The 288,358-nt window shown below is 38.0% G+C and overlaps 4 protein-coding genes across 5 annotated transcripts; 3 read left to right on the forward strand and 1 right to left on the reverse strand.

Moving 5' to 3' along the window:
• The first annotated feature begins 23,911 nt into the window (after window positions 1–23,911).
• ADCY1 (adenylate cyclase 1) lies at window positions 23,912–185,695 on the forward strand. Of its 2 annotated transcripts, XM_036401820.2 has the most exons (20): window positions 23,912–24,826; window positions 69,743–69,892; window positions 92,297–92,415; window positions 105,543–105,654; window positions 119,106–119,233; window positions 126,356–126,514; window positions 127,976–128,117; window positions 140,761–140,916; window positions 144,372–144,566; window positions 146,342–146,439; window positions 149,565–149,649; window positions 153,408–153,497; window positions 156,343–156,599; window positions 157,203–157,329; window positions 166,170–166,286; window positions 167,429–167,575; window positions 167,964–168,062; window positions 172,150–172,264; window positions 174,281–174,405; window positions 175,245–185,695. In XM_036401820.2, exons 1-20 carry the CDS (start codon window positions 24,158–24,160, stop codon window positions 175,581–175,583), a joined length of 3,429 nt encoding a protein of 1,142 aa, XP_036257713.1. In that variant the 5' UTR covers window positions 23,912–24,157; the 3' UTR covers window positions 175,584–185,695. The 2 variants fall into 2 exon arrangements, with proteins under 2 accessions (XP_036257713.1, XP_036257715.1); XM_036401822.2 differs by lacking the exons at window positions 146,342–146,439; window positions 149,565–149,649.
• A 10,224-nt stretch (window positions 185,696–195,919) lies between these two features.
• CCDC201 (coiled-coil domain containing 201) lies at window positions 195,920–197,430 on the forward strand. The gene is made up of 2 exons (XM_036396147.1): window positions 195,920–196,468; window positions 197,344–197,430. Exons 1-2 carry the CDS (start codon window positions 195,920–195,922, stop codon window positions 197,428–197,430), a joined length of 636 nt encoding a protein of 211 aa, XP_036252040.1.
• Window positions 197,431–211,077: 13,647 nt separating this feature from the next.
• IGFBP1 (insulin like growth factor binding protein 1) lies at window positions 211,078–217,088 on the forward strand. Its single transcript, XM_036395312.1, has 4 exons — window positions 211,078–211,468; window positions 213,112–213,290; window positions 214,893–215,018; window positions 216,168–217,088. Exons 1-4 carry the CDS (start codon window positions 211,078–211,080, stop codon window positions 216,297–216,299), a joined length of 828 nt encoding a protein of 275 aa, XP_036251205.1. The 3' UTR covers window positions 216,300–217,088.
• Window positions 217,089–224,498: 7,410 nt separating this feature from the next.
• On the reverse strand, window positions 224,499–241,341 carry IGFBP3 (insulin like growth factor binding protein 3). The gene is made up of 4 exons (XM_036378854.1): window positions 240,589–241,341; window positions 236,334–236,560; window positions 233,641–233,760; window positions 224,499–227,481 (listed from the first exon to the last, which is right to left on the reverse strand). Exons 1-4 carry the CDS (start codon window positions 240,971–240,973, stop codon window positions 227,356–227,358), a joined length of 858 nt encoding a protein of 285 aa, XP_036234747.1. The 5' UTR covers window positions 240,974–241,341; the 3' UTR covers window positions 224,499–227,355.
• Window positions 241,342–288,358: the final 47,017 nt, after the last annotated feature.

The raw sequence follows: 288,358 nt of genomic DNA on the forward strand, positions 1-288,358 counted from the left end.
ATTTGATGAGTAAACTGTTAGATGGCTAAGTTTTTTGAATGGACACATCCAGAAGTTAGTAATGAGAGTCTTGATGAACATCAGTGACAAGTGATGTCCCTTTGGGGCCTTGTGTTGGCTCTGCACAGTCTAGTTTATGGTAGCAGGGGGGCCACAGCAGAGGCTTCAGTGAGAAGCTGCTAGAAGCTTCCACCATGTCCAGAAGAGACAATCCCTGATGGGTCTGAAGATGGATATGCTGCTGGCCAAGCCTGGGCCAATTAGAGAGGTTGGTAATGCCTCTATGATAACATATTTAAGAAATCAAAACAAAGGTGGTGGTGCAGTTTTTTTCTGGTCAGAGAAGAGGAGGAGGTGAGAACATGTGAAGGAAACAACATGGAGACATGAAGGTCAGTGAAGAAGGAGTGGGAAGAGGTGCTCCAGGTGCCAGAGCCAAGATACCTCTGCAGGCTGTGGTGACTGATGACCATGGTGAAGCAGCTGTGCCCCTGCAGCCCATGGAGATCCATGGGGGATGCAGAGATCTGCAGCCCATGGGGGAGGTGCTCATGCTGGAGTGGGTGGATGCTTGGAGGAAGCTGTGATCCAGTGGGAAACCCAATGGAGACAGGGGGTCCCTGCTTCTAGGCTGGAGCAGCCTGTCCTTGGAGGACTCCACCCCTGGAAAAGTTACCCATGCCACAACAGTTTTGGGAGGACTGTCTGCCCGTGGGAGGGACTCATGTTGCAGTGGTTTTGGAAGGACTGCTGCTTGTGAGAGTGGACCCATGCTGGAGAAGTTCATAGAGAACCATCTACCGTGGGAGGCACTCCACAGTCTCACAGTCTCACTCCTCTCCCTGAGCAGGAAGGAAATCTCAGGTGATGAACTGACCAAAACCCCCACCCTGCTGTCTCCCTGCACTGTCAGGGACAAGGAGCCAGGGGTGGGGGTGTTGGGGGAAAAAGAGGCATTTTTAAGGGCTTATTTTACATCTCAATATCCTTCTCTGATTTTGTTTAATAAACTATTTTTAAGTTGAGCCTGTTTTACCCTTGAAGTCCTTATCTCAACTCATGAACCCTTTGTTAATTCTTTTCTTTCCTCTGCCCAGCTTTAGCCGGGGAGGGGGAGTGAGTGACTTTAGTGGGTGCCTGGTGTTTGTCCAGTGTCAAACCACAACAGGCCTGTATTGGGACCAGTGTTATTTAATATCTTCATTGATGATATAGGCAAAGGAATCTAGTGTACCTTCAGCAAGTTTGAAGAGGACACCAAGCTGAGTAGTGCAGCTGTCACACCTGAAGGATGCGATGCCATTCAGGCAGACCTGGATCTTTGAGAAGGTTTTCATGAGAATTGCATGAGGTTTAACAAGACCAAGTGCAAGGTTTTGCACCTGGGTTGGGGCAACCCGTGTTATCAGCATAGGCTAGGGGATAAGCGTATCAAGAGCAGCCCGGCTGAGATGGACTGGGGGCTGCTAGTGGATAAAATATTGAATATAAGCTGGCAATATACACTTGCAGCCCAGAAAGCCACATGTCCTGGGCTGCATCCAAATCAGCATGGGCGCAGGGTGACAGAGGTGATTCACCCACTCTGCTCTGGTGAGATTCCAGCTGCAGTGCTGCAACGAGGCCTGAGGCCCTCAGAACAGGAAGGATATCAAGCTGTTGGAGCAAGTCCAGAGGAGGACCCACCAGGATGCTTAGAGCGAGGAAGCACCTCTCCTGAGGAAAGGCTGAGAGAATTGTTCCGTCTGGAGAAAAGAAGGCTTTGGATTGACTTAATTAGGGCCTTCCAATATCCGAAGGGAGCCTGCAAGAAAGATGGAGAGAGACTGTTTGCAGGAGCACAGGACAAGGGAGAATGTATTCAAAATGAGAGTAGGTTTAGATTAGATGTAAGGAGGAAATTCTTCCCTGGTGAGTTTGGTGGGGCACTGCAACAAGTTGCCAAGAGAAATTGTCCATGTCCCATCCCTGGAATTGTTCAAGGCCACATTGGATGGGGCTCTGACCAACCTGGTTCAATGAAAGGTGTCCCTGTCTGTCTAAGATTACAATGTAAAATGGAACCTAAAGTATGTATTCTATTAACATCTTCATAAGCTGTTAAAAACAGGTAGGGCAGTTTTCTTTATCTCCTCCATGACTCATCCCTGATAATTCCCTCTGGGGGCTATCTTCTGCTAATGGGCCATCAAGTCTCACTGCATGACTGATAAAATTACATCATCCCATTGTCAAATGCTCAGCCCAGGAGGAGGAATCAAGCATTCCTACCTGGATATAGTCTGAGATTTGGAACACCATGGGCAGCCCTACCTACTGAATTCCCAGAGGACAAGAGCTCCATAACCACCACTGGACCTTCAGAGGAAGACCAGATGCGTCTACACGATCAGAACCACAGAATCACATCTATCACTCCAACAGGACTGCAGCCACCATTTAATCAGAGTGCTACCACCACCCTGACCAACAGTGTGTCAGGTTGTATCCTGATTCTGTCAGTTTAAGCCAGTCTTTTCTGCCTTTATTTTAATTTTCCTATTAAATTTTAGCTCTGACTTGGAATGTCTCACTGGTTTGCTTTTAAACTAGTATGCTGTCCAAGGCAGGGGGGTTGGAACTAGATGATCTTTAAGGTCTCTTCCACCTCAAGCCATTCTATGGTTCTATGACTCCTGACCATGTCTGTGGCTGAGTTAAATAGAGTTACTGTAGTTTCCACTCTGGTACTTCTGACCGTAGTAGACATTGGACAATTCTTATTGTGGATTTCTGTTGTCTCCAACTGAAATGCTAAGTATATGGTTGATAGCAGCATGGCATTTGTTACAGATTACCATTTCAGTCTAGGTTCAAATCTCCGTTATGTCAGTGAAGACAAGACTGTAGCCTTCGTATTGCAAGTCATCATGTTTTACTCAGCAGGAAACGCAAAGTTTTAATGCTCCAGGGCAAATCAAAATCAAAGAGACACATACAGCCCCTTCTTCCCAGGGAAACAACCCCCAATACAAATCCCTCTAAATTACACCTCTGCTATGAAGAATGGAGCCCAAGGTCAGAGAGATTTACAGTGCCTTTTATTATGCAGAATGCAATGACTGCTGCTAATCAATGTTTGGGAAAATGACAACTGTTCTATTAGCCAAGAAGAGACAAGTTTTTTTTGTCCTTAGAAATAAATCAAGCATGTAGCCTTATGTCCAGAACAATTGCAAACAAATAGGGACATTTACAAAATACCCTCTAATAATATTGACAAGAGGTATTCTAACAGATTTCTGTCCTTGGATCATAATGGAAAACAAGCAGCAACATAAATGGAGGTATTAGAGAGAAAAGATATCAAAGGAGTTATTTGAGAAAAATTAAATAAATGCTTTTAGTCAAGAGATATTGGAGCAAGTAGGAAAGCTGTGGAAATACAGAAGTAAGTATGATAAGGAAGAAAATGATTGGAAACTTCACTTCCATGATCAGAAAATTTTCTCACCTTTATTTACTCAGCCTGGTTCCAACATGTGGATGCCTGAGCTTGAATTGCTTTGTAGGAATTTTTTCCCAAGATTTGCAGTAGCAACCCTCTAACCTGAGCAAACTTTGTCCTTGTTTGTCTACAGACACCCCTAGCCAGCCTGTGCACAGACTCCCTGTGTTTATAGCTATGTGTACACAAGAGGAGAACAACATAAGCATAGCCTATAGAAAAGGCTTTAGGTACAGCCCACCTGAGAAATTATCCATACTCTGAACAGAGAAGGATTTTAACCTCGTAAGGATAAAGAGGAAATAGTGGTGTAATTGCAACTACTGCTCTTTTTTATTTATGCAAACTGCACTGCTTCCCAAAGTCATGAAATTTCCCAAAGGAACTTCATATGTCTCACCACTTCAAGGGATAGGAAATGAAATTTTCTTCAGCTCAAATGACGCTGAAAGAAAAGGAAACACTGTGAATCTGCACTGGAAGGAAAACATCAGTTGCCATCAGAAAACTCAACTTTGACCTTGTTACCTTGTGATTTTCTCATCATCCTTTTCAGACATTAGCTGTAGGATATTATATTGGTCTCTTCCAATCTGGTGCTCAACTCTGCATTATCAGATGAGTTGTTGTAGCTCCATCTCATCAGGGACACCATCTACAATTGTAGCTATGTTAGTAGTATATTAATTGAACCCTTTGCTGAGTCTTCTGTTGTTGCTTCACTCTGATATGGAACAAGACGTGTGTCTCTGCTCCAATAAGATTGGTCTGGCAAAATGGGAACCTTTTTAGATTTAGAACTTGTAGTTTTCATTAGTGAAAATGAAGAGAGAAGCAAAGATTGCAGTTTTGACATCCAAATTTGGACTATGCTAATTCAGCTCTTTCCTGATGTCATAGACTTAATTTAAAGGTCCATTTTCAAGATAAACTATTAAAATTACAGAGATTGTAACATTCTGAATGAGATTCCCTTTTATTGATTCACTTTAGAATTATGTGCCAGATTTTTTATGTGGATATGTGCCAGCCAGTGCAAATATAGTAATGTTAGTGAGTCAAAATTGATGTTGACTAGTAATTTTTTCTATATATGCTGTAACCCTGTAAAATGCACCTTAGGAAGTTACTTTCAGTAATGTGGGCAAGTAAGTGTATTGATTTTCTTCTGGCAACAAAGCTTGCTTTTGATTGTAATGTTACTTTGTCAGACAGACTGAGATTTAACACATTTGAGATTCAGGTTTAATGAGGTCTCATTTGTCGAGTTTACTACGTTATCATATCAGCCAGTTAAGTCCTTTTTTTCTTGTTTGGCCCTAGCATCTCAAGGGAAGTTTCTAAGAAGATTGTGGGTTAATGTGGGTAATCCAAAATGTTATTGTATTCCACATCTATGTATGCCCATTATTGTTACTGTCTTTTGGGGCAGGTGGGATCTTGGGGCGCATCAGGGGTTACCACAGTCCTTTTGAAAGATAGAAGCACTGGAACTGAATTTTCTGTCTTGCCTGGTGGTCTTTGCTCAAGGGAGAAACTCTACCTTGGGTTCTTTCCCCTTCTCTTTTTTTCCTCCCTTGTGTTTTGGACTGCTTTGGGGTGAATTATACAGTGCCTGCCCTCAGGGACCGCCACATCAGGGAGGATGGGATGGCCCTGCTCCAGACCAAGTTGCTCCATTCCAAAAACAAGGCCTGGACAAAGGGTGAAAAGCACTGAACCTGAGATGCTCCATCCAACTGCTTCCATTGTCTTCTGCCATAAGTTCTAGCCCCTTGATCTAGACAATACCAGTCAGAGCTCCAGCTGCTGGAGAGATAAGTGCAGGGGGGAAGGAGGCAGATTCCATCTTTCCCTTGGTCTTTTAAGCCATGTTTTAGGCTGCAGAGTACCATCTTTTGTGGGGAGAGGACTATCCCACCTTTCCAGGTCTCTTTGTTCCCTAGAGGTTTATGCAATTGACAATTTTTTATCTAGTAATTGTTTACTGCCATGTTTGCCTGTTTCTCTTTTGCTTGTCAGTAAACTTCTTTTTTCACTTATATCTACTCAAATTCATTCCTTATTGGTGGAAAGAAATTGGTTAATACCATAGAAGCAAGCAATACATTACAGGGTGTCTACCTTTTAAATTGTCTCAAATCAAGACATGGGTGCAAAATATCATCTTGGGAAGGGGCCAAAGTCTCCTTGTCTTCAGCAAGACCTGCACAAAATTCCAATTGTTGTATTTTGAGCAGACAAACCTTCAAAGCTCTGTCAAAAGTAAATAGTTGTGAGCAGAGGAAAGGAGGCTTTATAATTTAATGCAGCAACCAATGTGTGTAGTAGGGGGAATGAAAGGAACATGGAAGAAAAGACATGTTTGGGGATTGCTAAACAATGCTGATCTTAAAAAGCAAATAGAGGAGAAAAGAAGTTTTAGAGAGGAATAGATGTGGATATCTTTGTTGTCTTTGTCAGCACATACATATGTGAAAATTGTCAGTATTTTATATTCTGATAAATTCATTAAAAAAATCCAAACAATATGTCAGCTCTTAATAATATGATACATCTAATCATGGATAAAATAATAGCATAATGAGGTCTCTGCCAAAGGAAAAAAAAATGCTGCTTTAAAGAGAGGCTGCTTTATTATCTGAAGTTTTTATGTGAGCTTAATAGGCACGGACACATCTCTCTGATAATTTTCATGTAATATATGCACATACCAAAATGAAGCAAAACCATCTCTTTATTGCTGGTAATAAATGTTAGTGAGTGCCTTTCAAGAATTGTCGTTATATAAAACAGCTGTCCAAAGATTAATGAACTCTAATATTTCCTTCCTTTCACTGAATAACTTGTAGCACATTTATGAAAGCACACAGTAAAAGTGGCATAAATCATGTTGCACATTATTCTTCTTGTCTGTGACCCACTCCAGCACAGACCTGTACCCCTTTCTCAGTATTGCCCTACCCAAAAACATCGTTTCTACACCACAGCTTCTTGTACAGGTATAGGTGCATATGAATTAATAGAAACATGAAGCATTTTTGGAAGCCAGGAAAGTGACATTGAACTAGATATGCAAGCTGAGATAATGGGCTGAATGGTTGTTGTGGCAGTCTGAAAATGCACAGTTCTTATATTGTGCAAATGCAGAGAAAGATCAAGACCACTACTACCTGCGAAATTACAGATGAATTTTAAAATTCATTTCCCTATATCCAAAACTTAAGTTGAATTATTTCCTTGGTATAAATCAAATAAAGGTTTTCCCTTTATAAGTTGACTTGGTGGAGAGGATTCTAAGATTTTTTTTATTTGCAAGTTTTCTACCACTTAAGAGGTGATACTGGGAAAGCCATTGCTCTTACCAGTGTTTTAGTTTATCCATATTAGGACAAGATTTGTTTACCTTTCAGAACACTGGATTCTTAAAAGCATGATAGATATTTTCCAGTCTGTTCTTGTCTTCTTAGGCTGAGTTTCTAAGGAATAAAGTGCAAAATCATTGCAATTATAAGACTATACCATCAGAAATTCTTCAATCAGAACAACAGAGAGCAAAGTAATAATACTGACAGTGTTTTAAAAAACTGGTGCTTTGGTTTTAGTTCCCCATAGTTCTATTCCTCCAGTATTTGAAAAAGACCATATTCTCTAAGTCTTTCCTGATTCACACAGCAGTTGACCACATTGAAACCAGACTTGAGTGGATGATTTAATTCAGTGTATTTATGGCAAACCTCCCACTTATTTAGTAATTCTAGCCCATCGTTTTCATTAATTTTACCATCAGTACTTGACTCTAAACAGTATAGACATGGAAAAAAGGAAGGCAGATTATTTGAAATCCCTTTTTTCCCCTTGTTTATTTTTTTTTACAAAATCCATGCTTTAACAGAATATACCTTTGGGCATTTATTAGCTGCTGCAAACTGATAAGGGGCAACTTAAAGAGGAGATAGTATAAGAACATGTAGATAGTGTTATTTAAAGTACTTTGAAGTATGTATGACCTAAGTTTACTCTAACCACTTGCTCACACCTTTATATTCTTGTTTTTTTAATATGTGACAAGATTTATAAACCTTGTCTGCTGCCATTAGGCTCTGGAGCATTGTTTTATCAGCTATAACACAAACAGCAAATTGATGATTTTTATCTTTGGGTATTTTCCTTTATAGTCTATAATTTTGTAGTTCAAAATCCTACAAAAAAAAGTAAAGTTGATATCACTAGGGCCTCGCTCAGCAGCCACCACCTCAAATCCAGTGAAAACTCAATGCACTTCCTTGTGATTTATATCTGCTAATTTCCATCTAACACTTTTTCCTGAAAAGAAATGCCTTTCTGAAACACAGGTGCCTCAGATAGTATGCAGTAATATTTTTTTTACTAGTTTGGAGACTCACATTCCTTTATCACAGGTTAAGCTTGTTTTCTTCTTTTAGCACATCAGGCCTAACATTTTGGTTATTCATGACACCCTTCCTGGTTGTTTTCTGTGTTTGCTACTCTTGCAGTTCCAGTGTTTCTTACTCCTTCAATGTTCAAACCCAGTAATTTTAAACATATAACACACACATTCACACATGAATTTCTTTAGATCTTTTTACAGATCTTTCCAAACTACCAAAAGCATTTCTAAAGACGTCTTCCTGTTCTTCCTGATGTCTTTACAGTTTCATGGAAATTCGAGTTTTGCATAAATTATGCATGTTTTATGCCTTGAAGGTTGTCCACTTGTATTTTGGGATGTTTTGGTTGCTGGTTTGCTTAGTATTACAGAGAGATATTGAGAAGTTTTTTATCATTTCTTAGCAAGCCACTTGTTGCTCTAAGGATGAGGACCTTTCTCTTCTCTCTAAAGGTAAGTAGACCTTTGAAAATAAATTATTCTGTATCAAAATGGCAGTACAACAGATATAAACCTCAGGGATGGGGATTTATGTGCAGTTGAAAAGGAAAAATTCAGTGCATGCTATTCTGATGTGGGCGTTAGCACAACTATTTCTGTCCATATGGTTATGTCGATAACGCTGGCAGTCTCTCAGTTCAAAAGCAACTGAAATGTTGATCTCAAATAAAGCTTTTAGATGTGTACCAGTTATGTCAACAGAGAAGAACCTTTCAGTAGTACTGATAAACTGGAAATAGAAGAAGGTAAATAGATAGGGTTAAAGAAGAAGAGATAAGAAATTTTAGCATCTATTGCACATAAATCTTCACTGATGGGAAAGGTTAGTCTTGGTGAGGGCTGTCTAGGAACAGAAGAGGTTAAATCAGACCACTTTCAAAAATCCTGTTATTCAATTTTCTTTATGTAGCCTTGAAAACCTTTGCTTTGAAGATCCACCATACTGCTTAAGTACTAAGTGCAGTGTTGGTGTTACATGCATTGCTATACTTTCTTTATGTTTATGGGCCATTATTTGAAAACTAATGCTTTTAGATGAGATGTAACCATACCCAGTGCAATTAGCAGAAAAGCTTTATGCAACTACCAACTCAGTCAGTATCTCTTTCAACTGTGATATAGCTATTTCACCAATTTGTACTTCTTATAAATCAAGACTGATGGCTTCACAATGAGCCCTTAGTCATTTTATATGCAGTCTTCCAGGATGCTACTCGTTACCACGTGGAAGTACAAGAGGTGAAAATGTGTGGTTAAATAGACTGAAAACAAGATTAAATCTGGGATTTTAAAAAAGATTGTATAAATGTGCTTATGATAGACATTTTTTTACAATGAGAGTGGTGAAACACAGGAACAGGTTTCCCCAGGAGCTGATTGATATCTCATCCCTTGAAACATTCAGGTTGGGTGGGGCTTTGAGCAGCCTGATCTAGCAGAAGATGTCCCTACTCACTGCAGAGGGAGCATTGGACTAGATGACCTTTAAAAGTGTCTTCTAACCCAAGTCCTTTTATAATTCTATGATATTAATTTTAGTATTATTAAAGTACAAGTAATTAATCCTAAAGAGTAATATCTGCAATAATGCCATTGTTTAATGCTAACATTTTTGTATGAATAAAAAACATTCTCCATGATTTTTGCCAAGTCTAAAAAAAATTATTATTGCAACATTTCAGATTTCACATCATTCTTAGGAAGCGATGAAATTTTGTTATCCTTTACATTTCATTAGTTCTGGATGTAGACACTAAGGACTAAAGGATTTCCACCATTTCACCACTTTGAACTAGTTGCTTATTGTTATGAGTCCTCTGTGTATTTTATGTGGGTGACAGTTGCAGTGTCTTAAGGTGGATTGTGGAAAGGAATATATGATTTTACCTCCCTTAAAAAAATCTACAAAGGAACCTACAAATAGATTAGTGTAAGCAACAAAACAGGTGGGAGTTTAATTGGCCATTAAAATAACCCTTTCTGTCCAAAACCCAGCTACAAGAAACAGATGCAAGCTCCAGTGATTCACATATGATAAGCGCAATACCACTTAGCAACCACATTAAATATGCATAAGGTTGTTCCTCTGGCAAAAGCTCCCAACAGACTATTATAGTATCTTATGGGAGACAGCAACAATACCAAAGCAGAAGGAAGAAAAAGGGCTTTGTTCCCTTTATTGATATGTTACATCTTTGTGAATAAAGTATTTTTTTCTGTTCCTGTCCAAGGCTGTGGAGTTAAGTGAGCAATAAATGGAGACATCTAAAAAGACAACCAAAAGGCTCCTCAACTTCTTTTTTCTTGACTCAGATAAAATTAAATTTTATGATGAATCTAACCACATGAACTTTATAAACACAAGAAAACTGGAAGAGCAAAGGAATATAGAAAAGGAAGTGCTTTTGGAGCAATCTAATGGTTTATAAATATGCTTTATATTTCCCTCCACACAATTCTGCCATGGTCCAGAATCCCAGTTATGTCTGTTGTTCTCACATTTGGATACAGGAGACCAAGTTTGATATTGTCTGTACTCCTTAGAATCATCAGCTGGAACATACAATTAAGAAGTCATAAAATAGTTTGGGTTGGGAGGGAATTTTAAAGATAATCTACTCCCCTGCTATGGGCAGGGACATACTCAGCAGATCAGGTTGATCAAAGCCATGCCCAAGACTTCACCGTGATTGCAGTCTCCTGGGACATGTAGTATGTATGAATCCTCTGTAGACACATAAATTGTGTCTACACTGTATCAGAAGAACTTGTTCCAAATTGCAAGTCACTAAACTGGTCTATTTAAATTATGTTTAAAAGGCACGGAAGAAAAAGTAGCAAGTTTTTATTCTAATGATCTTTAAGTTTAACTTGCTAACTCAAAATAAAGGCCAAGTGTGTCATGTCCATTTCTATTTTAAATAAGTTTATTTAAATGAAAATCACATAGATTTTCCCTTTTTTAGTGACTCTAATATAATACTCTTTGCCTACACTGTAGGTGTGCTAACTTTTAAATATTTATGAAAATAATACCAGCTGATCTGCTTTGTATTATGATCAGCATAATAGCTTGTACTCATTACTATAAATATATGCATAAAACTTCTTAGGTTGAAAAAAGTTCTCCTTGATGATAAATAGGTTTTCCGAATCTATTCAAAAGCCACATATTTCAAATACTGAAATTTTAGAAGGGCTTTTCATCTACTGTGTTTAACTGAAATACTATAAAAGGTGAAAAGAAACATTGAATATAAAGGAGTGTCTGAAAAATTTCAATGAAATCATAGGAACACAGTAATATTAGGTAAAAACAAGGATTCTACTGAACCAAAACAAATGTTGTTCAGTTATGGTGAGGGAATATATCTAATATTGTTCACATTTCATTTCTTTTAATTGTTTTGTTAGTTTAATCATGGCCATGGAAAAATATGAGAGGAGAAGAAATACTGAAAATCAAAAAGTGCCATAAATCACCATATATCACAAAATATTTAAAAGAGAAATAATAACTTCTCTGTAAAGTGCAAAGGCTACAAAAGCAGATCATTATGCATTAAAACTTCTGAAAGCTGTGCTACAGAATAATTTCCAGGCAGGATATTTCATAATTTGTGAAGGTTAGCTTGATAGTGCTCAGTTTGATTACTTCTCTGCTCATGAACACAAATTTTCACACTCTAGGTCAGATCCCATAAGCGATTTGACAACCAAGTTAACCTAAACACAAGTTACAGTCTTTAACTCTTCCATTCAACTGATGTGTGAACTTGGAGTGCTAAAGTAATATTTCCATACCTCTTTTCTTATGGCTTATTTTCTAGGGACTGGGGGTTTTGCCCTGTTGTCTTGGAACTACCAGTTCTGAGAAAACCAGTTTTGACAGAGCTGAGGATTTTTCTTCACTGAAGCTATGAATATGAATGGGTAGCACCTTTAAAGTAATTGGTCCTTTAATTGTTCTTTAATCTCATGAGAAGCTTGTAATACAGATAACCCTGCAGAATCAGGTGTATTAGAAAATGTAACTGTACATCTATATTTTGCAATAATTATGGTTTTTAGGGGAGATCGTGCATTGTCAAGTCTGCTTTTTCTTTGACAGACTGACTTAGTTTTTCTTTTTAACATGGTGTAGAAAATGTAGGAGAGATTTCTTGCACATACTACTAGCCTACCTTGGAATGGGCCTGCACCAGAGTGATTTACAGTCCCTTCCCCACATATGTCACAGAATTGCAGCATCACAGAAGGTTGAGATTGGAAGGGAATTTTGGAGGTCATATAATCCAACCTGCTTATCAAGCAGGGCCACCTATAGCCAATTACGCAGAACTATATCCATGTTGCTTTTGAATATCTCCAAGGACAGAGATGTCACCATCTCCCTGGGCAATATGTGCCAGTGGTCAGTCACACTTACAGTAAAAAAAGCGTTCAGAGGAAACCTGATATGTTTCACTCTCTGTCCATTGACTCTAGTCCTGTCAGTGGACTTTCCACTGGAAAGAGCCTGGCTCCCTCTTCTTTGCACCTCCCTTCAGGTATTTATAGACATTGATAAGATACCCCTGGAGCCTTCCCTTCTCAAGGCTGAGCAGTCACAGATCTCAGCCTTTCCTCACAGTCCCTTAACCATATGTGTGGTCCTTCATTGGACTCTCTTCTGTACATCCATGTCTCTTGTACTGCGAAGCCCAGAACTGGACACAGGTGTCCAGATGAGACCTCACTAGTGCTGAGAAGAGGAAAAGGATTACCTCCCTTGAACTGCTGACAGAAGTTTTTCCAGTACACCCCAGGATACTATTAATCACCTTTGCCATAAACTCATATCACTGGCTTATGGAAGACTTGGCGTCCAATGGGACTCCCAGATCCATTCCTGCCAAGCTCCTTTCCGGCAGGGGAGTCACCAGCATAAACTGTTTGTGAGATGGTGCATGAAATCTCTGTACCATCAGGGTGGTACTTAAGTTATCCTCAGAAAGTGCTATCATCACTTTTTGGATTATTGCTGCTACTTCTCCCCATCAGGTCCTTGGAGAAATTCCCCTGGTGCTCTTGCAAAAAAAAAACCCAAAATCTGCTGGTGAGAATTTTACTTAGTCAATAGGACATTTCTCTTCAAGTTTTCCTTGTTGAGTAAATGTGTCTTTGGACACACAGACCTCTACAAGTACGTTGCTAACTATAGGGGCAAATCTCACTGAAGAGGTCCATCAGTCACAAATATATCTTGAATGCAAAGGCCCAAAACTTACAAGCTAGACATAAAACCGTATAGCACTTTTTCCATAGAGTTGGTGGAAAATATCAAGTCAGCTTCCTTAACCTTTGGATTTAGCCTTGTGAGATAAGTTACCAGTCAAGTCAGGGAAATTTTTCTTAGCCTAATTTTTCTTAGGCCAGCAATAAGCAGAGCTGGCCACCTTGAGGCCCTTAATCTCTGGGTGCCGAGGAGCAGTACCTGAGGCTAAAGAAAGTCAGTTTTCCATCAGCTTTCAGCTTCGGTGAGTTTGGTGCAAGGCCAAGAGAGTATGTCAGTGCTGGGAAGAAACTGTAAAATGTACTTACAAAAATAAACACAAGTTTTATCACTGCAATGGTAGTTGGAAATTCCCAGAGATTTTTTATTTTAATGTTAGTATTGACTTGCCTTCACTAAAATCATTTGGAAACCCTTTAGGAAATCCTTTGCAAAAGTGCATTTACCCTCTATCATCCCATGATATCTTTTAAGTAGTCTTGCAGTGACCTTTCTCCCACTTAACTGGAATACTTAAACTGTCCAGACTACCCATTAACTTGTTAAACAGGATGAGGGGAAGAAAAATAGCATTTAACCTTGTTTAGAGAAGTGACATATATTTCAGACAGTAGGGTAAGACCCAATCTATAGTGAATGTAGTCAGGCTTGCACTACTCAGTCTAGAGTTAAAAACACTGGTAAGCTCTCCTTGGAGTAATGCCTCTTTCGGCTTTAAAGGGCTATCAGACCTGAGGAGAGGAAGCTTCTCAGGGATTAAGTGCTAAGGTGCTACAAAATTAGTCTTATTAAAAATAAAATTAATTTTTTAGGCAAGCAGATCTATATTTAAACTGCTGTAATTTTTTACAATTTTTGCAAACAAAAGTTGTGAGAAAAATGTCTACTTTTAACTAAAATCTAAGTACTGTTTTCATTTCCTTATGAGTCCTATCCAACCAGAAATATACCATATTCAATGAGATTTTTAATTTCACCTCTAGGTTTTTAAAGAAATAACCTAATTTGCAAATATAAACTTGAAAGCAAACAGTTTGTTAAGCAAATAAATAATAACATAGAAAATGAAAAGAAGCCTGTATGAAATATATGAGATGTACTGTTAATAAAATCAGCACCTGACTTGGCTACATAACTCTCAATGTGTGTCACAAAGAAAATGTAAAATATTTTTGTCTTTTTCTTTTTTTGAAAAAAGGAAAAAGTCCTGCTTCTCATTTACAAACACACCCACTCACACTCAGAGGTGTACACACATATGCCAGAATCCCTGTGATATTTGGGATTGTTCTTATGGCTCCTACTTTTGCATCAGTTTAGAAAATTTTGTTTCCCCCAATAATTAATAAGAAAAATAACACTTAACACTTAAAATTTCTTTTGAGTACATGATCTCTCTTTCACACCTTCATGCACAAAAACACATGAACAGTGTGTAGGCAGGAAGAAAGAAGGGAACAAGACAATAATTAAGTTGTTTTACTAAGCTGAATTTCCAGTTCATCTATATATAGTAGCAGTGAGGTATAAGCTAAGAAGCATTATGCTGGCTTATGCAAATTGTTTAGGATGAAGGGGGAACACAGGTGATAAGAAAATAAATATAGCTTTGAAGTCCACCGGAAATCTGTCTTAATGTTGAGCAAGGCTCTGACTAAAGGAATAGTAAACACACCACAACAACATTGTCTTTTCACTTTTAACACCCAGTAGTTGTTACCTTAAAGAGGAGGGTAGCTCCATCTTGAGGAGTTAAACTCAAAATAGATCCAGTAACATATGTCCTGTTAATTTGACCTAATTAGTTGCTGCCAGTTGCAGGATTTACGTGAAGAATCCCATTACATAGATTAGAAATAAAATAGAGAGAATCTTGGCCCTTGGTGGAAATAATCTGGAACAGCAGTTTAATGTCTGATACATGCTGTTTTGAGGTACTCTGTTCTTTGCAAGAGAGTGTTAGAGGAGGTGAATCTCTAATAAGTATCTTTTGTGACTTAGCCTTCTGTAAAAAGCTTATCTTTCCTATTTGAAAAGCATAATTAAGGTTGTTTTTTTAAATTCCACTGGATTTGGGGATGGTTTCCTTGGGTCTTTAAAAAACAGCGAAGGGCTATATCTGTATTCATTCAGTGATGAAGTACAAGTGCTAACTGGCAGAGAACACTGGTTGTCTGTAGGATGCTATGTCTTGAAACTATTGTTAGCTTTATAGTTATCATCAGAAAACATTAAATTATTATAAAGGAGCAATTCTTTTATGCAATAGGAATTCATTACAAATATATTTATTTCTACTGTTATTGTAAAATTCATATTGTCAATGTACTTTTCACTCTTTGACAGGAGGCTCTGCAAATGATGAAAATATGTAGGCTTTCAGAACACTTACTCAAGAAAAACTCCCAAATTAAACTGGTGTGAAGTTCTGCCAAATCAGAAGTCCAGAAGGGAGCCTGAGGCACCTGAGGCAGCTATTACAGAACTTCTAATGACTGAACTGTAATGAAAAGTCATAGCAGAGCACATGCTGAATATTACCAATAGTGAAAACTTGACATAATGAAAATATACATGGGGTTAAAAAAAATTTTTTTGAGCAACTGATAGGCTTCATTAAAAGAAAAAGAAAGAAAAAAAAATTGTTTACTAAAATTTCAATTCATAAATTATAATACTGTCATGGTTTGAGGCTGGCACAATGCCAGTGCCCCCATGAAAATAGATTCTCCCTGGTGTCTGCTGTGAGATGTGACCAGGAATAGAGCAAAGCAGGCTCCAATTTAGGAATAAAGAAGAGAAAACTTTATTAACTTACATGTAAAAAGAAACACACAGAAAGAATGAAAACCTTCCAAAGACATTCCTCCTCCCCCCACCAAATTTCCAATACATCCATCCCTCAGATCACCAACTCTCAGTCCATCACCACCCTTTAGATAATCAATTCTCAGTTCATCAAGGAGTGAGAAGTCCCTCTTGTGCTATAGGCTTCCCCTGGAAACACAGTTGAGACCTCTTGTGTTTCCATGTCACACGTGGCACCACCTGGAGATCATTTGCCATCCTGACATCTTTCTTCCATGCCCGGTGCTCTCACCACCGCGCATGAACCAGAGCTGCTTCTGGGGTTTTCCTTTTAAGGATGCTTTCCCCAGTTCAAAAAAAACACAGTCTCTCATTTTCGGGATGCCTGTCCCCCCCAAAATTCACCCCCTGGGGCCGAGGGGTCTCAAGAACAGAGATCTTCATCCCCGAAGACGGAGGGCACCACCGCCCTCCTCACCCATCATCTCTGTTCACACACTCCTTCACATAACATCACTGCACTCTCTTGGCTCCAAGCCATTGCCTCCCCCTAAATGCAGTCTTTGTGTCACAGGAAAAATGGTTCTGTCCATGGCTATACAAGAAAAGTCCATCCAAAGGCCACTCCATCACCTCCGCCCACCCAAGATTTTTCTCAACTTCTCTCATGGCCCATTTCCTCTTATCTCATCTCTATCTCTCTTCTCATTCAACTCCAGGAGGACCAGCATTTGTAAGGTTTCCATCATCCAAGAAAAGGGTTAAAAATCTCAGGCTCTGCCTGTCCAGAACTCCCATGGCTGCCCTGCTGGGCACCTTCTCACCCCCCTTCTCCTTCTCAGCCGGCCGTGCTATCAAATTTCTGTGGCACAAGCACTGACACCATCTCTCTCTCTCTCTCTCTCTCTCTTTCAGGGGGGAGGGAGGGGGCATCTGATGCCTCTCCAATGCTCGGGCCTACCTCACCCGGCCGCATGGCTTCCCCTGCCCCACTCAGCCGGCAGCAGTTGGACAGGGGAGCTCTGAACCTTTCACTGACTGGAACCAGGAGAAAGTTTTCCTGGGAGTTCTCTGCTTTTAACCCCCTGTGTTCTCAGACGCGTATCCATGTTCTCAGTGGCATATCCATGTCCTCAGTGGCCACACCAGGTGCCAATATTCAAATCTAAGCACCTATTGGTTTGTCCACAGCATCCCAAAAAACTCACTTCCTCTCAAACCAGGCCAAATACCATGCCATAGTATAAGTGATTCAAGAATATGCATGCTACATAACCTAGAGATAAGTAAAATCGGAGGAAAACATCTCTGTTGAGTATGAATTACTATTTAATATATTTTTTAAAATTTTGATATATCAGAAATATGGCTACTAGTGAACTGTGCATTATAAACAGCAATGATTTCTATCTTTATTTTTGAGTACATCTTGTCTTTCTCTTTCAAGAAATTCAAGGGAATAAACTAACCAAAATATCTTTCTTATACACATTCTGAAATACATCTAAACTGCATTTCATTAGGCAAACAAGAATGATATAAGCTCTGAACAGAGCCATACTCCTACCTTAGACAACAGCAGTATTAATATAGAGAAGAACAGAAACCTTCCTTGGGAAATAAGCACGGTTATAATACCAGGGCTAATATAGGTGCAGTGAATATCAAAACTTCCTCTGATTTCATGGAACAGAATCAGATTCATTCCCACTGCCAGCACCATGATGCTAGACATTTGCAGAAACTTCCCAGAAAAGTCCATCCATGAGAATGGACTTTAGTTGGACTTCAGACTTTGATCTGAATTTTACTGAGTTTCTTTGACAGCTAAAGGACTTTTAAAAATGCTTTGGTCAATCAGATCACCTGCATAACAGAAATTTCCACCAAACTGCTAACTGGTTCGGGAAATTTTCTTTAGTCGACTGCAGGGACGAGTACTAAGATATTGGGGAAGAAGGGTTCAGTTTTGGTTTTTTTTCTTGGTTTTTCTGAATCAATTTGCAAAAGGGAGTCTGTGGGAACTCAGCGACATTTGTATTTTGCCCGAGAACCAATCCAGCTAATTTTGGGGGCTGGGTTTTGTTGTTTGGGTGTTTTTATATATTGACTGTGAAATTGGCTCAGAAAAAGTCTGTTAACCAAGCTGACCGGGAAAGATAAAATAACAGCCTTACTAGAGGAAATCCACACATCTTCTTGGGTGATTTCTTAGCCTGGGATGGGATTGTGATTCTGAAGATAACCAATGTATTGAAAGATCCACCTTACTGAAAGGAAACCAAGGAAAAGGTTGTCTGTTGTTGAAGGCTAACATGATATTTCTAGTGTCCAGACTGCAGTGCAAAGATCCCGTGGCAGCCCTGAACAAGCTGTCTCCAGATCTGGTTAATGCACAAACATGTAAGTGTAGTATGAAACCTGAGCTTGCAAGCTCTGACACAAGTGTAATGGGTTGGCGACATGGGTGTCAGCAAGTGAGCTGGTACCTCTCTGCGTGGAGTCCCATGGCACAATGAGGGTGTACCAGAACATTCATGGCTGCACTATGGCAACTTGCACTATGGCATTCTCTGCTGAAAAAGAGTATGCTCTAATGTACACATCTAAAATCAAGTAACAAAAGCAGGTGCTACAAGTGCTGTGTAGGTTTTGCAGTTGGTTTCTGATTTGTTTTGCTGATGTTTTTTAATCAGTATATGTCACTGTTGTATACTCCTTGGCAAAGTACACAACAAATTGTTTTAAAGATTTGAAACCTTTCCTGTGTCATTTCCACCCTCCTACCATCCACAGGCTCATGAAGAAAAAATCCTAACATTTCTCTGAGGTAACAGAGAGGATAAAGTAGGAAGAGATGAGACAGAAGCATGGCCAGATGGATTGTGGTATTTGGGAGAGATTCTGAGAACTGTGGCTTGCTTACTAGAGACCATAACAGAAACAGTGAATTAATTCCTCATAAAAATGTATCGACCTTCTTTCCTGAATATTTGCCTTTATAGTAGATATTAGATGGCACTAACTTTAGGTGAAGAAAAAATAAATCAGAGTTGATACAGTATGGATGAAGAAAATTAATGACTGGTCAGAAGCTGGAAGGGTCTGGCTGACCTGCTAGGTGTCCATTCTGTCTGGAAAGCACATTGCTTGCTCACTGAAGATGTTCATTAGTATTAATATAGAAGTTCAGTAGGTCACAGAAGTCTCATGCTCTCCTGTAAGGCTTAAAATAGAAGAGAGGGGTAAAGGATTAAAATGCTCTTAATGCTGATACTCCCTGCTCATTAGAGGTCTGGAGAAAACCCATCTCCTTTCTCTGCTGGCAAATTAGCCACTTTAGGCATATTATTTTTCTGTCAAATGTCCTAATTGCTTCAGCATCAGTCTTGTCTGACAAGTGACTTGAGGTCAAGGCCTTAATATAACTTTTTTCTCATCTGATTTTTTTTCTTTCCAATAGATTACACAATTAGACTTCTATACAGATATGAAGAATCACAAAGAAAAATATAAAATCAAAAAGTAATTTTGGACAACATTGCTGAGGCTAGAACCAATGTCTCCTAATGACTGAATTTGCAGGTGTTGTGAGGTTTTCACTCATTGTAGGAGGGCAAAGTTTATTTCAGCTCTGTAGAAGAAATGCTCTGGTTAGGTGAATTCAAACATGCAGATAGTTGTTTAACTGTGGAAGTGGTAATGTATCAGAACGGTCACTTTCATTTCTTTCATTTCTTCTCCATCAAAATGCATAAGTCAAACTTTAAAATCACAAAGAATATTAAGGAAAAGTCATTATAATGCTTATGAGACCTGTTCAGACAATTTTTTAGCAGCCTCACAGAAATCTATTCTACATTTCTTGAAATAAGACTGTGAATGGAGTCCCCAGATTCGTTTAAAATTAAATTTGTGCATGATTTGGAAAAACATACTTTCATTTTTTCAAATCTTTCCCCAAAATCTAGAAGAAGTTGGGAATCTATTTCAGAGATCCATGAGAGGAGGAAAACACTGTTCAATTTTTATATTTAAACTTGGCCATTCCTACAATTTTGTGCTGGACTTTTTCTGTCCTGCCAGTATCACTGCTTTTTTCTCACTAGATAGATTTCTGTGGTGGCATTAACAAGCTGTGCCTCCTAGAATGAATCTGCAGAAATTTCTCAATAGCTTCATGCAGAGTCTTTAGTCTTACTGTCAGAGACAATGAGAGGAAAAAGAGATTTCTATCCCTGTCTCCGATCATAGAGCATTCCATTCTGTTACAGGTAAGCAATACTAAATATGGATAAAAGATGAAAATCCTTGCAATCCTTACTCAGACAAAAATTACCAGTAGGAAAAAAAAGTCTATCAATGCAAAACTTTCATTATGTCTACTTTCATTATGTCTACTTTCATTATGTCTACTTCTAAAATTGTAATGAATCTGAAGAGCTCCAGTTTTATGAAAGGTGTTGCTTTTAAAGATGATCTCCACCTAATGCACCAGGCAGTGAATGCTTGAAACTGTTTTAGAAGATGAGATAAAAAAAAGCAAGTACTGAGTTCAGTAAAGTAAAACAAGATTATAGTGAAAAATAATTATTGAGTGGGGAATCTACAAGCACATAGTAAATAAAAATAGACTGGGGGAGAAGGAACTGAGTGGGAACTGAAACTCTGAGTAGCTCTTTAATTCAAGACTATAGTCTAGTAAAATGCAGTGAGACTTGTATTTAGTGTAACCTAGATCCATATGCCGCCTGGCTCTCCATAAAAAATGTTTTTCACTTCCAGTGACTCAAACAACCAAGACAGTTTGCCTTTTAGAAAAAAATTAAAAGCAGATAGGTCTTGCAGTTCTAAAGATGAAAAAGCTGGATTCTAATCACTCTTTCCTGTCAATACTCTTTCCTGTCAATATTTTACATTCATTCCCTGAGTAGTTTCTGATTACAAATGCAAGAGCATACAAAACAAAGAACTGGCTTGGTTCCAGAAATTTGGGGGGCAATAACTGTCAAAACCAACCTCATATCTTTCCTAAAAATGAGCCAGAAGTGTACTACAGTCCACAAAGTGTTGTTAATAGCTCAAAAACCCCAGGAAGATTTAGATTATTTTAGATACTGTCATCTACAACAGATAAGTCAGAAAATACAGTCCTGTGTCAAGTGCATTCCAGCAGTTTTATAGCTGTCCATTTGCTTTAATAATATGTCTGTCTCAGACGAAGGCTTTGAGGTTTCCTCTTTTTATTTGTGACATCAGGTGCTAAAATTTAGGCTCCTCATTATGGAGGGTATGGTGAAGTATTTGCCCTGTGATGTGAAACAGTCTATAAAGGATGGCAGAGTCTCATTAATCACTCTGTGGTATTTCCATACTCCTAGAGTGTCTAAGGAAGATGAGGCTTCAACAGTTCACTGCTTCCCCTTGACCTAGCAAGAACAAAGATGTATATGTTTCATATACAGCATCTTTCTCTGCTTTATGTATGCATTAACTAAGCCAACCTGAGACTGTAAGAAGCATGTAAATAATCTAAACCACAGGATGCCCTGTAGGGAATTACTCACCTTCCATTTCCTCAGCAGCAAGCTGAGAGCCAGAAGAAAGAAATTATAACTGCTAGCGTGACAACTCTTTCAGTGAATAGCCCCTAGGGCTGGCCAACTCAGTGCCACCTCTTATACTTTATGAGATGTGAAATATTAGTTTATCCCTCAGGATATATGAGCTCAGAAAAAAAGCTGAGGACAGGTAAAACACACAGTGTGTGTTTATCTAATATATGTATGACCGAAGTGAATTTATGCACCAAAGTTAATAAGTAGATTAATTTATTAAGCTTTTCAAACACACTAGATATCCTGCAAAACAAAGGAGGCCTCTTTTTGTTTGTCTACATATTTTAATTTAGGTTTAAACATAGGTTTAATTTCATTTCAGCTAAACATCTCTTCCTGTTTCCAGTACTCAGGCCAGCAAATCCAACCCCTTTAATTTCTTCTGGAAGGATGTTACAGAAGTCTAAATATCAGCTGTATTTACAGTTCTGCAGTGTTTGAGGGTCTAAGTCACAGTCTAGGAAATCACCATGAGTTGTTTCCCACGAACACAGAGTACATAACAGTCATTTTCCCAAGTGTGGAATATCTTGAATCTGTAATACACAAACTCCAGCAATGTTGGTTTATTGAATGTTGATTTATTCTCTTTTCCTGATGAGGTCTGTCCAGATTCAAAAGAATGACTGCATACCGAGTCTATAGGGCATGGACTAACATCAAATACTAAAATATTAATATAAAAATATTGCCTCAGATTATGCATCCGAGAATTTTTTAACGCTACTTTACTATCCAGAAGTGATTTGCCAACATAATTCACAGCCATAACAAATCTTAAAGAATCCCTGCATACTGTTGGTCTTAACACTCTTCAGCCCAAATCTGGGACCAGAATCTGACATCACTGATACAAAAATCAATGATTAGTTCTTCAACCTATGTATGATAGTAGGATTTTGCTTTGATTCTGGAAAACATCTCTGCCCTGCCTTTGAAAAGCCAACTGTTCATAACCTCAGTTTTCTATTTTGACATTTTCCTAGACTTGAATCTTACAAATGCTTGACTCAAACCAAAAGAAAACTGGTGTCCTTTCCCTATTCTTTGGTGAGTTTGAAATCAGTCTCATAATCCCAAAATTAGATGCAATGATTACAAAAAAGCATATTTCAGTGTATTCTTTTGTGACAACTTGGTAATAGTATCTGATAGCAGCATTATAGGCAGAAATAGAGGCTTTTTTTTTCAAAACAACAGATTCAAATTCCTGATGAGGTACAAAGTACAATTTTGAGTAGGGTGATATTCAACTGTCATAAGAGTAAACCTCCACAGCCACTGATTGATTTGTACTACCAGACAGGCAGAAGTGCTCATAGAAGTGTGTTATCTTGAAAATTTTCTGATTCACTACACCACTTTCTCCCACTGCTCCAGAGCTAGGCAAAAACAAGAAACATCAGAATATTTATTCAGTCAGATAGGACTTTATTTCTGAAAGGAAGCATCTATATAAACACATATATTTATATATTTACATATTTTTCAAATGTAATTATATTTACATGTACTTCTACGTCTTTATATGTAGATTTTGTATATTTTTATACAGACACACACACATATATATGTACGTATGTATGTATGTATGTCGGTGTGTGTGTATATCTCTCTATATGTATGTACCTATGTATCTATACATATATGAATAGCTGCCAGGGCCGGCGGGCAGCACGGGGCTGCCAGCCATCAGCCGATGCCGGACGGACCCGCAGGGCCGGGCGAGCCCCGGGCGCCCGGCAGGGGGAACGCCGGGCGCTTTGTAGGGGCGGCGGGCCCCTCCGCCGCTCCCGAGTCGCGGAGCCCCGGTGGGGACGTGTCCGGCTTCCCAAGCGATCGGCGCGCAGGCGCCTCTCAATCCCCAGCTACGGTGAGATGCTCTCGGACCTGGGAGGGGGATAGCCTTCCCATTCCCTGCCTGCTGCTTTCTTTCCGGCCCCTCTGCAGCACTTTTCCTCCACAACCCTGGCTCGGATTAATTCTTTTTCCTCCTACTAGCTATTTTATTTTTTAATATTGCCCACCTCACGGGAGCCCGTTTGCTTTCCTCTGTAGCTCCTGCTCCCCAAAATAGCGTTATCTGAAGGGAAAGCCGCCTGTTGATTATCTCCGTCTCCCCTTTTCTGAGCTTCCATCCACCCTTTGCCCCCACCCCTCCCTCTGTTTGATTCCAAACCTTTGGGTGGTGTTTTGGTGTCATTAGGAGATTAGCATCCCTGAGCACCAGGGAGGAGGAGGAGGAGTAGGAGGAGGAGGAGGGTGGAGGGGAAAGCAAGACTGCAGGCAGGAAGGTTGGCACATTAACGCGAGTGAGACTCTCCTCCCGCCGTCCCAGCCACCCCCGGCTCCTGGGTGGCAGCGGAGGGGGCGGCTGCCGGCGCGGGTTGCGGACGGCGGCTGGCGGGAGTGCCCGGGACCCGCGCCCGCGGAGCGGCGGGGGCTGCCGGAGGGCGAGCGGCCGCGGCTCCTGCGCGCAGCCCCCCTCTCTTTTATGAACAGCGAAGCGGCAAAGCGGCAGCGGGGGACACCTGGAGGAGCATTTCTTGCCCGGGTTTATGAATGGCACTGACATGGAGGAAATACCGTTTCAGAAAGTCAAGACCAAGAGGAAGAAGTGCTGCCACTGCTGCTGCTCCCCGCCGGCTGCCGCGGCGTCGGGAGCGGGAGCCGGGTTAGGAGACCCCCCTCCCTTGCTGCTGCTGGATGCCATCGCCTGCGAGGACGAGTTTGACTGCAAGGAGCTGGAGGCTCTCTTCCAGAGCTACAACCTGAAGCTGGAGCAGACGTCCACCCTCAAGGCGCTGGCCGTCCTCATCGTGCTCACCGCCAGCCTAGCCCTGGTGGAGCTGCTCTCCGGCCCCAGCCTGACCATCTCCAAAGGTTCGCACCCGGTGCACTGCATCATCTTCCTCTCCCTTTTCATCGTCACTAATGTCAAGTACCTGCAGGTCACCCAACTGCAGCAGATCGTCAAGCTCACCTTGCTCTTCAGCTTCACCTTCTCCTTCCTCTGCTGCCCCTTCTCTCTCGGCGCCTACGGCATGGAGCCGCCCAGCGCCCCCGAGCAGGGCATGTGGCAGCTCATGCTGGTAACCTTCGTCTCCTACTCACTGCTTCCCGTCCGGACGCTGCTGGCCATCGTCTTCGGTCTGGTGGTGTCTGTCTCCCACCTCATCGTCACCGCCACCTCCGTCAGTGCCAAGCGGCAGAGGCTCTGGAGGACGGTGAGAGAGGCTGGGCCGGGCCGGGTCGGGCGCTGCAGCACCGCAGAGCCGCGCGGTGCCGGCCCGCCGGGGGGAGGGAGAGCGGAGAGCCGCGAAGTGGCCCCGGGCCACCGGCGCATCCCGCGCAGGCGGCGGCTGAGGAGTGCCCCGGCTGTCTCCCGCCGGGAAGGGGCGAGCGCGCACCTGTGCCTCAGGCGTTTGTGTCTGTAGTTCCCGAAAGTTTCCGGGAAGCAGGGGGGGATAGGGCGGCTCTGGGGAGACGGAACCTCTCGGCTTTGTCTCTCCAAGGAAAACCGGGGGCAGGGCAGGGAAGGCAGCGCTACCGTGTGCCCGCTCATGGGGCAAGTTCAGAGCATCGCATGCACAGTCAGTGTAATACAGCGCGCACCAGCAACATCATATCACCTGGCTCCGTACAAACTTGGTACAGACAATAAGCTGCGTGTGATAATAACACTTCCACCGATCTGGTTCGTATCCTCGCTGTCTGTCTCAGCCGTGGGCCGCTCACAGCCTATACACAGCCCATCTGCGGGGGCGGGGAGGGCTCTGAGAAAACGATTTGAAATAGGTGGGACACTCAGAATGGGAACCCCGCCTCGCTGCTGTCCCAGAAAGCGGGGCATTCCCCCTTCAGCTTCCCCAGGGCAGCTGCTGCCCTCTTTCCACAGACATTACCTGCTGTGGCAGTGAACTTCCTAGCGATTCCCCTTCCCCTCTGAATTAATCCAGCAAAACCTCCCTCTGCAGCAAGCATCTTTAGAAACGTGCTGCTGCACTCTCCCCTCCTCCCCCGAGGAGCTATTTATATCCCTGCAGGGCTTTTTCCGGCTCTCGTGGCCTGATGGGCCGCACTGGCAGGGGGAGGAGGATGAGGAGATGGGCGTATAGGAAACGTGGGGGCTGGCAGTCGGGGTTTGCCACTGAAGGCTCTATTATCTGGTGCGTGTGAACCACTGGGAGAGAGGAATTGGAAAATTTTTGTGTCCTTCCTTGCATTAATTGATTATGCCTGTCCTCAGGAGAAGCACACAGCTTCTGTCCTCCAGATTGGTGTTAAACAACAATTTAATGCATAATTGAAGTACTTAGTACATTACTTCGGCAAAATGCTGGTATTATTCTCCATAAGTGTTGTGATGCTAGGACATACACAGTTGACATGGGCATAAATACCGCAGGATTGTACACCTTTGTGCCCAGAACTGTAAATTCCTGGATCCTTCTTCAGTGCTCACACAGACACACACATACACCCCAGCGTGACATGCACACACAGAGATACACAGGGACAATCACTGAGTGGGGTTACTGAGACAAACAGGATTATTGATGGCTTCACGCTGCTGAGCTGGTGAACAAAATAAATTGTATATTTTGAAGGGGAAGAGAGAGATAAGCTGAGCTTTATGATTTACCCAGATAATCTGATGGTCTATTTTTAAATATGCGATTTAGAGTTTCCATGAGAGGGAGAGCTGATAAAATGCAGGAGTACTGAGAGGAGCATTCCTAAAAAGCATCTGGAAGGATGTTAAAAACACTAGAATATTCTTTTTGAATAGGGCTGAAGATAGCTCTTTTTACTGGAGCACCAATTAGTCCTTGTGGGAGTCCAGGCTATCCTGGCTACTCTGACACACAGACAGACTTTCCTTGATGCCAAACTGCAGCTCAGTGTGGCATCTGCTCTTCTAGATGAGTAACATAAAGAAGATGACAATAACGTCTGCTCACTAAATTACCTAACCAAGGTCATGTATGTAAAACATTTTGAAAAGAAAAAAATCTGGTTCTATCCTTTCACACTAGTTTAACTCAGTTATTCATCAGACAAGAGACTGTCTTGAAAATGCACAGAAATAGTTGACTAAGATCTGATGTAACATATCTATGTTTCTTCTTCATCACCATTTCCCCCAGCCAGAGTAATTGCAGTGGTTTGTATGCAGTCCCCAAAGCAGTATGCTTTACTGATTACAGGAGGCAGAAACCAGCTCAGAGTCAAGCAATAGAACTGGTCTGTGAATTTGTGACACACAAAAATGCACACTGATTTGTGGCATATTGGCAAGGAATGAGTCTTCTGACTTGAAGGCCATCTCCATGTATGGAAGGGACTTTTCCCTTACAAAGAAGTTTTTTTGCTTTTCCAAAGAACAGCTTTGCAATGGTTGGAAGTTTAAAGATATGTAAAGGCTGCATCATCTGAATTTTATTTGCTTGGCCTGAGAGTAGCTGAGCCTTTTTTTGTAAGGGCTAGAGTGGACTTCTCCTCATGACTGGGATCTGCTTCCCAGACACTGGATATAATCATGAGGGTCCCCATGCCTGTAGACAAAGCATGCAGTTGATATGTCAGGGAAGCAGGACTGCTCTATGCAGAGCTGCAATAGCATGAAAGGCTCTGCTCTCTCTCCCAACCCCTTGCTTCCTAGCCCCAAGCAAGTTGATGAATTTAAATTTTTAAACAGATATCTGAAGTACCTGAAAATGCAGAAAGGCCTGCACCAATCACTGAGATTGGAATTCTGTTAAACACCTCTTTGATTTTTTTTGTGATTCGGGCAGGGAACCAATTTGGGAATAAATTTTATTTTTGTTTAGCCTGAGCTTTAGGAGACTGCAGATCCAGTAATCTTCCATTGACGTTAAACTGGAAATTGGTCAGCACAACTAACTAGTTCATATTGTTCCAAGTTCAACCCATTAAAAAACAGGCATAGTTAAGTTAAGGGATTTTTCCCAAAGTGAGCTTTTAGATATGCATCTTCTATTTCACAAAGTCTGAGGAATCTCCATTTGCAAATCTCTGAATGCCAAAAGCTTCACTAACTTCATAGTGACAGATCAGACCCTAAGTGTGCCCCATGGCATTCTTAAGACTTGCTGTCTTTTAAATGTACAAATTCTCTACATAGTAAAACCAATGCTCACTTTGGCAGAAGTTTGTCATGACTTCTATTGAGTGAAGCACATTTAATTTGCAGGTGATAGTTTTCTGGCAGCACAGGATTGTCTGTGGAGATCAGGCCATGCCATGCCATGCCATGCCAAGGCAGAGGTGAGGCATAGGTATTTATAAAGGCAAGAGGAGAGCAGGAAAGCAAGTACAGGGAGGTAATGAGAGTCAGGGGAGTAATGTGGCAGAACTTGAGCTTAACCTTTCCCCTCAGTAAGTGTTTTGTTCATTAAATGAAAAGTTCCAATCTACTAATATGTCCTGCTCATTTCTAAATAGAAATATAGTAATAGATTATATATATATATATAAATAAATAAGTGCAATCTAAAAAATATGCAAAATACTCGGGGGCAACCTTGATCCCATATGGGATCATGTCAAAGACATGCTGACTTCACAGCTGATATTGCATGTCTTATATGACATTGTGATAAGGACATAAGTGGTGTATATAACCAGTAGCATATTGATCATGTCAGTTGGACTCTTTCCCTTCCTTCAGAATCATGGAACAAAATGCTCCTGCCATATAAGGTGACAATGTATCCACAGATGGCTGAACATACAAATGAAGTTTTAAAAACTTGGACTTTTGTCTCCTTTTTTCTTTCTTCTTTTTTTTCCCTCTACAGATTCCAGATATATGTTAGGTGCTACAGAGCCCTTACAGAAATAGAGAATTCTGCCCAAAGGATCTTAATATAATTTTTATTGTAATGCAGTGTGTGGGTGTTAGAGACATGAAGACCAGATGGGGTAAGGAAGGCAAAGGCTGTTCATAGAAATTAGTCAGTGGTGGCATATACACCATTTTATGTCTTACCTTTAAATGACTTTTTTTTGGCCCTCTAAATATTTTAGGTCCCTTTTTAAAAAAATATATTTTTATTTCCAGAAAATTAAAAACCAAATCATACACCACCAAAGTACCCTAACACATCACAGAAGTCTTTGCGAAAGAGCAAATCTTTGAGAAGAAAGCCCAGAACTACAGCATGAGTAACAAAGAGCAGAAGAAAGAATAGTGCTCTCATAAACTAACACAAAACTTTTTTCAGAAGTGTGGTGAAACAAATGTAGGTTTCAGTTGGTTTGTTTGGGTTTGTGGTTTTTTTTGTTAGTTTTTTTTTTTTTTTTTTGGCCTGCATTTAAAATTGATTTTATGCATATATTTATTTGCATGCATGATAGCACTTTTATTGATTCAGCAAGTACCAAAAATCTTAGCTGGGATTAGATAGACTGTGTAAAGGATAATGGGGGGAAATTGGTATAATTTATTTTAAATAATTAATTTATTACTTAGATGTCTATTTTATAATCTTAACTATTTGCAGGTTAGTATGATAGCATTATAGAATATCACAAGGAATTGTTATGCCAAAGTTAATCTTATTTGTGCTAATGTTTAAAAGAAAATTAATGAACGCATCACTGGCAGAACTGTTAATCTCCACACCTTTGTCTCTCACATAGAAGGCAGAGTTTAGTAGCCTAACAAAAGCACTTGTGAATCAAAGACAGCTCATTATTATTCAGTGCAAAATTCTGTTTTTCTCCTTCATGTATATAAAATATTAGTGCGGGACTCTACTAGTTCAGTCTTTGTGATGCTTTCCAAATACTAGTATCAAGAATAGATCTAGAATTCTATTATCAATAATATTCTCTAGAATTCAGGCATATCTATCCACGAATAATCTGTTTGAATTCACTATTTTCCTCCCTTTCCAAAGATAGGGAATACTGTTTTTAGAGTTTCTCAATATCTCTGTGTAACTCGAATTTTCATTTCATATTCAGTCCATATTGAAAAATTGTTAAAAGTTTGGGGGGAGGGGGGTTGGGGTTTTTACTCCTTTCTAATCAAAGTGGTATCTTCATTTGTAGCATAGTCTTTGCCAGGTCTTGACCACAGTCATTTTATCTAGGGGCTGAAGTGTAGGATTTTCTATGGAATGTAGAGTTCAGGATCTTTTTCCACATAGAGATTAGTATGCTCTTGAGTTCCTGAGTCTGCAGATGCTGACACTGCTACTCTTTGTGGGTTTCTGAAAATTAACAGCATGCTGATGGTTCTGCATGCTTGAGAAACAAGAAGCCTTGTCGAGAATCATGTGACTTGGAGACATAGTCAATAAAAGTTTATCTGAGAAATTTAGTTGTTATTAGTAGGCAAGATCCCATCATTACTGAAGAAAAAGAGGGCTTCTATTCAAAAAAGTATTCAAAAATAATAATTAAAAAACCAGCTAATACTGTTATATACTCAGTTACTACCCACTTTCTTTGATGTTAGGCTCTCCCTTCTGCTTCTCCAAATTCTAGGGGTGGTGTCTTTCATTCTGCTGGAAATGTTGCCTACATTGAGAGCATCTGGAGTCTTTCACAGGAAGGAAGGGGATGTTCATGCTAATGTTGATACAGTCATTTTTCTTCCTTTGTTGTTCTACAGCTCCATGTTTCATCCAAAATTTTAAAATTGTTTTCCTTTATGTATGCTAAATACTTGTTCTTTGTTCTCTTTGTTTCAACTAATACCAGAACTGGTTATCTCCATGTTCACATTTCTTTAGCTGACCATGGGGGACTCTTTTTTTGTAGCTGTAGGTGTTGTCTTCTACGCTGCACCTTTTGTAATACCATGCTTGTACCTCCTGTGTCTCCCCTTCTCAAGGTTTGTACTGTGTTTCCATGGCCTACATTTCTGCATAGTAGAGTTTTGTTATGTTTTAGTCATAAAACTGTTGTGCTAACACACAAAGATAAGCAAAAGTAACATAAATGAAGTAGAGAGATCTGGTCAACTAGGGAAAAATGTCTAAACCAAGTAAACAATGTGTGCAGAAGTTAAAGAAAAAATTCAGCCTGAGAAGGCTAAACTTTTAGCCCAGAAAAAGCCTGACATGTCTCAGTCTGGAGGCCTTGCAAAGTTAGTGCATAACTTATAATTTTTTATATAGCACTGGCAATAGAGTAAGAACAATGGCAATACAGTACTTCAGGGCTATATTGTTGCATTCCTTTTGTGTGGTTTAGACTGTCTCCACATGTATTGCTACTGCTATTATTTTACTGTTATTAAAGTGAGCCCAAGGGTGTTTTCATTTCAAAATGGTAAAATGTTGTTGCCTAGACCCTAGTTTATAGCAAAACATTGCATGTAATGTTAGTCATTATGAACTGTATTTAATTTACATGCTTACTCTGTGGAAAAGTAGTTTTCACAAAGTGTTCAGCGTTTGTGCAGCTCTGAGCTCAGGGGCTGCCAAATTGGGGTTAAAGATTTTTGGTGGTTCTATGGGATAAGTTATCAAGGGTTTCTACTCCTTTTGTCCTTAATTTCTTTCTTCCTGAACATGTAATTTTGGATATATTCAGAGCTAAACTTCTATGAGAAAATGTTAATTGTAGGGAGTATTTGCTCTTTATATGTTCTGCCATTCAGGCTTCTAAGTATTTTCCCCATTTTGTTTTCCCCAGTTGTTAGCATAGTGCAATGCTTTTCTAGACAGAACCAGTGTAATATCCCAACTAGGTAGAGCAGATTTCAATTTCTTTTCATCTCCTTTAAGCACAGCCATGAATGTGTGCTTGTCTGTACATGGGCATGATGAACTAGGACAGAAATATTCTTTCTAGCGTCTTATCTCATTCTGTCAGTTTAGATGCAGTGCATTTCTTCTCTTGCCATTCCAAAAAACATTAGCTCACATAAAATAATATTTTCTGTCTATCATGGTTAGTTATTGTCTTTAACTTTCTCAGATGCAAAAGGCCATATATTTCTGGCTTTACATCTCTTTTCTGTTACGATAAGGTGGTACAAACATAACTAAATGCAGGTGGCATGTATGGAACACCAGAGAGGAGCCAGAAAAGCATTGTTTCTTGTTCCTTGTAAGCTCTTGGTGGTGTCAAGATGGAATAATTGTTAGAAAGTCTATTATGAATGTGGAAAAGGCATAGCTTCACACAGACTTCATGTTCTGATTAATTCATAATGTTATAAGAAAATTTCATCTAGGAATTGAAATGTTTGTGTTTTATGACAGAAAGAACTCAGGCAGTATTAACTCCTGTAAGACCCTTGCTGTTGGGAAGGTGAGGAAAGAGTGCCAGCTGAAGAGACTGATTCAAGTTTTTGAGCTGAGCTTTGTCTTTGGCAGACGGATGGATGGGTATGAGAGACTGTTAATGAGTAGAATGGATTTTTTTTTTTCCCTTTTATAAAAAATTTCCAAAATACGTGATTTTCTTTCTTACTTTCTTCCTCTGGGGGAATTTTCGTGGAAGAAATTTGCTTTGCTTCAAATTTTTAAGATACATACCTACAGGTATATGACGAAACAACATAGTTACTGCTTTGTCCAGCTGTTTATATTCTGCACAAATTTACCACGAGTTGATTCATGAAATAAAATCACCAAGCACTTTGTATATACACAAAAGATGTTTTCTCCATCAGTATTTGAAATAGTGAAAAATCCCAGAAATGTGGATCTAGTGTGTGGCTCTAAGGTGAGCAATGAAGTACAAAAAACCCTCAAGAAAGACAGTTACTTCTTTAGCTGTGGTTCAGGAACTACAGAAATCCTTTTTCATCCAGACATGTGTGTTGAAGAAATGTGTGGCTAGTATGAAAAATTTTATAGAGCAATATTTCACTTTTAACATCATCTTTCATATATTTGTTCTGGAGCAAGATGTTCAATATTGGGTTCAAAGTCAACATAATTAACTTTTTACAGTGGTTAGCATATAAAATTAAGGAGTGCTTAACTTGGCTGTTGTGTGTTTTTTTCAAAGGTTACTCATTCAAGCACTACAGTGTACAAATGTCTTTCAATAGCCATAAATCTGCTTATGATTACCTCTTAGAAGATGAAAGCAGTTATCCACCCATACAAAATTAGAAAATGAAATAACGCTAATAACCACAGTTTTAAAAATAGATATACATAAAATATATCCTTAATTTGAGTATCATCAGGCAGAAAAAGAATGTTTTGCTTGAGCTGGACTTATGAAATTTGTTCACAAGAAGTTGAAAAGAGGCCTATGCCTTCTAAGGACTTTCTTTCTTTCTTTCTTTCTTTCTTTCTTTCTTTCTTTCTTTCTTTCTTTCTTTCTTTCTTTCTTTCTTTCTTTCTTTCTTTCTTTCTTTCTTTCTTTCTTTCTTTCTTTCTTTCTTTCTCTTTCTTTCTCTTTCTTTCTTTCTTTCTTTCTTTCTTTCTTTCTTTCTTTCTTTCTTTCTTTCTTTCTTTCTTTCTTTCTTTCTTTCTTTCTTTCCTTTCTTTCTTTCTTTCTTTCTTTCTTTCTTTCTTTCTTTCCTTTCTTTCCTTTCTTCCTTTCTTTCCTTTCTTTCCTTTCTTTCCTTTCTTTCCTTTCTTTCCTTTCTTTCCTTTCTTTCCTTTCTTTCCTTTCTTTCTTTCTTTTTCTTTCTCTCTCTCTCTTTCTTTCTTTCTCTTAATCTGTATAAAATACAATGTAGCAAAATTAATTTTGAAGTAAATTGATCACTGTTTCACTGTTCATTCAAAGGTGGAGGATGTTGGACTGAACCTCATTTCACTTTTAAATGCAAAAAAACATCTTGGTGGATTTCAGGGAGATTACTTGATGTGTCAAAAATTCTCCTTGCCTGTAATAATTTCTTCCCAGGATGTTTTAACTAAACAGGTACATAATTTAATGGGAACCATATAAAAAGTCAATATCTGCTTGTTTGTGAAATGACATAGAAGTAGTAATGGTGTGTAAAGTTCTGACCAAACGAGCATGCAAGAGACAGAAGCTCTACCAGGATCAAATTTCCACTGTTGCAGGTTGTCTCTTGAGTCTGCTCTGCAGAATCCTGGTCACTGCTGTTATGGCTGTCAAAGATTTGGGTGCTACTCTCACCTGGTATTATGGATCCCAGAGCTCTGAAAAGTGAGGATTACCCCTCATTAATGTCCTGTGTGATTCCTGGTGCTCCACCCTGCAAGCTGTTATGCTGATCTCTCTGCTGATCCATGGTGGTTTAGTGTAAATCAGCTGTCACTGCAGGGGCTCTGGGAGTTGAACCCTATTTTAAGCTCATAGTTGGCTTAGCTATGATGAATGCTCTGTCATTCCTATATGCTTTGAAATATAAGGAATAATGTTGTTTTTCAAAACAGAGAAACAAACTGAGCACTATCTCTATGTTCAGCATGTGAGTTTCCTCTTTACCAATTATGTAAATGACAGTGGTGAGTGATAGATGCTTGAGTTCCACCAGATGCAAAGATCACAGCAGCTTATTTGGCCTTCTCCATGCAGCTCTCTCTATTTTAGGCAGCAGTAGATTGAGGAGATTGCAGCTGAATTAATTTGCTTCATCTGTTAGTCAAAATAAACTGCTTTATCAATAGTCCATTTCTTCTTGCTTGCACTATTAAAAACATTAGTCTGATTTTTGCCTTTGAAGAGACCACAGCCGGAAGAGGGTTTCTTATTCTAAACTGCCCTTCACAATACTGATTAATGTTAACACAATGGCTGAAATACTTTGGTGGGAGAGCAGTGTGATTTTCTACCTGAGACTGCATATTCTCCTTATAACAGTTTCAGGTGTATCCATCAGTGAAAAGGATAGTAATGTTTAAGAGGAAAAAGTGGGCATAATTTTCTGGATTTTCTTAGCTTGCCTATTGGCAATGAAAAATGTACTTTTCTTACTCTTGAGTCTTAGAAGAATACTCTGAAAAAATTACCTGTTTGTATTTTACAGTTGGGATGAACAGAAATACTGGAATGGGCAATATCCACTTGTAAAGCTATGAATTATTCTCTATCCTTAAGTGATCTAGTGTATCATCAGAGAATTTAAATATTTTCTTGCTTGCTTGCTTTTTTTCTTTTTCTGCTGATTTTTTTTGCAACCTGTCCTTGTCAGGTTTTTGCTGATTACTGTAGTTCTTGGTGCAGTAGTCTCTACTGAATTTCCCCCAAAAAGGAGCATCATCCAGATGCAAAAAAGAGCACATTCTTCTGGAAGGCAGATTTCTGCAGAAAGGAGAATGATCTTTCCTAATTCCCCTAAAGGTACACAATATTCAGCCCCAAGACCTAGTCTCTCTTGTCTATTACTGAGTCTGCAGTCATGCACCTTTCTTCCAAATCTCTTTGCCATCATTTGCAGAAGTTCCATTTCTTCAGCACAATTACATACTGAAAAACTGAGCTTAGCTACTGATCATAAAGATTCTTCATTCTCTTGGGATGAAGATGTAATACCTACAGTTGGGAGAAATTGTCTTTCCTACAAAATGTCTTACATGCCCCTGAAGATGTCTTTGAAGTTTACTAAGACTTTCTGGTCCTCTTTAAACGTAAGGATTTGACATATAAATAAACCGTTACCTAACATTCTCAAAGAAATTCTCTTCACAGGGATATATCAGCTATCTCAGCTCCTTTTCACTTGTGTGTGATACTTGCTGCCATTCCACTCATAAAAATAGAAAAAACTGAGAAATGAAAGATTTACAGCTACTTTGTACAGCTGAAAACCTTTTTCTGAAGTTGCAATTTAAAAAAAAATGCATTTCTAAAGCTGATATACTGCTAGTTATGAGTTACAGTGATCTTACTGTGAGCAATCCTATAAGAGATGGCTCTATTGAATGGTACAAACATTGGAAAAGATTTTTTTCTTCCTTATTGCAACCTGGGTTCAAGAGTGGAGGTGTATGAGGGAAAAGTATTCTCTTCTTTAGAGCCATATTTCAGATGTAGGTTTTTTAAAGTTCAAGTTTCTTTAGTATCTAAAGATATTTTGATGATGTACCAAAATGTGCAAGAAAGACTGATACCACTAGTCCAGTTTCTGATATGAGAATATGAGTTATTTATATACCATCACGGTTGGTAACTCAGCAAGTCCGGCAAACTTAAAGTTGTTTCCTTGGTCTGTGGGCAAACACAAATGTTGTTTTGCTAAGATTGCTTATGAGGTAATAGGTATGTCTTATGTGGAATTGCAATGGAAGTTCACAGGACCTCTGCACCTAAAATTAGCATGCATAACAACAGAAAGTGAGGCAATCTACTTCCAGGGCATTATAGAGTCCGCTGCCATATTTGATTCTTAACATGTTGGGTAAATATTATTATTCTTACAGTAGAAAAGCCACATTGAATGCTAAATCAGTCCCAAGGAAACCCATGGGTTTGGCTTGTCAGCAAATGTCAGCAGTGCAACATGTAAGAAGACACTGGGTACAGTAAGAGCTAATTCTGTGTAACATGGCAATAAATGCAGAGTATTTAGAGGGTGTGAGTTTTTTTCTTAAAGGAATGCTTAAGCTATCTGAAAACAAGAAGGTAGAGTAGTTCAAAAGCTGTCACGAGGCAGGCTGTATGAGAGTAGAAGAAGGGAAAGCCATTAGGGGTCAGATTACTAATCCTCAAGAGAAATATTTCTCTCTGTAACATCTGAAAATATCTCAGTTGTTTTCAGAGTTGGTTAAAACATCTCCAGTTGAAAATGTTGTTAGGATTGGTGTAGATGTTAGAGGTCTACTGGTGGCCTGGACATAATACTATATCACTGTATCACCTAGCTATTGCAATTATTAACAATTGTAGATGCTGATTGGTATTATCAGTCGGAGCAGTTTCTGGGTTAAACTCTGGGGAATTTCATGTGACAAAGGAGTACCATAGGAAAAGTAGGATTTAGTTAGCTTTCTCAGTCTTTGTTCAGCAGATAGGATGTTTCATTTCTTATGCTTCTCTTGCCCTCAGTAAATGAATGAATTTCTAGTCTTGTACACAAAGAATGGAGGAAATTCTTATCAAGACAAAATTACTGACATGTAAATGGCTAGTAGGTGTCCATTTAACAATTAATAAACAGCAGTCTTCCTTCCACTATCCATTCTGAGGATTAATTTAGGCCTTGGACACATTGAAATGTCAGTGTCGGTAAAACATAATGCTAAAGACAAGAAACAACCCGCATTTTGCACCAGCCTGTTAATGATGCTTTCAGTATCTGAAGCACACTGTTACAGTGTTGGGTGCTCCAACTGCGCCAGTTTTATAGTGTATGCAAACAGAACAGGAGTTCCAGGTAATACATTTTCTCCTCTGACTCAAGAAAATTGCAGCACCATTCTTTACATTCAGGAGAAACATGGTGACAGACCTGGGTGCACTCACTTTCTGCACTGGGGAGTCACTCCTGTTCTAGGTCAATTGTGCCTGTGCCTTTCCCAAGGGTGGGTAGCACTCTGTACTGCCCCACCTAAGGCCAGCTTTTGGGAATGTGTCAGTCAAGCTTAGTAGTGTGAGTTTTGAAACTCTGTAACACAGACAGGTGTATTTTGTCAATACAGCCTTCTATGTTGTAACCTCATTTCTGTGTGGATGACAAAGTGGCATTAAAGTGCTAACACACAGATGAGATAAAAGGAGAGTAACGTCCTCTGAATAGGAATCAGAAATCTCTAACAGTGAAAGATAGTGTCTAGACTTTGCCCAGACTCCAGGAATATCAGATATCTAGGGTGTAGTAGGAAGGAAGTCTCATAGGTGAATGATTTGGGTTAAACAATAGTTAAAAGGCCAGCTGTTTCTTTATGAGTTTCCAGAAACCAGCTTTTAACAGCCTAATTTTACTATGAATCAATATTTAAATCATGATTACCACAAAAAAAAAAAAGTAGTCTCATGCATGTAGGTACGCCCCCTTATTCACCAGTTTTTAGCACGCAATAACAGTTGAATACCTGCACTGAGTGGAGTGGGAAGCTGCTAATGTGAATTAGAACCAGCCAGTAGGATGGGCTTTCAGATGGATGCTTTCTAAAGTTATCATCGCATCGCACCTGCATGGACTCCTGTGCTGGTGGGAAGAGACCGGGAATAGGAATGAGGAATCAGTGAAAAATAAAAAGGTTGAGAAATGTTTTTTTTTACTGTTCTGTCAGTTTAGGTCCTCATGTAACAACAGCCACATTATATTTACTGCTGCATGAATTTTCAGCAGTTAGCCTGAATTACATCTTCTGTAAATGCATCCTAACTTTTCACTTTATTCCTAATCATGTGTGCCTTAATTAGATACATATTTTTGGAAAATATTGGAAAATATTTTGGAAAATATTTTGGAAAATACTTTGGAAAATAGTTATAGCTAAATGTTGGTTGATTTAGTATAGGTGTTAAAACAATGACTCTCTTTGATGGATCCTGGAACAGCTCTAAGCTTAGGTTCCAAACCTTATTAAACAATTTGAAAACATAAATTACTGTTAACAACCAAAAATCCTGTTTTCTTATGTTTCAAAAACACTTGAAAAGCAATTCAAGGATCCTCCCTGAAACCATGTATATACAGTGTCACCCCAGGACATAGAGGAACCAATTTGATAAATTATACTGAAAAAAAAAAAAGAAGCTACATTTAAAAATGGTTAGAAGCAAATAAAGTTGATTAAACAATTTGGATTCCTACTAGGTATTCTTTAAATGCCTCAAAACTTCAAAAATTGCATCAGTGTCCATAAAGAAGTGGATCATTTATAACCAGCATGTTGGCCTCAGTGAATGAGTCATGGAATAAGTTAGTTCTGGAGCAGGTAATGCGCCTGGTATCGAGTACCAAAGATACTATATGGAATTTTTATATGGGAAATCAATAGGCTTTGCATGTTAGCTTGGAAATGTTATGTGAATGTGTCTTTCAGAATGGACAGAAACTATCTTCTCCCCATATAAAATAGGCAGATTCTATCTTATACTCTTGCTTTGGCTATATTTCTTTCTCAATACCTGAGTTACAAAGCAGACCCTCAAAGAAGGCCTTAATTTTGATAGCAAGATGATACCCTGTAATAATCTATGCTTTTCAGCACTGTTGCATCCAGTCACATCAGGAGCTGAAGATTTACAATCTATTTAAATTTGTCTTGTAATGTGTTTCAGGAAGAAGTCTTGCATAGTAATATTGTTGCATATGTTCAAATAAAGATGCCTTGCTGCAAATTCATTGAAAGCACAAAAGACTGCTTGTTGAAAATTAGTGATGCAGTGCTACAAAATACACTAGCACCATATCCTGAAACTAGTCTTACTTTGCAGTTGTGTTTCAGGAAAGATCTACTTGCTTAAGGTGCTTCTTTCCCACTGACTGTTTTCTCATTGCGGCTGAGAAAACACTAACACAAAGCAAACATGGGATTGCTCACAAACCTTATATATCAAATTTTACGCTGAAATTCACTATATCTTGTTATTATTTAATAATTGATGTTATGGTAATATCTACAAGTGTCAACTCTGATGAGCTTCTCAACTCACTACTTGCTGTCCAAGTGCACAAGTAACAGGCAGTTCCTATTGCTCTGCTAGACATAGCAAAGAACAGGAAGAAGGCTAAGAGGAAGAGAAGTGAGATGATTTTCCAAAATTCAGAGGTCAATCAGATTAGATTGGAAGTATCCTGACTTCAGCTGCAGTTGACTGGGACAAGAATTTAAGTAACGACATCATCTTAAACATCATAATGCCTCAAGGAATAGTTTAAAATATTTCCATTTCCTCTGGGCTAAGCTATACTGTCATGTTTTCTTTTCAATTACTCTGACATGAAGCTTTTCCTCTGGTCTGCATGACTCGGGGCAGGATGTTCATAAAAGAGAGAGGAGTTTCATGTTACAGTTAAATGGAGCATGTTTATGAGCCACTTAATTTTTTTTCAATGTATTTGCTTCAGTGACTTTGTTAATAACTGCATAACATGTAAATGAAAGGTTGAATTTGTTTACCCAAAGCAATGATATGATTGTACACAAGTAAGAAGAGCTATTCATCTATATATTTTCCAAAAACAATAGAATTTGCTTAATTTAATTTTTTTCTCCCTTGGAAATTACAAATATGTTTTTGAATAATTTTTTATCTTGGTTCTAGAACAAAACATCCATAATTTGTACATTTTAATGGCTATCTATTATAATTCTGTACAAGATAGAGTGATAAAGATGAATGGCATTATGCCAGAGCATATTGTAGTTTAATTATAATAATGGTAAGAAATGTACAATAAGCAATGGAAAATCTGAAAAATTCAAATGGCCCTTAAATGCTCATTATTTTATTTTCTGTTTGCCATTTCTAAAGAATTATTAGCAGGCATTTCGAGGCAGTGCAATATTTTGTCCACAGAGAATTTGGGCTTCATTTTGTTCCACAACATATAAGAAGTGGATATAAGATGGGTGTATTTGAGAGGAAGCTTGAGGGAGTCACTGGTTAGTCAAACAAAAAAGAAGAGGCAGACTGCTCTGTAGCCCATTCCCAGGAGCAGCTTCACAAATCCTGTGAGTTAGAAGAACTTGGTCACGTACATTATAGACCTTTACCTGTGTCAGTATGCTTGGCAGCACATGGTTGAAGCATACTTTAGCACAAAAATCAAAATGATCAAAAATATATTAAAAGTTTATGCTGTGAGGAATATAAGTGACTTTGTTTTATAAAATATTATGAAAAAATACAATTTTCCTCTCTTTGTCTGATTTCATTTGTGAAAATTTGACTGTGCTTGCTTTTTGCTATTTGAATAATACATTTGAATGTTGCAAATGGTCTGTAGTGAACAATCACCTACACAAAGACAAAGCGTATTTATTCTGAAAGTTATTGGAAGAAGTATCCTGCCTGCTTTTTATTTTCTCTCTTTCCTTATTCAGTTTTTCTCTCCCAAAGGAAATGAGTCAGAGGACTCTCAATTTCTCATTCTGTCTGTCTCTTTTCCTTGTTAGTGTTCTTGCACAGACTTCATAAAAATTTTCCCTCAAAAATTTTCCCTCTAAGCATCTCTATGACTAGAGGAAGGTCTCTCTTTTTGATATATTTTCAGAGTTTTTATGCAAGTCATAAATATAAATTTCTGCATGTTGTCCTCAACTCCTGCTTATGCACGACCCTCAAAAGATGATTCATAAGGGGGCAGCTTCCATTCCTTAAATTTTTCAAGAAGAGAAATTGCTGCAGAAATGAGAAAAATCAGATAGTATCTCTCTGACTATTCTGCTTCATTCTGCAATAAGCATTTCACCCAGTAGCTTTAGAGGTAGGTTTGCTTAAATATAAGCATCAAGACTGCCTTACAAACTGTATTTAAGGTCAGAAAACAATAGGAAATGTTCTGGCACTTTCTGCAAGGTGTTTTGTACAAGGTAAGTTTGTGAAGCTTTGATAATAGCTGAAAGACTGGCGTTTTTCACAGTTCTTGGAAAATAAAAAGCTCTTCTGGGCCTAAAACAAAGACCATTTTGTCACAAAGTATTTGAAATACAATATTTAATTTTAGCTTTCTGCATCTTATTTCTAAAGAGATCTTCTTAAATCTATGATTACAGAGTATGTTGTAATCTGATGGAGGTTTCTGGATTCAACCTGAGGGTCATTACTGAAAAGCAGTAAGAATAAAATGCTGAAAATATTTAAATTCTTGTTATTCCTTTTATGAATTCTTTTTGCCTTCTATTTGGTTTGAAGTTCTCTGTCTAACCCTGGCTAGCAGCTCTAATATCCTAAGTTGGTTGCTTGTGACTTTCTGCAAACATATCAAACTTCTTGAGGTTTTTTGGTTTGCTTCTTGAAAGATCATTTATCAATTGCCGGGGGAAAAAAATAAATCACTCAACATTCTTTAAGTGAAGTTTGGTTTTTTTCTGAATAAATATTCTCTGACAGTTCTTGTCCTCCAAAGCTTTAATGCAAGCGTTAAAAGCCTCTAGGACAATATAAGTTACAGCCCTTTACAAATATAGTTTCCAGGACAACCAAAGGGCCTGCTGTTTCATAAACACTGTTCTCTTAAGCAGAAGCATTTGTCTGTCTGCTGGAAGATTATTTCACACTTCAGCATGTTAATTTCAAAATCATATTACCCCTGTGAAAACATACCACTATCATCTTCATTCAGATCTGGACTATTTGAAAGGCATGGAAATATATGGTACAACTGCACTTGTAGGTGAGGTTTGGGCTGTAAATATGACTGGTGTGATATAAGAAACCTGTCAGAATTCCTTGTGTGCTGCAGCAGTAGCCTTCCTTTATCACCCAGCCAGGGACCGACACACAGCTCCTTCTCAGTGCAATGTGCTTTGCCACTCCTGTCTGTTGGGAGATCACTGTTGAATCTCACAACAGCTTTTGATTGCAGTTTAGTTGTGGAAAGGGGGATTTCTTTGGTTAACAAATATATTTGGGCTTTGGCTATGAAAAGTGTATGCATTGTAACTGAATTCAACATATCTACTTTCTGTGTGAAAGAGGTGATTTTGTTGATCACCTTTTTTCACAATCTCCATGTGCAGTCATACACTGCTTGACTAACATCCTCTTTGAACAATTTAATTGTTTGTGATAAGCAGCAGCATTTTTAACCTTTGGGCTCTGAATCCTTTGTTGTTGTTCTGCCTTTTTGTGACATACTACTCCATGTGAGAACAGCATTACAAGCGTGGCTTTTGCATGGCTAATTAATTATTGCTACAGCACCAACAGACAGTGTATAAATTCTACCCTTCTTATATGGTGTGATCAATGTAGCGTATGAGTGGTGTTTTGACTCAACTGGACTTTAATGATGGACTAAAATATGATAGATTAAAAGTCAAGACCAAAAGAGAGATAAAATAATCTATTTGAGTAACTTTCTAATTGTGCTTTGGGTAATGTATTTCCAGTACTTGCAGTGTGATTAGTCTTGGTAAGATTTAGAGAATGCAGTAAACACTGTGGTAACTTTAATATTATTTTTCTTGTGCAATTAAAGAGATCTTTTAGGCACAGTAGTTTTGGGAAATGAAGCAGATCTTGTCCTCAGCTATATTTGCATAACTCTTCCTGATTTCTGCATCAAATGCATTCATGTATATCCAAGTACTATACAAAACAATGACCTAGATTAGAAGGTTGTTTTAATTATGTATACTCACTAGTAAATTTTAAAGAGTTACTTAATCTTTTTGTTAATATTAAGTGAGGTGAGAACTTCAGCTTATTTGTTAAGACAACTGCCTCAAAGGAAGTTAGTTCACACAGGTTTGGAGACTTCACCGTTTTCTCATTATTTTCTATCTGTCTATCCATCCATTTCTTGCTTTCTTTAGGTTTTTGTTTGTTTGTTTGTTCATTTTTTAATCTTTCTTCCTTCTCACTTTTTCCTACTTTGATTCCCCCTTTCCATATTTATCTCCTCTCCTCCCCCTACCCCACATGGTGATTGGAGAAAGAAAAACCCATTAGCTATTGTCTTCATTTATTTTCTTCCCTCAGTACAAATGCTGATTTCACTTTGTTCATACACATTGCTCAGATGGTGATTAACATAAGACTAGCACATTGGAAAATCTGTAGAAAATTGTACAGGGCTACACTTTGTGACCTTTTGTAGGAATGTTTTCTGTGTCATGGATTTTGAGTAGAAAAGCCTAAGGAAAAGTAAAGTACTGATTTCAATAATTGCTCTTCTGACTGCTTGCAGTGTTTCATGGATTAAAGTATTTTAATTTCTGAGTCTTGAAACAAATTCTTTGGTTCTTTTCTCACAGAGAGGCAGACCTATGCTCAGGTTTTATCTCCAAACTAGTCAGTAAATGTAAAAACATTTAAGCATAAATTTGTAAAAGTATCCTCTACTCACTCTTCTGAAGGCTAAATATCCCTTTAGAAATAATTTAAGACATGACACTGACTACATCATATATTGAATACTGCATTATTCATACATTCAATGAGACTTAGACTACAAGGCACAGATTACATGATCTTGAGACAATTAGGCACCCAATGGCATGTGTAGTTTTGCACCCAAGTCAGCACATGGCTGACTGCTTTCAGCTGGCTCATACAACTTCCCCATAATCAGGTCTTTACTAGCAGACAATTAGAAAACCTTGGATAATGATGGAAACTGGTTCACATGGAAGCAAATGCCAAGAATAGGCAGGAAATCCCTTTTTTATTAATTTGATAAATGTCAGCTCAGGAATCACTTACTATTTCCCAGACTCCACATCAGAAGGGACACATAAAAGCTGTGAGGTACAAATGGATGAAGATAGAAATGGTCCAGTATCCCATTACAGAGGGCATATAATGGGCACAGCAGAGCAAAGGTGGTTAAACTCTGACAAATGGATTTGATTGCCTTTCCACTGCAGAAGGAAGTCCAACCCTCCCTGTTCCATGACAAAAAAAAAGTTTATCTTCCTACTTGCACCTGAGGTGGATACCCATGGACCACTTGTGCCTCAGAAGCTGTATTACAATAATGCTCCAGCTGTGCTAGGAGCACCTTTTAGGACTGCACACTGAAGAAGGCTTGCCTGTGGAATTCAATTAGGCCAAAACATCCAAAAGATACCTCATCATGCAACTCCCCATGACCGTGGAGAATTAAGCCTTTAACTCTAGGCATCAATTTTTGAAATTGGATAAATGTTGCATTTCCATTTGGGCCACACTGCAGTCCCCACAGGTGTCTCTGTAAGCACCACAGGCTGGTGATTCCCTTAATGTGAACATGAGCCCCGGCTGTGCACTGTGGAACTACTGAGTTTGTGATTGGCCTTTGTTAATTATTAGACTATAGTAAGATGTTGTGTTTCAAAGGTCAAGACAGGGAACCCTGGTACCAAACAATCAGACATGTATACTGAAATGGTACCCGCATAATTGAGCAACTGTTTGCTCAGGCAATGATAGAAAAAACATAGTGATAGGTGCTTCATTAATTATGAGACCCTATTGAAACAGGAGAGAAAGGTATTATGCATTGCATAATGAAGCATTTACCTTTATTCCCTGATCCAGAGTACACTTACCTCCATAGTTCCAGCGACTTTAGCTCCATGTTTTGATTGTAACTATTTATCAAATATCCCCAGAATACACTGAATTAGTACACTGAAAATATTTTTAAAGACTTTTTTTTTTATATATGCTAAGTAGCAAGAATAATATATTTTTTTTCTGTTGAGGTCATACAGAGAGGAAAGAAATATTTTATCAAACAGAATCACACAGATAAGTACTATATTTTCTACCAGGAGGAGTTGTGACAGGGCTATCGTATGATTGCAACTGCACAGCTTATTCTTTTATTCTTAATCACACTGATGAGCATAAGCAATACAGCATCAAGGCCAGGGATTTCCAGATCATTAACAATGGACAGAAGACAGAGCATATGAGAAGTATATGCTAAGTTTTTGTGCTAAAAAGTCAGACACTATGGTGGGAACTGAAGGTCTGGAAGAGTTAAGTTGGTATGAAGATGTTTTCCCTTTGGAAAAAGAGAAAAATTTATTCTAAAATTTTATTTGGCTCCACTTGGAAGCAGCATTAGAACCTGTATGCTCCTGAAAGGAGAAGGTTTCTCAAACTATGATAGAGGAAAGACAACATAGACTGGAGATTATTTTCAAATAAATAGAGGCTGTTCCTTAGTTGTGTCCCACTCAACTGTATATAGCACTGCCCCTCATTTAGTAACTCCTATGCAAATAAATGCCAGGGAGGAAAATAAAAGGGGAAGAGAAGATCAGACAGATCTTAATGAGATAGAAAAACCAAGCCCCACAAAAACCTACTCTCCTTATTTTGATACCTCTTTAGCACTGTTTCTCAAAAAACTAATAAAAGAAATTTTAAAAATTCCCCAGCAAAGATGCGCATCAGAATTTTGTTGAACTGGGCAGTGTGTTGGTGAAAACAAGAAAGATGGTCCTTGACTCTTCCTAGATATCTCTGCCCCCTCACAGATAAATGTCTTATTCTTGTGGTTGGTGGCAAACAGTAATAAGGCAAATACCATGATAACAAATTATCATGGTTTTTGTATCATTAATGTATCCATGTTTCCTTAAGGTAAATATATGTACATGTAGAATGGAACTGATTTCACATAAGGAAGGAACTGTTCCATCTAATTAAAAGCTTCCTGTGTCTTTTGGAAATAATTATTTTTTAGTTTTTTATCAGTCACCGTGACACCACATCCCTCACCTTCTTCTGAAGGTATGCTTTTGGTAGTGAGCACTTCAGCAGAGTACTGATAGTTTTGCTGAAGGGTTTGCTGCATGTGTAATCTCTCTGGCACTGATCTGTTCCAGGAAAAGAACTTCTCTTTGCAGCTCAAGGAATGGTTGCAGCTGCCTAAGTAAAAAGATTTATGCAGCAGAAAGTGAGGCCAAATAGAGTGTAGAAGGATTGTAGCAGAAAGAAGGAAGGCTGATCTCAAACTGGGTGGTGTAAGGGAAGCATCCAATAAACCATCTGATTTAGGGGATGATTGCAGTACTCTGCTGGTTTTCTGTTTGAAATGAAGTGAACCTCAGCTCAGGTATGTAAACTGCATGCAACAGCTGAGGGAGATCTTTACTCCTGTCTTAGAGAACAGGAAGCTGTACTTTCTCTGTGTGTCAGTATTCTTTGGATATATGTTTGGATATCTAGAATTTCGTATCACAGTTGTCATCATGGAGATTATGGTCAAGAATATGGTACGCTTAACTATCAAAGAAACTCTTATTTTATGGCCTGTTACCCACTCACAATTTTGTCCTTGCTTCACTATGCCTAGTATTGGGTGAATCAGAGAATCCCAGAATCAAAGAATCACTAGGTTGGAAGAGAACTTTTAAGATCGAGTCCAACCCATGCCCTAACACCTTAACTAAACCATGGCACTGAGTGCCACATCCAATTTTTTGAAACACATATTTTTAAACACAATGTTCAGTGTTGTTTTCGATAGAGATTTTTTCCTGGATATTTTACTGATATCCATACTCCTGGTAGCAGGTTTTGGAAATTGCTTCCCACTCCCTATTTTCTCTTTTCCTCTTCTCTCTACATCATAGTGGGATAATCTGTCAATGAAATTCATACAAGTCCTTGGAATTTTGTCAGGTTGTGGCAAATCTTGCACTTCAATCTACCACAGCAGCAAAAACTAGATGCAGTTATGGTTCTGCATATTAAATTGCAAGAAATTACAGGTTTGGTGATAATCTTGCCCATAATCATCATCAAGTGACCATGTGCTGTGTATGTATGCATGACTGTATGTACTGGCCATACAGTTCAGTAATTAAAATGAACTGTCATTCCCCTTGCAGACTGGCCACACTGGTTCTGGTAGTGCCAGGGTGAGCAGGGCAGAGCAGGAGTATCCTCAACTGCATCAAAAGCAATGTGTCCAGTATGTCAAGGGAGGTGCTCTGCTCTGGTGAAATTTCAACTACAGAATAGCATCCAGCTCTGGAGTCCCCAGCACAGGAAAGATATTGACCTTTGAGGGAGTCCAGAGGAGGCCACCAAGATGATTAGAGGGATAGAGCATGTCTCCTATGAAAAGGCTGAGAAAGTTGGGATTGGAGAAGAGAAGGCTTCTGGGTAAACTAATTTCAGCCTTCTAGTTCCTTAACAGAGCCTACAAGAAAGATGGAGAGAAACTTTTTGCAAGGGCATGTAGAGATAGGATAAGGGGCAATGGCTTTAAACTGAAGAAAGGCTGGTTTAGATTAGATGTTAGGAAGAAATTCTTTACTGTGAGGGTGGTAAGACTGGAACAAGATTGCTAGAGAAGCAGTAGATGCCTGTCATGGTTTAGGAATGGTACTCTCCAATTTAGTACTTCCACTAAAAAGACCACAAATTGCTCCCCTTCCCCCTCCCTCCAATGTGAGGCACACAAAACAAAGATCACAAGTTGAGCTAAGAACAACTTACTGGAAACAGTAATGAGGTAAGAAGATGAACAGCAACAGTATTAGTAGCAAAGAAGAAGAATGCAAAATAGAATGCAAAAGAATGCAAAATAAAACCTTACTGAACTCTTTCACCCACCATGTTTCTCCTCTGAAGCCGAAGAGTCCCTTTCCCCTGCCCTTGGCAATGACAGGAGGTGGTATCAAATAACATTTGGGTCCTGGCCACGCCCCCTCAGCCATGGCCCACTCCCAGCTACTGCAAAAAATTAACCCTGTACTGAACAAAGCTAGAACAATTCCCAGAAGTGTTCAAATCCAGTTTTGATGAGGTTCTGAGCAACCTGGTCTAGTGAAAGGTCTCCCTGCCCACTTCACTGCCCACTGCAGTGGCTGGGAGTAGATGTTTAACATCCCTTCCAACCCAAGCCATTCTGTGATTCTGTGATTCTGTGATTCCATGATTCTGCCATTCTATGATCAGACCCATGGTGCCACATTGCTCACCACAGTCATTACTGCCCCTGAGATGGGAGGTCGGTGGTGGGTTAGATACTGTCTGTGTCCTGTAGTGATTCAGCTTCAAGGACTACCAAATGAGCTCAAATTTTCAATATTCTGTGAACTTAAGTTTTTGCACTGTGAATTGTATTCTGTTCTAGTTCAGAAGTTCTTAGAAGGACCAACACTACATTGCAACAACCTCAAAGTGGATAATAGAGTGTAGACAATTCTGCAATGCTACAATGTAGCTAGTCCTGCTACAGAGGACTAGACATCCTCTGTTTTTTTATGTTAGAAACAAGGGTAGAATTTAAGAGTCATGGTACATTAGAATGAGTGAATTGTTGCTGTATAAAAATTGGACTTTGTTTAATGGTGGATGCATCATAAATCCCTTGGCAATGGATATATTTTTGAGTAAGTGTTTAAAGCAGAATTGTGTAAAAATTGTAGAAAATTGTAGATTTACATTTCTTCTATTTCTAGTTTGGCACACACTGCCCTTATTCCCTTATTTTGCCTATTTTTAATTATTACCAAACAAAGAAACATGTTGACAAAAATGGTAAAACCCTGTTGTAAAAATTTCAATCCTTTCTGAGTAATACCATCTGCATTTAGGAGCACAGCATGTATATTTCCAGGAAGGCGAGAATCATTTGCAGGAGTAGGGAATCATGATGTACAATCACATTAACACATTACATGTGTTCCTATTGCTGCATGGATTGTCTAAGCACTTAAATAGAAAACCAAATAAAGCATGTTAAGATGTGTTGTATATGAATGCATTAGCATCTCTCGCTCACTTGAAAATTTGTAAAACATTGGGCAATATGGCCGGGCAGCATGAAAATTTGGGTTGAATTGTAATTAAAAGTAAGTAGAAGTAATCAAGGACTATTGCACTGATAGTTTATATTTTGTATGTATATAAATATGATAATATTTAGAATGTCATGCTAAATTGGAGTTATGAGTGTATAGGTATATATAGATTGTCGTGTTTTGAGAGGAAGTGAGCTTTTTGGGATGGTATGGTCAAACCAGTAGGTGCTCAGATTTGAATATTGGCACCTGGTGTGGCCACTGAGGACATGGGGGCTTAAAAGCAGAGAACTCCCAAGAAAACTTTCTCTTGTGTTCTGGTGGTGAAAGAGGTCAGAGCTCCTCTGCCCGGCTGCAGCTGGGCGGGGCAGGGGAAGCCATGCGGCTGGGTGAGGTAGGCCAGGCCCTGGACAGAGAAGGGAGGTGAAGGCCCCTGAGGATGGAAGGGTGGAGGAGCACCGAGAGGCATCGGGCAGCCAGCCTCCTTGTGCCACCTTGAAATTTGATAGCACGGCCAGCCCAGACGGAGAAGGGGGGGATGTGGCAAGAAGGTGCCCAGCAGCCATGGGAGTTCTGGACAGGCAGAGCCTGAGATTTTTAACCCTTTCCTTGGATGATGGAAACCTTACAAATGGTGATCCTCCTGGAGTTGAATGAGAAGAGAGATAGAGATGAGATAAGAGGAAATAGGCCATGAATGAGAGAAGTTGAGAAAAATCTTGGGTGGGCGGAGGTGATGGAGTGGCCTTTGGCTGGACTTTTCTTGTACAGCCATGGACAGAACCATGTTTCCTGTGACACAAAGACTGCATTTAGGGGGAGGCAATGACTCGGAGCCAAGAGAGTGCAGTGATGTTATGTGAAGGAGTGCATGAACAGAGATGACGGGTGAGGAGGGTGGTGGTTCCCTCCATCTTCAGGGAAGAAGAAGATCTCTGTCCTTGAGACCCCTCGGCCCCAGGGGGTGAATGTGTAGGGACAGGTGTCCCGAAAATGAGAGACTGTGCTCTTTTTGGAACTGCGCAAAGCATCCTTAAAAGGAAAACCCCAGAAGCAGCTCTGGTTCATGCGCAGTGGTGAGAGCATTGGGCATGGAAGGAAGATGTCACGATGGCAAACGATCTCCAGGTGGTGCCACGTGTGACATGGAAACACAAGAGGTCTCAACTGTGTTTCCAGGGGAAGCCTATGGTACAAGAGGGACTTCTCACTCCTTGATGAACTGAGAATTGATTATCTAAAGGGCAGTGGTGGACTGAGAGTTGGTGATCTGAGGGATGGTAACTGAATTGAGAATTCAATGTTTTGTCTTACTGTGATGTATTGGGAATTTGGTGGGGGGAACGAGGAATGTTTGGAAGGTTTTCATACTGAGTTCTGTGCGTTTCTTTTATATATTGTAAGTTAATAGTTTTTTTTCCTTTTATTCCTAAGCTATAGCCTGCTTTGCTCTATTCCTGGTCACATCTCACAGTAGACACCAGGGAGAATGTATTTTCATGGGGGCACTGGCATTGTGCATCAAACCATGACAATATACATATATAAAACATACATTTTTGGATAACATACACAGAACACAGAGTTACACAGAGACATATCACTTTGCAATGGATGACTTTGGAAGTTTAAATTTGAACTCCTTTAAGTAGGTTAAGATATTTCAGTTATCTGATCAGTGAAATACAGTGACTGACCTACATTTTTGAGGAAATAATTTTCCTGAAAATGCTGTTCTGACTTTAAAAGGATCATTAGTAGAACATATCTGTCAGTCTAATTTCCATTTTATATAACTCAGAATTATTAATTCACATATTATACCCAGGAAAACTTCTAATTTCTGCAGAGAAGTGTCTAGGCCTTCACAGCTTGAAAGGCAATAGCCAAAACCAGGTGTGTAACTAGGGATAACTGTATGGGATGAAAGGGATTTGCACTCCAATGGATTTCCTACTGTGCTATTTCAAATCTCTTGACAGGGTTACAGGGCTTGCTTAATTTCTTTCTCCCTGATCTCTTTTTGGTGTTGGTCTTGGTAATTTGCCATGTAGTGTCTCACAGTGGCATTTTAGAATCCTATCATATATTTGTACATATGAAAACATCAGGTTGGCTGTACAAAACACTGTGAAACCACACTTGTTTTTTCAGAGGGAGTGCCCCACAACTCTCTGTGCAGTGAAACACAGGCTGGATGTGTTCAGCTACCAGTGTGCATCAGCCACTACTTGCATCCCCAGAGCAGCCAACAGCCTGTGCAATAGCTTTAATGCCACAGTTGATGGACCTAACATTAGCATTCTTAATAGTTCCAAGCCACGCTCTATTTCACAACGCATCTGAATTCCGCACCAAGTTTGCCAGAGTGCCACTGCATGGTAAAAATTTTCAGAGCAAACTGCTGTTTGATGAAGAAAGCTGGAGATGTGGAAAAAAGTGAGGATTTTTTTTAATAAAAGTTTTGCAGGCGTTGAATTAAATATTGCTGAATTGGAACTGTGTGACATATCTTTGCAAGAGACATTTGATTTTTGTACTCTTCTCCTGGGGTGCTTATTTAAATAGAAAAATGTCATCAAAATACTGCATGATAGTCATAACCTTCAGCAACTGCTAAAAACATTGATTTTGAGCTTTGATATTTTGTGAAGAATTACTCCATCTGGGAGTTGTGGGTTTGACTGCTTCACTTCTTAACTGTTTGTGGGATCTCTGCAGTGATTAGGTGTCTGTCAAAAAGTACTGCGGTTAGCTGGTCTTCTGCTCAGTTCTGTCAGTCCTAGAAAGGGGTGGCTGACTTGCCCTGTTTCCTAACTGGCTCATACTAATACTGTTTCGATTATCTACATTGGATGGTTGATTTATGGGGTTTGGATTTTAGTTTACTGGTTTGGTTTTTTTTTCAAATGAACACTGCTAACTGGCATATCCCACTTGGCTGCATTGGGAGCTCTTGTCCACCTGTCTTTAGGTCTTAGGAGGCTGTCTATTGCTTTTCTGTCTATCTATGCTTTGAGCAGGGACAGGAACATTTTTTGTTTGTAACCGTCTCTTTTACTTTTTTATTTGTGGCTTCATGACTTCAGACTTGATGGTAGTCTCTGTAGCTTTCAAATACTTTGGGTCCAACTGTATTCTCTGTTGAAATCCAGTAATAAAATTCCCTTTGCTTTCAGGTAGGGATAAAAGGAAAAAACAAACAAAAAGAAACTTGGACAAACCAACAAAAAACTCCTCACAAACGAAAAACTTAACATTCTTCTTGGAGCTTCCTTCACAGAAGCAGCTACATTTTTGTAAGGAAATCTATGTTTTTCTCCCTTGTACCTTCAGTTCCATGTCATTTCCCAAAGCTTTCCACTGTAGCATGCAAACTGCACTTCTGATACAAATTGTTCATTCTCTTTAACTATTTTCCATTCTGTGAGTCTGTGATTCCAGCATATTACGATCTTTCTGGCCAGAGAACCTTTAGAACTTTTCAGAATGTAGATCCAGTGCAGCTGATCCAAAACTTTCCTATTCCATAGCCAACATACTAGCAGGAGACAGTTACTGTACTTAGTCCATAATTGGGGTCTCTTTGGAGACTGGAGGTATTTACCTGCCATACCTCTTACTACTTGGTCAGCATGGATGACAGCTGTGTTGTCAGGGAACCACATGTCTAAGAAATCTCTGCCAGGTTCAGAATGTAGGTTTATTATTGATTTAAGACACTCTGGACTATTCTTCTGAAGAGGGCCTTCTTGATAGAGCTGAGGCTTAGCAAAGGCTATTCATTCCACTCTTCTATTTTGTACCTGTACTGTTAAATAAACCAGATATTTGAAGCCCTTTTCTAGGTTCTTTTGCCACTGCAACTAACTTAAATACATCATCTTTAATGTCTATCTTTAAATACATCATCTTCATCACTGTTACCAGCCTCCCAGTGGAAATAACCATGGCCAACATTTTATGATTTAATAGCAATATCTGTGGCATCTTGCTTAATTGATTTTGTTTAACTGGAACATATTTTCATGCAGTGGTGATTCTCATGTTGCTAACTGTTGAAAAGAATGTAATCCCTCCAGGGGTACAACTTTGAAAAATAATATTATTTGTACATAGTGATTTGTTTTTAGTCAGATGAGTTCTCCAAGCCAGTTAAACTTGTGATTGCTGACTCAGGACAGGAACAAGAGTCAGCAGAAAGTAGCATCAGGGCAGTCTCTGCTTCAGCTGGCTCACATTGCCTTTGTGCCTCCCTCCACTCACTCCCCATTTCATGTGCTCATAGCAGTACTAATGACATAGCAGCACACAGCTTCAAGAATCTGTTCAAACACTGAAACCAGAAACAATATGAGCACTGCACTGCACCTGGAAGGATAAACCCCCATAAGAGAGAGTTTCAAGTCTCTTGGGCAGAGAGACTGCATTCCGTGGATAGAGTTTTTCAGAGCTCAGAAGGTATTGTCTTTGTAGCACTGTGCTAATATCAAGAGACATAAAGCAGTGTTCAACCTTTTGACATACACCTTTGAAGGCTAGTGGTGACTGGCTCTCTTCACTGTGCAAAGTCATAAGTCCCTAAATAAACTGATTCATTTTTGCTAAAATGTTGCTTTGCTAAATCAAATTATTGTTCCACTTGTGTCTTACTTCTATCAGTAGTCTTGTTTTGATTATTGAAAGTGCTATGCTACATTGTGCATTCACTGCTTACTAAAACCCCCAGAGAACTGGTGGTGTTCCCTACCTCAAAGGATGGCAGTTGTAAGTTGGTACTGTATAATGTATTACTGGAGGCAGCAACCACTAGGTTGCATTAATTGTGCAATTATACAGGTGATGAGTTAGATATATCGGTCCATTTGATATCATTGAGACTACAGATTTAGAGGAGTTATTTTGCCTAGTGGATTGCTGAAAAGCTGATACTTGAAGTGAAACGCAGTAGCTGCTTAATAGCTGGCAGATTCCTACAATCCACTGTCCCTACAGGGGAAATTTAGGCAGGGAAAAATGTAATTACTTGGTGTATTTTCTACACTGAATTCATTACACAATGCCTTACCATGGAAATATATCTCACTCAATATCCCTATTAGCACAGGTCTTTAAGGGTAGAATTCTACATAATTTATGTAATCTGAACACAATTACAGACATATTAACATTAATAAAGTTATTTAGAGTTCTCTTTAAAACTTTAATCTTGGTTCTTGTGCTTAGTTAATTATATCAAAATAGACCCATTAGTTGCTCAGTACAAAAATTTGTCTCTTTTACTATAAAGTGTTTGGGGGGTTTTTTCAACATGCCAAAGCAAGACAACATAGCGAATGCAACATAAAAGAAGCCAGAATTTAAAATAACTTTCAAAATGTTAGAGACATGTAGTTAGCCTGGCAATAATAATATAGCTATAATAACTAAATCTTTAGAACACAATGTGGAAACCTAATCTATTAAAGCAGAAAGTCTGCTATCATTCTGGCTTTCATGTAGATACAAAAGTGAACCAGATCATGTGAAGTGACTACTGTCAAAATTTAGTTTATTATAGAATATTTAGTTGATTATAGACTGTGCATTTGGGGTTTTATTAAAAGGAATTGCACTGGGGCAATTGTTATTTATGTAATGTAAACCGTAGGGTTATATCTCTAAAATTGACAGAACTTTGTGTGAACAGCATGGATGTCATCTCTGACTAATGTTTTAGCTGGCACTTAGACTTAATGAAAGATACTCCAACTTCTAGATGGAGCTAGAAGTTGCTGGAAATGCCTAAAAGTGAACAGAAGTAGTGACCCTGTGATTTGCGCTACTGTTAGTTCAGATAATTTTTAAATAAAAATGCTACAGAGACATACTTCATGTTCACAGACACAACTTTCCTTTAAGCATTGTATTGCCTTTTCCCTCACTGTGCTTTTCCTACAGATTTGGTTGTTCTTCAAAGTTTTCTGTCACTTTTTCATACATAAACCCAATAATAATAGCCACTTCTGCCTTCTAATATGATCTTTCTTAGTTGGTTTTAATTCATCCCAGTTCCCCATTCTGTACTGGCATACAAGCATGTACCCATTTGGTCTGACTACCTACTTTCTACAGGGTTTTGATGGAACTTTAACTGGTTCAGGCTATTGGTTTTATTGTTTAATTTGCTTCATTGTTTCTCCCTGCAGCTGTTCTTACTTGAAGTAATCTGTTACTTCATCTGTTTAGGATGTGTACTCTTGAGCTATGTGGTCTTCCACCTTGTCAAAATTCCCAGGTTCTTTTGTTTTGTCTCCACTCATCTTTTATTTCTTTGATGTTTATCCTGTTTGCAAAACCTCATTCTGTTTCAAAGTCACTAACTCAACACCTCCAGTTTTTAAGGGTCTTCACTGAACTTACACTATCTCCTCAACTTTCAGGTACATGATTCAATGTTTGATGCTCTTTCAGGAAGAATTTCAGGTGATTTTATTGGGGAAATTAGAATCAGATCACTGGTTTTTGGTTCTGAAGGCAGGAGAACTATCACTAATGAATCTGTGTAAATTAGGATCTCTCACAGAAGGGTTCACGGACTGTTTAAGTGGATACTTTGTCAGACCATTGGGACAATCACACAGGAACATTTTTGAAGGTTTTGACATAAAACATTTTTAAAATTATTTTTAATTACACTTCAAAATATACATGAAAACAGTCTATTAACGATAACAGTAAAGCAGAGTCTTCATTAGAATAATCTAATATGCAAAATTCTTTTCAGTGTCATAAAAAATAATGTAAATAATATGCAGTTGCTGCATGAATGTATGATTCACATATATTTTTATTCTTAAGTACAGAAAGGAAAAGAAAAAAGAAAAAATGGAGAGTCTCTTATTTACTGTGAAATTATATTTGCTTATTTACATTTCTGGTCTAAAATATTCTAAATTTCTGCATAATTATAATAAAGCTTTACTTCAGTATCACATACCTTTTCTAAATCCCCTATTGCACACTTGTAATTTCCAAGATTGTTTCTGGTGTCATCATGTAATGATTTAGGAACTACTTATTTCAAGAGTCTACTGTTATCAGCAGACATTAGAAAATATTAAAATGGTTGACAAGTTTTTGAATGACTAGGTAAGAAGTATCTTAATCTTCCTTTAGGCATCAAGGCTTTGTCATGGAGTAATTAACATCTCTCAGGCTCTTCTGTACATTGTAGGTTTCTCATACACACATAGTATAGTCAACAGTACTATATTTGCTTTTATTATGAACTCTTCTTAAACACAATTACATTAGCATGATTCAGCACATAGCTTTGTGATGTGTCATCTTCTTCTCTACCTGTGCAGTCTTTATGATACAAGTCCTTTGAGACTTGTAGGGCAGTGGATCTTTTAAAAAAGTGATATCTACTTTTTGCTGTATTGGAAGGAGGTGGAGGTGAAGAAAAAGCCAAATCTCTTGTCTGTATTCTGGTAATACATCTTGTGTCTTTAAGAGCAGAGACTGCAGTGGAAACTGGGGAAAGTAGAGCTGGTCCAAAGTAACCTCTTCCAAAATGCACCTATTGCAGACATCCTGAGCAGCTCCTCTTTCCAACTGCACACCTGTTAAGCATTTTGCTCGCTGTTGTAAACGTAGCCAAACACAGTCCTGGATTTATTCTGCAGCTTTGTGGTCAGACAACAAGCAGACCCAGTACCAAAAGAAGGCAAAAGTACAGCAACACTGTAGAGTACATGTCCTATTCTAAACTTATTATTTCTTTATTTGTGCAATAAAGAGAGCAATCAGCAAGAGGGGATCTGTGTACAGTTAAGGAAGATATATTATGACATATTATGACATATTACAGTAGTTACAATTGACTTTTACTATTTTGTTATCAGTGAAGAGTTTACTTTGGGGCTTAACCTATCATCTCTCCTTTCTCATTTGTTTTGGAGCAGAAAAAGAAATATTCATAATACTCAAGAACTCAGTTAAATGTCACTTTTGTCTTTTCCAGGACATAAAATTATGGTATTTGCAATCTTTTATAATATGTACATGGAAATAGCATCATTTCTCTTAAGATCATACAATCTTAATTTGATGGACAACCTGAAGCTAACCAGAACTGAAAAGACATTCAAAGCAGAAAAGGGACCCACCAGAGAGTTTTTAAGCAGGAAGAAATTAAATTAAAGTTGGGGTGAGTTTTTGAGTATTTTTATAGCTATAGAAGCCCAAGAAAACCAAACCAGACAAACCAGAAAGGCATCTTGTTCAGAATTCAAAGAATAGCATTCTGTGATCATTACGTGTTTCTTTCATTTAAACAAAGGATAGCCCAAACCCCTCTCTTACGAGGCAGACCAAAATATGACATCAACAAAAAAAAAACATTAAATAGGAAAATAACCCACATCAAACAAAAGAAAAAGAAAAAAAAAAAGCACAATCTTTTGAGACTGTGCTAATTTGGCATATCTGTCATTTTAGCCCTCTTATTACTCTTCTACTCTTCTATTCAGAATAGGCATGTTTCAGTTCCATTTCATTGTTTTACTTTTTCCTTTTTTAATTTTGCATTTTCTGCCATTTCATCCTCTTTTCTACTAAAAAGCCCCTTAATTTATATCCTGTTACACCTTCAAGTTTTTGAGTTAATACTTTAATTTATTTCCACAGTTTAACTCCGTCTTTTTAGATGACTGGCATTCACAATATTCTTTTTCCCAGAATCTTTTTTTTTGCATTTAAATGATGTTATATTAATACAGAACAAGAACATGTACACACAACAAGACAATCATGTAATGCAAGAATTTATTAGTCTTGTGCCCTTATCATATGTCTTTCAAAACATTCTGTTGCTCAGAAAATTGGAAGACTGTTATTTCTAAGGTCCTGATCCAGCAATGAGGTTTGTATGAATCAGTTTGGAATACTACCTGAACTCCCAACTATGGAATCATGCCTCAATTTTATAGCACACACAGACTATTTTTAATCATTACCATACAGAGGTTCCAGCAATTAACTTGATTTTTAGGAACAGTAACTGAAAATCAGTAGGATTTGGTCCTTTGATCCTATATCTTTAGAATTTATTTGGCTTCTCTTGAAAAAAATTGACTGATTGATTAAATTGTTAATTACAATAATTAAACAGAGGAATATTCTCTTGCAGTCCTAATCAGTCTGTCCATCAAATGCAAATGTGACCAGAATTTGTTTTGTTAAATCTGCTATCAATCCCTTTTTAATCAGTTTCTTAGTGACATATGGTATAGCTGGCTTTCATTGCAAAAATAATTTTCTAAATTGAATAATAAAATGGCTAAAATTCTCCATCTCTTCTTAAGTTGCTCCTTTAACTCTGACAGTATTAAAGCTCTCAAATGCCAACACTGACAGAAGACACTGTAGGTTAAATGACCCTACAGAGTGAAAATTGTATCATCTGTAAAGACAGGTCTTGCAAGTTGTAAAGCAAAATGGGGAGAAAAGTAACTGGGCTCTGTGTTATAGAACATGATTTCCTCAAGGCAAGCACTTTCGTCTTTTCAGGACAATTGACCAGAAGTGACATCATTCACCAACTGCATCAAATATCTGCATGGAGACCAAAAAAAAGTGATACAAGAGGACAGTTGTCAGGTCTAGCAGGCAATCTTTTTGGTGGAAGGGGAAACTGACAGAGATCAGTTTAGTACTGATGCAGTCATGTTTTCATTTTAACAGTGCACAGACAGCCAGGGCAACAGGACATGCCCTTTTTCCTCTCTTTATCTCCATCTGGCTTAATTCATCCTCTAAAGGACCAAGTGTTTCACCAGTGAGGGAGAACCAAGTCTTCATAGTTTAGTCATTCAATTTAAATTCGAGGTAATTTGTTAGAAGACTTCTGTATACTTCTGGACATTTTGGGAGCAAACTTTTTTAGTGGCATGAAATAAATGTGAAGTTCCATACTTGATATGGAACTGTGTACCTGACACTGCTTGGGTCACCAAAACTTACTTGAATTTATTATGTAGGATCTTAAGTAATGCATTTCAGCATGATTTCTTGATGATGACTTCATTACAGTGTAATATTTGGACAGCTTCTTGAGTTGAATCTGTGTTTATTTTCTCATCTGCGATATATCTCTGATTATACCTAACTGACACACACTGACTTAGGAACCTGATTGTATCCATGGCTGTTTCCCAGACCTTGAAAAAGTACCATGAAGCTAAATTCAAAAAAAGGCACTTATAGGTTTTAGGGATTGATGTTGCATTTCCCAGGTTTTATGCACCCAACTTTCCAGTTGCAAAACTCAAGTCATCTTTGGAAATAGACTGTGTACAGCACAGAGCACCATTTCAGTACCAGGTAGATGGTTCAGTGGCTCTGCAGCACATAGAGTAATCCTGGGGATAGTATTTCATTCCCAGCAGCACAGTTCCAAAGCTTGACAAGTCCAAGCTTAAACACTAGATAACAGAGCTCAGCCTCAGAAAACCCATGTTTTGTCACCAGCTCTGTCATTGGCTGGCAAAATAGCCCTCTGCCCCAGCAAGGTTTACTGGCAAAACTTCATATAGCACTTTTGAGATTTCACAGAAAATGCTTTGAAAACTAAACTAAAGCTGCTGACTGAGAGGGCCTAAGTAAAAAGCTGGAAGTGTGTTCCAGCTGTCAGAACATACAGGGGCTCAAGACATAACTGTCACTCTTTAGAAAGCCAGGCCCTGCAAGGGGGACATTGTGGAGTATATTTTATGTGTGTAACTAGATCATGCCACAGCAGCATGAGGCAACTGAGTTCACTCCAGGTGTGGCACACAATGGGTTGTGAAGGGTGCATGGCACGGAGCCCAGGAAGAGGTTGTCCCACTCAGACTGGGCAGTCATCCTCTTTGGGTTGTTATAGGCACAATCTGAAAATGTGTCTGCCCTTGCTGAACTGAAACCATGGCCTCATTCTGCATCTCTAGTCTAAGAGCTGTACTCTAGAGAAGAAATGCTTCCTGTCTGCAGCAGCCAGGCACCACACTGAGGCCACAACCTGCTGTTTCTCAACCATGCACAGGACTCAAACGAAAAAAACTTCACTTATGATCTGAAGGTCCAGTCAACTAGCAACTATGCTACCACTAAAGGTTTCAAACTAGCTTGGATTGTATATCCCCCACAATCTTGATGTATTTAATTACTGCAGCTTAAAAAAAAAAGATATGTTGATTCTTGTGGGGGAAAGGAACCATGTATTCCATACAGCAAATGCAAATAAATTTTGGACAACAGATTTCTGCACTATGCTCTAATAGCAAAACATAAGCATTATACTAACTAATAAGAAAAGGAGAGAAAGCTGAGAATTTGGGTTGATATAGAATAACTTCAGAGGCTGGTGACGTGGACTCTGTGAAGTTAATAGCATGCATAAATAAATAAAGATATTGGCCACAATTTCTATAAAAATTATTTGAAATGACTTGGGCAACATATTCCAAATATTTTGTGATAGATAGCAGCTATTCATCATGCTTGCAAGCAATTGCAATGTCCAAAAACCCCAAACCCATAGCAGACTTCCCAGGGTACAGAAGTGTATACTAGTACACTTCCAGTATACTGAAGAACTGAGGGCTTATTTGTTCTATGATGGCTTAAAAAAACACTGCAAAAGAATGCAACAGCTAAACCAGGAAAGGAATATAAGTAACTGCCCTGGTTCCAGCTAGGAAAGGGTTAACATTTGCAGTAGCCACAAGAGGCATGGCTTGCGGCAGTAGCCAAAGGAGGTTATCCTATACCACCTCCCATCATTGCTGGGGCAGGAGTATTCCCATGCTCAGGGTATTGCTGGTGGTGAACAATTGTGTCTGAATCATTTACCTCTCCTCTGCACTCTGTCAGTGATATTGCTGCTGTTACCATGCTTATTTCATTGCTGTTTCTGGTTAATTGTTCTTATCTCCACCAATGATCTTTGCTTTTTGTCTCTCCAGTTCTCCTCTCCAGCTGCTACAGGAGGACAGGGAGGGGAAGGAGGGAGTGAGAGAGTTTGCACATGGCTTGGAGTATTTTTGCATGGTTTGGAGTGTTTCGGTGAGAACACTAAATTGAAGAATACCATTCCTAAACCATATCAGTAACATTTGCCTGTATCTTCTCAGGACTAGGAAATACATGGGATGTGACACATAAGGCATTAGCAAGAATATTTTGTCTTTTTCTGGGTAGCTTGTTGTGTCATATTTCCACAGATGGAAGTGACTGAGACCATATTATTGTGTTTAAGGTATGTGTTGTTCTGGGAACCTGTTACACTCTGGAGTGCAGTACACAATAAGAGCAAGAGAAAGCTATAGCTGAGGTATCACATCTTTCATATCTTCTCTGAGAGGCATTCATAGCCTCTCATATCATGAAAAATTGTGGAAAGCCAGTTCCTCCTGCACATGCAGAAAGTAATATGGATGACTAGGAAATTTTTTTTTCCCCTCACAGGTAATTTTCTTCAGGTTTTCTCTTTTGAATGGCGCCACTTCTGTGGGCTTTGGAGAGAGTTTTTGTTATCTAGAAGTAACCTCCTGTTATCTATCTGAAGCTCTAGTTTGATATATGGGAAGATTGTTCATACTAACATCAGTTGGGCTTGTGCATACAAATATGACACCAAGAGAAATAACTAATATTGTTCACATGATGTCAGTAACACACACGTGTATCAGTAGGTACACGTTATACAAAAAACAGGGATCAGGTGGAGACAAATAATACCATTTTAATTTTTTTTTATATATCTGAAGTACAACAGCCCAGTGCTTACCATTGGGAAGTTTCAAACAGTACTGTGGCAATTTTGCCAGCCATTTGTAAAAGAATATTGCTGTGTGCTTTGGTCTTTTTTTTTTTTCCCAGAAGTACAGCTTTTATGAAATCATTCATTATTTGGAAAAGTTTGAATTAATTTAGAAGTTATACTTAAAGGTATTTCAGCCTGTATTTTCCATCCAGTTCTTTATTTCTTTTATCTAAAATTTCATATATCAGTTCTCTATTATAGGTTACCTGTAAGTCTTTTGTATAGTATTTTTCAAATTCCCTAAAAATCACATTTCTTTCTTCATTAAAAAAGCAGAAAAGAACAAAAGTTCTTGTGCATAAGTGCTGCTTTCTGTCTTTCTAACAAGAAAATAACAAAACGAAACAACCCCCCCAAAAAACAACAAACCACAAAAAAACCCCAAAAATAAACAAAAAAACCTAACCAAATAAAAACCAAAAAAAACTCCCAAACCAACAAAAAACAAACAACAAAAAAAACCTCAACCCAAACCCAGAAGTCTTGATACATCAAAACAAAGATTTAATTTATTAATCTTGGGAAAGGTAAAAATGATGGAATTGTGAGTTCCTTTCAGAAATTCCCTAAGAAAGGCACAGAATTTAAGAATCTCAAAAAAGAGGCCAAAATTAATGTTATAGATTCACATCATATACTTGAGTGAGGGTATTGATTAGGAGAAAGCTGCCATTTTGCAACTTCATCACAATAAATATTTGGTATCTTGCATAATCATAGTTACATTTATCAAAATTATTTTAAGTTTCAGTGTTGCACGAGGTTTAGGATTCAAAATTTATGATTCAATCAGCTCTACTTCTGCTATTCCATCATCATAAGTCTTGGCTACCTAATCTCAGAGGTAAATGCTTTGGGCAGGACAAACAGCCAACAGTCTATAACATGGGAGGGAGGTTCACTAACTTTTCTCCCAGAGCATGCTTCCAAGCTAAAAGAGCATATCCTTTGGAGAATGATGGAACAAGTGAAATTTTTAAGACTGGTGTATTTGATGGCTCTCAGTAACTCTGCTTTTGTAGAGGGAACATTTTTACAAAGCTGTATGGCATGTACTTTAAAAAATTGTTTTAAATTGTGTGTTTTACTTAGGTCAAACAGGTATGCAAACAAAGGGGGAGACACAAAGTGGATTTCTGTAATTGCACATGGTGTGTGCATACTTCAGAAAAACTGGCTGTGGTTAGTGTACTTAGCATCCTTGATATCCTAATAATTTCTCTTTATTTGTATGGTATAGACATCCCAGTGATACTGTCTTTTCCTTAACAGCAACTCCTGCCCTCATTGTCACTGAAATTACTGTTCACTAATCTCCTTTTAGAGTATGCTGTAGATTCAGGAGGTTACAAATGAATGCAGAAATCATGTGAATAGCACAGCAAAACAGCATTTCCTTAGCATATGACATAAGCCAGCTGGAACCTAAACTTTACCAAAATAATAGAGGGATGTTTATTCAAAATGAGAATACATTTATTTGGAGAAAAATTGTCCAGCTGCCTCCTCTGGTAGGAGGGTGTTCTTTTTTGGAAACTCTCAGGAGCTAGGGAGAAGTTCTCTTTCCTCTCTTACACTGCTTCAGTGATCAGAGGGAGCAGATTTAGTAATTAAGCATGCTCAAAACATTTCAAAGTGAATTGACTAAATTAATTTCTAAACTTAACAACACCATGTCAGAATCAAGAGCTGTTTGTGCATTCTTCTCTGCACAGTCTAGCACTGTAAATAAAGCACTGCTCTAATGCTAGTATTTCCCATAACAGGAGAAACTATTTTTGTTTACACTCTTGTTCATGATACCAACAATTTTCATAAAGAGCAGTCTTGCCTTGATTTTCAAGGGTTTTAGTGATAGAAGAACAAATTCATTTTTGTAAGCTATTCACAACTCCTTCTTTAGAGACATTCCTCACAAGAGACATTCAAATTTTAAAGTAATGCATTGCATTGCCACATCTCAAAGTATTTTGACAGAATGAGTAAATAGTACCTTATCCTAACAGGAGCAACAATAGTGGCACAGAAATCACTTGCAGTAAAATTCAGTTACTGGAGAAAACTGGAAGTAGAGTTCAGACATACCATACCTCCCATCAAGTATCTAAGGATTAAGATACACAGAAATTGCATTGATGTTTCCTTTTCCAGCAAATTTCGATTTTCATATGGAAATGCTGGCCATATCTCCTACATGTTCCACTCTACTTCATGAGTTGTCATGAGAACTCATGCTTCTGAGAATAAATGAAATATTGATATTAGCTACTAAATTATAACTCTGGGAGTGGTAACTATTGAAGTCCTACTTACACCACAACTCCCCCTTTTAGAAAGCACAGTGAAATTCTGAGGGAGTCTCTTCAAGTTTTCTTTTCTTATTATTTAGCCTGAGACTATTTGAGCAGTTCAATAACCATCCATATGAACACCACTTTGTAAAAAGGTTTTCTGTGATCCAGAAGTCACTTACATTTTTTTGAAACAGCCACATTTTTCTGAGATAATTTTGTGGTAAAACAGAAAGCTACTGCACAGTGAAAGCCAGCTTTAATTTTGAACCATCTACCATGCAACTCTTAACTTGAGAACAGAATGTCTGCTGAGTAAACAGAGTCCTCTCAAAATAAAAATAATAATATGTAGAAGAATTTTTCACCATTTAATTGAGAAAGAGCAAGTGTGCCCATGAAAGCACACATGAGCATTCTTGCTTTGAAAGAAAAAGGAGAGAATAAATCCTATCTAGAACAGGGAAAAATGTTTCAAAAGACTCTTCAAAGAGTCTCTCGACTAATCCTGTGGGAGACTCAAGAAGAGGGAGATGAATCTGGGGAATAAAAAGGAGAGCTTTAATTAAACTCCTCAACCTCTGTGTATGCATAAGCATGTTACATATATCTACTGCTAGAATTATTTGCTCACTCCTTGATGGGTGTTGCTGTATTGCACTGCTCAAGTTCCCTTCCAAAAGTAAGTTGAGACCCAAAAAATGCAATGGAGAAATAAACAAGAGAGAGCCAGACATTTGGTTGTAACAGCTGGTGGAGGTTCCAGCCTCTAGGCAGCCCATAAAGATTAACTATATTGGAAGTCTGCCTTTGCAGACTACCCTCACACAAGTAACGATGCCAGAATTCATCCGCTGGCAGGGAGTGTAACCGACTAAGGACCACAGAATCTTAAAGCTCAGAATGTTCGAACTGAAATGCTGCAATAAGCAGAATGCAGATGCCAGATTCACTGACAGTGACTAAAAATAATTTTGGAAACACGCTTTCATGACCATGATAACCTTTTCGTTTTCTGGCTGACCTGTAATCTCGTTATGGATTGAAAGAATAACATTGTTTTAAAGTTTGCAGCATAAAATTATCTTTGAACCATTTTGTGTTTCATCCATTAAAATAGTTTTTTGGTAGTTCTCTAAATAGAAAGTGATGGTGAAACCTGAAGAGCACTAAGCAGTAATATAGGAAATAATATAGAATGACCTAAAATGAAAATCCTTAATATTTCAGCAGTTCTGAATGCTTTAGTACCTTTTCAATGTTCCTTAGTTTTAAAAGCAAGTCTCACAATCTTTCCTGGAATTATGGGACATAATGTATTGTATATATATTTTTAATTTTTTAAAATATATACCTATTTTTATATAAATAATATATATGTATATATGTGTGTGGTTAAAAAGATACATATTAAAATGAATAGACTGGAAAATGGCACACATTTGAGAAACCTAGAGAAAAAGACTAGTATTTCATTGCGACTGGGGGAAAAATACTAATTAAGTAGAAACAGGTTGTGGAGGAAAGGAACTCTTACCTCAGGACTCAGGAGACAATCTGCCCTACTTTATTTTCTCACATTTTGAAATCTATGAATCTTTTACTTGCTTTATCACTTTCCTGATTCCCTGCAGGCCAGAGCTGACAGCTAAGCCTCTGTTTTATCTTAAACTGTTCAAAGCATGTCAGAAAATTACTTACCCTGCTGAGCCTGAAAGTAGCAGGAACCCACACCTACTGGTTACCCCTAGACCAGGTGATCACTGTGGCTTGAGTGAAATCATAATGATAGTCCCAGAACAGTTGGCAGATTGTTAGAATGTATGGTCTTTTACTGCTTCCAGTTGAAATCCAAAAACTGAACTGGCTTTTTTTTATTGTCTGTAGAGACACTTTATTTATGTGTTGAGCCACTCTGATATCAGCACAAAAAGATAACTTTTCACCCTGTGTTATTACCAGCTGTTTTGTATATGGACAGGGTCAAGTAGTTGCACTGTCTGTACCTGTCAGCTCTGTTCATTCTGCAGGCTCTCTTCACTGCCTTTGAATACAACCTTTAAAAATCCTTTCTATTTTTATACCATTGCACTTGAAGAATTAGCTTTAAAATACACTACACTTGGGCATGATAAAATGCAAGGATAAGGTGAGTGTGGTCATATTCATGTCTCCAAAAATAGGATTCCACTGGAATTGCTACAGTTATTTCATTTTAGAAGGTGTTAACTTGTGATAAAAAATTGATATACCTCAAACAATTCTCTGTGATCAAGCAAAGTGAAGCAGAATGGGACTTGCAGACTATGCTCAGCCTGTATCATGAAATAACATGCTCAGGTACTGCATTTCATCTTCAAAGTTTTACTATCTGTGTTGTCATCTGAAGTAGCATATAAGTAAGTGGTATATGAGATTGTGAGGTTAAAATTAATCAGAATGCAGATGAACCTGCTGTCCTGGTTTGAAAAGTGAGTTTTTGGGATGGTGTAGTCAAACCAATAGCTGCTCAGATTTAAATATTGGCACCTGGTGTGGCCACTGAGGACATGGATACACCTCTGAGAACACAGGGGGTTAAAAGCAGGGAGCTCCCAGGGGGAAGCTCTCTTGGGTTCCATCCAGTCCGTGAGGGAGGTCAGAGCTCCCCTGCCTGGCTGTGGGCTGGGCAGGGCAGGGGAAGCCATGCGGCCGGGTGAGGTAGGCTGGGCCTTGGACAGAGAAGGGAGGTGAAGGCCCCTGCAGGATGGAAGGGTGGAGGAGCACCGAGAGGAGCACCAATGGGCAGCCATTCCCCGCCCTCCCGCCCCAGCCTCCAGAGTGGAGGGAGAGAGAGAGAGAGAGAGAAGAGAGAGAGAAGAGAGAGAGAGAGAGAGAGAGAGAGAGAAAGAACCTTGAAATTTGATTGCACGGCCAGCCAAGAAGGAGAAGGGAGAAGGGGGGGTGGGTGCGGCAGAGAAGGTGCCCAGCAGGGCAGCCATGGAAGTTCTAGAGAGGCAGAGCCTGAGATTTTTAACCCTTTCCTTGGATGATGGAAACCTTACAAATGCTGATCCTCCTGGAGCTCAATGAGAAGAGAGATAGAGATGAGATAAGAGGAAATGGGCCACGAGAGAAGTGGAGAAGAATCTTAGGTGGGAGGAGGTGATGGAGTGGCCTTTGGCTGGACTTTTCTTGTACAGCCATGGACAGAACCATGTTTCCTGTGACACAAAGACTGCATTTAGGGGGAGGCAATGACTCGGAGCCAAGAGAGTGCAGTGATGTTATGTGAAGGAGTGCATGAACAGAGATGACGGGTGAGGAGGGTGGTGGTGCCCTCCATCTTCGGGGATGAAGATCTCTGTTCTTGAGACCCCTCGGCCCCAGGGGGTGAATTTTGGGGGGGACAGGCATCCCGAAAATGAGAGACTGTGTTTTTTTTGAACTGGGGAAAGCATCCTTAAAAGGAAAACCCCAGAAGCAGCTCTGGTTCATGCGCAGTGGTGAGAGCACTGGGCATGGAAGGAAGATGTCAGGATGGCAAATGATCTCCAGGTGGTGCCACGTGTGACATGGAAACACAAGAGGTCTCAACTGTGTTTCCAGGGGAAGCCTATAGCACAAGAGGGACTTCTCACTCCTTGATGAACTGAGAATTGATTATCTAAAGGGTGGTGATGGACTGAGAGTTGGTGATCTGAGGGATGGATGTATTGGAAATTTGGTGGGGGGAGGAGGAATGTCTTTGGAAGGTTTTCATTCTTTCTGTGTGTTTCTTTTTACATGTAGTTGTAAGTTAATAAAGTTTTCTCTTCTTTATTCCTAAATTGGAGCCTGCTTTGCTCTATTCCTGGTCACATCTCACAGCAGACACCAGGGAGAATCTATTTTCATGGGGGCACTGTCATTACACCAGCATCAAACTGTGACACCTACATTTTGCCATTCTTGGGAGGAAGCTATAACACCATTCCTCACTGCTTTTACCTCTTGTGAGATAATTGTTTCTTTCTTGATAACTGAGGGGGAAAGTACCACTAGACACAACTCCTTTTATTGTGACAGGTTATCATTGGATTTTGTGCTGGTGAGAACATTTGCTGGGAATTTGTTGTTGATGTCCTGTTGACTAATAACAACCAGGTTTGAAGGTAAAAAAGGACTTGTGAATCCATGAAGGTCTGTAGAACTGACCCAGAATGAGTCTTTCAATTCTTCCCACTATTCTGAGTGAATAGGTAGGATGTTTATTACCTCTAGTTCTGCACATCAGAAATTTCCTGCTAATTTTTGCAGAGTGGAACATTTCCCAAAGTCTCTCCAAAAATATCAGGGATGTCATTTTGGATCTTTGTTTACCATATTGGCTTACCATAAACCCTTCAACCCTAGTCTTCTTAAGGAAGAACAATATCAGTGGTTTTATTTTTCTTAAAATTTGATTATGTTGTTGGTACACTTTGACTTATTATAATGTGCAATCAAAAGAAATTGTCCCCTCTCCAATTTATGCTGGTAGATCATGCAACAGTAGAGGTGTATTACCTTGAAATGTATACCTTGAAAAAGGAAACAAATGTCAGTTATATGGTCTTTTTCAACTATTTTAGGTGCATAGGAACTTAACATGAATTGTGTTACTTGCTGTAATGTCTTTCTTTGCTCTTATTTTGGTCCCTCTTGGCTGGTTTAAATGCCAGCTTATTTCTGATTTTTGGGAATTTGTGAGTCCCATGAATCCTTATCATGATGTTGTTGAAGGCTCTAGGGTACATAAGGATGCTGGGACTGAAAAGACAGTGGGTAAAAAGGCACCACTTTCTCCTAACTAAATAGACATTGCATTGCAGAAATTATAATCTGAAGACATGTTTGAGAGATATGGTGAGAAACTTGGACAGAATTGCCTTTGATACGAAAGTTGTGTACAAACCACTGTTCAGTTATTTATGTTAGTTAAGTAACTTTATCACATATTGTTAAAACATTTAAAAAACCCAGAAAGGCAGTTGTGTCTTTTTGTGTCCTTCACAAAAACACTGTTTATAGAAGTAGTTCCAAAGTAATTCGTGGTCACTGATTACTGCATAGTGGTGGGCCTCAGGTTGGGCTGAGGGCAAACATCTGAAAGGACTCAGCACTTTCTGAGAGAACTGCTGCAGGATAGCATCAACGATATTTTGGATGATTTCTCAAATAGTACAATATGGTTGCTGACAGTGGATAGGGGAAGAGAAACAGATTTTCCAAATGCAAACTACACAATATGAAAGCTTGGGGTACTTAGGCACACATTTTTTGCAGTCACAAATTTGTCAATCCGTATCTTCTCCACTATTAAAAAAGGAACAATAATATCTTTTCTTTACAAAGGCATAGAAAAACTATTTCAGTTTTCAGGGTATATTTGAACAAATACTGATGATATTGCTCTCCTTATTAGATGGACAGATCTGCCAATGGGCTGATGAAAGAAATGGTGATGAATGAAGATGATAAGCTAAAAGAAATTAACTCCAGCAGATGCAAAATTCTGTATTATGCAATATTGCTTGTCCAGATTTGTGATAACTGCTGTAATTGTTTCAGTGCAGGAAGGGGTATCAGTGATGTGGCTAGCAAGCCATAGTTTTCAACGGGTTTTTTTAATATATCCTTGCTGAGCAGAAATGTTAAATAAAAATCTGTATTTTAAAATATTCATTTACTTTTGTTTCTTTCTTACAGCTTGTGGCCAATGCAATCCTTTTTGTCAGTGTAAATTTGTATGGGGTCTTTGTGAGGATTTTGACAGAAAGGGCTCAGAGGAAGGCATTCCTTCAGGCCAGGAACTGCATTGAGGACAGGCTGAGACTGGAGGATGAAAATGAAAAACAGGTCAGTTTCTAAAACTTATTTATTTTTCTTTGTTTCTCCTGAGATGACTGTAGCTATGTGAACCACAGGTCAGGACATTGTTGCCAAATGTATGCTAGGGCATGTGTGCATTTCTATTACATAGGAAATGCTGCCTTCCCCTATCTGCTTCAGGTCTTCCTCCCCAGAGGATGCACACTCTTCACTCTTCATCCGCAAAGCTCAGAGAAGGTACAGGCTGACTCCACAGCTACTGTCAGCTCCAGTGCCAGAGGGATCTATTTTAGGGCTGAATCAAAGCCAACGTACTTTTGTAATATAAGATTGTGGTTATTTATCTGTATGGATGTTTTTTGGGTGGGTGTTAAATGCACTGTAAATACTTTTCTTCTCACTGAGTGTTTTATAGCCTGTTTGCCTTCATAGCACCGATAAAAAAAGTCAACATTTTGGGCACAAGGAGCTGCACTGAATAAGTATAATTGATAAGAAGAATGAATATATTATATTTTTGTACAACTAAGAATAACTGTGATAGCAATCAGTATCTCAAAAATCACCTCAGTTATTTGATAGTTTTTTTCATAGAATTTTATCAGTCAGCCTTCCAAGCATATTTGGAAACAATAGACAAAGAAAATGCTTTATTGTGAACCTTGCTGTTTTTACTCACAGATCTTGATGCCATTTGGGTTTTCCCTTTTTTTTTTTTCCCTATATGTTCTCTGTATTTTTCACGCATATATTTGTATGGAATATTAATCCCAATATTTCCGGGTGGGACATGCCTGGCCTCGTCTGACCCTTGCTGCTGGGCCAAAGGTGGCAGCTGTGGTGTTTCACCTCAGAGATACATTTGGCCGGCTGGATGCTACAGCTAGGCACTCGGAACAAATCCAGGCATAGTAGAAACTCAGTTTACCTCTGGTGGAAAAGGTTCAGGCGGCGGTGAAGAGAAACAGGAGAGGATTCTGCCGTAGAGTTTTAATCCAGAGTTTTATTCCAGGATGACAGACCTCTGAATCTTGTAGCAGCTCGCAACAGATACCAGACCGCATGGTCCCATCTCCTTTTAAGCCCAGGGACAGGGCGGGGGGGAAGAGACAGGTGAGGCACCAACCAGGTGGGAGGAGGGGAAGGCTCAAGGGATAAAGACACTTGGACAGGCCAATGAGCCCAGACCTGTGGGGCATCTTTTGAACTTCTGCCAACCACACCACGACCCTGCTGGAATGTTAAGATTGATGGACAGCTCTCAGCAGGAGGGCAAATGGGGAGGGGAAAGGAGAGGTTGGCACACCTGGGGGCTTGGGATAGGTGAAACAGGAAATGGCATCACACTGGAACATATTTCTAACTCTGTCCCATTGTATTAGTAGCTACTTTTCCCAGTACTTTTCCATGGCCTTTCCCTAAGCAAAAGACAAAATATATTCCAGAGCTCCAAGCCCTGGGGGGTACAAGGCTCCATGCTATCTTGGTTCTTCCTGGGAACCAAGGCTCAGAACAACTCTCTGAGATAAATCTCATGGGCAAAGTACAACAAATGCTGAAGGGGGGGCTCCAGAGAAGGGACTTGACCTCAGGGGGGAATTGCATCACCACTTGTCTTCCTAATTGGTATTTTTTGTCAATTATGCTAATTTTCTGAACCTTTAAAAATGTACTTATCCCTGGGGAGGGATGGGCTTTTGTGGACATTTTTCCATAACTGCTTCTGAAGGCCTTCAAATAAAGTTCCCCTTTTATATTACCTCCTTACAAAAATTATCTCAAGTTTCACTTCCAGGTTGGGAAAAAGACAACAATCTTTGTCTTTTATAGCTTAAACCTGTCATAGCTTAAACCTGCTATTATCTGTTGGTGTGTAAGGTTTGGACTAGCTTTTTCTTTCTGTATAGGTGATAATAGAGAGTGACGCTGGAATACCTCTGTGGCGTGGTTGTGATGATGTTCGCAGGGGTCTTAGGATGAGGGAAGAGACGAGGATCTGACTCCATGTTTCAAAAGGCTTGATTTATTACTTTATGATACATATTATATTAAAACTATACTAAAAAAAATAAAAGAAAGTATTTAATCAGAAGTCTAGCTAAGAATAGAAAAAGAAAGAATGATGACAAAAGCTTGTGTCTCGGACAGAGAGTCTGAGCCAGCTGACTGTGATTGGCCATTAATTAGAAACAACCACATGAGACCAATCACAGATCCACCTGTTGCATTCCACAGCAGCAGATAACCATTGTTTACATTTTGTTCCTGAGGCCTCTCAGCTTCTCAGGAGAAAAAATCCTAAGGAAAGGACTTTTCAGAAAGCGTGTCTGTGACGTGTGGTGGTTACTTATACCAAACAAGACGGTAGGGTCCTCAAAGCTTGTGTACCTCACACAATTTTACTTTCCCTCATTTGCAATTTCTTTAGCAAGTCTATTCCTATGTGTGGAGTAACACAAGTCCATAAGTCTTTCTGTTATGAATTAAGTGAATATGTTGTTTGTGAGCTGAACATACTCTGTAATAAGTAGCCATCTCTTTGAACACTGCATGACTTTGCTGGCTGTGTAAAAATGGTATTAGAATCAAAGCCTTCAGATTTAATTCTAGTCTTTTGTAATCCAAAGCTGCAGACTTCTTAAAGGCATAAATGTGTCATAAGTGAATTTCTATGGGATTTAAACAAGCCTGCCATTTCTGTCTTTGAAAACCTACTTCTGGGATCCAGCATGAAAACAAAATTGATTTTTTGTGTTTCTCTTGTTAACACATTAGAAATCTGTCTTATTTTATATGTTATCCATGCATGTAGAAACACAACAAAAGCAATAACATTACACATAATTGCCATTATTGTTGATAGCGTACCTAGATAATCCTGCAAATGTTTTTCCAATGCAGTGTACATGTCAGGAAAGAGAATAAACTTTTTTCTTACACTTGTGAAATTAGTTTTATGTATTAAAACTGTGTAAAACTCAGTGCAGGTGTGAAATATGCTAATTAGCTGTCACAAGTACCACCAAAATACTTTCTGTGGCTGTTCTCACGCTATATTAGCATAGCTCTAGAACCAGAGTGAGAATTAAAACACAATTACAGGCTGCAAAATTATTCTGCAGTCATTGTGGCATAACATACTCTGAGTTTCCAGCTGGCAGTACTCAAGAGTGTTTTGAGAGGAGAAGAAATGCTGCTGACCTAGTTCAATTTTTGTGATCAGTTTTGTATTTTTGTTCTCTGAAGTATCAACATTACATGTTAAAAAGGACTGAATATTTTCATCAGACTTTCTTATCTCATCCTAATGATCTGCCCTAGAAAACATAGCCCTTTAACACTGAGAATTGTGACCTAAAATGGTAAAATCATTCCCTGATATTTCTGTGCAAATCTTTTACTGGAAAGGAAAGAGCATGGTCTTGACTTTTGAACAGACACAGTTTTCTGGAGTTAAGGTGTTGACTGTGTGAGACAGACACCACAGATGAAGCTGTAAGTGAGATTTCTTCCTCTGTGTCCTACTTACAGTGAATTCTCCTCATGGGATGTATTTGTAGTAATAGCCCCAAAGGATAATTTTGATAAAACTATTTTTGTGAGCAAGAGTAAATATCTTGCGTTGGCGCATTTTTGGATTCATGCAAACAGCCTTGAAAGTGTTGCTGGGGAGAAAGGGAGCAGACAGATTCTGTTTATTTTAATATTCAGTGTAATGCTCACCCTGTTATCTATTAACTGTGGTCACAATGAATAACGGGTCTTCATGGCAGCATCATCCAATTCTTGCATTGCTGAATGTTGGATTGCAATTCCACCAGAAGCAAAGGCCAAGAACCAAGTTTTAGATAATGAGCAAATAGTTACAATCATTCGCTTGGGATAAACCTTTTCTCTTGTTATCTATAAATCTCAGCAGCAAGCCATCCTCTGCAGAGAAAAGAGCTAAGAATAATTATTGTGAGGTGGGTCCCTTTCCCTGGAATTCTGTTTTTTCAGTTCATGCTCAGTAGGAGCATGTGAGCACTTCACCTCACTCCCACTGCACCATCTCTCTGTGTCCACTTCCTTAATTCCAGATCATCCTTTGCCTGTACAGCAAAAAAAGCATTGTCACCCAGCTCCCTGAAGGACTCCTGATCTTAAGACATCCCAGCTGTTCTCCCAGCAGTACTTCACTCCTTCGCAATTAAGAAAGAAAGGAGCAAGTAGGGATGGGGAATGGGGGATGTATTCAACACAGAAAAAGGAGTCTGCTGCTGATGGAACTGATTGCCATCTGACTAAAAGGGATATAAGGAAGATGTGGCTCACTATGTATTAATTGCAGATATAGTAGCTCCTGAAGTGGAGCAGTGTTCCAAGGAAGAGATACGATTGTTCTTCTGAGTCCATCTTAATTTGAGAAGCAACTGGATCGCTGTCTTCAAAGACCTTCAGACTCTCATTTTCCAAGTGTCTCTTTCAGCATCTTTATAATTTTGTCATCCCCACAGTTTTGTGGTCATCACTCTAACTGGGTACTAATTAATATTCTAAGTATGCACTGCTTAAAACAACTGCCTTTTATTTGTCATAGACTTGTTGTCTGATGAATTGATTTTGTGCTCTCCAGCTCTTGTTTTGTGACATTGGTAATCATTCTGCAGTAACCTCTTCCATGCCGCTCACAACACTGTAGACTTTCATAACCCTGTTCATCTCTCTTTCCAAGGTGAAGGCCTGTCATGTCTTTGGTCTCCTGATGTATGGAAGCTACATCCTAGCCCAGTCTTTACAACCTTGTAATGAATCTTAATCACATTCCCTCCTTTTCTTGCCCTGCCAATAAGAATATTTTTATGCATATTCCTACACTAAATTTGGGGATAAAACACATAATTTTCCTTGGTGAAATGCACTTGTAGCACAGGTTGATATGAAAAGTGCCTGTTGCTTTCATATAAGGAAGTCTGGGAAAATATTTGACTTCATGCAGACCTTCAAAGCGCACAAAACTGCCTTAAATATTTTCACCGATTATTTAATTTCATAAGTACATGCAAGTATGTTTGCACAATAAAGCCTTCTTTCAGGCCATTTGTTTAGATCTTTCCTTCCATCTTAAATGTTACTTTTGTATTTCCTTACAATTAGAATTGACCTCGGAAAATCAACTGGAAAATAGCAAAGTATCCAGAATGAGTGAATTGCTATCTTAAAAACTAATTGTGAAATCAAATCTAGTTTTTCAAACTGTTGGGACTGGAGAAATGTATTATTATTTATTGATGGCACTTGTCTTTCAAGAAATAGTTCTGTACTTCATTACAATGCATGAAACTTTAATCTATTTAATATAAGAACCTGAAAGAAGCACTTAAAAATTACTGGGAATTAGGAAGCTTGGGGCTGAGACAGCCAGCTGTGTGTCTAGCTTCAGGACCACAACACTGCCACTCCAGCTAGACTAATCAGATTTGCTGAAGTATTGTTCAAAACCATGCTACTGCAATAACACTGGTTCTGGGAGACAGACTAGAACTTTGGTGATGGTCTGCAGTTCCTCCATACATGTTCACCAGATAATGTGTAGCTAGCTAAATTTTCCTTATGCAGTGCTGAATTTTGTGTGCAAATATCTGCTTGCATATGTGTCTGCATTCCAAGTGTCTTCTGCAATTTAGGGCAATGTCCTTAATGTTGCATGTAGTAACTGGGTCACTGCTGAGTCAGAGGTTTGATTAAAAACTATTCATAGAAATGGAAAAGGTGTCAACAAAAGATAACATGCATCTCACTGCATCATACTTTGAACTACTGCTTTTGAATTCTCTGCTTCATTCCCCTTTAAAACAATTTGATCTAGACATTTTGCATTTTGGATGTCTGTACCACCTCCTGTATATTTGAGTAAAAAGATGACTCCTACAGAAGCCCTCCAGTGGGTTTGTCTGTTGTGTTTAATTTCAAACCCTTATGAAAAAAGGGAAAAATTATATTAACTTTGAATAAAGCAAATCATGTTGGATTTTGTTTTGGTAGTGGATAACAGTTTGCTGAGGTTTTTAGCCTTTCAATTCAGCAACCAAATGAAGGAATTAGTTATTTGCACAGCCCCAGGCAGAAGTAATTTCTAGAGTGCCTGACATCATGCTTATCAGGTTCTCCTCATGTTTCCCATACTTTTTGTTCTCAGAATATTGCATCTTTTTTTTCAGTGCAGAAGAATATATGAAATCTATCATTAATACAGGACTTGTTTCTGTAACCATTCATACTGGCAGAATGCATCAGCAAATCACCCTGCAGCAAAAATTTCACATGGCTCATGTGTGGATGCAAAACCATATTCTTGTCAAATTATGCAGCAGGGAAGTGATACTGATTTTGCCCAGAGTGCAAGGTATGTGGTGATACTTGGTCCTCTGAAAAAGCTAGCCAGTATGATCTTTGAAAAACATAGGTGGACTAATTTTAGCTAGCAGGGTGAGCCTATACAACATTGCTACTATGTTCTATGTTACAGAACAGCTTACAATTGTATCTATTCCATCATCAAATTACAGTCTTACACAGGAAATTCTATCTTCAAAAATCTATTTGTTCTTTACTAGGATCAGGCAAAGCAAGAAATAAGGAGTGTTGCAATTTCAGGCTGTCAGTTTGAACTACTGGACTTCAGGCCCACTTACGCAGGCTGACCACCAGTGTCTCTTAGCCAAATCAGAGATTAGAAATTATCTTGGTATCTGCTTCATTTGCTCCATTTGGCTGCTTAGATCCTTACACAGAAAAGAAATACATGGCATCCCTGGTCCATCTTCTGCCTTTCTCAGGTAAAAAGAGATATGGAGGCACATTTCTCTCTCCCACAAAGCAATAATTGCCCAGAAGCTTTCTGCTGACCAGCACCTGTTAGTCTCCAGTCCTGCAATAATCATGCATGTGTCTATCCTTCACAGAGCAAATAATAAAACTGAGGGCTACTCAGACTAAATAGATTAAGGCTTTAGCTTCAACCTGAAGTCATTAGGAGTTGCTTGTAACCTCCTGCAAGGAAAGGTATAGCAAACAAATAAATGTGTTTTAATTTTACAGATCTGTTGCACCTCTTGGTTTGCAGAATGAACATCTTATCTGAATCCAGTTAGTGCAAGAAGCTACACTGCTTGGCATACCACCAGGACTCCTCTTATCTGACTTTGGCCAAGTAAAAGTGAGGCTTGTAGTCTAACCCTTTAACCTACAGGCAGTAATCCCTAATAGTAACAGGCACATCCAAGGGCAGTTCAACCGTTCTATCCTGAGCTCTTTGTTAAAACAGAAGATGAGGTTTTTTCTTTGGGAGTGGTTACAAGAGGACACCTCAACTTAGGGCTGCACAGCTGTAGGATAAGAGAGAGATGCACCTTGCTACTAGACTTGCACTTCCAAAGTGTAACATAAATAACAAAATGGGTAACATAGAATAAAAACACATATTTTTAAATCATATAAAGTTCATATATTTTAGTTACCTTGTAATTTTATTACACTAGCTGCATGCCTTTATTTTACAAAATGAAACTTAAGGAAAGTCTATAAAAGCATTTTAAAAAAACAACACATAAGACCAGGCTAGGTCATTACTATAACTATTTGGTTGAACTTTATTTCATCCCTTGGAAATTTTCTGATGTTAGTAAATGCTGTGGTTTAATCCCAAGCACAACTAAGCAGCACATAGCTCCTTCCTCCCTCTCACTCCATGGTGGCATGGGGGAGAGAATAGAAAGAACAAAGGTGAGAAAGTTCATGGATTGAGATAAAGACACTTTAATAGCTAGAGCAAAAGCTGTGCATGCAAGCAAAACAAAACAAGAAATTAAGTCACTGCTTCCCATTGGCAGGTTGGTGTTCAGCCATTCTTGGAAAAGCAGAGTTTCATCACGTGCAATGGTCACTAGAGAAGACAAATTCCATGACTCTGAATGTCATCCTCCTTCCTCTTTTTTTCCACCAGCTTATATGCTGAGCATGACTCCATATGTTATGGAAAATCCCTTTGGTTAGTTGGGGTCAGGTGTCCTGGCTCTGTCCCCACCCCGATTCTTGTGCATAGAAAGCCTCCTCACTGGCAGGATGATGTGGGAGGCAGAAAATCCCTTGGCTCTGAGTAAACTCTGATCAGCAATAACTGAAACATCCCTGTGTTCTCAACGCTGTTTTCAGCACAAATCCAAAACACAGCACCCTACTAGCCACTGTGAAGAAAATTAACTCTATTAATTCTGTGTAAAAAGAAAACAAATTAAATATATAAATTAAATTGGTTATCAGCCATTCCATTTTATGTCACAAGATATCAGAAATTTATAGATTTATAAATTTAAATACCTCTTTATAAAGATTTATTATATATTTTAAAAGATAAAAAGAGGGTGCATTAACTTCGTTTTCCAGTACACATGTAGTCACTCATGTTCATGCTAAGCAGGAAGATGTCTTGGACTGTTGTTTGTTGCAGTTTGTTTTTTCTCACATATGTGTGCATGTTGGACAGTCATGCCACCCAGGTTAAACTCTTATATGTAATGTACGCTGGCTTACTTTGAGTAGAGTAGATAAATTTTTGGGTGGGACTATTGACCTGATAGAGAATGGGAAGGATCTGCAGGGGGATCTGGACCGGCTGCATTGATGGACTAAAGTTCAAACAGGGCCAAGTGCCAGGACCTGCCGTTGCAGTGCTTACAGATTTGGGAGAGAGTGGCTTACAGACTTGGGAGAGAGTGGCTGAAAAGCTGTCTGGTGAAAAAGACCCGGGCTTGCTGGTCATCAGCTGAACATGAGGCAGATTGTGCCCAGGAGGCCAAAAATGGCAGTGGCATCCTGGCCTGTATCAGTAATAGTGTGGCCAGCAGGACTGGAAAAGTGATTGTCCCCAGGTACTGGGCACTGGTCAGGCCACATTTTGAATCCTGTGTTCAGTTTTGGACTCCTCACTACAAGAAAGGCATTGAGGGGCTGGAGCGTGTCCAGAGAAGGGCAGTTAAGCTGAGGAAAGGTCTGGAGAATAAGTCCTGTGAGGAGGTGTTGAGAGAGGTGGGGTTGTTTAGCTTGGAGAAAAGTAGGCTCAGGGGGGTTGTATTGATCTCTACAACTGCATGAAAGGAGGTTGTAGCCAGGTGGGAGTCAGTCTCTTCTCCCAGGTAACAAGGGACAAGAGGACATGGCCTCAAACTCTACCAAGGGAGGTTCAGGTTGGACCTTAGGAAGAATTTCTTCATGGAAAGGACTGTCAAGCATAGTAATGGCCTCCCAGGGAGGTGGTGGAGTCTCCATCATTGGATGTGTTCAAACAAACCAACTGTACGTGGCACTCAGTGTCATGATCTTGTTGACAAGGTGGTGTCTGGCCAGAGGTTGGACTTGATGATCTCAGAGGCCTTTTCCAATCTAGATGATTCTGCAATAAATTGATAACTTAAAAATTGGTGGTTGTATAATTCTAAACCTGTTAATACTTTGGCTGTTAGGAATTTTGGAAGAAATAATGAAAAATTTATAATATGTTCTCTTTAAAGCAACTGTCAATCAAATATGCTAGTGTTTGACTCTGAATTTTTCAGTTTATTTTTCCTTCTTGCATTGTGTAGCTTCAATTAGAGAGAGAAAAGGAGGAGGGATGAACAGGGTCACACAAACCTGTCCTTATTAGATGACTAAAGACACACACCATACAGTCTTAAGCAGATAACAGTTTTTAGCAGATAACATCTTGGATAACAGTTGCCAAGGCAAATAATCATAATTAGGAACACTGGCTATAGTGCACCAGATTCTGAAGTTCAACTGAGAGACAAATAATTCAAAAGAGTTTCTTAGAGTTGATTTCTAAATTTAGAATAATATCCATGTCAGAAGTGTGGTATGAACACTAATACAATGTTGTTATGCATTTTAGTAGGATGCAACATTATGAAGTAAAGCAACCTCAATAGTGAATACTGATTTTCTTCCCTCAGCAGCAGGAATTCATAGAAAACTTTAAAATGTCATTAGAAAAGTCCTCTTGCGTGTATTTTTATTGTTGTTCACTTCTAGAACAGTCTTGACTGTAATAAAAAAGTTATCTAACATGTTACACAAATTTGACACTTTCCCTGTGTCAGTCTTCAACCACAGGGTGGTTCCACCATAGACCATAAACTGCTTTGTTGCCTAGGTGTTTCATGTCACAGCAGCTGGCACTGCCACATGTGAAGTTTGCCAAATTATATGTTACCACTTGAGCACAGGTTATCTCCTTGAATAGAATACTGAGCTGGGCACTTTTATTCCAATATATGAAATGAGCTGGGCACTTTACTTTCATTCCAATATGTGAAAAAGTATATGCTGCTGGCACACATATTCTTATGGATTTTTTTGCCTGTTTCCTTTGGCCAACTGTCTATGGTGGAAAAGAGCTAGATTACATATCATTAACTGGCAAAAGAAATACATTCTAAGGTAGCATTTTTGTCAGGTTTGCCATTCTAAATGAACTTCTGTCTGTCATGTGATTTAAATCCTTTCCAAGGATTCTGTTCCCCATTACCTCTTCAATACAAACTTATTTCATTTAGAGTTTAGCTCCCCTTCATTCACATTTGATGAGGAATTTCCCAGTTTGACAAGGAAATAATGAATTAAATCTGAGTCACACTTGCTATTTTAAGTAGGTGAATACATTCTTTGCTTCCTTAGCATATTACTGATTGGTCCTTGTTCTTCTACTCTGGAAGGCTATGAGATTTTCTCCTATGGGTTAGTCTTGCTTCCTTGCTCTGTAAAAAGACAAAATGAAGCAAAGGACAAAAGCTTTTAGGTTTTTCTAATCTAGATTAGAAAAGCATCTAGATTTTTCAAAGCAAACCATATTTATATCTTAGTCTTTGGAGATTCAGACATCTATTCCATTTTATTGTTTTATGCTATGATTTTCTTTCCTATTGCTGTAGTAAAGGCATTTACAGTCTTTGAAAAAGGAAATGCTAACTGCTTGCCATGGAATATGTCTTTCTTAGGTTCTAAAATTACTTTTATTGACTTCAGGTTCCTGGGGTTTTTTCATTCCTTAGTTTGCTTATTCCCCACTAGTGGGCTCAAGTACCTACCAATAGCAATCAAAAAGCTTATCTCTACTGAAGATTTCCTGCTTTTTCTGCCACCAGCAGAGATCTGTACTAAAAAAGAGCACGTGCTGATAATGAGTCACTGCCGCAACTCTAAATGAAAGTGTGTGATGCTGTATCAGACAGTAGCAGTTGTGTGAAGCATTGGTACTAGCACAGCACTGTGTCCTCAAAGTTCCATTAATTCTGGACTCTCAGCTACAGATTGCGTTGGCTCCAGCAAGAACAGAAGACTGAAGATGTTAGTAGTCTTTCTCTTGCTGCTTCCCTATGTTGGCTCCATTTCTCAACCAGGTCCTAGAGGAGACCACAGAGATTTGCCACATATCCATTTAGAGTTGGTGGAGATATGTAGGTTTTGGAGGAGCGTGGGGAAGGAGAATGTCATAACTCATGTGTCGCAGTAGAAACCCACAAGTCATCCACAATAGCCAGTCTTTATCTTTTCACAGCTCATATTTATGTAGTTTGCTAAAGGCATTGTGTTTAATTCTAATTGGTTATTTACTTATGGCAATTCAGTTCATTGGTTAGTAGTTGCTACTGTATGTGTCTGTCAAAGCTTTCCTCTTTAATGATGTTTACATTCTTTTTTCGAGGGTACAGAATCATTCTCACAGTTAGAAGACTCTATTTTTACAGGTGCATATTACTTTCTCACGGGAACTTGTTAGGCTATGTATTAGCTGTACTTCGCTGAAGTAGAAGGCCTGAGCCATGATTTTACAAGGGTAACCAAGGTTCTTATTTTATAAGGCTTTACCTATATGCAACACTCATGGGATGGAGGAAAATCAGAGAATGACACAGTCCCAGAACCAACTTGAGCTGTAACATGTAGCATGTTCTTCAAGAAAAATTCCGCTAGTTGAGGGTTGGAGCATTAATGAGGGCAGAAGAGGGGGATGTGTCCGTCTTGCCGAAGGTTAAACTCTCTGACATTCCCTTCCTGCGGAATACATCCTTGCCTAATCAAGATATTCAATGTTACATTGTTGGAACAAACCAGACATGGCTGTGGAATGGTAAGATGTGCTGTTGTAACTGTAGATGAAACTTAGTACACCATGAGTAAGCCAGTAAAAATTTGTCTACTCTTCCACTTACCGTGGAAGGGGTAGCATTGGTAAAGCTGACGCTGCTTGTGAGTCCCTCTGCCTAAATTTTGGAAGAAGAAATACAATAACAGGATTGTTGTCCCAGTCCTGTTCATGATGGAACACAGGACAGCTTGTGTCACTTAAGCCTCTAGAAAATCTGAGCTCACAGATGTCCCATCTGCAGGCCAGCTTAGGAATTGCCATTAGGGCTTCTGTGTTCTCTCTAATCATGGCATTAGCAGATGATTGGTGCTCTTTGTAATAATTTTTAAGACCTCTCGTTATTTTAATCAGAAAATATTTTCAATAATAAATTATAATTTATAATTAATAAAGAAGAATAAATTATAAGTTTTGAATTTATGCTTTAAGTGTGCCTTTTTTTGTTTTTAACATATATACTCAAACTACCTGTGCATACAGTCAAGTGCTACCATGAAGGGATCTTTACACTGGACGATGAAAACGAGTCTTCCTGACTCTGCAGGACAGGGGGCAAAATGTTTTCATTCCACATAGGAGGATTTAGAAAAGTATGTTCAGTGGCTCTTCTGTGCCACACAAAGTTTCATCTTCATTGATATACCCTAAAGAACCTACTTATTAAAATCCTACTGAAGCATGATTGAAACAAACATATTTGTTAAGCTAGCACTGCTGGAGTTGAGAAATACCTGTCCCTGGCAATGTACTGCAGAAATGCTTTTCCTTCTTTCCTGCCAAGCATAAAGAAGCTTTCAAGTTATGCCTTAACTATAAAGGCACTATTTTGTTCCTCTCTCTCAAGTTCACTACCAGTAGGAAGATTTCTATTAACTGAAATGAGTATAAACTTTGTCCTGTCAAGTTTCTATAATAGCTTTGTGGACCTATTGGATATTGCCAGTGACTTTTCAGAGCGAGTAAATGTTAAAGATAAAAGGTGAAAGTAAAAAGACTAGCAGTAGTTTAGATACTGTATGATTTATTCATTGCCAGTTTGTATCTGGTAACAACTGTTAGCTAGCCTTTCTGATGATTAATCTTTATTGATGTATTTCTAACGCACTCTGATTTAATAGATATGAGGATAACTAGTAAGACAGCTTGTGCTTTTTATGCTTTCAGTTTTCTTATTTATTCTCATAACCTTTCTCAGCTCTTGTTCCTATTTGAGCAAGATTTGTGGAGCTGATCTCAACTTAGCCTACTATTAATCTTCTCAGGAATCACACTTGCCTTTTTAGGATAGTGTCATATACATATTCTTTGAGTATTCAGGGAGTATCTGGGGTTTCTTTACATGCAGAGGTTTCCAACTCATTGTTACAGTCCAGTTTTAAAATTATTAGAAATGCTTCTGCCTGAATTAAGGTACAAACAAATGTCAAAGTAAATAGTATGGATTTCATTTGATAGCAAATATGAGAAAGAGAGACAGAGAGAGAGAGAGAGAAAAGAAGACAAAGAAATAGAAAAGCAGTGGGGGGAACAGAAAGAGAGTAACAGACAGAAAAAAGAAAATACCACCACTCTCTGGATCCCACCATTGTCCCATTGATCCTCTCTAGCTGTTCTTCTTGGTGGTGAAGGTCCCTCTGAAAAGCATAGAATCTGATGAATAAAGATATGCTCGGACCAGGTGGTAATGCACAGGTACCTCCCCTCTGTGGGGGGCAGCTTGATGTAGTCTCTTGCAGCAGACTCTGGTTATGTTGCATCACTTTGCATCATGTACAGTCCTGTGGTTCAAGGTCTCAGGAATAAGTCTGGGGAGCACCTTGGGGGGGTCTTTGATGGATTGTGACACCCCTCAGTTGCCTCTTATGTGAGTGTCCTGTGGATGTGGCCTGTGGGGTTGGAGGTTTCACAGCTGGGCCGATTCGTATAAGGGAGGATGGGTATTCAGTGCCTTCTGAGCAGAGGTTATGCCACACACCTCTTCCCTCACCCTCAGTTGCAGGAGGAGTCTGTAAACCTCTGTGGGCTGTGGTGTCCCCCACCCCAAACTCAGAAAGAGATGATTCTCAGTGCAGCTGCTGTGTTTGCCTTTCTTGTGGATGCATCCCTCAGCCTGAGATGACTGAGCAGTAGTGCCCCCTTTATCTTATCCGGACAGCTTAACTCACAGTCCAAAGTTCCAGTCAGGCATCTCCAAGGAGGGGTGGGCTTCTGTGGTTCTAGCTTCTTTATACAGTTTTTGCTATAATGGGTAAAGCTCCTTCATAGCAATATTTTTATTAACCACTTCAATCCCTGACACTTATTTAGCTTGTGTTTTAGTGGATGGTGCCTACAAAGTACAATGTGCTACCGAGTTTTTCTCATTCTTATCATGCTACTTCTTGAATGCTATCTTGTGGAGTTTGTACATTCTAGCATTTTTATGGTTTCCTTATGCCCACTCTCCATCCCAATGTATCTGTAGCCCATTGCCTTCCATTTTAGCCAAGACTTCATGTTCTCCTAATTCTTTCCCAAGGCCTTACCATCTCCATTGTGACTAACAATGTTCCATGTGGAAACTACCAATGCCTCATTAAACAATATTGTTGTGATTAATCCTTGCTTTCCTTTATTTAAACAAAAATAATCACTTAACCATAGAAAGATGTCAAGTTGGTCTGGTATAGGTGTATTCAGACTGAATGCACTGTGCAGTTCATACAGTGTATTGGTCATCTACCATAACTGTGTTTTTAGCCATTCTCTTACTACTCAAAATCTGTGCATTAGGTATCTGGTCTTTTAGGGATGGTCCTTTATGATTACGGTTGTAGCAATGACTTGCTGATAAATAGAACTTTCCAAGCAATCTCGGGACTGTTCTGAAACATTGCCACCTTTTGGCGTCTGGAAGCTCACCGTCTTTAACAGTGCTATTTCATGTACTTAGATGGAAGAAAGGGCATAGCAGAGCCGAATTTCCAATAATTCACTAATGAAATCTGCTGCCTTTTTTTTCCAACTTACAAAAAATATAAATGAATCCTAATAGTCGTTCACAAAATCATTCTTCCATGCATTGCATTAAGCTTCTTTTCACTCTCCTTTTTTTTGTTTTTCCTTAGAGTGAATTAAAATGGCTCTGAAGTGTAATGTACAGGTGACAGAGATTGTGAGCTCACTAAGATGTAGCTTTTAAAACTATACAAAATTGAGCATGGTACCATGGTCATATTATGTAGCAGGTGGTAATATTTAGGATGTACTTTGGAGTCCCTGCTGACTAACTAGAAACTGAATCTCAAAATTATATAGATGAGTTGACTCTGAAACAGTCTCATTAATGTTTTACATGCATGTCTGATGCTTGTCTTCTCTAGGGAGAAAAGTTTGTGTTAAAATATGGTGGCACTTTCCTCTTAAGTATAGCAATAACAAAAGATCTGTGATAGACTGCAAAAATTGTTGGGTTAGATTTCATGTTCCATATTGTAAAGGAATTTTCTAGAGTAGATGATCAAAATCTCCTTTCTTTTTTGAGCTCCTTTTCCTATTTGTCATCATTTTTGGACTGTTACTATAGAAAACAAAAATATTCATGTTTTATCAGCCAAGAAACAAATATGTAAACCTGGTTTTGTCACGTTAATTTTTTTTACTTTCTTCATTCCTAAAGTTGCTATGAAAATGCAAAATAAAAAGGTAACAGGGGCATGAAGACTATCCTGAATAATGTGGTTCAGTGCTAGGGAGGGTGAAAAAGGACCAGGATCTGGAGTGCCATGCAGACTTATTGCGTTCCCCAGCACGAAATTGGTAACCTCCAAGTCCCATTTAGAGCAAATTCCACAGGACAGAGCTCTCTGTTGTCCCGGTGTGGGGCTCAGACTCCCTGATGAGTGAAGGCAATGCCAGCATGCTGGCTGGAAGGAGCAGTTCAGGAGGAATTTAATGAAGCTGGCTGAAAGAGATGGAGCTCTATCCATTACAGCCCTGCTCTCATGGGATTGAGAAACATGCAAAGTAATACAGTTTTCTACATGGCCCTTCCACAGCCTGCAGCTCTGAGGCAATGCTGCAGGCTGTGGAAGGGCCATGTAGAAAACTGTATTATTTTGCATGTTTCTCAATCCTTCTCAATCCTCAATCCAACTGCTGCTTCTCTCAGCTTGGTTGCTTATCTCAGAAAAAAATGACAGCTGTTTCCTTTGATAAAGTAGTCTGCTCTGACTATAAACAGTATTTTCATTTTGTTTTCTTTATATCTCACATGATAAACTACAGGAATACAACTTAGCATGGGGAAGCACAGCAAGTTCTTTGACAGAAATTTGTGAGAATGCTGGCTAGGAACATTTAAGATATTCATGTGCTTTTGAGCCTTCTTTTCTGATGAAGGGAGTATGGATTCATTTACAGCTTCCTGAAAGAATTTGAAAATGTATCAGAGTCATTTCCCATACTAATGTCAAAAAAAATCATTTTGTACAATAGGAATAACTGCATAATATTTGGACAACTGCATGGAATAATTCTAAATCAAGGTGAAAATTTTAAAGGACTTTGAGTAACTTATAAGTGTTTGGAATGAGAAGTAAAATGAGAAAAGAGTATGATTTTCAAAATGGGAGGGGGACAGGCATCTTCTTTTGGAGGCAGGCATGAGAAATGTATTAGGAATACGTACTGGGGACTCCAATAAAAGCAGAGCTGGGAGAGCAGAACCGGAATGCTTGTGGGAGAGACATTGTCCAGGGCAGGGATAGGGATAGAAGAGAGAATTGTGGTGAGAAGCCTCCAAACTGGAGAAAACTGAAGGGAGTGTTGGGGCAGAAAAGAGCATGCAGACGATGGGGGTTTTTTCTTCAATAGTGTCTGCTTGCTTCTTTCCTCTCCCTTCTCAGAAATGAGAAATCACACAGCTCCTAGAGAGTGCTCAGCCTTGAGCTCCTTTTCTGTTTTAGAAGACCCACTTGTGTGTTGTGAGATAGCAAGATGGCTTCAGGGCTTCCCAGGAGGCTTCAGGCACCTGCCTCTCCTGGTCCTTGTGTACCAAGGGAGACACCTGGATACACGGTGGTCAAAGCAGACCTCTGGACATCATCGAGCCCAGCCATTCCTTCAAAGCAGGACTGCCAGTGACACCAGGTCTGGTCAACTGTGGCTTTGTCTACTCAAGTCTTGAATAATTCTTAAAGTTTTTTCTTGGGTCCAACCCAAAAAGAAAATTGCAGTTCAGGGTTATGTACTTGTAAATAGGGTTGAGGATGTTCCAAGCAATAACATAGGGTATTTTTGTCCATTAACAATGGGAAACACTTTTTTCTTATTCATTTCTCTGCCTTGGCATATTTTCATTCTTTGTCACGTGCATAATCGTACTAGTTGTTGAGTAGGGCCAAGGTAACACTGAGCAATTCCTAATTCATTTGGTATGCACATTTTGACTTGTCTTGGAGTCAAAATGAATGTTTGTTCCTCCTCTGTCTTCTAGTGATGCTCCATTGCTGGAGAGAGAAATTTGATTGTTTTTCTAAATTGAGTATCTTTCTCAAAAATAGCTATCTTTATTAGTAGAGCAGTAATCATTATTAATCAGGATGATACCATTGGCAGAGGCAGCTAAATTGGGCATTTGAAATCCCAGAGCAAGACTGCCAATATAAAATGTTGTGAATGAAGGAGATGTATATCCTCATCTATCATTTTCTTTTTTTAGTGAGATTTCTGCAGGGAATGCAAAATCATTGACTGACAATTACAGTCTCTGAAAGTATTTTTTTTTCAGCATGTGATTCACTTTAGATCATTTTAATGCTGAGTAAAGATGTACTGCATGAGAAGAGAGTACAAATCCCTAAAATAGTGTAAGTTGTTGTGTGGAAAAAATTTAATGTTCTGAAAACAGCTGTAATAATCCTAAAAAAACATCATGAACCATTGAGAAATAATAAAATGTAGAAACATTTTGTTTCTACTAGACCTTGTGATTAGGAATATATCATGAGTTGAGGCTACCTCAACAGAAAACAATTTGTGACCAGTTAGAAGGTTTGTAACATGAGTGTTGTTTTATTTTGGTAAAAGGTGTTGCGAATTGATTAGTGCTCCCTGTGTTACTCTCTATTTTTTCCTGTCATCACCCACCCCTGTTGGAGCCAACAACCACTCAAGCAAGAATGTCACCATAAATGTGAGCGGTCTTCCATTGGTTCTGTCACTTGTTCCATTCAATGCGCTATCCTGCACACCTAGTTTTCCTTTTAGCCTGGTTTACAGATTACTTTTATAATCAGATTAGCCATACAGGAGCAAATGAAAAAACTGGACAAAAACTGTAGGACTTGCTGAATAGAGGTCTAGGCAGAGCCCCTTCCCAAACCTACCAACAGCTATATTTTGTGTACATGAATTCACTCTTGCTGCTCCAAAACTCTGAGTCCTTCAGCATTCCTTAGTCTGACCTGAAGGGCAATATGGCTTTGCTTGATAGATGAGATTTTGCTGTAAATAGGAGAGACTTTTCTTATATTCTTTCTAGAGAGCTGGATGGTGTCTTTCATTTACTTTCAGTGTTTTGATACTCTGCATTGCAGGTTACATTTTCCAGTCTCCCCTTAAGGGATAAATCATGCAGTCATGCTGCTTACAGTCATGCTGCTGCTTCCCTTCTTGATCTGAAAGGTCAGCAGTGGCTGCCCTTTGAGAAAGCCATAACTGCATCTTTCCTCACTTGGTGAGGAATCTAATCTCTAATCTCATCTCCATCTCACTCTCATGTCTAATGAAAAAAGCAAGTCATCATAATTTGATAGAGGATTTTCATATGTTCCCTTCAGCTCTTGTTATAGTCAACCTAATGTGTATAAGAATCGTTATTGTTGTAGCCTCCCTTAATACATCTGACATCTGCACATTTCAATGCAGTCAGGTGCTACATCCTACAGCTCTCCAATGCTGCCTTCATAGTAATGATTCTTATTACTTCCCTGGATTGCATGTTATTTGCCATGCACTGCAGACATTATCTGTGAGCTTTTTATTCACGTATTGTAATTGTGTTTGCAGGCCATAGAAGAACTATTCAGTTAGCACTACTCTCTGGAAGAGTCTGTCACTATAATTTTTGTTTGCTTTTTTGTCTGGTTAAGTTTGACTTTCTAGGAAACAGAAGTCTAAACCCAGTCTCTCCTTAACAGTTTTGGATTTTACTAATCCGTTTCAGCAAAATGGTGAAAATCTTGTTTAATGTGTTCACTGCAAGAGAAGCTCCAGAGAGCATTTAGTCCTTATCAGACATCATAAATTTCTTATCCAGAGCAATACTTATGAAATTCCATCACTTTTGCGGTCTTAAGCATCAGGGAATATAACCATCTGTCCAAATTCCTCTCTTGTATGTGCTTTTTATTTTCTGAGAGGTGGTCATCTCCTTTTATAACCTCAGTTTATTTCTCTTAACACTGTAAATCAACTTTAGGACACAAGTAGCAGTCAACAGAGCTTCATAAGATCCACTATGGGCAAAATACTTGTTTTGGATTGTAACCCAAAATTTGTGTTACCCAAATACAATTCTGCTGCAGAAATATAAGTTTACTTAATTAAATCAGCATAAAATTTATGAGTGAATAACCATTTGTTAGTGATGTGAAATGCTTTGGTTAATTGGAAATGGCTATACGTGTAAAATGTCAACAAATATTGAAATCCATAATATTCTTTGCCATATTCTTGGTGTACATTGTTACGAATGTAGAGGAGAGCTTAAGTAAGTCCTGCCTTAGACTCAGATTTCTGGCAGTAGCTCTGTTGGGAGTAGCCTGCAGCCCAGATCACTCTCACTCACAGGTTCTTAATAATGGTCAGTTAGGTCTATTACAAATTTATTTATTTAATTATCATTTATTTATTTATTTATTTATTTCACCCAAATTTAACAGACATAAAACTTTAACAGATGACATACTACACAGGATAAGCAAAAGAAACACTACTACCAGATAACCACAGTGCACAACTGAAGTGCCTACTATTACAGTTAGCAAAGAAATAGCATAGATTAGGATTCCATGTAGTTTACCATCCAGTTGCTGATGGGGCACACATAGGATCCTTCCTCTCAATTCCCAGGAATGTAACTGCAAAACTTGCATCCAAACTTGTGGGAGAAGTCCTGCACATTTCCAGGGTGTGTGTCAGACGCTTCTACCTCCATGAAAATTTGTATAGCTTTTATAGTTAGTAAAGTAATGTGTCTCACAGTTGGGAATTCCTAGCTCATCTCCCTACATCTCACTCTCAAGACGAGATATTTATTGTCAGCTGGGGATCTCACCTCCCTGGTGCCAGAGATAACTCACTGCTCAACATCTGTCCAGCCTGGGTTATGTCACCAATTCTTGTGAGGGGCAGAATGTCCAGAGCTATGCAACAGCTGATGGACATAGCAGATAAGCTCTTCTGTGGCAGGAAGGAATGTTCTTCCTGAAGAAGAGTAGGAAATAGAGTTAGCTAACAGTCCATAGCCTCAAGACAATGTAACCACCATAAACACGACAGAACTTTAGTCCAAAATTAACCAGAGACGTTCTGCAAAGTTTAACTTCTTACTTTTTTCAATGTGTCTTCCAGAAGAAACTGTTAAGATAAAAAACCCTTTGAATAAACTTTGAGTATTATTTAATGGCTTTATCTGGTGAATGTGGGCATGTTAGCAACATAATAGCACTTGCTGATATTATTAACCCTCTTCTCAGTGTTAATTTTTGTTCCTTATTTATTTAATATTGATTAAAGAAAAGGAGGATGAGGTTCGGCCAAAATATGCATTTCTGTGACATCTTGTAGCTGCCATTGCAGTGGCTCTTGACTGTCAGATAACAGAATCACAGAATAGTTGAGGCAGGAAGGGCACTCTGGAAGTCATGTGGTCTAACCACCTTGGTTTCCAGGATGAGATCCTTCATCACTTTCAGGACCCAAGGTGAAACTGACTGGCCTGCAGTTCCCTGCATCCTCCTTCTTTTCTAGAGAAGTGACATTTCCTTTCTGCAGTCTTGCATCACTTCTCCCAGTCACCATGTTTGACTGTTAGGAGTGACTTTATAGCAGCATCTGACAGCTCACTCAGTGAGCTTGTGAATGTGTCCTGTCAGGGCCTATGGACTTACATCTATCTAGTTTACTTAATTATTCACTGACCTAATCCTCTTCCATCAAAGGTACACCTTCCTTGCTCCTAGCCTCATCTGTTTTTCTCTGGAACCCAAGATTCCTGAATCAGATCAGATGTGGTTATATGAATTCATTCAGACTGAACGAATGGCTGAAACTAGCAGGTCTGATGGATAAACTTGGAAATGCATTTGAAATGGCGAGCATTTTCTGGGTGAAAATAAAATGAATGAATGTGTGCATGTAGGTAGGTATCTTGAGTAGGTATCTATGGACCCCTTACAACACCTAAGAACAGCAGTTGCAGATTTTCCAGATGGTTCCTGTGAATGGGTCAGAATATGTGGAAAAACTACATGGGCTTTTATAGCCAATACTGACAAGATCCATAATATTAGAGACTCTTTTTATGCAGGTCAGTGACCCAATCTAAAAATTTCTCTGTGAGTATAGCAAGAAGATGTGTTTTGCTAGGGTTTTGTACTGATGCAGTTCATTAAAGACATTGCCACGCTGGCTAAGATGCCATTAAAACTGTGCTTACTGTTCCACTGAATTTGACAGTGGATAAATCCATCATCTACTCTCACTGCTTAATAACCAGCTGTCATAGTCCCTGTAATGTAACACTTTCATTATCCAGGAAGAAAAAGAACACACAAAAAGATAGCAAATGATCCTGGGAAGTCTTTCTCAGACAGATAAATGCTGCTAAGAATAAAGTAAGTTGCTATTATTAGAACTGTAATGTTAATAAAAAATATGGACAATTATATGCTCTTGAGGCTGGCTTTTTTGGTTTGCTTTTTCTGGTTTGTTGTGGGGGTTTGTTTTTTGGTTTTTGGGGTTGGTTTTTTTTTGATATGTTTTTTTTTATTTTTCTTTTTTTTTTAGTCTTTTAGCAGAAGACTTAAAAGGAGACACCCACACAGTTTGCAGGAGTTTGAGAGAAATGGTTGATATTATTTATGCAGCAGACCTTTTAAGACAGCAGATTAAGAGAAGATTGTCCAGTTTGCTAGTTTAAAACTAGGAAAAATGGTCATACACTATACCACAAAACTGATGTTGCTTATATTTTCTTTTAGGAACGTCTCTTGATGAGCCTTTTGCCCAGGAATGTTGCAATGGAAATGAAGGAGGACTTCCTGAAGCCACCTGAAAGGATTTTCCACAAAATTTACATTCAAAGGCATGACAATGTTAGGTAGGATTGATGCAGCCCATTAAATAAACTAAAGAACTAGGAATATTTAGTACAAGGACAGCGATATATAATTGCACTCCAGTTTCAGAGGTAAAAAAAACAAGCAATAAAGTGAAGATTTATCATTTATACAGAGTAGAAGAATGGGTGCACTAGGAAGATTTAATCTTCTCAGGAGATAAGCCTGAATCAATAAATGTCTTAGAATAGTAGTGCTGGGAGACTGACAGCTTTTTCCAAATGACTAGTTATTGGTTTTGTACTGTATTATGTTTTGGGTGAGCAGGAGTATTTGTTCTGCATGCTAGTTTTTGCACATTTATATTTTTTTGATAGTAAGATTAATTGCTTCTAAATTAATAGATTTTCCTGGGTAATAGCATGGAAACACAGAAAGAAAGTGTGATGCAAACGTAAAGAAATGTGTATTTGTCCACATCACATGAGGGTTACCCCCCAGAGATTATTGACTAAGGTTCTACTTCTTGCTCTTGTTCAGTAGTTGTGTGCAAGTGCGGTCATACTGCTTTTTCTTGAAGTGCATTCTTAGTTTTTATTCTTCTTTGCCTCCAGAACAAATTCCTTAAAGAACTTGTCTGTGTTTTATCACACTACTGCCAAGTACCTTGCTTCCACATCAAAAACAGCAAAAAAGTTCAGTTGGTGTCACCCTTTTACTAAACAAGGTGCAATGTTAGTAGATGATGCCACCTAGCTGCCTTGATCTTGATTTGCATGGTGTACTCATGTGGCAAAAGAGTAAACTCAGCACCTTCTCCTCTCCCTCCTCCACTGCTAAGTTTCTTCTCTCAAGATTTAGTCCACCTCCCATTGAGCTGGCAAGGAACACTTCCTAGAGACTAAGTTGTTGCAACTAAAAGCATTTCTGTCACTAAGGGAATCAGAGTCTGGGATTCAGAGTATGGGATCAGAAGACTGCCAAATTAGTTCAGTTTTACACTGTAAAATTTAATATTACTGAATTAAAAATTAGTAGTTTACTTCATGTTAATGGTTAAATTTTGCATAATATTAATCTCATCAGTTTCCTTACAAAACTTGATCTTTAACAATCGCTTAAAATTGGTTCTAAGTGTGCACTACCCCAAAGCTGATGCTGAAAATTATGATGTTGTTGACAGTATCTGATGGTTCTCAATTGTCAAAGTCTGAATTGATAGCTCCTGAAGGACACATTCATAAGCTAAATTAGCTGTCTCACTCCTTCACTTTCCTTTGTTTATGTCACGTGGTTTCATTCTGTTGCACTCCTCGCCAACACCATTTGCACTCTTTTCAATTTCTTGCTTGCCCTCCATCTTTGAATGATAACCAGTCTGTCTATTTGCAGTCAGCTTTTCTAATCAAGTCTCATGTATGCCAGGTTTTGATGCTTAGGTATCTGCTACTTTGACCATTTGGTGATCATATTCCTTAATATACTTATAAAAATTGTTTTTAAAAATTATGTCCTCACAGTGCTATAAAACACATTTATGCTACTATTGGTTGCCCTTATATGCAGGGTCCAGGTAAGACTGATAATTATATCATGATTAGTATATTTATATCTTGTATGTGTCACAAATCTCTGCATTCATTACACTGTTTAGAGTCATCTTAGAAAGCATTACTTTGCAGATTATCGTGCTTCTGAGTCCTCTCTTTTGCCAAGATCTTTTTGAAATGCAACCTCAGGAGTAGTCTTTTTTTTCTACATGATGTTTTTTTCACATAACTGCTAAAATTTTTGTGGCTTATTCACTCCTTTCGCGTGGAGTTCATGAAAGCTTTTGAATCAAAACACCCTGTCTGGAGAGGTGAATTAATTCTCTGACATTAAGAAGGTACTTATGGGGAAAATGAAGACCAAGTAAGATGGAGTCATTTTAATGTCACAGGTAAGATCCTGAGGGAAGAGAACTGAAAATAGCAGACCTCCCTTCACCATCTGTACTTATAAGAAACTCTATTGCCTTTTATTTCAATAATGAAACTATAATAATTATTAAAAAATGGGGTGAAATTGTGTCCAATAAATATCCAGAAATCTGTGTCTAGCACATCCCAGTCGGCCAGAGTTTCACCCCAGAAGTTTTGTGACTGTGTAGACCTGAAGGATGAAGGAGAACTCCCAGCAGGTGCCACCCTGACATCAGTGTGAAGAATAGCACTACAGCATCCCTTTGGCAGGGCTGCTGGTGGTTAGTGCCAACAGTAAGTGCTTGCTTTACTTTCTTAAGGAGAGGAAAACAACATTTTTTTTCTTCTGGGTAGTGGCAGTAGAGTGCTATAACAGGTAAACCTGAGAGATCATTCCTATATTCTTGTGAATTGTCCTCTTCACATCAAGTGTTCTGTAAAGTGCTGCTAATAAAACAAACCAACAAAAAGTCCCTCTATAATTCTATATTCCAGGGTTTTTTAACTCCAAAGCTACAAAGTGGAAAATAGAAAATGAGCTGCACTTTTCCTTTTGCAATGCTTTCTTTTTCTCGCTGCAAATACCTGGTAGTATCAGAGCACTATTCTTCAGAAAAGATAGTCTGAAGGAAGCAGGCATGCAATTAGTAGATTACATGATTTTTCCATTCCTTATCTGTTGAAAAACCAACAGCAAAAAAATACCCTTATAAGTATCAGAAAGCATCTCTTTCAGTCTTTTAAATAGCTGCCTGAAAAAAGGGCAAAGAATATTTAATCTTACATGTGAAAACAAGACATTCATACAGTTACTTTCTTTACCTCCTCCCCGAAAAGCACGTTACAGTGGAGATACACATACCTCTGTAAGAAGTGAATGATGGACTAGGGAAAAGTACTGGCATATTTCAGATAACCATGGCAAACTGCCCTGGTTTATAAATTAGTTGGTGAATATTTTATCAACTACCCAACAGCTGTTGAATGACTGCCTGCAACTCACTGTGCTCTGGAGGGGAATGTGTCCTGCTTTGATCAGCTCTTCCAGATCTGCAGTACATCTGCTACCTTGTAAAGTTTTTGAACAGAATTGCTGTGCAGTAAGAAATGAGAGCATGTCTTTTAAATGGAGACCAATAAACTAATGCAAATGCACTCTGCAAAACAAGATATGCAAGTACACATCTGATATAGCATTATCCCAGTGAGGACAATAAACTCAACAATCAGAAAACTGAACAACGAATAAAATATCTGTAGTTTATCAGAAGGAAATAATCTGTACACAGTCCACAAGCTATTCCAGTACACAGGCTACAGTACAAGTGTTTTTTTACTGGGGTAGTCCCAGACAAGGACACCATGAAAGATGTGGGAACCAAATGTCAAGTTACACCTAAAGGCTACCCAACAGATCAGCTCTTTGGTGGTGCTCAGAAATATGTTTTGTAACATGGAGACATGTTAAAAAACATATTTTCTAAGATTAGGTTAAGAAATTTAAGATTCATATTTCCTTCTTGCCTTGTTCTTACAGGGCTGAGAAATTTACAGATCACATATGTAGGTACAGTGTCCACTGTAAAAACTCACTAGTCCTGACTGAATCTCTCCATGGACCCATAAGTCAATTATGAAAATTTCAAACTGAGTTTCAGCTCAAATATATGCCCTGTATGGAAGCCTCAACACATTTTGCTGTTTGTCTCTTTTGGAATGGATGCTAGATATGCTAGATATTCATGAAACTGTTTCAACTCATGGAGGAATAAGGATATGGCTGGCTTCCTATATTAACACAGAACTTCTTGCTTCATTCTATGACTCAAACAATGTTGAAGAGACAAAAAGAAAGTGAACATTGAACAGCTAAAAATTTCTTGGGCCTCAGGTACAGCAGTTTCATTTAGCCTTATTTTTACAAGCATGAAATAGAACTGGATGCTTTAAGAAGAGATATTAATTTTAGGAAACACACTGCCTGATTTCAAAGCTACTAATAAAAAGATTCCTTGTGGCATTTTAGAGGTTCTTGAGAATCAATCTGAAGCCAGAACACAATCTGCAGATATTTATGAGCAAATATTTGTGGTCCATCCTGTCTTTCAGAAAACATCAGACCATAAATAACTTTTTAATTTAACTTAACCATTCCAACATTTTAAAAAGCTGTGATTGTGATGCCTGTGGACAGACTTCTGTATTTAGTCTTTCTGAACTTGTAGAACCTCACAGTGAACTAGTTTTTGTAAATTATTATTATGTAAAAAACACAGCCTCCCTTTGTTGTTTTTTTTACAGCCCTCTTTAATTTTAGAGAGCACCTTTTTCTTAAATATTGAAGTGGGTCACACATAAAATTATTTTAAAAATTCCCTTATGTTTCACCTTTGAGGCAAGGTTACCTTCTGAGGTGCCATGTGCCATTAAAATACCATTTTTACTGTAAATTGTACTTTAATTAAACAAATGGCCCAAATGAAAATAAAAAAAACAGGGCATATAACCCCTCTTTATTTTGTAGAGTACTTGCTTATATAAGTGGCTCCATTGAAAACAGCAGGACTATTCAAGTGCACAAAGCCCATGAATGAATACTGTTGAAACTGAACATTTACTACCTACAAGCTTTCAAATCTTTTGTGTAACTTGGCAGGACTTCTCCTGAATACCCCATAGAGTGACATACAAAAGAGTTGCTTTGTCAATACTCACACTTGGGAAGCAGCTTAAACCTTTTAAACCAAGCTGCAGGCTTTCTGCACTCAGTTCTAGCAGGTGCAGCTGTTTCCTGCTGTGGTGCAGGAGGGCTGCAGTCGCTGTTCAGGTGCTGGCTATGCCTGCCTGCAGGGATCATGGTGGGAGAAAACAGGAATACAGAAGGTCCTGGAGTAATAACTCTGTGCTTGTTAACACAGAAATGTTTCAGATTGTCAAAGAGTATGAGATAATGATGTATGTAACTCATATGCCAGTACTGAACCAGTTTGTCTCTGTGACAGAGGAGAGAAATGTCTGTTTATACTGTTTCCTTTCCTGAACTTGCTCACTGTACTGCTGCTTGGCTTTTTTTTCAGAATTTATATAATAGAACAGGTTAGAAAGAGCTGTTGGTGTTTCAAACAAATAGTCCAGGTAACTTTGAAAAAAAGTCCTTAGGAAACTTCCATTAAACATTGGAATCATGAAATCATGGAATGGTTTGTGTAGGACGGAGCCTTTAAAGATCATCCAGTCCAGTCCAGTCTCTCTGCCTGAATCAGGTTCATCTTTCACTACATAAGGTTGCTCAAAACCCTGACTAGCCCAAACTTGAATATTTCCAGAGATGGGGTATCCACAGCTTCTCTATGAAACCTGTTCCACCCTCCTAGTGAAGAATTTCTTCCTTGTATCTATTCTAAATCTACCCAGTTTTAGTTTAAAACCATTCCCACTTGTCTTATCAGCAGACATCCTCATAAAAAGTCCATCTCCAGCTCTGTTGTATACCCCCTTTAAGCTCTGGAAGGCTGGTATGTCTCCCTGGAGCCCTCTCTTCTCCAGGCTGAACAAGCACACTCTGACCAGTCCATGTGTTTCCTGTGCTGAAAATTCAGGTGAGGTCTCATGAGAGAACAGAATCACCTCCCTCCACCTGCTGACCACATTTCCTTTACTGTGTAAGAGCATACATTTGGCTTTTTGGGCCACAAGCGTACAGTGCTGACACATGTCCAATATTTCATCCACCAGTACCACCAAGCCCTCCTTAGCAGTGCTGGTCTTAATCTACTAATGCCTCAATTTGTATCCATGTTTGGGGTTGCCCCAACCCAGGTGTAGGACCTTGCACATAACCTTGTTGAACTTCATGGGGCTGGCACAAGGCCCACCTCTCTAGCCCATCCTGTCCCTTTGGATGGCATCCCTGCCCTCCAATGTTATCAACCACACCACATAGCTAGATGTCATTCACGAACTTGTAGATGGTGCACTAACTCCCTGTCTGTGTCATTAGCAAATAAAGAGTGGAATAATCAGTCAAAAGAAAAGCACTGCATTTCAATGATTACAAATCTATATTTACACATTATCTATCATATGTGCTTTGTTGCAGTAGTCTGTGGGGAATGCAGTCATACAAAATTTATGTCAGTTTTAGTTTAGTTTATGTTTTAGTTAGTTTATACGTGTTTTCTGTGTGTAGTGTTTAGCAGGAGCCCTTCATTGGTAACTGTAGATGTAATTCCTTGTAACACTTTACTTGAAAGAACTATCATTACAATATTGTTTTGAAAAATTTATGTTTTCAGAAATCTAGATGCGTTTCATTAAGAAGGAAGGATGATAAGATCAGAGGAACAAGCACATTGCAACAAGAAATGTTCTACAGCAAACTAAACTCCTCTGAAGAAATTTATTTGTGAAATTGTTGACTTTTGCAGTTCCATAATCCCCTTCTTCAGATTATGCATATTTTGAAATGTTTGGGTTATAATTATTTTAAAATCATTTTATTTTATTGATAAGTAAAACAAATAAGCTATTTGTATATAAAATATTATTCATTAAAAAAATGGGTTGCTTTGTAAAAAATAAACTAATTTTCCTATGAAATGTAGAGGGTGGCTATGTAAAAACAGGCCACATTTTTAGTGGGGAGAATTTAAGCTACACTCTAGGAATCAATTAAAAATTGATTTAAAAAATTATAACTAAATACAATCACACAAATAAAACCTAAAAACTCCAGTAGTTTTTTACACTTCTTTCACTAGATGAGAGTAAGAGCAGTAAGACTGGAGAGTAAATGTTCAGCCTTGCTATGGTTGTGCGGAAGAAGAAAGCCAATACTAATTTGTGTGTAGCCATATCAACAAGTGGTTATTGAGGTTATCCATGAGCAGGTATTAGAGGAGCAATGGAGATTTTAAGTCACCGAAAGAGTAACCATTTTATCCTGAGAGCGAAAACCAGTGAAAAAAGTGTGCCTTCAATCTCAAATAAAGCAAACAGAAGGAAATATTTCTAACTAGTCTTGTTCTGCTGCTCTCTTGCATTTCAGTGACACTCAGTATATGTTCTCTCAGTTTTTGTAAGCAAGCAGGCAGCAGTAGGAGCAAGCAAGCCTCTAACTCAAGACAGCACTACTCCTAAAACACAATGGCATCACAAAGACTTTAAAATCAAGTTCACTGCAGAAATTTGAGAAAGCTCTGCTCAACACTGGTTATTTTTTCCCTTTGGATATAATAGAATATTAATGTGTTGTTGCAACTTACAATTGCTAACAACTTGTCTGTCTAAAAACCAAAGTGATTTCAGTTTTTACCAGATTTAGCCAAACTTCCTAATCCTGTGAATTTACTGATAAGATTCTGGTATGATTGGTAAGTCATGGTTTTGCTTACTCACACCATGAGACTCGGCTTGCCAGGCCTGGTTTACTAAGGGATTATAGGGCTCATCTGACAAAGATATAAACTATCTTGGGTCAGGCACTTGTCAGACTAGTGCAGGGAGATTTAAATCAGATTAGTCAGGGGATGGGGCCACCTATCCCTTCCAGTCCTGACATTCAGGTGTCAACACCTCTAACGGATGCCTGGAACAGTGCAAAGGCATTCCAGATACTCCAGCCAGTGAGTCCACTTTATCTGGGTACTGGCTCAGACACCTCTATACAAATGCAAATAGTATGGCAAAAAAACAAGAGGAACTATAGATGTGCACAGGCCTATGTGGATATGATACCATGGGCATGATGGAGACATGGTGGGATGGCTCCTACGATTGGAGCTTTTAAAGGGAAGGTTTTAGGCTTTTTAGCAAAGACAGGCAAGGGACATGAGAAGGGGATGTAGCCTCTGCATCAATAACCAGCTGGAGTGTATGGAACTCTGTGGAAGGATAAGGATCCCGCCTAGAAGAGCTTGTTGGTGAAGAGTAGAGGGAGGGCAGGGACAGGGGATGTTACAGGAGGGTCTGCTACAGGCCACCCAATCAGGAGGATGGTGTGGATGAAGCCCTCCATAGGCAGACAAAAGTGGTCTCAAGCCCTGGTCCTCATGGGGCGTTTCAACCACTGTGATATCTGTTGGAGGGACAGCACAGAAGGACATAATCCCTCACGTGTGTCAACAGCAATTTCTGTGCACAAGCAGTTGGAGGCAGCCAACAAGAAGGTGCTGTACTGGACCTTGTGCTTACCAAGAGGGAGGAGCTGGTAGGGAATGCAGTGTTCCAAGGCAGCCTTGGCTACAGTGATCACAACATAGGGGGATTCAAGAACCTCAAGGCAGTGAGGAGGGTACACTGCAAGTTCACTTCCCTGGCAGACTTTGGCCTCTTCAAGGACTGTTGAGTACAGTCCCATGGGATAGAGTCCTGGATGGCAAAGGGTCACAAGAATGCTGGCTGAATTTCAAGGATCACCTCTTCCAAGCTCAGGAAGAACTCATCCAACAAGGAGGAAATCATGCAAAAATGCTAGGAGACCATCCTGGATGGATCAGGAGCTGCTGAGCGAACACAGAGCAAAAAAAGAATCTTTCAGGAAGTAGAAATGAGGATAGATGGCATGGGAAGGAAACAGAGGAATTGTACAGGAAGTTAGGGAAAAGGTTAGGGAAGCCAAGGCCCAGACAGAATTGAGTCTGGCCATGGATATTGAGGATAACAGAAAGGGCTTCTATAGATATGTTGCAAGCAAAAGAAAGACTAGGGATAACTCCAACTCTCACCAATAGGAAATAGAAGACCTGGCTACCCTGGAAAAAATTCTCTTTTCTCAGCTAGGCTGAGGTTCTCAACAACTTCTACACCTCATTCTTCAACAGCAAGTGCCCCAGCCATGCCTCCCTGGTGAAAAAAGACAAATACAGGGACTGAGAGAATGAACACCTTGAGCCCACTGCAGGAGAGGATCAGGTTCAAGACCATCTAAGGAGCTTGAATGTGCACAAGTTCATGGAACCTGAGTAGATTAATCTGTGAGCTCTGAGGGAACTGGCAGATAGTGGCTAAGCCACTATCTATCATATTTGAAAAGTCATGTCAGTTAGGTGAATTGAGTGAGTCCCTAATGACTGGAAATAGGGAAATATAACCCTGATTTTTAGAACGGGCAAAGCAGAAAATATGGAGACCTATAGTCTAGTCAATCTCATCTCTGTGCCATGCAAGATCACGGAGCATTGCTGAGCCCTGGGTTGTGAGGCAGCACCAGCTGCAGCACTGTAGGAGCTACCTTCCTAACCAACACCTTCGCATCGCTTGTAAGGAAGAGCAGTGCTTGAATCATGTGCAAATTATGGTGTTGAGTGAGCAGAAGCAACATTTGTTCTTTGTTTTCCATTTCTTTTCATTTTCATTTCTCTTCTTTCATTAATAGTTGTAGTTTAAAGGAGATTGGGTTTTTTGATTTTTCACCAAAGTGCCCAGTGGTATTATTAATTCTGTGGAATCAAATTGTTTAATTGTGTGGAATGAAAGAAGGGAGAGTTTCATCCCTGTTTGGTCATTAAGAGAAAAAATTGTTAATTGGTAGCTTCTCACTTCTTGTTTCTATATATGCCAGCATTTACATTTTTAAAAATAAAATTACTTGGCAATCATTATGAAGTGTTCCTTTGTATACCATACAATTATGAGGACTCTTTCATGCATAAATACTTTACTCTAGTTTAATCCTCTCTGAGGATGTGAACCTCTATAGCAATTTCAGATTAAGTTACTGTGAAGCAAGACTACTTTGCTCTTGAATGAGTATATCTGGAGGAGAGATTAATGTGCTTTAACACTGATGTCACTCCTGTAGCTGCTTTGTTTTAACTTTTCTGAGTATGTTAGACATGGCCTAAATTTAAAGCTTTCAGTATTTTTGTGTGAATAATATATCCAAAACAGAGGAAAGGGAATTTCAGTGCCCATGTGGAGACTTAGACTTTGAGAATATTTGAATACATTTGGCCGTGGAAACAGTTCAGGTTTATGACTGGAATTCTGGCACTGTATATCTTATAATTTCTCTCTTTAGTACCATTATGATTTCATGGCCAACGCAAGAATTCAAATCTCATTTCTGTTGTCATTCCCTATCACTGACTTAGCCATGTCCTCATAAAGGCCTTTTTGAGCTTTACTTCCCAAAAAACTGAGCAGAACATAAGGGGAAAAAAGTTTATTGCATCAGTTGGGTAATTTGACTCCCCGTCACCCCAAGATGCTACTCTAATTCTTTTCAGATGTAGTACAATGAGACTGTGTGTTGATGCTGCCCCACAATACTTGTAGTACAAGTAGTATGGGAAGAGGCTGTAGATGGACGCAGATGGGTGAAGAATTAGAAGAGATAATATTGGTCAGTTGACCAGCTAAAATAAAATTCATCAGCGGTTGAGTTTCAATGCCATTTTTTTGAATAGTAGAGCCCTGTGTGTGTGCTCTCCTCAGGACTGCCACCCCTGAGAACAGACCATGGAAGCAGCAGGCTTGCAGTGCCAGTTGCACTTTGGGGAGGGGAATCTCCTGCTCCTCCACTGGCTGTTTCCTACCACTGTTTGCTGCAAAATCAGGTCTAGTCACTGGCATTTCAGCCTACTTTCAAACAAAGTGCAGCAGTTACTATGATTGTAAGATTTCATGGTGGCAAAAAGGAGATTTTTCATTAATAAAAGGCAGAACTTCTACTTACAGCATTTCCCCGTCTGTGCCATGTCCAGACATGAGAGTTATACTTTGCATATTTTAAGAATATTGTATTAAAAGAGTTGGGAATTTCAATGGTGTGTTCAGTTCTGTATTGTGGGTGCTTTTACGGACTTCACATTTTTGTACAATGACCAGTGTTTTGAATCAAATGCTGAGGACTAAGTATTCTTTAAATGTTTAAAGGATTAGCAAGGATCCCATACTGACCTTCTAAGGTACCCATATGTAAAACATCTTTCTTCTTAACTGAATGATTATGTAGGAACCTGTTTCCTATTCTCTGTGTTTCACTAATAAAGAGGTTTTGATATTAGTGTACATGTTAGCGTTGTAATGGTTGCTCTGTTACCTGTTAAGACATAGTTTTCACAAACACAGAACATTTCTGGTTTGTATGTATATAGATGTTCCTCATTGCTATAGACCTTGGTAATGAGATAACATTGTTATTACCTTAAAGGCCTAATCCCCTCCCAGTTCCATGGGGGTGTTTTTTTGCAAATGGACATTGTTGGTGTTGCCGAAATGTGTGGTTAGTGTGTTGCCAAAATGTGTGGTTACTCTATGTGTGGTTAGACAGTGAAAAAAAGTGGACCACCATATTTAAAATGGAAATAGAAAAGTAAAATCAATCAAAATTTAAAATGTGTAGAATAGATGAGATGTAAAATGGCAGAGGCTATCAGAGGCTATTATTATAAAGTAACATCCACACTCCCCTTCCATACTGATAGTATTGAATTAAAACCAGAAAACTACATGATATACTGGATTGCAACAATTTTAGATTTTGTTTTTTCCTCTGTGCCTTTTTAAACTTTGTAAGTTCTGATGTGAATTTAGGCCATAAAGAAAACAGTCATAAAGCAAAATGTATGAAAGACTGATGCACATTTGAGTGCTTTTGAAAGTCTTCAAGGAATTTAGGTAACTCTGAATTTCCAGAAAGACCTGGGGCTGTCAAACAACAAGGACATCAATAAAGAATTAAGAGAATAAGTAGATCTTTCAGGGCAAATATGCAGGTGTTACTGAACTCTCTTAATGCATTTTATTTTACCCATCACTTGACTGGTTCACTTTTATGATAGCAGAGGCATGAATCATAAATAAATGCTGACTTTTTTATTGTAAGAGGCCTTTTTGTTATGTTTAAACAGCATGGGAATGGAACAACTATTTTTTCCTTGAACCAGGGCCATCTTGAGCAATGTTCTCATAAGGCATTCTCCAAGGAGTACTGAGTGAAGACACTGCCCCAAGGATTAAAATGACAACATAAAGGTTTTGTTTGTAGACCAAAGTCATTGCATTTTGGATGAATTGGTTTTGTGCTGGGATATGCTACTTACCTGCTGTGGTGGACAAGGGATTTAAACAACTGGTTTAAATTAAACTATAGAAGTAGGGTGGGAGGCAGGAGTTGTATTTGCCATTTTTTGTAACATATTAGGAGTGTTGAGACTTGATTATGAAAAAGGGAAAACAGTAGACTTATTAGGCCTGCTTTTCTAGTATTGCTTTTTTATCTCAAGACTGAAGCTTTGCTGAGGTGAATGGCAGTACATAATGTTTAATTCAACGTACAGTTAGCAAACTAAGTTTTACACTACATCAATTATACCTAGGCTATGTATCATGAGGTGGTTTATTAGTGTTTTCATAAATTATTTGACATTTCTAGTCTGGATGTTGGAGATAAATGCAGTGTGCTCCTGCAGCTGATCCTTTGCTTCTACCAACGGAAGGAATCTAAAGATTTGAAAGGATCACAGCACCACTCTTGAGTTTTGTGATTTACACATTTTGTGATTTACACATTTTGTGATTTATTCTCTTAGTCACAATAGTACCTGCACTTTTTTCAAATATCTCACTTGATGAACACTGACTAGCAGGCATTGTTAAAGCAGATTAAACTGCTGGGCATTAAAACCTTGCTAATACTGGCTAAAGCTGGACACTTACCTGAGCCAGGCAGCACAGTGCAGAGAATATTGGCTTGACATTGTGGATTCTACTCCTCACAGGAAGTTACTGCATCATCACAGACCACAGGGCCACATCACAGAGCTACTCCACTGAAGTTATTAACCCCTGTCTTTCAGTACATAGTAAACCTCATGCAAAGTTTATCTGTTTGGCTATGGAGGTCTAGCAGTGTAAAACTGTCTCTGAAACCAATTTAGCTGAGGAGATCCTAGCTGCAAAGAGAATAAATTGTTCACCATCTTCCTTGAGTATTCATTGGGCACTCTATGAATGAGGTGCTTTGCCTCATCTGCCAGGTAGTTATGGAGCAATTGAAAGTGTCTGAGAGTTCTCTAAAACAGTTGACAGCACCAGAATAATGCCTATTTTTCTGAATGTTTTCCTTTTTTTTTACAACTAGCACTTTGTTGATAATATTTCAGGAGTTTGTGCTGTGGGTTACATTTGTGCTATGAAAGAGAGTAACAAGAATGTGAAGATCTCTACTGATTTATCCATGTCTCTTTACTTCTTTACAGTATTTTATTTGCAGACATTGTGGGGTTCACTAGTTTGGCATCGCAGTGTACTGCCCAAGAGCTGGTGAAGCTGCTGAATGAACTTTTTGGAAAATTTGATGAATTAGCTACAGTAAGTAACACCCTGTTATTTCAATTTAATTTACATTTCCTTCTGAAAAATGATTCATGAGTTATATATGTTAGAAATCTGTAATAGACTGATTTGGCCCCACATGTCATGACTTTCTAAAGCTTCAATCTTTTTTTAATATTCTAGAGAAAAAACAATCTCTTTCAATGGTTTAGGAAAGAAATGTAAGTGCTATTTTTAAATATACTTTTCTTGCCCCTTCATGCAGTCCATCAGTGTTCTTCATTGGTTTTGTTTGTACAAAACAGAGAAATTTTTTCAATATTTACAATTTTATCCTTCATCCAAAAAAATCAGAACAATGGAAAGTATGAATATTGGCAGTATGGCATAAAACTTTCTGTGATAATAGGAAGCTAGAGAGTAAAATTCATTCTTCACAGAGAGCACTCCTTAAAACAGAAATTATGGTAGCTTTTCAGAGAGGTTATTGTACGCAAAATAGGATAGATATAATAAATTGATGCCTATGTTTTTGTTGTTGCACTTATATTGTGCTAGATTCCCCAAGGAAGAGAAAATGAGAGAAATGTTCCTTGCCTATAACTCCAAGCAGCCTGATTTGACAAGAACCATTGGATGGGAAATGAGAGAAATTGCTGTGCCAGAAAAAGTCACACATCTTGTTTCAAATTACATTTAACAAGATGTTGAAAATATGTCTTCCCCTGAACAAATCAGAACTTCATCAAATCTTTCTTATTTGCCAGCTGTCCTTAAAACCTTCATTGCTGAGAAGTTACTCTTCCACATAAATTATACTCCTCTACTGTCTAGCTGTTTTGTCTTCAGACTCCATGCAGCAGCCTAAAAAAAATATTTGTTTAGGTCCTCGACATAAATAGCATCGACATTTTTTCAGTCCAAACTCACTTACTCACTTCTCCTTGATGCAGTCTTTCACATGAGAGATCTAAAGCATGTGGACATTTTGCATCTAAGTCTCCCTCTTGATAAACAGCTCTCAAGAACCCCAAGGAGAAAGAAACCTTCTGCTCCACAAGGTCCTAGGGTTGAGAAAGACCCTTAGCTAAGGGTCTTTTTCTTAGTTAAGTGGGTTATCCTTTGATGGAGTGCTATGTTCTGATTTGCACTAGATGTTCAAGTCATAATAGAAAAGTCTTGTGTGTTCCCTTTTTTCCAAGAAAAGCAGAAGATTTACTTAGATGCTTAGTAGAGATGCAGTGGAATCCTAGGGGGTTTAGGCATGAATTTTTGCAACCGATTCATTTCTGCAGCTACTGGCAGTATGTCATAGAGAGCACAGGTCCTCAGCCCAGAGTACTTCATAGATATTGCCTTAGAAATAAAAATGAACTTCCATTCAGATAGTCATTTGCAAGAGCTTAGATGGTTTAAGTTCAAATATCCTTCTTACTTGGATTGCATTTTAATTATATGTCAACCAAACATCTAATAGGCTCTTTTAAAACTTACCATGCTGTCATTTGTGGAGTCTTTATAGCCATGAAATACAGAGCCATGTAACAAAAGGGAAGTACTGTAATATAACACAAGATCACATGTATGCACACAGAAATACATAAGCCTAAGATGTGTCCTGGCCCTGAAGCCAGGGAAATACCTTACCATGGTTGCTCCCTTAGCCATGGCCGTGTGCTGCCAGTGAAGGTGTCAGTGACACCAGAAGGCAGGTGCCAGGCAGATGCCAGCCTTTGGTGCAAGGTCGGTTGTTGGTCATGGAAGAAGCAGTTTGGAGATTGCAGAAGAGCAAAAAAGCCTTAGTTTTTCTGTTCAGCCTGCAAGGATTCTTTTTCAAATCTACAGGGAAAAATCTCGTGGTTTCTTTCAGCTATGTGAGGAAGATTTGCTACTTAGGAGTACTTCTAGTTGAGACTGTGCTTCGCTGAGGTGTGGTTAAGAACAGACATACAAGCTTTCCTTATCACCTTCTGATGTGATTAAGGGAGACTTGTAATTGTGTCTTGTGCAGTCAGAGAAATGTGCTGAGAAATACAGGTTTTCAGAAGGATCTCTTAGTTAAAGCAGCTTCTAGGTATTCATTATTAGGTCAAAAGAGAGCACTGGGTTGATTTTAAAACTGTGCTGTGCTTGAGTATTCAGAATGATTAAGGAGGAAATTGCAGAGACTTTAAAGAAGAGTGTAACAGTGATAGGTAGGGTCCCTGTGATTACTAAAATGCAATCTGTGAGTGTGCCTGTTGTGTGCTGCTGTTTGTGTGCTGCTGTTCCTTGGGAAGCAATGCCACCTGGAAGGTGCAGTTTATGACTATCTTTCTTGAAACAATTTGTCTTTCTTAAAAATATAAAGAATTTTAAAAGAATCCCCCTTACCACTGTGAAAGTGTAATAAAACAGCATATATTTGCTGGGAGCCTCAAGATGAATCTTGACATTTTGACACATGGACACATTGTAGCATATATTTGCTGGGAGCCTCAAGATGAATCTTGACATTTTGACACATGGACACATTGTAGAAATAGTGAGTCTTTGCTTTTTGACAGTATAGTTCTGCTAAAATTTGTCTTTCTTGCATTTGGAAGCTTGTTTATGCTTTTTATATTAGTTATTTCTCTCCTTCCATGTGCTATTTCTTTGGATGTTTTTTGGTTTGTAGTTTTTGGGGTTTTTTGGGGTTTTTTTGTAAGGCACATAGTTTTGCTCTCTTTGAAATGCTACCTTTTTTTTTAAAATCACAATAGTTTCAGATATAGTTACAGCTCATGATAGGGAGTTCTGAAAGTGAACCTTAGGTTTCAATATAAAGTCATTCAATTCCTTTGAAAATGTACTTTAATATTCTGTTAGTAGAGAGGGGAAAAAAATCCTGATCTTACTACTTCCTCCTAGAATTCATTTGTACCTTTATCATGTCCTTTCATATCTATTCACCTCTAGAGAAAGTTTTTTTAAACCCTTATCTTGCACGCATTCTTTTACCTTGCAAATCACTGAGTCTTTGAGTGCTAGGGAAGAGATTATCTGAATGCATTACTTAAAATCATAAAATATCTTGAGTTGGCAGGGATCCATAGAGATCATCAAATCAAAAGCCCTGCTCCTCTCAGTGCTACCTAAAACTAAACCATATGATAAAGAGTATTGTCCAGATCCATCCTGAAAATGATGGCATGGCTTTTTGTTTTCTTTTTCACAATAGCACTGTTTGGTTTCTTAAAGAAACAATCTTAGGTAATCATATTTCATGTAGGATTTGTGGTCTTCTCAGTAACTTTTGAGTTCTAATGCCAACTTCAATCACTTTGAAGGAATGTGAGCCTCAAAAATATAACCAAAAATGAATGTCATTATATTAGTATCCTTGCAGGAGTGTGACTTCATCCAAGACTGACATCAGAGAATCCACATGGGAAGGTACTGTTACGAATGCCTCAGGGTTCATTAGTATGTCTGGTTAATGAAGTTTTGTAATGTGACTGTCTTTAGGCATTCTGATACAAGCATTTTGGGTAAGCTTGTCGCTGCATGGATTCCCTTGGGACGTAACAGTAACAAGGCATCTTCCTGAACATAGAGTTGGTGAAGTTTCTCATAAGGCCCATGAATAGTTCAACTTGAAAGGATTGATTTCTATTGGATTTTATCTGCTGCTCAGGGTTAGTTTACTTAGTTCTGGCTGTTACTCTGAAGTTTTTTTGGTTTCCTCCCATTAAACAAGAGTAGCTTTGTGCAGTCCCAGATTTGGCCCTGCTGATAGTCATCCTGCATTACATATTATTAATAAATGCTTCAAGCAACTGATCTTTCAATGAGGTCTTCAGATGCCTTGCAATCAACCTTTGATACTATAGCTAGCTTTCAGTTTGTCCTTCTTCACTTTACTTATAGGAGTTACAAATTTTAATGAGACATAATCACTTGCATTATGCTGTCATGGTCAAAGTTCTATTATGTTTTGATGCAGTTTAGACATGTCCCAAATATTTTACTTGTAATATGTCATCTTAATAGAAAAGAGGAGACAATTCTACAACATCCTGAATTTTAATGAAAAAGGTTTGATTTTTAGAGAAGTTTCTATTTTCTTTTATTACTTTTTTCTTTGGTATATTTTTTTCACATGCTTCCTGCATCTAATCTACATGGAGAATTAATTATTTTTCTTTAGAGATTCAGATATTTCCCTTTCAGCATCCATCTTTCTGCATCTTGGGAATTCTAAGACTTTTCATTTACAAGCTGACAAGGATAAAAGAATTTTAGGTGCTTTTCAAAGGACATCACTAGAAGAGAGTTTTAGTATTCTGAATGAAATTTCTTACTTCTTCATGCTACTTTTGGTATCTCATCTGTTAGGTAGACTGAAACTACTTCCTTATTCTTTCCATTTACAGTTGTGTATGCCTCCAGGCTTTGTCAGGCTGAATCTATTTATATTTCTTTCCATTTTAATTTAGTATCCTTCCCTGATTGTCTCCTTAGCATTTAACAATTTTTACTTTGCATATTTCAACATTAGGGAAGTGTCTCTTGCTACCAGTTCAAGCTCAAAGATACTGAACTGAAAAACATTGCTTCTGAGCCTTAGGCAAAGAATCAGTAGATAATATTTTTAATCAGCTTGTGTGATTTTTAACTGTGTCAAGAACAGTTAGTTCTTTGCTGAGCATTCAAGTAGATTTTCCTAGAAGTAATCACTCTAAAAAATTGTTTATATTGCATCTGTAGAATGCTTTTAGTTTATATTAAGATAAATATGATGTATTTTTAAAATACAAAATAAACTAAGTTTTGTGCAGTGTTTAATACGGGAAAATTAGTGCTGAAAAACATAAGTATAAACTTACAGAATGTAACCCTTCTTTGTGAAAATTTCTGGGCACCAGGGGGCAGGATATTTATAAATGCCAATTTTAAGGAGACTTGTCTCCTCAGTTTCCCATGAAAGTCAGCACAAACACAGGATCCCACTGAGGCAGATCACCACATAAGTTTAAATCTAGTTCTGGACAGCCATCTGGAGATGTCTCCTGGAGAGACCTAAGGAAGTAAACTTTCTTAAGGGAAAGTGTTCTCAATCAATATGCCTGTAACTCTATAGGATCAGGGAATAATGATGTGTGCGTGAGTGAAGCTGAAGTGTCTAGGAACAATTTTCAAGGGAAAAAATTAACATTGCACACTTTAAATACAGTAGGAACATACAAATAGGCAAGTACCCCAGAGAGTAGGTCTTGCCTATTTTACAGTTTATTTTAGATAAGAGGATATTGTACTTGGTATGCTAATTCTTTGTCACAATTCTTTTCATAATTTATATGCTTGTAGTAAATTACCAAATTGTTCCTGAGTTTGTATACTGCAAATCTGAAATTTGCATCTTTGTATAGGACTGTATTGGATTGTTCCAATCAGCCTCAGGTGATTGAAGTGTGGGCATATGTACTGCCACTTATTGTTTTGACCTGTTGTGCAGTTAACATAGAGAAAAATATTTCTGGAATCTGGAAAAGAAACCATTTCCTAAAATTTAGAGCTTAATTTTTCAGCATATTTGGTTTAGGCTTGCTTGTCCTGGAATGTATCTTCATCAAAAGACAGAATCTGAAAGGATATTTAATAAAACCTAGGAAGGAGACAAGCATGTGTGTCAGTCATGATTGTATAAAATATTCTTGCTAACATCCCTTTTCATTTCCAAGAAAATAATATATATGATTATTGCATAGGTTTTCACTCTCCAGAACTAAAAACATATTAATATTCTAGTTTTGTAAAATTATAGTCCATGTGAAGTAAGGAAAGAATTTATTGTAAGAATGAAAATGTAAACAAAATTTAGGTCATTTTAGGTCACCATATATAATTGCCAATAAAATTGAGGAAAAGCATTTGAAACTAATGTCATCCTTTTTATAGCTGTCCTGAATAAGTCTACTTTTGTTCATGCATAATGTGGCCCCCATGATGGAAGATAATTTTTAATGACTTCACAAACACATTAGTAAATTAAAAGCTTACAAATGCTCACCTGGGGATGGCCAGCTTTCCCCAGTCAGAACCCATCAAGTAATTTTCTGTGGCACTTCCTATACTTCCTGTACTGCATTTGTTTTCGTATTTTCTGCCACTGTAGAAACTCTTCTTTTTAAGTCTATACTAACCCTTATTGCAATAAGTATGTCTCCATTACTCTGCTAAATTGAACTCTATGGAATATTGCAGTTAGCTCATTCTCAAGGCTTTTCATGTTGGGACTAGCAGATGTAAAAGAACTAATGTTGGTTACAAAGCTACTATTTGCAGGATTTATTCAATTAAAAGGTTATTAAAATAGTTGTTTCAGTTTTTAAACATACACTTCAAAACTTGAGGGAAAAATGGTAAAATATGTTTGTAGTAATTTACAGGGTTCAATGGAATTTTCTAATAGGCTGGACAACTTTCATAAGTATATTATCACTATTGGCACACTGCAACATAATAGAGCATGTGGTAATGTCCTTGTCACTTCATTACACTTAGGATTTGACTATGAAGTTTATGTGAGAAGATGGCTTCAATAATCTCTCACATTGTGGACCACATTCAGTATAATTATTAAAATAGATTTGGATGCTACTCAGGGAAACCATGCTGCTAGATCTCTTTTGTTTTACTGACAAAAAGAAAATATTATAATTGAAATTGTCTGTAATTAATGAAAATTGCAGATGGTAACTGCAGATGAGTAAACTGCATCCAGCTCAGGGCTCTCAGGACGAGAGACCAGGATCTCTTAGAGTGGGTCCAGAAGACAGTAACAAAAATGATCAGAGGGCTGGAACATCTCTCCTGTGAAGAAAGACTGGGAGCATTGCCTGGAGAAGAAGGCTTCTGGGAGATCTTAATATAAAGTCAGCAAGGACTATATCAGGGTCTGTAGGACAAAGGGGCAAAAAGTTTTAAACTAAAAGTTTCAAAGGGGTAGAGTTCTAAAGAGTTTTTCATGTCAATCTAAAACCATGTTTTCCTCTTTTTCTGCACCTAGCTGTGTCTTTTGAGAATACTGCTACAGTCTAGAAGACATTCACTTGGTTGTAATTTCCATGGAATTCTTTCGGTTTTGTTTTTCTCTAAAGCTCTTTGATACAAAAAACTGTTACAGCTGTGGGAAAAAAATAAAAATATTTTTTTATGTTTCACTTTAGAAGAGAATGAAATACATTAAGAAAGTGCAAATGACAAAAACTGTAAAGTGATTACTTACAAAGAATCTCTTCCTGTCATCATGCACTGAACTTAATAACTTGGTACAGCATTGCTTAGTTACATTATATAGCCTTCCAACTAACACCATCCAATTCATTGCCATTTCTTTTGAGACATTGTAAGAGGGGGATTTGTCCTTCACAATTTCCATAACAGCCAAACACTCTACTGTGTTGTCCCAAAGGCACTTGGAGAAGTAAGACAATCACTATATCTCTGCTTAAAGGAAGGAGTGGAGTAGTAATGCCAGAAATAGTTATCAACACCCAGGTATCTTCTACCAGTCTCTATTCAAATCTTTTGGAAGGGAGGAGCTCAAAACTGGTATCTGGCTGAGCCACTTTGGTTAGTACTGCCAAGAATGAATGTTAAAATTTGCCTTTATTCCATATGCTGTGTATATATGCAAGATCATATAGGTAAACTTGCAGAACTGTGTGTCTGCATGTCATACATGCACATCTTCACATATGTATTGATGGATGCATATATCTGCACTGTATGATAGCTAACATATAGGCTTTTATGATTTTTGTTCCAACCTAATAAACAACTGTAATGGAATTGAATACAGACATAATTTCATCTTCAGAGGATGTAGCAGAAGATACCATCCTTTCTGCAAGTCTTTTGCGTGTGCACACACATCTGTGGTAAATGATAATTTCTAAAGTGATTCAAAGCTTTCTAATCCAATTTTCTAGTGAGATTAATAGCATTTTGGCAGAAAGTGCTATAAATATTAAATATGCTGCACATGTTATAACATTGCAAATAAAATGCAGTGGTAACAGTGGTAAATCCTATTTTGTCCTCTCTCAAGACCTCTTTGGAAGCAGAATGAAATTCTAGGTTTGTGAAGAGAGATAAATAAGGAATGCATTTTTCATCATTCTTTTTTGCCTTCAGGGAGTTTTAGATATGCTTTGAGTATTTTCCCCCAGTAGTCATTTTATACAGTAGTAACTAAGAAAGGTCTGTAACTGTCATGCGGTTAGCCTGGATTATTGAGTTATGTCTTGGGTCTCTGAGGATAAGAGGGACAGCTGGTATAAATGCATGTAGTTCCCCTGAAACAGGTAATGCCATGTTGATTAATATGGATTGAAAATTTGATCCCCTGTGCCTACCTGATAAAGACAATTCAGACGATTCCTCCTACAAAGGAAGCTTTTGGAACAGGGATTTCTGAATGAAAGTGACTGATAATCCAAGAAGAAAGAAATAGAGAAGACAAATACAAAGGGAAAAAGCCCCACAAATACTTCCATGAAGGCTCCTTTCCTGAGGGTCACGGATATTCCTTTTGTCTCATTGAACTTCTGTAAGGGAAGGTGACCATGCCTCTCTGTGGCGCTGCCTGGCCCCACTGAAGTTCTTGACATCAGAACTAAAAGACTCATCTGTGTTCCTTCTTCAGCCCTCATATCTCACCATTTTGCCCCGAGTTTTCTACTTCAGTGAAAACTGAGGCATCAGAAATTTGCATTTAATGGTTTCCCCCTATTGGGATTCTTTTCAACATGTGAAGAAAATATTGGAAAATAAGCAAATTTTTTTTCAGGGAGTAGGACAATGTTTTTCTCCCCACAGAGGCATGCTGGGGTTTTAAGCTCCAGAACTGTTTCCTGTGCTGCCAGTGCATACATCTCATTCCACTTTTCTGCTGCATGTAGAGTTGCTCCTGTACTAATTTGCAGCTATGCCTAATCAATATCCAGAGATCTCACCATAGCTGAAGTCTGACATATAGTGAGGATGTCAAAGCCTTCCCTGAAACCATAAAGCCATCTGTAAGTCCAGGCCTAATAAATCTCCTCCCTTTTTCCTCATTTAAATGGGGAACATAAACATGGCTTTGGTTTCCCATTTCCCTTTTTTTTTCTTTAAGACTAACTAACTTTACAGTCACTAAGCGTTGTAAGTAGCGACCAAACTCCTGTTCCCATTTATGTAGGCTAAGCAAAACAAAATATTTCTATTTCTGAAGTCCATAGCATTATGAGGAATTGCAAGTCCAGTAGGGTTCTGAGTTGGAGGAAATGGGAAACACTACTTATGCATCTCTTTTATGCATGCCTTTTTTTAGGCCTTATTAACCCTTTCTCTTACTCTACAAAGCATGAGCAAATCCACATTGGCTGGATATGGTAAAGAAACTTTTTGAACCTTAGATGGTGCAGTTTTTATTAAGAGTGGCAAAAAAAGTCTTTCTAATTTATGGATAATTAAAGTCATGCCTGCTCATAGATTGTGATTCCAGGAGGTTAGGACAATAAAAGTCTGAAAAGCATACTTGCAGATCAGGTTGCTTTCAGACTTGCAGACAAGAAATGGATGAATATAATAAGCAGTAAATATATTACAATTAAGTTACACAGGATCAGTCTCAGCCTTGGCACAATTCCACTGCAGTTAATGGAGTTACAAGACAGAGTTCAATGTTTACCCCTTTAAAATCTTGTGTTTTAAAATTGTAGTCTATCTGACCTTCCTCTTTGGCTAACTCTTAGAGGTACCACATACCATGATGACACTTGACTATGTACAAATACATAGATTGTTGCAATGACAGAAGGAAGACCAGGGATTCATTCCAGCATTAGCGTCTGCCATCTCCAAAATAAATAAAAGCTTTAAAGAAACTCTTCTCCTACCAGACAGAGTTACAACAAACAAAAATTGACCCTGATTTTGAATCTATTCACATAGCAATTACTTACTCAGATAGTCTATTAATAAAAACAAAGTTCCAGCAGTGATAATAAGGATTGTTGCAATCTGACACGTGAGAAAGATCCTCCTTTAAAAGACTTTGCACTTATTCAATACAATCTCTTTGTTCTAGAGAACATCTGACTGTCATTCTTATGGGTTTTGCTGAGAGAAGTCTAACACCTTCTTTATAATTTCTTTGAGACAACACATATAAATGTATATATATTTATGCATAAGCTTTTTTTACAAACTGTAAAATCTTTTCCCTTTTTATTAAAAAATATTCTTATCCAGGGTATATCGAAGATTTGTCATGTATGGTACAAGAATGTGAAGGTAATGTTCTGAATTTTCAGTTTTTCAGTCTGAGTTGACAGACTTCACTCTTTAGGCAAAATGTATTAAATAAAGAACTACAACAACAACAGAACCTCAGAGTTGTTTGCAACAAAGCAGCTCCCTCCCCCCTTCCTGGTGTTACTTAACAGATATATAGAATAATCTGCTTTATGAAGTGCTTTCCTGAAAGTGTGAAGAAAGCTCTTAGTAACTTCAAAGTCCTCTGCTTTCTGCATTGGGCTTCCAACCACACACTGCCTGACCCTGTGACTGACAGTTGTGCCTGTGGCACCACAGGTGGCCAAGCTGCCTGCCTAATGCAGTGCTGGCAATCTCTAATGCTTTTTATCATGTCCATAAAACCAAATTACCTATTGTTTCTAAACAGACATTGCTTGTGTCAGTTGTGACTGGAATTAGTAACTATCACACATGAATTCATCAGCATCACAAATGTGAAAAATATTGACAAGAAAAGGATTTTTTTGAAGTTGCTGAGGAAATATAACAAAGACAGTGATGGGGATTTTTTATCAATTTGCATATCAGTCCTTAAAAAGATGGCTTTTTCAGAGCTGCACTGTGGCTCTCTCCTGGAAGTGTACCTCACATGTCAAGAAAAAGAAAACAATTTTTCTAGAGATTACTCTATATTAATTAATAAAGCAGGACAGTGAGGATAATATCTGATAAGGAAAAAACAGGCTAGTGATTTCAAAATCAGCAGGTGATTTTGCCATATGTCTTCCATCAAGATAAATATCTCTCCAGAAAATACTGTTGCACTTATTTACTTCTTCTTTTATCTTTCTCCTGCACAAATAAGAAATTGACTCAGAAAAGTGGTAATGGAGTAAACTCTATTTTGTTTTGGTTTGATTTTTTAATTTTATTTCTTTAATTGTCTACCAGGCTGTTATCAAGTCATTAGAAATGAGCCATTTGTGAGGTAGACACTAATAGGAGAGATTGATTGATTAACATTTATGTGTTGTTCACCCCAGATTACTGAAATGGCTTTTCTGAATAGCTTTCCTAAAGGTCATATAGCCACTGCCTGGCCACAAATCATACATACCAAATTGAAAGATAAAAAGGACCTTATAAAAGATTTTGAAGTATGGGTCAAAACTGAATTTATTTTGGAAAGCAGGCTTCAGCTTGAACTACTGAATATGCTCTAGTGCTTCAAGATCTGCCCAAAATTGAGGAGTGATGGGGGAAGTCTTTTCTTGGCAGTATAATCTAGTGATATCTAGTAAAAAACTTTGTGATTTCCATTACAAAATGTAGTGATTCGTGTCCAAAAACCTTGAATTAAAAGGACTGTTCTGTATCAACGAAGATTTTGAGATCTGCATATTACTTTGTGCACATCAATAATTTTTTACTTATTTACTTTGTGCATTTAGCAAAGGATTTCAAAAAAGTCTGAGTAAAATTGGTGAGACATTTTTGGCTATAGGCTGCAGGAATACTTTTAGGGCCCTGGTGATAGTCCTTCTAAAAGAATTATGCTTGTATTCATTAAAATATATTAGCAATGATAATTAGCGGAATATTTAAAATCCTGATGTACAGAAGAGCAAATGTCAACTTGTTACAACTGGAAAAGCCTACTACTTAAGCATTCCCAAAAAGACAGGTTTCCTCTTTGATTTGAGATCTGAATTTGCAGTTTAATTTATAAAAAGAAATAGACAAACCAACTTTCCCAAACTGTGTCTTCTTCCATGCATGAACAGAGGTAATTCCTATTTATAGTACTTGTTCAATACTGAGTACCACTGTGGAGATGCATGGGAATGCCTTCAGCCAGGAAGTGTGTGTAGCAACAAGCCTCAAATGCTGGTGTATATGGTGATATGTCAGAGTACAGGATCACTGTAGGCATAAGCATTGCTTCTGAGATGGAATGTGGGTAATGATGCGGTCAGCTCAGGAAGACTTAATTCTTGTAGGCACAAGACTGGATGAAAATATATGTCTGCATGAGGAGCTGAATGAATATGATTCTATGATTAAGTTTTTTTTTCCAGAAATTTTAAATTCCATCATCAACACCCTCTCTTTTTTTTCCCTTCCTGTGTTGCTGAAGTCTATATTGCACACTGCTGGGAAAAGAATCAGACTTTTGTGGGTCCACTCCTATCATATTCACAACAGTTAATTTTTCATGGTGCTTACTGGAATAATCCCAGCTTCGTAAGTTGGATTCATTTAATCAGGTTTTTTACTTTTCTGTGCCAAACTCTAAATGGGTAGAATTTGCCATAGTCTATTTTTTTTTGATTTCCATTTGTTTCTGGGCCTACTCTTGTATTAATATTTGGAAAACTTAAGTATAGGAACGTATGAGAGAATAAGTTTAATTACCATCTCGACATGTCTCCTCATAGTTCATTAGTTAAAGATACTGCTCTTTTAAAGGCATTTTTGTTAAGTGCTCTCTGTTTAGAAACTAACTTTCTGCTCAGATGGATGTAGCAATTATCACATGCCATCATTTTTGGGTTTTTTTAATGGGAGAGTTTTTACCAGAGATCTTTGGCTGTAGAAATTAAACTTCATGCAAATAGAAGATAAATTTGATTGTAAAGCAAACTGACTATCTTCTCATCTGCAAGACTGTCATACTGATTATACTGTATTTCAAACTGTGGCTTATGAATAGGTAATGCAAAAATGTATGTACCTTTACAGATAAATAAATAATCTTTCCTGGTGAATTTGAACTGAATTTGAAATACAAGCTTCTCAGAATGCAAGCATTTCCCAATATCCAGCAGTGGTTTGGCCCCAGTCCTTTGGTTTGGGTTCATATAGAAATGAAGTCTCATTGCAAATCTTGAATTTATATTAACCTAGCATAAGGGCAAGGCAATAACATCTGTTCAGAACTATATCTTTAAGCGGTGTTAACCCATGTGTGTTGAACAATACAGGGCTGATGTCCAGTATATATCTGTCTATTTATAAATAAATTAACAAATGCATGTCAGTACACAACAAATGTTGTGTACTGGGAACCGAGATTTCATTAACTGTAAATTACCTCATTTGATCATAAAAAGATTCTCTGAATTATTGCATAGTATTGGAGAAGATTTTTAGCCTGTTAGTATTGAAATATTTATATAAATAGTAAAACTTTTACCATTCTGTTTTTATGAAAGGAAAATCATTGCAGAAGAATAAAAATCCTAGGAGACTGTTACTACTGTGTATCAGGATTGACCCAGCCCAAAACAGATCATGCCCATTGCTGTGTTGAAATGGGACTGGATATGATTGACACTATCACGTAAGTATCATGCATGGTGAACCCAGACAGGAGTGCTGCAACAGCTACTATGTGGTGTTCAGGAAGTGTGCTCTTAGAAAAACATCAATGTCTGTTAGCACTACTCACCTGGCAAGTCACACTCTTGCACTCAGGCCACAGGACCCTGATTTCAGGAATGGACACTCTAGACATTGATTTTCCACTCCATTTAATCACTATAAGTAAGTGTGCGAATTGAGTATGTAGAGGCACATACATGTACTGAATAGGAGGCAAAAAGATAATTAGAGATAAGAAAATATACCCTATTGCCTATTGCCACAATGAAAGGACTCAAATGTGTTGCTTTGCCATGGTAAACACTGCTCATTTTGCACACCGGTATGTAAAGTCAAAACAAGTCCTGATATATGCCCATTGTATATGACTGTGTTTGCAGTCTCAGAATCATAGCCTGTTGATTATTCAATTTCAATGTAATGTTTAAACCTTTCATTTATTCTGCTTTTCAGAAATGTAACGTGAAATTTACTTTGCTGCTCAGACTTTTTTTTATGCTTGAGAGGTCTACATTGATCATTATTTTACCAAGGCAAAAAATATGGATATGAGAGAAGTGTGAATGAGCGTTTAGCAGAAGCTGGAGATCTATTTCATTACGTAGGAGGGAAAGGATAAAGATGGAAAATTTCTTCACTACTGTATTGCCCACTTCTTTTCATTTGCTAAACATACAGAGCATGAAAAGCTGGGTAAATTAATTCATTTTCTCCCTTATTCAATGCAAGTTCATCACATTTGTAAGCATTTTAAAATTGACAAAATGCTTTTTAATCTCTTAATCTAGAATTTCTGATAGTCGATGATAATATAAAATCCAAAAAAAAAAAAATGTGTATTCTTTAGCAGTATATGGATTCTCCATTTATAAGGAAGCACTGACCTTTGGAAACATAATTAGATGTACAGGACTTGTACACATTTTTCAAAAACCTTTTGGTTTGTTTGGGGTTTTTTTAATTCCTGGAAAGAAACAGATGATGCTGTCATTCTCTTTTAAACTAGCATTGATCTTTAATTCATTAGTTGTGCTGTATTTCATGTATACAAATAAGGTATTAGTATAGCTGTTGGAACTTTCCTCTTTAGGATGTTTCAGTTTTACTATTAGAAATGAACATGTTCCCTTTTTAGGGTATATTTTATTGGCTACTGACATGATAATGTAAACTTGGAAAAGGAGTTGAATTAGAAAAGAATGAACTGGGGCTATTCAGTGTGTAGAAGAGAAGGTTCAGAGGAGTTCTTATCAATGCAGACAAATACCTAGAGTGAGGGAGTAAAGAGGACTAAGCCAAACTTTTCTCAGTGACATCCAGCACCAGCACGAGAGGAAATGGGCACAAACCGAAGTGTAAGAAATTAAATTTCATTAGAAGAAAAACTTTTTTTTTTACTGTGCAGGTAGTCAGATACTCGAGAGGTTCCACTGAAAAGTTGTGGCATTTATGCCCTTGGAGAGGTTTAAACCAAGCTGGGCAACAGTTCTGGACACCCTTCAGTAGCTGGCTGTTCTCTGAGCAAGTATGTTGGTCTAGATGATTTCCAGAGCCCCTTGCAGCATCAGCAACTTTGCAATTTTATGTGGATGAGCTGTAGTATGCTATCTAGGCATGTTTAGTCACAGGTTATAGTAGAAGATAACTGGCCATTTCAGATTTAATTTTTTAAAGAATTTATAAATTTTTGGTCCTTTGTGTAGTTAGTTGTCAGAGCATGGAGGAGAGCAAGATGGGCAAGAGGTAAGGTTTCAAGATAATGCCAGATCTACTTAAAGTTGTTTGATGGCTAGGGATATATTCTGCATTCTTTGTGCATAAGCACAATTAGTCTCTTTCCTTCCCAGAAACTGAAGTTAGAAGATAGATTCCCCAGACTAATTTGTTTTACAATGTGTTTAATAAATGAAAAAGAGAAATCAGGAGCTTCTGACAATGAAGTTGGAAAGCATTTTATATTGTATTGGTATGATTATTAAGCTTTGTTTATCAGTTCCATGAGATAGAAAGTCACATGCAGAGGTGGATGCCAGCTGGAAGTCTTTTTAAAGTCCATTCACTTTATCATAAAATTCAGGTCTTGGCATTATAAATTTATGCTTGGAATTAGTCATCCCTAGTGATAAGTTTGTCATGTTATCTGGGATGAATTAATAAATAAATAAAATCACTTGAACTGTGATTCATAGGATGGATCTGTCAAAAGTGTCCATTCCAGAGATATGTACTAACAAGAGATGGGTTCTTTTTCTGGAAAATCAAGGAATAGAAACTTCCATGGCTGACTGTTGGTTCTGTGATGAATGTGTTCACATAAACTGATACATTTCATTCTCTTAATGTTCTGTGTAACTGTTATCCTTCAATATGGTGCTGAATGTGTCATCTGAGAACATAATTTTCAAAGTATCATAAAATAATTATAATTTTCACATTTCATCCACCTTCCTCAAAGTGTTTTCTTGAAGGGAACAGAACCAAAATAATTATGGGAGAAGCTTTTTATTCTTAAAACCTGACAAAACAGGTAGTGTTATATTCTGATTTTATTCCAAAAGAACTTCTGCAACCATTGTGTCAGTGCCTCAGTACAGGCCAGGTTTGTTCTACTTTAGAGTCACTTAAAGTGCCACGGCAATGAGTGAAGTGCTCAATACCACCAATGTTGCTTATACCATAGGAGTTTTGACTGTCATGCTTTTGCTAGTAATATAATTAAAATGATCATATTCATTAGTGCCTCTAATATGTCATGTATTTTTCTAATGTGGCCTATGTCTTCACCTTGGTTATGAACATTGTGTTAGGCCAAGTCTCTCTTCACCTTACTTAAATTGATTGCCACATTTGAAATTTCATTCTCATGTACTACAGTGTTTTACCTTCTAAATAGATATATTTGTTAGCTAACTGCCATGTAGAAAAGTTATGCCCAGCTAACAAAGCTCTTTCCCTCCTTTTCTCCTCCAAAAACTGTCTAGAGTTCTGTTTTAAGCAAGTGTTATGGGGGAAATTTTACACATTCTTCCTAGTTTTGGCTTTCCTTAGACAGCACTTCATCAGTAGACACAAATCGTATTAAACAATTCTTTGGTTCAGTACAGCAACTCCTCTTTGGAGATGAAATGTGGTGAAATGACACACCTATTTACCTGCATTCAGTAATGTTGCAGAGCAAGAGATAATCTGTAATGTTTCCAATTGAAAATAAAGAGAGATTCTGAGTGAGTAGTATGTAAATACTATATTTTGGACTGGATCAAAATACTCAGGTTAACATTCATAAACTCTTCAAAACTTTAATGGAATCTGTCGTCATTCCTGTTGTCACACAGACAGTACATTTTCATGATGCTTCTTCTGTTAACACGTTACTAGGATGCCATTTTAGTACTGACTCAGTGGGAATTGCATCATTAGCTGCATCACTGACTGTGTGTAGTAGCAGGGAGCATGGCACTGCAGGAGCCCATCTGTGGATCACAGCAACTGCTGCTGACTGTTTTAGTCCAACCTACAATACTGTGATGAGGAGGGGAAGGTTACTCTAGAATAACTCTCATCTGATGTTCTGATTGAATGTTGTTGCTGCTTGTGGGCTTTGAAGAGGTCTGAAGGAAACTGAAGTCCATGAACTTTTACTTCTTGAGAACTGGGCAATCCAGTGGGGTTTATCAGCTATTTTCTGTGACACATAGGTGATTTTGTCCTGAATGGGTCATTCCACCTAATGTGAATGACTCCACCAGTCATCATGTAAAATCTCACAGATGGAAGCTGGGCAAATTTGCATCTGGGGAGGTTTTTGCACTGGAAAGGTTGATGCTTGAACTGTCCCCTTTTAATGGGTTTGGCCATTGGCTGACCAAAAGCACCAGGAAAGGGAGAGGAACTATAGAAGCTCCTTTGCATAAGTCCAATGGAAATATCAAGATTTCCTGTGTGATTTTTGTCTGAGGAAATAGACAGAACCATTAACTTCCCTAATGTCAACACTCTTGAAGCTTTTCCCCTGCTCAACCAAAAGTCCAGGGCCTAGAAGTGTTTGAACTGGCAGGAGTGAATTGATGTCAAGTTTTTAGAGAACCAGCAGCTGCATTTTTAAGCTGTCTACCAGTGGTAAAAGCTTCATCAACTTTTGCCAGAGCAAAAGTTGCACCTTTGCCAGAGCAAGCCAGCAGCCCTTCAACAGCCCTGTCTCTCTGTCCTAGTGCTCTGCAGCAGCTGAGCAATACTCTGGGGAAGTCTAGGTAATTGAAGCAAAAATTATATCTATGCCTTTAAGCAGGAAACATTAATTTCTGCTGATATTTTTAGACCTAAGGAAAAGACCTAAGTAATTATAAGAAATGGCATGCAGAGTTTTTTTGTTTCAAACAAAATGCTCAGGAGCACAGGTCTGAAGCTGTTCTGCAGGCAATCTAAATTAATTTCATGCCTTGTAGCAGCACATCAAATACTTGTAGTTAAGGAGGGAACTAAAATTTAAAGGCTTTGTTGGATACTTGAGCTGTCAGGGTAGATGCTTTTCTTGTTAGTCAGTTCCTTAGATTCTGAACACAATTGGTTTAAAAAGAAAATGTCTTTTTGATTTCCATTTGTTTTTGGGCCTACTCTTGTGTTAACATTTGGAAAACTTAAGTATAGGAACTATGAGAGAATAAGTTATAATTAATAATTTATTTGAGAAAGTCCTTTTTCCTGTTCCTAGCTGGTTTGTGAAGTGCTGATATTGTCTCAGAAATGTATTTATAATTTAAAATACCTTACTGGACATTTTTGTGATATTTTATGGTAGAAATGTTGATGCTATTTAGAAACATGGTCATTTTACTGCTCTGAATTTAAATTTGAAGCCTCTTCTTTAAATATTACCTAATATTCCTCATTTCTGATAGTTCAGTGGGGTTTATTTATGGAAATTATCTGCATAAAGAGCACAAAGGTCTACAAGATAAACTCAAAAAATGTAATGAACTTCTCATGAGCTTTTTTTTCCTACTCAAATTTAATGATGAAAGCATCTCTGAAACACATTGTACCTTCTGGGGAAGATGTAGAAATGTATTCTCAGTTTATATTTTTGACTAAGTGACTATTTATGGAAAGTTTTTGCTCAAAACATAAATTTCTTTCAGGTTCTGCTTTATGGTTCATTGGTGCATTATAGAGTTCAGCTTATTGAACAAGGAGTATGATCAGTCATGTTCTATTTTTCAACTCATCTTTTTTCATTTACTTTTTGTTATTCTATTAACATTTCTAAAAGGAGACTAAATTTACTCCAGTCAGACAAAGCAATGTCAAAGCCTTGAGTGAACTTTATCCATGTCTGGATTTCACTGTCTTTCCACATACATTTAGTCTGAGGTTTTTGGTTTTTTTTCAATGGAGGAGGAGGGAACCAACAAACAAAAAACCCACACTCATTTTTGAACAGAGAAACCCAAACATTTGCGGGTTTATTAATTAAGATTATTACATAGGTTCTTAATTATGCAGGAGAACATAGGCAGACAAGGTGTAATCCTGAAGGGCTTTATCTTGCAAGGTGTTGGCTTGGTGTAAGGTCAATCTGGTAATGACACAATACACATGCTCAGGTGAACATACAAAGTGCAGTCGCTTGTTGTTAGGTGGCTTATGGTATTAGGGTCCTTCATTTCCTCAAAGATCTGTCAAATCATGTGCACAACAAAGCATTGTAACACTAGAATCCTTTTAGGACTCCTTGAAGTCATATTCAAGGCTTGACTGGGAACAGATACTGAGTGAGGAAGAGCTGACTTGCAGTGAGTAGGAATAGGAAAAGGAAATGTTTAATCTTTCAGAAAGCTGTGCATAAACCTTTCTGTGCTGTTGCATAGAATATGCAACATATGAAAAATATGTTATGCCAAGATTCCCTGTGGAGATAAAAGAGATCTCCATGTTACTGACATTAGTGATGGCTGACATGGAATGTAGCTTCATAGGTGAAGGGTTTCTTATTTAAATTGAAGCCAAGTATCTTTGCTGCACATCCCACATCTTGATCTATGCTGACCTTTTTGTTAATTTTATTTAAACAAGTACAACTTCTGAAATAGTTGAAAAATCTTTCTAAAGGCATCTCTGTAAAATCCAGTGTAACTGGATGACACTTGAAAAAAAAAATTGGTCAATGAAGGCCAAGGGGAAATGATAGCTAGAGTCCTATTTTAAGGTCTTGTTCTATTAAATGCATTGGAAAATTCAAATTAGGAAAGTCAAATAAAAATAAATTCTTACAGTGATAATCGGTTTCCTTTATTCAGAGATAGTATCACTTTCTGGAAAGTAACTGCACTGTGGAATGACAGGTGTTTGTCTAACAGAAAGACCTGAAAAAAATCTATTTACAGTGTTATTAAATAACATGTAATATTTAAGACTCTTCGCTTCAAAGTGCCTTTTCAGTGTTCACAACTTTGTGCAGAGTGCAAGTCATAGCATGCTCTTCGTTCACAGAAATGAAGAATCTTTCCTTATTGTGGCACAAAAAAAATATTCTTTTAATAAAAATTTTGCAGATTAATTCATCCTTTACCAGCTATACAGTGAAAATCTCTGAACATTAGATTTCATTTACGGGTGCAAGACTAGTCACAAGTTGTTTCAGTGCCACTCTTATGGGAGCTTTGGAATGATATTAGTTCACTCTGCTGTTCTTACAATGATTTATTACTTTTGTCATTTTCTTCGTCCTGTACTCTAGTAACTGGGTAATTGAACGAATTAGAACATAGTCGATTGGAAATAATTATTTATACATTGACAATCTCAATTAGTGCTTCTTTTCTCACAGAAATGGTCAAGAAATTTAGAAATACTGATATTTTGGTTCAACAGTAATTAAAATATAACAATTTTTTTTTTTTTTGGGAATTGCAATTAAGGCTTTGAAACTAGTGAAGGTAGAGAACAGTACCGGAATATACCATTTCAGGTTTATAAGACCCTTTCTATTTGGTCATGTATAAATATATGTGTTAATTTTGGGAGAAGAGAAAATGAAAAGCAGTCATCATCTAAATAATAATTCTGATGCTGTCCATTACAGATCTGTTGCAGAAGCCACAGAGGTTGATCTCAACATGAGAGTTGGATTGCATACAGGCAGGGTGCTTTGTGGGGTCCTGGGTCTCCGAAAATGGCAATATGATGTCTGGTCAAATGATGTGACATTAGCTAATGTAATGGAAGCTGGAGGACTGCCTGGGTAAGTCTGAAAAAAGAAGTAGGAAAAAAAATAGAAAACTCTATGGGTGAAGAATTTCTTCAATTTTTTAAGGCATTTTCAAGGTAATTGCTGTTGAGGAAAAGGATTGTATTTGGCAGGAGCAATCAATATAATATGTGATTTATCCTGTGGAATTTTCCAAATGATCTTGATATTTGCATAAGTAATATGTTAGATTAGAAGTAAAACATTTTAAAACAAAATTGTTTTTAGAAGTTGCCGAATCTAAAAAGTAGGAATGAGACAATATTAGGAATGTAAGAATGCTAGACTTTGATCATTTCATGTTACAAAAGTAAAACCCTGTAGCCATTCCAGGAATTTTTTACCCTTACACACCTCTATACTTTGAGGGGGGAGGGGGATGCCTTGCTCCTTTTACATGGCCAGATTTCCAACACTAGTTGTATGGTACAGAAAAGACATAACAGTTTCTGAACTCAGATATTGATGACATTTGCAAATGATACAGTAGCACATAAACCTGCAGCCAACCCACAGGGCATGTCCTGGAACTTGAAGTACTCATTGCACAGCCTTGGTCACAATTTAAATACACACAGTGAACATTTGCAAAGGTGCATGGGTGTTCTGTGCGTAGCTCAAATTTAGACTAGGACCTGCCATACTGTTTTTGATTTTTGAGAGATCTTGATTACTATACAGAAGGACAAAGGAACCAATTAATTTTTTTTGTGATAATGATAAATTTTTATTTATTATATACATCTACTTTAGATAATTTTGGCAGAGTATTTTATACATTATCTTAAAGTTACCCAGTGGAAAAAAATCTGAACACATGTTTATAGAGGAAAGCAGTAAAATTTTTTCAGATACCTTTTCTGAAGACATTTCAAATATATGGGGTCTTTCAGGAGAAAATGTGAGAACTTTTTCAGGATAAGAAAACTCAAAAATAATATTAAAGGTTGGTGTATTGCCAAAACAAAATGAGTCAGAAAGCTTCCTCTGAAACAGAGTGGATGAATAATATGAGTCAGAGATGTGAAGTGAAACAGAAAAAGAAGTTTCTGCTTTACACACAAGAGAGGTTTGGAGTGTGATGTCACAAGTTTCAAACAGCAGGATGTTTTTCCAAGCAGCCATTGAGGTAAAAACTTAAGAAGGCCACACAATGTAGAAGATCATGTGCAGACACTCTACAAAACAGCAAATCTGCAAGTGTTTGGATAGTCAACAGTTGTCTTTCTGTTCACTTTGCCTAAGCTTAGAAAATGCATGTAATAGAATTTTTTTCCATGCTCAATTTGGCTAAAAGTACAAGACATAACTTTTTTTTTTTTTTTCATCAAACCTATGGTCTTGCATGTAAATTGACCTCTTGATCTCTTTATGACCTTCTGTACAGGAGTGTATTTTGGTAGCAAGAAGCTCATAATCTTTGCTTTAAACAATAATGTCTAATTTTCTCTCCAGGAAAGTTCACATTACAAAGACCACCTTAGAGTGCCTAAATGGGGACTACGAGGTAGAACCAGGATACGGTCATGAAAGGAATAGTTTCTTGAAGAAGCATAATATTGAAACATATTTTATTGTGCCATCCCATCGTAGGAAGGTATGCCTATTCAGTGATATGTTTTCATAATTTAAAAACTGTTCTGTGCTATTCTGAAAGCAGAGACAATGCTAGGTTGTTTTGTTGTTTGCTTTTTTTTTTTTCCTGAAAGCTCTTCAAACACTATTGAAGGCTCAGCAGTTACCATTTACTCAAAATGGTAACATTTTGAATCTCAGCATGTGGTGAGGTGATGACAGTGGTTTTCCAACAGTGTGACTACAAGTCACACCTTTCCTCTTCAACTGGTTACTGAGCACAGTCTTTTGTTCTACTGAAAAATGTTTCTTGTGAACGCAGTAGAAGTCTTGAAAGTCCATAACTGTTGTTTAAACATTTTCAATTTGGTAAACCTTTTCTACATCACCAGGCTTATATTTGAAGTTATCTATCATAACATGATAACAGGCCAAGAGAAACTTTATTGCTTTTTATGTCAGCCAGAGAATTTGGGATACAGGGTTTTGCACCCTTATCTTCTGAAACTCTGTGCAAATAAGTTTAATTCAGGGATTTTAACCTTCAAGGGGAAAATTATTTTACCCAATTCTGAAAGTATTGGTCAGGTTTTAAAGTGATGTCTTTATACACACCAGGTTTTTAAGATATCAGAACTCCATATTTGAGGGTTTTAACCATCAAGTGTCTGAGAAAAACATAACCACAAAGAAACAGGTCATCTTGAATTTCCTATCTCCAATCAGTTTTTTGGCCTTAATTTGATGACTATCTGAGTTTTTATGAAAATGTTGGGAATCCAGTCACCAGGGTAATTTGATTCTGGGATTGAAAATCCCATTGTTTTATTCTGGAAAGGCTGCTGCAAGAGTGATTTTATGTACTTCCTCTGAAGCATCTTCTTATTAGAGAGATGGAGTTTTCTCATGCACTATGAAAATCATGCAATTTCTCATTTTGTTCCTCTGGTATATATGATTAAATTCAGTTTTAGATAATATGAAAGAAAACAGTTGGAAAACCAACTGTGGGTTAAATTCTGTTTGGGCAGTCAGTGAGATTGGTTTTTGGTGGCTTTCTTGCAATCAGTACTAGCATTTTTTAGGAAATCAGTATTTCCTAAATTAATCAATCCAAATAAGGAAGAAAATGAAAGGAAGAGTTTATTCAAGGTAGGTGTGTTGCTTATTGCTGTTAGATTGTATTAGTTTTCTGTTGTTTTCAATCCTTCAGCATTATGTATAATTTCATTTTTATATAATAATTTATCAGGTTTCATTTCATATTAAGGAAATAAATAGAAGAATTTCAGGAAATTGTTCCATTTATTGGTGCAAAAAGACAAGGAGAGACAAAAGGGAATTAGTATGACTTTTACATAGAAAAACAATTCTGCTACAAAAAACAGTGACTGAGGAACAGAAGCTTGACAATCACATATGGAAGGAACCCAGGTCAATGCATGTTTAATGTGCAAGTGTGAGAGTGTACTGCTGTGAGAGCACACATTTCTTTGTCTTTGCAAGATTGGTGAGAAACTGCTGGTGATTGGTGAGAAAGGACTGCTTGGTTTGTCATCAGCTACATAAACCCAGATGCCATCTTGCCCATGGGTGTCACTGAAGAGTCTGTGGAAATGGCAGAGGCTGCTCCACAGCTTGGCTAACATTAGCTGTCCAGCATGCACCAATAGCGTGTCAGCCATGAAAGAACCCTTCATGAATTTTACTGGTGTTGACTGGTTTTTCCACTGGGCTCACAGGTCAATCAGCATGCCACTTTGCTGTTTGTCACAGTCCATCACAGCTATGCCCAGTCTTTGTACACTTGCATACTGATCACTGACCACAAGCTACATAATAGCATATTTGCCTTCTAAATAAACACCTGCTGTTCCCTCCTAGCCCAATTCATTCACTGCCTCTTTAGAGACATAAAAATAGATGGCTACCCATGAAGCACAGGCAAGAGAGAGTTTCACCTGGCGAATGTAGGTATCTTCCGGTTTAATATTGCATTCCTTCCTCTTGAACCTCGGCAGCTGAAATGCAGTTTTTATTATATATCATCTCTGACATTAACATGAGCTGACTCAGGCAGGTATGATACCAAGTGGAATGAAAATCAATGTTATGAGCAACAGATGACCAAGAATATGTTGAATTTGAAGCAAAAATAAGACCACCTGGAGTTTTGTTAAACATTATCTGTTCAGAAGACACATGCCCCACATTCTTCTATATTTGGTCTGACAGGAAAATTTTTCATCACTGTCACTCTAGCCAAGAATGATAATAACAGTGTAACATGACTCATTCATGTACCAGTTACATTTTAAATATGAACAAATTATAAATTATTCCCATCTTTTAAATCTTCCGTCGAATTAGCTAACTTTTGTGATCTGATCTGCTTGCTAGTTTAGTGTGAGAGCACCACTAAGCAGCCACTGAAGGAATAATTTTTTTTTTGTTTTGTTACAGTTTTTATTTTGGTAAAGAATATATTAGTCTGTTATTATCTATTAGTCTATGCAGTCAACAGCTTATTGTCCACCTGGAGACCAGTGAAAAATGGTGTCCCATAGTGGTCAATGGTGAGGCCAATACTGTTCAACATCCTTGTCAATGACCTGGAAAGTGCACCTCCAGCAAGTTTGCTGATGACACCAAGCTGTGTAGAGCAGTCAACATACTGGAAGGAAGGGATGCCATCTAGAGGGACCTGGGCAGGCTTGAGAGGTGGGGCTGTGTGAACCTCATGAAGCTCAATAAGGCCAGCAACAGCTGGGTTGGGGCAATCTTAGGTGCACCTACAGGTTGGTGAGAATGAATGAGAATACACTATGGATAAGAACTTGGCAGTGATGGTTGATGAAAGCTCAACATGAGCTGGTAGTGTGTGCTCACAGCCCAGAAAGCCAAGAGTGCCTTGAGCTGCCTTAAAAGGAGAGTAGCCAGCAAGTCAAAGGAGATGATTCTGCCTCTCTACTCTGCTCTGTAAGACCCCACCTGCAGTTCTGTTTTGATACCCCCATCATAAGTTCCTTCCTCCAACAAAGAGCTGTTGGAGCAAGTCCAAAGGAGGACCATAAAGTTGACAAGCAGACTGGAGCACCTCCCCCAACAAACACAGGTAGAGAAAATCGGGGCTCTTCAGCCTGGAGAAGAGAAGGTTGTGTGGAGACATCACAGCAATTTCCAGTATCTGAAGGGAGCCTACAGGGAAGCCAGAGAGAGACTCTTCAGCAGGAGCTGTAGTGATAGGACAAGGAGTAATGGCTTCCAACTGAAAAAGAGTTGGTTAGTTACTTGTCAGAAAGAAATACTTTACTGTGAGGGTGGAACAGTTTGCCCAGAGAATCTGTGCATGCTCCAACCCTGAGTGTTCAAGACCAGATTGGATGGGGCTTTAAACAAACTTGTCTAGTGGAAGGTGTCCCTGCCTACAGTAGGGGTTTGGAACTAGATGATCGTTAAGGTTCCTTCCAACCCAAACCATTTTATGATTCCATTATTATTGTTATTATTAGGTAATATTTATGCATAATTGACTGAATTACATTCAGCTTCTAAACACACTTATATAATGAATCTGATTTCCACTGGCAGAATTTTTTTAATTAAAAGAATCTTTTTTGCTGATTTTCATAGTTAAAAACTTATGCAAAAGGGCTTTTTTCATACGTTTCCTGATACATACCCTGATAAAGTTACTAGCTTTTTAAAAGCTATCACATTTCTCTTAAGTAAGTAAAGTTTGATTATATCTTCTTGATATTTTATATTGATATTAATACTTACAGTCATGCGACAAAAATACTGCCCTGAGAGAAAATTTGAAAATTTTGATTTATGTAAGTAAACACAAAACTGACCATACACATTAATGCCTTGGGCTTTTAAAGGAGATTTGATCCAGATAGAAAAACATATATATTTCTATTTAATATATAAAATTGAATATATTAAATATTCACAAGATTCATACTCTGTGCTTTAGAAACATGATTATTCTCTTAGTTTCAAAAAATTCTAACTTTGTGAAGTATAGTAAATATTACTTTATATAGATTTTATTTCAAGAAAAAAAAATCTAGGCCATATCTCTTAATCTCAGAGCCCCTTACAAGAACTTTATAACTGTTTAGACTAGCTAAATAACTTTTTCTACTAATGATTTCTTGGTAACCCATCTGACTAATCCTGTTATGACATTCAAACTGTTTGCCTAAAATTTAATTTATTTCAATTTTTTTAATAGACTGTATCTGGCTTTCCTCAGAATCCTTTCTTCTTTCATTGTCAGCACTGACATTAGTCAAAGCATCTTTGCCTCAGTTTTCTACTGGCATAGCTGACTCCCAGAAGCACAGCAGAGGTAGGGATCTTAGCCGGACTGTCTGCTTCCTTTCTTTGATTGCTCTAGAAAGTCTGATTCTCCTGCAGTAAAACACCTCTGAGGCTGGGTCCAGCCTCAGTGATATCTGAGTGGTTTTTAACTTGGCCTCACTTCTTTGTATTTATTGCAGCAATTCACTCTGTGGTGGCACCTCTCTGGTTTTGAAAGGACTCATTATTTCAAAAGCTGAGGAAACAGCCCAGCACAGCCAATTAAGTAAAATTCCTAAAGGTACTTCTACAGATAGCTAAGCAGTGAGGAGAAGTGATCAAATTTTCATGAAGGGAAAGATTTCTCAGAATGTGTTCATTTTTACCTTTACAGAAGTTGGCCTGCCATCACTGTTACCCATTGCCAGCCTTAAGGGAACCTGCTTCATGGTGTAACTTTGCTGGCTCCAGAAACAAGGCTGAGATAAATACTGCTATATACTGCCAGCAATTGAGAGACAGGACTCCACTTAGGTGCAAGCAAGAAGTCGTTTATTGTAAAGTTGTGAAGTTGTGAAGTCATCTATTCTATCTAAAGCTCGGTTTATATATTCTCGTAGCTTTGAACAAAATTTTCCACTGCCAAGCAATAATCACAATACTAATGTTACTTAGCGATATTGCTTAACCACAATCTTACAGGTGCAGTCTTACATGACTACCTTAAAACAAAGTACCACATATCTTTTGGCTTCCTTCTTTACATTTCTATTTGATGTCCCCATGGTTTCTGGCCTACAAGGGCCAAGATGTCCACACCATCCACCATCTCCATAGTACTCTCTGCTCCACTGCCCAGCTGCCTCCCCATAGTGTACCATGAACAGCAATAAAGCTATGTCCAGGAATGGAGGTCATTGAGTGCAAAAATCATAGGGAAGTACTCTTGATACAATTTACAAATTATTCCTGTGTCTTCATAGGGGTCTCTTGGATTTTACAGTCTACCTCAAACATAATCAATAATTGCCTTCCAATAGATTGCAAATCACTGTCTGCAAAATTTCTTTTAATCCACTAGTGAGTTATTCACCAGTGGGGTACTCAAATATATTAGTCGTCTTCTGTTTGTGGCAGTGTAAATCACATGCTATCTGCACCTACTATTTGAATAGCACGGAAAGATGGACAGTCATGAAAAGTCCATGAAAGTGAGTTCTATATCTGTTTGCCCTTTGGAAACTAGATTTTTCTCTGAAGAGATTGACACTTTTTCCTACCTTACTATGTACATAGAAAGCCAGGCCAAGCAGTCTCAGTAAATTCTTTCTGTGGCTTGGATAGCCCTGCTTTTTTATCTGAAGTCTCTGAGCAATACTATGCCCACTCTGAAAATCCAGGTGAAAACCACTTTTTTTTTCTGGATCCTTATTTAGTTATCCAGCCAGAGGGAAGTGGATGCTGGTTAGAGGCATGGTGCTCTGTGTCCTGTCTGGTTTGTTGTGTTGAATCATGCCCTAAACATTCCAATTCAGATGGCTAAAACCACAGTTTTATTTTTGCCCAAAAACTACTCATAGCAAAAAAAAAAAAAACCAAAAAAAACAAACCCAAAACAGTAGTATATTTAAAAAGGGTAATCAAAACAATGTTTCAGAAAGAGGAAATTACTATTTTCAGTCTTTTGAATTTCAGGGAAAATTAGCTGAAAGATTGATGATTCAGTAAGTAAATGCAGCTTAGCAACATCCTTTGGAAAATTCTATTTAAAATGTAAAAACTCTTGAAATGTCATTATTCTCTGGAGGAATTATCTACAATACACACCTCTGACATAATTTATTGTCAACTGCAGATGGATTTAAAGCTCAAAAGGTTGATCACAATTTCTCTGACTCACGACAAAATAGGGAGAAATTCAGAAAATTGAGATTCACACAGAATCACACAGAATCAACTAGGCTGGAAAAGACCTTTGAGATCATCAAGTCCAAGCTGTGACCAAGCACCATCATGTCTACTAGACCATAGCACTGAATGCCACATCCAGTCTTAAACACCTTGACAGCTTGTGACTCCACTATTTCTCTGGGCAGCCCATTCCAATGCCCAATCACCCCTTCTGTATTTGTTCTAACTTGCATGCTACAGCTGCAAGAATAGTAGCAAAGGCTGTCATATCACTTTAATATTTTGTTGTTTCATCTAGCATAAACTCATGAGATTGTAAGCATCCTGCATTGCAGTCCTTGCACCACAGAGTAACAGGAAAACAAACAAATATTTCATCTGTCTTCTTGAAAAGACAGTATTTTTTTTCTTGGAGTACAGCTTTCTTTACTGATAATCGATGTAGCTTTGTTGCATGAAGCAGATTATTTGCCTTCTATATTATAATAAATTACTAGGCTCTATATTTTTCCATCACCAGCCAACAGGCTTTGTCTGCTTATGTCTTTCCTGTGGCCGATTCAATTCTTTTCCCCCCAGCATGGAATGAATCTTATGCAATATAGCAGACAGAAAACAACATAGATTCATGATGATATTTTTGCTTTGTATAGATGAAATGCATAGTAACTGCCTGTGCTTGTCTTTTGACTTTATTGTTAATTTACTGTTAGCAACTGGAATGTTTCACAGGGAGAACTGATTTTGGGATGCTTTCTATCCTGTCTTAATAATACTCTAATTGAGCTTTTAACAGTGAAAGAATTTTATGCCTATAATCCATGTATTACTAGGAGTTTTTAGTAGAAATATATTGGATTTTATCTGACCTGATTAAAAGAAGAAAAAGAAGGCTACAGAAGGAAGTAATTGAGTGATATGATAGGTCTAAAATTGCTGCACCTAATCTTTTTAATTTATTACTTCCATTAAAAATGAGGTTCCATATGTATTTGTGGGAAATTTCTTTCTCTGCAAAATTAATTTGATTGAATCATTCTGGTTAAGTTTGAGGGATCATACTACACTGTTCTCATATTGTGTTCTTTTTCCAATCTTGTAAAATTTGTTTTTTTCCACAGAGCACTTATGTCCCAGTAAATCCATCTGTATGCCTAACAGATCCCTAAGATTTTTTTTGGCATCTGACTCTTCTAAAAATATTCTGTTTACTTTGTTTCAAGGAATTTTTTCTAGTTCTTGTAAGTTTTGCATTTGCTGGACAAATAGATTCTGATGATATTTTTACTTAAGTGACTGTATGCTTACCAGCCCTTATGGAGTGCTAGAGCTCTGACTCTTAAACTCTAAGTAGTGACAGAAAAAGAGATCTTCCCATTTAATGCAGGGGATATAAAAACTTTACCCACTACTCATAAAAACTCTTTCCTTTATTAGCACATTGCAAACAAAAATGTATTTGAAAAAATTCTTATAATTTGAAATGCTGCATGTCACACATCTGAGTCCATATCTGGGCACAAACTAAAGATTTCTTCTTTCAAACTGACAGCTACCTGTCGCTGCCACTGCCACCATGACTGTGAGAGTCCAGGGGTGGTCTTTCTGCTCAATGGGTCACAGCTTCTTCCAAGGAATTTAACTAGAGATCTGAATGCATAATTTGGGTGTTTCAGATTTTAACACCCTAGATATACCTTAGCAGAGCCGATTTAACACGCACATAGCCATTTAATGGAAGCTCTAGCTTGTATCTGGAGAGGGGCTGTTCTGTGCCTGAGACTTTGCATTGCTCAAGTTGTTGGAATTAAAAAACCCAAACACTGGAAATAAATTGCTTGTGTTACTACCCAGCAAACACAAACAGAAGAACAATGTCCATATTGCAAAGTGTATTGCTCTACATCCTCAGGATTGCTCCTGCTGTAGCTATGAAGCTGCTAGTGCATCATCATCAGTGTGAAAGCCTTCAGTTTGGGCTGTCAGTGATAGAATTAGTTATGTGCTCCAGTATCATTCTCTCTTTTTCTTCCTCCATAAATGTGGAATCTGTACAAGGAAAGATGTAGGGCACTGGTAGAAGATATTTCTCTGTTGTTGATCTCCTAGACATTGGTTTTGCCTTTACAACTGCTAAAAACTTTTTCTACATCTGCGTCAAGGAAGTGGTTACACTATTCTGAATTTTAAAATTTAATGTTACAGAAGCTATGTTTTCTCGTAAAATACCTAATACACTTTCTTATTGGATAGTAGAGGTGTGATAAGTAAAATGTATCATAAGGGCAGTAAAAAAAATATCTGACGATTTAAACTATTGGAAGATTGAAAGAAAAGATAAAAAATTGTGCTCACCTATCTTAGGACAAAATGTCTTGAAGATAGTCGTGGAACAAATATTACCACCAAGAGACATGGTCCTGCCTGCCTGAAGATAGAAAACACATACAGACACAGTGCTACAGCATTTATGGTTTCTGTAAATGTGTTTTGAATTATATAAATATCTTCTTTTCCTTGCCAATTTATGCACTGAGTTTGAATATAGTCAGGGAAATAACAGTCTGCTGACATTTCTGAGAATCTCAGATGAGCACCAGTTAAGTACTTATCAGACTATTACATGACATTCAAACTGGGTTTTTTTCACCAGGATTTAAATCAGTGCTTGTTTGTTTTCTGCATTCACAAAGCTGTATATAGTCCTGGCTGCTTTCAGAGTGCTCTGCTAGAAAAGTCCAGCTCTTAACCTTATTTTTCAGCTCTGTTGCAGCAAACAACCAACCTTTCCTAAAATTATGAGCTAAATGAACAGTGAACAGAATTAGAGATGATCCCAAGGATCAAAAACACATGAGAAAGTAAAATGCATTGACAAAATGAGCTGGAATGGGAATGCTGCAGTCCAGCTTTCCTGTAATGCTGGCCTGGAGCAAGATCAGAAGAAAAGCAGAGGGAAAGACACTGGGGTTGGGTTTATTAATTTGGAGGGGGTTTTTTAAGTCTGTTTTAACAGATTGTTTTGCATTTCCTGATTTTATCATAGACTTAGAGCAGAAGTTGAGATTACTTAAATATTTCACTGAGTTGACTGTGTCAAAAGTGTTGTTCTGCTGTAAAAGGAGGAATAAAAAAGGGATATGGGACAAAGATGAGAGATAATTCCTTTTAATTTTAGATATTGTGTATATATAGTAGTGGGATGAAAAATCCTCAGTCCCAGTGCAGAACCTACATGTCCTGAAACCACTAGATTAAAAAAAACCCAAAACAAACCAACTCAAAACCACCTCAACAAATCAACCAAAATTATAAATAAAATTATATGAATCTGCTGAGAACTGTCAGTGTGTCCAGCTTGTGTGTATGCAGTGTCCTTTGAGTGGCCATGTTCTTGGCCAGCCATGAAGTACAGTAGCTACACAGTACGTCTGTTCACAAATATTCATAACATTGCACACCAGCTGAATTTGGATGGGGCCTTTGGAGGTCAAGTGGTCAGCCTCCTTGCTCAAAGCAGGGCTGGCTTTGCAGTCAGATCCACCTTTGAGTAAGTGCTATGTATTTCCCTGCCTGGCAGCCTCTTGAGGCACTATCCTCCTCACAGGTAAACTTCTTTGTATCAAATCAGCATTTCCCTTGCTACAGACTCTATCCATTGCATCTTGTTCTTTTTTCTGAGTAGTATTCAGGATTATTCTGGTTCTGTCTTCTCTGCAGTTACTACTTAAGTGGTTAAAGACAGCAAGTAGATCCTTCCTTAGCCTTCTCTTCTTCCAGATAAATGAGCTAAATTCCCTCAGGTTCTTCTTGTATGTCATACACTTGAAAACCCTAATTGTTTTGGTGAACGTTTGCTAAACTCACTCCAGTTTGTCCTTGTTTTTCTTTCATGGGGGATCTCACACTACTCCTTTTTTTTCAGTGACCTGAGCTGAAATTTCTATTTAACTCTGAAAAAGCTGGAAAAATTCACTATATTTCCAACACACAAAGAGTGCATACTGTTGATGTATTATCTGCTTGTAAGATTTCTAAGCTAAAAGAAACCAGTTGATGGTACGAGCTAAAACTATTCTACATACTGATTTGAAGATAAAGTCAAGAAACTGAATAAAACATGTGGTTGGAGAAAAGTTATGTTGGTGGCAGGGGCCACAGTTCAGAGTCCATTCCAAGTTTTGACGTTGGAGGTTGTTCTCAGAAACACATCTATTATAAGAAAGTTGCATGGAGGAAAGTCTAAATTCTTCTCTATTCATAGGACCTCAAATCCTTGTAGGAGGATATAGTCATGCACATTTGATCACCTTTCACAATCATGCCTTCTTGGATCTTTTGCTACTAAGGTGCTCTACCTATTCTTTGCCACTCTTGCATCTACACTGTGGCATTTCCACAATGAAGGCTGCCAGGAAGTTTTTATGGGTCTCTGAATTTATTTAAAATTATAATTTATTTAAAATCATCAAAATTGTTGACTTAATGCCATGTCCACTGTGAAAGGTTTGAGCAATGAGCTAATGATCTCTTGAGATATCTACATGTACATTTCTGAAAATAAAATTAAATGCAAAACTAGGGGGAGTTTCAAGAAAGTTGCTCATTTTTGTTGTATTAAAGTGTTGATAGAGAGACTTTGTAAAATATGTAGAACTCCTAGGGGAATTATGGCTATATTAGGAAGATTTGCAAGTGGAATACTTCTCCAAAAAGTATGTTTTAGCTGTTGGGAATTGTAGCTCAAAAATTGATCATATCTGTCATACTCAAGCCTAACAACTATCTACTTGGTGTCCTTAGGAATACCTAAAGGATGATTAGTATGTGAATATCCTTGTACAGTATCTTCTACGCAATTCAGTGGCAAGTCTTCTGACAGAAAGCCCTTGAAAGAAAGGGTTCATATTGGGAATCTCTTCACACAGGCTACTGTTAAACTACCCTTACACAAGTGACTCTGCACTAGATACACAAACGTCCTTTCAGATTTCAGCTTCTGACTGTGCAGTGTAACACAGTGCAGTAATGCTAACTGGCTTCAGCCAGTCTTCTAGTGTACAATAAAGCACCCAGGCACCTTTGCACATTTGAAGCCCGTCGCATGTTGAGAACATGGCTGCTAGGAGAAAAATAACAAGTGCAACATTGTGGTCATTATTGTGTTTCATAGCCAGTGTGTAACTGACTAAACAAGGTATTGAAAGTTCAATAATGTATAACCTTGATTTTCCAGAAAGTGCATGGCTGTATGTGTTAAACATAACAACAAGCCAATATTTGAGATGCCATTCAGAATATAATCAGTGTCATTTGCCCTGCCTATCTAAATTTAGTTGTTCAAGAAAACATGCATTAAAAAAATGCTTTCCTGTTTTTTCTTCATTCTTTGATCATTGAAGAAACTTCTCTAGTAAATCATAGTATTGTAAATAATGCACAGCAAATTCTCATTGTCATTTGTGGACTTTAATAGCATTTGAGTAAAGTTTTTGGAAGTGATTTTTTCTGTCTTTTGTACCTAGGAAAACTAAGGACCATTTCCTCTGTGCTTCTTTATTTTGTTGATCCAGAAGAAATTAATTTTACAAGCTTGAATTCCCATACTGAGGAGGCATGGGGTCCTGCCATGTTTCTCATTAACACTTTCCACATGCCAGAAGGATGAATAAGTTTGGTATAAATATTGAGGATAGAATATATCCTCATCTGAGAAAGCATCTGAGTATGTGCTAGGGCTTTAATAAAGTCAGCAGTCATTAAATACATGCTTAAGAATTAACCAAGGAAATGTATGTCCTTGCTGAACAAAGAGCTCTGTGGTAAAAGGAATAGATTATACTTAAACCTCTGAGAGTATTTCTGTGTGGTATAACACTTCTTGCTTTGTAGAAATAAGATGTGAGTTATAACCTCAATGCCTCAAACACTTCTTTTAAGGTGCATATATATGTATATATATATTTAAAGCAAAAGTTATTCTCTTCAGATTTTAATGAACTTCCTATGGCTGAAGTAACAAAATAAGGAACAAAGAAGACTGAAATTATATTTTTTAACGTCATTTAATAAGAATGCTAATTGCCTCCTTATTTTCCCTGTATTTTCAAACATTTATTTTAATATTAAAGAAATACAAATATTGCCTCTTTTATGAGTCTGTCATTAATGCACTTTTTTATAGTTCACATTTCTAAGAAAAGAACAGTTCCCAAAATGTTAAGAATGAGTTTACATAAAGCCTGTTTTATAGATTCTTTACATCTCATGATGAAGAAAGATGAAGTAATTTTGCACATGTGAGATGTTTATCAAAAAGCATTGCTTCTTGACTAGAGTATTATTTTCTTCTGACCATGGCGGGGGTGCAAATGCCTGCAAGTGTGTATGTCTGCATGGGAATGCAATATTTTGGTTATAAATATTATTTTTCTGACCAACAGATATTTCCTGGACTGATTCTCTCAGACATTAAGCCTGCCAAGAGAATGAAGTTCAAGACAGTCTGCTATCTGCTTGTTCAGCTCATGCACTGTCGCAAGATGTTCAAAGCGGAGATCCCTTTCTCCAACGTCATGACGTGTGAGGATGATGATAAGGTAGTCCATGTGGGCCAAGTGCAGTCTTTGGGCATCAATTCCAGGACTGCATCAAGCAGACCATCTTTGAGAACATAGGGAATGATGTTACGAACAGATAAAGACGCTTGTGGTGTTCCTGCTGGAACTAGAAAAATCTAATTCCCACAGTAAATAAAAACCAAATTTAATTATAAAAGCCTTCAAATTTGGAGCTGCTCTTGGAAAAGCCAGCATAGGTGTCCTTGTGGCTTCTATCAAGGGCTTTTTTTGCAGGAAGTGGAATTTCTGAGGCTGTTTCCATTCTTTCAAACATATATTCTTTTGCATCTTTTGTCCATCCCAGTCTCAAGTTGATGGTGACAAACGCAAACCAACAGAATAATTTTTTTTTTTCTCTAGATAGTTCTCTGAAATATGAAAGGCAACTGATTAGCCAAAACCCTTTTTTGTCCATAATACAAATCCTAAACATAAAAGTCCCTAATACAAATATAAATTCCGCTTTCTTGGATGCCTGGTAATTCCAAAAATCAAAACTCTTTACATACTAGTAGCCTGGTTTGCTTCTTTTCTGTATATGAATCTACCTGTAAATTTATGGATAAAAACTATGAGAGTTGCTAATTCCATTTTCTTTGACAGCAGGTGGCAACATTACACAGATCACTCCACCACTAAGTGGCAGCATTCGAGCACTGGAATCAGTAATTCAATTTGACTGATTGCTTCACCTTTTTTTTCTTTTCTTTTCATTTACTGAAGATTCAGTCTAAATCTTACTTTCAGAAAGCATTCAAACTTTCATATTTTGAGTTTTATACGTGCTTGTGTTTCCTCTGCAGAAAAAGGGAAAAAAGTCAATTAGCTCCTTTTAAAAACAGTTTCCATGAAGACTTTCAGAAACTCCAGATTTGATTTTTAAATTGGCCGTGTACAAGGCCTTCCAATTGGAATTTAGTGTTATCTTTGAGTATTTTAAAAAATAACCCACACATTCTTTGAAGGATATGCAATACTTTGCATTGTGTCTTGTGTACATGTATGTATAAATATGGTAATATACACAGAAAATATCCATGTGGATTTGTTAGTGATCTGTTGAAATTTTTTTCATGCCAGAACACTGTCAGTGAAGTTCTACAATGCTATCAGTAACAGAAACTGCTGTTCTGGGCTTTTGTAACTTATGTAATGCATCATGGATTTGTATTATATTATACGAATATAAATACACTGTGCTACAATGTAGGGTTTCTTTAGAGTTTTCAGTACTCAAATCATGTAAATAAAGTAAACCACGTGGGGTTTTTAAAGGCTTTGAATCCAGTGCATTTCTGAGAAACATAAATACTGGATCTTGATCATATGTAAGACATGATGTAAATCTACTGTGGCAAAATAATAATAGAGATAAAAATAAGAGACCGAGAGGAAATAATTATATGTAAGAAACAGCTTTTTTGATTAAGAATAGAAAATTTAACCCTGTTTCAAAATGGCAGAGATAATATAATTTATTCCATATATCAGAGCAATACCCATATTCATCTACCCTCATTTCAGGTTTTGATGCAAAGAAACATTTATTTAAATACTGTTTTCCTCCCCCCTGTTGTTATACTATAGGCTTAAATTTGAATTGTAAAAAATCCTTGAAGATGTATTTCTGCTGCAAAGAATGCAATACATATGTTAACTAATTATAATTTATTGAGAGCAAAATTGTATATTTCTGACACAGAAATTCCTGTTTCTATTATTCTCCTAAAAGCACTCAATTTCCTTACAAATTACTGATAGAAATGTTTCTTCAAGAAAACAAATTTCTCTCAGTTTAGAAACACTGAAAATAGTTGTTTGGCTGGTAATTTAAGCTCTCTAATCAATGTATGTGCCTAAGATTAGTTTTCATGTTGAAACAATTAGCTCTTACACCAAAAGACAATATACCAGGTAATGGGATCTGATAGCTTGAAGAAAAATGTAACCTTTTAATTGTTTACTGCTGATGTAGCTTCCTCTCTACATATAAAGCCAGCAAAGCAAGACTTGAAAAGTTACTTTATCTTTGCTGGGGTCCATTTTTCTTAACAAACAGAAAACTAAGGTATCAGTCAGCAGATAACCCTTCCCACTATTTATAAGGATTTAGATATAATATAATAATAATAATAATAATAATAATAATAATAAGCAGCTGTGTAAGGTAATGAACTGCAAGAGTTCACAATTTGTTCACTGATGAGGTACTCCTAAGAATTTCTTGGAAATTAAAAAGGAAACTGCTATTCCTGCAAGATTACTTATATAGTGATCACCATCATTTTAACCATCTGGATTAAAAGGATATGTTGTTGTATAGCCTCTAGAGTGGGTATTTAGGACTGAGTATTCTGAAGAAAGAAATTTTGTTTTCTTCTTTAACATCTTTCTGACATACTCTACTTATTATATCCTGTGTAGACTTGTTATTTCATAATGTTTTGAACTGTCTTGAACTCTCCAGATGCTAGATAAAAAAATATTCCTTTAACTTTACAGAAATACTAGAACTTGCCTGAGCTTTGTTGTCAAAACTGTTCTGGGAAGTTAGCTTGACCCCTGTCCAGTCACAGAACAGATCTAGCCATAGTGGTTTAGATTAAAGTGCCCTCAACTGGAGGTTGCCACCAGTGTGGCTGAGATACTGCTCACTGTCTCCTGAGTGCTCTCTGTGAAAAGTGAGACAGCTTGTTTAAAATCCCTTCAGATACACTCTGTGAAAAATCTTTTCCACTGGAAAGGACTATGAATAATTATCTTATAGTTGTGCTATCTCAGCCTTGGAGGAGCCAGTTAGGCAGTTAGTTTAGTTCTGATAATTTGTTGGATGGCTCCATCTGGATCTGCAAGTCACTTGAGGAATACTCAAGAGATCTTAACAAGAGAGCCAGTTGGGCAAGTTAAAGATAACGCTTGAGATTTCAGACCCTCTGTAGTCACAGGTGGTCATTGTCCAAGACTTTAAGGTAAAACTATCTTTTTGAAACATGTATTGTTACCTAGACAGTAGGACTTTTCTTGTGTTATGAAGAGCCTGGTTATCTTGTCTTCAAGATGTCCAGAGCTCCATGTCCTCTGTCAAGAAAACAAACCAATATAAAACCATTTAGCAAGGTAAAATAACCCTACTGGGTACAAACTGATTATTCCCTCAGTGGCAGAGTATCAGGGCCATATGTGAAAAGAATTTCCAGATTAAAATCTTGGAATGAAGTGGGAGTTTTCTCTTTGATTTGAATGATATCAGGATTTCAGGTAAGGAATTTTAAAAAGGTGACATTCACACAGAGATAAGAACTCTATTATTTTCTATTTGTAGTTGCTTTCTTTATGAATTCCCCATTCTCTCTGTGAGCTTGAGGTAATATGAACAGCAATGCAAAATCTCAGTGCTAATAAAATCTGTCCTTCTTTCTTTATCCATATTACAGAGGAGAGCATTAAGGACAGCCTCTGAAAAACTCAGGAATCGCTCCTCTTTTTCTAACAATATTGTATACAGCACTCCAGGAACTCGAGTGAACAGATACATCAGCCGCTTGATAGAGGCCCGGCAAACTGAGTCTGAGATGGCTGACTTGAATTTCATTACCCTGAAGTATAAGCAAATTGAACGTGAAAATAAAGTAAGGGAGTTTAAAATTATTTTTACTAATTTCACTGACCATATGCCAATTAGCACTGTGGTTTTTGTTCGGGTTTCATGCAATGTTTAAATTCTACTCACTATCTTTAAATACTCCACTGGACTGTTTCTCAATTTAGAGGGTGACATTATTTCTACCTTCTATGGAAACACTTGAAGGGGATTAAAAGAAAGATTGGTATTTGTGGTAATCACATATCCTCTGTACAGAGAGAGACATAGTTCTCTCCCAGGATTTTCCTGGGAAGTTGTGAAAAGCTGTGAGAAAGTTCAGAGAAGAGAATGAGAAACAGTTCTTATCTCCATTTGCTACACCTGTTGTGCACATGTGGAATGTGTTATGGATATTGTTTACCAAAGGGTGATTTCTTAATTGGAGACTGGATGATGTTTGGATTGATTGACTAATTAGGGTAAGCTGTACTGGACAGTCTGTAAGGGTTACGAGTTTCTAAGAGTATAGTATAATAAAGTATAGCTTAATAAAGCAATTGATCAGCCTTGTGCAATCATGGAGTCAATGCTCCTTATTCCCCGTTCAGGGCACCATTGCCATGATAGATATTGTCCTACTTGTCAGTATCCTACCCCGTGTTATATATCCTGTGTTTTGGTCTTTCTTTTCGTTCTCCAAACTGTCTGAGTCACTTGTTTAATGATGTCTCATTGCAATGTGTCTGCCTACTCACTCATCTGCTTTGGAGAAGTCTTATTGACAAGATGTATAGGTAGCCTGGTAAGTATTGATCCAGAAATTCTTGAAAATATTAAAAAAAAAAAAAAAACCAAAAAAAAACCCCCAAACATTAAATCTCTGGACAAGGTTGCAATATTATACCAGTGTGGCAGTGCTGAAAGCAGGGGATTTACTCAGACCATACAAACATGCATATCAGTAAACAATTGTTCCTACCTTGTAGGAGTATTTTTTGTGAATACAAATTATTTGTATCTACAGCCTTTACTTTATGTGTTTGAAAAAACAAAAGTAGTATGGTTTTGCATTAATTTGGCAGTAATATTTATTTTTCCAATGTAAGTCACTATATAGTCTAAGATTTCAGGTCACTACTGCTTCAAGTTAGAAGGCTGTGTGCCATACTGGATCCAAATTTTTTAGGGTTTAAAGTATAAATTTTGTGTTCAAGTTTCCAAAGTAATTTATTATTAGGCTGTAACTTTTTTGTTTCAAAATAAAAAGTCTGCTGTAAATGACATTGAACTTCGGGTCTTTCTGAGACAACACTTTTGTGTTTCAACCCCTGGAAACTTTCTCTCATTAATACTGCAGCTTAGTGGAATCAGGAACAGTAGCTGCTCCAAACTGAGCACATGTATCTCATTAGCAGCTGCCTCCAAGTCCACTCATTAGAGTCCTGTCCTGAGCAGCTGAGGTGAAAGAACTTGAAAGCAGCAGCAAGGAGTCTATGGCCTTTTATCATGATGAGTAAACAGAAGGAGGGCCACCCCCTCCTAGTTCAAAGTGGCTGATTTTTTTTCTCAAAAAGATAAACTTATATCTGAGCCTAAACCCATTTTGACTAGTTACAAGGTGAAAGAGAAGTCTGTCAAGGAAACTCTTATGTAGACTTCCGTCATCTGTTTTTTCAGTGCAAATTAAGCCATCATGTTTTTAACTAAGCAGGGGCTTGTTTTATTTTAGGATACAGTTCTTTCTTACTGAGAATGGACAAGTGTAGGTGTCTTGGTATACATGAAATATTTACTGTCTTCACTTCTTCCTTTCTTTAACAGTACCACCAGCTTCAGGATGAGTACTTCACCAGTGCTGTAGTTCTCTCACTAATTCTAGCTGCCTTATTTGGCCTTGTCTACCTTCTAATAATACCACAGTAAGTTTCTGTCTTTTGCCATCATAACTCGAAGTGGAACATCCTCAGACATCCTGCACAGGTCAAAAATTAAAGTCTTTGGAACAGGAATGGGGACTTCACATGGGAGAGTCTCTGTTAGTATGCCCCTCGGTCTAATTGTTATCTCTTTCATTTATCCACAGAAGATACTTTTCACTATATTTTTTTTTATTTTGTAGTAGCATGCACTCAGAGGAAAAAGATATATTTCAGTGTTTATTTAAAATTTATTGGTCATTTTTAACTTATTTAAAGTATTTTTGCATTACAAACAAAGGTGTTACAGCAGCTTTTCTAAATGTGTTTGTGCTACTTTGGATTAAGTACTGGTATTAATAGCAACAGAGATAAAACCCTGCAGAGTTTAGTGGGAACTGAAAGTACCCATCCAGCTGCATTGAGGCCTGCATTTATAGCATTCATTGAAGTTTTTGGTATCAACACTATCCCTACATAAACTGCCTAGTGTGTATTTTGGCTATGCACATACAACTTGTAGTCCAACCTTGACTGGACTTAAGTAAACATAACCAAGTGGTGTGTTTAGGAGGTGTCTTATGCCTATTGTTGAGTGATTAGCTAGTGATTACCTCAGATTTTGTCAGTTCTATGTGAGTGCTTACTAAATAAAAAATAATTAGACCCCTTTCAAATCTAGAGGTAGATAGAATTGTGTATAAGGTATAAAAATTATGAATAATGAACTTTTTTCAGATTAGAATATCAAAGCATTAAGAATGAAATTTCCTCACTTTCATAACTACTTCAGGGGGAATAGAACTAGCTACAGGATAATGCTTTTGAAAATTCCTTTTAAATTATGGTCCTTTCTATTCACAAATCTCCAGTTAGAATAATACTTCTATATTCTATTATTTCTAGTTTAAAGATTGAAAAAGTTTATTCATGTTAATAAAATAGAAACACTAATTTGTAATATAGTACTTTTCATCTAAAGAATTCAAAGTAACTTAGTCATCATTTACACCATTTCCAGACTAATGACTCTGCTAATTGGAGCATGATTAAGAAGTCTTTCACCTTCTTCTTCAATAAGCCACAGCTGCAGTACATAGCAGTTTTGAACAAATAGAAACAAAGTGTATTAGTGTAGTTGAAACTAGACTGAATTTCTAAGAATCATATAATAGCCTTTCAAAAAACTACTGTCACTTTAAAACAGATGGGCAGAGCTTCAGTTTAAGTAGTGATCTGACACACAAGCTCCAGAAGAATATCACCACAAAACGTAATGAAGATGGACTGGGTTAGTTAAAAAAGCCACCCACTGAATGCTCCTAAGTTCTTTCTTCCAGTGCCTGAGTGGTGGCTTCATATAGCCAAATTCTTCTTGGGCTCTTCCCTTGCTGTGACACAGATGCAAACATGAGCTAAATTAAAACTTCGGAAGTATAGGAAAAAAAATTCTCCACTTTCCCAAGTTTGGAGCTTTAAGCTGCTATTTAGATTACCAAAGTAGTTATACGTGTGGCAAGAGAATGCAAAAGCCAATACAAGGCTTGTAATATGCTACCCTAATGGGAGAAGTTATATATATATATATATATTTCAAGGAGGAGATTGGCCAACTAGACAAGAAAATGTTGTAGGAAAGTCAATAGACTTGCTATTCTCACAATTCTTATCATCTTTTGAGCAAAACAGCTTCTCAACTAAAGACACATTTTCTATTCCCAGATGGAGGTGGTCAAAGTAAGGCTACGTTCCTGTCAACCTAAGCTGTCCAATTATGGAGGCACATATGCAGTGTAGCCACTAAAAGCCCTGACTAGGAACCCTTCTAATGTCCGATTCTGTGTTTACTTTTCAAAAAAGCAATGTAGCCCTTTTTAGATGCCAACCTGAATGTCTGTCAGGGTGCCACTCAGCACTACTGTCAGTTGTCAGCTATTGCTACATTACAAGATGTTGTTGCAGACATGTCCCCTGCATTCTTTTCTAGCATCCTGGATACAAGGGAAACCTCTAAAGGCATGAGATCCTGCCTTGATTAGTATTTGTATTCAGAGTCCACACTAAAAGTACCCAGAGTCACCTTCCCATTCTGGGGAAGTACATAGTACACCACACAATTCTTCCAGTTCCTGTATCAGTACAGACTGTTACATTAATTTGAAATCAAAGTCAAATAGTTAGAAACTCTACAGGAGAATTTCACACTTCTGCTGTTAGAAAACAATCTTTTTCCTGTAATCGTTAAGGGCACAGATACATAACTGCCTGAATCCATTGTTCACATGGCTTGTGGACTGACTGGTTTGTCCTCACAAGTTAGATAAGAAGGTGTGAAGATCATGTTATGCTGCTGTCATACAGCCCTGGCATGCGGCCAGGCTGTCCCTGAGCAGAAATCAAATGCACCCACACTGGTGGACTAATTTCTGTCAGCTTGCTCACATCCATAAGGTACTTTTCCAAAAGAAGTTTTCTGGAGAAAGTTCTTGGTTTGCACCACTCTTCTCATTAAGAACAAGCCTATTTTGATAGATCGGAAGAGGGAAGATTAAGAATTTAAGAATTATTAAATCATCTTTTTGAAACATAAGATTTGTCTGACCATTGAGGAAGACTCAAAATGAGGGAGTTGTTGTTTCATTAAAAGACAGGTTTCTCTGATTTTATTTGACTTGCTAAGTGTCCAAATTGGATAACCATTGATTTCTGAATCTTTGAGAAAGAGGAATGAGACAGAAAAAGTATCTGGTAACTGTTAACACCACTGCCAAGGCCAAGTAATTGAGTTACACACTCTACTTGGAAGACATCATGCTGAATATTCTGCACTAGCCTACAATTAGAAAGTGTCTCTCTTGACTACCATACATTTGAATTTTTGAGGTTCTTTGATCTTCCTTCTGTCATCAGAGCAGGGACCATTTACAAGAACATTTACTAATTTCATAGTCTTGAGAGCAGTGGACATCACTGCTTAATTTGCACTGTGATGGTTAGTATAACAGCAAGGTTGAGGAGGACATCCTCCACCATTTATAAAATACTGTTTTAGAAGGACCCCTAACTGTAGTTTGTTCTCACATGTTACTGAGTTGCATTGCATTACTTCTATTGTGTTTTGATTCTAGGAGTACCGTAGTTCTTGTTCTCCTGGTGTTTTGCATATGCTTCCTAGTGGCTTGTATTATGTACCTACATGTCACACGAGTACAAGTAAGTGATTTAAGATTTTGTGACTATTCTTCCCTTTGGTGTCCATGATATGTTTGTTCTTTGGAATATGAAGCCATCAGAGTATGCTTCACAGATTCATAGAGTCTGAAATTTATGTGTTTAAAGTTCCTTATTAAGTAATGTATTAGACACTTGAAAACCAAAGACCAATCATCTGAAAGTAGACTGTTTACATGAGTAATCGTTACAGCAGTGTAGCATTCAGTGCCATTAATTCTACACTTTGCTTTTTGCTAAATCTTCCCTGAGCACCTACCACTAAATACTGTGTTTAAATCAATGGCTTTAACCTGACTTTTACTCCTTTCTGACTACACAGCACAATAGTCCTCTCTTTCATTCCAGCTGGTCTGGGTGTAAAGTCCTGCTAACATCCCCTCTGTTTTCAAAATTTTTCCTGTCAAAACAGCAGCTGTTTTGATGGTGAAGCACAATGTTTTGCACACACACAATCCTTAGCCTTTTAAAAACCTTCAGTAATGATTAATTCTCCTGCATTGTATTTCCACAAGAGTAATGATGCAGAAGGACATTTGGTTGTTTTAGGGGAGAAATAGGTATGCCAGACCAGAATACAACATCTACAGGCTAATTTTCTGATGAAAGAAATCTCTACTGGATTAATATAAATTTAGTCTTTTCAGACAAATATCAGGAAAAAACACCTACTCATTTAATGAGCTTTTCTGATTTGGACACACTAATTTTAGTTTTAAAAAGTGTCCTTTGGCAGAAGAAAAGCATGTGTTTTCGTGGGAACAAAAATAGTATATCAGCCAAGTATCAGGTGCTGAAAAGAACCTTATTTATGAACTTACAAAATTTTTTGTGAGTAACTTTGATGATCTCTTTTTTTTATTAGGGCAGAGTAGTTTATCATCTGTTCTTCTCTGTATAGATCGTAGAAATGCAAACTAAGTTTGTAGCAAGTTTCTTCTCTTTATACAATTTACCTGGGGCTAGTGCAAACATAAGAAGTATTCCATCTGTTTTGTCAGTCAAGAAAATTTGTATTTATTCCAGGTTCCTCCAGAGATTCAATACTATACAGGATCAAATCCAGCATTAGACAAATAAAGAAATATAAAACCTTAGAATATCAAAATTTAAAACTTTATGGCAAAAAATGTCTTATAATAATTAAAATTAATATTATGTTGATAATGGATATACAATTGTAAAACAATCATTCCCCTATTTTAATCAGTTTTATGGCACTGACTTGCTCTTTTACACTGTGCAAGTGACTTAGCTTCTCCATGCTTTAGCATTAAATACCTCACTCATAGAAGTACTTTAATAATATTTTACTGTACTCATTACCTAAAATTTTGGTAATTTGACACTACTTATTTAGTTAATAAAAATTTCTCAAATAAAGAAAATGAAGCCCAAAATTCTATGCAATCATAAAAGTGTCGATACAATTTGGAATGACATAAAGTCAGAAGTATAAATCTTAATAGTGTCAGAATTTTAATTCAGACATGTCTCATACTTTATCTTTTAAAGGTCTGTTTACCATTTTAACCCAATAGCCTAGCATGTCAACATTTAGAACATGTATGTGCTACACAGATCAAAAAAATTGTCTGTGCAATGTGTCAGGACATGTGATCTTTGAATCCATATTTTGCTTTATCCCTATTAAGTATTCAGCATTATCTTCAAACCACGGGTATTATCTCTTTAATAAGCAATAGACAGCTTATTTGGTTGCAATCTTAATTAATGGAATAAATATTTTTTCTTCAAGCAAAATTATTTTGTATTTTATTTATATGGATAAAACCACATAAGTTCCACCTCACTTGTATATAGGATTCTGGTCTGTCTAGTTAAGTGGACAGTTTGATGGGTAAAATACAATGGGGATAATCACATTCAGAGCATAGCACTTTATGGTTACCTTGAAACCAGTGTAAGTGCGATACTACAGGAGTTTATCCTGGATCCTATCCTGTCAGGCATTTTTATCAACAGCCTGGAGGAGGACATGGCAAATACTCATGTCATGTTTTCAAATGAATACAATTTTGTGAGTACAGCTGGCAGGATGATTATTGAGAGGGTTCTAGATAGGTTAACAGAATGGGCAAACAGGAATCTTATAACTATAGAATGTATATTGCAAAGTCCAGGTCCTAAGAAGAAACAATGCTGTGCAATGACACAGGAGGAATAACCAACTTTGCAAAAATTGCCCTGAGACTCTGAGGTTCAAGGCAGACAGTACTTTTGAGCACCCTGAGGTCCCTTCCAATCAGAACTGCACGATAGTGATGAACGAATGCAGAAATAGTCTTTTTTCATACTGTAATTTTGAACATTGCTCTATCTCCCTTGAAACACAGCTTTTCAATCTCAGATTCCTATAATCTGAGCTATTTTTTCTTCAATATGCTCAGTTTTATTTAAGGTGATATACCCCAGGTATCCCAATCTATTTTATTGATGCTAGTACTTACACTGGTGTAGAAAATTAACTCAGATCTATAATACAATTCTACTACTGATATATTGATTGCTCCACACCTATGTTTACATGGACTTAAACTATATAGAAGCTAGAATATATTTGTAGATTCATGCTTACTTTTTTTTTTTTTTTTTTTTTTTTTTTTTTTTTTTTTCTGTAATTGCTGTATTCTGAAGGCTACAGTAGTCTTTCTCTGACTGCTAGGCTACCTGCTGGAAGCTATGTTTTTGAGGCTGGTGATACCCATGAAATGAACAGCTTTTCTTCAAAACTGTTGACTTTCATCCAAAAATCAGGTGTTTGCTCACTCCATTTAACCTTAAGTGAAATTCAACCTTGATAAATCTGAGCTTCCTCCTTTTAAAGAACACAGGATAGTCCCCACTTTAAATCTGACTGTTTCTTGGATTAAATCCTTGACCCTTGAAGTCACTAGAAGAAGTCCTGTGGTCTGAAAGATACATCTAGTAGATAATAGAAGCCCCAAATATTCTTAGTGCAAGGGGAAAGGAAGGAAAGCAGCTTTACCTGGAAGCAGAGTTGATCAGAATGACTGGAACAGGCCTAAAGTGTGCAGCCTGACAGACTTACCCTTCCTCTCTCACATTCTGCCACAGGCTTCATAGCAGCAGGAACTTACGCTTAATAGTGTGACAAATGGAATCAGGCTAAAAGTGGAGATAAACAAAATGTTTTCAAGACTCCATTTCACCACATATTTTTGTTGTCTACTGCTGTTTCTGAAAAATTCAATATTTTTATGAGTCGCAATAATTAAAACTACCCTGGTATTTAACCTGCCTATTTAGCAGAAGACACGTATACCATTCCAAAATTCTATGCTATCAAAGTATGTTCTCTTGGATCACAATTTGCAAGGCAAAGGAGCTGAAAATTTGCAACTCAAAAGTTGCTTTGGATACTTTCCCCATGAGAGCAAAATCAAATGCCATCCTAGAATATTATTTGCATCATGAGTAGACATACAACTAAAACTTTCTAAGAGTTTTAATCATAGTGAGAAATAATATATAGCAATAGTAATTTTACATTTATTATCCCCAAAACTGTAATTACCATTAAAATACACTTACGCACTAACGGTTACTCCACAACAATAACTGCAATTTCATAATTTGCAGTACAGGTGAAATTTCTGTATCCCTTATTCACTTCTCTTTATAGACTACTAAAAAATAACAACCCCACTTTAAAAATACTTTAAATATTTTATATATACTTTTTTTTTCTTTTTTAGTGTTTTCCAGGGTGCCTGACAATACAAATTCGTACCATTTTGTGTATTTTTATAGTGATCTTAATATACTCTGTGGCTCAAGGCTGTGTGGTGAGTATTTAAATCAAGTTTCACTTAAATTAACATTGCGTTTAAAGAACATACTTGTGAGATCCCTTAAATACATACCATATTCTTATCTGATGAATTCCTATTTGTTTTATTTTTCATATTTGCAGAGCATGCTTCTTCAAAACTAAACCCCTTTGCTGCAATTGGGATTTTCATTGGCCTGAGACAATGTATTGAATTAGGAATGGCAAAGCCATTAGCAAATTACACAGATAATACCTATTCAAAATCAATATAAATTTGTATTTCAAACTTTAGCATCATGTGGACTGCTGGTGTCATGTACTTTATGGGAAAAACATTTTTTAAATGTTCAACTTGCTTACTAGTTCAATGGCTAATATTTTGTGACAGACAAGGCATGGTGTCAAAACAAGATTACTATTTCTTTTTGACAACTTATAGAAGATACCTCTGTGTAATAAGGGGGATATTTTTAGTCCAGGCAGATCAGAAAAGATAGAGAGATCTTAAAATATTGACAGTTTTGTGTAACAAGAAGAGGTGCTTACATTGTGCTTCTGATATGATCCATTCATATCCAATGTCTAAAAAGCTTGTTATTTGAAGTGAATGTGCTCAATACTTCTGAAAATTGAGCTTCCTTTTCTGTAGATTAGCAGAGAGTTCAACATGATCAACTTCAATTGACATGGTCTTCAAACTTCCACCTAAGTATTTGTCAGTCAATTGCCTTGACCAATTCCTAGCACTCATCTTCAGCATTTTGGCTGCTAATGGTAATGCATTAAACATGTTAGGGTACTCAAAGGAAAGAATTCACATAAAAATAGCACATGAAACACAACTGGAAATGCTGAGAAGGAAGATGTTTCAAATTATGCTTCTCTGCAGGAATTTGACAATGTGTTCTGACCAAGAAGACATGAGCTTCAGTGCTGAGATGCCAAGCCCCATATTTTGTATTTTGTATTTTGTGTATTCACTTGTCCCTGGACCTGCCCTGAGAACATAGTAACTGGTTTATCCCCATGAACTGACTGGGTCAACGGTCCCTTTTCTGTGGATTCAAATGTCCTGAGAGGAACCAAGAATTGCTGATGTTGAGACATTTCTGGGAATTCCTGAACATCATCTGTGTGAGTAACACACAGCCTTAATAGCACACAGATGCATATATGGTTCCTAAGGTGGACATAAGCACAAAATGCATAGAGCTTTGCAGTGATTCCAGGCTAGCTTCTCAGCAAATTCTGTGTATCTGACTTTGGAATTGACATGAAAGTTATTACAGCTAAAACCTTTGTGAATCAGCCTCCACAGATCTGACCCTTACTTTGACCAAGTGAAACAAGCACCATTTCTGCCACTTAAAGTTAGTGAGAATGAGAAATAGACATCGTAAGCCCTAAGGCAGTGCTGAACAACAGTGGAAAACAAATTAGAATTCAGAAGTTCTGACCTCCAATAAGGGAATGATCATTCAGTTACAACTTAGAACATAATTCATTCCTGAACAAAAATAACTTATAACCTAAGTAGAAACGTTTAATCAGTAGAAATTATTAGTTCCTGCAAAGTAATGCCTCTAGAATTGTCATCTGTCAGAAGAGCTAGATGTTGACGTTCCACTACTGGTTGTATAACAGATGATATTTTCCTGAGTGAATTCCAGATCACTGATGAATCCCTCATGCATGTGTATGTTTTTGGATAATTTTATGAAAGCATTTTTAAGGATATTGAACAAAATACTATTAAAAGGGATTTTTCATTTCACGTTCCCAATCTCATTTCATAGTGTTACCTATTATGAGTTTAACTCACATTTATTTATGTATTATGTCTCAACTTTTTAAGTTAATACAACCCCTTCTAAAATACATGGTTTGATCACCCTTCAGGATGTCAGTTACTTTACAACATGCTATAAAATTTCATTGTCAGTGGTTGGGATGAAATAAAAAGGTCTTATAATGCCCTTCAAAAGAGATGTTTAAGTACAGGGCAGGGCTTATGTGATGGTGCCTGTTAAATCAATTTCACACTACAATCCCACTCTCCCCTACTTATAATAACTCTTATCCTTTTCCTTTGTAAGGGGTGAAGGTTGGACTGCAGTTAAAACTGGAGCTCTAGGGACTTGCACTATTTGCTAAAAATTCCTCTCTTCCTTGGGTAACAGCTCTGAGATATGTACATGACATTGTCTTTAGGAAAAGCAGGTTAGATTTCCCCAAATTTCCCATAAGAGATATATGAAAAAATTTTATTTCCTAGCATAAGAAGGAAATGGAACTCCTTGGATAATGAAATGACAGGGGTAATTAAAGATGAGTCCTTTTATTTGAAACATATGTGACAGCAGAAGTAGCTGTGACATGGGAAAAGATGTTGTGTTTAGTTTTTCACTCAATAAAATATTTTATTTTGTATTTAAGTAATTGAAGTTTATGTGATTTACATAGTCAGCAAAACAATAATTTATCTCTGTGCTCTGTAAAAGAGCCTTTTTCACCTGCATGGCCAAATAAAATGTTAACTGAAGTTCCTTAATTTTGCAGGAATATCCTGGCTTGAGAATCTCTTAGGTTGGAACACTGAGAGGGAAACTATTCAACTAAGCCCACACTTCAATTGGTTGCCCTTATTGGCATCTAATTAACAAATTGTGTCTTTCCCCTAAAACTCAGTGGAGCATTGCAGGAAAAGGAGATTTTAATACAGCATTGAGCATAGTGGGAACTCCACAGGCATATTTTTTCCAATTAGCAATGAACTACAGTCAGCCTCCATAGCAACTACATTTCTGTTTATTTCATATTTAACATTCTTCCCTTCTCACCTCTCCTGTCTTTTCTAGGTTGGCTGCATGCCTTGGGTTTGGAATACCAATTCCAGCAGCTCAATAGTTATAATTTCTCCTGGTGGAACAAATAAAACAATGAATGAACTTCCATGTGACACAGCCCACTATGCTTTCCTTTCCTGTGTAGTGGGGACTCTCACCTTGGCAATATTTCTACGTGTATCTTCCTTGCCAAAAATTATTCTCCTGCTTTTTGTTACAATTTTGTACATAGTTATTCTGGAACTCAGTGGTTACAGAAAAGCAGTGGGGTAGGTATCTTGCAAAATTAAGCAACGGGTAATTTTCTATAGATAGTCACACATTGACTACTTATTTCTGAATTGTCCTCTAGTGTTCAGTGCTGCCTAGGAGTAGAGCATAAGAAACACATCAGTCATCCTTTCCCCAACAATTGTAGGACCTACTAACATCCATCAACAGGGGAGCAGCTTTTGGGAGCTGGCAACTGTTGCCCCATTGTTCTGTAGTTTTATACTAATGTACCCCAGCTGAACACTCTGCAGTCTAGCTATCCTATGGAATAGAAAAACACAGTTAAAAACTTAACTGCCATATTTCAGCAGCCCTCAATCAATCGCAATTTCAATAAAGCTTTTGAGCTTTTCAATGTTTTTATAATTTCTAATTAAAAACATGCACACACATTACAATAATGCATAGCATCTAAAAATCCTCAAGAGTTGCATGTTGGTGTGATGCAGTGGTCAAATGTACTCTCACCCATCTCCCTGCTCAGATGAGCCTAGTGATTAGGAGGTACCCATGTGTTCTAAACTAAGGATCTGATATTAAATGTGCAGTGTTAGGTATTAGACGTGGAATAACACATTTATTTTCTTCGTCTTTTTAAGGGGCGGCTCCTTTTACATGCGTGGCTATGAACCAATACTAGCTATTTTGCTATTTTCTTGTGCTTTAGCACTGCATTCAAGACAGGTGGACTTGAAACTGCGCCTGGACTACCTCTGGGCAGTGCAGGTAAATCACAGGACTTCATAGTATCCATGCACACAAAATATTGTCTGACTTTTTAAATTGGTTTTCAAATACTTTCAGGACAAATTACTTGGACTCAGACACAAACTTTTTCATGTCTTTTGGGGTTCACAGTGAAAGATTATTTTACAGCTTTCTTTCCACAGATCTATACAATTCATTTTTCCTGGAGAAGTGATTTTTTTTGTTTCTTAGCAGTTGCTCCAGTATATCATTAGTCAAACAATATATTTATATCTAAGATGCATTAGGAATAAACTGTTAACAATATAAATTTGAGATAAAGAAATTAAATCCATGGGAATTTTTATCTTATATTACAAAAAGGAGTGAAAGTAAATCAGGTAAATATTCAGGTAAACTGAAAAGAAGCAGGTAAAACTGATAAAACGAAATATTTAAACCTATATTATAAAAAGAAACTATGGAACTCTTTCCCAGAGGGAGATCAGAAATTTATTTAGATACCAAGTGCAGGGACCATTTTTGAAAATATGTTTCCTAACTATCATAGACACAGCAAAAACCTATAGAGATTATATTAGCCATAACATGGTCATCAGGATATGTCTACCTCCTGTCACACCTCTCAGCAGTCTAATTCCCACCTCCAAAGTGTTATAAACTGGCACCCAAGGGAAGGAGAAAGTTGAATATGTAAGTTTATTTGGTGGAATTTGGAAGTTTTCCAAACTTACACACCTGTTCTCACCTGCACCCTGTTAATTATTTTGTCAAGAGGACCATTTAAATCATTATAGTGCTTGCTTTTACACATAACATAATAAGACTGGAACACATGGGTTACTGGTTGACTGGAACATATCCCTGGCTCCACTGTATTACATAAAATGGAGAAATCAGTTATGACTTAGTTCTATTGTCTTCTGCTTGAAAAGTTTTTCCATCTAGCAGTTAAGCTGTGGGGGGATTTCTTGTTTGACTTGATGTCCAAGACTGTGTTCCCTTTTTTTATGCTTTAAGATTATCTTGTTCAATAATTTCTCTCAACTCTGTACAGTTCAACTGAGTGTAATCATTCAATTTAATTTTTGTCCTATGACCTTTAGTATTGATAACTGCTGTGAATGTTAGCCTCAGAAGGTTGTTTTGGATAAACTGTTACTAGTTTCTCTTTGCTGTGGTGCCAAATACAATTTGCAGATGGAAAAAAAAGATTGCCTGATTTTGAAATTCAGTTCAGCACCTGCCTTGATGGATGGTCTCTAATTTGATATGGGTTGGCACATAGCGGAAGTGAGTGCCATCTGATCTATTAATACAAAACCTTCTGTATGTTATTCCTAGCCCTGAAATAGAGTAGCAGTGCAGTAATGTACCAGTTTCTGCTATCCTGTGACCTTTCAGTGGAACAAGAGAGAGTTTCAGCATCTTAAATACTTTTCATCATTTCAGCAACTGCAACTTGCATGGCAAATTGTGAATCCCTAATGGAAGTACTGCTTAAAGATTCTTAGTTTTAAGTTAGCTTTTAATTAGCAATTAATCAGTTAAAAAAATTGGAGTACAGGAGTATGGCATGGTTTTCTAATGAAAGACCAGACCTGGACTTGGACAGTGGTAAAGGAAGAAATATGGACTTTTTCTGTTTTCTTAGAGACAAGTTACATAAAAATACCTAGTCATCATCACTATTGTTAAAACCATTGTGCACTTTCTCCAAGGGACAGTAAGAGGAGATAAGAGACGTGAAATTTCAGGATTGTCCACCGGCATTTTCAGGTACCATTTCAAAAAGTGTTTTTCATCTGAGAAAACCAAATGCCATTTTCAGATCTTTTCAATTGTAAATCAGAGATGTATGTGGTGCCACCTTGTGTGTGAGGTTTGTGTGATAATAATGAGAAAGGAAAAAATCCGTTTAGGTAGAAAATTCAGAATTTAGGGATCAACATAACTAGCATTCTTTGAAATCAGTATGCTGATTTCAAATTATTATTATTTCAATGATTATATTCTTGGCCTCTTAGATTATCTAGGCATATACCTTTCATCTTCTCCTTTCCAAGTGGAAGATCTATTCTCTGTACAGTAAGTAATAGTGGATAACACGTTAAAAGAAATTCTGTTCTGCTTTCCACTCTGTGTATTGGTTGTAAATGATACTGAGTCCAAGGTCTAATTGTCATAACAACCAGGAGTGCTGTCCATGATGGATGTTACAGAAGTTGTTCTTTTGCTTACCCATTCAAATGAATAAGCAAAAAAAACCAAAAAACCCCAGAACATGGTCTTTGAACTTGCTAGGTTCAGGGAACATTGTTTATTAGAAATATCTATATGTTAAAACTGCCTTTGAGTAGTTAGAAAACTCCAGGCCACTAATTGTTCAGCAGCCTTTAAGAGGTGACAAATAAGAGCCAGTTTTCTGTAGCTGCTGCACTGCAGGAGCCTTCTATAAGGCTAAAAGCAGTCTTGGTCATGTTTCTCTACAGCCATAGTACTACTTACTGTTAAACCATGTTGGCTTAACTTGGTTATATTTCTGGTAACAGAAGTTTTAGAAAGACCATTGACTTAGTGCACAGGATCTATGGAGATTTTCTGTTTTGCAAAGTGAGTGTGCTGTTTCTTTGTCCAAACACTGAATTGAATGAACCAAATGCTAAATGTAGATTTACATCTTCTAGTAGCCAGTCCCTGCTGTGTGAAGATATTCCTGTCATTTTAGGAAGCTTTTCAATTGCTGGCTCACATCTGGGGGAATTTCAGACAAATTTCTGGAAGCTTCAAGCACTTTGTTTGCATACTTTTAGTAACATTCATTATTGGGCTAATCCTGTAAAAAATGTTCTCAGATGAATAAAAGCATTTGTGGCATAAACTGTAATAAAAAGGATTTCATAGATAACTTCTTTTATTGCATCATGAACAACAGTCCAGTACTACTAAATTATACTTTAAACCGTGAAAGTACCCCAAAACTAATCATAGGAATACATAGATACATATCCAGTGGTCTGTGCTAAGGTCTGAGGAAAACATAATTCAACACATTTTTTTTCACCCCATCAGGGGAAAAAAAAGTACTTTGAAGAAGAGCAGTTTCAAACAAGAAAAACTGATTAAGAAAAATTACACAGTTTCAAGACAAGTTAATCCGACTTCCACTCATCTAGGCTGCATTATCAGAACAGTGATAATACAGTAGAATTTATGTACATTGCATGGAAAAATACTTTTTTATGGATGATATGTTGTTAAAACATTTATATTTGTAACTTCTGTTCACCAATCAGTAGTGTTATAGTCTCTTGTTGATTTGCTATATATTTTTTTTTCTGTGCCAGATTTAACTTTTCTGAATATCACAGTATTTTCAGAAAATATCTGTTGGTTGTTTTCTTGATATTTTTAATAGGCAGTGGGAGGAGAATTTAATTTTCTGCATAACATTATTGTGTAACTCTCTGTTTGTCATATGACAATAACTATGAATAGCAAATATAGGAGATTTTACTTATTTGTGACTGATAATCACTTTTTAGTATGCAAATTATTTAACAGAACTGGGAGGGGAAAAAAAAGTAAGGAATTCAGGAATATCCTAAAACTACCAAAAAATGTAGTTGCTCACTCACCTAGGATTTGTCATGGGAGGAAAACAAGAATAATACAATTATATGACTTCATTTGATACATTCAATTGGTGCATTCTTTAGGGAATACCAGAATATCATTCTGCTGTCTTTTCTAGCCCATTACACTCGCAAGAAATAAGAATTTTACAGCCTACAGGCAAGACTCACCAGGTGTCTTAGCACTTCCACTCAAAAACCTGGTGCTACAAAAGTAGTGTGATGTGTTTGTTCCCTGTGGATGTAGTGCCATCTTCAGGTGCAAAAAAAGAGATTCTCATGGCATTGGTGCTCAGCTTCTTTTTAACTGAATCTTGAAACTGTATTCTCATGTGGTATCTATTTAGTCAGTGACCATTCTACAGCATTTTTAGGCTTATTAAACTTTCAGGTGATAAAACTGTTCAGACCACTTCCCAGACAGAGGATGGGTAACCACTTACCAACATTGTAAAAACTGTAGGATCATGTGTAACTATGTAAAATGCAGTAGAGGTTAGTTAGATTGATATAAAAAGTCATAGTAATAAAAATATTTTAAATTCTGTCACCATTTCCAGTGCAGAAATAAAGCCTGCTTTTAAATACTGCAGCTCTGCAAATACAGTTGGGTTCCACAAAATGACCTAGCTGCCACAAATACCAAATAGGTATAAGCGAACAGCACAATGTGAAAAATTCTATTGGTCATGCCAATGCACTTTCTTTCTTGTTTATTTTCACAATAATCTGTCTTGTTTTTTGAGCTAGTAGCTATTGCATAAATATCATCCTGTCAGCTTTCCTTAATTAACCAATGGGAATAGGGTCAAATAGATGAAGGTTTAAATGCCATTTAGCTGTTTGGATAATATTCCCACCAGGAATGTAAATGCCTGTGATCTGTGCTATTTTAATCTTTCAGCCCCAAGTACTCCTTCTCCTTTCCTAGTGTCTGTTTTTCCTGAGAAAGAATGATGCCTATGCATCCTCTAATCACAGCTGCTCAAGAGTAGGCATTAGAAGCTCATGAGTGACAAGGAGGAAGGACAGTTTTCATTGCACTTCCCTGAAAGGCAGAAAGCAGGAAGCTAGGAAAAGGTCCAGAAAATACCAGTAATTGGCTTACTTCCCTCCTATATTATCTCTTTGATGGGATAGTTTCAGAGTCCTCACTCTTGAATATGACCAAAGTCTTTTTTTACTTCACCTTCCCTCCTTTATCTTCCCTTGTGAGAGATGCAAGAAGACATTTCCTCTTTCCCCAAGCAGCTCCTGAGGAATTGAATAAATGAGAGCTGTCTTAGGCAAGAGTGCAAGGCAAGAGAATAAATACTCAAGCTCTGTGCAGTAGTAGCAGAGAAGGCACACTTCAGTTCATATTCCTAACATATTACTTCAATAATAAAGCAGGATGTTAGGCATAGTATGTGGATGGTTTAAGTGCAGTCCATGCAGAGACTCCATCTTGGGTACCAGGAACAATACAGCAGTATTGACCCAGTGTGTGGTCTAAGATAATGTGCCTCTTCTTTTCAGCATGAGAAAATAAATCAGAAGGAATGCTATGCTAATTCCATGAATGTTTTGCTTCTAGTTCTGGAGCTAGATCAGGCAGGGCTAATACAGCTTAGTTTTCAGGACACTGCACTGCCCCACCTGAGTATTATCAGCACAAATTTCTCCCGGAACAGATGGAGAGAGTGCACTCCTCTCTCTCTCTTTTAGCTAGGAGGTGCTTGGCCTCAAATAGTTCATGGAACAAAAAAGTAAGAGCACTCTCCTTGTTCTTCTGTTAGCATATTTTCCCTCTAATTTGGGTTTCCTATCATTACCCACCATGAATCACAGAATTATCATGATATTATTCAAGGACTTCCCATGTTGTTAGGAGTTTTTCATGTGAAAATGAAGATTTTCTCAAACCCTTAGTGTTTGATTAGTCTGACCATGACTCAGGAAAGCTGAGATCCTGTTGCTTAAGCAGTCTGCCATCACCTCCGGCCATGGGCACCCTTCATGGAGTGGTCTGCTAGATCGGAGTGCAGTTCACTTCACTAGAGTACACTTCTTACCCCATAGGTGTCCATACGGGGGAGAAGAGAGGTTCAGCCTACCACCTAAGCCCAGCAGTTACAATGGAGTCTTCTCTCCTTTCTTAATTCTTCTTTACATTTATGCAAAGCCTGAGTGACATTAGTCATACATATTACTCAGTGAGGGGTGGTCATGCTTTGGAGGCAGATAACATCGGTGTAGCATCAGACATAACCTTAGGATAGGGATATGTGTCAATCCAAGGAGGGTAATTGTGCCATAGCTGCTGATTCAATAGCGGGACATCTTCCTTTATCTCCCTAGGCTTCCAGCTGCTGCGTGGCCTATTAACTAAAAAGTACCACCAAGTACCCTCTTCTCCAAGCGTTTCAACAGAGCCTGGTTGCAGTGTCCCACTCCACTCCACTCCACTCCACTCCACTCCACTCCACTCCACTCCACTCCACTCCACTCCACTCCACTCCACTCCACTCCACTCTCCATTTAGTTCCCCCTAGATTGTACTATGCATGGAAATTTGGGTGTGCTGACTGTGTTCCATCCAGAGAGCAGCAACCATACTTCCCCCTATATTTTCCATACTGTTATCTTTAATTTTAGGTCAAGTCTTTTTCCCACAATCTCATTTTTGGCAACTGAACCCTCTCAGATCCAAAATTGTAGTTAACAGTTTTGCATCCAAAAAGGGAAGAGACACTTGTTAGGTGTGTTGAAAATGTAGCATTCTATCATTAGCAACAGTGGCATCATTAATGCCTTTCCCTGATCTTAGATGAATTTGCCGCCACCTCAGACATGACTCTGATAGCTTGATTTGAGCCATTAGCTCTTCACTCAAGAGCTCAGTTCTCTACTTCTTAGTCACGGGTGTTATTTACTCTGAAAGTTTTGTCATGGTTCATACATAATGATGGATGTATTGGAGAATCTTTTCAATAATTTCTTCCAAAATGAAGAGTTTGGTCCACAGTTGGGCAAGGCAGATTTCATCACACATTTCCACACCAGAAATGAACAGCTGCCAGTGATTGAGCAACATTACTACCCATACAATGCACCAAACTGATTACTCCACTTACCTACTTGATTCTTTTGATTAGCTTAGAAATCTCCACACCTTGACTCAAAAGAGTATTGTTCTTTAGGAAGGCATTCTGCCCATATTGTATTGGTAGGTTAAATGAGAACCTTAACATTCCTAGGAAGAAAGCAACAACAAAATTTCTTGTTTAAAAAATAGAGGAATGGATAAGGAAGATCAGAAGGGATATTTTATTAAGATCATCAATTCAGTTCCCAAACCTATTTGCTGTTGTCAGAATAAAATTTTCCTTGTTCCAGTGTGATGTAAAATGGAGTTGCAAGCTTGCTTTGGATTTTCAGCCAAAGAACCTTTTTCTTTTTCCTGTTAAAACATTTAAATTCCAACAGTTAAACTAAATGCCAGAGGCCATTTCACATGTTTATAGAAAACAGTAAGTCAGACTTATACCACCAAATAGGGGAAGGATATTTTAAGAAAAGAGCATGTGAAATTTAAACAGCAAAATAAGTGTCAAGAAAACAGCTCACAAACAGGAAATAGATAGTTAGAATAAAAGCTTCAGGTATATTTCTTGCAAAACTTAATTGCTATTTAAAGTTTACTGATATTTCACCTCTAGAACAGGTTTGTTTCTTATTACCCAAATTAGAATAGGAGGTGAGAATTTATTTTAAAAGGCAACAATTCCTAAAGAATTTATGTTTATGAAATCAGTTCTCTTTCAGAACTCTTTCTACTTGTAAAGAAATTTTAAAATACAGAATAAACTGCAGGCTAAACAGACTGTGTAACCTGAATAAAAATGTTTTTTTCCTAAGTTTCATCATGGAAAACAAAACTTAGCTACCTGGAAAAAAATTCACATGAAATAATATTTTTAGACTATACAAAAGCAAGGTGACTGGTTTTCTCCTACTTAAATAGTAATGGATACTGAGAAATTATGTGGACTTTGTAATAGATCAGGATACCAAATTTCAGATATAAATTGGACACCAAGAAAGATTAGAACAGGTTCATTAATGATTTATGTGACTGGGGTTTCTCAACAATGCCTGAGAATCTGGCTTTCCAGTCTTCTACTGACTGTAATTACATAAACAAAATCACATTGGGATCACAGTAGATTATTTCTGTGTGTGACTGACGAACAAAGAATAAGCTATGATTTCTGTGAGATGAATATAATACTGATCAAGTGTTTTCTAATTGAAATCAGTGTGAGGCCAAAAGTCACTCTAAGAACAAGGAGCAAATGCCAGTAAAGTAATTTTGCAAATGAATCTATGAAAGACTAGGCTGGAATTTGCAAACCTAGAAGTCCCAAATGAGACTCCTAGATATTCAATATTTTTCAAATAAGGGGTCTGATTTTTAGAATAATTTCCTCCTATATGACTCACACTAACGCTGTAAGTCAAGCACTTGTAATAAGATGCCCAAATCTTGGGTTAGGGACCTCAGATATGTTAACTCCTAAGCACTCTTTCTGAATGCTGTCATTCACATCAATAACAGAATTTCTGTTGTGAAGGAACTATATATATTTTCATGACAAACACCAGCATAACTAAAACATTCTCTAGAAATGTTAAATATTTTTATATTACTTTTTTTAATTTGTACATCATTCTTAAGGATGCTCAATTTTAAATTCTTTTTCTCTGTTAAATCTATAGTCTTATCAGATTTGTTTCAATTTTACTGCAAAGTGCATAGGTTTGCTTTAAACACTGGAGATTCTCATTGGCTTCTTTTGTCTGAAAGATGGATCAAATACTGCTGTCACTGTATTGAACTACCTGGGAAGTAATTGGCCTCCAATGCCAATGTGATTTAAGTGGGATTATTCTGATTTACTCTGTAAACATATCAAATTTCTATTTAAAAGAACCGAGAACTATAGAAGATACCAATACACTCAGCTGATCAAACACTGAAAACAGCTGAGAGACATTACCTTACCAAGGATTTAAAGGGATTTTGCCTAATGTAGAAACATGGTACAGGAGAACTGTTCTCAATCTAGATTGCTACTCTACATTTTGTTCATTTTAATTCCAAAGGATGAATAAATATAAATAGGCTCAGCTAAGTTTTTGGTTTTTTGTAAAGGTTTTTCTTCTCCTCTATTCCAACAGGCAGAAGAAGAGAGAGATGATATGGAGAGAGTCAAGCTGGATAATAAAAGAATTCTTTTCAACCTGTTGCCAGCCCATGTTGCACAGCATTTTCTTATGTCTAATCCAAGAAATATGGTAAACCAAGATAAAATTTAAATACATGCTGTATGGGCCTGTGTTGCTTGGGCCACCTTACAATTGTATGTTTTCAATAATGGCTTGGAAAAAACTTTGCTCATGTAAAAATAGTAGTTTTGTAAAAATTTGCATTCAAGAATTAGTTTGAGATTATTTCTTTTGCTGTATGGTCCTCCTTCTCTGAAGAATTTTAATACAATTCAGAATAAGGGAAAGTTGTCATTCAATATCAATGTAACCAAGTACCTGCATGTAAATCACTTTTTTCATTTCCCAATCAATGTAGGATATTGGAATTTATCACAGTATTGCATGAGCTCAGTTTGGTTCTGAATGGTGAAGTGCATGAACTGCCAGACTTTTATGTATTAACCACTCTAGTTCTGGAAAGTATGCTACCATTACCAAAACCATCTATTTAAAGTTAAAAACAGAGAATTCTACATGCCTAAGGAAGACTCAGATTAACATAAAAGGCTGCAGTGGCTCAATAAGTTGGTTCAAGAAGGCCTTATGGTCTTCTCTTAAGAGAGTCCTTCTGGTCATCTGAAAGCCTTCAGCATTGGAGTAGCTGTAATATCCATGATACTGTTATTGAGACTTTGGGTCAAACTATTTGAACCACAGAAGAGTTATTTTGCTTTCTTTGAGCCTTCCAAATTTTTAAGCAGAAACGTTACCATACAGAACAGCATTATATTATATTATATAGGACTCCACAACACATGGAAAAACTTGAAGGAGTGAGGCCAGTTATGGACCACAGGATAAAATTGGTCCATCTCTTATTTTGCTTATAAAACAAGATTGAGAAAACATAATTATTTTTCTTGTACAATAAATGTTCTATAATTGTTAAAACTTTGTCCAAATTTTAGAAGCTCACTGCTTCTATGTCTAAACAGAAAATAACCCCTACGTTGTTTTAAATTGTTTTAATACCTTAGGTGTTAATTTTCTATTGTGGTCTTAAGTGAGGATATCTTTCAACATTATTTTAAGAAGTCTGGTTTTCTCTCTAGAAAAACTGATGGCCTTTGTCCTAGCTATTGCTTAGCAGTAGAATAAGTAATGTAATAATGATGTTTAATTTAGATTAATCTTTTAAAATAAACATTACATCTGCTTATGAACTACAGGACCTTTATTATCAGTCATATTCACAAGTGGGAGTGATGTTTGCTTCCATCCCAAATTTCAATGATTTCTACATCGAACTGGATGGCAATAATATGGGAGTGGAATGTTTACGCCTGTTAAATGAAATTATTGCTGATTTTGATGAGGTAAGGTCTAAACACTTTGTCTTTTGACCATACCAGTTCTATCAGATAACTATCAATGTGATTATCTGAAGTAAATCAGTGTATCTTGAACTGTTTACTAAAACAGTACTATAAACTTCCTATTTAATCATAGTTTGTGTCCACTGGGCTTCTCTAAAGTGCCAAATTTGTACTTTTAGGCACATGACTCTGACCTAAAATTTCTCTTATATAGGAAGAGTATCAAAAATGAAAGTTAATGACCTTTTTTTTCATTGACCTCAAAGTGGGCAAGACTCAACTTAGCAAATATGATATGGTCTAATGAACTTGCACGCACTGTCTGATAACTATGGTTGCTTGTCTAAAATGTTATGTAATATTTAACAGTTTTATGTTTTAAACAAAGCTTATGGACAAAGAATATTATAAGGATATTGAAAAGATCAAGACAATTGGAAGTACTTATATGGCAGCCGTGGGACTCGTACCTACTTCAGGAACTAAGGTGAGAAGATTTTACATAACAGTCTTATGTGAAGGAACCATTTTCCTTCAATTTCCAGAAGAACATCAGAAACACAACTAATTCTGTGCGATTACTGATAACTTTTATGACTTCTTTACATTTTGAACCTGAAATTCAAAGAACAGCTGGACCCAGAAGGAAAACTGCCACACTTGCTTATGTGGCTTCTCTTGTGATTTCATTGTCTGCAGCTTCAAATTCCCGGCAAGTTGGTGTATAAAAGGCTCTAAATCAGGGGTAGTGTTTTAAACCTGGTATCTTAGATGTGCTTGTAAGATGCAGGGAAAGGTAGACTCTAGGTGTAGTGAATTGCTTCAAAACTAGTAGAAGACTATTAAAATGCAGTTTTTATATATATTTTTAATATTGAAATCTGAATGTAACCTATAACTAAAACAAACATCCTCTCCCAACCCCCATCATGGACAGGAACTTTGTGCTAGGTACAGTGCTGCACTGTACCTGGCCCCTCCAAATCAGCTCTTCTTTGTCTCTACCATTAGCATTCTATTTACCGCTTTAATTACTCAGCAATAAAAAAGTCAAAGTCATTTCAAACCCACTGTCTCTGTGTCAGAGTTCCTCTGTATTCTTATCACTACCTCTTAGAGTATTATTCTTACCTTAAGTTACTATCTTGTAACAGAGATTTCCTAGATTTCCAAGCAGCATCTGGAAAGTGAGAAAAACCTGTGAGCATCATATTATATGCATAGTATACAGAGTACTATGCATGTTAGTAATAACACTAATAAAACTAAATCATTAAAATTTTATAAAATTACTAATATAAGAATTGTATGAAAATTAAAGCAATCCATTCTCCTCATCTGCCCAGAGTTTTCAGACATTTCTCCCTTGTTCTGATATGCATGTACATATGTTGTAGACATATGTTGAATACAATAGTGCATATGGTTTAGCATTGCAAAATAACACAAAAGAATACAAAAAGAGAAAAAAAAAAAAACAAACCAGAAGATGCCCTGTGGACATTTTCAGCAACAACTATCCCTGTTAAGTAAATAAAAAACAAGACCACATTTAAATCAATGGTTAGAATCATTTGCAGTATATCACACAACTAACCTTCTGGTCTGCAAAATATTTCTGGCTGATTCCTTCCTTTGTATCATTCCTAGAAATCTATACATTACCCAAAAAAGAGGTATTTTTAAAAATCTGTTTATTCTAAAATGTTTGACTCATGGGTTCTGAGACAGCCAAAAAACACTGATCTTTAGAATGTTTTCAGTGTGTGATCTGAGGCAAACAGGCAGTGGCATACTTTTGTGTCTGCTATTAATGCTCTTTGAACTATAATCCTCAAAACAAGTGTGTTATTGGGTAACTTTTGCATACGTTCCAAAACCTAAACATGTTTGTCTCTTGTATTTTATAGTTGTTGAGTGAAGGGTCAACTGAGTTAGTCCAGTACTGAAGATACTGTTCTGAGCTTATGATAGTCATGCATTTTAAATCACTGCAGAAAATCTTGTACAGAACTTTGTCTTCCTTTTAAATCTTGGGGCAGATATTGATTTTTTCTATATATATAGAATTCATTTAAAATTCTGTATTGCAGAAAAATTGTCTGTCATATGAACCAGACAATAATTTTTACTTTAACTTAGGGTTTCAGCTCTTCTGTGATGTCAACTTACTGTGCATGTGATGCAAATTAATAGAAACTACTCACATCCTCTTGCCAGTTTCCCAGTAGTTCTTCAGCATACACTTGTATATTAGAAGTCTGATAATCTTGGCTGGCCTGTCATGCACAGACAATCACTGCCAGCTTCACACAGTTCCTGGGCTATCCTATGGAGTCATATGTGTCTCTGGTCTGCCCTCTGGCAGGAGTGTTCCAGGTTCAACAGAAAATCTGGCACAGCCTCTGATTTTGAATCACTAATTTCACACTAGGATTTGGACATGAACAGAAAGCAGTGGATGGGGTTAATTGCAGTCTTAACTGAGGATATTTATATACTTAAGAGCCCAGTACTCTGATGAAGTTAAATATTTAAATCTCATATTTTACTGGATTCCTGTTTCTGCACCTTGACTTCAGCAGGTGACTACAGTAAATGCTCATTGCCTCTACCGCAGTGACTTTGCTGTGATGCTCTGGGCAGTCTTTTCAGTAACTACTCTGATATTTAAATAAATAATTATTTGTTTTATCAACAGGGCAGCACACAAACCAAACTCTTTGTAGATCTTTTGCACTATATAAATTCATTTTATGTCTTTTTCACCAGGATCCTGACTTCACCAGGGTCCTAACTTTGTGTTCCTCAGTGCAGGTTCAAGTTTGCCCTAATCCTATTGAGAGGCGTCTGTCACCTGCAGTTTTATCAACAGGGCAGCACACAAACCAAACTCTTTGTAGATCTTTTGCACTATATAAATTCATTTTATGTCTTTTTCACCAGGATCCTGACTTCACCAGGGTCCTAACTTTGTGTTCCTCAGTGCAGGTTCAAGTTTGCCCTAATCCTATTGAGAGGCGTCTGTCACCTGCAGTGCACTCAGTATTTGTCACCAGTCCTTTCTCCTGCAACCCTGAAGGGCATTGTAGGAAAACAGAATATTCATCAGACAGCAAATAAAAGGAAGAGAGGAAACATAAAGAAGATTAGAAATCAAATAAAACTATTCACTGCTATCCCCCTACTCCAGACATTGAATATTTTATCCTTCTCTGTTGGAAATGTATCCATTAGCTCTTTAAGCTTAAATCTTGTTCTTCCTTGTTTTGGTGATTCTGAAAAGAGTAGAACTAGCTCGTTCACAGTAAAAGAAGCAGAATGCCAGACATTCAGGCAGGTAAATAAAAATATCCTTCCCAAAAAGTGGGACTGCCACAAGTATGACTTTCACAATTTTTTGTAAATTTCCTAGCCACATAAAGCAGCCCTTTCAAACTGAGATGAATGAAGGAAATAGCAACCTGTTTCTCAGTTTTCTCAGCCATTGTTTAGCACTGCATTTATAAACTCTCACTATCATGGCAAAAACTCAGCAAGCTTTCATCTCATGCCAGCTTGCACAGTCCTGTTGTGTAACACCCTACTGAAGCTGCCACTGACCCTGCATTTCTTTCACCATATCCTACCTTTAGCCCACTTTGACTTATCAAATTTGTTTAAAAATTTATATTTCTTATTGAAATAAGAGCAGAACATAAGAGCAGTCATACTAACTTGAGCCAAAGATTTATTCTGGTAATCTGTCTTTAACCAAGGTTAGATCCTGGGGGAAGAGCATACAAAACAAATACGCAAACCTTTCTTTCCCACTTTCTAATAATATGCTGCTTAGATTTTTACTACTTTGTAGCAAATATTTCTTTCATGATCTTTAGAATTATGTTAGAAGCTTGCTAAGTTTTGGAATCTACAATATCCTCTGAAATTAGTTGCACAGTTTAATAAGACTGAATTTGTAAAAATTATTTTCTTATGTTTGGCATTTTATTTACAAGTTAATACTTCGCCATTTCATTTGATCCATTTGGAGAAAAAACATTAGTTCATTTAGATGCATTTGATAACAGCTCCCTTCAATTTGCCTGGAAAGAAAAAACACAGGGTTGTTCTGCACCTCACAGGATTAAACCTAACAGGAATTTTGTCAATGGGAACAGCATACACCCCATGGAAGCTGAGAGCTAGCAAAATCCCCAAAGGAAGAAGAGGGTAGAAACTGTAGTTATTAATAATCATCAGGCAAAGTAGTTTTGTAAGAAAGCAGGTTATATTCCCTGCCACACTCAAAACAAACATCTGCAGCTCTCTAGCAACAGAACCACTTTACCATGGGAACTTTGTTTTCCATTCTTCCCAGAAATCAAAAGGAGAGAGAGAAGAACAAAAAAATAGCAGAAGAAAAGAATGCATATGCTGCAGCTACCATCTAAAGTTTCCCTTCACAGACAAAAAAATTGGTTAGATTCTTTTCCTAAGACATCTGTTTGAGCTTCTCATTATTTTTCACTTTAGTATTTAACCTGCATCTCAGTACCGTACAAATCTAATGTGCAACACTATTTTGTTTCTAGGCTAAAAAATCAATTTATTCCCATCTGAGTACACTGGCAGATTTTGCAATTGAGATGTTTGACGTTCTTGATGAAATCAACTATCAGTCTTACAATGACTTTGTCCTACGAGTTGGTAAGTCATGCTTCTACAATTATCACACAAGCAGAAGATCAGTTTTTGTTGGCTTTTCCTGTGCTGTCAACAAAGGATTACCTGTCCTGCACTTATGATTAAAACTGAGAATTCTCCATTACTGAGAGAGTCACATCCATGTAAAAGGTCAGCAGTCTGGATGGTGTGCATTAGTATTAAGAATTGTAATTCCCTCCAATTCCAGTATGCTTACTTAATCTATGTGCCCCTAAAAGGAAAGTGTACCATTAATTTTATACAATATTATGAGTGTACCCAATCTTGTGGATTACATTTGGAGGCTGGAACAATAGCTTGCCTCTGGGCAGAGTGACAATTGAATTCACAGAAGAATCTACCCCAAGCACTGAAAAAATACTTAAACAAGCTTGTCCAGAGCCAAAGGGCTTTAGAGTTGCAAATTAACACTGCTGAGGGAACATTGCTAAGCTGCTGAAAATTGAGTCTTACTGTATTACGTTAAGTTGCATCTGCAAAATCTTTGTTGGCATTAAAAGTGCAAAGGGAGCTTTTTCTCCTCAAACACAAAATCACCTTAACCAGTCCTGTTTGCTCCAAAGAATCAAATCCTCTGGTCTGCACAACACAACCCTTCCCATGCAATCCTTTACATGTTATGTCTTACCACTCATTCCTCTCAGCCTTCTTAAACATCAAGTGCCCTGCTTCCCTTTCTTCATGTATCCTGCTCCTCTCCAGCAGTACTTCTACTGCTGTTCTTATTTTATTCCATATTCTAACACTAATAGTTTTCTCCAGCTTCTTTCTCTATATATTTTCATGGCTGACTTGTGAGAATGAGCTGGGCTACAGGAAAACTGAGGTTGCTAGCAGCAGAAGATTGAAAAAGACCAAACACATCAAAGGCAGCAACAGAAGAGTTATACATCTTTGACCTCCTGTACATCCTAATAATTACAAACCCCAAAATCTCTTTGAACTCTGTTATAACTTGTCTTTCCAGGTTCACAAAGGATCAAATATCTAACCCTCATTCTTCTGCATAAATTGTCTAGAAAAGCCCTTGCGCAGAATCTCATGCAGGGTTTAGTATCTGCAACTCTTTAGAGCACTCAGAAGAAACATCCTCTTTTATATTCCAAACCAGATGTTGAAATCAGTCAGAAATGTAGAACTGAGCTCTGCAGTTTCCAAAAATATACGCTTGAGCCATTTTCACATACTTTTGTCCTCTTCTACTGTCTCTGGGATCTGAGTTGTCTAGTACTAACAACCAACCTGACATACTTCCCTTACCCCAATCTTTGTGTATTCCAGACCATTATTTCTGTTCCACTTGGAGAATCTCCATTAAAACCTCCATTAAAAGGCTTTATATATGCAACTGCAGTGGAAGTTATAGGAAACAATTAAAGATCTTTAACAGTTTGTCCCATTTTCAGCTAAACTCTGTGCTACTACTGCTTTACTTCTTTTCTTTAAACAAATATTGTAATTTTTTAAAATCCACAGAAGAATCAAATTTTTATGTTGTCAATCACATTTGTAATCACAAATTACATTTCCAATAAGATATCCCAAGGAATGTCTTTGTTGTGTTTCTAAGACTTTTACAAATGCAGAAGTCCACTTGCATTAATTTAGTCATAGAATCATGAATATGCTAAGACATCATTGAGTATGTAAGGGAGCTATCAGGATCATCAAGCCCAACTCCTGGCCCTGCACAGGGCAGCCCAAAAGTCACACCATGCGCCCGAGAGCATTGTCCAAGTGCTTCTTGAATTCTGTCAAGCTTGTTGCTGTTATCATTTCCCTGGAGAGCTTGTTCCAGTGCTCAGTCCCCTTTTGAGTGAAAAACCTTTTCCTACCACCTAACCTAAACTTCCCTTTACTCATCTTTATGATGTTAACATATATTACTGTATTACAAAAAAAAAGTGCTAAGACATGTAAGTCAAATCTGTTTTGCAGGATTCATGTTTCCTTGGATAATATGCTGTAGTGAAAACCAAACTCATTGTTTAATTTTAGGTATTAATGTTGGGCCGGTAGTGGCGGGAGTCATTGGAGCCAGAAGACCACAGTATGATATTTGGGGGAACACTGTGAATGTTGCCAGCCGGATGGATAGTACTGGAGTGCAGGGAAAGATTCAGGTGAGTGCTTTCTAAGAGAATTTTGCAAACTTTACATACTTCCTGTTTTATATGTGGTTACATTTTCAAGAACACTAAGAAAACGCAACCTCTCTTTGTTCTTATGGAGAGGGCAACACTCTCCAGACGACTCACCATCAGAAGTATAGTTGTTTTCTGTCTTATACACTTCACTCCTTAGAGACAATGAAATCCTCAAATAAATAATTTCCCATCAAAAGAAACAAGAGTTCTCTGCTTCATTGCACACAGTTGAAGGTAAGCCTGGGAATGTTAACACTGCTGGTCTTTGTGCTGTAGAACTTTTGCCCAAATAAGACCTACAAGGAAAGGATCTATGCTCATTTGCATCTTACCACATTTTATGCAGCTCTAAAAATTGCTTAGATACTTCGGATTGGAGAGGTGATGCAGACAGAGAACATTGTTGCTCTACTACTAGAACCTATGGTGTTCCACTCAAAAGCTCAGTGAACACCTGCAGTAACTTATCCAAAATATCTGTCTAATCTTCAGGGACCAAAAAGTCTTCTGCAATAAATTAACATCACTAAAACTGATACAGCTTACAATTTGGCTACATATTTCTGTTGGATGGAGCTTAATCTGTCTGTGTATTTATTTAACTCAAGACCAGAAATTCTGCTTCTCAGATTCCAGTTTTATCAGTGATCTTTACTTCTTAAAGAAAATTCTAAGTGAGCTTGAGAGCAGCTGTAGGTGATAATCCATTCTGTTTATTCATATTTCATGACTAAGAAGTAAAAGGGAGAGGGATGGGTAACAACATGAACAGAAAAAAGTAACGGGTTTGTTTTTGGTTTTTTTTCTGTCTTCAGGTGACAGAAGAAGTTCAGCGGATATTAAAAAGATGCAGTTATGAATTCGTGTGCAGGGGTAAAGTTAGTGTAAAGGGAAAAGGTGAAATGTTGACCTATTTCCTGGAAGGAAAGGCTGATGGAAATAATTCCCAAACACGGTCATTAAACTTAGAGCGGAAAATGTACCCTTATGGGAGAGCAAACATTCAGACAAAACTAGGCACCAGCTGTCCATCGGTGTCCTCAGTTGCTAGCTTTACTGTAAAACCTGGTCTTGGAGCAGGTCAAGCATCTGCCACTCACACAAACCAAACACTGCATTATCTTCCTTCTGTGCCAGCTGTGAAAGAGGCATAGAACAAAGGAGATTTGGTTGTGTCACTTGCAGTGAACTTGGAGAGCAATGGTTGCCTGAATTTTTAATAAGTCAGAGGTCATAGGCCATGTCATTAACCAAGGACCACTACAACCCAACCAAAGAGAACTTGGGGACTGTGTAATGAACTCTTGGGATGGAACATATAAGGGCTAGCAATTCTGTTATGAAAAGTCAAAATGGGATTTTCTGGAAATGAGGCATATTTTCTTGGCATTTTTAAACAGTAAGTGAAAAAAAATAGATAAATGTGCAAGGAATTATTTATGTGTGTGTGTATATACATGTTTTAATCCATATATACACACATACAAACAGTTCTATGTAGACTTAATAGAGATTTATAGAAATGAACATAAAAATGTGTATTTATTTACACATCCACCTGCAGAGACATAGCAAAGAGATTTCTCTTTCTGTCATAGCCAGAATTGTTGGGCCTGGGATTAGCAAAGCTGCATTTAACCATGGAATATGGAACACCTGAAGACTCTCCAGGGCTACAGTAAGACTTTGAGAAACTGTGTTCCCAGTGTATGAATTAATACAATGAGAACAGTGTTTATTGAGCTGTCAATGGAGGATTAATGAAAACTGGATTCAGCTAATTACAGAACCCTACATATTTTTTTTTAGTTCTCCTTGCATGCTCTAAAAACTTACAAAAACTTACAAAAACTTTCAATCAAACCATTACACTAGGATATAAAGTAGATAAATCACAGAGCTTAAAGTTTAGGCAAAAGAACAATATATATTCTTTCCATTAAAAAAAAATACAAGCGTGGTAGAGCATAGAATTTGCTGCCTCTTTGTAGGTCATTTGACTTTGTGCAAGACAGAGGAGCCACCCTGCAAGCACAGCAATATGCTTCTGCAATACAGTAACATTCCTGTATGTACAGTGCTGATTTTACTGAGGAGCAGAAGGATGGTATTATTTCAGACTTTTAGAAATAGCACAAGTCCTGTGGCTCAAGTCCAGGATTTACCATTCTAAACAGCTCAAGGAACAGTCATGTACTGGCGGCAAACATGCTGCTGGCTAGTTTTGTGACATTTGTATGTTTGGCGACATAGTTTTATATATTAATTGATTTTTAAATTTATGCCACAGTTTTATTACCTTGATTCTATCCAGACTCATTCTTCAAAGCTGTACAATTATAGAAAGCTATAATTCTGAGAAACAAGCACAGTCAAACTTTGCCAAATGAGGACCACTGGTAAATGTGCCAGGAGAGCGAGGCCTGCTCTTAATTTGCATAAAAAGGAAAATATTGCGGCTGCTTTCTTCTCTACTGCTGCCCAAATCATATGGCTTACGGTTTCATACTGAAGTGATGATCCGGATGTGAAATGTAGAGTGCCACTCCATAGTCAAGGTGGGAGCAGTTGAAGGTCATCCTGCTGAGAGACATGTACTCCATGGACATGTGCCATTTTGTCCTGATGGGGATTCACAGGCTAACTAACCACCTCTGCTTCCCGAAAGAGAAGTAAAACTTTACGTTGCCTAAAAACATGCAAAACTTCCTTTTAACAAGCAAAACAATCCACCCCCCACAAAAAAAACAAGATCAAAAACCAACAACAGCTAAAGCCAAACAATCTATGTTGTCAATAGATGAAAATGGTTAAAGAAATGTTGCAGGAATTTCTGTTCTCCACTCAGGATACTGTGGGACTCCAGTGTTTTTCAGCAGAGTTTTAAATTAATTTTTATGTACCCTGTCTGCTGGGTGCTTCATTACAAAGCTGGCAAAGTTAGTCTTATGATTCAAGTGACTATAAAAACCTGAGAACTGCTGAGAACTGCTTCTTAATTGTACTGTACAGGTAATATGCTCCCTGACTGAGCTGAAGAAAGTCACTGCATTTCTTTATCTCTCTAGGAGCTACCCAGTTCACAGATATTCTTCCAGAATAATTTATTTCTGGTTTTGAGAGTTTCAAATAATTTAAAAAATACACATGTAGAGAACACATACTTAAAAGAAGAAATATTTACAAATAAACTGAGTAAGTAGTATTCACGTAAAGCACACTGCACAGTTATTTTCTCTATCAGGTTTGTAAGAACTAAATAATCACATGGGTAAGTCAAACATTTAACCAAGTTAGAAAGCATTATATGCAATAGCATTAATCACTCAGTTCCTCTCTCACAGAGCCCATTCTACACAATTTTTGAATTCAATGAATTTGGTATAATTTCACTGATAATAATGAAATAAAAGCATCTTCTAGATGATCCTAGAAGTGATCTGGTAGTTATGTGAAAACATCGACCAAACAGACCCATTGGCCCACCCAAGAGCTTTCAGTGAAATTACTTAATTGTTATTCTTTTTATTAGGCTCAAGATATAGGCATCGTGCCATTATTCCTTTGATCTTTTACTGAGTGGACAGTGAGCACAAATGAATTGTCCCTTCTGCGGATATTTTTGTGACTGTTCTCCTTCCCAGACCATTCCCAGTCTGGTAATATCAGTGGAAGATCATGTAGCAAGGTAAATTTAGATTATTCATTTTAAATTATTAGCAGGTAATAATTAATTAGAATAGGCCCAAAGATTTTTAAAGCCTGATCCTCTTTTCCAAATAAGGCATGTTACTTTTGTAAGAATCTTTTCCATGTTGAATGGAAAGGACCAGACAGGCACAGTCCATCATCAGATTCTCATTCTGCACTTTTGGAAGAGGTCTTTGCCTCCTAGAGCAGTTGAGTGGATCAGGATGGCTTCTTGGTACTGCAGGCAAGCTAGTGTGTATGTCCTAGCTTACAGAATCAATAATGGTATATTTGGAGTTGGTTTCCAGACTTTAAGTCATAGATTTATAGAATGCTTCGGATTGGAATGGACCTTAAAGATCATCTAGTTCCAACCCTGTTGCCATAGGCAGGGACCATGAGCCTTCCAATAGACCATGTTAACATCACTCATTAAGTTCATTATCATTAACATCATTATCCTATCATTAATGTTTTTGAATTTGTACTATGTTGTTGCTGGTTTTACCATGGGGAAAACGACATATACTTTGTAGTCCTGGACTGAACAATATAAATTTATGAAGAAAGTTCATCTAAGGCACAAATTAGTCAAATACAATGTAAAAATGATAGGCAGGGTTCAGCAGCCATTTCAACAATGAAAGCTAAGTGCCCATGATATAATGAAGCTGTGCTGTTATCTTTATGCTTTCCCTCCCTATTCATATAGTTTTTCCCCACTTTCCTGTTCTGTCTACATTTGATTAATTTCAGCTCTTGTGTGACAGTTTTAAATGACATATTTAATCTCTCAGCTCTTCTGTATTCTTTGACATGTTTAATAAGTTTTATACATGGAAAGAAGGAAAATATACATGGAAGTAATACTTCTGAAAACCTCATAAATGCACATTTTCTGCCAAATTAGAGAAGATTGTAAGCAAAATTTTTATTGGCAATTGTCCTAAGATGGTATGTGGCCCACTCCAATATCCCTGAAAATCATCAGAAGGATTTCCCTGGATTTCTGTGGGATTTGTGTTGTGTCCATCTTACTGCATGCAGTTATATTTCCTGTCTTGCATATATTAATTTTCTGGTCAAGCGCTCTACCTTTTCCCTAGGTAACCTTGCTGTAGCCCCACAGCAACCAAAAGTCCCAAGTGTTCAGCTGAGGATAGTAACTTGTTGATTTGTGGGCAGAATGGCCTCCTGTACTTCTGTTCACTGTTTTGTGCAGCTGTTAGCTTCAAACAATTAACAGATACAAGCACTAAAAAACAGTAATGCCATTTTGGCATGTTGATGTCTGTCAATAGCAAGCACAATATTTCATGTCAGTTTGCATGCTTTCTCTTTCAGATAATAGTAATAATAGAAGTCTTTCATTCTTTATATAAACATATAAGTGTCAGAGATCTTTAGTCTTGAGAGATAATTTCTAAGTATTCCTATACTACCTTTATCTTCAAGTGTTTTTTTTAATTCATATTCTCTGCTGAGATTGCAAACTGGCATTCCATTGGATTACTGACTAGATATTTCCAAACATATTCCATTTACATTGACTAGAAATCTGCTTTACCCAGCCTGTGAAATGCATAGTTTTTTGTAGCTGCTTTGCCCTGTGGCTAGTGACACTCCATTATCTTCACCAAACAAACACAAATTTTCCCTTGCTTTCCCTCAGTGAGACTGAGAGCCAAAATCTTCAGGTTTTTAGAGCTTAATCTGCATCCCCTTATGTATCCACAAGGCCTGCAGCAATCACCAGTTTAGTTTGCTTGTAAAGGTCAGAAGTTGAGCTTCTGTAGGCCAAGTTCTGCCTTGGGTTATAGCAATGTCTCATGTCAATACTGAACTGAATATTTTACAGCACTGTAAACAAGAGTAGGTCATGCACCGAAATCTCTTTCACACTTTCGCCTGTAATTTATCTATCAGGCAAAATAAAGTAGTTGGGTGTCACTATTTGAATGGAAACAGTATATGACCTGTGCCATTTCAGTGCTTTGAAGAGTCTGAACACATTAATAAGTAGCGTGAATCATTTTCCTGTGTTGGATTCCTGCTTGTAGCAGAAATAATGCATTTTCTTTACATCAGCAAGTCCAGATTCTGTATGTGTTCTGCCCAGGCAGGAGGACTATTTAGCCATAATATTCTTTCAAGTTAGAGTTTTGTATTACAGTGAAAATCACCATTTTTTTAATTTGTGATAAACCTGTATTATAATGCCTTATTTTTAATCTTGTACAGTGTTAAAAAAAACAACAGAAAACATTGGCCTTTCATGTATTATTCACTTTAAAAGATGTATTGTACGATGAAATTTTGTAAATAGTTTTAGCTGGGACAGGTAGTTGCATGTACACTTGTAAAAAAAGAAGCAAAAAGGCACACTTTTAACAAAAATGAATGATTTTTGTAAGAGGCATTTTACATATGCATGGAGATCCTTTTTAAATTGATGTATTTTTTGGTTTTCCTTGAAATCTACTGCATGCCATTCATGCCTGACTTCAGTAAAACAAAACAGTATGTTTTCCTAAATGTTTTTGACATATCACTCCTGGCACAGTTAAATCACTAGTTGCATGTGCATTCAGCAAACCAAAATATAAACAGCAAATAAAGAAGAAAAATCAATTCATGATTGTGATCTGCCAACCTCAGTGTTTCAAGGTCCATAACACAGCATATGAAAAGTGTTATCTCTAAGCTGTCTTCATAAGGTACCTTCTGGTTATTAGAAGCAATAAACTACTTTCTGTAATATAAAAAGCAAACCAATACTCTAGTTCAAAATGGTGTAGTATCTGACATTCAGTGGTTATTCTCTGATACTGCAATTGATGTATCAAGAAGGACTAGGTGTCAAATCTATCTCTGCTGTGTGCAGGTGCAACACTATGGAAGGCAAAGAAGGTGAATTTGGCCCATTCATGTTACCCAGAGTGTATTTCTAAATGGATAGTAAGTTATTGTATATGAAAAGTACATAATTCAAATAGGTGGTTTTCCTGGATTCATACATACATATATATATATATATATGTATGTGTGTGTGCATATATAAATATAAATATATACATATATAAAAATTAATTTTGTTGCCTTATTTCTGTCAGATTTTTTTACTTATTTTCCAAATAGTTTATATTGCTAAGCAGAAAGTATTTACAAAAGTATCCAGAGAAGGTTCATAGCATTTATCTGCTTTTGAGCCATCTGGGTTCTCTGCTGATTCCATGCTTCCAGAGATGCCTCCTTTAGGCATCACAGCCTAACCCACACCTTGATGCTGATGTCAGCTAGTGACATTGAAATAAAAAATCAATTTCCAATCTTCTGTCTGATTTTTTCCCATAAAGCTGATGAACAAACTTAAAATTCTGAAGGAAAACTTAAAATTCTGAAGGTATTTTGCACACCTCATTTTTAAAGTTGTCATATCCATGTCACTAAAACTCAGGATTACTTCTCAAATTACTTATATAATTGCTGTATGACAAGTAAGGAGTATTTGAGGAGCATAACACTGAGTCTTGTGGCAAAGGGAAAAGGGTGTAGACTGTGAATACTTTCTGCTTTGGATAAGGATTTGCATTTTACAATTTGAGCTAGTGTTATAATAGAACTCAGAAATCTTTTAATTTTTTTGTTTAATCAGGTGACTGTAGGGTTAACTAAGCAGTACAGCTTCTACAAGTACTTTGGTAATCCAAAGTTAAGAGGCAGGTTCATACAATATATCCTTGTTGCCTGCATAGAAAAACCACTACCTTGTACTGACGATTGTCTTCATTATAGTAGTTGAGGGTTTCTAATAGTCATAAACTAACTCATCTCAAATTCAGTGGGTTTTTCATCTCAGTGTGGTGTAATTGTTGTGAATAATGACAATCTAGACACTTCTCCTGTACCCCACTCTGTTTATGATTGTCGCTTTCCAGAACTCTGTATAGGCAATTTTTAGATTATTGTTCATTTTAATCCCATCTGTCACTGAGTTCTCAGGCCAAATCTAAATCATTAATAAATATATTAAGGTAAATAATGGGAAAATTACATATAAGGGAGTGGCTGCCTGTTGCTCTTTAATTCCTCTTCAAAATATCACACTGCTTGGGTGGCCTGATGTGATTTACAATCTGATTGGTGCAAGGATAAAAAGAAGGAAAGAAGGGAAAAAAAATGGGCAAAGTTAGCAAGAGTACAAAAAGCAAAAAAATGTAGCCTGTGAGATAGCAATTGCTGAAAGAAAAGGGTGAAAAGCCAATACTCTTCTGAAGTCAGCGGTAAAACTCAGTGACATGGGACAAGTCTGAAGTATCTGACCTGGAAGTACTTAACCAGATTCATAGTGCAACAAAAATAAGGCTTGTGTTTAATTGCATGGTCAAATCAGTTTCTGAGGTTTTGTGTCACATTTACAAAAATATTCAAGATGTCCTGGTGAACCACTTCTAGAATTTCAAAAGGAATTATTAGAAGTAGTTGGGGGTTGTCACCTTTAATATCTATTTTTTGATCATTAGGAAGCACCTTAGAATTCGAATTGGTTAACATACATAGTGTAAGTCCTGAAAGGACTTGGTTTAGCTTGTGCCTTACTTCATGCTGGAGAATCTACTTCTTTATATTAGGATCCCCATTGTATGCCTTCTGTGGCATCTGACATGACACACCTGCATAAAAATGAAGGAAAGAAAAAGTGCTGCATCACTGTGAAGATTTTTTATTAATTCCTTTCCTACTTGGGTTTACTACCAGTACAGCTATGTAAATGCAAGGAGTGCTCCATTTGTTTGTGGAGGTATATGCAGGCCCAAGCTGAAGAAGAATAGGTTTCCTAGAAAGCTCAGCACATACAGCGAGCTGAATTCTGCAGAAAATATTTTCAGATATTTTGGGACTCCTATCAAAGCTGGCTGCTCTCCTCTACAAAACACCTTGTAACTGCACTGTCAGGTTTGCTAGATGTAGGCTAGCCTGCTGGTGGTAAAACAGCTGACAAAAAGTTCTTGCTGTGGGCTAAAGTGGGCTTTAATTACTATGGTTATGCACACTATCATGTCTTACTTTCAAGTGCCTGACCTTCTGCTTTAATCCAAGACCTGTCTGTAGTGGCATCAGTTATGAAAACCTTCAGCTGGCACATTGAAGTTACTTAGGTGATTTCTCACATCTTTTGCTCCTTAGTGCACATGGTGCAAAGGTTATCTGTTTCAGACAGATTTCACATGCCATTCAAGCAATATATCAAGAAATTTCAGTGAAATGTAAATGAAAAATCTGGGCTATCAAAATTGCTTCATGATAATTGTATTTTTAATTGCTACAGTAGAGATTCTTCTTCACTTAGAATTTCTGCTTTCTTTACAGTAACATTACTAAGGCTCAATAAGGAAAAACAAAGAAGAAAAGAGATTGCATAACTTGCTCCCATGTACAAGTATAATTATCTGTACAAAACTGAACTTAGACAAAGCAAACAGAGAGGTTTTTTCCTGCATTCAAACTCCTGGTTGTTACAGAGAAGTAGCTTTGAAAAATACTTGAGAATACAGTAAGAATGAAAGCAATGCTTACTTGTCTAAAAACTAGAATCCAAGAACAGCTACCTTTTCTAGTACATTTAACTCAATACAGAGAATCTTAAACAGTGAAATTATTTTCTTTGAAATTCCAACAGAGGTTAAATTCTGACACACATTGCACAGTTTCAAGCAGATTCAGTCAAATTTGACCCATCTCTTAAAATGCTTGTCTTTAAAACTTGTGTGACAAGTAACATCTGTCTGAATTGTATCCTGCTGGTAAGTTCTTGTACTCTCTGCTGTCTGGAGGTTAACTTCTGCCCTGCTGGCATATGTACATAGGCTCTGCTTGGAAATAAGATGCTCAGCATTTCTCCAATCTGTTAACTGAAAAGATCTAGAAGTGTTTTATAATTAATGTTCAGTAGCCTAAGGTAGGAAGCAAAAGACTACACAGAGCTTGCATTCTATGAACAAAATTAGTCTGCCTACACATAATGACCGAGTCCATTATAGGCTTATTCATAATTTTAAGCATCCTAGAAATATTTAAATATAATAAATATCATAGCAATAAGAGGAGATGAAGCTAGACATACCTGCCTGCCTCTTAACACCACATAAATCTTCTTTGCATGTAAAATATGACCTACTGCTCATAAAATAGTTCTTCTTCAGAAACTGGTACCCATTCTACCCTTAACTCACCCTCAGTTGTTCAATGCCATTATATTTTTGTTGAGGTGTTTACTGTACACTCAGGCCAGCCTTACTATCTCCCTCTGCAGGTATTCTGTCACATAGTTGTCAAACTTCTTTTTCAAAAAGAAAATACATTTTCAGAAAGTTGATTTTTTTAATATATAATAGATGTTTAGGGGAAAAAAATACATAATACATAATCTCGTTAGGAAGCAGTACATGTGACAACAAACCTGAAAGGGCATATAAACATGCTCTGTGGTGGGAATGCAGGCACCAGCAGCTGGAAGTAAGCTGGGCAATAAGGCTTCAATCTGCCATTGGCAAACAGGGCAGCATCTCTGCTCAAGGGCCTGAAGAAGAGACGCAGATAAGAAAGAGTGTGGTGTAGAATTCATGTTCCCTAGTAGTTTACCAAGAACATGCTAACCCATTTCAAGAGCAGTCATGTTGTCTGTGTCTGGAAACCAGTCTTTACCAAAATATTAGAGGAAAGATACAGGCTTGGAGTACTATAAGGTTGGTTGAATTGGAACATTCAGTAAGAAGACTGTGAAAGAGGAATCTTAATCTACTTAATCTGCAGATGTTTGCAGCAAATTCTGCCCTGCTTCTGGACTAGCTTGAATATTTGCTTAGACTTTGTGGAAAAAAAGCATTATTTGCCACAGGTAGACATATGGGAAAACCAAGGTATTCTTCTCTGTATTTATTGTTATAAAAGTTTTCAGTGGAATTTTTAGTCTTGTTTACAGCCCAGTAAAATTAATGAAAATATGAACTTCAACAATTATTGAATTTTTCGATTAAGCCTTATTCTACTGTCTATTCCTCTGCCATGTCAGATGGGGTGTGACCAGTGACTTCAAATTGACCAGGAGGAAGCCTACTTTATCACAAAAGAAACATCTACATAGGTAAAATGGGTAGTCCTAACTTTAAGGAGTGAACAAGTAAGTCAAGATGTCATTATTCCAACTTCTATAGCCCACTGAACCTATAAATAATCTTTTGATCTTTAAAGCTATACACTATATATATATGTATATGTATATACATACTACAATACAATAACTTAACACTGGGTAACTTCTAATGATAAATTTTCATTAATAATACGGGTCTATTTTTATGTAAATATATTATTGTAGAGTATCTTCCAGTCTTTTTCAGGATTGTTAAATTGAGAAGAGCAATTGAATATTTGTCCTATTTTTATGTTAAAAAGTGAATGGACTGAAACGTTAAATGTGAATGTAAATTTCTTATTGCAACTTTTATACTGAGTGTTTGCACTATTATAATTTCTGGAATCAAATTAAAAATAAAGGAAAAAGTGCTTGAATAAACAGCTGTATGAGATTGTTGTTTTGGTTTCAGTTTGGCTTTGGGGCAGGAGGTTGTTTGGGATTTTTTCTGTTTGTTTTTTAAATCAAGTTGTATTCATTATTATATAACAAGCTGCCTGTCAGATGGTCCAGCTACAGCTTCTCAGTCAGGCTATGAACATGCCTCTAGAAATGCTGCAAATCTGCTTTTAGAATTTCTATTTCTTTGAACTAAAGAATCTCTTGAGACCAATTCAGCTCCCTTATGAGTTTCGTTGATTTTCTGCATTGACCACAGTGTAAGCCAGCTTGCGCCAAGAGTACCATTCACTGTGCAAGCAGAGGAAAGTAAATATGCAATGACCAGCAAAATACCAGCCACACAGACCAGAAGACACTGAGGGGAAGTGTATCTCTCCCTTTTCACAAGGCAGAAATTATTGGTTAATTTAGGACAAGTGTAGATTTTGTAGGCATTTTATGTTATGCAAAATACAGAGCCAACCTGAGAGCAAAATTGCATAGGTTAACTTAAAATTGATTTTACAACTGATAAAGTTTTGTCAGGGAATATGCCTCACAACAGAGTTGCTAAATTTGGGTAGTTCGAAGTAATTTGCTGTACCACTTCCAAATGACAGCAGACTCCCATCTGGCCAGCTCAGAGCAGAAGCAGAGGTGCTCAGGTGCCTCATTCCTGTCCATGAAGATATGCCCTGAGATACCTTGGAAATGCAAGGTCCCCTGTGATGTATAACAGCATGGGCTCAGATGCAAGGAGTTTTAATCCAAATGCTAGGCAGTCTCCCCTGCTGTTTTTCTTGCAGGTTAGAGAGCAAAGTGTGAGTTGTACAGAATTATAGCCCTGTGAGGGAGTGTGATGGAACTCTTCTTGGTTTGCCCTTACATTAGTGAGAAGTGTTTGAGGCCTTATGTAGCCATTTTTTGCCTCGTCCTTCCCTTCTGAAAGACAGGCCAGACCTTCCTAAGTGTAAATTGGAATTACTTCACTAAAGTCAAAAGGACATAAATAAACTGAAAATCTGTCCTTCACCTTCACTGTACCTATTCTGCCACATTGGTATTTTAAGGTTTTCTCTTAATAATAAATGTGTAACCATCTGAGTGTTGTTTTGGGGAATTCTATGTACATGAATACACACAGAGCTATTTATACCCCGTGTATGAAATATGTACACTCACAGGCACATATGTTAATGACTCAGGTCATTACTTGGAGACTTTTTTCTGCCATGTCTCATTACACAACCAAATCACTTCAGAGACAGTATGAGAATTCATTTTGCTTAAAGAATGAGGCAGGATGAGTATTAGAGTGTTACCCCTCTGGTAACACTTTTGGACATGAGGAATTCCAGACAGCATTTCCATAGCATAAACCACCCAGGACTGAAACTGAGGTTCTTGTCCAAAAATATTACCAGAGGACATTGTTGATTTCAAACAGGTAGAAGGGGAGAATAGAAAATGAGAACATTGTGTACATTGTCCATTGTGTACCTTGGTGCATTGTCATTGTGTCTATGTCAAAGTCTTCCAGTTTTGCAGCCATTCCCTAGAGCAGTGGGTCACCTAATGCCATTTCTGCTGGCAGAAGATGATGTTCAATGGAAGGAAACAATTATACAGTTGTCAAATCATGGACCATATTCTTCTTTGGGCCATTATGGTGGAAAAAAAGAGTCATAGCTGTAAAGTCAGCCATGTATTAGAGATTGTCTGTGACATTTTTGGCTCTTATGAAACCCTCTGAACTATCAAGAGAGCATTTAAGAATGGGGATCTTGAGGCATAGTCGGGCTGCTTAGGAATCCTGGTCTGATCCTAATATTCAGTCTTGTGTAGATTATTTCTGCTGTCAACTTCAGCAGTAGTTTGCACAGGTTTCCAGGCTCAAAGCTCAGAATAGAAATTAGTTTTTAATATTGCATTAATATAAGTCTCCCAGGCTTACACTGTTCCTTTATTTATAACCAGGCATTTGTTAACTGTTATTAGATTTAGCCATAAAGAGTTAGAAAGGAAGAAGCTAGTGATGAAGTAATCATTATCAAGAACCTTTTCATTTACAATGCACACTCTGAAGATGCCAATGATGTCTTTCATAGAGATGGTGTAACATAAATTACCACACCATCACAGACCAAGCAGATGAGCTTCCCTATCAGAAGTGCTCTGCTTCACTACGTCAGAGGGACTCTGACTGATTAATTAGCTTACCCCCAGCTTAGACCACCTGGAGATTCATCTGCACAATTCTAAGGCCACAAGAAAGAGCCATTTATATTCACCTGGCCTTACTTCCTGCACAGGACTATACTCAGTCTGGCCATGCTACTGCACTGCACAAACATGGCACTTTTAGTTTATTATTGGATGTAATAAAGTAAAACAAATCCATCATTTTCTGGTTGCTGAGAGATTTGAAGCTAGATGTTTGTTTGGCCAAACTGGGCTCGTACTATTGCCAAAGGTCAGGAAAGCAGCACGGACTGTTTTCCCCCAAACTCTATAGTTACTCTGTATGTTTATTGAACTTTGGCGATACTGTTATGTGCTCCTCAGCAGCTCTGTCACCATAATTAAAAAGGAGCAGTTGTATCAGAAAAGACACAGCAAGTTACTGAGGAAAGGTCTCAGCTGAATATTAACTCAGATTGACTTGTGGGATGTAGAAACACGTAGAAAGTGTATAGGACACTGACTAGTGAATAAACAACATGCAGACAGAACACATAGTGGCATTCTGGTAAGACAAGAGTGTAATGAAGAGGAATCATTGACGCAATTACAAAGGCAGTGGTAACATATTGATTTTATCAAGGTCAATGATCTCTACGTCTATTAAAGTACACCTGACTTCTTACTACAGAGGTAATTAGATTTTTTGAAGTTAAATATTGATCCTCCAGACTTCTATATAAAAAAGTTTTTTTTTTTTCAATTTTACATCCCCCACAATGGTTTTAGACTGGCTACTTGTGTATTATAACCTTATTTAACAAAGAGAGGCAACCATTTTTAATGCTTTAAGCTTTCATAATTGATCTTCATATTGTAGCATCTTTTTATGTGTACAAACTAATCTTCCTTTCACATAGAAAGGAAGGGACTTTATCTGAGGGCAGAGCTGGTCTAAACTGAGGGAGGACGTGGCACTGAACTTTTCTCTGAGATGTAAAGGTATGTTCCCTAATGAACTTCTTTCTTCAGTCCTACTATTACATTAAAGCAGAAAAAAAAATTGACTGTTAGAATACTACTTCCAATTCCCGGCAACTGGTGGACCTCAGTGAAAAATTTATATCGACACCCATATAAAAAGCTTTTAAGACTATTTGAAATGGTTCAGAGACAAAGCGCCAAGTCTCCTTGTTCCTTAAACTCCTATTGAAATGAATCATATGGAAGATAATTTAGACACTTAAATAAGGTTTTGACTTTACAAGCAGCCATGAAACCCAGTAAGTAGTTCAAGATCATGGTTTTGAATGCACAAAATTGGATTTGTTGTCCAGTCATAACAGTCATAACCAAAACCTGTAGAATTATATAACCTGAAGCACACATCATGACTCAGTGTATTGCTAGTTCAAAGCCATTTTTTTACTGAGAGGTTATTAAGTTGCTACACCTGTTTATCCAGGATTCCCTAAAGCTTTCCTCTCAGCTCCTTATGAGGTGCTCCTATGATCAGATTGAATGACAATTATGCTGTACGTAAGTCTGTTCCTGAACACTGTAGACAGACATTGATCTTGCCTCTGTCCAGGAAAAGTCATTGCCACACTGAAAAATGGAAACCTCCAACACTTGCAAAGGTACCACTTTCACATTACCACCATAATATAAATAACATGTGAAGAAAGTGTTCCAAAAGGCAAAAATGTTAAAATTGCTGAAGAACAAGATTGTACATAAAGCTTTTCAGGCACTGAAAAGTTTGTTTAACAGACTACAAAGGATTCATATTGTCCTTGGTTTCTGAATGTTTCAGCAAAGGTTTTGCTGGTGAAGGGGCTGACAGACATGCTACACTGAGGACACTGGTTTTGTCTAGGTTGGAGAGAAGGAGGTTGAGGGATGATCTCCCTGCTCCTGACAGATTCCTGAGGAGGGGAAGGAGAGACAGAGGTCCTAATCTCTTTTCCTTAGTATCCAATGCCAGGGCATGGGGGAATGGCTCAAAGCCATGTTCATTGGGGGAGGTTTAGACTGGACATTAGGAAGCATTTATTTACCAAGAGGGTGGTCACACACTGGAAAAGACTTCCAGGAGAGGTGGTTGATTCTCTTTGCCTGTCAGTGTTTAAGAGTCATTCAGAGTCATTCACCCTTAATTACATCCTTTAGCTTTTGGTCAGTCTAAAGTGTCAGCAGTTGGACTGGATGAACATTAAAGATCCCTTCCAACTGAAATATTCTATTCCTTTTTATTCTAATCTGTTATTTTCTATTCTACTCTAAAATGTAGAGTAGATAGACAGATAAAATGCTAATCCCCCCTATTTACCCTATCACAAAACTCAGGATTCTCAGTGGTGTGCAGACATGTAATTCCTACTGAAATAAGTAGAAATAGCGCTGAGGCACTTTTGTAAAGTTAGTGCAGTTTCACTGGTTCCCTCTGTGCAGCTTTATATACTTGAAGAGATAAAGTCCACAGAATGCGTTGCAGTGTTTCCATTTCAACATCTGTGGCTGCCCAAGGAACTTACTGGGACAGAATCACTTCTCCATTTGCCCACTGTACCATAATGTTTTCCAGTCCCAAAGGAGGCACTATTCTGCAGAGGTTAGTTCATGATGAGGCTCCCTGCTCATTTTAGACTTCGCATTAGCAATTAAAATGTTTCACTCCTATTTTCTTTTGAGTGAAAATGAAGGAGCTTGGTCTGATCAGCAACTCTTAGAGGACTCCTGATTGATGTGCCTATATACAAAACTCAGACACAGGAAGAATAGTTTATGAGGATTTGAATCAGATTTGTATTTTTATGGAGTTTCATCCTTAAATAGCTTGTAATTTGGGCCCAAGTCTTCAAAATCACTTAGGAAACAATTTTATATCCTTTCCCTTTCTTGGGGCTTTTTTGTTTTGCTTTTATTGTTGGTTTTTTTTTTTTTTTTTTTTGGTTGGTTGGTTGGTTGGGTTTTTTTTTTGTTTTGTGCACTCCTTTTATCTTTCTTCTAATTTATTCTTTCTACGTGAGTCTAAATTTAGGAAAACATTTTCACATTTGTGTCCCTCTCTTAATTTCTTCCTTTCCTTCTCCTTTTGCTCCTCGCCACCATTTCCATGCTTCCTCTGGCTCTTCCTTCTACCTTATAATGCTTTGAGCATCATTCCACCATAGGACAGAGTAGAATGCTGAGTTCTACTTACCAGCTCCTATTTCTTTTTATGAACTTGGAATCATCCTCTGTGCCTAAAAACATCAGACTAGTTGCAAGACCAGGGAGAGAGCCTTTTAGTGTTCTGCCCAGGAAAGACTGCACCAAGCCCTTGGAGAGCACCTAGCTTGGAGACTTATGCAAAATTTGTGACTTTACAAACTAGATTTCACATCCAATTCAAGAAAATATGTTAGGGAAGCATATGAGTTAAGGATTGGTTCAGAATACAAGTTCCCTTCAGGAGAACTGTTTGGCAACATCCTCAGACTAGAAAATGAAGAAATTAAAAGAGCAGCAATTGAGGAATTGCAGTCTCTCAAAACAAACCAGAAGACAAAGGGAGAAAGGTGTCAATTTCTGTCCCTCTGTGTATATTATTCCTTGGTAAACTGAAAAATAATTCTATTATCTCCCTTTTCCAGATGAAGCCTCCCCAAAATTCCATCTCTTGGAAGTGAATTGAAGTATTTGCACTGGAAGGAAGGGGCTGAAATGTGAACAAACACTATCCTGTTATTATATTCCCCGCTTTTGCTGGTTTTAGAAGTAAAAAATTTAAGAAAATGTTTAATTTAAGGGAATGCAATAACCTAAGTATGTTTTGCATTTTTAAAATAAATTTAGAAAGAAGATTAAATTATCTCCTAAAATGAGATCAACAAAAGGATCTTTCAAGACATAAACCTAAAGCAGTGGGAGTTTGATATAAATATATGAAGATATATATTAACATTGCTAGAATTGAGTGCTATCTTGCTTTATGCAAAAAAATTAGAGGAATTGTGTGTAAATACAGGCCAAAAGGCTGTATCCAAACCTTTGAAGTTATTGTTCAAAATATCAAGTAGACAATGCTGAGGATAAAGACGATCATTCCAAGGAATGTAAATTTAGTGAAGGAATTATTTATAATGAATAAGTCTGAGTGCAGGACACAGTATGCGTCATTCTTGAAAGATGCAAGAAGATTTCAAGGTGTCACTCAAGCCACAGTTTTCGTGTTTCCTGTTCAGATATAGAATACGGCTACAGATACACTGAGACCAAGGTAATATCACCACTGCAGATGTTCTACTGAGCTCTGATTCTTAAATTAATATTGGACTCTTTTCTGTCTTATCTCTGTACAGTTATGTCCTTCCTATTCTTTGTAACATCCTGCCACCACTTGATAAAGAGATGTATCTGTAGGACGTAAGATAAACCATTATTAGCAGAAAGAACAATTTACAAATCTCTTGTCTCTTCAGAGTATTTAGCAAGGTTCTAGAAAAAAAGAGAAAGAAAAGGCTTTTTAGAAAAGGGGGAAGTTGTTTTAAAGAGTTTTGCAGAAACGGCCATGGAAGGTAGACATAAAGATGATGCAGCTACAGACAGCACTTGCAGACTGTGAGATTACACGGAAAAGGATACAAAAAGTGAGGACAAGCACAGCATGGAGTGCCAAGCACGAGCTGGGAGGCAAGGCCATGTGGTTTTGAAGGAGTCCAGTGAAATTATGTCAGTTTTCTCAGCACCCCAAAAAGCTTCTCATGCAGGTTCATGCTGCTCAGTGTTGTTTGCATCATTGCTCTGCTAGGAGAGGTTATATTATGTGCCACAGTACAGCAGGACAGCACAAACATTGTGACACCATGTCAAGACATCACTGTGCTCTGTACTATATAAGGAACTGGCTTGCTGGACCTGCAAGGCACAGAATGACTGGCCTGGTGGGTTTGTTCACCAAGCCACAAGGTATGAAAACTAACTACAAATATTCAAAATGAGGTAAAGATTAGTCTGTGTTTATAAAGGGCTGAGACTTTTTTTTTTCCCAGCCACAAGTATCTCAAAATAGTTTTTGTTTAATTCTCAAAATGTTACTGTAGGAACTTCCCCTGGGAGTTTGGGAAATAAATAGCTTATCCTGGACAGACTATTTATTTCCAAGATATTTACTCATGCAATCCATGTGATTGTAGTGTGCCTCCATTTCTCAAGCTCTCTTTCAGCTCCTGAGGGGCGCATAACTTAAGCCTAGCAACTTTATCCATATACTGACAGACTGTTACTTCTAAATTTTGAACTGGTAGCTCCAATTCTCTATTCATAGTAAAACTATTAATGTGGCAAGAGAGAGTGGTTTATGATTAGGTTTGAAATACCCAGACTCCCTGGAACCAAAAGTTCAAATTCCTGTGAGATCAGTGCTTTTGCCCCTCTCTCTGTTCTAGATGCACTCTACAACCCCAGGTCATCCACATAAAACCGTGAAATTAGGTCTGTCTCATCAGCTTCAAGGTCCACAGGTCATGCTTTGTCAAAAGGGGCCACCCCACAATTTGTGCACATGCTCCCTCACACCTGTTCCTGCTCTACATCATTGTGATAACAGCTGTTTACTGTCAGCTACCACAGAGCTGACTTGCAATTCAGGACTGGTGTAGTCCAGCTGCTTTTCAGTTTATAAAAATTACAGTCCTCCACCTAAACCATACCATTCCAAACCAATGGAATTCTAATCTAAGAGCTGATACTTTGAAAACATATGCTTCAAGATAAAATGCTGTCATCAGCTGTTAGCTGCAAACACCATGACATTCACACTGAAATTTACAGTTTTTCAGCTTATTCTCACTTCCTATTTTCCTAAAATAAGAGCTTTTTCATGGCAGCTTTAACATTAATTTCCCATTTATTTTTTGAACAAGAAAAGCAGTGAGAAAATAACATCAAGATAGCAATATACTCCATCAACATATATCCATCTTGCAGTAGATCCTCAATGTGCCTTATACAGCCATGTGAAGCCAATTAACCACTAGAGTATTTTTGTGATTGAAATAGGCAGCATACAGCAGAGATTAAATACCAATAAATATAGCATATAGATAAGTTGGCTAGCCCATTTTCCTATGATTAAATAATCCTAGATTTCTATTTAGTTATTTATTCATTTAGAAGCAATGTTGATGCTCCCAAAAAATGCTAAACATGTTAATTAGGGAGTGTTTGTAGCAAAGGATGGCCAGGATGAACAGGTTTATAAGCAGGGAAGTAGCAGCTGAAGCTAGATTACCTAAAAAAGGAAGGAAGGAAGATATCAGCTAGAACCTGGTAGGTCTGGTAAGCCTGCTATATTTTGTCAAATTTCTTGTGAAATGCATTCTCTGTGATACACTTTGATATTCTCAAATAGTTTTTATTTCTCTGTTGGTAATAGACTTCTCTCTTTTATCTATAGTGGTGTTGGAGCAGAAAAACCTGTTGCTTATACATATTTATCTTTCTAAAACATAGAGAAATGTGAAATAAAAAAAATCATTGTTGTTTTCTACAAAAGCTTTGGTTGAAAAAAATTGTTAAAAACTGCTTTAAGAAAGAAATAGCTTTTAATTGGCCATTTAATGATGAAGGGGAAAGTGTTAAAATACATAGCTGAGGACAGGTTTGGGGGAGGAGTGCTGGGCTGCAAAATCTTCCTTATTCCCTTTCTAAGCTTAATCATGTACACTTCTATGATAAAGACTAAAGAAAGTCAATCTGTCTAAACAGAAAAGGAAAAAGGCAGTCTCTGTAGGCTGAGTGCTGCCTATGTCACACAAGCTAGCACTGCTAAGAAGTGAGAGAAGAAATGAGTATCCAAATAAAAATTATTATGGAGTACACTTCCCTCCTTGTGAGGGGAAAAAAAAAACCAAAAACAAAAAAAAACTCAACTTCTGCTGTATTGAAGAATCAATGCCCTATCTCTTGCTGCCTCTGTGTTTAGAAACACAAAGTGGATGGGAAACTCCACTAGAAAACTTAGACACTAAGTGCAAAACATTGACAAAGAATGGAGAACTAATACCTTTTGCTTCAGCAAATATACTTCCCTGTCTTCTTGTGCCCTGCTTCATGGTAGTCCTGTTTTGCCCTTACAAGGCCGCAATCTATATACAGCTTAGAATATAGGGCAATCAACCTGCATGAAATATCTGAACAACCTAATGAAAGCAAAGATTACAACAATTACTAGGAGTACCTAACTGCTCACCTGATTTAGATACTTATCTTAACTATATCTCAAATCAGATATCTTTATCTTGGGCTTTTCTGCCCAAGAAGCAGCAAGTGTAAGAAGCAGAGTTTCTTTTTATTGGGTGTTTGCAAATGGATAGGGATAATGTTAGTAGCAAAAGCAAGCTTGCCATTGTAAATTCAGTTGAAAATAGACTTCCACAGAACATATATTTTTTAGAATCAAACTTAGGGCCAGCTGAAGTAAGATAAATGTCAAGTAACAGAAGGGAATTAGAAGTTTGTGAGCCCCTTTTCAAGGAATTAAGGAAAACAAAATAGCAATTTGATTAAGAGATAATTGGTGAATCTAGAAATTCTCTGCCCATCTCTTTAGAGCACTTGATTTCTTGCTACAAAACAGTAGTCCTTCCACCATCTGCATACAGAGTGTTAGCAGCTGAAACCCCAAAAGTATATTATTTACACACCTGGAAGGAGGAAACACCATCTTAATGATGTTGCAGTTAATGAAAGATCTTTAAAAATTCTAGCACATTTGGAGCTCCTCATGCAGAAGGCTGAGAGAAGAGTAGTAAGTGTTGGATATGTGACCAGATGTGTTCTCATGTTCTGTTTTCAATATGGCTCTTCTAAATGCCTAAACACTGATCTATATAAAGGATAAATTCCATGTAAAGACAGAATATAGGCATGAGAGTAGAAACACTTCAGATTTGATTTAACAGCTTGCTGCTAAAAAACAGCTTACATTACATCTTTTACAGTGTGAACAATGACACAATCTTTTTATTTTCTTAAGGCAATAAACCTGACTTCAAGATGTCAGAGGAAGATGATTCTTTTCTGAATGTTAAAAGATCTCTGAAAAAGAGAGCGGTGAAACACAGCACCCCAGTGGACTCAGTGCTCTCAAGAACAATTCCATCTTCTATAGATCTGACAAATCAGTCAATCAAGGACCAAGATGCCACAAAAAGAGTTTATGGCTCTCCAATGCCAAAATCAAATCTAAGTAGATCATTATCTCAAGTATCATTAGTACGTGCTGATGTATACATCCCTCCTATGTCCCCAAAACCACTTTCAACAGCATTTGATTTGCAAGAACTAAATAAAGAGAAAAGCCAAAGCTCTCGGCTTGTGTTTTCTAGAAGGAGGCTTTCCACTGTGTTGGCCTCTGATGAATCAAATCAAGAGCCAGCTCACAAGATTGTCCCAAACATAGAAACTCAAGCTACCACCAGAGCATTTATGGATGCTGCAGTAACTCCCAAGAGCAAACCCTTATGGCTTGTTTCCGGAATACCAGGGATAAAAGACTCCCCGGTAGCAAAATCCAGAAAGAAGAAAATTAATAAAACTCTTCAGGTAAAGACTTTCATTTAGTTATTCAATAGCTAAGTTACACAAACTTCTGCCAACACTGAATATATACAGCTATCTCAAGTAAAGTGAGAATAGTTTACTAATGGAACATTTCCATAACTTTAGCTGCGAGGACATCCGTTTATGAATTGCATCATAACCTGTGATACCATTCCTAATCACAGACAGGATGGCATGCAAACTTCCAAACTAGCATTTTTTGCTCAGCTTGTGAGCTCGTATGACTCATTGTGTACCCAAGTGCTAAAGTATATTTTTTAATATATCTTTCTTTAGAGGATATTTAAGAATAGGAAGAAATCAGTAATTGAAATTCTAAAGTTTCTTAATGTTAGCAAGTCAGATCAAACTTAAGGAACTAATCTACCCCTTTTTCTGTTAAATCCAAATTGTAGTGCTATATAAAAAGAACAGTCATTGCAACGGGATCTTGTGAGCAGTCCTTTTAACTAATGTAGGGTTTTCTGGGAAAAGCTTAGATTAACAGATGTTCTGCAGGTGTTGGTTGTCTGTTTCAGAAAACTCCATTTTCTGAAACTCTATTTGCTGAGGGTTTGTGGAAAGCCCATAGAAAGGATAGGAAGGCAGCAGAGTTAGACTCTGAAGGTTGTCATGTCAGTGTGAAGCTGTCAAATTCTGTTTTGCTTTGGTTTTTTTCTCTGTATCATATTGTTCTTGAGTGTGTCAAGAAAACTTGCCAGCTTTGAGAGTAAAAGCTTCTTTGCTTAAAACAAACGGAAAACTCCAGCCAAAATTGAGTTGGGTCATAAGTCCTTTGTGTAGGTTGTTTGTTTTTGAAAGTAGGTGGTATCTGAATAGATTAGCTTGATTAAACAATATTTTTTCTTCTGTAACAGAGAAAGAAAGAAAGAGAATGGCTGCTTCGTCAACTTAAAAACATTGAGGAGGCAACTAAACATGAACTGACAATTGAAGAAGCTTGATTGGGCTACCTGTGGGATAACTGCTGTCACATCCATCATGCGGGAATGGCGAGTTCCAATAAATCACACTCTGTTATAGTGCCTGTTAGGCTTCCTCTTTACTTCCAAAAGGATCTTTTGCTGTTGTTTATTTGTTTTGTCATTCTTTCCTCTTAAATCCTGGAGTAGCCAGGTATAATTTAAGATGAGAGTTAAGAAGAGACTGTCTCTACAGGAGGGTTAATTTTAATTTATAATGGATGAAAGGCCTAGAACAAAGAAGGGAGGAAGAACTTAATGTTTAAGAATCATTCTTCAGCCTGACACAGCCCTCCTTGGCCTTAATCTTTCATGTAGCATTTAAGTCTTATAGGGTTATTTATCTTTCTTAATAAGAAGTCACTAGACAAAGTCCTAGTGACCACTTAAAGTGTAATCCTAGTTAGCCAAAGGGGAATCACTTTCAAAGCTGATGCAATCTTGAATGTTTTTGCTGCTACCTGATGAGATGAGGAAATACTGAGAGGCACCAAGGATGGAGGCAATTCTTTAGAGATTACTAATTAATGACCGCTTATTTTGAAGTTTTGGTTCAAAATCAGTTTGTCCCAGCCTTAAATTGTAAATGCAACTCACTGTTGTATTGGAGATACTTAATCCTTGGCTGTGAGTTTTGAGGAAGTATGGGGTTTCTGGCTTTTTTCCCTCTGTAGCTGCTGCATGGAGATCAAGAAGGGTGTCTTACCTGATAGCTGTATTGTCAAAATGATAATTTAACTCAAAGGAACTTTCTGAAGCATCAATCAAGATTTGATGCAAAAAGCACAACAATCATGTTCATTTCTACTGCTGTCTGTTATTTAATCTTTAGATTATACAGGCAGAGTTTCTAAAGTTATTTAGAAATTTCTAAGTTGTCTATGGAGTGTCAGCAGCAGGAATCCAGAACAGATTTACCACCTACATACACATATTTCTGCACTTGTGTGGCTGTAGCATGTGCACTTTTCTGGTTTATACTGGTTTTGCAGCTGTTCCAGGCACTAACTACCCCAAAGGGGAGAGGTCCCATTTAAAGAAGCTGCCAGTTAAGAATGGACGCAAAGGACACTTTTGCATTTCCTTTCCACAAACTGTAATTTGTAGTATCTCATATCCAAGGTAGTAGAGAAGAGGAAGTATGTCCCATGCCAACATTATGAGACAGGCCAATCGATAGCATCTATGTTACACTCCAAAATGTAAGAGTGGAGTTGTGGTTTTACAATCTCTCTCAGGATTTAAAAGGAATCAGGATGTTTTTGCTAATGATTCTTGAAGTGAAATCCTTCAGAGTTTCTCAGGAGAACAGCCTTATCCTCAGACCTGGCTTTCTGTGTAGCCAGGCAGTGGGGTGATGGTGTCCTTCAGTTCATAAGCCAAGTAATGCTCACTTGGTTTCAAGTTTAGTTAATGTTCTGGAATTTGTTTGTGTGTGTTACCCTGGCTGCTTGTCTGGCCTCCACAGGTTCCTCTGGCAACCAGAGAGCTCCTGGCTGGTGTAGATTCCAAGCTGTTTTTGAGATAAAATAGGCATGGTTGCAGATGTGCTGCTATTCCCCCTGAGCCTGCAGGCATTTCATCAGTATCTGTGATTTGTGCCAGGGGCTGAACTAAGATCAGGCAAGTGCAAGGTTAGCGTGAAACCCTCCTCTACCCATGGGAAAAGCACATATTAATCTGGCTGCATGACCCAATGCTTAATCCAAATGACCCAGTTCTGTCTCTTGTTTATTTGTACCTTCCCAGATAGTCAGTTCCAGTTGCTCCTTCTTCAGGTTTCTCATCCTAGTCTCAGGAAGTCTTGATACTGTTTCTGCTTTTCTTTCTCACTGTTGCCTCTCAAAGTCAGTCTTGGCTCCTGTCCATCCAGTTTCTCAGTCTTCTAATGTCTTCTCCAATCTGGTCTCTAGCTCTTTCCTTCCTTATAAGACACCAATGTCTTTTGTCTTTAGTGCCTGCTCTTCACTGTTAGATTCTTTGCCCATCTGATACCCTCTGATATCTGACACTGGTCTTCTGCCAAGACTCGGACTCTGTTGTCACACCCCAAAGTGCCTTTGTCTACTTAGGTTGATGCCCTCTGTGATGTTAAGCCAAGTGGAAAGGTCATGTGGGACAAGTTCCAGACCTTAGGAGGCCAGGGGTGTAGTTGCTGCAAAATTCCTTCTAAAGCCCTGCTTTGGGCTACATTAAATGCAAGATTAATCCAGGGAATATGGCTACTCAATGTCTCAGGTATCTTTGGCTTCATTCCAAGGGCAATGCAAAACTTCTGAAATTCAGAACACAGTAAATGATGGGAAGGTTTATCAGGGAGCAAGGTACCACCCTGTCAGGTTCATGGAGCTAGTTGGTGCCAATAAAATTCCAGTGGAGGAAAACAAATTGTACCAAATGGTAACACAGAACTGACTTTGGGTCTTTCCAAGTTTTCAAGCTCTATCAGGCAAACAGACGTAAAAAACCAAGGGGTCTCATGATTTTGCAAACTACTTCCATTTCCTCTCTAGAATGTTAAAAAATAAATAGAAAAGACTATGTAATATTTGTTTTGGAATAATTTAGGTGTTCATGAGTTTGCAAAAGTTATAAAACTGCTTATAGTATTTAACGAGAATATCAATACAATCAACTGGTTCTTCAGGGGTTTTCCAACATTTGTCTGACATTCTGCAACCACAGTATCAATGGTTAATTGCATGTAACAATCCCAAGGAATTTCAACCAGCCCTATATAGCACAGACCTTAGTGAATGGTGTTCTCAGAAAAAGATTTGTGTCTAATTTATAAAATCAGGTTGCTAGAAAATGGGAAACTAAATATATCAAATTGCACTTACAAAACTATACTGCTATAACTATAGTTCACATGTAAGAATGTCCATAGGAAAAAAAAATTAAAAAAACCCCACCAAACAAACTCTTCTTTTTCTGTATTTGTTTCCAGAGCTTGAACTTCCTTTCATTTCTTCAGCAGACTCATAGCCCTTCTGGAATTAAATTTTTAAGTTTAAATGATATGGCTAGTTCTCTGTCATACTATGTATGTATACTTTAAAAGGAATAGACTTTGGGAGGAGCACTACTAGTATGCAGTTTCACTCTTTTTAAATGTTCATCCTCTAGTGGAAACAATGGCAAAATTACTGTTTGGTTAGTGCTTCTCTTCATGCACGAAGTTCCTTTATGAGTATTTATATTACAATATCATCACAGTGCAAAAAAAAATAATTCTTAAAGGGAGTTGTAAAATCCAACACCCCTAAAAAAGAAGCCTTCCTAATTATTACAGACCTTAAGTATGGATTTTGGCTGAGACTGAAACAGGTTATCAGCAACAGACACCAGATCCTTATGAGAAGAGAATCCCCAGGACATCCTATTCTGTAAAACAAAAAGCCCTTTTCCTGCATGAATGATTGTGAATCAGAGTTGCAACATGCTCTTGAGCTTTAGTGTTGTCCTGACTTTCATATGCAACATGGACACACTTGTAAGTTCAGAACAGCCTTCTCATTGAGAGTGTTCTTTAAGGGCAGTATTTTTCCTTTTGGAGTGAAGCTATGACCTTGACCTATGGAGTTGTTTTCAGTACACTTGTCCCTGATATTACACAACCTACCTGCTGATGGTGACTAAGCATGATGTTAGAGGGAGAAGAACAAAAACATTACCAAGAACAGAGGCAAGAGACAGAAATGTCTTCACCCAGGATTTATGAGCTCGGCCTTGTTCCCACTGAAGCAATGGTAGTACTCTTGTTGACAGAGCTGGGAGTGCTCTGCCCAGCTGCAGTGCTTCTGTAGGAGGCCAGTTTGAATAGAAAAATGTTTAGCATATGTATTTGACATATTTTAGATTTATGTAACAGACAAATGGAAACTAGGTCCTTCCTTTGCTCATCACAGCTGAAAAATTTTAAAATAACTAGGAAAAGTGGGAAACTTTTAAATAAAAACAGTTTGGGTTTTTTTGGTTTTTTTTTCCCTCTAAGTTACAACATAGTTACATTCCTGTTATGGACAAAATCCTGAGTAATAAATCACACAACAGTGTCACTGACCTGTACTTGGTTGTGTTTTGTTCTATAATACATACAAACACACAGATCTCCCTTAGCTCCATCTGTTGATGCACTCCACCATGCCTACTAAAACAGCTCCCTCCTCAGTATTTCCAACTTACTAGAAACAAATGAACATTTTCAAATATTGATAAAAACTTGAACTAGGCAGAGATCTTACCATTTCCTTTAGGATGCGGACCTGAGCTGCTCACCCTCACCCTGCCCAAACCTTGCTCAGGCTTTCTACTACTATATACCTACCTAATGCTTCTATGCAATTAAATGGTGCTTAGCAGTGCAGCCAGTCCCAACAGGCATTTGAATCCTGTAAAACTTGACAGTTGCCAGTCTCCTGGGTATACTCATACATGTGGCTTTGCAGCACATGCAGCAGCTCCACCCCTCCATCATAAAATGGTATATATGCATGAAGATGCGTAGCAGACAGCAGTGAGATAGGAGTTCTATCTATCTGATTTCAACAGCAGCCCACAGTACAAAACTCTGGAAGTACAGATTGTGTTTCAAATCCCCTTCTCATGTGAGATAGGAGCTTGAAACCAAATGTCCTGGCTCACAAGGCAGTAAGGCAGTGTTTCTAGCCTTACTATGAAGTCAGTGCTTTTACGTGTTACCTATCAAAGTAGTTCCATGTTGCCTAAGTGTTTATTAAAAATAAGGTTGAACTTGCATCACTGTTCTGTCACTCACTGTCCTGCATCTGTGATGTTTTATTTCTTTGTGGATTTCTTTGTGTTTTTTTCCCCCTGTTTTTCTTCATTTTTATAGCAGAAATGGAAAGAAGAAAGGGGAAAAATATCCTTCATATTTCTTCTGCTTCTTACTGTTGTTGCCATATTGATCCCTTTTGTTGTTCTCTACTTCATTCTTTGGCCTTTCCTAGCTCTACATCTCTTACTGTAACTGTCTTCTGCTTTCAGCTCTTCCTGTCATTGCAGGTTTGTCCTTTGTAGTGACCTTCTTCCACAAGCAGATACCATCATCCTCCTAAAGCTTACATCTTCTCCTAAAGAGGAGGTGCCAGCACTGATAGGGGAAAAGAAATATCTCACACCTCTAAGAGAGGAAAATGAAGATTCTCTTCATAGAGATCGAATAATTCAATTCTATAGTATGGAAATCTGATGCAAACTCAAATATGGGAAAGAAAGTATGTGCAGGATTGCTGACAAATTTACTTGGAGAGGAACTGGATCCAAAAAAAAGCACTTACAAGATGTCCAGGTGAAATGGGTTTCAAAGTAGGCAGCCAAGAGAGCACAAACAAGTCATCGCATCTTATGGCATGCACTTAAATCAAATTGGTGTTGTGTGAAAAGTATTCATGCAAAGGTCATGGATGCTTTAGCATTTGTTACTCCTCTAGAAGAAAAACATCACACAAACCACAAAACCTTCACAAACCATAGCTCAGCAATAGTAAGAAGCCATGAGAGGGAAGACACTGCAATAAGATGGAAGGCTTGCAATTACAATCAAAAAATTTATTTACAAAACATATGTTGTAAATAAACTGTTGATATGTGTTATAATTGTAACTGCTAGAAAGAAAAAAGAAGGGGTGGAACTGGAATAATGGAGAAAGAAGTGCTGTATGGCATCCTGAATACCTCAGGGTAGCTGAGAAAAAGTTCACTAAGGCTGTAGGATTGGCAATTATACCACAAAGGTGATGATGCAAGCATGCAAATCAACAGTGCATCCTGACCTTTACTAGTACATTCAGTAGAACATTTTTAGCCACAACTGGGAAATTATAAAAATTGATAAAAGAAAACAAGCCACAGAGCAAATTCTTTGTGTAAGACCAGCAAAATGAAAAGTCTATGATGATCACATTTGGAGAAGAGATGAATAAGAGAATCAAAAACACCTTAGCAGATTCTTGACACCACAAAGGTCTGCTGGCTAGTATAGTTTCTCAGAATGCAAAATCAGTGAGTTTAAGGAAAATAAGTCTTGATCTTGATATTTTAAAATATCAGGTTATATGCTTTTTTTGCATATACTTAATAAGTCTGTAAAACAGGTATTTTCACAAGACAGTTATCTCTGAGAAAAATATCAGCTCATAGGGGAAATGTATTCTACATGAATTTGTAGAAAATTACATTAGAAGGAAGGAACCCATGCCACAGCATTTTGGGAGGACTGTTTGCCTGTGGGAGTGCGTCACGTTGCAGCAGGTGCGGTAGGCTGCTTCTCATGAGAGTGGACCTACGTTGGAGAAGTTCTTGGAGAACTGTCTCCTGTAAGAGGGATCCCACAGTCTCACAGGAGAAAGACCCTTCTCCCTGAGCAGAGGAAGATCGTATGGGACGAACCAACCAAAACCCCACCTCCGGTCTTCCTGTGTTCTCAGTGGGAAGGAAGGAGAGGTGGGGGAAAGAAAAGGTGGTTTTAAGACTTATTTTACTTCTTATCATCCTTCTCTGATTTTGTTAGTAATAAATTCACTTTGTACCTCTAAGTTGAGCCTGTTTTGCCCTTGGAGTGTTTTCTCTTGGTCCTTAACTCATGAGCCCTTCTTTAATTTTTGCTCTCCTCTGTCCAGCTGTGGCATGGAAGGGGGAATGGTTGCCTGGAATTTGGCCAGTGTGAAATCCAACACTATCAGACACTAATGCTTAGGCAAACCTGATTCCCAGCAGTGGCCTACCTGATTTCAGCAATCTTTGCAAGGCTCAGGCTTTCTAGAACTGACTGAAGTCCCAGAGTCCTGTCTCATGACATGTGAGGAAACAGTAGAGGCTCTGAAATCTGAAAAAAGTACTTTTGGCATTACTGTAGTAATAATAAAAATAAAAATAAAAATAAAAATAAAAATAAAAATAAAAATAAAAATAAAAATAAAAATGAAAATGAAAATAATCCTGCTGAAATCAGAAATGCCCCAGGGCAAAAGGCAAGGACAGATTTCCTGACAAAAGCAGCTGGGCAAACTGTGTTATTTTTCTAAGAACCAGAATTGAATAGCCAAAAAGTGAAAAACAATTTTAATTGATAGAGAGAAATATGTCCTCCTGGTTTAACAGCATTTATCACTCTGTGTGCTCTCTTGTTAAGAATTCCAGGCTATTGTCTTCTGCTCTGCCTGCAGGCAAGACCCTGTTGTTTTAGCAAGCACAATTCTGGCATGTTTGTCACCAGTTTTGGCCTCCTCCTTCAAGGGACAGTTGACCAGAGAAAAGGGACCCCTTGACTTACTCTGGTCTGGGTCCTATGACTATTCCTATTTTTATTAGCATTTTTTAAAAATGAAAATATCAAAGAATGACACTTAAGATTTAAGTACTAAGAGCCAAATATATTCACAGAGGTTAAAAGTCTCCATAAAACCTCAAAAGAAAAGATCAGGAATTTGAAACATCAGGGGCTCCTCCAGTTTTGGTTTAGCAGTAAGTTTCTTTCAATAGCCAGTCTATCTACTGTCAAAGAGAATATCCACTGTTGCACTTGATAAGGTAGAAAACAATACACATTAATTACCATTGGCTGTTGTCCTCCAGGCACTTTCCCTCTAAGTGGTACAACTGGCTGTGACTATGATGGCCCTGGTCTGGGTCTGGATCTCCCATTTCTCCATCAGTACTGTCTGCTTTTCTCCCCATTACATGTAGAAATGCTTGTGCCTGGAAAGCCATGTATTAGTTCAAGGAGAAAGGGGAGTTTCATGTGAATCCTGGTATCTAACCTGTGTGACAGACCCAGACATTAAAGTAAGTGGTAGTCTTATTCTTCAAACTTCACATGAGATGCTTGAATATGTATTTGAAAGTGCTATTATGTTTAAATTGTTTTAAGAGTAAACCTCTGGGGAATTTGCCTTTTCTTTCATTGGCATAAGGTAGCAACAACTTCAGCAAGTAAACCTTATGGTGGTGAGGGCTGGAGTCTCACTCTATCAGCACCTACAGCCTTCAGAGCCTGCAGTAAAGGGCATATCATATGGTTAGTGGGGTTCTTTTCTTATTTGGGCCTGGAAAGACACAGTGGCTGAAAAATACAAAGATATTTGAACAGCTTATCCTGGTTTAGATGCCTGGAGCCAGTGCTAAAGGGGTAATTTATATATTTGAAAGTCCCTTCTAAGCTATAGCTCACTGTAGTAGGCACTGAAAAGCCTTTATTTCCATGGCTAGTCACAGAAACACCCCTACCTGGGTTTAGTAATGCTGACTATAGCAGAAGGGGGTTTTTTTATATTAACTGTCCCCACAGGAACTCATACTCTGTAACACACTTTCAGCTTTGTCATACCACAGTAAGTCAAAATGTTTCTGTACTATTTTTCCAGCAAGGCAAACTGAGAAAGTAGCTGGCCCGTGGTAGGATGACTAAAGGACTTTAACCTCTCTTGACAGATGAGTGCAACCATTCGTAGAAAATAGTTTTCTGGGTGGTCTATGTATGCACGTCATTGCAAACAAAGTGTTTTACTCAGTGCCCAGACACTTTGGGTGCCACCAAAGAGAGAAACTACATTTTTCTCTTTTTTTCATGACCCATGATTTAATGCAGAAAATCTATAGAAGCCTTCCGTAGCTAGACTCGCCATGAGACAGCCTCTCACTAGAGTTTCCAGTTTTAGTTTTAGGTATTTATAAGCTATTTCCCACATTTTAGCCAAATTAATTGCTGGGGCAAAATAGCAAAAGTCAGTCTGCTTCCAAAAGTTAGTGCAACACAAACTTGGAACACATCCTTTTCTGCACGCAGAATTTAGTTCTAAAAGTCATATTTACCCAATCAGAATAGATAAATAAGACCAAATGGCTTATATGTCATTGCAATAAAGTGACAACAACCAAAACATGTGTGAATCAAATTATTCATCAAGAACCTAAGCAAAATCAATTGACTGGAATTCCTGATAACAACCCACACAGCTGAAATAAAGCATTCTTTTATATGTAATAAAATCAGATTAGAAACCAGGTGTTTTATATTTGTATCATAGCTGTTTCTCTTCATATGCTTGATGCCATTTGTCTGTGGTATGTATGTGTGTGCATCATAGTGGTTTTGGATATTGTGTTAGTTTTGCATCACAGAAGTGATGTTTTGGGAGAGACTGTTAGCAGTTTCTTCTGTCTGATAGGAAACCAATCAGTGCCTGGTTTTGAGAATTGATAATCTGTTAAACCATTGGAAAGCTATACACGCTTCTGTGAAAAACACATGTTAAAGACCAAAGAAACCCAGGAACTCTTTTCCCTTCCGACTGGCAAAGAGATAAAGCCAGCCAGCCGGGCCCCTATCTCGGCCAGGCAGCGCCAGGCCAGGCGGCCCCTGCCGCAGGACGCCCGCTGGACCCCCGCATTGGCTGCTGGGCAGGGCAGAGGAGAAGCCATCAGCCCTGGCGTGCTGCCTGCTGAGACCCTGGCTGCCCCCTCAGCCACATTCCCACCACAAGCTACCGAGTCCAGCCGGGGCCATGTGACCATCGATGGGCCCCAGGCAAGATATTGACTCCTTCAGTGCTTCAATCCTCCCTCAAGTGAGAGAACATGTCAGAAGTGTAGACACGTAAAGAAACAACATGAATACACCGAGGTCAGTGAAGAAGAAGTCAAGTCCCAGATAGGAGGGATGAGCCTTTAGTTTTAGGCTGAAATCCTCTTATAAAGCTATGGAGTAGGACTCTTTTTTTCCCTGTAACGCATGAAGGTATGGGGAGATTAAAGTGTTCAAATTGTAGGAATTGAGCAAAGGCCACCATACTAAAGTAAACAGATGTTAAAGTAGCTGTAATCCTACTAGAAGTTTGAACAGAGAAGGAGAGAAGAGTGATGAAGATCCTGTGCCCCCAGGAAGAGGAGATCTCTGTTCCTAGAGATGAACATGGTTTCAGAGATTGATAACGAGAGCCTTTGCTTTTAAACAACTTATCTTTAAAACTGTACCCCATAAGTTGACATGGCCCATAAACACAGCTGTGGGACATGCTGTGAAAATAGGAGGGATTTCACAATTGCAGATTTCCCCGGGTGGTTGTTATTTGTGGAAATTAAAAGCCATGAAAGAACTGTTTTCTTGTGGAGAAGTCTCTATGACATTAACAAGAGGGACTTCTCTCCCTAAGTGAAGAAAGACCATTCTAGAGGTGGTAAACTGACTGGAAATTTTAGGTTTTGTTTCTTTACATTATCAGCGGGAAATAAATGTTTATAGGGGGAGGAGAAGTGTTCTGAAGGTTGTGTTCTGATTCTTATTACTCTTTCTTTTAGTTACTGTTAATGAATTTTTCTTATACTCTTTTAAAGTTTTGAGCCTGCTTTGCCTCTCTCCTAATCCTATCTCACAGCAAGAAATAAGTAAGTACATTCTAGTGAGTGTATTAATAATTGACCAGGACTGAACCCACACTAATTAGCACATTAGTCAAGAAATCTCAAATTAGCAAACCAAAACCACTAGAGATATTATACTTAAAATTTAGAACTTGTTTCTTACCTAAAAAAAGATAATGAGGATATTCCACTGTTTATTTGGGTTTTTTTAAAACATATCCAGATAAGCAGTCTCAGTAGGAAATGATTTGGCAAGTTACTTGAATTTTTGGTAATTGGTGAATAAAAATTACTTGTACCCAAATGTATATAGAACTTTACATTCTGTGAGTCACTCCATATGACTTTAAAGAAAAATAATTTTAAAAATCCCAAACTTTATTTATCACTCAAAGTGAAGTCACTGACTAAGAATTATTGAGAAACCAACGGGAAAATCTTGCAGAAAAAGTAAACCTTGCCTGAGATTCATGTGGTGTCTTTTGACAAGTGGTTCAAGTTAGGAGTCAACAGTTGGAAAACCTAAAAATTACCATCAAAAGTCTTCAGTAAACACAACTTTACATCATTACTGTTTTTAACCTCCTGGCTCTTATCTGCTTGTGTTCTTTAAAGAAATGTCAGGGTCAGAGATGGAGATTGGTAGATGAGTTGTAGTATGACATCAAGAGTCTACATAAACATATACACTACTTTCACTTCATTGATGTCCCATGGCCTATATGAAAGCATTTTCTGGTTGATTGATACTGTCCTAAGTTATCATAACCTGTTCTAATATATGTTCCTTACATAATGAAATATGAAGGGACTGATTTTTATGAGTCTACCTTTTGTACAGAAGAACATCTCACAAAATGCTTTGGCAGATTTTTAGGTTTCCTCAATTTGATTTCACAAAAGATAGCAAGTGAAAAAAAGGGCTGGGCTGTGATTTCAAGTGCACCTGGAACCATGAAGGAAACAGACCAAAAACACTTTCAAAAATACTTTTCACTTTGTGGAGAGGAGTGTTGTTTATCTTTTGTTTCTCTTACTGCGTACACTGAAAAAAATCTGACTTGTTAAAGGCTACAAGTTCTTAGGAATTGCCTGAGCAGTTCAGATGCTGCCAGCTGCCTGACAGCATGGAAAAATGTGCCGAAGATCTGAAAACATGATGATGCATGGGAAGAATGAGATTTTTTTGAAACTAACGGTAGTTTTTTTAAGTAGACCTGTACATCAGAAAAGCATGCTCTTCTTGCGTTGTGTCTATATCTCGTTCCTTAAAATTATGGTGGTGAGTTAAAATATCCTTTTAAAAAATCACTTCACTTATTTAAAGCTGTTTACTCTCAGTTCACCTCAGTTTTTTTAGACAGAAAAACTGCAGTCAGGACAGTGGCAGGCTGGAGTACAATAATTTCAGAGGCCAGTAGCTTATGTTAAGCAGTCAGTCAATGACCCTCAATTCAGTTCATACAAAGCTGTCTAAACAGCAAAATCCATAGATAAATTGATGAATACACACATGCACATATACAAATGCATATGAGTTCTTTGGGTCTTTGTCATTTTACAACTTGGTCTACTTTCCATTAGTTTTTTTGGGTTTTTTTTTAATGTTTCTTCATGAAAGAGACTTTGTTTTGCCTTGTTTCCTTTTTCTCTTTGGGAGAGGAAATAGACACATTCCTGTATATTTTTCACTTCATTTTGAATGGTAAGAGAGTCGTAGTTTTCCAAGACAGATGCACAAGAAAAAGTAGAAATGAGAGTGGGAAAATAGTTTGAAAAGTCTAATTGCAATTGTTGTTCCCTACATTTTTAGCCAAAATTTACTCCCAGTCAAACATGTGAAGTCCAGAGAATTATTTTAAAATCTGTAAAATTAGGTTTCTTTAAAGTACTTTAAATACTAATGAGTTTCAATTTTTGTGTATAGAGATAGAGATGCCTGAAAGTATTTGAATTTTTAAAAAAAGTAATTAAGTGAAAATGTTTCAAGTCTGTAATCAATGAGAATTCTTTTGAGAACTAACTTATGAGTATAGAGGGGTAAGAAATCACTACATTATCAATAAAACTTTTGTCATCAATATTGAAGAACAGGGTGAATAACAACATTAAACATTCTCTGCAGTTCTGCTTCACTTTCTTTGACATACATGAATGTATTTACAAAAGATAAATAAATGTAAAAAAAAAAATCAAGTAAATGAAAAATCATGCTGCATTACATGACTTTGCAGTGGAATGTGCTATTTCAAGCTTGGTACATACTGTGAATACCAGGATAAAATAATCTGTTCAGCACAGTGAAGTTTGAGTACTTTTACTAGAGTGACAACTGTTGCAGGCAAAGCAGAAAAGGAAAGATTTCCCACCTACACCTCCCTTAGGTGATACGTGAGGAGATGGAGAGAGTTAAAAGGACAGACAGAAAAGCAGGTATCTAGTTTATTTTTTAACTGTTTGACAAAATACTGGTTTCCCTGAAGTGCATGTTTTGGGGACTGATCCTTCTCTCACCCCAGGAGCAACACTGAGCCCAGGCACACGAGATCCTGCTGCAGCTGCACAGCCACCGCCGGAGGTTAATGCAAGGACTCCTACGTGCGTATGTGCAGTAGTTACAAGATCCTGATGGCTTTATTACCCTTGAGGCCTCCTCTTCGGTATGTCAGTGTAGTCCTAACCTGCAGCCACGTGACAAAAATTAAACAAGGGTTTGTTGCAGTTGCTGCTGTGGAAATATGAATTCAGTTACTTCAGTTTAAATGGGATTTCCCTCCTCCCCCCACCCCTCCCCCCCTTTTTTTTTAACATTTACATTTTTATGAAAAGTCAAGAACAGGTGACATTTGCAACAAGTAAAAAGGGGGGGGGGGGGGGGGGGGATAGCCCCCACTTATCCATTCCCTTCTGCCAATTCTCTCTCCAGCCCGTACCACATTTTTCCTCGTTAACTGCGTTGGGGCAAAGAGGTGGGAGTGAGGGAATAAAAGCATTCCTGCATGTCTGGAGGAAAGAAAATAGATAAAGGAGGAAAGTGAAAGGGGAGGGGAACAGGGGCCAGGGACTTGAACGGCCAGTGAAACGACGCTTCTCTGGCCCCCCTGTTCAGATAATAATTAACTCGGGGTTAAAGACTAATACTCAGGCAAAGCACTGTATAAATGGCCCCGGCAAGCCGAATGTATGTGAGGTGCCTCCTGCTCTCCAGGCCGCCAAGCTGCCCTCCCCTGGCCCCTGCCCGGCGGCATGAGTGGCCCGCAGTGCGCGCCGTGCCGCGGCTGGCTCCCGGCGCTGCTGCTCCAGGCGCTGCTGCTGCTGCCGGCGCTGCCGGCCGCCCGCCTCGCCCGCGGCGCGCAGCCCGTGCTCTGCGCCCCCTGCACCCCGGAGAGGCTCGCTCTGTGTCCGCCCGTCCCGCCCGACTGCCCGGAGGCTGCCCGGCAGCCGGGCTGCGGCTGCTGTCAGATCTGCGCCCTCGGGCCGGGGCAGCCCTGTGGGGTCTACACCGCCCGCTGCCGCCTGGGACTCCGCTGCCACATCCCCGCAGGGGAGTCCCGGCCGCTCTCCGCCCTCATCCAGGGGCACGGGACGTGCTTGCCCGCCAGCGAGATCGGAGAGATGCGTACAGAAGAGCCGGCAGGTACCGCGCCATCGCGTCCCCGCTCCGCGCGCCTCACGGCCCCGGTCGGGAGCTGCGCGCCGGGCGCTGCGGCACAGCCCTCGCCGAGGGCGGCCGGAGGAATTGGCAGGCTATGGGAGCCAGAAGCTGGGAACAATGAGCGAAGTTAGGGAGGTGTCTGAAATATAGTGAGGTTGGAATGCACTTTCCAGGGAAACGTGCTCTGACCTGTTCGAGCTGAGATGCATCCTGGTGCCGGACCTAAGACGTTCACAACAAGCTAGTACACTACAATCTGAAAGCATGAAAACCCTCAAGCATAATGATGGAACAATGCAGAATAACTACAATAAAATATCTGGGAGGCTGCAGACAATTTTTCTTTAGTAGCAGACAGTAGCTGGAGTAGGACAAATGTTTTATAGGCTTTGGTTATGTCCATCTCTAAAAGTCATGATAAGAATGAAAAGGCTTTGTGCCTGGGAATAAAATGTACCTGGAGCAATGGAGTGCTAGCCAAATTATCTTGAGGCAAAAAGGCATCTCAAGCATCTTAGACTATATGATGGGCAGGAATTTCTTCAGTGTTATTTTAGTATTTTTCAATTTAATATTATTATTATAATAATGATGATGATTGTTATTATTTTCATCATCACTACAGCTATGTCTATGAAGTGGTTATTAAGGTAACTCGGTAGCATTACAAAAATAATCATCATTGACTCAAAATAACAATAGCCATTAGTAGAAGTGGAGTTTCTCTTGTAGTTGAGGGGGTGGGGAAGGCAGAGAACAGTGATCAAATTGAGTATTTAAGCTACCTGCATTATATTTGATTTGATTTTTCCAGAGTTTGTTAGCTTCATTCCTTCCTTACTTTCTTTCTTCCTTTTTTTGCCTCCTTAATTTCTCACCTTCATTTTTTCTTGAACATTTTCAATCCATTGCCTGTTTACAGCCTTGATCCAGCAAGTAATTTAGATACGTAAAAATTTTATCCTATGATGAATCACCTGCAATTGCAAAGATCTTCCTTGCTTTCAGTGGAAGAGTTCACACATGCTGATTTAGGCACTGGTATGAAGGCCATGATTAGGCAGAAACAAATATTTTCTGCCAGTTCTTCGCTATTTGGTCTACTGCAGATCAGCAGGAGCTACTTCTGGCCCCTGTGAATTGCTACCCCTTCTTATTTATGAGGCAAGAGCAAAGTACAGGATACCATGGGATGAGGTCTTGACCATTTCCTTTCATGAATAAAACCAGAAGTACATCACGCTGACAAAAATCTAAATTCATTACAAGTTTAACATCAATCTTTTCTCATTTAGCCAAGTTTCTGCAACCCACTGTACTCGAGAAGGTTTTTTTCACTTTTAACAGATGGGCTGCAACTTCATCTTTGGGATTCAAGTAGTTTTGAAGGATCATAAAATAACCAACATTAGAGAATAACTGCTGAGCCCTTCTATAAATTTATTATCAAAGTATAATTTGCCATGCTGCACATGTAATTTATTCCTACAGGATCTACTGTAATGGATGTCTTAGATATTACTTTTTCTTTTCTTTTGGTTGATCTTTCTTTTCACCTTTTTAAACTTTGAGAAATAAGTGCCAAATTTCACTGAAGATGTTTACTTTAATATCATCACTTCCAGATTCTATAGAACCTGATGATATGCCTCTGGAAAGCACTGAAATAACACAGGATCAGCTGCTGAACTATCAGTTGATGTTTCCCATAGGCCAGGATAAATCAATTCCCTGGAATTCCATCACTGCGTATGAAAACATGAAAGCAAAGAGAGTATCTGAACTCAAGAAATGGAAAGAGCAGGTGGGTTTTCTTTGTAAAACTTTCAGAGACCATTTCAGTAGAGCCTTGCTCTACTGAAATTTCTAGCAGCAACATTGAAATATCAGTATTTTGGGTAGCTGGCAAAGCAGCTTTTGGAATGTTCTCATCACATGCTTGAGGAACAGACAAAATGTCTGGAGCCATAATAACATGTGTGCATCAGGTATGTCCTAAACAGACTTCATGCAGAGGCTGAATGTTTCACCATATTTACAATCAGATTATAACCTGCCCCTTAATTTACAAGAATCTATATTAAATTATTGGACTCCTTTTTAGTTTTAGTTAAGAAAAGGCATTTTTCACTGGTCCAACATACAGCAAAATAAAAGGGAGTCCTTCTATGAAGTTATTGATGAAACATCAATGCAAAACTCTGTGATTCGCTCTGATCACAAGGAAACACTATTAAGTGTATTCATGTAGAAAGAAAAAAACCTCAACAATTTAAGTGGGGCTCGACACTGCAAAATCTACTGGGTAATGAGAATGGACGGCCTTTGCAAGCAGGTTTGTGTTCCGCTTGAGGGCACCAGAGAACCACAGTTAGACACGTCCCAGGCGGCAGCCGCACCCCTGCATTTTGGAGCTGGGTTAGTTGGGCAGCACAGAAGCTTTGGTTCGTAATGGTCACTGACAAAATGGAAAAGAAAAAGAAAACATATACTAATCACCACCCTACCTTAGGAAGCCTCATTCCATATCCAGAACGGGACTTAATCATTGATTTAGTTTGAATATGTACATGTACTGTTAGCTGCAATTCTGATGTTTTGGGCTTTTGCTTTTCTCACCCTGAGCCACAGATAAACCCACAGACTGGAAGATGACAGCTTATATGAGGGGCTAACATGGGAGGTTTTGCAAAAGCAGAGTTTATGCTTTCACTCAGAAGTAGAAATATTTATTCAGTTACTTTTCCTTTCTTGTACTGATTCAAATGTGTTAGGTACTATTGATGTACAGAAATTGTGACTTTGAAAAAGAGAGCCAGCAAATTGTGAAAACAGTGAATATTGCAAACAGTTCTCCATTCCCAGTTCCAAGAACTTTGGGGTTTGGTCCCAGAGCTATAGAATGGCTCCGTGTTGCTTTGGCAATGGGTCTGTCCTGTTCAAAAGATAAAAAACATTCAGATATTTGTTCTTGCACCATCTCTGTATGTCTTGTACCTATTTTCCATATATCAACACAGCACAAGCCATGGCAACCTGGAAAACATGACCAATCTCATGTACCAGTCTTCTAACTTCCACCTCTCTGTAAGAGGAGAGATTGTATCCTCTAAGCAGTAATGTGTTTACTTAGTACAGGGTGAATTTTCTTGAGTGGCAATTTAAGGACTAAAATCTCCATGTTTATAGAACAGAAAAAACCTCAAAGAATAAAAACAAAGGTCTGAATGCAACACCAGAGTTTTCTGTGCTTCTACTGATAGAAGAAAAACTACATGCAAAACAGTCCGGTGTAGACTTTATGCCTAATAAGTATTTTCAGCTTTTTACTGTCTATATTCTGATCACCTTTTATGTAGCTGATTTACTTGTGATTTTGGTATTCACTACCCTGGTATACTTGCAGAGTCCTTGTCAGAAGGAGCTTTACAGAGCCCTGTATAAATTGGTGAAGGCTCAGAGAAGCAGAGGGGAGATTTACAAATTTTACTTGCCCAACTGCAACAAGAATGGATTTTACCACAGCAAACAGGTGTGTGCCTTTTCCCCCCTCTCTGCTCACAGCAGTGCTGCGACTAGCCTGATATAGCCAACCCTTTCACAGCCCTCTGCTCCCAAACTCACAAGTTTGCAGCAGGTTGTGAAAACAGGGATACTTAGAGCAGATGGTGTGTCCTTCTCTTCAAGGTGAGCTGCATGCTGGTGGCTGCCAGCAATAGAGGCAAAAGTATTTTCCCTTCACAAAACAGGTGTACTCAGAGCCTTTTCCAAAATATTTTAACCCTATCTGCTCCCATGTACCCGATTTGTTAGCATTCATTCAGTTGACATTAATTCATAAGATCTGCCATACTACCTGCCAAAACCCATTGAATATATAATAGTCACTATGTAAAAAGAGGTTGGCTCTCAGCTCACAGGCAGCAGAAAACCTACATAGGCAGTGGAAAAAAAAAAAAAACTCTTTAGAGAAAAATTAACCTTCTGAAAGCCTAACAAAAATACTGATTTGTGCCTGTGGATTAGGTTATTTGCTCATTTCCATTATACCCTCAAAAAATCTTTTGCAAGTTACAGTGAGAGTAATCTGCAAAACTAACTAAAGCTCCAAACCTCAAGCCACACCCTGTAACCACAGGTCATGCACACAAATTTAGTATGTCTGCATAATTCTGTGTCACCAAGACTCCTTGGTTTTGGGCATAGCATCACAGTGTGACTCACGAACACTGTGACCTGGGATCTAATCAAGCACAAACAGAAACCAGTTTAAGCCCCTCCTCAAGAAAAAAACCCAAAACATATCACCTTTTTTGTCGCCTTGTGTGAAGAGACAGAAAATTCAATCACTGCTCTCACCCTATAAGATTGTATATTCTGCCATCCTTCCATTTCTCACACTGGTGCTGGGAGATACTGCTTTTTTCTACTGCTGTTCACCAAGGGCTGGACAGTTTTAAATCTGAAGTTGCTGTTGTGATAGCTGAGCTTAGGTCTTGGTTCCCTAACCGAGTGTGTTGTTTAGAGGCTCTGCAGACCACTGCATTCAAAACAAGACTATGCATGGCAGGTTCCCCATCTTCTGATCCTAATTGTGTCCAACACCTCTACTGGCAGTACCTCACAGGTAATCTTACAGTTACTTATTGTGTTTGGGTTTTTTTTGCTAATACTATTCTAGTGTGAAACTTTGCTGAATGGAGAGTCTGCTGAATGCTGGTGTGTCTATCCAGAAAATGGCAGAAGAATTCCCAGATCTCCAGCAATTAGAGGAGACCCAGAATGCCAACAGTATCTCAGCTCACAAGAATAAAACTAAACCCCAAGGTTTTTCACACCAAGTTTTCTGTGGGGCCTGTTATAGTCAGGAACCATTCCAGTCAGGAGCCATTTCACTAAGGTAGTCTTGTGCACCTGATTTTGAGTATATGAGTAACCCCATAAAGTAACATTTTTACTGCACTGAGATTGCCTACATGTTTAAGTGACAAATGTGAGCTACTGCAAGATCAACTCCTATAATCTTGTATATTTGGTTTGTATAATATTATATATACTCTCATATGTAAAGCTGATGAATTATTTATTTCACACTGCATGTATTTTTGTCTCTATGTGTTGTTACTAATTTATATTCTCAAACACTTCATAACTTTATATTTAAATACTTAATATTATTGTGCTTAAATATATGCATCATGTTGGAGGAATGCTGCAACTTAAGTATTCAAATGGCATAGCTATTGGAAAAAATGGCTTGTAAACTTGCATTTTTGTACTACATATTTATAGATGTAAAACTGAATTTTTAAAACTAGATTTCAGTAGAAAGCATGCTTAGAAACTTATTTAAAACTTGTTTTGTGAACATATTATGTTACTTTTGCACCTCTGTTTCAATGCCAGTCTGTTTCTTAAAAAAGAAATATTATATACCGAAGCTCCTGATGGGACAGTATTTGTATAGTTTTTAAATATATGCACTGGATAAATGGCAAAACACAATATGATATTCTGCACCACCTTTGACGATGTAAGTCGTTCACAATGTTGACAATATTATTTAAAATGAGCTTGAGCTATTAAAAGTCTTCTGCTCTGCCCTTGTCTCTTGTTTTCTGCTTGTTTCCCTTCAACAGTCTGACCTCAGCAGGAAAACAGGCAAAAGTCTTGCAAATCTGCCTCCTGCATGCCATGCTCCTTTTACATTCAATGAGTTTCCTTCTTTTGGTCTCCTTTCCCCATTGCCCTAGTCCTTTCCTCTCCAGTCCCAGCTGTGCCATGCAAGCCTCTGTCTTGGTTAAAACAGCTGCCTCCAAGGGAAGTTATTAAAAGATTTTCTGGAGAGGAAATTTGGATGCCTTTCTCCACTCAAATGCCCAAGGCAGCAGTATTAGTACATTTACAAGATAACATCAAGACTAGAAAGAGCCATTTCCTGCACATAAAGTCAGAAGTTATAAAAAGGAGGCTGGGAAAAAAACAGTCTCACACTTTTTTCTGAAAGCAGAGAAGAGGGTGCTCCTGGCTTGGGATACAGTCCATTTCCCTCCCTTACATGTTCCTTTGACTTAGTGATTGCAGAGAAAAAGAGAATGCAAGTGACTTCCATTCTGGCTTCAAGCTGATTTTGTCCATGGAGAAATGGGTATGGGACTAAGCAAGTCGCACAGGTGAAAACAGTCTGCACCAGCCCTTCCTATGAAAACAGCCGGGGAGGATAGTGATAACATTTTCTAAGAGTCTGGCAGAAGTGAAAGCCTAAAATTCTCCTGCCATTTGTTGGCACAAACTGAGTTTTAAATGGGAGAGGGAAGCTGCTTGTTGAAACTGCAAAGTGAAAGTGTGATCTCTGCTCTCCCTGTCACGTTTCTGTGGCTTCATACATTGCACTTGCTGACTGTGTTGTATCTGCATGACAGTGTCTGCCAATCCAATGGGGGTCTATTAAATTGCTCTAGATTTAAAAGTTTGGATATACCACTGACCTCCTTTGTGAAGTCTTTTGAGATCTTCCCAAGGAAAGCACTGCAAAAAAGCAGTCGATGATATTGGTATTGTAACTAATGTCTAACATCCCTGTGATGAGCTGCTGTGAAACCTGGCTAAAACTGTGTTACACCACTGCACCACATTCACTATGTCCAAATGCTTGGCAGTCTCTGTATCAAAATAATGAAGAAGCAGCAAGTTTTGGAGTCCTTTTCAGGGAGTGTACTCAGCATGGAACAATTGTCACAGCATTGCCAAGGGAAAATGGTGAAGAAAGGAGGGGAAATCATAGTCTCACAGCTACAGCACACTCTTAAGAGTACTCTGACTTCTCTTACCACTTGTGTAAAGGTTTATCTCTAAAGAGCAGAAATTGATTCTTTTTGTTGGGATTATTATACATATAGGGGAAACGTTATTAGTTTATGTAGTAATAGTCTATTTGCAGAATAGCAATCCAGTGGACACCTACTTCCAACGTTTTGCAGTGTGGAAAATTCCCTATAAGAAATTGGAGTTTTCAGTGGGGACAGGGGTTTAGGAGATACTCTTTCCTCTAATTTTTAAGTACCAGAAGCAGAAGTTACTTTGTACAACATTCAGGAATGATAGGCCAATTTCTTAGAAGTGTTTAGCCCCTTACTTCCCACTGAAAGTGCCAGGGGAGGAGTGCCTCCTTATCTGCAATCTGGCCTCCTATGACATCTTGCCAGGACTCACCAGGATAGACATGTGCTCACCTGCTGAGTAGAGCTGTTGGACTAGAACCAGACTCTTCCATATACTGGGATTAGGACTTGTACAAGGAGGCAAAGCAGGCAAATTTTATCTTCCCTATAAAAATTCTGCTGGGAGCTTAGACTACATTTACACCATAGATGACACACACCTTGCTTTGTCCTAATTTTTATGATCAGCCTCAAACATCAGGGTGAAAAATGAAAGATCTTCAGTTTTTCTCTGTTTTATTTTTTTGTTTGTGGAGCACTTTGGTTTTGTTGTTTTAGTGGTTGTTTGTTTGGTTGGTTTTGCTTTTGTTTTGTTGGAGTTCTCTTCTCTTCTCTTCTCTTCTCTTCTCTTCTCTTCTCTTCTCTTCTCTTCTCTTCTCTTCTCTTCTCTTCTCTTCTCTTCTCTTCTCTTCTCTTCTCTTCTTTTTTCTTTTCCATGTGTCAGCTGGCAGTGCTGGTTTCAGTGTGTGCCTGCTGCAATGGTTCCTCCTGGGCTGGCAAGCCAAGGCTGGTGGGAATGAGTGGCCAAACAAGGAAGGTGCCACAGGATATTCACCCAGCTCGAGTGTGTAGCTGGATGTGTAAAGGAGATGTACTGATCCTTGTTATTTCAGCTCCCTCCCTTCATATTCACTTGCATTTCTCCTACTCTACCTAAAAAGAAATTAGCTGGTGGGAAGGTCTTAGATGAGCATCTGTGATGTTTGGTTCATGTCATCTGAGAACCCTACCTACCCAGTTTGCGTTTCTTCTTGCCAAAACCATCAGGTTTGCTGCAGCAGGGTTTTTTCCAGCCATGCCTCCTCCTGCCCATGGCCTACTGCCAGCTGCAAAATGTTCATAGCACAGAAATGAGGTCACTGCCTTCTTTACTTCATTTTATACCCATTGTTTCCCCTAAAGCTGTCGAAAGACAACCAAAAATCACCTAGTATTGGCCTCTGCTTATACTGAGTCAGTTCTGCTCATTGCTTTGGTGTACAGCAGAAACACATTTGTATCAGCTAGAGCTGGCAGAAAGTGAGGGGAGAGAAAGGAGTAGAGAAATGGTGGTGAAGGGTAGGCAACCCTAACACTGAAAGATCATCAGTATCTCTGTCACTTCTCTACCACAAGAACACATGCTTTGGAAAAGAAGCACTTAGGGAACAACTTCCTGCAGACCCAGTCCAAAACGCATATTAAGATATTAAGCACATGAAAATTTAGCCTTTTACTTTACAAACAAACATATTCCTTTGATCTTGCACTTGCTAATGTTAGTCTTAAACACAGAAAAAAATTAAAAGGTAAATGAAAAATGCATCATATATAGCTTTCTTTCCTCAGGGAGAAGAAAAGTGGGATGGAAAGGAATGGCCCATGGCAGAGACTTGTCACAGGATTTACTGCCTTTCTGGAAAGCATTCAGCTACCATAGCACTAGATATTACAAGGGAATGCTAAAAAATGCTAAAACAGAGCAGTTTTTTTTCTGCAAAGTCAGAAATACAGATGCATGTTCTTTATCAGCAGTTTAGCAGCACTGACTTTTCAGAATTATGTTTCTACACACATCATTGCTTTGCTATTGCAGAACAACACTGATGTCTAACCCCTGCTCAACCCATAATAATAATAATAATAATAATAATAATAATAATAATAATAATAATAATAATAATAATAATAATAATAATAATAATACACTAAAAATAAAATGCCTTTGAAAAAAAAATATCCAAACTACTCACTCCAAGCTAGAGTGGATGAAAAATGAAAATCATTTTTTTTAATGAAAAAATGAAAATCATCATGCTGCAAACTGAGTGGTCAAGTTCTATATGTATCTTTAGACAACACTTTTGACATTGGTCTACTTTTCCTCAGCTGTCACTCCACTGATAAACAGTCTCCCCAGGCTGCACTGAAGACGGGTCTCATGTTTTCTGTTTGCCAACACATTTCACATTTATGGACCAATTGTTGTACATTGCATTAAGAAGTGGGCAGGTATCCAGACTTCACAGGAAAGTAGAGTATGAACATCTTAGCAAACACCTAATTGTATTTATTTGACTCTGAGGTTCAGATAGGTGGTATATATTGAGTAACAGTAGCAGAGTTGGTGGGAGTGGAAGCCTTCTCTTACACCCTATATTACCTAGCCATTTTTAGGTTAAAGGTGGGAGGGAACAAAGAAGGATAGGATCTGTTGGGAATACAGCCACTTTGTTCCATATTACCAGTTAGTACCGTTAAACCAGCAGTGAAGCAGGAGCTCAAACATACCAGCACTTGCAAAATAGCTCCGATGATAGCTCTGCCAACAAATAGCTCTCCCTCCTTTTCTCCTCCCTTGACTTATGACTGCCCCCATAGAGCAAAGTTCATGCAAGGAAGCTACTATGAGGGTACAGGGAGAGGGATAGCATCCCATGAAGAAGATGTGGGAGCAAGGGTGCTCTTGGATGTTGCAGTAAGGTTAAATATAAAATTTAGTCCATTCCAGATCATGGCTGTTTTATTTTGAAAAAGTTTCTGCTCATCTCTTCAGACACCTTCTTGGATTATCAAGTCTGAGTGGCAGCATGGGCAGCCCAGCAGAGACAAGGGTACACAAGGGAAGGCAGGGGCTGTGTTTGACTCCTTGCTGCTTCCTTACTAGCCACATTTTCCATCAGGGGGAGGGCCTGACCAACAGACACAGCTCTTCTAGCAGAGCCTTTGTGCTACAGTTCTGCTAAACTGAGTACAGCATAGGCAGTCTTCCTCTTGCTCTCAGTCTCCTCCAACATAGACATAAGCTAACAAAAAGCAGCAGTATTGTGACTATACTGTAGCTTTTAATTGCATAACCATGCAAATGGTGACAGGTGATTATTTCTCTCTCTCTCACTGAGTGCTTTGTGGTGAACGCACCAAGCTGATGTGGAAATGCTGAGGTTCTTTGGAATAGCATCTTAGTGTGAGATGTCTGTGGAGGCCTAGAGCAAATGGTGGATATAATAGTCATCATCTTTTATATTTTTTCTTTGCCTGCAGTTTCTGTTTATTGCTGCTTTGGCAGCTAAAGTATTACCATTTAGCCCCAGCAAGGGAACAGAAAAAGGAGATCAGCAACAAATTACTGGTAGTTTGGTAATAGCAGCTGTAGAAATGTATGGCAGCATCTGAAGGCAGAAGGTTGCATGCAGCACCCCTGTGATAAAACAATAATCAACTGTACAAGCTTAGTTAGGTCTTACTGAGTGCAATTTACATGATACATAGCAGACATAGGAAACAAGTTTCACCTTGAATATTCTCAATATGGCATAAGCAGGCAAAAATAGCCTCTGCTCTCCAGTTGCAAGGAGTGAGGGAAATGCATTCTCAACCTGGCTCTTGTAAGCAAGTCCTTCCACTTTTGGAAGGTATTACCACAAATGGCTATGGGAAGCGGTCCTTCTCAGTGACATTTTCTTTAGAGCTTTTCAGATTAGGCAATTTTTCTGCATGAAACCTCAGCTTTGTTCTGCAGAGATAATTTTCCTACCTTTTGCTCCATCCCCACTCATGGGGAGAGCAGTGGGGTAAAATTAGCCTTGACAGAGAAAGGCTCTTAAGGAATTTGGATAGGTCAGCAGAAGTAGAAAGCCAGAATGCATACGGCAGCAGGACATGAATTCTGCAAGGATAAACTGAGATTTGCAGCATAACCCTCTGCTTTTGCTAATACCTGGTCTCCATACTTTTTTCAGCAGCAATATTCTGCCTTGAAGTAATTTGCATTTTTTAACATATTTACAGGGTAAAAGCAAAAAGAAAATTTTTTTTCAATGGGATTTTCTCTAAGGCTGGTATATATGCTTCTACTTCTGCAAAATCTGAACTGGAAGAAGTAAATAAAATGCAGAGTTTTAAGACTAAATCTTGTTCTGATGAACAGTAAATTTGTACTACTTGCCATTTTACCAGAAAATTTTCTTTTGGGCAAAAAATGTTGTAACATCTTCTCAATCAATACCTTGCATAATGTAGACAATCTCACATGCTGGAACTTGGGACACCAAACTTCTACTGATAGGCTCACAGGCCCATAGGCTCAAAGGATGTTTGAGGTTGGAAGAGTTCTCTGAAAGTGACCTGGTGCACCCCTCCCTGCTCAAGCAGGACCACCAGGGAATGGTTGCCTGGCACTGTGTCCAGATGGCTTTTGAGTATCTCCAAAGATGGAGACTCCAAGATACCCAGGTCCACTGGACATACCAAACGACCTCTCTGCTAAAGGCCTTGAACCTATTTTGCATGCTTGCAGATGAAGCCATTACTGATACTGATCACAGAAATCTTGTCCTTGGAATACTCTGATATCCTATTTGGATCTTATTTTTGGATCTCTTAGAAAAAATGAAAAAAAAAGTGGGAGTTGGGAAAGAAAAAGGAGGCCTTTGTAATGAGGAAGCAAGCATATTCTTCTGGTAGAAATTAACAGAATTGAAGGATTTCTAAAGGCACAGCAGGACCACAGAGAAAACAGCTACATATATAAACATTTCATTTTGGATACTAATATGCTTTCATCTCCAGGAAATTTGCTCAGTACTTTTCAAACTTTAAATAAAATTCCTATTGTTAATATGTGAAATCTCTGTGGAGTCATCCTTGCTTACACAGTTTTAGAGTGACTAGAGATATACAAAGATGATTTTCCAAATAGTTTGAAAAACCACCACTTAAACTTAGGGCTCAGCTCAGTAACGAATTATGCTGTGTAGGGTTTCTATGGAATTTAGTCAAAAAAAGTTCAGATTGTACTAAAAGTGAATTAATTCCATGGTTTTGGTATTCAATGAAGCCTCCTTCCCTCGTGCACAAATAGCTAACACTATGCCCTGAAAGGCAGGCATGTCAAAGAGGTGGAAAAGGATATTCTGGGCTCCAAAAAATATAGCACAGTAGATGTATTAAAAAAGGGAACTTTCTCAGAGTTTGTAAGATAATAGAGCTGTCTGCAAGCAGCTTTAACTTGTATTCTGGTCAATTATAGGGATTTATGCAGCTATGTATCACACATGCTAAAATACTTATAATATTCATCTGGGCTCCATATGATACACATCTAGAGACAAAACATGCTCAAGGAAAAATCAGCAAGTTTCTCAATATATATTTTGATCTTTTATAATGCCTTGCCATGCAAATATTTGAGGTGCAAATAATAAGTTACAATTTTTTTTTCTGAGGCTTCTTAATATTAACACAGACCACCTTAGTTTTTTGAAAGAGCTTATTAAAAACTAGAAAAAAGCTGACTTTCACGTAATAAAATACTGAAGCTGAAGACAGTGAAGGCACCAAGGCATAAGGGATTTTTCTAATGCATTGGTTTAATTTCTGTCACCAAATCCAAAGTTCTCCACTTACTGCAGCTCTTAGCAGGAATCATTTCTAACCTATACCTGGAGGTAACTCGTCTTCCTCTGAACTGATACTGACCCAAACATTTTCTTTGTGCTGCCCACATTCTGCTGCTTGGGTGTGGACCACAAATACATATATTTGCTTGAATTGCACCCCTTAGCCATGAGAAAAATCTTTGAATGACAAGTACTCTTGTCTATTGAATTGGACCTTTGTCTTCACAGAAATAGGAATGCCAAAAAAATAAAATAGAAAAAAGGAAAAAGGTGCCACTGATTCTTTAATTTTAAAAAAGTTCTCTCTTTTAAACAGGCACATCAGATTGACCATGGCAAGTATCCAATACTAATGCAATCAACTGTTCTTGTAAAAAATATTTAAAAGGCAACTTCTGAAAACGCTGCAGCTTTAAATGACAGGTAAGACTTTATTTTTGGGGCTATTTTAAAACACAATTTCTCGTTTAAAGATATTTGTTGGGAGCAAAATAAAATTGATTTGTACACATCTTTTTTCTTTCCCCTTATGGCTGTATGTTTTGTCTGTTACATAACTAAAGACTGTTAGTACTAATAAAGGAGCTGAACACCATTTCTTAAATATTCATGTGAAAAATTGCACGATTAAATCAGATTTAGCGCCTTGAGATGTAGTTTGTTTGGGTTTTTTTCATAATATATGACTTAATCACCTTTACTAGCCAGTTTCTTCTATATTCATTTGTTTTTAATTGTAGGATAAAACATAAAAAATTGAAATACTTGACAAAATACCCAAATCATAAAGCCTGTCACAGGCTGTTAAAACACCTTACATACTTGCAAAATATAAGTATGTGATCTAAGTGATAGACAGATGCCTTGCAAAACATGTCTATCACTTTTGACAAGAAACTGATTTTTGTTTTCAGAAGGCTCACCAGATAGTTATTAAAAAAAATAGAGGCAAAATAAGTGACTTCAATGAATCAAGCCCTTATTTTCTTATCTATGATTATATGTGTAAATATTGGTGTATATACAACTTTCTTCTCTCTGTGAAATTATTTGAAAAGAACTGGTTTACAACTCTGAAAAAAAAGCCCAGAATTTATTATTTTGCCTTAATCTTAAATCTTTGCAGGCATTAGATCTGCTTTAGTAATAAAAACATTGCAATAAATCTTCACCTCACAAAACTTTCTGTAACCTTGTGCCAGGAAACCTATATTAGCCTGGAGTAAGCATCACTTCACATACAATTTCTTTCTTACCATGAGATTACAAAATTTCAGTTTTAATGATCATATGAACTCATTTCATCAGACAAATTGGAAAGATGTGGAGAACACTCATACTGCTGTTCAGTTAATACATGTCATGGTAAGGCTTTAGACATCTGAGTTATAATGATGGGATACAATCCTGGCAAGCTGCATGTCCAAATCTTTCCATGTCAGAGTTGCTAGACATTTGCCTTTGTTGGCAGGAACAAGCATGGCTGTAATTCAGGCAGTGGGAGAGGAATGGGTTCCTCAGCACCACAGCCTCTCTTCCATCAACACAACGCCTAGCCCCAGCACATGAAAACCCAATGTCCATAGTCTTCATGGAGTTCCCAACCCAACAAGGAATTACAGTGTTGATGGCTTCTTTTTCCTACAGTGACATCAAACATTTATAGTGAGACATATAAGAATATATATTTATATAAATATATAAAATATTTATATAAAATATATAAATAAATACATATACAAAATATGGCATTATTTTCCAGAGAGATTATACATTTCACAGGCCACCTTTCCTTATCCAGATTTCATTGTCATATAGAATTTTTCACAAAGTACATAAAACAATCAGCCTCAACAAAAAAAAAAAATTGCCAAAGTCTTCCTTATGTGAAAGCACCACATACCACAACAAAACCAAATCACTTCTAGACATATAACACCATGACAGACAGTGAATTTAACTATTTAAACACAATGGTTCTTTTTCTATGCTTAGATGCAGGCAAATGATTTCTACCATAGTCAAAGCAAGCAACAATTGTGTTGCATAAATGAAATGCATGGGTCTCAACACCCTGGGTCCACAATCCCCCCATCTTGTTGACATTGTTTTCAACAGGAGTTCCTCATACAGAGTAAGTGCTTTGGTAGAATTTACCAAGACAACACAGAATAGATACACCTTTTCAAAATAAATAAGCAAATACAAAGAGTAGTACTGTAATGGCAATTTTTTGTCCATGAATATTCTGTGAGCAGTAAATGGAGGAAATGTAAGCCCCGTTGCACAAACTGAAGCAACGTACAAACAAAAGAAAGCTTTACCAAGAACTTCAGTGCGACTGTTATCTTTTCCAGTGGCATAAGTCAGTGATGGGTACATTAGAATTATCAATAAAATAATTAAAAAAAAATATTATCTTGGCATTTGTAGTTATATCAAATAATAAAACTCAATCTCTTCTGGAAACACTTTCTTTGCTCCAAAAATTCATTTCTCTTACCTAGAACAGATCAGTGTGTATGCACAGAGACTTAAACGTATTTATAAATCATTCCATAACCTTACTCTCTCTTTGCATACAGATGTATACACTACAATTACTGTATAATATTTGGTATTCACATGTTACATTTAAATAAAGTTTATTAAAAAACAATTATATTAAATACAGACTAAAAGAATATTCATAATATATTTTACAGAAAAAATAGCCATGTCTTTATCTTAGAAATACATTTCTTTAAAAGTTCTTTAAGATTTTTATAAAACTTTTTACCCGTGAAGACAAGTTTCCCATCAGATCTGTAAAGAAAGCTTTACCTTTAAATCCTTGCGGGTTTTTTGGTTTAGTTTTTCTTTTTAATACTTTTACAAGCTTAATGTCTATAAATTCTTTAAAATAAAAAAACCACTATCTTTTGGGATCAAATTGGTCACAGGCCATTCTTTAAAAAGTCAGTGGAGACTCCCTGATTCCATTCTGAAGTGCCTTTTTTTTTTTTCCTCTCTTTCTCTGGGTATCAATAGTGCAGGTTTACATGGGAATTCAGAGCTCCCTATACATCCCATAGGAAGCTCGATGTGTGTCGGTGGCAGGGTGCAGCTGCAGCAGCATCCACAGAGGCTGCAACTGCCCATCTGCTGCAGAAAGCAGAGCTTGTTACTCCACAGACAGTGCAGTCCCACAGTGTTTGCCCAGCCCGTCCAAGGTCTCTGTGAGGTCCAGTGGCCATGCACAGATGCTAGAAGAGCTGGCACCCAGTCCTCATTTGCTTTCCAAGTTATAGCAGTGGATATCTCCTTTTCCCTTCCCATCATACCCAGGAAGTGGCTGTCCATATTTATCCACACACCAGCAATAACCTCTTTTTCGGCCTTTGGATGGGCGACACTGAAACATAATAAAAGACCCAGTTAGCATGAATTTTGTTTTCGCCACTTGCTGTATTAGACAGCAGGGATTCCTGCTCCTTTGATACCTGCACTTCACTATCCTGACCATATCTGACAGAGAGTATTTGTTTACCACTACAAAGCATTTCAATAAAAATGCCCGCTCTCTCCATCAATCCCTCTGGGTCTAATATAATAGAACTGAGAACACTGAAAACTACCAGAAAATAGACTTACAAATTGCTCCCCTATCATATTTGGCAGTACAGCTGCCCCCTTTGAATACAATACAATAGTATGGGCTAGTGACTGGGACCCATCTTTAGAAAAAAAATTAAGCAGATATGGTCTACACTAAAGTACAGGTCTGGCAAAGACAACCATTGCAGCAAGAAACACACTTGGTTTGCATCTGTTTACTGAAAGAAATTCAAAAGTGTAGCTGACATTTATTAACAGATACATAATCCTTCTACAGTGTAGTTATTGCAAAACCTGCTAGGTGGACTAGAACTTTACACGTGTATTTTCCTATTAAAAAAATTGTGTATCTAGTAGTCTATAACATGTTAGCTTTAAGTTAACTGCTAGAATTCACCAGCAATACTGACCAACCTGAAACTATCACAGGCAATAACACTGAACCTCTTTAGAAGCAGTAATGCAGTAAATATGCATTATAAAGTCTACTACATAGTAAGTAATGCTCCTCCCAAGGAACCAAGAATGGCAAAAAGTAGACTAAAGGAGATAACATTCTGCAGGCTGCATTCAGTATGCAGCCCTGGACACTGTTACATTACCATGAACCACTAAGACCTTGCAAGGGTTTTATCCATTCATAAGATATATCGAGAATCTCACTAGGTTTGCAATGGTCAGCCTCACTGTTAAGACACAGCCTTCCTGTTAGCTCATGTTTTGAGATCTGGTGATTCAGAATTTGCTTCAAATGCAAACAAAGGTGGCTGTTTACTCAGGACGTACTCACAAAAGTGGCAGTGACACAAGCACATCCAATTTCCTGTGGTTTTGTCTGTTGCATTGCCAGTATGAAGGAAGATTGGGTGGACTGGTGCTACTTATGTTCCTCAAGACTGTCAAGTCTATTATTCAGGCAGAGCAATTGTTGCCTCTGAGATCACATTCAGAGTAATTGAAGTTTTCAGAAGTTCAGGCTGGTACAATCTGGTAAATGTCACCATTATCCCTCTACTTCTTGTTCTCCAGAGGCTCATAGGCATGGCCCAATATATCAGGAGGCTATGGCAGTGGCTCACATAAGCGCCTTTTCTATGTGCAGGTACACAAGAAAACATGAAGCAAGTGTTGGGCTTCACATGCTGCTCGTAGTAACTGATCCTTTCCATGTCTAGTTTAGTATCTCAGGTGACAGTGCTATCTTGGACAGAACTAGAGAGTTCTGGAATACAGAACAATTTGGAACAGCCTGCACCAGCACACTGGCCTATGAGACAATTAATTTGTGGCAGCATGAAGTAGGGTAGACAGTGTTCACTAAGACCTTGCAAAAGAGATGGAAGCAGGTCACACATTAGGTACAAATTTTTTCAAACAAGTCACTATCTTGTTTATTTTATTTTACTGTAAATTAAGTAATGTTATTCAGCATAACTGCAAATTAAGCCACCCTTCTGATATATTATTGAGTAAGAAGCCCAATGCAGAAATAATGCAATGTCTTCTTTTCTACAAATCCTCAGTCCTTCTGCATTAGCCCTATGAAAATGGACAGCAGCAGGATGACAAGGTCCAGCTTAACATACATATCAGCTTAGTTTTAGAAGAGGGTAAAGAAGTTCAAACCTACTGAGAGAACAGCTACATTAATAATTTGCTGAACTAAATGGTTACCTGCAGTTCAGTTCTTATCTGTTAATAAATCTTTAAACATAAGTCCTAAAACTTGTATTTATTGTCTCAAAAACCTGACTAGAATTTACATGTATTCTCCAGGATTTCTATGGATGACTGCTAATGTCCACTGATGTCAAGAGAAATTTTTCTTCAATTTTGGTGGTGACTGGACTCCAGCTTAAGTATTATTAAGATTTAATGACTTAAATTCTTCATGCTTAACACAGAGAAATTAATAACAGCATTTGCACAATTTAATTTTACAAAAAGGAAACCGAGCCAGCACTTCTAGAGTTGTTTTCCCAACAGAGTAGGCACAGATGGAGCCCAAAGAGCATAGGGCTTCTGGCTGCCAGGCTCGTGCTCTGGCAATGAAACTACATTTCTGCTAATAATAGTAACATAGCCTCCCCTTTTAGAAGTATATGAAGCATATTACACAACTCTCACTGATTTGTAGGCTTGCATCACTCTCAAAACAAATGATTGATTAAAGTTCTCATGTTGTTGTTGGAGGCTTTGATTGCTTTCAACAGTTGCACAATCAATTTTCAGAAGTAATTACTACATTAAGTTAATTTGCAGCAACACCTTCCCTACTACTATTTTATTTACTTCCTCTAGATAATCCATTTGAAAAGCAAAACCCTTAGATCATTCTACAGCTGAAACAACACTCTATGAGAAAACAACTTATCTTTTCCAAGTGTTTTTTCTACCTACTCAGCCATGCTGTCAATAGTAAAGCACTTCTGATTAAAAAGTGATGCTCTTATCCTGAAACAGCCAACACTCTCTACAGAAGTGGTAAACAGGTCGTAGAGAAAAACATATATATCTAAATATTTTCTCTTATGAATTTTGTATTCCACATACATTTCTAGGCTCTGCCCAGCTATTCTGTATGACTTTATACATTTAAAAAGTTGGAAAACTGCCCAAGCAGTGGAGACTAATTACTTCTGATAGAAACAGCAGCTGCCATTTCCATGCCACCTGCTCCTCTCCCTTCCACAAAGAAATACTGCAGATGCATTTATGGGGCACAGCAAAGCATATGGTATTCCACTGAGGGCTCCATGGAGCTACAATCATGGTCTTCAGGAAGAGAATGCAGACAACATTGACGTGTACCTCAGGCCATTTTAGGTCCTGGCAAGTGCAGCTCTGTTTTCAGTGGAACAATGCCAGCTCACATTTAGGTGAGTATCTGGCTCCAGTATACAAACATGGGGCAATTCTAGTAATTGCCCCATATAATAATTCTAGTTTCATCAAAACCTTTTTCCCATGTTTGGGGTAGGAATGTGCCTGTATCAACTAATTATGTATAAATATACCTATGCAGCACAATTGAATAGTACAACCTTACATGTGTGATTAAGACAAAGAATTATAAACTTTAACAGGTCTGATTTTAAAATTTATATATAAACAAAAGGTATGAACTATTTTTCATATTATATCCTGACACATAAATTTATGTTCTTAGAAGTGTTTCACAGATGCAATTTATTCTTCATGGTTGTTCTTGAAAAGTAAATTTCTAGATATCCACAAATGTCATGAAAAATAAGTGCTTTCAACTTGGCTGGAAGACCAGATGACCAGGAAGGCAGAATATGAGAGTGCCTCCTGAATGACTTTTAATGGTGCCAGCATGATCATTATTTACCAGGTTCCTACAATCCCAAACCTACTACATTCTCATCCTAGACAGTGGTTTTGGCAACTGTTTCTAGAATTCAAAATGCCTAGCTTGCAGTCATTTTTAATGGATTTACTGTCTACTTCCTAACCTACTATTCTGAATTTTGTGACAATAGAATTCAATTACAGATTGAACATGGCTAATAATGGCATGAAAGGAATTACTAAAACAGCATAGAATTCTGTTAATGAGATTAGACACCTGCTCACAGTATCTAAAATATCAGACTTAAATGTTGATGTTTCAAAAAAAACCCCAAACACAACTGTCAAATTCCTTGTAGACCAGTTAATTTGATCTGGACAGGACTCACACACTTCTCAAACTCATGGTTTTTTCCTAGGAGTTAATTCTATGAGGGCAACTAATATTTTTGGTTTGTATTCTGTTGGTGAGAGAAGCAGGCTGCCTCTTTAAGTCCCATCTCTGAGGGCTTGTTTCCAGGATTGATCGAGGTTCTTCTACAGACTGAGCAACCCAAGTGAATATCGTGTAGAATGTTTACTCATGTGAGCTCCCTTTGTGGGCATCTCCTGCAAGACCCTGAGTCATCTCAAACTACCATTGAAACTACTGGACCTATGTAAATTTGCACAGTGCTTGGCAAGGCTGGCTAGGCAGGAAAGTGTCCCTTCATTCTCTATGTATGCTGACCAGTTGGGCTACTGCACATAGTGCAGGAACTTTTTCCTAAAGAAATTTTACCAGGCAGCACAGACAATACACAGAGGACAAAAGTGTCTATTTGCTTTGTACCAACACATTATTCTCATAAATCAGCTTCTAGAAACTGATACTAGGTAAGATTTTTATCTGTCTATCCTTTTCTTCTCTTTGTATTTCCTTCTTTTTACCTTGGTGATAGAACTATGACTGTACTTTAAAGGACAGTCCTCCTTTCAAGTAAGCTACTTTAATACATGCTTATTGCGGATCCAATTTACTACACACAATGCCAGAGATTACTTGCAAACCGCCACATTTTTGCACACAAAGCAAAAACCTTAGATTCTGAAGAAAGATGAAAGGAAGATCTACTGAACAAAGTAAATACCAGTCTTCAGTCTTCTATAATACATAGAGAAGGAAAAGGGCTATGGCACACTTGAGTGCCTTGAACACAGTCAAATTATTTGCTGTTCTAAAGCAGCTAAGAAAATACTTTTATGACACAAGCACAAAACACAGTCCTAGTCTCACTCTGCATAGAAGCCCAATGTATTTTCTGAAAACAAGCAGCTTGAGATGTGAGCATTGCTCTCCACTAGTTTACACACGGCACAACACAGCTGACACAGGCTTCTCAAAGCTCCAGGCAAAAAAAGGAAACTTCCCCTGCTTCAGAGTTGCCACCACCTGGCTCAGGAAAAGCTGGGAAGCATAGAAAAGCTCAGCAGCATGTACCAAAGGTGAAAAAGCAATGTCAGTGCTAGACTGATGGCAAAAAGGAAGGCTGGAAATCTCATCCCTGTTATAAATGCCCCACCTGACGCTGACAGCTTATCGCAGAGCTCCACAGAATACTAGAAAGGGAAAGACTGTTTCTAAGAAAGCTGAAAGCCAAAAAATGGAGAGATACCATTCCCAAAATAAGGTTGCCTAGTCAGAGGTTGATCTCTCACTTCCAATCAATGAACTGCATTAACTAGCAACAGAGAGTCAACCACTCCTTTGGTTACCAGAGATAGAGAGGCTGATTTGTGTAAACCTGAATGGAAAGACATGATGGTCCACAAACAAAATCTGTCCTTGAGAAACGTCTTAAAGATACCTTTGAATTCAGGAAATTTTGGTAGTATACAAAGAAATATATATTTGGAGGCAGGCCACTAACTAAACACTGAAATTAAATAGGATGCGCACACTAAACAAAGAACCCGACACATCTTGCATTTCCCCGAGTTCTGAGCGAGCTTCAATGGCAGCACTGAATGGAGAATGCTGCCGTAGCTCAATCCAACACAACTAAAGCATAAATACCCACAGTTTTGGTTGGCATTTGTCAAGAAAGGTCACAACCCCAGAACCAGAAAAGGCTGAGAAGCCATCCTTGCTGCAGAGTAACTACTAGAAGTATCATTTTCACGATAACATGACTTGGATTTTGGAAGTGATCTGTGTAGCACATAAAGGACAGTTACATATCTTTCTCAAGTTGCTTTATGTAATATGATCCAGTGTATGTCTTCTAGGAACCCTCAAGCAGCTATTTACAATTCAAAGCATTGATCTATTGCAGTCATGTGGTGACTGCAACATTAGCTCTGTGGGTTATTGTAGAGGCAGTGCTTTTTTTAAACCAAAGGGCATTAGTATCTAGGACACCAGTCAACCCATATGTGATTAGGTATGCAGTTTCTCAAATGAATCTGTTGTCATGATCAACAAAAAATAAAAATATTATCCCCACCTGACAAGGTTCAGCACTATCAGATCAGGTCCTAAAACTGGAAATTAACTAGTTCCTCTGCAAAATTATATATAATGCACCTTGCTGGCAGGATCCTTCAACAAAGATGCAGAAAAGGTGAAATGCATGAATTAAAATGTCAAAAACTCCGTACTTACTTGCTTTTTCTTGTAGAATCCCTTCTTGTCACAATTTGGAATATGAAAGCCCCTGGGACTCAAGACATTCAGGATCTTTAGGTGGTTTAAAGTGTCTTCCATTTCTCTACGACATGGACCCTGTTAACAAGCATGTTTTAGAAAACACAAATGAAACTTCACTCCCAAATTCCATCTTTCACTCAAGAGTTAATAAATCTTTAAAGGGCAAAAGAAAGCACAAAGAAAGCATAAATCCAAATAAATCCATTAAAACAAAGAGAGGGCTGAATATGTAAAAAGCAGATAATTCATTAAAAAAAAATTTGACTTTCTGCTCTATTCAAGATAAACTGATTTCTAAAGATTGAAGGCCTTATGCTATGATGAGGCACCTAGTGGCAGCTGAAATCACAGTCACAAATACCTTTAGGAAGGCTTAACCAGTATGTAAATCAGTCACATAGAAAATAAGTTTGGAAAAGCTGGCCTTGCACCACGTGGGAAAAGAAGAAAGTAAGCCACTGGATACATTACAGGATAGGCCTTCCCCAATGACATTTAATTTTTTTTTATTCTGCTGGATTTGAAAGCTTAAATTACATTGATTCAATTGAAAATAAGTGGTTTGGTATAATATATATATATAAAATACCTCAACTTGGACAACAATTCCCAATTTCAACTGAATCAAATAGATACAGTCATACAGAGGACCAGTTGCACTTATCTCATTAGATAAGTACATCACTTTATTTTCCTCTTTTTCTTCATCTGAAAAAGGCTGACAACAAGGTAGTGAGGATTAGCTCTAGGACAATGAGCCAAAAAGAGCTTCTAGAAGCACTTCGAAGAGAATGTCTCCAACACCAACTAATTTTATCTCATGGCAGCCCTTCAGGGTAGGGAGAATAAAGCATGACGAGCCTCACTTTGAAGTCAGAAAATCAAAAGCAGAGAGCTTCACATTTTGCCAGAGGCTAAGAAGGCAGTCAGTGTCAGCAGTGGGATCAGGATTCAAGAGTCACAGCCTACAAACTCTGTGCTTAGCTACACTCCTATCTGGGTATATCACTGACTTGCATTACCAGCCCACTTCTCCAGCAGAGACATGAAAAAATTTCTTTGGTTTCATGGTTTAAAAATATTTAAAAGTTGCTACATTGACACAAAGACTCATTTGGTGCTCTTTTTAATTAGTGAAGTAATGACATTCATACTTTCAAGTGGTAGTATTAATAGTTTGTTCATGTAAAGTACCTTTAATGTGAGTGTCTGAAAGCATACAATCTCCATAGTACTACTGGAGATTAAAATGGAGGCTTTTGGCCAGTAAAGACCTTCCTTGTTGCCTTCACTTTTTCTTTCTGAACCAGTCTCACAAGTTCTAAGCATGGGCTTTAAATGGCTTCTCTTACTGGTCAAATGTACTGACTGCAAGTGACAGATATTCTAAGATTTGATCCCAAATTAGGCCTACAAAAAGATCAACAGATTTTAAAAATTTTTATTTTGAAGCAAGCTTGCAAAGTCAACCAGACCAGTATCAAAAGCCAACATGCAGACACAAGTAGAAGAGCATTTGCTGACAAAGGCACCTGTCCCTGATGGACTTATTTCAAGTTCTTAAAGACACCAGCAGCCTTGGTAAACTGGTATACCTTTGCTAATGGACCCAACTATCACTACTCATCCTAGTTAAGAATCTATTTCCTCAAGCGACCAACCTTCATTCTTTTAGTGATGGCACTTTTACTTCACATTTTCGGGAGGAAGACACACTGGAAGGCAGCTACTGAAGCAATATAACTAGATGGCTGGACATGAGTGACAAACTAAAAATGAAGTTATTCTTAAAAGCCACAGTCTCTTCAGGCAGAGGCTTTCACCTCATACATGTTTCAAAACCTTCTTTTGAAGATGAGAAGCCACGTCTGCTTTTACCATGCATGTTTTGATAAAATGCCAAAGCATATCCAGATGTATTTTTCAAGCCATCTGGCCTAAGGCACAGATTAGCAGCTGGATGTCCAGGAAGAGAATTATTCTTGCCCTCAGATTAACCACACTCTGACTGCCCTGCAAGTTCACTGGGCACAGTCAGTAGGATGCAATGGCAGCTCATGTGACCATGAGACTTTGCATTTAGGTAGTAGCACCTACAGCAACTGCAAGTGGAGGTGATGCTCAGCATGTCATATAGTGACTGACTAGTCAAGGCCCTAATCCTCAGCTCAGCCTAAGTTTATCTCCCTTGATTTGCACCAGGCAATGTATGAACACAGTGCCACTACACTCAATGTGAAACACCTTTTCTCCATTATTGCAATTCAATTACACAGTTTGCAACCAAGATTAATGATGACACTTCAAGTCCATTCAAACAAATGTGTGACAATTAAAGGGAAGAACAAGAACTTTCCGTCTCTAAGAAACTTTAGTGAAGTCATACTTGTATTGATGTTAAACATCATTACATTAGTCCTATGTGTTTCCTGAGCACAATCTTCTTGGTCTGATGATTGTGTATGCATTTGCAGAGTCAATAGATTTACCAGTTAAAATGCCAGAACGTCCTAAAAGGCTGCAACAATTACCACTCTTTAGCTATTTAGTGTAATTATTTATCTTTTTATATGTACAACATGCATATGTATATACACACACACATTCACAGGCTGGCAAATGCCCTCCTATTTACAAAAAATACTTACATATTCAGTCTCTTGTTTGGATTCAGAAGAGAAATTCAATGTATCTGTACTCTGCGAATCATATTCGACTTTATAGCGTTGTGTATCTTTGGCTTGCACTTTCCTGATGATATCTATTTTGATGTGTGGTGGATGTGACTTGGAATCTGGCACCCTGTGAGAGTTTGGAATGGCCTGATTTTCTACGCTGCTGGAACTCCAGTCTTCTTCTGAATCACTGAAATTTCCTTCAAAAACAACAAATGCAGAAGAAACAATGTTACTTGGCTGCCAGCTGTGTCTGCAAGGGCATAGAAACATAGAATCACAGAATATCCTGAGTTGGAAGAGACGCACAAGGCTCCTCAAGTCCAACTCCTGGACCTGCAAAGGACAGCGCCAAGAATCAAAACATGTGCCTGACAGTATTGTCCAAATGTTTCTTGAATGCTGTCAGTCTTGCTGGTGAGACCACTTCCCTGCAGAGCCTACCCACCCTCTGAGTGAAGAACCTTTTCTTAATATCTAACCTTCACCTCCTCTGACACAGCTTCATGCCATTTCCTCAGATCCTATCACTGGTCACAAGCAAGAAGATATTAGTGCTTGCATTTCTCCTTCCTCGTGTAAGGAAGCTGTAGAGCATAATGAGGTCTCTCCTCAAACAAGCCACTAGATTAGGCTTTGTGTTTAATTTTCCTTTTTACAAAATAGCAAGATACAAAAAAGATGAACTGTGTAGCATTCCCCATGTGTCAGCACCCTTGTTGCCACGCGATAAGTTTTGTAAGTGAAGCATTCTCATGCTCCGCGCGGCCTCGCAAAGTGCCCAGCTGCACCTCCTGTGTAGGCTGCACCCAAGACCGGAAAACTCTCCCAGCCACGGCCACAGTCCCGGGAACCACGGCCGCGCTGGCCACCAGCCCCTGACTGCTCACTGCAGTGCCGCCCGCCGGCCGCAGGGGGCAGGCCTGCGCCGCAGAAGTGAAGCCCGCCGCAATCCCAGCGGCGCCGCGGCGCGGATCCCTCCCCTCCGCTACTGCTGACTTCATCAACTCCAGATAAACGCGGCCGGCTTCGGGCAGTTAAGGACTGCAGTGTGGCTCTGCCTCTCCCAGGGCCGTAATTTTTTTTATTTTTTTTTTTAAAGAAGTTAATACTTTCAACTCTAGACCGCTGAGTTTCCTGGTTCTAATTAGACTTTTTTTCCTCACTTTATTCAATACACAGAACGGGGAAGAAAAAGAACAGCACACTTTCATTTCTCTGCTATTAAAATAAAAAAACCCCACATCTTGGTGTACAAAACACATTTTAAAGGTAATGGACAAAAACCATCATTCATTCTGTAGTGGTTCCAAGGACAAACCTTGTTTTCATCTTGAGCTTCAAAGTATTTTCTCTTTAAACTACCATCCACAAAAAGTCAGGAGAAGCACATTTTCTAACATACTCCAGAAGTTCAGCATTCCTGTACCTTCTAAGGTATTTGTTTATTCTGCATTCTAGTTGCTGTCTTAGCTGCTGACCACCTTTTTTTTTAAGGAAATCCTATTGGGAATGCTCAATGATAACATCCAGTAAAATTATAAATTATACTAAAATTATACTTGATGACTCACTAAAAAAAATTCACAAAAGCTGAGACATTCAGTACTAAAAGTCCATGTTCAAATGGGTTGTTAATGCTAAATATTTCTAAGCAGGGAGTACAGTGGCACTGCCAAAACACAGGAAAGGGAGAAGGAACATAAGAGGAAGAGGGTTCTGAGTTATTATTTTGGTACTGGTGGTTTTAGTGCAGCCACTGCTGGCAATGGACATAATTGACCAGGAAAATCCAAATCACAGTGCAAATGGATTAAGGAAGTTTAAGTACTAAGTCCAAATTTCCTGGGTTTTGTGGGTTTAACTCAGACTCTCAGTGGTATTTGAACATATTTTTGGTGGTTTAGTGTCCTGTTCTGAAACAGCAGTATTTTTCCCCCACATTCTCAATGAAATTTTCAAGAAATGAGCCACTAAAATGTTATAAACCTGAATCTAGGTTTTCTGCAATCAGTTCATTAGTTTTTCTCTTCTACCAAAAAATAAGTAGAAAATATTCTTAACATGCATTGAGTATCCATGACCATGTCTGGTCATTTCAGTTCAGAAAGGCCACTATAGCTCAATAGCACTTCTTACACTTCAGATTAAAATGGTCATATTGCCACATTCTAAACTGTAAAGCATATTTTATTAACTCAGTTTCACAAAACTTGGTGCCATGCTTGCTTTACATCCTCATAAGAGAAACGAACTGCCATGAGAGTTACCCATTCTCTTTTTAGGAGATTAAAAGGGTTGCAAATGCACACTACTATTTAACACTTTTGTGTCCAAAAAAACAACTGGAAAGTCAGTGGCCTACTACAGTTTCTGTTATAATGCTACTGTAATATACTCTACCCTATACAAACTTCTAGCAATTTCCGTGAACTAGGAAGGACCAGCGGAATAGCACATGATGCAGGACCTAGCTGCGTGTAAGGGAAATTACATGATCCTTCTCAGAGAGGTGTATACCAGGGAGTGTTGGCTTGAGAGCTGGGAGTGGAGTGGTCCTCATGAGGAAGTGGGCACTATGTGTCATACAGATTCTAGGTACTTCCTTCTTGCACACCAGGTCTGCAAGCTTCACTCCCTGAATGTGAACTGTAAGGGTCTTACTATGCACTTTTTAAGGAATCAAAAGTTCCTACTAATTTCAAAATCAGAGTTCTCCCTCAGCCAAGAACGCAGAAATAAGAATTCAGCTGAAAATGGAAAGATTTTCAGCTAAGTACAACTCTGTCTTTCCCTTTCTCTAACAGTCAATGTTGAAAGCACTACTCCTAGATTAAATGCCATCAAGTCCTAAGTACTGAGAAGATGATTCTTGTTTCCAGTGTTACTCCAAGGATGAACAGGGAGCCAAGCTCATATGATGAAGGAAGCTACTAGTTGTTCCAAGGAGATTAAAAATCTCAGTTAATACCTCCAAACTTTCACTCAAATTGTAACAGCTTGGAAGCAGCACATAAATAATTATAATAAGGCATTATTCTATTCTATTCTATTATTCTAACAGACAGTTAACTGGAGCATTGGTGCCACTTTCTCAGCTAAGGAACGGCTAATCAAAGAGTCCCTACAACCTGGCAGAAAATCTTCCGGCTTTTTAAAAATGCCAACAGTGGAAAGCCTTTTGACACACTTTTCTATTAAATAAATGTTAACATACTCACTATTGGTTAGCAAAGAGTTTGATTAAATGCTTGCATAGAGGGACTGTGCTCTCTTGATTTGAATCCCAAATTTCCCTGTCTTAAGTTTTAAAATGTGCATGCTAACAGAAATTTTTTCAACCATCCCTCCCTTTTCAAACAAAACCCTTTCTGTGAACATCTCGCTTACAAGGCATAGAAATGGTACAGGAAATCTTCATTTCACCGAGGATTTATTTGCAGTACAGACAAAAAACCAACTGCGCACAAACGCTTTGTTGTGAATAACCACTTTTCCAGGCCAAAGGGATATTTAAATTTATCTTTTGGATTTTTGTCTTTTCCTCTCTGTGCTTAGACTTCCCTGACTTACCCACGCTGCAGTGCAGCAGTTAGACCCCACTCTAGAATTTTTTTGCTCACTCTGTTTCCAGGTACACCGGGGACAAACGGCGAAGATTACACCCTCTCTCTCTCTCTCCATCCAGGCTCTGAAGCCTGCCAGACCCATGCACCGCAGAAGCCACATTCAATCCCTCCCCCACTCTCTCTTTTTTTTTTTTTTTAAAAAAAAGTAGCTCCGTCTCTTTTGTGAGGAGCTACTTCTCAGCATCGGTGTTGAAGAAAACCAGTATATACATAAATAAGTTATAAGAGGTAAACTGTCCTTTCCTTCGGCCAAAGCACGGCTCCTTCAAAACGATCCCAAGCTCGACTACGTGGCTACCGGCAGAGCCCCCCGCCCACGGGCCGGCAGCAGGCGGGCAGCGAGCGAGGGCCGTTTCCGGAGACAGAGCTCTGCCGTGAGCTCGCCCACGCCTCCCCGCTCATGCTGCTCTCTTTGTAACTTAAAACAAAAGAAAGCGACACACACACACACAAAACAAAATACAAAAACAAAACAAAAACGCACAAAAAAAAAAAAAAAAACCAACCAAAAAACAGCCCAGCAAGAAAGCAGGTAAGAGGGAGAGCGGCGCGCAGGAAAGCCACCCCTTCGCTTCCCCACCCCGGCCGCAGCCCCTTACCTGCAGCGAGCGGTTCCGGCAGCAAGAAGGCCCGCAGCTTGCTGCCCGCCGTAGCGTTGGTGCAGAGCCCGCGGCCCTCGAGCAGCGCCTGCAGCGGCCGCGCCTCTTCCCGCCGCGGCTGGCAGCTAAGCCCAGCGCCGCAGCGTTCCGTGTAGATGCCACAGGGCTGCCCCGGGCGCAGGGCGCAGGTGAGGCAGCAGCCGCAGCCCGGCTCCCGCACCCGTTCGGCGCAGTCGGGCTGCAGGGGCTTGCACTGCTGCAGCGCCCGCGCGTCGCAAGGCTCGCAGCGGACCACCGGCCCCGCCAGCGCCGCCGCCGCCCGCCGGACCAGCAGCGCCAGTGCCGCCGCCGCCACTGCCCACAGCACGCCGGGCCGCGGCACCATAGCAACCGGCGGAGGGGGCCGCCGGGAGCCGCCCCCGCGCGGGCCCAGGACGGGTAGAATCCCGCGCGGGCGATCACACGCCGCTGCGGGCCGAGGGAGCGGAGCCTGAGCTGCCTCCGAGGAGAGCGGAGCCGCCAACCGCTCGCGAGCCTGCCGGCGTGAGGAGGCAGGAAACCGCGCTGCCGGCACTCGCACGCCGGCCCTCTCTGTAGTCGCTTGCCCGTAAGTCACATCAAGGCAGAAAAGCTCTCTAGCAACAAAAGCAACTTTTTCCTTCTCTTCTCCCCCCTCCTCCCTGCAGAGCGCCTGAATTACTCGGCTCGACAGTAACTTTTCTCTTTTTTTGCCACACACAACCCTCAGAAGAAAAAAAAAAAAAAACCTTTGCAAAAGTTAAATTAAAAAAAAAAAAAAAAGCTAAACCCAGACGGTCAGAAGAAAATTTAGTCCAAAAACATTTCGGAAAAGGAGATAGTACCGAGAAGGGTAAAATAGAGGTGGGGGGAAAGAAAAACCGGGGTTCCCTTCGATTTATTCTCCGTGCTGCCTGCCAGCCGTGCTGCCTGCCAGCCGCGCTGCCTTGCTCCACTGCCCGCCACTCCGCACCCAGCTGTCCCCCGTGCCCTCCGTACGCCCTATATAGCGCCGCGGCCGCCGGCCCGCCCCGCGCCATGAATAACGCGCGGCGCGGCAGGAAGAGCCGGCCCTCGACGGATCCAGGGTTCGGCCACGCAGGGCTGTGAGGGCGGTGCAGTGTGGAGGGAGTAGACGGGGGACGCCGTGCTGCCGGGGGTTTACGGGCACTTCTTAGAAATCAGCTGTGAGGGGTAGGGCTCTGGCGAGAGGACCACGTCGTGTGTCTCTAGTTTCAAGAAAAAGTGGTCTCTGTGCCTGTGTTCTTCCCCGTGACCGTGTTTCCTTGGCACCGAGAGAGGCGAGAGAAACTCGCGGAGAGTGCCGTTTTTTGGATTCCTAGCTACAATCCTGTCCACTTTGGGGCTAAGAGCCGCGGCCCTGGCGAAGGTGCGCATGTGCTCGCACCCGCTCGTCCACAGGTTCGGGGCATACCTTGAGAGCGGCTTACAGCTCACATGACAGCTGCGTTTCCAAGGAGAACTGGGAGGAAATGTATGTGGACGACCACACCCACACATTCAGGCACCCCAGCCGCGTTTGAGAAGATGTTGCTCTCTGGCCCGGGACACGATCCATATCTTGCCCCATATCTTCCTGGATGTGCCTCCCTTAACTTTTTTTTTAAGTGTTCTCTGTACTCCTGAAACGTTTCCTTCTATATATAAGAAAACAGTTTCCATTGCAATGTCCTCACAAATCTAGGATAAAAAAGACAAGCAATCCATCTCCCCAAACTCCCATCATCGAAATTCTACATGGATTTTTGCACAATGTATGTATTTGTCTTCAGGCCACTGCAAATTCTCTTTCCATTTTGCTAGGCATATTTTGCTCCCCCTGTTAACTTGGCTTAACTTTGATTGAGAAAATCTGAATTAGCAGTGCCAAATTTTGTGACCATTCTTTCTGAAGCTCTACTGCACTCTCATGAGGAAGAGGATGGTGAGGTGTATACATAGACAAATATATGGTGTTTCAGTCAGAAGCTTTCCTCATGAAAAATAAAAACAGCAATGCTCACAGTTACTGACTTATACAAATATGTTCTGCTGTGGGAATTATGAGCCAGACTACTGTTCTACTTTCAACCCTTCATCAGTAACGCTGAAGCTCATCTTTCAGTGATACATCAGCTGTTCAAATGTGTCAAAATTCAAGCGGAAGAGAGAAGTATATATGTTATTGCTCAAGGTACTGTCTACAATACTGTTAATCTTGAAAGCTGCACTTTTTACAAGATATGTTTTTTAGATAATTAGAATCACCTTTTCAGTTTTCTCTATTAATTCAGTACTTATATCTTGCAAATAACATATTGAAAGTAGCATCGTACCCAGCAGGATAAAAAATATCTGGTTTTATATGCGAATAATATGGAAAGTATGACTACTACTGGTGTAAGAGTAGACACTTTTCCTTGGGAAACTAAAGATGCTTTAGAAGAGAGATCAGCCTTGCTTAACTCCCCAATGGGTGACTACCAAGGCTTTTCAGTATTCTTTTGTCCTTGTGCTCATTTTGTTAATTGACCAAAAGAGGTCGCAGGTTGTCCAGGATTGAATTACAGATTCCCTGTCTGCACGAGCCCATCTACAAAGGGGGAATTGATCAAGTCCTATATCCTGCATGTTTGGTTTCACGGTGGGTTTTCTGGGTTTTTTCTGGGGTTTTGGGGTGGGTTTTTTTGTTGTTCTGTTTGGTTGGTTGGTTGGATATTTTTAGGTTTTGTTTCAGATTGGTTTTTTGGATTGGTTTGGTTGGGTTTAGTTTGGTTTGGTTTGATTTTTCCCCAGACTATTGCAGGAAAACTTGCTGTTACTTTTTTGTAGATTTTGGTTTTAATAACTGTTTGTAGGTGATGAAGTCCAAAACTCCTTGGGGTTGTTTGACAGGATGTATCAGATTAGGTCTAGCAGGAAGAGGAGGCCTTCTTCATTCACACTGTATGTGCACAAGTATCTTTTCAGTTGGGGTGACCTTTTATAGCATGCTGCTTTCAAAACTGAAACAAAAATGCATAGAAATGCTGAGGGAATGTAAGTAAAATGGGGCAAAGGGAATGGGAGGAATGAAAGAGAACAAGCTTTTCTTTCACCAGAGTTGTACACCTCTCACACACTAATATCAGTGTAACTTGTATTTCAGACTGTGGCAAGAGCATTTTCATCAAGCTGAATTTTTATTCTCACAATCAGAAAGACTTTTTTTCCTTTCTCTTCTTTCTTTTATGATGTCACACAAGCTGTGGTGCACCATTTTGAAGTCCTGTTAATCCAAAGAGATATCTTCAATGTCACAAAATAGAAGAAAATGCCCTTTTAAAAATACAGAATTGTTGAACTTAGTATATATTTTTGAATAGCATTAATGAAGATTAATGCAGCATCATGGCACTTTGACCAAAAGAACTATAAATGAAAAATTAACACCAACAAATATGTAGCTGGATCACCTTTGCAAGGAGAAAGCCAGTGATGTATCAGAGGTCAGGTGGGTCTAACAGCTTCTGCTAAAAACATAGAGGTTTGCACTGTCTTAACCAATGGGCACTACAGTGATATGAATGACAGAATTTGGTTCAGAGCTGTCCTTGGAAATAACAAGATGGATACCAATGTGTCTGGAAAGCCAGATTAGAGATTTATGAAGAAAAAAGACAAAACTAAAAACCTCAATGTGCACCTATAGCTAAAACCCCAGCACCTATAGCTAACAGTTGAATTACACTTACATCCCAAACTTTGCTACTATTGATGGAACTGTTTTACTTGAAAAAGACCAAGCTTTAATTATGCAAAGTAGCAATGTTTATAAAGCTGTACAGAATCTGAATATTCATATTTACATGTACTGTTTATTCTAGAGGCTTTGCATTTTTTCCTGCTTATTCAGTTTTACTGGGAGGAGAGGGAGAGACAAAAGTCATGTACTGAATCTCTACAGTCAATTCTAAACAATAGAAAGCAGAAGAGAAACAACTGAGAGGCACTGCTTCAACAAATTGCATGTCCTCCCATATTATGGAGGCACAAAAAGAACGTATTTTATTTCCCCCTCTACTTCATCCTCACACCTTCTTCATATTCAGCTCTCTTCTCTAGTGCCTTAGCTGAATTCATATCTTTTGGTATGTTTTTGTGGTATCTGTGCTTGTTACAGGGACAAATAATGGAAAATAGAATTGTGGTTGAAGTAGCTCTACTTTCAGCTTCATGGTCACTTTATGGAGCAATCTCCTAACTTTTTAGTGTAATTCCTTGTAGTACATGTGGTTATAGCACCAAAATGTAACTGTCAAGAATGTGAACTTCCCTTATAATACCATTTTAAAACTTTTGTTACTTCACAACCCTTTTCCTTTTTCAGAAAAACAAAAAACAAACATAAAAGCAAAAAGCAAAACAGAAAACCAAACCAAATAAACAAACAAAAACCCACAACAACAACAAAAACCAAAAGAAACAAACAAAGAAAAATGAAAACAAACCAAAATCAATCAAATGAAAAAACCTTCAGAGAACTCTAGAGATACATGGCTCATCTTGGGTTGAGGGCTAAGTCCTCATTTAAAAAGCATCTCTTCATTTTGGTATCTCTGCTCTTCTTTTTGCCAACCTTGAAATTTTATGTACAATAAATTTTTGAAGTAAAGAGAAAGCAGATTTCCTAAATATGTTCCTACTCTTCAGAGGAAGAGTACTGAGATTTACAATGAAGTCAGCTGATATAATACTTAATTGAAAACCCACTTCACAAATCACTGCTTTCTCAAAGGCAAGGAGTAAAATCTCAGCATTATTTGTCAACTGTCTGTAAAAGCATAGCTTAATGAAAATTTCCTGCAGACTTCCTTCTGGTTTGGGGCTAGACATGAACACTTCAGGTGTTTTCCAGCTCTTTAGACTCTTATGCCAGGTGTGCAGAGTTACAAAGAACAAATTCTAATGGATTCCTCACAAATGCTACCAGGGTAGCCAGCTGCTTGTATACTGTGGTACTACCACTACTGTGGTACTACTGTGCTGCTTGTCTGAATATGGCAATCTGAATTGAGTGTGATGGAACAAACTGGACTTGAAAGCAGATAAAATTAGGAAACCAAAGAAAAAATAATGAATGCTTTGATGGGAAGTCAACTGAATTGAGTCATTTCTTTGCTATTAGAGACATACATAATGAAAGAATATATATTGATGGTATTGCAGAAACAGTTACCAAACACTTCCCTTTTCTAAGTAAGGCATCTTGGAGGAAGGGTATATAGCTGATAGGCTTCCTTTTACAAAGCTCTTACCCACAGATGTGTTCATATCTTTTATATACTAGTTAGACATTATATAGTGATCTAGCAATAAAAATCTTATAGAATTTAAAGATAACAGGGTAATTAGAGGAGGAGGAGGAAATTAAGGAAAATATCTAGCTTGCAGGACTTCTTCATAAAAAGAGAAGAGATTATGGCTTGACCAGATGTTCTCCACACTTACACTGAAGTCAGCAATCTGGGTATTGTGCACGTTCCAAAAAGCAGATGTCATAAGAGATTAAAGGAGATATGCTGCTACTTCAGTCTGCTGGAGATAGACTTACTGACACTGTTGAACTTCTATCCGCAAGTAAAAAAACAAAAACAAAACAACAAAACAAAAAAAAAAAAAAAAAAAACCAAAGCAACCTTAATAAAAAATCATATCCTACCTTAAAATCTCAGTGAGGTGTTGAAGTGAAAAGACTTTAGATTACTGGAAGAAGAATACAGCTAAGACTGTGAATGGAGAAGGACATGAACATACCTCATGTTAAGATACATTTACATACAATCAAGGTCAGAAGACAAAAAGTGTAAATAATATGTGATATATTAATTTAGCACAAGTTCATTCTTTTCTCTATTCAGTCTCACAGCTTGATGGCATGAAATTACAGTAGAAGAATATCTCATTATATTTATGTCATCTATATATTATAGAAAAAAAAAGGCAGTAATATTAATAGCTGTAAATCTAGATGCTATGTTACCAGGTGGCCTTCAGAATAAGACAAAAACACTCTTAAAAACTTATCAGGATATAAGTCAAGCAAGAAAAATATCAAGTTGTAAAATCATCTATCACAGACCGCTGTTAGAGCTAAAAGCATATGCTGTGAGTTGTGTTGAGAAGTTTCCTCCAACAAAAAGCATGAAATGTTCTGGGACAATCTGTGTGCAAAAAATGATAGATAGTCTGAAGTCCATTTTATTAATTACACATGTTCAAATCACATATCTCAACCATTTCCAGGTGAGAATGGTATCTCTAACATCCTGTATATTGTGCCAGCTGATGAAGTATTGATTGCAAATTGTCAATATTTTTCATACCTTCTGTCTTTTCAACTCTAGTTTTTTGTTTTATCTTGGATGCCAGACTATGCATCTTAGTCCAGCATTGGGCAGCACTGAATACCCAAAGCGTTTTTGGTCTCACAGGTGTTAAGGTCCGGCCTTCTGTTGATTACAATGGGCAGGTCCATTTGAATGCCTACTGTTATGCATCTCAACCCTCTGGCTGCTAATGCCTAAGAAAGTTATACAATTTTTAAATAACCAATTATTACACATAATTTTTATAAGTAACTGACATACGCCACTAATACCAGAAAACCCACTCACATTATTTGCCATCAGTCCCCACTTTGCTTCAATTTACTTCATTATTGCATTTCTTCAACTAGGATTTTAATCTCTAGGAAGACAGTAGTAGTTGCACTTCCCATTTTATAACCCACTCATAATTTTGAGCACTTCTACTAATTAATTAAATAATATTGATGTCCATCATGGATACACTGACAGAGAACAAGTAATACATAATTTCTGATTAGCAAGCCCCTTTTAAAATGGCTCATATATTAACTCTAAATTGTCTTCTTTTTCTTCTACAATGTAGGCTCATATTTTTAAGAAGACTTCAGAAATAGTATTGTTCTCTTGGATGTGCAGGGCATAATTTCAACAAAATATACTAATTTGTATATTCAGAAGCTTTATGCACTTTACCATGTATATTGCACAATATGTGCCCAACCAGCCTGTTGGGTTGAAAGAATGCATGTATCTCAGGCTATTGTATGAGACCAATCCAGCTAGCTCTGGACTCTGGCCCACACGGTCTTACATGGACAAAGTAAAAGACAAGAAGCGCTCTTCACATGGGGACGAGTGTCCTGTTTATTGGCTTGGGAAGGGACACTTCTGGCTCCAGTGACCACCCAGGTGGGAAAGATGGCGTGACATTCTTGCAGTGGACATTTATACCGGAGGGGATGGGGGTGGGGGAAGAGGACCGCAGCCAATGGGATACCATTGAGGAGGGGCAAGGGGAGGGGTAACCAGGGAAACGACCACCAGGGTGTATAGCAGAGGGGTGCATGAGGGAAAGACCATGTGATGGGAGAGGGGAAATAACAATCTACGTGACATACCATACTCAGTACAAATTTACCATCACCCAGTGCAAAACAACAACTAAATAAGCTATTTACTGCAATACAACATTAGGTTTTCAGTCTATGTTCTTTACAATGGCATCCAAAAAGAGTTGTGCAGGACCATGCACAGAACTATAAAGGAGCAGAATCAGAGTACAAAAACTGTAGCTTCCTGTAGAAGATTTAGTTTCCTGCATTTATTAGGATTAGTGTAGACACTTGAAAATATAAGAGAAATTCTTACGGGTAAGTGTTTCTAAATTCCTTGTCTCACAAGCAGGTTTTGTTTGATAGATGGTTTGCTGTTTTGTAAATACCTCTTTAGTGGGCATTTCTACCTAGTCCCAAAGCAGAACAGGAATAAAAAAATCAAACCATAGGTAACAATACTTGCCAGAAAATTCAAATTATTTCATAACAGTGCAATATCTCTCGATGACAGAAGATTGGCACAATGCAGTAATAGCACTGCAAGCAATCTGATCCTAAATCCATCAAGTATAATGGGAATCTCTGTCCTTTTAGAAGCCATTAGTCAGGGTCTCTAGCTGGAGCATAGTTTTGGGCATGAATTTCTCCTCTGGATGTGGAAACTGCAGAAAAATATCCTAAGATTTGCTATAGACTGAAAGGAAGAATTTCACAGTAAAATGACAGAGAAATACTTTGTTTCATAAAACTCATACCTAGAAAGAGAACAGAAACACATATGACGTATTTGCTAACACATGCCTAATATCACCTGCTGTCTAATGCTTCTTGTTTTTCTGTTTTTCAAAATTCCATCTCCTTGAGGGTTAGTTAGAAGTTTAGTGTGACTTTTTAAACAGATCTTAGGTAAGTCTGGTTACAAATTTCAACACATTTATCATTGCACAAAGCCTATCTCTGCAATTCACAAGAGCGTTGTTTATCTTGGTTTTGGCTCTGAGTCACAAACTCAGTCAGTTTTTAGGAGAATCTTGAAAGTCAAATCACAGCATATAAACAAACATTCTGCTTATTCTGTGTAAAGTAGTTTCTCAGAAGGATAAATGTCACAAATTATGCTGGAAAGGTATGTGCATCTCCTTTTTATACATATGGGTGTGACCAGAAAACAAGGGGACTAAATCAAATCCCTTTCTTGCTGCTGAATTCATTGACAATATTCCCGATGACCTGGAAGTATTTTAGTCTGAACAAATGAGTGGCCCTTAAAAATTAGTTTTAGCAGACTCGTACAAAACAGAGTTTTGAAGTGCACCCAGTGTAGAAACAGGAGCTTCTGTACTCACTGCTTCAACATACTGATCTGATATCCCTTCAACAAACTACTTGATCATGTAGATTTTTATAGGCACCTAGTAGAGAGTAACAACACCATCCCTGTAGATTTTATGTTGTTTACTAGAGGAAAAGGACTGTGGTCTATTTACTATTGAACATCATATTTAAAGTAATTTGAAAATATGGACCTTTGAGGTTCACCTCAAAATTTAGGATGAGAGGACAAGGCCACAAGTTGTGCTAGGGGAGATTTAAATTCGATATTAGGAAAAATTTCTTCACCAAAAGGGTTCTTAAGTACTGGAACAGGCTGATGAAGGAAGTGGTTGAGTCACCATGGAAGCATTTAAAAATGTGTAGATCTAGCATTTAGAGACATGGTTTAGTAGTGGACTTTGCAGTGTTAGGTTTGCGGTTGGAGTCAATGATCTTAAGGGTCTTTTCCAACCTAAATGATTCTATCATTCTATGATATCTGAACAGAAGTAATTGTGGAGAACATCTACAAGAAACACTACTAGCTTTCAGTTAAATGAAATCATCTCTCATGGGGAGTTACTTTTAGGAAGGTAGTCTATGACAGTCCCATTGTGGAATCCATTTCACCTTGTACTCCACTGGTTTGATTGTCCTTGCATAGCATTGATAAGAATTAATGGAGCTAGAATTTTGGAAAGTTGGCAGGAGGGGAAAGAGAATATAGTCCTGCATATCATACCTCACTTGGCAGTAACTCTTGACACATAACTCTTCACTAGGAGATTAAAGGAATGAATACATCTCTCCCCCTACTATCTAGAAAAGGTAAAGGACATTAGCCATTATTATTATTATATGTTGGTATTCAAAATGTTACCTGTTCAAGAACTTGTTATGTATGGGATGCTGTGTTTGAAACCAGAATTCAATTCTGAAGTCTGACTTAGAAAACTTCCAAATTATGGATGAAAACTGACAGAATCTGATGTACCTTCTTACATTGCACAGCAGTTCCTCACCCCCCAAAAAAATTCCCACACTTGCAGAAAGGTGAGTCTATCCCTGTCCTTATTGGCTTCTATATCTTAGTCTACACTTAAGACTATTTCTGCACTAAAAATCTTCACTGAATTTAGCCAGACTGAGGTCAGAAGTATGATGATTGCAGCAGTTTTTACTGATACATATATATGTATACATATATATATATACTTTTAAATACTCATATATAGTTTTATTATCACAGTAGGACATGGAAAGGGTTGTACTGACAAAGGTAACAGTCCTATTTCTGCAGCTGTGTCTCTCCTAAGTGCATTTTTTACAGTGTACAACTGTTTCAGCCTGCTAGAAAAGTGATTTCAAGCAGATGGTTCGTGAGCTTTCTGGCCTCATCTACAATCAAATTTCCTAGCAAGAATTCTTATTATTCTGGACAGAAGCTAAAGATAAAGACTGTTTTATTTCATGTTCATATTTAAAATGTTATTCTTCATTTTAATCAATTAATTTTCTTAAATTGCTTCTAGTTCATAAATTACTCTCAAAGGAAAGTACCACATGAAAATTGTCTCCTACGGACCACATATAAAATTGCAGCATTTTGTAATTAAAACAAATGTTAATTGTTTATTGACAGACAAGGTCTCTCAAATTATGAGAATACTAAGTTCAAGAAAAAGCCTACTGCAGTCTTGCTGTTAATATCATATTCCAACATAGCTTAAGACTTCCACTAACACTACTAGTTTTATTCTGCATATACTCTCCTGTAAATCTTCATTCTCCTCCTAATTCTTAGCATTACACAAAATCATCCCATCTGAATGAGGTGCATGACCTTAATTTTTCTTCTCTACAACTGACTTTTTAAAAATTAAATCTGCTTAAGGACTGAAATGCCTTATAATAATCTACACTGAGAATTTGCTTAGATAGAAGTTAATTAAAAGTTGCTTTGGAGAGAGACTAGGTTCTAAGGTTTTCTAAGCTAGGTTACCTCTCTATAAATCTACAGACTTGACACACAAAATATTTATTATTATTGGAATAGCATATTATATATAATACAATAATGATTATATATAATAGAAAAATCCATATTGATAAATGTATGCAAGTTAGACACATATATTAAACTTTCCATCAGAAAATGTGAGTCACACAGCAAGTTCCACATCCACATGTTTGACCAAAAGAAAGAACTCAATGGAATACTATTAAAAACTATTTTTTCCATTATTCTCTGTTAGAGGTAAGAAAAAAGTGAAATATGCCTCTACAAAATGGAGCAGTTTTGCTTTAATAATCTAAGCAGAGATCCAAAATCATCTTTGACTGAAAAAGATGAATAATACCCACTAGATTTTTTTCCAGACAACTGAACAGACTAGCAGCTTAGAAATCTGGAAATTATTAAACATTTAAATACCACTCAACTCCCTCCTTTGGATGTTAAAAATGTTAAAAACAATAGAGAATCATTTGAACTAAGTCATCTGCTGTCCTATGTTGTGGGATCTACAAGATGTGGCAATAACAGATGATACAGTAACACAACATTCTTAGAAAAAATCTACATTTGGAAATAATTTGTTGAACTGTGAATTTTGCTCTTTCAAAAGCAGCAGCACCATGATTTTCAACCATGCATCAAAAATGTGCTAGTAGGAGTAAGATGAGGGCAATATTTTGTCTTCTGGACGCATTAATATCTCCATATGGTGCAATACCTTTCACTCAATTATGATATACTATAATACTGATTGCTACAGTAATTGTGCTTTCCTTAATTTATTATATTACAGCCCTCTTAATAATCTACTACTTTAAATAGCAAAGATTAGATACTATAAATACTGTTTATACTCTGCAATAGTTCAGTACAGAATAAAGAGGCTTACAGTACTCCAAACAAATGGGAGCTGGATTAAACTTTTAGTATAATTTAACTCCATTGTTATAAAAGACCAACAACAAGCTGAAGCATTAGAAATCAAATAATCCTTGCATTACTTGCGATGGAAAATACTGTTACCACTGAATGAAATGTAGCTAAAGCTGCTGAGTGCAGCAGTTACCCTCTGTCAGGGTGCACAACAGGAGCAGTTAAATGTCCTTATTCCACAAAATGTTGGAGTAATAGGGAGCCACCGCCCAAAACACGGGCCACATGCATGGCTGGTCAGATGCTGTGTGGGTGGAGGGATTTCTCCGGGAGCTTAACACAAACAAATGGGTTGGGCATTGCTGGTATAGGGCTGTGCATGTGCTCAGAAGCAAAACAAGCAGCCTAAATGACAGAAAATGATGCTGTATGGAAACTGGGTACAGTGAGTGGAAGGACAGATTATTTCAAAATTGTATTTTCTGCTTCTTTTCAGGAGTGTATGCAAAAACTCCAAAAGAATAAAAAATTTAGTTCTGTGGGCCTCATAAATAAAAATCATCAGCCAGCCAAAAAACCACTAACCCACAAATCCAATTAACCTTCTACCAAATAATCAGCTACTCAAAAATTACTAATTTCATGTCTTGAAAATTGTATTCTATTTTTCCTAGAGCCCATTAACTCCTTTTATAAAATCAGCCCCCTCCCTGCTACAATGTCTCAGTATTTAAACATTTGTTTGATGGGAGATCAGGCTTTGCTAGGTTAAGTGCTAGGCTGTGCCTTTCCCTTTTCTCTTAGTCAAAGAAAGTGGATAGTTCTGAGTCCATGGTAATGTTTCTAAATACAGAAAGATATTTAGAAAGACTTCTGATCAAATTGACACAGGTCTGTAATTCATGCAAGTCATTTATTTTAGACTGGGTATCAACAGAAGAATATGGCATAAATAGAGATGAGTGGACAATTTTGTGGCCACATTGCATAAATTTAAACAAATCTCACCCTGAGTTGGCCCACTAAGGTCCAATTTTAAACAATCTCTCTGCTGCTTAAGCCTATAAATGGCTGGCAAAATATAGAATTCTTGAGAAATTCCTTAATGTTAAGGCTGCTTGCTTCATGTATTTTGGACTTGATGATGGCTCTTTGAATTTGGACATGACTTCATATGACATTTCTGGAGAGAATAACAATATTTTGTTAAGAAAAAAACAGATGGACTTCTAACTCAATGTGCAGATGAAATTGGTTAGTAACCACCATTACCTACATGGTGTTTGAAACTACTACACCATAAAAAAAAAAGCTGTGAAAAGTCAGCATTTGCTGTTTAGATTTGTGATCAATGTAATTAAGATGAAACTGTCAGTGTTTCTTGTCCATGGATTCTTTAAAATAGGATAAATAAAATGGCATTTGCTGAACTACCTTCTTCATGCTTTATTGTTGCTGCTGCCACAAGCTCCAGAGCTCCTGCCCACAAATATCATTAGAAAAAGACAATTGACTCCACAGACAGAATTTATACATCACATTGTTTTCATACCTGTATCAAAATTTGAACCCTTGGATCTTTTATTTACAAATTGCATAATCTTAAATATAAGATTATTTTAACAAGAGTCTGTCATGACTTCCATATAAACAAGAGAGAGATTTAAAAGGAAGGCAATTTGCTCAACCTAATCTTATCATCCCAGGTGATACTATTACATGATATTGTAATAGTGGCATCATAATTATTCCCATAACAATAACAGTGAGTTCTGAAATGGAAGCAGGCAGCCTGGTTTTGTTGGGTGCATGTATAAACATAAGAAAAGAGGCAGTCTTTGCCATGGGCTTTCTACTTCCTTCTGCAAGCAGAAGGAAGAAAAGTTGAAGAGGTTGCCTGTGATACACTATTTTAAGAGTCCTCCAAACTCTTAATCAGAGGGTAAATGTTTTGTACAGTTGTACAAAGGCTTTTTTCCTTATATGAAAATTGACCTATTTCTTAGCATGGCATTTTTTCTATATGAGCAGTGTGGTTTGTCAGTAGGTCAGAAGCACACATGCAATTGTTCCTTCACAAAAAAAAAATGGTTTAGTGAAATTATCTTGCTCGACTAGACTGGGGGCATTAGAGTATCTAGGCACTCAGCTTCAGTCAAAGCAGCTGTATCATTTACATGGTGGGCTGCCATCATTTTCAACAGCACAGCTGTGAGGGGAAGCAAACTGTGCTGTGGGTGCTGGGGCAGGAACTTCATAAAGAGGTTTTGTTCCCAGGGGGACTGCAATGTTAAACTCCATCTTCAGTTCATACATATATAAATATAGGCAGGTAGGTATATATATGATTTTTTTAAAACTCCTCAACCCAGAACAGAATATTTTTGCTAGTGTAATTACACAAGCTCTCTCAAAGACTTAACCTAATTTGACAAAAGCTGCCTTCTGTCAGCATGGCTGTGACGAGAGCAGGAGTTCTCTTTAGCAAAACTGTATTGGCCACAATGTGTGGTATTTTTTTATTAAACAAAAATACTGTCTTTTTACATTAGCACAGTGTCATAGTCTGACTTCTCTTTGCACAGTCTTTCACTGACAGGCATAAAGCTACAGTATTTGATGGCAGCATGAAGCCAGATGGGGTATGAGCTGCTGCTCAACAAGGTTCAGATTTTTGTTAAGAAACATCTATGTAGCAAAAAACTGACAGGCATCTTTGTTGGCATATTGTAACATTGAACAAACATTGCATGTGTACAGTGAGGTTTTTTCTCATTCTTGCTGTGATCTCATGTTAAAGAAAAAACATTTTGTAAAGCAGAGATGCTACCATATGTGGTACTTGCCCTGTGCCACCGGGATCCCAGGTTTCTACAGGATACTTCCTGTACCACCCAGGCACATGTGCTGTGATGATTCCTTTCTTTTGTAAATGCAAGAGTCTCCACCAATAGTCTCAATCTCTCCAAGGTATGAAGTAGGCGTATGTATTTTATTAACATTCGGTTAATAAAACAATAAAAAAATGCAACAAGAAAGCCGAGTGATTGCTTCTCTAACATCCCCTATTTGGGGACCCACACAGAGGACTGCAAGAGTAAAGTTAAGGGGATTGAAGGCTGAGAAGCTAAGTGTTATTGCAAGGAGAAACACCAACAAAGCTGAGCAGGATACCTCACTCCTTCCTTGCACTAGAGTTATTGACAATTTCATTTCATTTCTTAACAGGAAGGGCTTGTTACTAAGATTAAGAAATTATTCTTATTTACCTTAAGAATCAAGAGAACCGGTCTCTGGGATATAGTGAAAACTGGGATGCTTGTAACACGTGTTCTTCTAAGACAAAATATCTTGCTTCTGGCTCTAGGGCAAGAGAGTTTCTAAGCCTTTGTGGCCCAAAAGATGATGCCAGTCTCTAGCTATACCAGTGCTAGAAAGTGAAACCATTTTCTGGCCCTGGGATTAACTAGTATGACAAGATTTACGTCTGCAGTGCTAAGCTTTCCTATAACCTCAAGCAGAGTAGCCACCTCCAAACTGCCGAATATATCTCCTTCAGATCACCACATAACCACAGAGCCTCACTGAAATTACAGTTTCAGGAGTGGTCCCAGTGGTCCCACTTGCCTTGATGCCCCAGACAGGAGGGAGACCAGTGAGTGTTCTGTGTGCTGATGTTATAGACTACCTAGTCGTTGGGTAGAGAAATGATCAGCTTGTACCACAGCCCTTACTAACAATTTGACAGTATCAAGAACCACAGGACAAGGCTTGGACTTGTGAACTGTCTCTGTTTAGTTTAATAGTATAAACACAGACTTTGACTTTTCTGCATGCAAAAGGGTTACTGTCTGAGTTCAAGGACAGATCGGACAAGCACTCGGAAGTTAGGTCTACTGAGGGCTGCTGAATAGCCAAACCACATGAGCTAGAGAAAATGCCCTGAGCTAAAAACAGCCAGAGATTAGAACAGTCAGAATATGTGTCACATATAGTTGTTCTGTTCTCACTCTTTCCTGGGAATCAACTCAAATTCTAGTCTTAGAAACCACACAGACAGACCTTTGGTCCTCACCAGTAAAGATATTCTCAAGCTCTGAGGACTCACAGAAACTATGAGACCTGCAGTGAGCTCAGTTGTCTGAGACTCTATCTTTACACATACATGTAGAAACATAAAAATGCATTTGCTTTGAGGTTTTGGGGGTTTTTTTGAAGATCTTCTCCAGCACGCTAATGATACCTTGAAATGTCAGGAGTGCTATGCTGTCACTGCAGCCTCAGCTGCAGGTGGTCTCAGAGGAAGATACCAAAGCAGACATTTCGTACTCAGCTGCAGCCTGGTGTCTAAAATTTGAGCCTGAGTTTCCTACACATTAATTAGAAAGAGAGTACATCAGGATGTTTCACTTCTTTGCAATACAAGCTTTAGTTTGCAGGGTACCTGATAAAATACATTCGAATTGAGATTAAGATAGGGAATTACATGTTTTGGTGACACTGAGAAATATGATATGAAAGTGGAGACAGTGGAAGAATGAGGATCCACTTGAAAAATTCCATGGTTTAGGAGTTTTATTTAATTTGTCAAAACGCTATTCTTCCAGTCATCTCCCAAAGAAAAACCCCATCTGATAACACAGGATTCATGCACCTTTCCCACTTTTGGTACCGCGTAGGAGTTTTCAGAGATCCTTTCTCCCTGAAGAGGGAAAATCACTCTCAGGGAAAAGAATAGCAGCCGTATTGCCAGGTGCCAGGTGCTCTCCCAGCAGTGACAGTGCGAGGGAGAGGACCCATTTGGGGAAGCCCCTGCAGGGCTGCAGATGAGCGAAGCAGCACCGCGGGCGGGGAGGGTGCGTGTCCGGACCAATCGTGCCGAGCTGTGCCGCGCCGAGACGGGCACAGCGCCGGCACTGTGCTCTTGCCCGCTGCGGGCGGGCAGCGGGGAGCAATGGCAGCCCGCGGCAAGCCCGCCCTTCTTCTCCTTCTCCTTCTCCTTCTCCTTCTGCTGGCCGCATTCCAGAGGTTGCCGGGGAAGCGGGGGAGTGTCCGGTCACTGTCCGGCCCGGGCGGAGGGCACAGAGGGCAGCGGGCTGGGGGGCTCCAGCAGCCCGCAGCCAACACCCACTGTGCTCGCTGGTGTCCTTTGTGGTCCTACCCTGCCCGCTTCCACTGCTCCAGTTTGCCCATAAACCTGCAGTCCCCTCCACCGAAGTGACCAATAATTAAGTAGACCCAGTGAAGAGCAACCAGTGCATGGCTTCCTAAGTGAGCAACTTATGTTGCTCTGATTTGGAGTTCTGACACAGAAAGGGCAACTTTCTTCAGGAAACATGCTGCATCTTTCCAGATTTGAGCTGTGGTGCAATCTTCATGCCAAGCCACGTGATTTTTCAGGATGTGTTTTTTAGACCAAAAGGTCCTGGTTATTCTTCCATTTACACCACTGGAAACCTTTTGCACTGAATGGAGCTACTGTGATTTATAATGTGCCCTCCGATAGAGAACAGCAAGGGCACATATTGCCTTTCTGCATGAGGTTCTGTGGCCAGTGTGCTGTGCAGATGCAGCATGAGTTCACCTGCATGCAGGCTGGATCAAACGTGCCTTTTATTTCTCTATGGCTACTAAACAATGTGCACCTTTTATTTCTTTTATTATGGCCACTAAATTATGTGAATGGTGATTAAAAAACAAGTTTGAGTTTTGTGGGCAGGTTTGAAGAGGGTTTTGTTCTTCAAGGCACTGCTACGCAATGATTTGCAATCCTAAAAGTATTAATACCTGTCCTATATGTTAGTACTTACCTGTACATGGAATGAATTGCATGATGGGCCCATGTACTGGCCACAGAAAGCAGAAGGTCTGAGTCAGTCTCACAGACTGGAACCTCTGTGTCCAGAGAGTTAATGTATTTCTGGCTGAAATTTATCCCATGAAGGCAATCTTTCTTAAGGATAGGAGTAATAAAATTAATAAGAAAATCCTTGTAAGAGATCAATTAAACTGTGTACAGTGGGTTCTGGAAACTTGTTTGGGACTGCTAATCAGGTTCCTGAGAATGACATTAATACAGGATCTAGAAAAATTGTGGTACTGTTTACTTATTATTTAATTAATTTAATTATTTTAATTATTATTTTAGAATTAATGTAATTTTTAATTATTTAATTTCTGCCTTTGAAAAATTATTCTGAAGGTAAGGTCTAGAGATTTCTTAATGATGCTAGAGCTTAATGCAATTAACACACATGAGTGAGGAATGTCCTCACAGAGCTCTATTTGCTACAAAAGCACTTTGTGAAAGATGAAGTAAAAATTATTTCAATGAAATAGTTACATCGACTATTAAATGAAATTGGAGTTCCTAAACTTCTTCTGAGATACTGAGATGGAGCCTGACTTCTGCTTTGTGTAGATGGGCAGTTTACTTCATTATCTGATTAGCACAATGTCCCCAACCATGTGTAATTTTTTATGTTGCTGCCTCCCTGACCTGACTATTCTTCTTACTGGCAGGCCCAGAATGCAGATGGCCTTCATCTTCTCAAACTTTTTGTGATGCTTCTGCTGACAACAAGGTAGCAACAATAAAATAATAACCATATATATTTGTATGCTATGGTGTGGAGAAAGAAATTGAACAAGATCAAGAAAATAACAAATAACTTTCATAATAGCAATATGTTCATTAAAAAAACTGAAACATTAAAGACTTACAAGACACAAAGATATTAATATTTATCTTTCAGAAGTTAGATCTATCATTGTTTTATTTTAATAGATTGTAGTTGACAAAGGTTCACATTCTGTCTCATATTTTAACATGTGCACACTTAAATAACAGCTTTTACAGTATTTGCAGAAATTGGTTTCATTTGTTTAAAGTCCATGTACATCCCTTTCATATAAACAATATTCTTTCTCTTCAGTGAAAGAACAATTTCAAAGCTACAAAGAACTGCCCAGTATCATAGAAAGATCACCTCCAGCCAGGGAATAATGTGCTCTTACTCCAATGGTTTCAGAAGGATGAACAATTGTCTTATTAAGCTATACTATATTACACTAATACTATACTATATTAAAGAGATATTATACTAAAGAGATACTCAAGAAAACCCTGTGACCCTTTCTGACAGTCACAACAGAGCTTTTACCCAATTGGTCAATCAATCCAAACAACCATCACCAGTGTCCAATTAACAAATCACTCTCAGTAAACAATCTCCATAATCTCCACATTCCACATGTGCCAAACAACAGGAGCAGCAAATAGAGATAAGAATTGTTTTCATCTTCCTTCTCTGAGTTTTCTCACTGCCTTCCCCAGGAAAAATCCTTGGGAAGGTTGTGCCTGCTACTCTCTGTGATGAGAACTGCGGTTACAGCCCAGCAGCCAGCTCTCAAGCTGTTTTCTGGGCATCCTTGCTACCCAGCTTGCTGACCTGGTAAGGAGGGCTTTAAACTAGCAATGATATGGAGGGAGAAAATTACCAGAAGCCCTAGTGGAAGTGATGGAAAGGACTGGAGTGATATGAAAGGACCTGGAGTGATGTGACAGAAAGAGATCACAGAATCAGGAAAACAGGGCTGAAGGAAGGCCACCTCTAGCACTTGCATAGAAGCAAGGAAATATCTAAAAGGCACCATTTTGAGGAAGTTCCTAAAATTCTTTCTGGGAAATTGATTTATGTTGCTCATGCTGGAGTGCCTCTCTAAAGCACCTACACACTCATATACATAGCATGGGTAATAAAAAAAAATTAATTCTAGATCTCTGTGCAGCTGCAGGACCTTAATATTCTTGGGATCATGGAGATGTGGTAGGATGGCTCCCGTGACTGAAGTTTTGCAGTGGAGGAGTACAAACTTCCTGGAGGCCAGGAAGATGATGAAGGAGAGGTTTCCCTTGATGTGAGAGAGCATCTGGAGAGCATAGAGCTTTTCTTGGAGATGGATGCTTCTGAGTAAGGATTTAAAAACAGACTGGCATTAATGGCATTGTAGTGGGTATCTGCTATGGGCAGACATACCAATGGGAAAGGAGAGATTCATTGTGGATGTGAAGGTTGACAGGACTGTTGAATGCGGTGACCATGCTGGATATCAGACCCTGAGAAAAGGAAACTGGGAAAAAATCAAGATCCCAGTGCTGGATTTCAAGAGAGCAGACTTTGGCCTCTTTAGGGATCTACTTGGTAGAGTCCTGCAGGATAGGGGCTTGGGGAGAGAAGGGGACCAAGAAGGCTGCTTTATAGTCAAGAGTCTCCTCGTCCAAGCTCAATAGCAGTCCATCCTAGTGATGAACAATGTGCTTCTGACAAAACAAAACAGAAAAAAAAGTTATGGAAAACCTCAGAAGGTGAAAGAAGGGGTAGGTCACTACAGAGATGTTGTCAAAGCATACAAAAATGTGGCTAGGAAAGTCAAAGCCAAATTGAGATTGGATCAGGCCAGGGATGTCAAAGGCAGCAAGAAGGGATTTTGTAAGCACATAGATGACAAAATGAAGATTTGGGAAAATGTGGGCACATTGATGAATGGGACAGAGGTCCTGATTACACAGGTACTCCATGCAGTCTTCATCTCTATCTTTATTAGGAAGATCGATCTTCAGGGATCCTAGGCCCCAGAGAACAATGAAGAGTGGAGCAAGAAAAATGTACTTTTAGTGAAAGAGTACCACATCAGAGAATAGAATGAGACATACAAAATCCCGTGGATTGTGATGGGATGCACCTACAAGCACAGAGGGAGCTGGCCATTGTGAGGCCACTCTTGATAATCTTTGATTGATTGTGGTAACTCTGAGCACTGAAGAAAACAGCAAATATCACTCCTATCTTCAAGAAGAGCAAGCAAAAAGACCCAAGGAACTGCAGGCCACTCTTATTTTGAGGCTTGGAATGGTTATTGAGCAGCTAATCCAGTAAACGATTTCCAGGCCCATGAAGGACAAGACTTTAAGTTGTCAGGAGTAGTCAGTATGGCTTCACCAAAGAAAAGTCATACTTGGTCAACCTGACAGTCTTCTACATTAAAATGAGTGGTCTTGTAGGTGAGGAGAAAGCAGTGGATGTTTCTTACCTGGTTTCAGCAAGACTTCTGGCTAAATATCTCCCATAAGATCCTTATACAGAAGATGTTAAATAGGGGTTGGATAGGGAGATGGTGAGGTAGATTGGAAACTGGCTGAATATCTGTGCCCTGAGCATGGTAATTAGTCATGAGCCTGAGTTGGAGGCCAGTAACTAGCAGTGTACCTCAGACATCTATACTGGATCCAATCCTGTTTAACATCTTTATTAATGACCTATATGATGTGGCAGAGCATAGTCTCAGCAAGTTTTCTGGTGACACAAAAGTGGGAGGAATAGCTGACAGACCAGAGGATTTTGCTGCCATGTGCAGGAGGAGAGATGACAGGCTGGAGAGATGGGCTGACCTCATGAAATTCAACAATAGGAAGTGCAAAGTCCTGCATCTGGCAGAAAACAACCCCTCCTGGCAGTACATGTTGGTGGGAATGTGGGATTCACATTCTCTGAACCTGAGAGAAGCAATGAGAGACGCAGAGAAAAGAATGATCAAAACATTTCTTATCTCATTTGCTGTGCCTGAGTTGTTCACAAGTAGAATGCAATCTGGAGATTGTTTACCCAAAGTGGTGGTGTTTTGTTTCCTTGGCCTGTCAGGACTGTTGGCTGACAGTCATGAGATCCTGGGCAGTTGAGTTGGGTGCTTGTGCAGATTCAGTTTAGATGTAGTGTAATATAATATAGAATAATATAGTATAATAAAGTAATTAATTAGCCTTCTGATATCAGTAGAGTAAAATGCATCATTCTGTCCCCCTCATCGGGGTTGCCCTACTTTTACTAAACCCAGATGGAAAGGGGTCCTGATGAACACAATATTGGACATGAGCCGATGGGGTACCCTTGTTTCAAAGAAGGCTAACGGTATCCTCATCTGCCTTAGGCCAAGAAATGCCAGCAGGTTGAGGGAGGTTCTCCTTTCCCTTTACTGAGCACTCGTAAGACTGCATCTGGATTACTGTATTCAGTTCTGGACTCCAGACATTCTAGTAAAGGGCCACAGATATGATTGAGGGGTGGCAGTAATCCGTGGCTCTCTGGGCTTTGTATGGGTCCAGTCCGACTAGCTCAAACCCAAGCCCACATGGATTTGCATGGACAGAAAGTAAGAGACGAGAAGCCCTCTTCTCCACCTAGGGACGAGAGTCCTGTTTATTGGCTTGGGACAGGACACTTCTGGTGGTGGCAACCACCCAGGTAGAAAAGAGGGCATGGTACCCTTGCAGTGGAGTTTTATACCCCAGGGATGGGGGTGGGGAAAGAGGACTGCGGCCAATGGGATTCCATTGGGGAGGGGCGAGGGGAGGGGTACCCATGGGACAGACCACCAGGTGTGTATAACTGGGTGGGGGGGTGTATAGGGGAGAGAGCATGTAATGAGAAAGGGGGAATAACAATCTCCGTGACATAACATACCCAGTACAAGCTTCCCATCACCCAGTGCAAAATAACAACTAAATAAACTATTTAGTGCCATACAACAAAGGGGTTGAAGAATCTCTCCTATGAAGAAAAGGATGAAAGAGCTGAGACTGTTCAGCCTGGAGAAAAGGAGGCTCAGAGAGAATTTTATATATATATAAATACCTGAAGGGAGAGTGCAAAGATGTCAGAGCCAGGCTTACAGGAACCAGGCTCAGTTGTGCCCACTGACATAGGTAATGAGCACAAAGTGGATCACAAGAAGTTCCCTCTGAACATCAGGAAGCACTTTTTGACTGTGAGCATGGCCCCAGGCTGCTCAGGGAGAATGTGGAGTATTTATTCCTGGAGATATTTAAAAGCCACATGGACTTGGTCCTGGGCAACCATCTCTAGGTGGTCCTGCTTGAGCAGGAGGCTTGGACCAGATGACCTCCAGAAGTCCATTCCAACTTCAACCGTTCTGTGATTCTGTTTAAGCCCTGTGAACTTCCTAGTCAACACTAAAGATAGATTTCTTCTGAAAACAAGATGTTTTCCATATGAGCTCTTAGCCTTTATAGTCTATAAAAACAAAATCCTGTTTTATTTTTCATGTCTAGTAATGGTCAGCAGCATTTCTTTTTGCTTCTTCTGAACTTTTATTCTATAACAGTCAAAATTTTTCCCTTCACACCTCCTTAACCCTAGTGCCATCTGAACCAAAGCATTAACAGAATTCCTTTTTAATCCTACACAAAACTCTTCTGCCTATGTATTAAAGGTGTACGCTTTACTCATATCCTACCTATTTCTTTTGTTAAATGAGTCAATTAATTCCAGCATAACTTTAACCCTTGCATTACACTTTCATCAAAACTAAAGACTGTCAACTGCAAGTAACGTTTCTCATTTGCCACAGTTAATGAAACAATGGATTGTACTTTTATGTAGGGGGATATAATATAAGGTTGTATAGAAATTAATCTTACCCCTTAAGGAGTTGCAGCTGAGCAAATATTAAGGCTTAGGAGCAGGCCTGATGTTAACAGGCTGCAGCTGTTGCCAATAATAAGAAGAGTGTTATAAAAGAGTAGATTGGTTGGTTGAGGGGAGTTGGAGTTAGATGGCTACTGCAAAGACAAGGAAGAGTCAGTGCCTAGAGGAGATGCCCATGAGAAACATAAGGAGGTATGAAACTCTAGCAATAAGGAATCCTTGCAATGTAATCATAATAGAACTCTTGCAATATAATGACAACCAATGGTTACCCTGACGTGATTCAGGAACCTGTGGATTTGGACTAAACTATATAACCCTGTGGATTTGGGGAAACAGGATTTGACTATATAACCCCATGGATTCAGGGAGAAGGACTTGAATACTAAACTGTTAGTAAAATATATCAATTGCAGCTATTAATGTTAAATATGAGCATAAAAGTTTTTGAAGATAAGTACTTTGTAAACTGATAGAAGCTGCAAAAACTGAACTAACATTTAGAAATATATATATTTGTACTATAATATGTTCTTTGAATGTTTGTATAACTCTTAGTTTTAAATGAAATATATGAATGTGTCATAATGTTAATTTATTTGAACGTGTACTTCTAGAAATGCTGTAACTCTGTAATTAAAAGAAAAAGGGGGAATTGTAGGGGGATGTAATATAAGGTTGTATAGAAATTAATCTTACCCCTTAAGGAGTTGCAGCTGAGCTAATTATTAAGGATTAGGAGCAGGCCTGATGTTAACAGGCTGCAGCTGTCCCCAGTAGTAAGAAGAGTGTTATAAGAGTAGATTGGTTGAAGGGAGCTGGAGTCAGTTGGCTACTGCGAGGACAAGGAAGAGTCAGTGCCTAGAGGAGATGCCTGCAAGAAACTCTAGCAATAAGGAATCCTTGCAATAAAATGACAAAAGAACCTTTGTAATATAATGACCACACCTTTAAGAGCCAGAGCACTATTCTATCACTCCAGAAAACAGTAAATAAAAACACCTTTAATAATATTTAAGGCAAGATGTTTAATTCATCTTTGAGTCACATCTGAGATTTATGGGTTTCAAGATATTAAATAAAACTAAATACATACAAAAATTTCAGCAGCTAATTTACTTTCATAACAGTAAGTCAGAGGGAAAAGTGAAAACAGGTAAAGTACAACTGATATATCCTAGCTCTTACAGCCCAGGAGATATGCAAAGCAGAGGGGTATTCAAGGAGACAATGAAAAAAATTAAAGGAGAGTATGCCAAGATAATCTGATTGAAGGGTGCATAAGTGCATATATTTCTATATACAAATTCTTACATTCTGCCTTCTTTATGTGAAGGCTTTGAAACTGAATTGAAATTTGAGTTGAATTTAAATTTAGTGAATTTAAAAATAGTGAAATAGAGGAGCATTTCCATCTCTTTGAGAGATGGAACAGGGGAGACAAGAATATCTAATTTTTATCCATGCTATAGCTGGCAGAAGAGTGTAGACTTAATGATTACAATCAAAACAGAAAAAAAAAAATTCTCTTTGCGCAGCTCCATTAGTTACATTTCCAATCTGACTGGCAAATAATGCTAAGGCACTTGTTATATGCAGTTTTTAAATAAGTTGCAATGCTTTAGATGTCCAATAGGTCTTTAAGCACTAGCTGAAACATTCCTGTAGTAAGAAGGGGGATAACATACCAATGTTTTCATTTTGCTCCACTTTTATGTGGCAATGACTCCACTATCTCAACTGCCATATTTAGAAAGGATCCATGATCGATTCAAAGGTGTTTTTCTTGCAGAAAAAAGATATATAAATATGATCCCAAATTCTGTCAAGAGTGTTTAATTTATAACAGTAAATGTGGTATGTGTTTGCCTTTTTCTCTCTAAATTCTAAACTAATGACATTTTTTGACACTTTGTCTCTCAATAGATATCCTTCTGGACGTAGCTCCTACATGCAGTAGTAAGTTGCATTTTACTGAAAACACTAACTCTTACATCTGGTAGGGAACCTACATTTACTAAGAACAATTCACCTTAGTTAACACAAGCCAGAGCAAAGTGTCATCCAGGTTATTTGAACTAAGCAGGCTCATTTTGGCAAAAGTGAATTAAGGAACACTTATGTGTTCCTCCCCCAGGAACTGAGGAATCAGTGAACTACTTGAAAACAACACTTATAAAAGCAGATGGAGAGAAATTATTGGAAGTAGTCTCATCTACCACTACCACCATAGCATCCTGTGCAGATGCCTACAGCCTTAAGTGAGACTTTTCAAAGAGGCAGAAGCGAGCTGGCCATCTGCTGCCCCATTCAGTCCCCTGATTATTCTTCAACAATAACTGCTCACCATGCTCAGCTTCACAGTGGAGGTGACAAATCATTCTCCTAAGAGCCAAAATGGGTGATGTCTCTCCATAATAGTGCACTAATGAAGAGAGAACAGAAATTGAAATGCTTAAGGAACTGGAATGATCTTAAAGGATTTTAGTTATACCAGTAAAACTGAAGTATTATGTTATGATTGTACACTGTAATCTCTTTTCATTTTTATTTTGCTGCACTTTCAATAGTGCCTTCAGTGTAGCATGATTATTCAAAGCAGAAAAAGATTTGTATAATTATCTCAAACTTTGTTTAGACAAGCTAGTAAGGCAACTTTCATGTAATACAACACTGCACAACATGTACGCCCCAAACAAAAGCATTCTCCCTCATAAGTGTGTGTGACGATATGTGCATGTCTACAGATCAGATGGCAATATTTGCGAACTTGGATATTTAAACCTAAATTTAAGCTCCTGAGAGAGAAGCCACATTTTTAAAAGTGTCTACATCCTATTCCTTGACAAATATGAAAGTTGGGCATTTAAGTCATGTAGGTAACTGAATCTCATGTTCAGATTCAGAATTTTGAACATATTCCGGCAAGTAAAGGTGCAAACATGCAGTTTTGAATTTTTCTTATGGATTGTCCAAATCTAAAGGTTTGTAAAAAAACTGATTTTGGGTCATAATCACATGCCAGAAATGCAATTAAGTCCTCCATTTAATCACATGATGGAGTAAGTTTCCTCAGGAGCAAGATGATCCTGCACCCTAGGTGGATTACAGAGTCTTAAATAGCAATGTAGCAACTTGCACTCCCATGAAGTGCAAGATCACTCCACATTTTCCTCTGGATTTCCTGTTCCCTCTTCAAATTATAGGTACCTGATTTTAGGTGTGCAGTATTAACAGATCAAATGAAGAGGCACATTGCCTTTGCTTCCTCAAGAAAGAGAAACAAAGGCAGAAAATACACATGCTCACTCTTCTTGAACGTTTTCAGTGATGAATGCAGAGTCTAAGTTGAGAGCTACAGCAATCTAGCTAATAGGAAAAACCAGGAACAGGGACTTTAATGGAATCTGAGTAAGTTTATATGTTTCTCTTCAGCTTTATACACTTCCCCTTCACATCTAAACTTAATCTACACTAATAAGAACATTTTAGTTAAACTGTGTTTTCAATCAGCAAATACTTGCCATTTTTAGATATACGTCTACCAGCTGACATGCTTGGAATGAGCTGGCATAGAAATTTACCTTAGTGATTGGTAACTTTCTTCCTAACAGTTTTCTTTGGAACACTGAACAGGAAAACAGAAGATTGGCCTTTTTTCCTGTCATTTATATGTGAAATTTACAGGGTGTGGAGAAACCACAGAAAAGTCTTGAAATTTCAAAATAAAGCAAATAGTCTGTTGAGATATTTTTTGCAAATGATAATGTAAACCACACATTAACATAAGAAGGTTTTTAAAAATATGTTACTTGGTCATGAACTTAGGAAACATTTAGAGTCAAACTGGGGGGACAAGAGCAGGTATTTGTTTTGTTTTCTCCAAATGTTTATTGAGTTTAAAATGCACAGTAGACCATATATAGCCTTTTTAGTGAGTAAAGCAAAAAGAGACAATGTGTACCTGTCCCTAGTTAATTTTTATCAATCTCTTTCAGACATCCTATGCTTGTTAAAATAATTTTCTGCAAACATGAATTTTGCCTTTGTTGCCTAGCCTCCCGCATGCTGGTGACAATCCAGTGAATACCTGTCCATGCAATGCTAAACCTGCCAATCAGTGTTTGGTGAGTAACAGTCATACTTTCCCTATCCAGAGACATTGAATGGCAAGCATTATATCCCTCCCATCTTAATCTGTGAAGCAGCAGGTTGTACAGTCTATTTCCTGTCCTTACAAGTCCCCAAAACCTTTGCAATTCAGTAACAAAAAATTTAGAGATGTATGTAAATGAAACCTATTAGTCATAAGTGCTTACAACACTATCTTTGTTTTCCAAGGGAAATAAAACAGTTCACTAGATATATAGCACGGATTAGCATTATAACTTTGTGAAACCTTATTTTTAAATTCCTAATAGTTTATTTGCTGAAGTTACCCAAATGAAATCTACATTTCTGAAATTTGTTAATACTTTCGCCTTCACTCATTCCACTTCTGGCATTACATATTTCTTTCAATTAACCCTTGCTCCTAACTCTGAAGAATTAATCATTAAAAGAATCATTTTAATAATCCTAAAATCATTAAGAGAGTGACACTGAGATAAGGATGGACACTTGCATAAGGGTATCTAAAAAGTGTGAAACCGTGTTTCTATTCCTTTGCTGGATGAAACTGAAATATATATAGGTCCAGAAAGTCATCTGAATACACTATCAAGGTAATTCAATTATATAGTTAAAGATCTCTTAGTGATCTAACAAAGATCAATCTTACAACCTATTGGTTCTCAAGACAACTGAAACTAGTTGGATAATATGATCACTTAAAATCATTCTGCAGAAAAAAAATATTGGGATAAGATTTAGATTATTTGTAGTAGAAAAACTGAAGAACTGGTCATGGTGTACTTGATCCTCAGTGGCAGTGTACAAAAATAGTGTTAGATTACATAGTTGTGTAAGCAAAGGTCATTCATTCATGTTAATATAGTTTTATACTAATTTGTTGTTGGCATATATCTTCTCAAAAAGAATTCAGTAGGCAATAGAAATATTTGAGTGTAAAAGGTAAGTGTTTTAACAGAAGAAATGTAACTTCATATTTGTAACTCCATATTCAGCTGATAGGAGATTTTTCATTTTCCCTCCCATTTTTCATAATAAATTGGACACTCAGTTTATTGATTTTACAGTTTTAAAAGAAAAGCTGCTTCAGTTCTCTGTAGAAAGATAGATACAAGTGACGGCAAATGTCAAGACTTTTAGAGATTAGGTTTGAATAATATTACATAAGTCTGATGGGAAGCCTACTTCTGAGACTGGGATAAAAGTTATTGTGAGGCGTGTCATTTATGCTGTAATAATATCCCCAATATATTTAGAAAAGCATACATACTTTGAAAAGGGGAGGAATTTCTATCAGAAAAAGAAAAAAGCTTTGCCTACTCAGAGGAAGATAAATGTCAATTTCCCCTCTTTACCTGACCTTTACAAAAAGTTCCCGTTAAAGGGAAATGTGCACAACTTGTGCATATCAATGCCAACCCACAGAAGCAGTGATCGAAATCACAGATGAGGAAAACTTTACAGTGTGCAAGCTTAAAATTAGGATCTCCACACCCCCTACTCCCCTTATGGGGCCTTCAGCTGGAGGCCAAGATGGAAAGGAAATGGAGGTGGCTTTGCTCTGAGTTCCTGGAGCCTGTCATCTTAGGCAAGTTGCTTCTACTCTTTTGCCTGTTACCCTCTAGAGTCACAAGGGTGATTTAAATGCTTCTGCTTTCTGCCTTTGCCCTTCTGTTTGAAAATATCAGAATATTTAGATTGGCAGCACCACCTTTTGCAGTTTGATCTGGAACTATCCCAGTACTAATGCTGTATTTGAAACTGTTCATTCCTCTAGAGAAGTGATTAACCAAGACTCTATTTTTATTTTAAAAATGAGAAAAGCAACAATAAATATATAGCTTTCTTGTCTTGGTGTTGTGTCCTGGAAGAATTCCAGAGGCTCTGAAACTAAAGGCAAATACTTCCTGGTTCCTCTTTTGCTTTTTCACTTGTTTTATTCCCAACATATGTCTGAAGAGCTTGACTTACAAGTCTTAAACATTTAAAATAAGCAATTTGGACAAACATTTGTGCAGAACATGTAGAATGGACCGCAAAAAGGTAAATCAAAAGACAGTCAAGTTGTAATACTTAGCCTGATACTGTGAGATAGTCTTTGGTGACTTTTCACTGCAGCAGCCACAGAAGGAATCCCTTTAACATTTATGAAACCCAAAGGCAGGATAAAAAATGGGATACAACCTGCCTATTTCTTCCTCCACTGAAAGATGGAACTGGAAAATCTGTGATCTCTTGCACTGTCTGGTCAAAAAGTGAGCAGAGAGAACACAGCTGATACAGACTAGAAAAAATCTGTGCATCTTTTTTGTGTTCCAAATGTTCCTGGAGGCCTGAGAAAGGATTGTTATAACCAGGATGCAAAGATGCTCATGAAAGCAAAGATAAATAGAAAAAGATATGAAATTGATATGCTTACAGTGTTTTCAAATCTAGTGGTGAATTGAAGCACCTCAGATTAAAGCACTTTCATTCTGTGTCTATACAGTTGTTGAATACAAATGTGCATTGACATTGCAACCCAAGTTGATCCCTTTTATATTTCTTGCATGTCCTTCTCACTTATAGATACACCTAAGCTCTCTCTTCCTGTCCTAGCCTTGCTTCTGGAAATAGGAAAATATACTAGCAAGTATTGACACTGTCTGAAAGTGAGCCAGCATGAGTCCAGATGTAGTTTAACCATTATCTTGGCATGGTGCCCAAGTGCCCTGAGCACTAGAGCTTTTAAGAAAGTAATGGTACTGTTGTGTCAGGAACTTACTGACTTGGCTGACTCATTTCTATGTCTAAATTCACCCTTTACTGTCACACAGAGCTTTTCATGTTTCTATAGGCCCTACTGGATCCAGTACAGTTCTTTCTTCATTCCTGTTTTTTTGAAAAAAAATTTGTGATTAGAAAATTACAAGTATTCCAGCTTTTACTCTCATATTTACATATGTATGTATTAATTTTTTAATTTTTAATAACTTTTTCCAGGTTTCTATTCTTCTCTTAACATGGATTCTTCATTATCCATATTATTCTGATAGCTCTTTTTTGTTTCCATTTCAGTTTAAGATACATTTCTGCGAGTACAAATTACTAGAACTATGTGAAATATTGTACCCTGGCTCATATTGGTGCCTTGCATAATGTAGAAGGGAGGACTTGTTTTTTCCTCTTTCTACTGCCATGTCACACTGGCAAGCTTCCTGTCATCCTTTGGTTGGCTATTTTATTCTGTTTCATATAGCTTCTCTTTCACCTGTAGCTGACAAAAATCTACTTTTTAAGAAATGCTTTTGTCAACAGTACAACACTTTCTGTTAATAGTACAATGCTTGTACTATGCAAATCCATTGTTGTGGCTCTATCTTAGAGGTGTCAGAGGTCAGGCTTTCTGTATAGTTAGTCTTAAGCAGTACCTTAATTTAACAGTCAGCTAGAATCTCACACACCTTGTTCTCTCACTAATGACAACACTGTGCAGTATCTGTCCTTAAGACTGATGAGTAAGAAATGTCACTGATGATAATTGCATCTTGGGGACTTCCTTTTCAGTATGTGCATATTTTAGCTCTCTGCTTAGTTTTTGATTTACTGAACTTCCAGTTCATACGCTAACACCTCTCCTGAGTTCCTTAAACAGTAAATTCCTGTGTGGTAAAGTACAGAATGATTAACCATAATCTCTACTCTTGGAAACATTACATTTACTCTTATTTTACAAGAAAGTTATCTTGATGAATGTAAATTGTCAGTCTAACTTAGTATGCACCTCTGTTAAAGAAAACCCCATTACAGTTTAGCTCTCTTTCCATTGGTCTTCACAGCTTTTCGTTCTTTGACTTTGAAAATGCATGCTAAGGGCACCTGTAGGAATGACCAAACAGATAGGAGTGCAGCCACCTAGATCACTTCACCAATTCATTCCCAAAAATCTGTAATTAGATATGCTATCTCTAGTCCAAGGCCAGGTTCTCTATCTTTCCACCACATATTTCCAAACTGATAAAATCATTAAAAATATCTGCTACTGAACTTGCATTTTCATGTTTAATTCTTCTAGTGTTTTAGCTGGACCCTTTTTCCCTCCAACTCCTCCATCATTTCTTTCACACAGTCCGCAGCTCAAACTCTGCTTTTACTTTGAATATGATAATGAAAATACCATTCCTCCTTTCATTCCTGATTAGATACCCTGTTATTACCCTCATGATCTTAATTTCTACTGAGAACTAAAGTATCAATTTAGTATGTAGGAAGTCACCTTTTCCACCTTTAATCATCGTTCTCTTCTCAGCCTGTCTTTTTTACCTTGTCCGTCTCTTGTATAGCAGATGAGTACATCATTAGGATTTGTGTTTGTGTTTTCCTTCCAAGGTAAAGCTTAGTTATACTAACTGATTTCTTTCCTCATATACAAATTAGAGCCCTCTTATTTTATCATTCTCTCTTTGTGGTCCAATTCTATTTGTCCTTTTGACATCCTGTCTGAGGTTTTCATTTATTTTAGTAGGTCTGTAGCCCATTCCTAACAATCTTTTTCTCCTGACTTGTAAGTCTATCTCTGGATATCAGTGGTGCTCATGTGCTTCTGATTTTACTAAAAGCCATAAGCTGTTCTTCCTAGTAAATCTACCACTTTGTAGCCAGATTCTCAAAACTTCTCCCTTTTGTAAACTCAGTTTGTCATATATAACCCCAAGTGATAGTCATATATAACTCAAAGTGATTTGATTCAGTTGCTTGAGTCCAGTGTTACCTTTTAGGAAAAGGTCTTTTATAAGGTACACATTGCTTTCCAAAATAAAGTTCAGTATGAAATCATATTAGGTCATTGACTTCAGCAGGTGAGTATCCACGCCCTCACCATTTTGAATGGTATGGAATATGCTTTTAGCCATTTTTGTCAGGTGTGTTGGCTGTATCCTGTCCCAGCTTCTTGACTATCTCTTGCTCTACTCACTTGTGCGTGCAGAGAATGAAAAAAAAAAACCCTTGACACTGTGCAAGGGCTGCTCAGCAATAGACAAAACACTGGTGTGTTATGTTGGTTTAGGCACAAAGCCAAAAAAGCACCACATGGGCTCTTATGAAGAAGATTAACTCTATCCCAGCTAGAACCATTATATTAATTCAGTAACAGAGAAATCAATCAGCCATCACATTTAAAATTTGCAATCATAGCATGTTCATGACTTTCTAGAATTTCCATATCCCAGGTTTATCTGTTATTATATATATGTACTCACGACCCCTGGTTTTGTAAGTTATGCATTCTATATGGATAATGAAGAAGAACAGAAAGAAGTAAAATCCTAAATGCCCCAAATCCTAAGGCTAATGTTAAAAATTATTATCTGAACAGTTTTGAATGTATCAGTTTTCTAACCCATCTCATGTTGTGGGTCCTTGAATTTTAGGCATATTGTCAATATGTAGTCATATTTGCACAGGAGTCACCTTAGCCCCGCATCATTTCCCATTTTATTTTCTTTTACTGCAGTCTGTACAAGACTATTCTGTTGGACAGCAGCTTCTTTTGATTCTTCCACAAAAGAAGTAGTGTAGGATTGGACATAAATGTGATCATGGTGAAATGCCTTTCCCTTGTGAGCCAAGGCAGATGTGCTTTGCAACATTATGCTAAGAACAAGTTCCCTCAGATAAACATTTAAGCACTAGACCAACAGATTGTCAGTATTATTTTGGTAGTAAAAAGAATAAGGAGGAAACCTATCTATAATAACAAACTTGGCTGTGACAGCTATGTTAAGAAATGCGTCTTGTTACAGCTAAAAAGGAAAGGACACATCACTTGTTCTGCACCATAATTGAAAAATCTTTTCTTTTGCTTTGTATCCCTCTAACTCAGCATTGTATATGCTGATTCATAAAAGTTTTGTCTGTGTTATGTGTTTTTATCTTCATTTCCCTTTGTGATATATAATGTTGTCCTTCTTTTTTCAAGGACATTAGTCATAACTTGAAGGCTAAGGTTATCTGTGCCATCTAGATGATCAGAATTATTGGTAAATTTCTGTATTTCTCTGATGTTCAGGGCCCTTCACATGCTCCTGAATTGTGTAGGACCAAGAAAATTCACTATCATTTTTCTACCTGAACCATTTCTGTAATGGTCAAAGAGATACCTTTGTTATATCTATACTAATGAATCATTCCTGTTGGAGAAGGCATTCAAGATCATCTATTCCAACCTTTAGCAAAACACTACATGTTAATGCCAGTTAAACCATAGCACTAAGTGCCATGTCCAATCGTTTTTTGAGCACTCCCAGGGATGATGATTCCACCACCTCCCTCATCAGCCTCTTTTAGTGCTTGGCAACCCTTTCACTAAAGAAGTTCTTTGCAATGTCTAATCTGAAGGTCCCCTGGCGCATTTTGAGGCCATTTCCTCTTCACCTGTCACTAGTTGCCTGGGGAAGAGGACAACCCCCAGCCAGGGACTTTTTTCACCTTTAAATTATCAATAAATTATATCATTATTTGTAAAGTTGAAATTCTTAGGAATTTTATAGATCTCAGTGATAATTATGTGCAAATTTTCCAGATCTATATGGCATCCTTTTGTCTCCATCACGTGTGCTCATGCATGCACACAGACTTATTCATGTTTCAAATATCCTCAGCAGCACTAAACCCAAATAGCAGTGGTGCATATCCCTAGCTCTTCCTGTAGAATAAATAACACTAAAGAATGGACATGGAGCTCAGAACAATAAATGAAGATGGTACAAAGGCAAATGGTGGAAAGCTGGCGTAAGCTTGTGAGAAACAAAATATCAACCTTAAGACATCTGATGGGAGTTCTGTGTTCTGTTGTCCTTCATTGCATGGAGTCTTAATGACACTTGAGATCTTAATCACATTTCTCTTACTCCAACTCACCCCATTCATTTCAACAAGACTGCTTTGAGATTCATTATTATTTAGTATAAGGAGTATTACAATTTTGCTGTAATTCAATAACCATTTGGTTACAAGCCTGCATTTTGAATGATAGCTATGGATATAATTTTCTAAATTTACACCAAGAATATTTCATAGTGATAATTTCCTTTTTTATAATATTAACTTTGACCATAATAATTTGATAATATCCACTAGCAATGCAATTCATGCTGTGGAAGTAGTGGAAAAATAAAGATTGATTTGAATCAATGAGCTTTACATTCTTAATGTGTAGTATTATATTAACCTGCTTTGGCAACCTCTTGTCTACTAGTGAGAACCAGAATCTGAGTTTAAATATAAAGAGACTGGTATTCTTTCCTACTGCCACAGAGATGGCAAATTCTGTCCTGCCACTGATTTTGAAGTAGGCCTCTCAAATAAATATATTATGTGAAAATCAGTACTGTATATATGAGAAGAGAGATTCTGATGCACTCCATAATGTAATTGTAGCTTGCCACATGAACTTTTTCTTTGAACTTCATGCCAGCCTCATTTAATTTACAAGAACAATGAAAAGAAGGTATAATCCATCATAGATGACAGCCATTTGTTTCAAATCAAATTTCTCTAATTTTAGAAGTAAGCCTAAATGCTGAAATAAATGAAAACAGTGGTATTTTTCTTAAAAGTGGTTAAGATTCTGCAAAGCTAATAATTTCATGACTTTTTTCCAGTTTCTGGAAAACTGATTTCAAAAAAAGATGAGGCCAGATGGCTTAATGTAATTCTCAGTGAGAATTTACTAAGGTCAAGATATCACACTTTTTTCACAGCCAGATCAGATGTAGAATTATGATGACTTAATGCTCTTTATGTCACTATTTATCTCCTCACTTCAAAGAGCATAACGTGCAACAAAATCACAGACAATCTGGCTGAATAAATAATTCATCATGCAGCCATGCATTCTGAAAAGAAATTATAACTCCTACAGAGTTTCCTAGCTATGATTTTGTGTTGTCATTTATAAATACTTTGCTTCTAGGGTAATCAATACGCAAATGAAACAGTAAACAACCTTGTCTTCCACAGGAACATACCAAAGTAAATCCTCAGAGAGTCATGTTCTACTGCTTGAGAAAACAGCCTTGAGTCAGCATTCCCTCCTCTCCTTTCCCCTCACCTTCCCTCCTTTGCTCATGCTGGCAGGAAATGAAAACAATTTCAGCATATTATACAAAATGTGTAGAATTTATGTGATTATTTCAGTCCTGCAGTATATCAGCCATGAAAGTGTATTTGATAGCATCACCAGACATTTCCTAAGATATTCAAAAATTATCACCTGTCTTCTCCACTTTCAATCTGAGACATTAGGCTAGGCTTGGAAAAAAAAAATTCACTGCACTTTCCAGAAAGACAGGTTTGTCTGGTTTGGTTCTCTGAGAGTTATCCATTAGGTTAACTTACGTGCTCCCTTATGTTGCTCTTCTGTTAGGGTATCTTCTGTATCCCAGAAGGCAGAAGAATAAAGCAGATAGCATCTTCTTTTGACTCAATGGCCAAATTGAGAGGCAACATATAAGTGGATGCAAGATCTGTATCAGTGAGTGGATGCAAAGCTTAGGGATTCTTACCCATCCCAAGCAAGTTTAAGCTGGTTTAATTTAAATGCCAAGTGTGGCAGAAGAAGGTGCAATATCAGGTAAGATTCCCTGGGATTAACTGAGGCCTGATGCAAAATTCAAAGGCTTTGAAGCAGATTTTGGATTCCCACCTGAGTCTAGTGATGTGGTTAACTGCCAAAACTGGTATGCTGTCATTGCTGAATGATATTTTAAGATGTGGTCAAGTAAATAGTTTAATTTCTAGAAGTGCTCAGTAATTGTTGCCCCTAAAGTCTTAGTGAATACAAATATAAATATAAACATAAAATAAATAAATAAATATGTATGCTGTTCCAACTTGGCACTCAAGTTTTAAAATATCACTCACACTGCACACTATGTTCTGCTAAAAAAAAAATAATGCTCAAGTATATGAATGAATTTTACACAAAATAACCCATTCAAAATTTTTTCTCTTCTCTTTTTGCAAGTTCCTCTCACTGTGCCACTATTTGTTTTGGAGGTTGAAGATTTTTAAGTACAAGTGAAGATTAGCATGGATGACAGAACTTACAGCTTCCCACATGTCTCCACCAAGATATCACATTCTTATAATAACAGTCAAGTTCCTCTGCCCATGTTACCTGGAGCAGTTCCTAAGATTTTCAACAAGGTTGCCAATTAGAAGGAATTGTGACATTTTGTTCATGTGTGTGATACAAGACCTGCTGATTAGGAGTTGCTGAAACTCCCTCCTCATTTCACAATATTTAAACAGTAAATTACAATACTTAGCATTTTTGTCAGCAAGCTGAAGAATTGATTAATTGATTGATTGCATGTGTGCCTCCTGTTTAGTGATTATTTTCAGCCATAACTGTTCAGCCTGTTAGGGGTAGAAAGCTGCTTTTAATCTACAAGGATGTCAAGACACTTGTAGACAAAATGCTCAGGTAAAACTGGCCTTGCTCACCTTGAGTGATCCACTTGTACTCTCTCAGACCTCCTGGGTACAATAATTAATGCACAGGCTGTGTGAAAAAAAAAAGGCATGGCAGGAAAGGGATAGGGAAAATAAAGAAGAAAAGTGCTGGCAGAAACAAAAGTGAGAATGAAAAACTCTGGAACCTGAACTTGTGCTCTGCATGAAAAATATTTTTACCCTTTATTGCACCTTTGAATATGCAAGAGGATGGCAAAAATGCTACGTGGTGAAGGGGTAGAGCTCATGGAATAGAAGGTGGTTTTAGGGGGAGCAGATAGGACTATCAAAGTATATGTAAAAGTAGAGCATTCCCCATATCACTTGATACTGAGCTCTCAGTACTGATGGTGTATACAATTAAAATCACATAACATATCGCATATGTTATATTGATGATGCAGAAAAATAGAGTCCACCAGTGGGAGAGTTCTTTCTCAATCATTTGTTCTGTGGCACTCTGCCAGTGGCCTGATTGCTGACCAAACACCATTATCCCTAAGGATATTTTAAATATTGATGGCTTCTTCTCCTGGATGAAAGTGGCAAACACATACATTCATTTCTACTGTTTTGTTGTTTGGGGTTTTCTTCTTCTCGCCTCCTAGGCTACATGTAACCCTGTTTTTTTCTCTCTTAGCATTGCTGCAATGGAAAGAACTTTTAAGACTTATTTTTAATATATCGATCTTCAAAATATGCTCAGCTCTCACCACATATTAGTAAGAATTGCTTGATTTTGCAAGTCTTCACACCTGAAAACATGCCACCTCCAGTTCCATCCATGTTTTGCTTATTTCAGTATAAATTACACAACTTTCTCCACAATGCATGGGCATCTTCTCCACAGTTTTCCTATTCCATTTTCACTTTTCTGCATTTTTTGGTAGCTCTTCTGATGGCCCACAGGGACTTACCACAGCCACAACATCCTTCTGGATCAAACTGAGATCACAGCATTGCATTCAAAACACTAGAGATTGCTAAAGCCTGTGTTTGTTCATTGAATTTTCTCAAGTGAAACAACATGATAGATCTTACTGAAATGAAGTCATGAAAAGAAAATTCCTCCTACTCTCACACCTAAAGTAGCACAAAATAAGTCATTCTCTGAGTTCTCTCTCGCCTTTTCTGTTAACAAAAGGCACAAGAAAAGATCCCGTTCCAGGGCATAAAAGTCTATCTATGATACATACAGGATATGTGGGATACAGAAAATTGAGGATAAATGCAGGAACAAGGATTTCATCTTATGGTCTATTTACACTGTGTCAGAGATGAAAGCTTCTAGCTTAAGAATATTTTGTTGCCTTGTTTTAAAATACATGTTATTAGAACATTGCCAGAAAAAGAAAAAAAGGCAAATCCAAATTTTTAAAAGTGTGAGATAGATTAATTTTTTTGTAAGAACAGATACATGTACTATATACACGAGATTGTGCCCCATATCAGGCACATGATACTTCTCTGGATAACTTTTTGAATCTTATATTGTAGGCTTTTCATTGGGTTGAAGAGTAGCTGCTCCATAAACGGAACTATTTAGTGGTGATTTAAGTATGTCTACTACTCTCATACATGCAAGACCTTAGCTAAAAAAAGGGCAGTCAATAATTTCCTACCCTATTACTGTTCTTCTGATTAGCAAAATCACTACTAATATGTTGCCTGGCAAAGGAAGACTGTGTTGAAGCACTAGCCATGACCATAGTGATCAATTTTTACAGCCCTGTGAGAAACCTAACATGAATCGTGTTGCTTTTTAGCATCTCAGCTTCTGGAGTCAAGTTATTAGGTGAGGAACACATACTATTTTCTTTTGAAGAAAAGATTGCTTATCCAAAAAAATTATTATTTGACACATACCTACCATGGCTCCCCAAATGAAAAACAAATAGATGCCCAGACAGGTTATTTTTAGTAACTGCATGGTTTCATATGCTTAATTTATAAGTAGTGAACACTTGGGACCACCAATCTGTGAATAGTCTTTGGAGGAATTGCTTGGGCCCCTTTCCAACCTCTCCGCCTGACAGGAATTTCTGTGAGGGGGATCGGGAGTTTATAATGAACATACCCTGACATCTGGGCTGGGGAAGCTAACAGACTGCCTTTGTTCTCAGCAGTTCCAGTGGTTTCCAGTGCAGTCCAACATCCCTTAGAATACTCTTGTTTCAGGAAGGGAAAGCAAAGCCATGAGAAGAGATCCTGAATATGATAGCAAAAGCTGCCCCCTACTTCCAGGAGAGTATACACAGGGAAATGGAAGGGTCAGCTGGCATCAGATGGAATGTTGTCCAGCTTGTGTGAGCCCATCACATAGGTTCTGAACAGCAGGAGGTTCTGTATTCAGAGAGGGAGAATAATAGCCAAGACATGGTGCCTGGTTCTTCTTCAAACTCAAGTCTACTTGCATACATGAAAAGACTTCCATTGATTTCAACAGATAAGACTCCACCATTTCAGCCCCGTAGCACAGCTGACTTCACAATACTAAGGGAAGTCTAGCCAAAGTAAAAAGCACACAATTTTGTTCTGTGTGCCACCAATGTTTTTAAAATCACAGAGAGAAGAGCAACTGTCTTAACACTTCTCTTCCTACAAAGGCCTATTAACACATTTTTTAGTCTTTCCTGCTTGACTTACTAAGATCACTGAACTTTTTCTACAAAATTTATTTTGTAAATAAACTTTGTTACTATGGTTGGTCAGAGACTAAAGCAAAGTTCTTTTGAAAGGTTATTCATTCTTTCCACTTTGAACCTATGTAGTTGGAGAAAGAAAAGCTGAAAGTATCTTGGTCTGAGCCAAACTTCTTGTGTTACAAGAACTATGGAAAAAAGTGAAAGATTATTTACAGTGCAAGTCAAAATCAATTTGAACCTGTCCGTGCCATTATGTGAAACAGACCCTGCCTTGTAATTCTGCTAATCTCTGTGTAGTCATAAAACAGAGATTTACCTCTCCAACAATTAACAGCTACAGATGTCAGACAATTATGCTGAATGAGTGTGCTGCATCTTCATTAGTTTTCTTCTTTTGTCTGAGCTGCAAATTTTGAATGCTGCCCAGTTATCGAAACTCCACTTAAAGTGCCCAAGATCAGAAACAAGCCCAGGGCAGCAACATAGTATGATACTAGAACAAGTAAAGCATTTGTTGACTCATGACCCATCTAGATCAGAAGCCCTCAAGAATGTTTTAAGCTAAATAAATAAATAGATCTCTGAAGTTAACTGATTGCTCCATGCAGAGCAGACTCAACACTTAGTGTAATATTTGCCTGAACAGCAGAAAAGCAGGCAGAGAGCTGCCCTGCAGCTCTGCTCTTCCAGACACAGGAGAATTCAAACACAGCTATGCCTACCCCCTACCACCTGCTCTCTTCACCTTCTCTGAAGAAGACATGTCAGCACAGGGCAGAAAGCACAGCCTTAGGCTTCTTTGAATTATAGAGATGACTAAACAATCCCCAGCTGGCTCAGGATTAGAGGGATGGACTTAGGTAGCTTAAAGCCACCTTTCTAACTACTTAACAAATGTTTTTCAGTTGGGTAGAGGGTAAAATAGATTTGGTAGAGAAACTATCAATAAACAGAGCTTGGGATGCTGCCCCTGATTCCTTATGTCATAGTGTACCTTCTGTGACCTGGCAGACAAGGTGGTACTATACATGTCTTAATATCTTCCCTTGCTAAGACTTCAACTGCTCTTCAATTTATGCTGCACTGTTTTAGTTCTCAACTAAAACAGAGTGACCCCAACATTCATCGTAGTGATTTTAAATTAGAAAGAGATAGCATTGTGGTTGCTTTAGGGCACAGTTGATATGTTCTTAATTTGGATGACTAAGCATAGACTACATACATCTGAATGTACAATGACAAGCCGTTATCATGAACTGTAGCTACAACATAGTGGCCTTGTTTATCTTGAAGTTCCCCACACTCATACATTTTACATATTGAAGACTTGATGTGAAAACCTACATTTCAGTGAAAGAGGATGAGTCTCTGAGACAAGAAATCACACTTCTAGACACTGATTTCTAAACAATGGTGTAAAAAAATCTCACTTGAAGTCCTTCAGGGGTGTACTAGCTGCAAAACCTTTCCTGTGGTGGCTCTAAGGAAAATGCAATGATTTTAGCAGTTTGTAACAGGTTCACCTACTTTGATACCGGTAAGTAAGTAAGATCAACTTTTTAGACTACAGTGAATTACTGATGAAGTAATTAGTAGAGATCCTTATGTTGGATTCTGTTACATGAACTGCAAACTGAAAATTCAATACAGAGCTATCATGGTTATTATAAAATTCTGAATCTGCTACTCAGAGTCCATCAGAATTGATTTCCAAGTAGGCATGACATTTCTTCATTGCTCTATGAATCAGCATTTATCTCATAATCTTCAAGATGATCTAGTCTTTTAAATGTTATTGCTACTAAGACCATTGTCCTTAGATGTCACTGATGTACAGTCTTGGCATAATATACTTTTTGTTTGGTCTGATCACTCATATTGAATCCTTCTTTCTCTATATGCAGATCTTAAAAAAAATCTGAAAAATTATTGTATTTAAGTTAGCGCAACATCACTGATCAGTCAGAAATTTTGCCATGATCTCCACTAGTCTGCACAAAGGCACTGGGCCTGCTCAGGTTCTGCAGAAAGCATCCATGCATGGGGCCTCAGTGAAAAGCAGCTATTCCATCTATTATAAACTCATTACCAAGCACAAAGAAAAGAGTAAGAATATGAGATCTGTCTAGAGTATAGTGGGCAGTGCCCTCTGCCTCCCAGGGAGCCTAGCTGCAGCCTGAGCTGGGAGATTACAGATAGCAGATAGATTTCTGGGAAGTACTTGTGATTGTGTAATGACAATACACTCCTCCTAAAATGTGGAAAGCATGAGTACAGTGCTCAGACCGCTGCATCTGAGTGGTCAATGTCAGAAAGTAGGTGTGTGCCAAGTAATTTTATGTGAACACACTATTCTTGAATTGCTGAAAAGTGCTCTGTTTGGTACAGCACGTAACCCTGAAAGGCTGACACACATGGCCCAACTCATCATGACAGTAGGCCTGTCTCCACATAACCCCTATTCCCTGGAATGTGATGCATCTTCCAAACTTATACTTGGACTGGATGGTAGCAATTTTCAGAATGCCAATGATGGCACTGATGATGAATCTGACATTTGCTACTCCAAGAAGATTTTAATGAAAATGTCAATGACTTTTGTCCATTTCCCTGGCAACTTCCAGAAAAAAGGTAAGCATGAATCATGCTTCTAATCTCAACTGTTGCATTAGGGATTTAGGAACTAAGCATGGGCAAGGAAAATAGCACTCCATTTATGCTGCAACTGCACAAGTCCATGATTCCACTGTGTCCACAAATATCATGTGCAATAAAAGCATTGAACTGTGCTTGCCTGGGGGTCCCTAGGCTTGAAGGGGAAATTTCTTGGACTGGAAATAGGGTGGGTTGGTTTCTCACTAGCCACCATAATATTGATCTGCAAACAATGATCATCATCATTTGATCAACTCACCCTCTCAAGGAGCATGTCTACACATCTCGTCATCTCCAGTCACCTGCCTTCTCCACATTGTAAATTCTTATTTGGCAGGCACAGTGGCAGATCCCAGTAACCTTTTAAAACCAAAAATCCATCTACCTTGGAAATCATCACTACAAGGCAACAGACTTACATTCCTATGCATAAACATAAGCAGCCAACAAAATTAGTTAACTAAAGTAGACAAAATATACTCTAGGATACAAGACGTTAGTCCCTGATGAATACTGTTTTGTACACAAATTGTCATGCTAATTTGGAAAAGGTATGTCTGTGGGTTCCCATGAAGTTGAGGTCAAATTTGCACTGCTACAGATTTTAGAAGTACTTACATCCAATACTAAAGACCATGGAGCCACAGTCTCATTGACAGATCTTCTTTGGAAATACAGAAATCCTGGAGAAGGAAACTAAACAGAACACAGATATTTTCATGTTGCAAACAAAATAAAATGTTTTAACAGTCTGATTTTTTTTAAATGAATGACTGTGAGTTCACATATACTACATATGCAGACAAACCTGCACGTATAAGCATGTCTTCACATGCTCATCATTGCTAACAGAGATATCATTAAGATACTGTCCTGAGGGTTCTGCAGCATTTAGAGCATATCTGACACCTGAACCTGAGCCAATAGAACTCATCTGGTGTATGAATAACACACTCCCCAAGATAAACAAAATGTAAAAAGTGTTTCTCTCTTCCTGACAAATAGGCACATAAAACTTCTAAGTCGGTGGCAATGCTGTTCTTCAGAGTTCCCAATATGTAATTAAATTAACCAAATTGTTAAATATACCATGTGCTAGGGCAGTATACCAAGACAGAATAATTTAGCAAGCTAATTAGATGTATGATAGGAAAGTGTTATATTTTTCTGTAGGAATAAATTATTCAAAACTACGCAAAAGCTGAATGGGTAGCTTTTAATCTGCCATTTCAAATTCACTCTTTTCAAAAGGGAAAAATTTTGATACTCTCCAATAGATGAAAAGGAAAGTAATGTGAAAGAGAGAATTAAAAGTTGGGAACCTAAGTAAGTCAGTAATATTCAGGTAGCTATGGACAAATCTTCAAGGACTGTTAGGTACCAGACTAAATAAAATATCCAGACTTTAAAATTCTTGCTTTATGGCAATTCTCTTCCTTCCACAGCAATCTCTTGCACTCTCTCCTATATCATCTTGCCTTTTGCATTCTCTTTGAACTTAAGTAGAGCAAACAGCATCAAAGAGCTTGAGCAAGAGGTAACTGCCTAGATGTGGCACAGACACAGTCAAAGGAGGCTCTGTAAGATCCCTAAGCACACCATGAGAGAGGTGTGCTGACAATATCCTCTTGAGATTTCTATGGGTCCTCTCAACACAGTTTAGGAACTCATAAACATAAGTACTTTTAAATTGTATGGGTAAATATAGCAGCTTTCTGGGTCAGACTCAATCTGTTTTCAGTAAGAGAATGGCTCTTTGAGAACAGATCTGCCTTCATGGTAGGTTTCCTTGAATTTTAGGAATTCTGTATCTGGACAGGTAAAAAGCATTGAGGGGCAAAAATTTCCTAATTATGAATAAATTTTTATCAGAAGCTAAGATGCGGAAAAGTGGGCCTGTGTGTCCTTGTTCTTGATGTTTTCTATGCAATTCAAAGCAGTGTAGGCCTCCAAAACAATCCTCTGAAAGAATTTTAATACAGTTTCTGTGGTCTTTACAGAGCAAATTGGAAGACTATTAAAAAGTTGGATTACTATGAACAACCAGTCTCAAGACAGGCAATCTGTTGCCATGTGTTCTCTCCCATACCTGTACCACAAGGGCCTAAAAAGCAGCATGTCCAGATTTAGGCCTGTGCACCAAAATAAAATCTTCCCTTGCAAAAAAATGTACAACTTCCACTGTGCACTTTCATGCATGCCATGGCAAGTTGGGGAGGTAGTAATGTGCCCTAATAGGCACTCCCCAAAACTGCTACATTCTTTGTATTTAGCCAAGGAGCATTGAGAAAATGTGGCATTCTTCTTCTCTCCTGGAAAACATAATATTATGTCAGAGAACTTACTCTCCATCTGATCGTCCTAATATCAGTAATCTGCTGGTTTGACATCATGAGAAAAGGGATCTCAGTCAAAGAGATAACTGTATCCCCAATATGAGGAGTGCAGCCTGCAAGTCAGCACAATGTCTATGGTGCAGAGCAGAGCCAGGCAAACACAGCATTCAGGTACAGACACTGAAAGCTGGAATGCTGCATGCAGCAGGTGGGCTTCAGGGACCTTAAAAGCAAGGAGAGGAAGGGACTAACAGATGGTTTTTGGGAAAGATTTTTTCCTTTTTTTTTGTTGTTGTTGGTGGTGGTTTTGTTTTGATTTGGCTTTATGTTAGGTTTTCTTTTTTTGTTTGTTTGCCCTCCTCCAAGGCAACTGGACAACTCAGAGAAAGATGCAAACTTGGGAGTGAAAGGGTGAAAAAGGAGCAGATAAAGAATGGACCTATGCCTCAGGTAGAAAAGATATTGGTGCCGCAGGGAATATGAGAGAAGAAATGTAAACAAAAGGCATAGCTGTGCAAAGCCTTGGAACTGAAACAAGCATGTAGCCCATCTTTGATGCCCCAGGTAAGTGAAAATCAGTTCAAGTTCTTAGTTCAATAATGCCTTGCTCTTGCTATGTATGCTGGCCCTGTCTTACAGTTGTACCCAGATAGACTCTGTGCCCTTTTGCTTCTAGGAAGCTCATTAATGTATATGGAATGATCTATATAATGAGCATCTGTATATGCAAGTATCTGCTCACTCACAAATTCCATGTTAGAGAACTGTGCTGATTATTAACTAAGCAATCATAGGTGGGCTTGACAGCTGGAAGGAGGACAACATTTTTCACATTGTGTTATATCACAAAAGGAGCATATTTCTCCAAAATTACTATCTATAGTTCTTAGCAACAGAATCCTTTTCTGTTGCTAAGAACTATACAAGTTTGTTAACTATTACCTTTAAGCAAAACTACAAGCTTGTTAAATATTACCTTTAAGCAATTTACTGTCTGGCATGAAGTCTGCTTTTTTGTTCTTGGCTACTTTAATGATGGGTTCTTCAAACAGCCAATGATTATTCAGTATTTTCTATGTAACTGTAGTTAAAGTTTAAAAAATCATAATTCCTTTCATTCTCATGTTTTTAATTGAAATTTTATCTTTCAGGAAAAGCTGAAAATAACCTTCAGAAAATGTCACAATGATTTACCCCCTTCGAAACTCACCAGTGGATTCCATACCTATTTTGGCAATAACACTACCTACTACAGTTAAAAAGCCATCATTTACTCTAAATACAGCTTATTCCAATCCATTTAGGTAACTCAAGTGCCACTCGTGTAATTTTGAAAAAAATTAATTTAATTTTATTTCAGTAGAACAAATGACAGTCATAAAAAACCCCCAAAAGTCTAAGCTAAGTAATTACTTGCAAAATTCAACAGACCTACTGTACATTAATAAATGGGCTAAAGACAAATTAAACATTATTTTATGGGGAATAGTTAAGGAAATAAGCTTCCATATTTGAAAATAATCTGAGTAAAAAGAAGGAAAAAAAAGCATTTTATATTCTACAGTAAAAATTTTGAAGTAATGGGTTTTTTTAGAACTATAAACAAAAAGCTGTTGTAATCCTGCATTTGTTTTATTATGTTGCTTCAAGGCAGAATATAGTTTCCAATTCTTTGTATATGTAAATGGACATTCTTCATGTACATTTAAATCTGAATTCACTGCCTTTAATCCTATATTTGTGAATAACCTAATGATTATATCTTAAGCTACAATAAAAATCACAAATAATTTTTATGGAGAAGTAGATTCCCTAAGACTTTAAAAGAAAATAACTCATAATTGCTACATGTCACTAGTACTGAATAATATGAAAGAGGAATACATTTCCCAGTTTTCTGTGCACTGCTCTTGTAGCTGTAGCCTTGAATCAGAGGCCAGAGGTAAATTTCTTTTGATCTTCAAAAACATGGCAAAGAGAAAGATTCTAGACTTCTAGAGACTGCTCTGATATTTTCCTAGTAACTTAATTTCTAACTGAAAAATACATAGTCTGTAGCCCGGATTTGTGCAAAATATTTTTGTATCTCTATTTCTGCTAATAATAATCAGGAATAAAACCATTTCTATTACATACTATTGCAGAAGACTACTTAGTACCATCTTTTTAGGAATATAAAAAAGATAGATGACATCTAGTTAGATAATTAAGCACTTACATTTGATGTCATATATTTATAAAAACAAGTAATTTGAAACACTACCTTTTATTATAAACAGAACCACTTTAAGAAAGAAAGTCATAGCTATCTGTTTTCTTTCAATATGTGGCTCGGGCAATACCTGAATCTATGAAGATCCACAGTTAAAAAAACCTGAATCAAGAGTTGCCAATATTTGTAATTCACTTTTTACCATCAGTTCCAGTCATATCATTCAGAATTTAGCAAGTTAATATCTTTTTCTTACCTAAAACTTTCTTAGATATAAATTTGCATAGAATAATAAAAGCAGGAACTTTAAAATGTCACATATGAACCAGAATTGCTTAATCAATATTTAGAATGACCTGAAAATTGGTCCATAATTGTCAGGGTCTAAGGACCAGAGCTGTAAAACTATTAGTCCAAGTACTTTCCAGCCTTAATGATCAGAAATCATTAAGGCTTTATCATTCTGTTTTCCAAATAAAGGCAACATTGTTTCATAATAATATCAGTCTTTGGAGGAAGATTTACACATGCATTTAATCCACATATCAATATTAAATTTAGTTATATTTTTTGCCAGAATGTTACATTAGCTCTAATTAAAATGGTCTGTTATACAAAAGGATCTATCCTCTTTTTATCTTCCTATGGACTGCTCAAGGTTTCTGATTTACAAATTCAGAATGACAAATTTTCAAAGTGTAAAAAATTACAGTTTTCATTTTAAAAATGGCCAGCTTGACAATATAATTCTTGTCGAGCTTTTCAATTTTTTTCTTTCTGTTCCAGCACAGAGTAGAAACGTTGAGAAACCTTGAAAGCAGCCACAAATTTATATTTGCATCTAAGAGGGAGATAGTCAGTGCAGAACTTTCTGGAAGCTTCTGTTTAAGAGCCATTAGTTCTTAATGTTGGTAGGCTACACAGGGCATTCATTCAAAAAGGTAGGTCCCCAAGGAACAAAAAAATGCATTTTAGTTACGTTTTGCTTGCCCATGTTATATTTTGAACTAGTACAAATGAGTCTCTGGAAGAGAAGTTGGCTAAGATGTGTGGTTTTGGAAGGGTTTCATTTTTTAAGACATAAACAAAAATTAAGTATCTTCACTTCTGGGGAAAAAATCTTTAAGATCTCAGTAATTATGAACTCTCTGTAAACTCCAGG

This window comes from Molothrus ater, chromosome 1 (genome assembly GCF_012460135.2).
Source record: "Molothrus ater isolate BHLD 08-10-18 breed brown headed cowbird chromosome 1, BPBGC_Mater_1.1, whole genome shotgun sequence".
NCBI classification, from domain to species: Eukaryota; Metazoa; Chordata; class Aves; order Passeriformes; family Icteridae; genus Molothrus; species Molothrus ater.

Bases quoted from the DNA above. Each gene is read 5' to 3' on its own strand.
- IGFBP1 (XM_036395312.1), top strand. From the start codon at position 211,078: ATGAGTGGCCCGCAGTGCGCGCCGTGCCGCGGCTGGCTCCCGGCGCTG. The intron at 211,469-213,111 runs GTACCGCGCCAT...CATCACTTCCAG, and splicing joins GCGTACAGAAGAGCCGGCAG to ATTCTATAGAACCTGATGAT. The intron at 215,019-216,167 runs GTGTGTGCCTTT...ATACTATTCTAG, and splicing joins GATTTTACCACAGCAAACAG to TGTGAAACTTTGCTGAATGG.
- CCDC201 (XM_036396147.1), top strand. From the start codon at position 195,920: ATGTCAGAGGAAGATGATTCTTTTCTGAATGTTAAAAGATCTCTGAAA. The intron at 196,469-197,343 runs GTAAAGACTTTC...CTTCTGTAACAG, and splicing joins AAATTAATAAAACTCTTCAG to AGAAAGAAAGAAAGAGAATG.
- ADCY1 (XM_036401820.2), top strand. From the start codon at position 24,158: ATGAATGGCACTGACATGGAGGAAATACCGTTTCAGAAAGTCAAGACC. The intron at 156,600-157,202 runs GTAGGTATCTTG...CGTCTTTTTAAG, and splicing joins GGTTACAGAAAAGCAGTGGG to GGGCGGCTCCTTTTACATGC. The intron at 174,406-175,244 runs GTGAGTGCTTTC...TTCTGTCTTCAG, and splicing joins GAGTGCAGGGAAAGATTCAG to GTGACAGAAGAAGTTCAGCG.
- IGFBP3 (XM_036378854.1), bottom strand. From the start codon at position 240,973: ATGGTGCCGCGGCCCGGCGTGCTGTGGGCAGTGGCGGCGGCGGCACTG. The intron at 233,761-236,333 runs GTAAGTATTTTT...GCTTGTTAACAG, and splicing joins CCAAACAAGAGACTGAATAT to GGTCCATGTCGTAGAGAAAT. The intron at 227,482-233,640 runs GTAAGTACGGAG...ATTATGTTTCAG, and splicing joins GATTCTACAAGAAAAAGCAA to TGTCGCCCATCCAAAGGCCG.